Raw genomic sequence first — 288,358 nt, 5'->3', positions numbered from 1 at the left:
GCGAGAGGAGGTCAGTTCAGTTTTGGACTTGTTAAATTGAGATGTCTATTAGTCATCCAAGTGGAGGTTTAAGGACGCTGCTGGATATGTGAGTCTAGTGCAGGGGAGAAATGCAGGCTGGACAAAACACATATTGGGTGGTATTTAAAGCCATGAGACTGGATGAGATCACCTAATAAATGAGTGAAGAAGATAAAGAGGAAAGGTTCAAGGACTGAATTTTGGAATACTCCAAGTGTTAGAAGTCAGAGTATTGGAAGGGAACCCAACAAAGAAGACTGAGGAGGAACCAGAGATAGAGGTAGAAGACCAGATATGTCTTGTTCTATAAACCAAGTGGAAAAGTGGTTCAAGGAGGAGAGAATGATTGTATTCTACTAACCAATCAAGTAAGATGAAGACTTTAGCCTTTGGATATAGCAATAGGGAAGTTGACATGGGGAATACGTGTAAATCCATGGCTGATTCATATCAATGTATGACAAAACCCACTGAAAATAAATAAATAAAAAAATAAAAATAAAATATATTACCTTAAAAAAATAAATAAAAAATAAATAAATATATATAAAAAAAAAAGAACAATTTAGTTGGAGTGGATTAGATAAATACTGATTGTATTAGGTTTAAGAGAGACTGGGAAGGGAGATTTGGAGATAGTAGAGATGTTGACTATAGACAACCTCCAGAAAAGAAAAAAAATGGGAGTAGTAAATGGAAGAAGAAGTGGGGTCAAGACAGGGTTTTTCAAAGGTGAGAGAAATAATGTCCATAGCTGATGGAAAAGATCTAGTGAAAAGGGAAGAATTGGGAACAGAATTGCTGGAGTGAGTCCTTGAGGAGGTGATAGTAAGTGGGCATCTAGTCTACAAGTAGAGCAACTGGTCTTTTGTAGGGGCACGAAGTTTTCATCTACAGCCATAAGAAAGAAACCCAGGACTTGGGCACTCATGCAGTTGGTGGGTGTTTGTGGGAGCTCTCTTCTGACTCATTCTATTTCCTCAGTGAAATAGGAAGCAAGGCCATCAATAGGGAATGAGAATAGGTGGTGAGTAGGTGTTTGAGGTTTGAGGACAGAGGTGAAGGTATGTAATGCCACCAGAGAAAGAGGGTTAATAGAAGGACTTGGGAAATATAGTATGATTGCTGGCAGGATTAAGGGCCTACTCAAGGTTTATGATCATAAATTTAAAGTGAGATCTCTACATGGTTTGGTCCTTCACCAGGCACATTTAGCTTGCACAGATGTAAGCATGGACTACAGGGAATATTGTCTTTCAGAAGGATCATTGTGTAATCAAGTGAGTTTCTCAGAGTGTTGGGGGGCAAGGAAACCAATGGTACTTGCAATGTATAATAGGAGAAATTAAGCTGAGAAGGGAAACAAGTGTGAATGTATACATGAATGAGGACTTCTGTGGTGGCTCAGACAGTAAAGAATCTGCCTGCAGGGCAGGAGATCTGGGTTCAGTCCCAGGGTTGGGAAGAACCCCTGGAGAAGTGAATGGCCACCCACTCCAGTATTTTTACCTGGAACATTCCACGGACAGAGGAGCCTGGTGGGCTATAGTCCATGGGGTCGCAAAGAGTCGGACCTGACTGAGCGACTGACACCTAGGCTTATACATGAATGAACGAATGTTTTCCTTAGTTGGAACACATTTTTCCCTCTCCCATTCATTGATTCAAAACCTCTTTCTTCTTAATGGCCCATGTAAGAACTGTACCATCCAGAAAGCATGCTATGCTTAAACAGATTCTTGAATGAGCATGATTTAAGAGGGGGCAAATGTTTTATCATGGGTCTTGGTGTAGAGAAATTTTGCTTTTTAAGTTTTCCCTGAGGTAATTTAGAATTTTTATTTCATTCAAATTTTGGCTTGTCCTGGCAAGAAAACACTGACCTCTGCTAAATGCTGCAGTGTGACTCAGAGACGTTTCCACAAGCATTCATTTTTTTTTTTTAATTGGGCCAGATCTTAGTATCTTTCTGAGTATTTGGTGAATGATCCTAATTAGGGGTATGTGTCTAGGGGCGTGAGGGTGAGGGGACTCTTATTCCTTTTGGGTCCCTGTTTGGCTTCAGTTTTGTATTCAGCAGGCAGAACAAGAGACAATCTTTGTTTACAGCACAGAGTCTCCTTTAACCCAAGGTAAGGGTCAGAAAGTACCAAGAAAAAGGTACAAGGCCAACCAATGCACCACACCGACACATCCTCAATTCTGCCTCCCTAAGTTTTACATATGACACAAAATAAAGGCTCTTTCTGCTTCAGTCTATGTAACCATCAGTCCATACATAGCTTGGCCACTCCCTAACGTGACTCTGTGGTCAGGGACCTTGGTGATAGTGGAGTGTGTGTTTATGTGGGTACTATTTTAAAATTAGTGTCCTAAAAATAGTTGTGTACAAATAGAAAATGCATGCTGGTTGAGCTCAGGCTTGTTAAGCCCTGGAACTCTTTGTCTGGGAGTATGGCAAGTATATCTTATTCTATTATGTAGAACCCCTAACCAAGGGAGAATCTAAAGGAAACTAATTCAGAGGCACCCCTACATAGACCAGTAGTTCTCAACAGGGGCAGTACCACCTTTTAGGATGTGTTATAGGAACTGTGGGTACATTTTTGGTTATTACAGTGATTGAAGGCATGCTAACTGGTATTTGGTGGACAAGGGCCAGGATTGACAGATGTTTGGAAGAGTTCCATAGGACGTAGAAATTGTCCCTCCCTACTATCAAATGTCCTTTAAGGTACTGATGTGGGTGAAAACCTATTTATAATTATCTGAACATAACCCTAACTCTAGTTTTATTTCTCTTTTGTATCACAATTGAAGCATTATGTCAATTAAAATGAGTTGTTTCTTTTTTTTCCTGTATATTAGTAGATTATACTATCTATGAATTCCCTTTCAGGACAATGAAGGGATGTTTCATTATAAAAAGGGGATAGTGGGTCTGATACAGTTGAATACTACTCTTCTGGATATTTGCTTGTGCCTTATTCTTTCCATGCCAGATTGACAAATTATCTATAATTTCATTCAGTTTATCTACAGGAAGTAAGGAGGCATCAATCAGGAGCCTACATTAAAGTCCTAAAGTCAGAAGAGTCTCAGGCGGAGGCTGCCTGTGAGTCCTCCCTTCTTTCCCCATATTAGGAAGAAATGAAGACAGGAACAGTCCTAATTTCTTGTAGAAAAAGAAATCACAGTGAAAATGTATGTAAGGACGGGGTAGTCTGGGGCTAGACATCGTGTTAGGTGGGAATCCCCAACAGAGCAGAGATAACGTCTTCTCTGTCTCCTAGTCCTCCGCCTGCAAACTCTCCTCCACCATAGCTGTCCACACACAACTGGTTCCTTTCCCTAGAAATGTAACTTGCATGTTCCAATTACTCAATAAACACTGCAAACAGACTTCCTTTGTTCTCAAGATATGTGTTGGACGGTGAAAGGTTTACACCAAAACATGCTGCCCACCAAGCTCCAGACATTCCACTTGAGTGAAAGTGCCAAATGAAAGGTTTGGAAAGATCTTCAAAAGGAAATGCAGAAAGGCAAAGGGTTCATTAATCAGGACTGTACAATTACGAGGATCCAAGGCCTTTTCCCATCATCAGGGTGAAGCAGCTGCAAATATCACAGTGGGGAGGAACAGCACTGACACTGTGATATTATATGCTTAAAATGGCAATGGAAATGGTTAAGTTATTTATTTTTTAAAAGAGGGAAGCAGACTGATTAAAAGGGAGGTGTTAGGGACCAACCAAAGAGAAGATTGATATTCAAAGGATACTTTCTGCTGTTGAGCATAATGTGAAATTTAGGCATGTAAAAGGATTAACTGAGAAATGAATGTCTCCAGACTGGACCTGTCTCTCTCAGGAATTCATGCAGGACTTCTTACAGTAGCGTTGTGGATTGGACAAAATGTTTGCTGAATTTGCTTGAGGAATCGGAGAGGAAGGACTTGGTGGAGGGAAGTGATTGAGAGCACCTGGTTGAGAGCACTGCCAGCTCATGGGTATACAACCTGTGCAGTCCACAGGGCTCTGTGATTATTCATACTTTTTGAATGGAGCCCCCCACATTTTCATTTTGTACTGGGCTTTTCGAATTATGCAACTAGTCCTGATCAAGAGTGAACATTTGAGTCAGAGAGATCTGGGTTCAAATCCAAGCTCTACCACTGGTAAAGAGTATGATCCTGGGCCCCTTATTTAACCCCTCCTCTTCTGTAAAATAGGAACCATCATAGTATCTATCTCATAGGGCTGTTCCAATGACTACAAGAAATAGCATAACAATATTATTAATATTATTAATCTTATTATTAATGACAAAACTTTAGATGACATGCAAAGGCACCAAGACACCAGTCATCACTAGAGTAGAATTGTTTTCTAAACTCATTTTTGTAACACACTTCTGCTCTGGATGAGTAGATTGACATCACCATCCTTGTGGCAGGACAGGCCAAGATAATTTTCTTAATTGCAGGCTTCACTGACACATTTTGTGCCAGAACCAAAGGAGAGTAGGTGTTATTTCAAATCTGTGAATCATCCCATATACTCATGCCTCACATATTTCTTATAGATTTAAAAGAGTTGAACTCTAACAAAGATAATGGAGACATTATTTTAGAATGTAGAAATATGCCCATATAAAGGCAATTTGCTATTGAGAAAACTTCCTTCTCTGTGTGGGCCTGCCAAGTCATTTTATTTGCCATTCAGTTATTTAAGGCAATATTCCCAAACAAAGAAGGTGCAAATCAAAAATATCACCAGGCCCATTTTGCTAGGACTACATACTAATTATCACCTTGTCATGAGCACATTGATTGTATTGTATTAGAATATGATTTGGGCTAAGTGAGGAATGAAATGTGGAAATAAGGCTGAGTAGATGCGTTTTCTTCCATTTTTACTGAATACCCCCACTAGTTCCTTGCTTATTACTATAATTAAAAGTAGTCTTTGGCAGTCCTTTTAAAGTTATTTCTGAAGTTGAGAACAAATTTTTAAAACGTGAAATGGATTTCTTTAAAAAGGCTTTAATATATGAAATATGTCATGACCATTCTACTTAGTAGAAATAACCTCAACTACCATACCATAAGGAACTCTCCCCTCAAGAACTGAGTCCTAGTTCTAGAAGAACACTCGTCAGTCGCTAGGAAGACAAAATTGCCCCTGTGATGTGGGAAGTGAATTCTTTCTTTTCAACGAAGGCTCATTCCATAGTTGCTTGTGAAGGTAAACTGGACTTCCACCTCTTTCTAAACAGTTAACCTTGGGGTTCACTCCATCACTAAAGATCTGATAAATACAGAGTTGTAAATTTAGGAATGACTCTCCCTAATTTTATTTTCTTTCATTTTTTTGGCCGTTGCCTCACAACTTTCAGTATCTTAGTTCCCCATGCAGACCTTGAACCTGTGCCCTCGGCAGTTCTAACCTCTGGACCACCAGGGAATTCCCTCTCCCTAATGTTATATCTCGCTTTGAAAATACTTTTTGTGATAGTAAAGCCTATATAACAAAATTTACCATTGCAACCATTTTTTTGTGTGTGGCTGTGCTGAGTATTAGTTGAAGCATGTAGGATCTAGTTCCCTGACCAGGGATTGAACCTGGGCCCACCCTGTATTGGGAGCACAGAGTCTTAGCCACTAGACCACTAGGGAAGTCCCACCATTGCAACCATTTTTAAGTGTATAGTCCAGTGTCATTAAGTATATTCACATATCTTTCTTTTTTGAAAAAAGAGGTCTTTAGCTTAAATCTGCACGTGTGTATGTGTGTGCTCAGTCGTGTATGACTCTTAGCTTGCCGCCCCCACAGACGGTAGCCCGCCAGGCTCCTCTGTCCATGCAATTTTCTAGGCAAGAATACTGATGTGTATTACCATGTCCTTCTCCAGAGGATCTTCCAGACCCAAGGATCGACCCCACGTTTCTTGTGTTTCTTATATTGGCAGGAAGATTCTTTACCACTGCACCACCTGGGAAGCCCTGTAAGTCTGCATAATTGTTGCCAAATCCCTGTAAATAATTAGTGTAGACACTGACAAGGAAATGACAGACTTGCCCGTGGCGTTTTCAGGAAGTGCACTTTGTGGCTTGTGAGAGAGCACCCCATACCAGGCAAGAGTAGGTGCACCTCAGGGCTCAGCAAGAAGCAAGAGGGAAAAAGGACAGAGGTTTTCTTGAGATTCTGCATGTGTCACTCTTTGTCCTGGGATAGGTTAGAAATAATGAGCTGATTAGTGCCATCCGCACACTAAGTCGTTTCAGTCTTATATGATTCTTTGCAACCCCATGGGCTGTAGCCTGCCAGGCTTCTCTGTCCATGGGGATTCTCCAGGCAAGAATACTGGAGTGGGTTGCCTTGCCCTCCTCCAGGGGATCTTCCCAACCCAGGGATTGAAACTTTGTGTCTTAGGTCTCCTGCATTGGCAGGTGAGTTCTTTAACATTAGCGCCACCTGGAAGCTCAGTCATCTGTAAATCCTTCTAACAAAGATTGCCTCCCCTCCTCAGACACTTGCCTTAATCAGTTATTTCTATTTCTTCCCTGTTTTATTCTTTTCCTCTATTGGTTTTATATCTACATATAAACTAGCTAAGTGTCTCCTATTTTAATAAACATAGAAACCAATCCAACCAAACACAACCCTCTCTTATCAAACTATTTCCTTGATTGCCTCATATTCTAACTTTTTCTGTATGTATTCTTTTTAATGTAGTTAAAATTTTTCCTTCAAAGCTACACAAGCCAACATGGAAATGGTTTAAAGTATCAAATTGTGTTCTAAGGCTTTTGACAACAGTCCCTGCCCCTATGCTGCGTCTTACTCTCCAGTAGCAACCACTTACCTTATACTCTTAATGATATATTAAAAAAAAAATTCATCTCCACAACTCAGAATAACATGCTTGTTCAGATTTTTCCATCTACATTGAGAGCTCTTTCAGATTGGTTCCAGTGTCCTTTTTGTTGTCTGAGCCCTCCCTTCCTTTCTGGCACTAGACTTACTCTCTCCAAACTTCTTATATCTTCCCTACCTGCACCTTAGAATCAGCCATTTCTCCGAGAAGCCTTGGTTCCTTCGATTGGAAAATGGTTTTTAGAAACCAAGACCCCAGCACAGGTGTGTGCTCACTGCTATTGGGGAAACACTTCTGGGCTTTCTCAGTGGACAGAGCTAGGAAATATACATACATATTCCCATGTAAACACACATTATGTATAATTATCTATTTCTCTACTATCTATCTACTCAAAGTACATAAATTAGGCATGAGTTTATACTGATGTCCCCAACTCTAACTTATTATCACAGGGCTTAGTCTATCCTCTCCCTTGTTTATTTTTAACTTTTTCCTTTAACTGGGAGGAACTTAGTTCCTATTATCTATTAGTTATCACTTGTTCAACTCTAGTATAGATGTAAAGTACTTTCAGAATTCTCATCTGGTGTCCCTGTAAGAAAGTAATTTGCAGACTAGAGTACAGTGTTTATATACGGTCCTTTTTATCTTTAGTTTTAGAGTATCTAGTCTAAATACCATTTTCCAAAGTTACTTTAGGTCAGCTCTTTCCCTACCCCTTTCAGAAAGGTTATGTCATGCATCTGTAATACAGTTAGATTCATTTCTCACAGTCTGTATTGCATTCTGGTGTCCTCTAACATCCTCGTTAATTTTTAAAATTTGCATTCGTTAAAGTCCACACTTGGTAATGTATAGTTCTATGGGTTTTGAAAAATGCATAGTCACATATATATACGCTACCTCAGAGCCATACAGAACAATCCCATGACTCTAAAAATGGCCTAATCTCTAATGCGACTTTGTATTGCTTTTATCAAATTGCTTTAAAGAGATGTGCAATACTGTATCACAATTATGGGCTACACTCAACAGGGGCTGTAGAGAGATTTCTGACATAGCCAACTGTAAAGGACTAGAGGGGCAGGTTAGAAGATCAGAGTTACTGGGGGATTGATGGAAGCAGATGGCACCTGGGGACAAGTTAAATTCTAGGGGAAAGCAGAGAGAACAATTAACTGGGCAGGCCTGTTTCTATGGAGGGCTTCAGTCAGAGGGTGAATGTGCTTATTATTAATTCATTGCCTGTCAGCGCCCTTCATTGACTAACCTGTCTGAATGGGTCTGGGCCCTGTAAATATTTCTCCTTTGGCATTTGGCACACTGCTTTGTCAGTAGAGGGCACTGGAGAGAGAAACACCGAAGGAGAAAGAGGGATTTCTCTTGGTAGAAATGCTCTTGAAGAGCATGCTTTCTTTTTCACTGCTCAAGTCCTGTAGCGTGTAGCTTTTTCTGTGTGTTTTCTTCAGATCTTGTAAGTAAGTGTGGCTGGGAGCTCCGGACAGCACAGCCTTCAGTGCAGCCCAGGTTGCTGCTCTGCGTGGGCATGCTGGGGCTCATCGAGCTGGGTGTCTAGTGAGCAAGATGCTTAATCTTTGTCCTGTTGAGTGGATGAGAGCCTCTCTGTCGCCAGCCAATAGAGATGTGCCAGGTTCCTGTAGAGGGAGGCCGCTCTAGGTCCTGGTCCCAGAAGTGTCCACAGCGGCAGTCCAGCTCCCTCTGTGCACCCACCCATTAGCTTCATCTCACCTGTGCCCCATAGAACTGTTTTCCATGACTGTCCTGACATGGGCACTGAGCATCCCAGGCCTCACCTGCAGTGGCCCTCTGACCCAACTGCCTCCTGACTCTCTGCGCCTCTTTCCCTCTGCATACCCAGTCTGCCAGCCAGCACTGGCTGGCCTGTGCCCAGGGGGTTGTTTCTGCTTTCCTGGCAACTTTGGACCATCTCTGGCTTAGGTAACTTCTCTGCATCAAGTGCGCTTTGACCATACCTTCTGCAGCAAACGCTGAAGTCTGACCTCCGAGTTCCGCTCTGTTGGTTCTTTCCCTTACTTCTTTAGCACCCTTCAGAGCTCTCATCCCATCTTTATAGTTCCTCTCCTATCGTTGCTCAGTAATGCTTTATAGTCAGCTCCTCCTGTTTAAATTACTCTGTGGTTTCTGCTCTTGATCTGATGGTGACTAATTAAAGTCTGCTTGCACGGGGGGAGGACACAGGTGTGCTTGGTCTTTCATTAACTCTCATTTCAAGAAAGAATAAAGCAGTTTCCTGTCAGGAAATTTGATGATGATACTGGCCCAGGTTCTCTAAGTAGAGGATCAAATGGATATAGGAAGCTTAACCAGTAACTCAAGGCCCCACACCTTAGATCCTAACTTGAAGCTCCAGGTAGAGTTCTGAAAAAGGGAGTTTCCTATATGATTAAAAGGACACTGATGAGTGCATATTATAACCTGGAGCTGACAAAGGTTCAAACCATTTGCTAGACTTCTGCCTATAGTGGAATTAGATGAATTATTCTGAGTGAGACATAAAATTCAGTTTCTTTTTTTCGAGCTTTGCACTTAAAAGTGGCATAATAGCCACATAGTTTTTAGATTAGGCATATATTAATTAAAGAAAAAAAAAGGTTCTTTGCTTCTTTCTGATTCCTGCCAACAATGCATTTCTAAGTTTCTCTTTTAAAGAAAATTTCCTGGGTCTGAAAAGGAAGTTTGAATTCTGCTGACAGACTGATCTTACTTTAAATTTATTAAATGTTCTGTTTTTCTTATTTGGCAGATAATGGGTCATTTTAGTTTCTGGGTTTTACTTGGCTGTGGTTTGAATACTCTTCTTAACATAGTAATTTTCTTTCTTTCTTTCTTTCTTTTTTTTTAACCTAGAAGCTTCATATTAACGACAAAACAAAAATAAGCACACAACACTTTCTCTTTCATCCCATCGGTTACAGTCAAATCACATGGTCATACCTAGGGAGTCCTTGTGTTCAGCTGAAACTCAAGGGTTCCATTACTAAAAGTAAGAAGTGGAGAATTGTTTAGCATTAGCTATAGATACTATACTATATTGCTTCACTAAGCAACTGAGAGGGAGGGGTAGTGGTGTTGAATGGAACTGGTGAGCTAGCCTGGGTCAGAATATTAAAAGGGCTGCTTTGCAGGTTAAGGACTTCTAGCTTTCTTTGGGAGTGATGAAGGGGGTCATTGTTTTTATCAGACATGTAACTTGATGGAGTTATTTAAAAAGAGCCCTCTGTTGACAGTTCAGAGTTGGGTTGATCAGAAGGGACTGGAGATTAGGTCAGCAGTTAGCTGACTTTTGCAGGAATTCAGCTGACAGCCAGTGACGGGCTTAGCCTGGAGCATTGGCAATGGAGAAAGAGATGAGGTGACTAATTCAAGATATGTTTAATCAGTATCAAGATGAGAGTTCATGCAAGTGTTGGGGTTGTCACTCCAATTTCAAGCTAGACTCCTATATTCTGTATTCAGAGGTCCAGGACATGGAACTCTTTCAGCTCAGCCTAGAGGCAGTTTCTACAAGAGAGAACATGTGACAGTACTATTTCTTCAGTTAGTTCAGTGGCTCAGTCCTGTCTGACTCTGTGACCCTGTGGACTGCAGCATGCCAGGCTTCCCTGTCCATCACCAACCCCGGAGCTTGCTCAGACTCATGTCCATCAAATTGGTGATGCCATCCAACCATCTCATCCTCTGTTGTCCCCTTCTCCTCCTACCTTCAATATTTCCCAGCATCAGGGTCTTTTCCAGTGAGTCAGTTATTCACATCAGGTGGCCAAAGTATTGGAGCTTCAGCTTCAGCATCGGTCCTTCCAAAGAATATTCAGGACTGATTTGCTTTAGGATTGACTGGTTTGAGCTCCTTGCTGTTCAAGGGACTCTCAAGAGTCTTCTTCAACACCACAGTTCAAAAGCATCAATTCTTCAGCACCCAGCTTTCTTTATGGTCCAACTCTCACATCTATCGACAACTACTGGACAAGCCATAATTTTGACTAGATGGACCTTTATTGGCAAAGTAATGTCTCTGCTTTGTAATACACTGTCTAGGTTTGTCATAGCTTTTCTTCCAAGGAGCAAGCGTCTTTTAATTTCATGGCTGCAGTCACCATCTGCAATGATTTTGGAGCCCAAGAAAATGAAGTCTGTCACTGTTTCCATTATTTCCCCATTTATTTGCCATGAAATGATGGGACTGGATGCCATGATCTTCGTTTTTTGAATGTTGAGTTTTAAGCCAACTTTTTCACTCTCCACTTTCACTTTCATCAAGAGGCTGTTTAGTTCCTGTTCATTTTCTGCCATAAGGGTGGTGTCATCTGCATACCTGAAGTTATTGATACTTCTCCTGGTAATCTTCATTCTAGCTTGTCCTTCATCCAGCCCAGCATTTCTCATTGATGTACTCTGCATGTAAGTTAAATAAACAGAATGACAATATATAGCCTTGACTGTATATAAATCCTTTCCTGGTTTGAAACCAGTCTAGTGTTCCATGTCCAGTTCTAACTGTTGCTTCTTGACCTGCATACAGATTTCTCAGGAGGCAGGTCAGGTGGTCTGTTATTCCCATCTCTTGAAGAATTTTCCACCGTTTGTCGTTATCTACACAGTCAAAGGTTTTGATGTGTTCTATAAAGCAGAAGTAGATGTTTTTCTGGAACTCTCTTGCTTTTTTGATGATCCAACGGTTGTTGGCAATTTGATGTCTGGTTCCTCTGCCTTTTCTAAATCCAGCTTGAACATATGGAAGTTCTCCATTCATGTACTGTTGAGCGCTTGCTTGGAGAATTTTGAGCATTACTTTGCTAGCATGTGAGATGAGTACAATTGTGCAGTAGTTTGGACATTCTTTGGCATTGCTTTTCTTTGGGATTGGAATGAAAACTGACCTTTTCCAGTCCTGTAGCCACTGCTGAGTTTTCCAAATTTGCTGGCATATTGAGTGCAGCACTTTTACAGCATCATTTTTGAGGATTTGAAATAGCTCAACTGGAATTCCATCACATCCACTAGCTTTGTTCGTAGTGATGCTTCCTAAGGCCCACTTGTTAACCATGCCCTAATTAAAGAGTGAAGCTGAGGTTTGCCAATGTTTCTTAAAGATTTCCTTGGTTAACTCTACCTCATCTACAAATCTCTGAAGATTATATCTGTAGCAGTTTTGCTCATAAAACGGATGTATAAACAAGATGAGATGATTGTCCACATACCTAAAGAAAGAAGAAACAAATAACTCATCTGAGACTTTAATTGAAAGGATTTGACATCTTTCCCATTGTTTTTCTTTTTTTTTTTCTCTCCCATCATTTTTCTATATGTATCCTCATAGTAATATACTGAGGCAGGAATTACTTTAGAGGTAAGAAAGCCAAGCTAAATAAGTTAGGGAGATTTGTCCAGGAAGTTGTTAGTGTTAGCACTCAGCCTAGCAGTTGTATTCTAATTCTCTGGCTGGTAGTCTTTACTTATATATATCTTTTTTTTTTTTTTTTTTTTACTTATATATATCTTAATTTTATCTTTTTCTCAATATAAGAAAAAGCTGACTATACAATAACTAATTTTTCTCAAATGAGATAACTTCTTTTTTCCTAAATCATCTGTCAAGAATAATAAAAATTAAGTATTATTTATAATTCTATTATAATAATATAGATAATAAAGTAAAAAACATATATCATAATATTTTATTACTTATGAACCATTTTGACATATATTATCCAATTTCAGTCTCACAGAAATCCTTGCTAGCTAGGTAGGAAAAGGTACTATTCTATTTTGCAAATGAAAAATAGAGGCTCAGTAGAGTTAATTGATGTTCTTAAAGACGTATAGTTTGTGTGTCACGGAGGTTGAATTTGAACTCAGGCCTGACTCCAAAACCTGTTCTCCTAACCATTCTCTCCTCCATATACTACATAATAGCCAAAGATATATTAAGCATGTCTGTTATTCAACTAACTATATGCACCCAGAGGTTAATCTGGCAGAGAGAACAAAGCTTCTAAGTGTTCCACATATGAGTCTAATTCTAAAGTAGAGAAAGAGTGGGCACAAACTCAGATTGAATATGTATTCTTCAACAGGTATTCTGAGAAGCACACAGGCTTATAATGTATAGTACCCTCAAGATATATTACTGTATATATATATATATATATAATGTAGATATTATTATTTATCTCATTTTATAGACATAGAAACTGAAGCTCAAGGAAGTTAAGTAAATTATCTAAATCCAGATCCCTCTGTTTCCAAAATGTGTGCTTTTTGTGGATTAATGTAATTGACTTCAAGAGAGATATCTGTCAAAGTTCTTCAGGGAACGGGGAAAAGAACTGGCTTTCTTCCGCCAGCTTGACCACAAAATGACACCCTTCTTTGAAAAGGATTAGTGTATTATTAGAGAGTAGAACCAGTGTATTATTAGAGAATTCCACTGGTTGAACTAGTCATCTGTCGATCTGATAGGCAGCAAAGAAGACATCACTACTCATGGCCTGGTGACATGGGTAATGTTAGTGTTGTTCAGTCACTACGTTGTGTCTAATTCTTTTGCGACTCCATGGAGTGTAGCCTGCCAGGCTCCTTTGTCCATGGGATTTCCCAGGCAAGGATACTGGAGTGGGTGGTCATTTCCTTCTCCAGGGGACCTTCCTGACCCAGGGATCAAACCCGTGTCTCCTGCATTGGCAGGTGGATTCTTTACCACTGAGCCACCAGGGAAGCCCTGCTTCTGACCTTCTTACCCATGGTCAAGGATTCCATTCAAATAAAATTATACATTGTCCCCACAGGTTTGTCAACATCAATAGTCTAGTTTAGGTTTGATCATATCCACTAGCAGGGACATATGTTCATTGAGTTTAACAGAAGCATAATTACCTGTACTACTTACATTTTTCTCTTAAAATTTTTTTTTTTGCTGAGAGTATGCTGTTGAATTCTTGATGGCTAAATGAATATTGAATGGACCCTCAGGGTATTCTTTGAATGGTGTCTCTTCCTGTATTTATAATGGTGTGTATTTTCAGTGACACATTTTGGATTTTCTGGAACAGTTTTGGTTTCAAGTTATTTTTTATTTTCTTCCCAAAGTGTTTTTGCTTGTCTGGTCTAGATTTTTTTTTTTTTCCCCAGAAAATAGTAAGTATATTGCATGTTGTGCCTGAAGGCATTTTGCTTGCCATCTGTCACCTGTTCTTGGTTTTCTACTATACTACCAGCTGATTTCTACATTAAGTATACAAGGAGGCAGTGTCTGACACAAAACCCTCCTTACACTGAAAAATGAAATTCCATTTCCAAAATCAAATGGAAATTATCCAAATAATTCAGGTAAAATTGCTTTCTAGTGTATCCCCTTCTCCCCTCAATATGTGGGTTGGCTGGCAGGAGAGGCATATGAACTTTAAACTTGAACCATAAACTATACCACTTGATTAATTGACTTCATAAGATAACTAAGCCACCTGCCCCTTGGGGTTTCCGAGTGTTGAAATTTTTCTCACTGTTCTTACATTGGGTTTTCTAGCCATATAGCTCATACATTATTTTCCAGCTACAAATCCATACAGTACCAGAGTTTGTTTTTGCCAGTTCATAATCATGAGTGAAGAATAGTGGACGGAGAACATTTTAGTTGCTCCTCAACCACTTTCTTAAAATCAGTAGTTTGCTGAAGTAAGTCTTCAGTATAAACACTAAATTTTAATGAATATGTCACCTTTATAGTTCCTCAGAAGGATTTGGTATATAAAATTATCCTCGCTGTGGCAGAATTTATCAGTTAGAAACATTCTAAGGAGAATATTCATGTTAAGTTTTTTGTTTTTTGGCCATGCCACATGACTTATAGGATCTTAGTTCCCTGACCAGGAATCAAACCTGGGCTCCAGCGATGAAAGCTCTGAGTCCTAACCACTGAACTGCCAGGGGAGTCCCTAGAATGTTTTTTTTTTTAAATGAAAAAAAAAGGGTATTGAGTCTATGTTTGATTAATTCAATTCTGATAGTTGTTTACTGTCACATAGTCTTCAGAAAAATCCATTTTGTTATGCTCAAAGTGTGTTTACTATAGATTAATAGGTTCTGAATTTATAAACTTTTTTTTTTTACTGTGAGTATATTTGTTGCTAGCAAAAATATGCACAAACCTGTCATTTATAGAATACTGAATGTTTGGCAATTTATAAAGTAAAATATAGGAATTACATCAATTGGGAGTTAGAGCAGAGAAGACCCTAAATGATGTAATGAGTCATAGAAGGATTAAGGGAGGACCAAGCTAAGACAATGCAGAGTGAGGGAGGCTTTCTTCTGGCTATCAAATGCCATATAGAAGTGATGTAGTAAATACAAAGAATAAATGAACACTGAGAGAACAATATTTTAAAATCATATTTCATGCTTTGGGACATTCACTAATCACACACAGAAACCAGAAGAGAATTTTTCTTCCATTGTGAGTAATATTTGAAGTATTTCACACACAGTCTTTGAAAATTCAAATATTGGTCACTGAAGGAGATAGGACATATGGAGCAATGAGCTTTTTTAAAATTCAGCACATGTTGGATCTCTGAAGAGATTCTGAACTAAGTAGAGGAGTGTTGGCATTAATGCATGATACAAGTTAAAATTGGAATTATCTCTGGATTTATTCTTACTGGTTCTTTTCTTTGGGGTAGTATAAATATTTTAAATCAAAATTATACAAAATATTAAATAATACTACAAAGCTTTTATTGAAAAATTGAAAAAGCAGTGCTTTCTGTTTTACCTCAGGGGAGGCTTTTAAATCTTTGGCAGTTTTTCCTGATATAATATGCCTATAGCTATACTGCTATTTCTTGATTTATAAATTTTAGACTTTATTAACTCCATATGCACATATACTTCCCTTTTCCTATCCTCTTAATATAATCCTAATCTAATTTCTAGTTAGTTCAGTATCTAGTATTTACATTATTATGTAAGTGTTGCTTATTAGTAAGCCAATTAAGTATACTTTGACTACTTTTCCTTCATTGTACAGCTGCTTATTTTCCTGGAGTTAAGAATTGCCTAGCTTTTCATCATTTCAGTTTTCTGTTATTCTAACCAAATGTTTAATTAGATTTTTAGAAGCTTATCAATCCTACTGTTAACATTTCAGATCAACTGTTGATTATCTCTGTCCTCCTGCTCCTGTCTGGATGGGTTGCTACCTGGATTGTCATCCCAGGACTTTAGTCCCTCTGGTAGTTTTATGTATGATATTGCTTGTTTCCCAGTTTTCATGTTTTCTTCTTTTTTGTTAGGGACCCATTTTACTGGGACCCATTCTTCATTAGCTTTCTGAGAAAGGGCGCAAAAGTGTGCTTCCTTTTTTACTGGCCTAGATGATTGTTACTTAATTCTAGGATGAAAGTATTTACTGGCCTAGTTGATTGTTACTTAATTCTAGGATGAAAATAGCTTCTCTGAACTGGAAAGGCTTTGCTACATTGTTTTCTAAACTCCTCCATTGCTTTCAAGAAGTTGATGCCTATTCCGATTACTGATACCTTTTATGTAATTATCTCCTCCCCAATTCCTTAGAAGTTTTAAGTTTATTCTTAGTACAATATCCTGAAATTTCATTCTGTAACTTGGTGCCTTTTTTAAAAAATTCATTGGGCTGGGTACTCAGTGGGACTTTTAAATCTGAGATTGCCTAAATTGCAAGTTGTTTTTTTTTTTAAACTTGGGAGTATTTGCCTTGATTTATTTCATGACTTATTTCCATCTTCCACACTCCCACCCTCCCCATCTCCCCCACCCCCTGCCTTTTCTCTTTCAAGAGTGCCTGTCAGTCAGATGTTGGACATTCTGTAATGATTGTTTAAGTGTCTTATTTTTCCCCTCTTATTATCCATCTTTTTATCTTTCGGTTTTATTTTTCAGAAGATCTCCTTGCTTTTATCTTCTAACCCTTTAATGGAGCATTTTTGTTTATTTTGCAGCTATATTTTTAATTTCTATTAACTTATTCTTGTTTTGATAATTTCTTTGTTGTTTAAACCAATCATCCTCATTTTGTTACATGAATATAATACATTTTTTTATCTCTCTGATGATATAAATTACAGGGTCTTTTTAAACAAAGTTTGGTTCTGTTCCTTGCTTTGTCTTTGTCTCCTCTGGGGTTTGTTGTTGATGTTGGAAGTTTTCCTCAAATGTCTTGAGTCAGGTGCTCAGTTGCTCAGTGGTGTCCCACTCTTTGTGACCCACAGACTGTTGCCTGCCAGGCTTCTCTGTCCTTGGTATTTTACAGGCAGGAGTACTGGAGTGGGATGCCATTTCCTTCTCCAGGGGATCTTCCCGACCCAGGTATTGAACCTGTGGCTCTTGCATCTCCTGCCCTGGCAGGTGGATTCTTTACCACTAGCACAATCTTATTATTCAATCACTCAGTCACGTCTGACTCTTTGTGATCCCATGGACTGCACCACTTCCATGTCAGGCTTCCCTGTCCTTCACCATCTCATGGAGCTTGCTCAAACTCACGTCCATAGAATTGGTGATGCCATATCCAACCATCTCATCCTCTATCGTGCCCTTATCCTCCTGCCTTCAATCATTTCCAGCATCAGGGTCTTTTCTAATGAGTCAGCTCTTTGCATCAGGTGGCCAAAGTACTGGACCTTCAGCTTCAGCATCAGTCCTTCCAATGAATATTCAGGACTGATTTGTTTTAGGATTGACTGGTTTGAGCTCCTTGCTGTCCAAGGGACTCTCAAGAGTCTTCTCCAACACCACAGTTCAAAAGCATCAATTCTTTTGCACTCAACTTTCTTTATAGTCCAACTATCACATCCATACATGACCACTGGAAAAACAATAGCCTTGACCAGACGGACCTTTGTTGGCAAAGTAATATTTCTGCTTTTTAATATGCTGTCTATGTTGGTCATAACCTTTCTTCCAAGGAGCAAGCATCTTTTAATATCATGGCTTGCAGTCACCATCTACGGTGATTTTGAAGCCCAAGAAAATAAAGTCTCTCACTGTTTCCATTATTTCCCCATCTATTTGCCATGAAGTGATGAGGCCAGATGCCATGATCTTCATTTTTTGAATGTTGAGTTTTATGCCAGCTGTTTCAGTCTTCTCTTTCACTTTCATCAATAGGCTCTTTAGTTCCTCTTCACCTTCTGCCATAAGGGTGGTGTCATCTGCATATCTGAGGTTATTGGCATTTCTGCTAACAATCTTCATTCCAGCTTGTGCTTTATCCAGCCTGGCATTTCTCATGATGTACTCTGCATATAATTTAAATAAGCAGTGTGACAACATATAGCCTTGATGTACTCCTTTCCCAATTTGGAACCAGTCTATTGTTCCAAGTCTAACTGTTGCTTCTTGACCTGCACACAGGTTTCACAGAAGGCAGGGAAGGTGGTCTGGTATTCCCATCTCTTTAAGAATTTTCAGAAGCCCCAAATGCCTTGTAGTCATTGGTTAAATACTTACATTTTTAATAATCTAACAGTTTTTTCCCAGAGATGAATAGAGTGTATGAATTTATTTGCTGACATATCTTTTATATTTCCAAGGCAGAATTTTATCAAGTTCTCTGTACACTGGCATTTAATAATGAGGCACTAAATGCTGTTTATGCACAGTAAGTGCCCATGCTTCTAAGTCCTTAGCCTTTCGCAATGTCTGCAGGGTAAACTGACTGCCTAGTTTTTGGTATCCACCTGTTTGGATATTTTGGCTTTACCTTCTTTTGCTCAACAATGTCTTTACCATCTGTTTCCTAGCATTAAGAAGTGTTGTTTTTTGGAACTTACCTAGTGGTCTAGTGGTTAAGAATCCGCCTGCCAGTGCAGGAGACAGGTTTGACCTCTGCTCCAGGAAGGTGCCACATGCCACAGAGCAACTAAGCCCATGCGCCCTGACTACTGAGCTAGCTCTCTAGAGCCTGTGAGCCGCAACTACTGAACCTGAGTGCCTAGAGCCTGTGCTCCACAATAAGAGAAGCCACCTCATCGAGAAGCCTGTTCACCAGGACTGAGAGTAAATCCCCCTCCCCACAACTAGAGAAAGCCTGTGCACAGCGAAGAAGACCCAGCACAGCCAAAAATAAATAAATGTATCTTTTTTTAAAATGTTGTTTTATGTCTGCTGATGTTTATTACCTATTTGCTCTTAAGACTCATACCATTTTTTTATGCAATTTCAAAAAAGAGACAAATACATGCCATTAATGTGTCATACTCAACTAGATGCCCCTTACTAGTTTTTTATTTTAGCAATCTGACTTGCTAGATATGAAGATTTCCTTTATGTCTCTGAACTACTAGATTAATAAAAATGAAGTTGGTTTTGATTGGCCAGTGTTATTTTCCTCCTTCCTCTTGTAAGAGCAGTTGCCTCATTACTCTGAATGAACTGCCCCTTCTGCAATCCAAGTGGTTCTGGTGGGGCTGCTAGTCATAGGACCTCAGCCCCCCGATCACAGGGATGGGCACATGATCTAATCTGGAAAATGGTTTTATTCTTTGGGGAATATGACTCCTGAGCAGAGGCAAGTGGAGACAGAGCACTGATGGTGCTGAATTTTCTTACTGGTGACCCCTAGAGGAATGGTCTCATTATATAAGCCTGGGTCCTTCGTTGGGCATCATTAAAAACCAACTCTGATTAACTTCAGCAGGAAAGGGATTTAATGGGACCATTTGGGTAGTTTGTGAAGTTTATGAGGTTTTTTAACCTGATTTTAGAGCCTACTCAGAAAATAATCAATTACCAAGTCTATTTGCTTCCTACTGCTGCTGTAACAAATTACTACAAATGTAGTGGTTTAAAACAGGACACATTATTTTCTTACAGTTCTGGATGTTGAAAGTGTAAAGTCAAGAGCTGTTCTTTCTGGAGTCTTCAGGAAATAATCTGTTTTCTTGCCCCTTTTCACCTTCTAGAGGCTGTCCTTCACATTCCTCCAACCTCTTGATTTTGTCAACACATCTTCTCTCTCTCTCTGATCTCCTGCTTCCCTCCTATGAGGATTCTTGAAATTACATTAGGCCCACCCAAGTAATCCTGGATTATAATCTCCATTTCAAGAGCCTTAGGGTACATCTTCAAAGTTCCTGTACCACCCGTGTAAGATAACATGTTCATAGATTCCAGGAAGTAGGACATAGGCATTATTCAGCCCACCACATCAAGGAAGCTCAACAGCCAAGAATACAGCTGGGTTACAGCACAGGACAGTCATGAATCCTCACTGCTCCCAACGTTGAGTATGCACAAACAGTGCTGTCCACTGGGGGCCCAGAGCTACCCTGATTCCTCTTCTCCTCAAGTGGGGGCACTGATTACTTTTAATTTATCATCCAATATCCATTCTTGTCTATTCTCTAATAGACTTCTCATCTGTTCCCATAAGCACCCAGAATAAACACTTTCCCAGTCTTCCTGCAGCTAGGCATATCCATGGCACTCTAAGTTTTGGATGGTGAGATTTAAGTGAAATTGTCTTGTGGCAGTTTCTGAGAACCTTTCTTAGAAGATAGTTGAGATCTGCCTGGTTCTTCATTCCTTCTTGCATTCTGTTGCCTCCATGGACCATGAGAGCAGGGGCTACACCCTAAAGATGGCAGAGAGTGAATGGAATGAGCCTGGGTCCCAGGGGACTTCATGGAGCTGAGGTGCTATACCAAATCTGGACTTCTTGCTGCTATGCTCAGTTTATGTGAGAGAGAATTCAAATTTTATCTGTTTAAACCACTATTACTTTGGGTTTTCTATTATATTTAGTGGAACTTAATTTTAAATAATACACTGAGGCTTTCTTATTCAGCTCTTCCTTCTGTTGGGTGAGCTGCTCCCATATCTTGCTCATAAAATTTTCCCCTTAAGTTAGAAGGATTTTGTTTCTGGGCCTGCTGGAAGGAGCTGTACCAGCCAAAGGAAGGTTTAGAACGTCACATGCTGATAGCATCACAGTGTTACTATCACAGTCAGAAAACTGATTGCTGGGTCCTCTAGCCCAGTAATTCTCTGTAACAGAGAAGATACTATATGCCCTTATGGCATTTTGGAAATTTACATACCCATTTTGGCTTGTTAAAATGTTAAAATAATTGGAGGATACACTGGCATTTCGTGGACTGGGACCAGAGATATTTTGCAATGTAAAAGACTAACCCATACATCAGAAAAATTAATCTGTGAATTGAATGAGATTTTCAAATATTCTATGGGAACATTTAATGTAGGTATAAAATTTACAAGTATCTGTACCTAGAACCCAGCTCCATTTTACATAAAGTTCTAAGTAGTTTTTACGTATTTTAAAGATCACTGAATTTTCCAGGTATGTAATTACTGTGTAAACCAAGAGAAGATTGTACACTGTCTCGGGGGATCTTTACCAAGAGTCATTCTCTGTTTTGAAAATCATGTGCCTGACAACAGTGCTGCTCATGGCATTTGAGTCTCCAGTACAACATGATCTGCATTTGTGGTTGTTACATCACAGTGATTCTACCCACAGGTGTAAATCTCTGAGTGCCTAAGAATTTACAGGCTGATATATATTACTTTGTTGTATTTTATTTATCATTTATTTTATAACTAGAGTATTACATTGGTTTAAAAATATTTTGTATAAAAATATTACCTATGTGTCTGTTTCAGGACCTTAGAGGCAGCATTATAAATCTGTGTTATAAAGAGGGAGCACTGGGTCTGGTAGGGCCTGGGCAATAAAAACAAGCACAATCCACCAGTGGAAGCAATGTCTAGGGGAGGCTGAGCCCGTTTCCCGAAGGTTGGCATGAGTTCTTTGGACCTGGGAAAGAGCTGAGCCTTGAAGGATTCCCTTGATGAGGCTTAGGGCCTTCTCTAGACACCTCTTACTAGCCCTCAACATTACCTTGACTCTGACCACCAGATCATAGATTATTACTTTCTTCCTCTGACAGGTTACTTTGTAACTGACCTTGAACACCAGCCATTTCTGTTCAGCCTCTGAATCACCTCCTCCATGACACTGGAAATCAGTAGTTTTAGATGCTGAATCCAGATGAACCTACATAGAGAAAGTAAATCTGGTTTCACTTTTACTTCCTGTACAGGATATCATTAGCATATTTTCCATATGAATAGGGACTGTTGGGTACCATATGTTATCTACCATATGGTCTTATGCCCGTTTCAAGGCATATTTTAATATAGCACAAAGGCAAAAAGGTTTAAATTGAAATGCTTGCTGAGCATTATGGTTTGAACTTTTTGATAATCAAGAAGCCTGAGTAAATTAGCTTTTTTTTTTTGTCTATTTCATAGAATGAGCTCTCAATAAATTACTTGGAAAAATTAACTGAACAGAAGAAACTTCGGGCAAAATAAAAGTAAATTATTAGTATTTTATCTCAATCTAAGCAGGACTTCAGAGATTTTGCAATTACATGCCATTTTACTAGGTGGACAAAGGGGAAACTGGGAAAAGTCTGGTTGACAAGGAATAAGGAAGGCATGACTTCCCTATTCACTTTATTAAAGGCTCAAGAATTAGGCTATTTCTCATATTAAAGAAACTTTCAATATATCCCATATTGAAGATACTTTCTTTAATTAGAGATTTACTGAGGCCCTTTTGTGTCCTAGGTTTTCCTGACAGCTCAGTTGGTAAAGAATCCACCTGCAATGCAAGAGATCCCCGTTTGATTCCTGGGTTGGGAAGATTCACTGGAGAAAGGATAGGCTACCCACTCCAGTATTCTTGCCTGGAGAATTCCATGGACAGACCATGGGATCACACAGAGTAGAACATGACTAAGCAAGTAACATTTTCACTTTTGTGTTTTAGGTACTGTTAGGTAGTTAGAACAGGAAAAGGTAGTCCAAAATGGTGGTGGCTAAAAGACAAAGAAAGGGAAAAGCCCATGAAAATGGAACAAAAGAAAATCCACAGACTGGAGTGAGAACTTCAGGTGAAACAAACATGCCCCCTTCTTGGCCAGCCCAATTTGCATACGCTCAACGCGAGGAGGAAACAAATGTATAAAAGGAGGAAGCCAAGATGGATTGAGGCCTCTCCTTTGGGGTCAGCCCACCCCACGCCTTGAGGGTGTACCTTCCTTTGCTTGTGAATAAAACTCTGAGCTGTAACTGAGCTGTAACACTTGTCCACCATTTCAAATTTTTGCTGCAGTGAGACAGAACCAAGGAAATTACACACTCCCCCAACATATCTGATGCCGTGACCTGGATGTAACCTGGCTGAAACAACCTTGGCTTGGTCCCCACAAGGCAGAGGCCAAGTACAGCCAAAGTCCAAGTTGGTGAAAGCTCACGTGGTGAAAGCTGAACGCAAAGGAAACCCAGTGCAGTGGAACTGACAAGAAGCCCCGCATGCTGGAAACCAGGACAGCAAAAACAAACTTGGCAGAAAGCTCACACAGCTCAGTCTCAGATTCCAGAAGACCTCCGGTTAAGGTAGGAGGTTCTTGCCCCTATGGTTGGAAGTACATATAGCTAACAAAATCTTAATTCCTTTATAGTCTCTCGTTTCTTGTTTCCTCGAACCCCCTGTGAACAGGCAAGTGGCAGTGGGTGCAATTGAGGGATTCTGGCAGAGGCTACTCCCCAGTGTGTCCCAAAGATTCTATTATCTGCTGTGTCTTAGCAGCTGTTGCCCAAGCAGGTGAGCGTTCTTCTGTCCCTAATCTTCTTTGTGCCAAGGATCAGGCCAATGAAAACTGTGAGCACAGGTCAGGTATTTGGCAGATTTTATGGCAGGTTATGAAGGGGATTCCTCAGCACGTTTTTCCCACTGCTTTTTGCTCCTGTCCTTCAGCTCCTCTCTCCATCTATGCCATTGTTTGATTGTGCAGGTCATCATCTTTCCATTCCTGAAAGTTGTGTTTGAAACAATTTACCTAAGATTGGGACTCAAACCCACATGAAAGGAACTCTGTACAATGCTTAGTCACTCAGTCATATCTGACTGGGACTTGAGCCTGGCCAAAACCCACAGTGCCTGGTTTCGGGACCTAATGAAGCTCAGGTTCTTGATGTCTCATTGCAAAAAGAATTCAGTGAGAGACAAAGCTATAGGTAAGAGGTGGATTTGTTCAGATTCAGAGAGAAGCACACCCCACAGAGTGTGGGCCATTGCAGAGGGCGAGTATGGTGGCCACAAAACGTGGTTTGGTTAGTTTTTGTGAGCTGGGTGATTTCATATGCTAATGAGTGGGAGGATCATTCCAACAACTGTGGAGCCATCCATTCCTTGGTCTTTTGATAGTGCCTTGGAACTGTCATAACTACCACACAATTGCACTCATCTCACACTCCAAGCCTGGCTTGGAGTACATGAGCTGTGAACTTCCAGATGTTCAAGCTGGTTTTAGAAAAGGCACAGGAACCAGAGATAAAATTGCTAACATCTGTTGGATCATTGAAAAAGTGAGAGAGTTCCAGAAAAACATCTACTTTTGCTTTATTGACTATGCCAAAGCCTTTGACTGTGTGGATCACAACACACTGTGGGAAATTCTTCCAGAAATGGGAATACCAGACCACCTGACCTACCTCCTGAGAAATCTCTATGCAGGTCAAGAAGCAACAGTTTGAACTGGACATGGAACAGCAGACTGGTTCCAAATTGGGAAATGAGTACATCAAGGCTGTATATTGTCACCCTGCTTATTTAACTTCTATGCAGAGTACATTATGAGAAATGCCAGGCTGGATGAAGCAAAAGCTGGAATCAAGATTGCTGGGAGAACTATCAATAACTCTCAAATATGCAGATGACACCAGCCTTATGGCAGAAAGCGAAGAAGAACTAAAGAGCCTCTTGTTGAAGGTAAAAGAGGAGAGTGAAAAAGTTGGCTTAAAACTCAACATTCAGAAAACTAAGATCATGGCATCCAGTCCCATCACTTCATGGCAGATATATTGGGAACCAATGGAAACAGTGACAGACATTATTTTTGGTTGGGCTCCAAAATCACTGCAGATGGTGACTATAGCCATGAAATTAAAGGACACTTGCTCCTTGGAAGAAAAGTTATGACCAACCTAGACAGCATATTAAAAAGCAGAGATATTACTTTGCCAACAAAAGTCTGTCTAGTCAAAGTTATGGTTTTTCCAGTAGTCATGTATGGATGTGAGAGTTGGACCATAAAGAAAGGTGAGCACTGAAGAATTGATGCTTTTGAACTGTGGTGTTGGAGAAGACTCTTGAGAGTCCCTTGGACTGCAAGGAGATCCAACCAGTCCATCCTAAAGGAAATCAGTCCTGAATATTCATTGAAGGACTGATGCTGAAGCTGAAACTCCAATACTTTGGCCACCTGATGTGAAGAACTGACTCACTGGGAAAAGACCCTGATGCTGGTAAAGATTGAAGGTGGGAGGAGAAGGGGATGACAAAGGATGAGATGGTTGGATGGCATCAGTGACTCAATGGACATGAGTTTGAGTAGGCTGCAGGAGTTCATGATGGACAGGGAAGCCTGGCATGCTGCAGTCCATGGGGTTGCAAAGAGTTGGACATGACTGTGAGACTGAACTGAACTGAACTGGAACTGTCATGGTGCCTCTGGATGTGTCACTTAGCTTGCAGATTAAGGATCAAGGTTTAGTTGAATATGACTTGTCTGCCATCTTGGACCCATTTGATTTTAATCTGTTTATGTTATGCGCTTGGGCTATGTCATTCTTTCAATAGTTATTCCCTGCCCCCTTCTCTCCTGTTTCATGCTCTTTTCCTCAACCCCATCCAGGCCCACAATGTTTTGTCTACAATCTTCTGGCGGGACAACCAGAAAATAGCTGGCCCTTGGGGAGGGAAATACTGTATAATACCCATTCCTCTAGAGATTCAGACCTTCATCTTCCATGTTTCCCACAACCTGTGTGACAACAGCATCTCTCAGTGGACCCACTAGGGTGGGTGACAGGCACACAATGCCTGCTAGAAGTCCATCTGTTGGTGGCATCCCTTCAAGAGCAACTGGGCTCCCAGGGACAATGTTTGACACTTTAGGAGTTAGCCCTGTAGGCCGTTTGGGCCCAAACCCTTACCACCCTTCTCCTAAAGCTGCAAACATATCCCCTGGATCAAATCTCCACTCCACTTTTATGGTATATCTGGTCTGTTGCCGCTTATCAATGTGTCCTTAAGCCACTTACTAACTCCTACAACCAGGACCCTGCCCCTGGTTATATGCCACATCTCTCCACCAAGCTTATTATTAAAATACTCTTAATGCCCCTAACAGGACCAGATAACCCACTTCTTTGTCATTACTTCTGTTATTACCTAGAATGGATCTAAGACAGTGAAATGTTTACCATTGGAAACACCCTAAACTGCTCTTATGGAGGACTAGGGAAGGAAATCAGTGACTTACATTCCCTCAGAGCAATAAGAGGATAAGGCTTATGATGAGTTCGCCACGTTCCCAGTCTCAGGGCACAGGCTTGGATTGCTTTACATCATGATATCTATTCCCATCTGCAGTGGACGAACCATCAATGAGTTAAGATCACAACCCCTTGACCCTACCCAGTACTAGTCATGCTGGATACCTTGGGGATGCCCATCTGCCGCCTGGGGTGTCAGGAGGTTGACCTGCCTTGACCTGACTAGGGATCTGGTCCTCACAAGGTTGTCACACCTCAACCTGCTCGGGGATCTGCCAGTCCAGGGGCTTCAGGAGGTTAACTTGCCTCGACCTGCCCAGGGACCCAATTCTCAGGAGGTCGACATGCCTCGACCTGCCTGGGAATTCAATCTCCAGGAGGCCGACATGCCTCGACCTGCCTGGGAATTCAATCTCCAGGACGCTATCACACCTCAGCCTGCCTGGGGATCTGCAACCTGACCTGGGGACGCCCAGCTCTCAGGTGCCAACAGTACTGGGTAGGATAATCTTCCAAAAAACCCACCCATAAGGAAGTCCACCCATGGAAATAGAAGGAAGCCTATTAACTTGTGGGACTGTGCTTGGTCTCAGCAATAACTCAGGAATCCAACAAGAACCCCATTTCCTTTCTGGAAAGTCTAAAAGAGGCCCTCCAAGAGTTTACCAATCTGGACTTAGACTCTTACGAGGGACAGGAGATTTTAAAGGACAAATTCCTGTCCCAGTATTCATCAGACAAAGTTACAACAGCTACAGCAGCAGGACCCTGCTGCCTCTTTAGATGAGATGGTCCAGACAGCCACCAATACTTTTTATAACAGAACAGGAGAGGGAGGCCAAGGCCCAGGAAAGGGAGAGAAGGAAAGAGATAAGGCATGCCCAGATGCTGGCTGCCCTCCAGGGAAGCCGTATGGCAAACCCTAAGGACTTGAAGGACAAGGCATGAGGCAAATGCCTAATCTGTAAACAAGCAGGACACTGGGCCAAAGAGTGCCCAAACCATGACAAGTCTTGTAAAACAGTTTGCTACAAATGCCATCAATTGGGACATTGGGCAGCATTCTGCCCTCGGGACCCAAGAGCCTCAAGGTCAAGCGCCAAGCCTTCCCTCATGATGGTTCAACAGGACTTAAGTGGCCTGCTCCAGCCAGCCCACCTGTCACAGATAACCATCGTGGGTCTGGACCCAAGGATGCAACTGGATGTGGCAGGTAGGTCCAAGAATTTCTTGGTTGACACAGGGGCTACCTACTGTGTCCTGACCTTCTACTCCAGAGCCTTCTCCTCCCAAACCTGTACCATTTTGGGTGCTACAGGAAAAAAAAGTACAAAAAGATTCACCCAAGCACTTCTTTTTTGCTGGGATGGACAAATACTTTCCCACCAGTTTCTGGTGGTCCCTGAGTGTCCTATTCCCTTATTGGTAAGAGATCTTTCCCTGCCTTCGAAATCTTGCAGCTATTGCAGTCCTGATAGAAGAGGCTTTAAAACTCTCTTTTGGGGGCAAACTAACTATTTTTACCAGCCACCAAGTGAAACAACTCCTGAATGGGATAAGCTGTTTATGGATGTCTGGTCAAAGGATCCTCAGATATCAAGTAGTGCTGATGGAAAGTCCAGGCCTGACTATATCCTCTTGTGAGGTTCTTAACCCAGCTACCCTCCTGCCTACCCTCAAGGGTGCTCTCCCCTTTCACTCTTGTCTAGACACTTTGGACTATTGGACAAAACCCCGAGAGGGATTGTCAGAAGATCCTCTGACGAATCCTGAGGAAATCTGGTACACTGATGGAAGCAGCTTTGTCTTGGAAAAAGAAGAGCCGGATATGCAGTAGTCTCCAATTTTGAGACCATAGAGGTTAAACCTTTGCCACCACGAACTTTCAGCCCAATGAGCTAAGCTTATAGCCCTGACTCAAGCTTTAGAGTTGGGAAATGAGAAAGAGAAGCCATTTACACTTAACTTCAAGTATGCCTTTCTGGTGCTACATGCACTTGCTGCTATTTGGAAAGAAAGAGGCTGCTTGACCACCTGAGGGTCCCCAATCAAATATGGTGATCAAATCCTTAGGCTCTTGGAGGCAGTCCATCTTCCCGCTGAAGTTTCAGTCTCCCATTCTAAAGGACACCAAAAAGGGAGCACGAAGTGGCACGAGGGAACCAAGCAGCTGATCAGGCAGCTAAGAGAGCAGCGTTACAGAACCATGACCTAATAGGGGTTGCCACCCTAGTTCCGCAGACTAATTTGCCAGAAACTCCTTCATATACTGAAGGTGAGACTCTTTTTTTTTTTTTTTTCCAATTATTTTTATTAGTTGGAGGCTAATTACCTCGCAACATTGCAGTGGGTTTTGTCATACATTGACATGAATCAGCCATGGAGTCACATGTATTCCCCATCCCGATCCCCCCTCCCACCTCCCCCCCCCCCCCCCCGTTTCCCCTGGGTCCTCCCAGTGCACCTGGCCCGAGCATGTGTCTCATGCATCCCACCTGGGCTGGTGATCTGTTTCTGAAGGTGAGACTCTTAAAGCTAAGAGTGAGGGCTTTCAAGAAGATCATATGGGGTGGTTCCAAAAGGAGGGACTCCTTTTTCTGCCTGGGAACCTCCAATGAATGTTGGTTAACTCCTTACACGCCACCACTCATTTAGGGGAGAAGACCCTCCAAAGATTACTAGAAAGGTCCTTCAGAGGAACACGCCTCCAAATGACTATAAAGCAAGTGGTATCCTCTTGTCCCACTTGCCAATTAAACAACCCCCAAGGAGCTCGAAAACCCCAGCTGGCCCAGCCCATCCAGCAGTGTGGGATCTACCCAGGAGAGGACTGGCAGATGGACTTCACCCAGATGCCAGTTTCTCAAGGGTATAAATACCTAGTAGTCATGATAGATACATTCACAGGATGGATTGAAGTCTTTCCCACCTGGACTGAGAAGGCTGAGGAGGTAGTAAAAATACTCTTCCATGAAATCATTCTGAGATTTGGTCTGCTGGGACATCTTTTACTTCTAAGGTCACCCAAGGGTCTCTAAAGCATTGGGCATTGCTTCTTATCTCCGTTGTGCCTAGAGGCCTCAGGTCTTCAGGAAAAGTAGAAAGAGCCAACCAATTCTTAAAATCAGTGATAGATAACCCAGGAGACCTCCCTCAGAAGGAAAGAGGCTTTACCAATAGCTCTCCTCTGCACCCGTATCGCCCCTAAGGAACAGGTTCATCTTAGTCCTTATGAGATGTTGTATGGGAGACCTTTTGTTTATGTCAATGACCTCTTCCTAGATCCAGAGGCTCAGTCCCTCTGGTCTTATACCATGGCCACTGGGCAATTCCAACAGGATATACGCTTGTGGGGTGTCAACCAGGACCCTAAAGAGTCTAAAGAGCCACCACTATATGCTCCAGGGACTCAAGTCCTAATTAAAGTCTGGAAATACGGACTTGCTACCCCCACAGCAGTTAAGGTACCAGGACATGACTCCTGGATTCACTACTCACGAGTCAAGCTGTGGAAGAAAACAGAAAAGGACACTCAATACACCTGTGAGCCCTTGGGAGATCTCAGATACCTAGTCAGGATTACAAATGAGTGCCATTCTAATGACCACCCCAACATTAAGTTTCTAGGGATAAGATTTCTCAGGATAGCTCTAAAGAGCCAACACAGCTTGGCAGGGATTGTACTCCAAAATAGACAGGAGATAAATCTCCTGATCCCTGAACAAGGAAGGACTTGAGCCATCTTGAATGAGACATTGTTTCTAGGGAAATACCTCCAAGCTAAGTTAAAGAAAGTCTCACAATCCTCAAGAAAAACATTCAGGTCCTATGGGATCTCAAAGAACGAGCTGGAAATCCTCAGGGTGGCTACAATCTCTCATTGGGGGATCCTTCTCCTGGTGAGAGGCAATTTGGAGTTGGCTAATGCCCCTACTAACCCCGGTTATCACCATATTGATGCTGCTTATATTGTTCCATGTGTTATCAATTGTCTAAACCATTTTGTCTCTGCCCTGGTCAACAAGCCACAAAATGCAGTGCTAGTTCAATAAGGATATGTAAAACTATACCCGACCACAGAAAATATCACTCACCCTTAGATGGACATCGCTATAAGGATTCTGAGGCTTGAGACTAGCAAGAAGGGGAGGCCCAATGCCCCTTGCCATCCCAGCTCAGCAGGAAGTAGCCAGAGAGACCTCAATGCACCTATTGCCAAAGACTTGGGCTTCCCATCTCTTGAAGAGGAAGTGTTAAGTAGTTAGAAAAGGAAAAAGGGGTTCAAAATGGCAGTGGCTAAAAGACAAAGAAAGGGAAAAGCCCACGAAAATGGAACAAAAGAAAATCCACTGACTGGAGTGAGAACTTCAGGTGAAACAAACACGCCCCCTTCTTGGCCAGCCCAATTTGCATAGGCTTAAGGGGGTGGGGGGAGACAAATGTATAAAAGGAGGAAGCCAAGATGGATTGAGCCTCTCCTTTGGGGTCAGCCCGCCCTTAAGCTTCAAGGGTGTACTTTGCTTTGCTTGCTGAGTAAAACTCTGAGCTGCAACTGAGCTGTAACTCCGGTTCACCATTTCAAATCTTTGCTGCAACGAGACAGAACCAAGGAAATTACACAGTCCCCTGACAGTAATATGCTAGTTTCTGAGGAAACAGTGTTGAACAAATACAGGCACAATCCCTCACCACCAGGAATTTAAAATTACTATTAACACCTATTAATTTTAGTAATTTTTTTTTTTTTTTCATTTATTTGGCTGCACCAGGTCTTAGTTGCAGCATGTGGGATCTAGTTCCCTAACCAGGGATCAAACCTGGGCCCCCTGCATTGGGAGCTCAGAATCTTAACCACTGGGCCAGCAGGGAAGTCCCTAATTTTAGTAATTTTAAAACCACTTATGATTATATAGTTACACATAGAGGTGAGTACTGTTAAGGATTTTGCAACATACACTGATACAAATATCCAATTATTATGTCATATACCTGAAACCAATAAAATATTATATGTCAGTTATATCACAATTAAAAAATGTTTTAAAGTACTGTTAAGAAAAAGAACCTAAAACAAAGGATACTGACTACCCTGGATTTTTTTTTTTCCAGTAGCCTTTCTGGATCCAACATCCATCTTTCTTGACCCTGCCCTGTGTTCTGGGAGGTTACCTTGGTGCCATCCCTCTGGTCTCAGTTTGGGTTTGGCAAATAAGAGGCGTCAGCAGGAGGTTAGAGGGTGGGAGCAGAGTGAAACCAGGCCATTAGCTTTCCCACCCTGCCAGTATAAACTGACTTCATTTCTTTGCTGGAAAACACAGCTATTCTCTCTAGGTTCCAGGAAACCCCCCTCTCATCATTTACTGCTATAACTGAGGGGTCCTTAGGGCTTCCCACTGTTACTAGCCAAGGATGCTTTCTAGAGTGGTCTGGCTGGCTTCCCTTAACAGGGCCCACATCTTTGTAAATGGTCTCATTGAACTCACCTGTGAGCGTGCCTTCATTTTTTCTAACAGCACCCGAACCTTTACACTAGCCTGAACCAGAGCGAGGTGGGAGCAATAAGGAAGAAATGTTTGAAGGAATGACAAAGTAGCTGGAGCATGGGGGTGGGAGGGAGGGTGTGTGTGTGTGTGTGTGTGTGTGTGTGTGTGTGTGTGTGTGTGTGTGTGTGATATGATGCTGGAGGTGGAGGCAAGCCAAATCATGGGGCATAGGCTGCAGTGGATGTTATTCTTTCTCTTTTTTTCTTTTCTTTCCATTTATTTTGACTGCTCAGCATTTGAAACTCCTTCCTGTATTTGGGGAATCCCTCACTTTAGTTGTGTTAATGATAGGCGGGCTGACTTCCTGTTGAGAAGCTCAGCTCCAGGCAGCTATGTGTGGTCACATGACCTAGTCTAAGCCAATCAAGTGGACCCACCCAGTATTTGGATCAGGAGCCAGATGAAAACAGTGAAGAATTCCCTTTTTCCTTTTGGTAAGTGAGGCAGTGACTCCAGTAATTGTTTCAAGTGTGTTGGCAGGGCCAGCTGTGGCATCTATTTCCTCAGCTTGGTCCCTAGCCTTATGGGTGACTCACATTCTTTTATAAGTTTCTCTCCTCTGAGTCAGTTTCTTCCTAGTGGCAATATGTTTTTAATAAGCTCCTTTGTTCTTTAAATCAGCCAGAGTCAATTTCTGTTGTTGGTAACTAAGAACAATGATAATCGAGGTACACTGTGGTAACTAAGAACGGTATGCTTTAATTACCATTATAAGTGTTTTGACCTTTGTTATAGAAACAAAAGAAAGCTATTGAAGGTATTTAAGCAGTAGGAATGGAATCTTGGCAGTGACAGGATCAAGCTTTTGGAGAAATCTGTAGGATTGCATCCAAGAATATCTAGATTAAATGTAGGGAGACCAAGAAATGGGTGCTGTTGGCCTAGACAAAGAGGGGTTGCAGTGGAGACAGAGAGAAGTCCATGGATGTAAGGGCAATATCGCAAGTGAACTTTGTATGATAGAATGTGGGAAAGTTAAGGAAAAGTGAGGCATCGAGGTTATGCTCCATTTTCTGCTTCCTGAACTTGTATTGACTGCCTAGATGAATTCAACTACTTTGTTTAAAGCCATGATTGCTACTCAGACTTAATGGCTGATCAAAATGATTTTTCCATCCTTTTATGCTTTATATGCATGCATAAACTTGTTGGAATTGGATGCCAGTTTCCACCTAAATTGTATTCTGATTCAGACTCTGAATTCAGACCATGTTTCTAAGCTTGGCTATCACCAATGAGAAACACAGTCAGTCTGAGTCACACTGGGAAATTGTATTTTGTACTTAAGATTCATCTGCAACCCTTGAGTCAACATATTCTTGGGCTCTTATGAGTAGGAGGCAAACCATTTTAGAAGCCAGAATTGGGCTGCCATCTGTTGTGTTTGGGCTTTGCTTCTTGTGCATGACTGGGGAATAAAACATTTAACAGGCAGTACCTATCTGGAAAGGGATATGCAGCATCTCCATTCATGATAAAACTCTGAATTTTGTTTTCTGTTTAAATGTCCTTCTGGGCTTGTTTATGCATTCTTAGTTGAGTGAATTATTGCCTAAAGTTCACTATCATCAGAACATACAGCAAGACATAACAACCAGAAGTTGTGAAAGCTATTTGTTGCTTACTGGTATCCACAGCCTCCTCAATATGAGTCAAGCCATGTCTGATACCTCTTTCAAACTTGACTTATTTACAACTTTCCCCAACCAAAGGCATAAAATTTCCATTTATTGTACACTTATTTTGTACCAATCATTGTCAACCACTAATAAATGTATATTTATACACCCTCACATACACCATGTTTTTATTTAACTCTCACTATAACCATGTGAAGTAGGTATTACTGACTATATTTTACACATAAGGGAGTTGAGGTCCACATTTTGAAATCCTGATTTGAACCCAGATGTGTATTACTGGGCCCATGCAAATCACTGAGCCACAAAATCATCTTATTGTATGTTTCTCTCCTTTATTCTGTGTTCCCTCAGTGGTATCAATCCCAAATGTATTATATTATTTTGAAACTGAAGACTTTATGTAATGCATTCTAATAGAGAACAAGAGCAAAGACAAATAAATTAGTGGAGTAGGGTGAGAAGATACATGCACCCCAATGTTCATTGCAGCATTATTTAAAATAACTAAGTATGGCAACAACCTAAGTACTCATCTATAGATGAGTGGATGTAGAAGATGTGGTGTGTGTAAGTATATAAATATATGGAATATATGGCTATGAAATATTACTCAGCCATAAAAAGCATGAAATTTGCCATTTGCAACAATGTCAATGGACCTAGAGGGTACTATGCTCTAGGTGAAATAAGTCAAATAAGTTAGTGAATAAAGTAAATGAGTAAATAAGTGAAATAAGTCAGACAAAGACAAATGCCATATGATTTCATTTATATGTGGAATCTAAAAAAAAATGAACAAATGTAACTAAAGTGAGTTATAGATACAGAGAACAAACAAGCGGTTTTGCCAGAAGGGTGAGGGTTGGGGAGAGCGAAGAAATAGGTGAGGGAGATTATGAGGTATACAGTCTACTAAAATAATAATTTAACTGTTTTAAGTTTAAATAAAAAATAAATGAGTCATGGGTATGAAGTGTACAGTGTGGGAATATAATCAATAATTACATAATATTTTTATATGGGGATGGCTGGTAACTAGACCTATCACGGTGATCACTTTGAGAAATAGTAAATAAAAAGTCACTGTGTTATATACTAACAACACAGTGTTGGTTGTATACAACACAGTTGCATAGGTCAATTATACTTCAAAAACAAACAAATAAACTCAGAAAAAGAGATCAGATTTGTGATTACCAGAGGCAGGAGGGGATACTGGTTGAAAGCAATCAAAAGGTACAAACTTCCAGTTATAAGATAAATAAATACTAGGGACGTAATACAACATGATAGGTATAATTAACACTTGCTCTATGTTATATATGAGAGTTTTTGAGAGAGTAAATCCTAAGAGTTCTCATTACAAGGGAAAAACGTTTTTTTCTGTTTCTTTAATCTTATATGAGATGATGGATGGTCACTAAACTTGTTGTGACCATTTCCTGATGTAGGTAAGTCAAATCATTATACTGTACACCTTAACCTTACACAGTGTTTATGTCAATTGTATCTCAGTAAAACTGGAAGAAGGAAAAAAGAAAGTAGGGTGAGAAGTTAAAGAAGTAGTTAAAGGAACTGAACATTTTAAGTAGTTAAATCATCAGGATCTCTGATCAGTCCAGGAAAATTAGTGGAACACTTTTCAGTGGATTCCTCCGTATACCTATGTTATAAGTTAAGGTGAGAAATAGATTCAGAAGACTTAAAAAAAAAAATCAGACAAGTTTCCCTACAATAAAAGGAAAATATGAGACCTGGAGTCAAAAGACAGGGTTTGAATCCCAGCTTTGAATTCAAATCTGGGTAAATCAGTTGACATTTCAGAGCCACTGACTCCTTGGATGATAATACCCCTGTTACACAACACATGTGAAGATTAAATGTTCCTTATTCATGAAATTATTTATAAACCATAAAGCATTATACAAATGCAGGTGTTAATTTTTATCCTGCTTGAAGCCTTATGGGTTAAATATCTGAAAATCAGGTCTAGTGCAAATGATGTGTTCCTATAAGAAATGATGTCCATGTTCTTATAAGCAGGGCAGCATTATTAGCAACAATACCAACCATCATGACAATGCTTGTATTTGCTCAATTTTCACATTTTATGTCCTTCTTACAACAGTGCTGTGAGGCATTGCAGCCTTATAAAATTTATAGAACAAGAAGCTGAAGTATGAAGACCTCCAGTGTCAGTGAGAGAATAAGAAATAAAATTAGGATTTAATTCTACCTTACACTGTATTTCCCCCTTTGAGAATACTTTTGCTTAGTACCATTTATGGAAAAAAATGTAACTTAAGCATCTGTGATTAAATTTAGCAGATACTGTTGAAAAGATGAGACTAAGAGTATATTTAGAGAAGGAGTCTACTTAATATGAATTCTTATCTGCTGGGGGAAAAAGTGTGTTTCAGGTATTCCTAGAGCTCAGTCTAGCAAAATTATTCATCATTTACAGCAAAAAATCTATGATAACTATACCTATAATTCTTTTTAAAGCATCTCAGTTTTGAATTTATATCTGGAAATGCTTTATTATTTCCTATGCAAGATGTCTCATGTTTTCTGATATGTCCACATAGTGGACTAGCAAACCTTCAGGAGAAGGTAAAACTTAACAAAACAATAGATAATTATCAGTTCAGTGACTCTTTACAGTGAACATCTAAGTTGTTTGCCTTTTCTAAATAGAAGCTGTAGGCAGAAATTGTTTTATTATTAGCCTGAGTGCTTTGGTTATCTTAAGCATGAAGTATTTTTAGCTCTGTTCATATAACACATAGGATTTAAGTAAAACATTGAGGAAAGGAGAGTGAATGCATGCTGTTCAGTGTTGACATTTCATTTTATAGAGCTATTTTGGCATGGAAGTTGTCTGGTTGAATGCTTCACTGACAAGCTGGCTTAGATTCTTCTTACCTATAACTGGTACTTCTATGTGGATGGACACTGATTTCTTTAATAATCTTGGGCTTTTCTCTACTCCTTTAGTCACTTCATTCCAGAAAAGGAGGGATGACATTGTTTTGTTGAATTTGAGAGAGGAACGGGGTTTGTATAGTCCTATCCATTTGCAGTACGGCATACTATATAATTGTATACACTATGTGATATGTGTTCCTAGCTTACAAAAACCCTCTTAATACTTCCTACTTCCAAGGAGGGACTGCACACAGCAGGATGCTCACCTCCAGCCACTAGTGGAGGTGGGTGAATTTGGCCAATGAGAGTTCCTCTCCAGGGATTTGAATAAAGATAGTCAGTCAGTCTGGCGATGATATGGCCATAGCTTTCCTGTGTGAAAATTAATAAAGGGAAACCTCATTACAATGGAGTCAGGAGGTCAGAAGGGCGAGCTCTCTCTCCTACACCATTCTGTCAATATCTATTGCAACAGGAAGGGATGTACTTGGTATCTCCAGCAAAAAGTGGCCCTACTGCCAGCTGGAGGAAGAAAGAATTCTCCTTGCCTGGCAACAGCTCAGCTACTGAGAGACTGTTGCAACTTGCCAGTAAAAAGCCACTATACTTCAAACTCGAAGTTTCATCAAATGGACTTTTTGTTTATAATAGCCCCACCCCCAAGTTTCTCTTCTCTTTTGTTTTACTAGACTTGCATGTGGTTCTCTGTATCTGCATATCTCAAATTGCAATTCTTTGCTGTTCCCAACTAAAACTGTTTTGATGTTAAAGCAACTGGCTGTTTTGTTTTAGGTTAACACCTCCTATGTGGCTTGAGAAGCAAAAGCTATCCTGAAGAAAAAGGAGGATAAGCTAGGTCCAAAGGAGAGAATTGCCTGGCTTCTGATGGCTTTGTAGTTCCTTCTTTCTTTTCTGGGACCTGGTTGAATTCCTGACATTGGGTTCTATGAGAAGCCTGTATCCTTATAATTACAAAATTCACTTTTGGTTTTTGCTAAAGGTGGCACTAGTTGTTTTCTGTTACAGGTACTTAAAGTATTTTAATAAATATGTTATTTAGTTGTGGCTAATAGAATAAGTAATCTTATACAGGCTGTTTGAGAAAGAGGCTCTACATGTTATTTATTGGCACAGCCAGTTTTAGGTGGTGTAATGAAATTTTATTTTAAATATCCTTGTTTAGTTTATTTTATGAAACATTTTAATATGTAAAGAGAGCATGAAATATAGCCATGTGAATGGAGCATTTTATTCATTTATTTTTCAAATGAGGCATTTTAAAGCAAACCTGGCTGGTTTTAGAATAAAGGAATATATTTTAACTAAAGAGAGTTTTGTTATTGTTTGTTTTGTGGAAGAAAACAGTTTGAGTTATTGAAAACAATTAACCAAATATTGATAGATGGTACATACTGTGGGATCAGGAGTAATCTGTCCAACCTTGTCAGGAATATCTATGAAATACTTAAAATAAGGAAAATAAAAATAAATGTAGTATTTAATCATATGTTTTCTTATTAGCTACAGAATTATATAAAATGGCAATTCTTATTGTCAATAATATGGTTTATTTTATGTTATGAGCAAATAGGTGATATTTGTCTCTTCATTCATTAACATGAATTGTATTCATCCAGGGAATATAGGGATCATGAAGATATAGTTCCTACTCCAGAGTCACATGGACATTCAGAAACTGCAAATCAGCTAAATTCTGACTTGGAATTCTATTGAACTGTATTTGCCATTGCCAGCCTATAGATAATAAATGGTCAGCTTAAAAATGTGCCCAGTGCCAGTAACCAAAGGGGTGAAGTGTTAATATTACCAAACCAGAAGACAATATGATTCGACTTTTTCATATATGGGGGTAATTTGCCTGATATCCCCCACCTCCATTTTCCCAACTTGCTTAAACATCTCCCATTGCCCAAATGAAGCAAAAAATTGAATGAATGGAAAGATTAATGTGTTGCCACCATATTTAGAAGCACAATAAGCATGACCAGCGATGATATGCAAGTGGGCCAATAAGAGTTTTTTCTGAGATATAGTTGATTTACAATATTCTATTGTTTCAGGTATACTGAACATAATGAATCAAAAATTTTATAGATGCAGTTCAGTTCAGTTGCTCAGTCGTGTCTAACTCTTTGTGCCCACATGGACTGCAACACACCAGGCTTCCCTGTCCACCACCAACTCCTGGAGCTTACTCAAACTCATGTCCATCAAGTCGGTGATGCCATCCAACCATCTCATCCTCTGTTGTCCCCTTCCCCTCTTGCCTTCAATCTTTCCCCCTATCAGGGTCTTTTCCAATGAGTCAGTTCTTCACATCAGGTGGCCAAAGTATTGGAGTTTCAGCTTCAACATCAGTCCTTCCAATGAATATTCAGGACTGATTTGCTTTAGAATTGACTGGTTGGATCTCCTTGCTGTCCAAGGGACTCTCAAGCGTCTTCTCCAACACCACAGTTCAAAAGCATAAATTTTTTGGCACTCAGCTTTCTTTATAGTCCAACTTTCACATTTATATATGACTACTGGAAAAACCATAGCTTTGACTAGATGGACCTTTGTCAACATGGTAATGTCTCTGCTTTTGAATATGCTAAGTTGGTCATCACTTTTCTTCCAAGGAGCAAGCGTCTTTTAATTTCATGGCTGCAGTCACCATCTGCAGTGATTTTGCAGCCCAAGAAAATAAAATCTGTCATCGTTTCCATTGTTTTCCCATCTATTTGCCATGATGTGATGGGACCAGATGCCATGATTTTAGTTTTTTTAATGTCAAGTTTTAAGCCAGTGTTTTCACTCTCCTCTTTAACTTTCATCAAGAGGCTCTTTAGTTCCTCATCACTTTCTGCCATAAAGGTGGTATCATCTGTGTATCTGAGGTTATTGAAGTTTTATAGATTATACTACATATAAAGTTATTATAAAATATTGGCTATATTCCGTGTGTTGACAATATCCTTGTAGCTTATTTATTTTATACATCATACTTTGTACTTCTTAATCCCCTATTCCTATCCTGTCTCACCTTCCTTCCTCTCTCTGTTTTGTTATAAAGATTTGTTTTATTTTTGAGATTCCACATGAAAGTGTAATATTCATCTTTCTCTGTCTGGCTTATTTCATTAAACATATTACCCTCGAGCTCTGTCTGTGTTGTTGCAAATGGCAGAATTTCATTCTTCCTCTTTCATTTTACTCAGTTTTATATATAGTGTATATGTAACCATATATTTTATATAGTTTTATACATATGAACATCTTCTTTATCCATTCATCTATTGATGCATATTTATGTTGCTTCCATCTCCTGTCTTCATAAGTAATGCGGCTGTGAACGTTTTGGGGCATCTTTATAAATAATGTTTTCATTGTCTTCCATACACAGGAGTGCTATTGCTGGATCACATGGTGATCCAGTTGCTCAGTTGTGTCAGACTCTTTGTGACCCCATGGACTGAAGCACGCCAGGCTTCCATGTCCATCACCAATTCCCGGAGCCTACTCAAACTCATGTCCATCAAGTCAGTGATGCCATCCAACCATCGCATCGTCTGTTGTCCCCTTCCCCTCCTGCCTTCGATCTTTCCTAGCATCAGGGTCTTTTCCAATGAGTTAGTTCTTCATTTCAGGTGGCCAAAATATTGGAGTTTCAGCTTCAGCATCAGTCCTTCCAGTGAATATTCAGGACTGATTTGCTTTAGGATTGACTGGTTGGATCTCCTTGCAACCCAAGGGATTCTCAAGAGTTTTGTCCAACACCACAGTTCAAAAGCATCAGTTCTTCAGTGCTCACCTTTCTTTATAGTCCAACTCTCACATCCATAGTGACTACTGGAAAAACCATAGCTTTGACTAGATGGACCTTTGTCAGGATGGTAATGTCTCTGCTTTTTAATATACTGTCTAAGTTGGTCATAACTTTTCTTCCAAGGAGCCAGTGTCTTTTAATTTCATGGCTACAGTCCATCTGCAGTGATTTTAGAGCCCAAAATAATAAAGTCTGTCACGGTTTCCATTGTTTCCCCATCTATTGGCCATGAAGTGATGGGACTGGATGCCATGATCTTAGTTTTCTGAATGTTGAGTTTTAAGCCACCTTTTTTACTCTCCTCTTTCACTTTCATCAAGAGGCTTTTTAGTTCTTCTTTGCTCTGTGCCATAAGGGTGGTGTCATCTGCATATCTGAGGTTATTAATATTTTTCCTGGAAATCTTGTTTCTAATTGTGCATCATCCAGTCCAGCATTTCTCATGAGGTACTCTGCATATAAGTTAAATAAGCAGGGTGACATTATACAGCCTTGATGTACTCGTTTCCCAATTTGGAACCAGTCTACTGTTCCATGTCCAGTTCTAATGGTTGCTTCTTGCCTTCTTCTCACGAGGCAGGTCAGGTGGTCTGATATTCCCATCTCTTGAAGAATTTTCCACAGTTTGTTGTGATCCACACAATCAAAGGCTTTGGCATAGACAATAAACCAGAAGTAGATGTTTTTCCGGAACTCTTTCACTTTTTCGATGATCCAACGGGTTTTGGCAATTTGATCTCTGGTTCCTCTGCCTTTTCTAAATCCAGCTTGAACATCTGAAAGTTTACAGTTCATATACTATTGAAGCCTGGCTTGGAATTTTGAGCATTACTTTGCTAGCATGTGAGATGAGTGCGATTGTGTGGTAATTTGAGTATTCTTTGGCATTGCCTTTCTTTGGGGTTGGAATGAAAACTGACCTTTTCCAGTCCTGTGGCCACTGCTGAGTGTTCCAAATTTGCTGGCATATTGAGTGCAGCACTTTCACAGCATCCTCTTTAGGATTTGAAATAACTCAACTGGAATTCCATCACCTCCACTAGCTTTGTTCATAGTGATGCTTCCTAAGGCCCACTTGACTTCACATTCCAGGATGTCTGGCTCTAGGTTGTTGATCACACCATCGTGATTATCTGGGTTGTGAAATTCTTTTTTGTATAGCTCTTCTGTGTATTCTTGCCACCTCTTCTTAATATCTTCTGCTTCTGTTAGGTCTATACCATTTTTGCATTTTATTGTGCCCATCTTTGCATGAAAATTTCCCTTGGTATCTCTAATTTTCTTGAAGAGATCTCTAGACTTTCCCATTCTATTGTTTTCCTCTATTTCTTTGCACTGATCACTGAGGAAGGCTTTCTTATCTCTGTTTGCTATTCTTTGGAACTCTGCATTCAAATGGGTATATCTTTCCTTTTCTCCTTTGCCTTTCGCTTCTCTTCTATTCACAGCTATTTGTAAGACCTCCTCAGACAACCATTTTGCCTTTTTGCATTTCTTTTCCTTGGAGATGGTCTTGATCCCTGCCTCCTGTACAATGTCACGAACCTGCATCCATAGTTCTTCAGGCACTCTGTCTTTCAGATCTAATCCCTTGAGTTTATTTGTCACTTCCACTGTATAAATGTAAGGGATTTGATTTAGGTCATACCTGAATGGCTTAGTGGTTTTCCTACTTTCTTCAATTTAAGTCTGAATTTGGCAATAAGGAGTTCATGATCTGAGCCACAGTCAGCTCCTGGTCTTGTTTTTGCTGCCTGTATAGAGCTTCTCCATTTTTGGCTGCAAAGAATATAATCAATCTGATTTCAGTATTGACCATCTGGTGATGTCCATGTGTAGAGTCGTCTCCTGTGTTGTTAGAAAGGGGTGTTTCCTATGACTAGTGTGTTCTCTTGGCAAAACTCTATTAGCCTTTGCCCTGCTTCATTTTGTCCTCCAATGTCTAATTTGCCTGTTACTCCAGGTATTTCTTTTTTAATTGGGGACATTTGTTATTGGTTTCTGCTTTTTTGAGATTGAGTTGTATAGGTCGTTTATATATTTTAACGTTAATCCTTTATCAAGCATATCACTAGCAAATATTTTCTCCCATTTAGTCTTCTCATTTTGTTGATAGTTTCCTTTGCTGTGCAAAAGCTAAGTTTAATTAGGTCAAATTTATTTATTTTTGTTTCCATTTTTTATGCTTTAGGAGACAGATCCAAAAACATTGCTACATTGGACATCAGAGTGTTTTACCTATATTTTTTTCCAGGAATTTGATGATTTCCAGTATTACATTTTAATCCATTTTGAGTTTATTTTTGTATATGATGTGAGAAAATGTTCTAATTTTATTCTTTTATGTGTAGTTGTCCAGTTTTTCCAGCACTGTTATTGAAGAGATTGTCTCTACCCTTGTGAATGCTTGCCTCCTGTGTCATGGATTAATTGACCATAAGTATATGGTTTATTTCTGGGTTCTTTATTCTGTTCCATTGTCTGTTTTTGTGCCAGTACTATACTGTTTTGATTACTATAACACTGTAGTATACTCTGAAGTCAGGGAGTGTGATACTTCCAGCTCTTTTTCAAATTTTTATTTTTGGCTCTTTGGAGTCTTACATTTGTTCCCATACAAATGTAAAAGTTATTTGTTCTAGTTCTGTGGAAAATGCCATTGATATTTTGATAGGGATTACATTGAATATGTTGATTTTCTTGGATACTATGGTCATTTTAACAATGTTAATTCTTTCAATCCATGAACATGGTAATTTTTCACCTGTTTGTGTCACCTTTGGTTATTTCATCAGATCAGTGTCTTATAGTTTTCTGAGTGCAGGTCTTTTGCCTCCTTGGTTAAGTTTATTCCTTGGTATTCCTTTGATGTGATTGCAAATGGGATTGTTTCCTTAATTTCTCTTTGTGATAGTTTGTTTTTAGTGTACAGGAATGCAACCGATATTTCTGTATCTTAATTTTGTATCCTTCAACTTTACTAAATTCATTGATGAGCTCTAGTAGTTTTGGGTGGCATCTTTAGGATTTTCTATGTATAGTATTATCTTCCCTAGTGGCTCAGATGGTAAAGAGTCTGCCTGCAATGCAGGAGACCTGGGTTTGATCCCTGGGTCTAGAAGATTCCCTGGAGCTGGAAATGGCAACTTGCTCCATTTGGCAAGTGTTCTTGCCTGGAAAATCCCATAGATGGAGGAGCCTGGTGGTCTATAGGCCATGGGGTTGCAAAGAGTTGGACTGAGTGACTAACACTTATGTCCATGTATAGTATTATGCCATCTTCAAATAGTTTTTGACAGTTTTACTTCTTCCTTTTCAATTTAAATTCCTTTTATTTTTTGTTCTTGCCTTATTTCTGTGGTTAAGACTTCCAATACTATGTTGAATAAAAGCAGTGTATGGGCATTCTTGTCTTGTTTGAGATCTCAGAGGAAATGCTTTCAACTTTTCACTCCTGAGTATAATGTTAGTTCTGGGTTTATCATAAATGGTCTTTTTATATTGAGGTATGTTCCCTCTATACCCATTTTGTGGAGAATTTTTATCACAAATTGATACTGAATTCTGTCAGAGGTTTTTTCTGTATCTACTGACATGATCATATGATTTTTATTCTTCACTTTGTTAATGTGCTATATATCACATTGATCAATTTGTGGACACTGGACCATCCTTGCATCCCTGAGATAAATCCACTTAATCATGGTCTCTAATCATTTTAATGTATTCTTGGGTTTGGTTTGATATTTTGTTGAGGATTTTTGCATCTATCTTCATCAGTGATATTGGCCCATGGTTTTCTTTTTGTGTAGTATCTTTGTCTGGTTTTGGTTTCAGGGTGATGGTGACTTCCCCTGCAAAGTTTTGGAATAGTTTGAGCAGAATAGGTGTTGTCTCTTCTTTAAATATTTGGCAGAATTCACCTATAATGCCATCTAGTCATAGACTTTTCTTTGATGGGAGTTTTTTTAAATTATGGATTAAATTTTATAACTGGTAATTGATCTGTTTGTATTTTTAATTTATTCCTGGATCAGTATTGGCAGATAATAACATTTCTAGGAATTTTTCCATTTCTTCTAGATTGTCCATTTTATTGACATATAGTTGTTTTAGTAATCCCTTATGATTCTTTGTATTTCTGTGGTGTTAATAGTAACTTCTCTTTCATTTCTGATTTCATTGGTTTGGGCCCTGTCTCTTTTTTTTCTGATGAGTCTGGCTAAATGTTTAACAACTTTGCTTATCTTTTCAAAGAAGCAGCTATTAGTCTCATTGTTATTTTCTATTTTTTTAAGTCCATTTCATTTATTTCTGTTTGGATCTTTATGATTTATTTCCTTTTACTGCCTTTGGGTTTTGTTTGTTCTTTTCTCCCAGTTACTTTAGGTGTAAGGTTAGGTCATTCATTTGAGATTTTTCTTGCTTCCCAAGGTAGCCTTGTATCACTATAAACTTTCTTTTTAGAATTAGAAGTGATTTTGCTATGTCCCATAAATTGTGGATCATTGTGTTTTCATTTTTGTTTGTCCCCTTGTCTTTTTTATTTCTTCTTGGATTTCTTCAGCGATCCATTGGTTGTTTACTAGCATATAGTTTAGTCTCTATGTGTTTGTGTTTTTCCTTATAATTGATTTCTAGTCTCATAGCATTGTGGTTGGAAAAGATGCTTGATATGACTTCAGTTTTCTTAAATTTACTGAGACTTTGTTTAGAATATTCTCTCTCTTGATTGCTCTCTCTCCATATGTATATATATATATGTGTGTGTGTACATATGTATATATATATCCCTCAGGTTTAATGTATTATTTAAGGCCAGTGTTTCCTAATTGAGTTTTGGTCTGGATGATACAAGTGGGGTTTTAAAGTCACCTACTGTTACTGTGTTACTGTCAGTTTCTTCCTTTATGTCTGTTAATATTTGTTTTATGTATTTAGGTGCTCCTATGTTGTATGCATGTATATTTACAACTGTCATATCTTTTTCTTAGATTTTTCCGTTGATGATTATATAATATTCTTCTTTGTATCTTTTTACAGTTTTTGCCTAAGTATTACCACAATGACAGTCTTTTGATTTCCATTTGCATGGAATATTTTCTTCATCTCTGCACTTTCAATCCATGTGAATCTTTAGATCTGAAGTGAGTCTCTTGTAGGCAGCTTATACTTGGGTTTTGTTTTGTATCTACTTAGCAACTCTATATCATTTAATTGGAGCATTTACTTCGTTGCATTTAAAGTACTTATTGAACTGACACAACATTGTAAGCCAATTCTACTTCAAAAAATAATTATTGATAGATTTGTGCTTATTGCTATTTTGTTATTTGTTTGGAGGTTTCTAGAGTTCTTTTTTGTTCCTTTCTTCTTTTGCTTTCTTCCACTGTGACTTGATGACTATCTTTAGTGTTTGGATTCCTTTATTTTTTTGTGTGTGTCTGTCTATCTGTTTTGTCTTTCTATTATACCCAACCACCTTACCTGTCTCCTGAGAAACCTGTATGCAGGTCAAGAAGCAACAGTTAGAACTGGATATGGGACAATGGACTGGTTCCAAATTGGGAAAGGCATATGACAAGGCTGTATATTTTCATCCTGCTTATTTAACTTATGTGCAGAGTACATCATGTGAAATGCCAGGCTGGGTGAATCACAAGCTGGAATCGAGATTGCCAGGAGAAATATCAATAACCTCAGATATGCAGATGATACCACCCTAATGGCAGAAAGCAAAGAAGAACTAAAAACCTCTTGATGAGCGTGAAAGAGGAGAGTGAAAAAGCTGACTTAAAACTCAGTGTTCAAAAAGTGAACATCATGACATCTGGTCCCATCACTTTATGGCAAATAGATGGGGAAAAAAATGGAAAGAGTGGCTGACTTTATTTTCTTGGGCTCCAAAATCACTGTGGATAGTGACTGCAACCATGAAATTAAAATTAGCTTGCTCCTTGGAAGGAAAGCCAACCTATGACCAACCTAGACAGCATATGAAAAAGCAGAGACATCACTTGCTGACAAAAGTCTGTATAGTCAAAGCTATGGTTTTTCCAGTAGTCATATATAAATGTGAGAGTTGGACTATATAGAAGTCTGAGCACTGAAGAATTGATGCTTTTGAACTGTGGTGTTGGAGAAGACTCTTGAGAGTCCCTTGGATAGCACAGAGATCAAATCAGTCAACCTAAAGGAAATCAACCCTGAATATTCATTGGAAGGACTGATGCTGAAGCTGAAACTCCAATACTTTGGTCACCTGATGCGAAGAGCCAACTCATTGGAAAAAACCATGATGCTGAGAAAGATTGAAGGCAAGAGAAGTGGGTGGCAGAGGATGAGATGGTTGGATGGCATCACTGACTCAATGGACATGGGTTTGAGCAAGCTCTGGGAGATAGTGAAGGACAGGGAAGCCTGGTGTGCTGCAGTTCATGGGGTCACAAAGAATCAGACACAACTGAGTGACTGAACCACAGCTTTGTTAATTTGTCTTAAAAGCAGCTCTAGATATAGCTTACTGTGCACAATAAAAGTACAATGGACAGTATGTGCCTGACAGACTAATTAGGTTATTAATAGAGTTAATAATGGGATGACAAAATTAATTCCTAGTAATAAACTGGCATAATATCTGCCTCTAAAATTTTCTTTTTCCTAAACTTTTTGCACAACTAAAGGTTTTAAAATGTCATTCATGTTGACATTTCTTTTTACTAATGTTTACATTTTGTGAGTTCCTTGTAGTAGATAGTTGAATGTTGCATTTTTAAAAGTGTTTTGATTTTAGATTTAACATTGCTTCTTCAACATTCACTAGAGCCCAGAAATGAAAATGTTCCTGTCTGGAAAATTATACCTTAGAACAGAAGTTCAGCTATTATTTCTTTGTACAAAAGCTGTTTAGTTTTTTGCATGTAAAATATTAAACCTGGTAGAAAGATTATGTAATGCAAGGGAAGAGTTCTGGGAGAAGATATAGCAAAGTGATAATAATGGGGAGATGAAAAAAGAACTAAGACTGAGAATATGTGGAAAGTACAAAGGGGATTTTAAACTCATTTAAATTATATTAAAAACTGATGTGAAGAATATATACACTTATTACTTAAATAATTAACAATGAAAAAATGATGTATCTGTCCTGATTTCCTTATTTTTAATAGTTTATTGTTTAACATTTTTAATAATATTATTGTATTTCTAAATTATATAGTGTTTCAATAATTTTGATTGTGTTGTTTTATGAACAAACTTACAATTTTGTTTTTTATAATTTATGACAACACCCTAGTATCATCACTCCACACTTGTCTTTTGTAAAGCAGTTTCCCAATTTTTGAGTTCTTCATGTTAATTTCTATTATAGGGAAAAACTGAAATATGTATCTTTTTTGATACATATTTGAATATGTATTGAATATGAATATGATACATATTTAAATGAATGATATGATACATATTGAAATGAATATGATACATATTGAAATATGTATCTTTTTTGATACATATTTGAATATGTATTGAATATGTATTGAAAACTTGAATAAGTATCTTTTTTTCAGGATGATATTAATGTGATACAGTTTTGACACCTTGTATTTCAGAGAATATCAATATGTAGATTTCAAATACATTTAATCTTATTTTTCAGAGTCAGCAGAAAGAAGACCAGATTGCTTTGGAGAAGAGTCTTTGAAGAAAGGTGGGCCTAGAGATGGGTCAAGGAGAGAGAGAAACAGGGAGGGTACAGCAGACATTTGGCTAGGCCTGGAGTGGAGGTGGTGCGCAGACGAGGATCCCTTACAAGTAATCAAATATGGCTTTCATGGAGTGTGAGTAAATAGAGGGTAAGTAAGTAAGATAGCACTTAGCAGTTGCCTATACTAAGTCTTGAAATTTGTCTTAGCAATTTCACCTCTGTGAGCATAAAGATTTAACTATTTCTGTTTAACTCTAAGTCTGAACCTAGGTTTTCAGGGTCTTTAAGTTAAGTGTTATTTGGAAATAAAACACTGTTTGAGGACACACACAGACTGAAAGTAAAGCTATTGAAAGAAACGTTCCATGCAAACGGAAACCCCCAAAGCTGGATAGCTATATTTATTTCAGACAAAATAGACTTTAAAACACTGACTGTAATAAAAGAGTGTTACATAATCATAAAGGGATCAATTCAATAAGAGGATATAACATTTTAAAATATTTTTGCACCCATATGTAAGCACAAAATATATAAAGCAAATATTAACAGATCTAAAGTGAGAAATAGATAGCAATACAACAATGTTTAATAGTAAGGGACTTCAGTACTCCACATATAGCAATAGACAGATCACCTAGAAAGAATACTAATAAGGAAACATCAGCCTTAAATGACTCTTTAGATCATATGAGCTTAACAGATTTGTACAGAACATTCCATCAAAAGCAACAGAATAAACATTCTTCTCATTTGTACATGGAACGTCCTCTAGGAGATCATATATTAGACCTCAAAACAAGTTTTAGCAAATTTACAGAGATTGAAATCATATTAAGCATCTTTTTTGATCACTGTGGTATGAAACTGGAAGTCAATAACAAGAAGAAAACAGAAAAATTCACAAATATGTGGAGATTAAACGGTATGCTTGGAGAAGGAAATGGCAACCCACTCCAGTATTCTTGCCTAGCAGATCCTGTGGACAGAGGAGCCTGGTGGGCTGCTGTCTATGGGGTCGCACAGAGTCGGACATGACTGAAGCGACTTAGCAGCAGCAGTAAATGGTATGCTACTGAACAATCAATGGGTTAACAAAGAAATCGAAAGAAAAATTAAAAAATACTTTTGGGACAATTGAAAATGGAAATGCAATATATCAAAATTTATGAGATGCAGCAAAAGCAGTTCTAAGAGGGAAGTTCATAGCAATAAAATCTATATTAAGAAAAAGAAAGATCTCTAAAGAACCTAATTTTACATCCCAAGGAAAAAGAAAGAAAAGAAAGGGAAGTTGCTCAGTCGAGTCTGACTCCTTGCGACTCCGTGGACTGTAGCCTACCAGGCTCCTCCATCCATGGGATTCTCCAGGCAAGAATATTGGTTTGGGTTGCCATTTCCTTCTCCAGGGGATCTTCCTGACCCAGGGATCGAACCCATGTCTCCCACATTGCAGGCAGATGCTTCACCCTCTGAGCAACCAGGAAAGAAGAACAAATGAAATCCAAAGTTAGTAAAAGGAAGGAAATAACAAAAAGCAGAACAGAAATGAATGAAATAAAGACTGGAAAAACAATAGATTAATTTAAAAATGAGCTGGTTCTTTGAAAAGATAAACAAAATTGATAAGCCTTTAGCTAGATTCACCAAGAAAAAAGAGAGTACTCAAAGAAATAAAATAAGAAATGAAAGATGAGACATTACAACTGGTACCACAGAAATACAAAGTATTAAAAGTGACTACTGTGAACAGTTATACACCAACAAATTGGACAACCTAGAAGAAATGGATGCATTTCTGGACACATACAACCTTCCAAGACTGAATCATGAAGAAATAGAAAATCTGAATAGCTTGTTTACTGGAAGGATTTTGAATCAGTAATCAAAAACTTTCCAAAAAACAAAAGTCCAGGACCAGACAGCTTAACAGATAAATTCTGCCAAACATCCAAGGAAGGATTAATACCAATCCTTCTCAAACCGTGTGCTGCCCAGGTGGTGCGAGCGGTAAAGAATCTGCCTGCCAGTGCAGGAGACACAAGAGACATGGGTTTTATCCTTGGGTCAGTCAGGAAGATCCTCTGGAGTAGGAAATGGCAACACACTCCAGTATTCTTGCCTGGAGAATTCCATGGACAGAGGAGCCTGGCAGGCTACAGTCCATAGGGCCAGAAACAGTCAGACATGACTGAATGACTGAGTACATAGCACTTCTCAAACTCTTTCAAAAAATGAAAGAGGAGGGAACTCTTCCAAACTCATTTTATGAAATCAGTATTGCCTTGATACCAAAACCAGACGAGGACACACGAAGGATAGGAAAGTACAAGCAAGTATCCCTGATGAATATAGATGTGAAAATTCTCAACAGCATTTTAGCAAACCAAGTTCAACAATACATTAAAAGGATCATACACCATGATCAAGGAAAATTGACTCCAAGGATGCAAGGATGGTCTAGTTTTCTTAAATAAGTCATGTGATACACCACATTAATAAAAGGAAGGATAAAAATGATCATCTCAGTAGATACAGAAAAAGTATTTGACAAAATTCAACATTAATGTATGATTAAAAACTCTCAACAAACTGGGTATAGAGGCAACAAAATATAAGCCATACTGCATATGATAAGACCACAGATAACATCATACTTAACAGAGGAAAGCTGATAGTTCCCTCTAAGGTGAGGAACAAGACAAGGATGCCCATTCTTCCACTTCCAGTTCAATGTAATATTGGAGGTTTGAACCAAAGCAATGAAGAGGAAGAAGTAATAAAAAGCATTCAGATTGGAAAGGAAGAGATAAAACTGTCACTATTTGCAAATAATTTGATGTTATATACTAAAAATACTCTAGAGATGCCACCAAAAACCTGTGAGAACAAATAAATGGATTCAGTAAAATCCAGTTCAGTTCAGTTCAGTCGCTCAGTTGCATCTGACTCTTTGCGACTCCATGAACCACAGCACGCCAGGCCTCCCTGTCCATCACCAACTCCCGGAGTTCACCCAAACCCATGTCCATCGAGTTGGTGACGCCATCCAGCCATCTCATCCTCTGTCATCCCCTTCTCCTCCTGCCCTCAATCTTTCCCAGAATCAGGGTCTTTTCAAATGTGTCAGCTCTTCGCATCAGGTGGCCAAAATATTGGAGTTTCAGCTTCAGCATCAGTCCTTCCAATGAATATTCAGGACTGATTTCCTTTAGGATGGACTGGTTGGATCTCCTTGGAGTCCAAGGGACTCTCAAGAGTATTCTCCAACACCACAGTTCAAAAGCATGAATTCTTCGGTGCTCAGCTTTCTTTATAGTCCAACTCTCACATCCATATATGACCACTGGAAAAACCATAGCCTTGACTAGATGGACCTTTGTTGACAAAGTAATATCTCTGCTTTTTAATATGCTGTCTAGGTTGGTCATAACTTTCCTTCCAAGGAGTAAGCGTCCTTTAATTTCATGGCTGCAATCACCATCTGCAGTAAAATTGCAGGATATAAAAAATGAGTTTTCTTTCTATGCATTAATAATGAACTACTATTTTTGTTGTTCAGTCCCTCAGTTGTGTCTGACTCTTTGTGACCACATGGACTGCAGCATGCCAGGCTTCCCTGCCCATCACCAACTCCCGGAGCTTGCTCAAACTCTTGTCCATTGAGTCAGTGATGCCATCCAACCATCTTCTCCTCTGTCATCCCCTTCTTCTGCCTTCAATCTTTCCCAGCATCAGGGTATTTTCTAAAGAGGAATTAAGAAAGCAGTTTCACTTACAATAGTTTCAAAAAGGAATACTTTTAACCAGGGGGATGAAAGATCTGTACACTGAAAAATGGACAGCCACATGCAAAAGCATGAAAGTAGACTACTGACACCATACACGAAAATTGACTCTCACAGACTTGAATGTAAGACCTAAAACCATAAAACCCTTAAAAGAAAACATAGACAGTAAGTTTCTCAACATCAGTCTTGGTGATGATTATTTGGATCTGATTCCAAAACCAAAGGCAACAAAAGCAAAAATAAACAAGTAGGGCTACATCAAAGTGAAAAACTTCTGCACAGTAAAGGAAATTATTAATAACATGAAAAGGCAACCTACAGAATGGGAGGAAATATTTGCATATCATGTATCTGGTTAGGGGTTAGTATCCAAAATATAGAAAGAACTCATACAGCAGTATGAGTTACTCTTGGGCAGAGGATCTGAATAGACATTTTTCCAAAGAAGACATACCAACAGTTATGTGAAAAGATGCTCACAGTATCATTAACCATCAAAGAAATGCAAAGCAAAACCACAATGAGGTATCACCTCATACCTGTTAGAATGGCTATTATCAAAAAGAAAAGAAATACCATGTTGGTGAGGACGTGGAAAAAAGGAACCCTTGTATTCTATTGATCAGAACATGAACTGGTGCAGCTGCTATGGAAAACAGTATAGATGTTCTTCATGATCCAGCAATTTCATTTCCAAATATTTATCCAAAGAAAACAAAACCACTAATTTGAAAAGATGTGTTTACAATAGCCAATTTATGGAAACAACCTGGGTCTATCACTAGATGAAAGGATAAAGAAGATGTTGCATACATGTACAACTGAATACTAATTCAGTCATAAAAAAAGAAGGAAATCTTGCCATTTCTGACAACATTCTAGATCCATGGATGGATCTAGAGGGTATTTTGCTAAGTGAAATGTCAGAGAAAAACAAATACTATAGGATCTCACTTATACACGAAATATGAAAGAAACAAGCTTATAGGTACAGAGAATAGATTGGTGGTGGCCTGAAATAAGCAGTGCAGGATGGGTAAAATGGGTGAATGGCAGATGGTCAGAGAGTACAAACTTCCAGTTTTAAAATAAGTAAGTCATAGGAATTTAATGTACAGTATGATGTCTGTAGTTAATAATTCTGTATTGCATGTTTGAAAGTTGCTAACAGAGGAAATGTTTAAAAGTCCTCATCACAAGAATAAAAAAATTTTTAACCATGTATGAAGATAGATGTTAACTGGATTTATGGTAGTGATCATTTTGCTATATATACAAATATCATCTCATTATGTTATATACCAGAAACTAATATAATGTTGTATGTTAATTAGACCTCAGTCAAAACAAACCAGCATTTAAATTTATTAAGCACACACATACACATATAAGTAAATTTTTCAATAATAGAGCCTATCCTAACTTTCAGTTACTTTTTTTTGCCACTAATAAATATTTGTGCAGTGAATGAATACAGAGGTTAAATGCAAAGCTGGTGATGGAGATTAGACAATTCTTAGTGCATGGAGCATAACTGCTGGAGGTGGGCAAATAGTTACTAACAAGCACAAAAGCAACCAATACAATGAAGAGGGTTTCTGAGTAGCAGAAGTGGCAGTTAGACACAGATAAATTGCTGTGAAGATGAATTGAACGTCAGAGTGTCCAGCAAAACAGTCCTACAAGACAAGCAGTCCTTTAAGGAACCTACAAAGTTTAGAAGAGGGGAATGATCGGAATGGAAAACTGGTCTATGCTCTGAGTAAACTAAGGCTCAGAAAGACTATGACTTGCCCAAGGTATCAGGTGAATAAGTAGTTGGAAATAGAAATCAACTCTTCCAGTCCCTGCAGTAACGTTCTTTCCATTATATCACTTCACCTTCATTAGAGACTAACAGACAAAGTCATGAAATGCTAGACTCAGAGTGTTCATTGGAAATCCCTCTTAGCCTACTGTAGTGGTGTCTGTTGTGTTTTCCGTCTCACCTCTGACTTGGGGAAGTATGATCTTGACAAAAGAACTGAGTAGTGAGAGTAACACAGCAGGTCAAAGTGCGTATTTGTGTTTGCTTCCTGTTTATCACCTAGCTTGGAGGTAATCACTGATAATAATCCCCAGTAGTTCAAAGTGAAAATTCAAATACTTACTTTAGGCCGATGCCTGCCATCTACTTTCTCAGTCAGAATTAATAGCTTCCTTAACATATAAAAAATATATATAAAAATGTATTTATATATATATATATATCCATATATTTAAAGCACTTTTTAACTTCTGTAGCTTCATTACCATCTGTACCAGTCATCAGAAGCTATTCTTGTACTATCTTGGATCATCTCTTCTGTTGCCGTTTTGAACAGATAGTTATTTATTTTAGCTATTTAAACATTTTATCATTTAAATTTTTCATTGTTTAGATCATTTCAACAAACATTTTAACTCATGATGTCAGAAACCGCATTTTGCATCCCACGCCATGATGAGTATGCAGTAGTCATGTATTGTGTGTTTATTGAATAAGTGAAGACTTAAAAGTAGAATTTATTGAAGTTTCTAAATTCATTTTGTAGTAGTATTAGAATCAGATACCCTAAATTCAATTTATTTTAAAAATTAAGTATCTGCTCCAATTAGGAGGAGTCAGGAAGCATCTATTTCTTATTTATCATTATCTTCCTTATATCTGACACTTGACATAGAATTGAGTCCATGGTATGTTCCAGGGAGATGGTTGCTGAATAAATAAATAGCCATTTTACCCTTCTCATGTCTTCTCTCCACTGGACATGTATGTGGGCATCTCCTCAGAATCATTTTCACTTTCACTGTGTACCAGCCAAAAGTTATGAGAGGAGACTAACCCCATTGCAGTAATTCCATCCACCTTACTACAGTGAGTTATTCAAGTAATCCAAACCTAAGCCATCTGGATTCAGGAACCTGCAGGTAATCAGTCAAGCTAATAGACAGGGGTTTCTGTTTCAAGTCTCTCATTCTGAGAGAACAATGGAAAGGCAGCTGTCATTCTCCTGAATAGAGTAGAATACAGATGGAAGGTTGACACTCTTGCAGCCATTTTGTCACCATGAGAAAAGCAAGCATTAAGATGATATTGACATCATAGATGTCAAAGCAGAGGGATAAAAAGAAAGAAAATCCTTAATGACATTGTTGAGTCTATGTCAAGTGATTCCCATCAAATTATCTTTACATCCTGTCCAGAAGCAGATCCAGGTCTAAGTTTGGAGTGGCTTGAAGCTTATACAGTTTTGTTCTCTTTAAGAAAAAAGAATACAAGATCATAAATGCAGAATCAGGTGAAAATGTAAATATTTGATTAGAATGAGAAAAGAAGTCATACCAATCACAAATTTAAAAAGCTGACAAATGTCACAAATATTCCCAAACCTGAAAGAACGATACTTTTATTTTATTATCTGTTTGATACATCTCTATGGAACTTTTTTTACCTACTTTTTGGGATCCACTTTCTTTGATATCCTTTTCATAAGATAATGTGCTCTTCATAAGATAATAGCATTAGAAAGATTTTGTAATCTTGGAGAGAACCCAGTGTTGATCAAAATTTGTTTTGTTTTCTTTCAATAACTTAAAAAAGTTTATTTCAGTTTTATATTATACACACACACACACACACACTTATTTTTGGTCATGCTGTGTAACTTGCAGGATCTTAGTTCCCTGACCAGAGATTAAATCCGGGCCACAGCAGTGAAAGCCCAGAATCCTAACCACTAGGTCACCAGGGAACTCCCTGCACCATATTTTTAATAACATGCAAATAGTACATGTTTGTCAAGTTTGGGAAATACTCTATAACATTTCATACATGATTTATAAGATTTCAGGATGTTTCAAGTTTTCTTGAGCAACAATACCCTTAAATTGTAAATCTCAAAAGTGTAAACCTAGTACACTTTGAATTGACCACATGTAATTTCCAGTTGTCTTCAGTGTCCTGTTTGTAGTGGCAGATTATTAATTTTATCTTGTTTTCACTGATACCAGAATCCTGGGGGGTGGGGGGGCTGCGTATATGTGGCTTCCCTCACTCTTACTTATAGTACTTCTCTGCTTTATGTGCTATAAGCACAGGGATTCTCATAAATTCTATCTCAAATGATTCCCATCAAAAACAAAACCCCAAAAAAGCCTGGTGCCTTTTAAATGATATATGCTGCATTGTCAAATATATACCTGACAGGAGAGAGTTTCTGTCTTGACTAGCTATCTGCTCACGCTTTCATGTCTCTGATGGTCTGGTCGGCGAGATGGTTCCTCTTTTGTGAGTCGGCTCAGTTGTTCATTGATCAGTGCTGGGTTGAGTGGTCACTGCACAATGTAGAATGACTTATCTGTGCTGCTGTCAGCAGAGACAGCAAAATGATTAGCACACGGGTCTCTCACCTTCCAGGAAGCGGCTTGGGCTTCTTCATGGGGCAGTCTCATTTCCAAGAACCGTAAGAGAGCACAAGCTCCAAGGCACGTGCAGTTTCCAAGTCTACTTGCGTCTTGGACTGGCACCACACGGGCCTCACAAACCCTTTCTGGTACTTGAGCTCTACACTGCTGCAGTCTGAAGCTGTTCTCCCAGAGCCCTAACCCCAACCCAGCAGGTGTATTCCAGTAACTAGGTGGAGGCATATGAAGTTAAAGGATCTCTAATGATGGAGCCAAACTTGAAAATATAAATCAGTTTTCAGTCAGAATACATAATTTGCATACATATATACTTCTTTTTTTTAAACCATTTTAAAAATTGAAGTATAGTTCATTTACAATGTTGTGTTGGTTTCAGGTGTATAGCAAAATGATTCAGTTATAAATATATATACACATATATATATATTCTTTTTCAGATTTGTTTTCATTATAAATTATTACAAGATATTGAGTATAGTTCCCCATACTATATAGTAGGTCCTTGTTGCTTATCTGTTTTGTATATAGTGGTATGTATGTATTAATCCCAAACTCCTTATTTATATATCTTCCTGCCCCTGCTATTCCCTTTAGTAACCATCAGCTTGTTTGCTATGTATGTAAGTCTTATTTCTGTTTTGGGAATAAGTTGATTTGTATAAATTTTTTAGCTTCCATATATAAGTAATATCATACTTCAGTTGGTATTATACTCTCTAAGTCCATCCATATTGCTACAAATGGCATCACTTTATTCTTTTTATGGCTAAGTAATATTCATAATATTCAATGTTGATGGCATTTAGGTTGCTTCCATGTCTTGGCTATTGTAAATAGTGCTGCCGTGAACATTGGGATACACGTATCCTTTCAAATTAGGTTTTCTCTGGAGCTCAAGAGTAAGATGGCAGGATCATATGATAACTCTACTTTTAGTTTTTAAGGAATCTTCATACTATTCTCAATAGTGGCTGTACTGATTTACATTCCCACCAAGAATGTAGGAGGGTTCTCTTTCCTCCATACCCTCTCTAGCATTTATTATTTGTAGACTTTTTAATAATGACCATTTTGACTGGTGTGAGGTGACACCTCATTGTAGTTTTGATTTAAATTTCTCTAAAAATTAGTGATATTGAGCATATTTTAATATGCTTGTTGGCCATCTGCATATCTTATTTGGAAAAAAATCTATTTAGATCTTCTGCCCATTTTTTGATTGAGTTGTTTGTTTTTTTATGTTGAGCTATATGAGCTGTTTATATATTTTGGAAATTAATCTCTTGTTGGTAGCATTGTTCACAAATATTTTCTCCTACTGCATAGGTTTTGTTTTGTTTATGGTTTCCTTTGCTGTATAAAAGCTTTTTAAGTTTAATTAGCTTCCATGTGTTTATTTTTGCTTTTATTTCCATTTCTCCAAAAAAATACCATTATAATTTATGTCAGTGAGTGTTCTGCCTATGTTTTCCTCTAGGGGTTTTGTCATATCTGGTCTTACATTTAGTTCTTTAATCCATTTTTGTGTGTTATCTTAGAGAATTTCTAATTTCATTCTTTTACAGACAGCTTTCTAATTTGTTGATGAGACTGTCTTTTCTCCATTGTATATTCTTGCCTCCTTTGTCATAGATGAATTGACTACCAGTGTGTGGGTTTATTTCTAGGCTTTCTATCCTATTCTACCCATTCATGTGTATGTTTCTGTGCTGGTACCATACACTTTGGTTACTATAGCTTTGTAGTGTAGTGTGAAGTCAGGGCATGTAATTCCTCCAGCTCTGTTCTTCTTTCTCAAGATTGTTTTAGCTACTTTGGGTCTTTTGTGTTTCTATACAAATTAAAAAAAAATTCATTCTGGTTCTGTGGAAAATGCCATTGGTAATTTGACAGAGATTGCATTGAACCTGTAGATTGCCTTGGATAGTATGGTCACTTTAACAATATTGATTCATCCAATCCAAGAACATGGTATATCTTTCCATCTGGTTGTGTTGTCTTCAGTTTCTTTCTTTCATCAATGTCTTATAGTTTTTGGAGTATAGGTCTTTTCCCTCCTTAGGTAGGTTTAATCCTAGGTATTTTATTCTTTAGATGTGATGGTAAATGGAATTGTTTCTTTCATTTCTCTTTCTAATCTTGCATTGTTAGTGTATAGAAATGCAAGAGATTTCTGTGTATTAATTTTGTATCTAGCAACTTCACTGAATTCATTGATGAGCTCTAGTAATTTTCTAGTAGCGTCTTTAGGACTTTTCTATGTTCTAAACCATCATGTCATCCACAAACAATGACACTTTTGTTTCTTCTTTTCCAGTTTGGATTTCATTTATTTACTGTTCTTTAATTGCCATGACGAGGACTTCCAGAAATATGTTGAATAAAAGTGGTGAGACTGGTCATTCTTGTCTTGTTCCAGATCTTAGAGGAAATGCTTTCAGCTTTTCACTTTTAAGTGTGATGTTAGCTGTGGGTTTGTCATAGATGGGCTTTATCATGTTGATGTTCAGTTCAGTTCAGTTGCTCAGTCATGTCTGACTGTTTGTGACCCTGTGGCCTGCACATGCCAGGCTTCCCTGTCCATCACCAAATCCTGGAGCTAGCTCAAACTCATGTCCATCTAGTCGGTGATGTCATCTAACCATCCTCTGTCATCCCCTTCTCCTCCTGCTTTCAATCTTTCCTAGCATCAGGGTCTTTTCCAGTGAGTCAGTTCTTTGCATCAGGTGGCCAAAGAATTGAAGTTTCAGCCTCAGCGTCAGTCCTTCCAGTGAATAGTCAGGTCTGAATTCCTTTAGGATTGACTGGTTTGATCTCCTTGCAGTCCAGGGGACTCTCAAGAGTCTTCTCCAATACCACAGTTCAAAAGCATCAATTCTTCAGCGCTCAGCTTTCTTTATGGTCCAACTCTCACATCCATACATGCCTACTGGAAAAACCCATAGCTTTGACTAGACAGACCTTTGTCAACAAAGTAATGTCTCTGCTTTTTCTTATGCCTCTATGTTGAGGTATGTTCTCTATATAGCCATTTTTCCATAAAGTTTTTTTATCATAAATGGATGTTTAATTTTTATAAAAAGCTTTTTCTACATTTACTGAGGTGATCATATGGTTTTGTTCTTCAATTTGTTTATGTGGTGTGTCACCTTGACTGATTTGCAGATACTGAAAAATCCTTGCATCCCTGGAATAAATCCCATCTGATCATGGTGTATGACCCTTATAGTACTTTGTTGGAGTCAATTTACTAGTATTTTGTTGAGGATTTTTATATCTATATTCATCAGTGATATTGGGCTGTAGTTTTCTTTTTTTGTGATATCTTTGTCTGGCTTTGGTATCAGGGTGATGGTGGCCCCATAGAATAAGTTTGGAAGTGTTCCTTCCTCTGAAACTTTTGGGATAGTTTGAGAAGAATAGATATTAACTCTTCTCTAAATGTTTGATTAGAATTCATCTCTGAAGTCATCTGGTCCTAGACTTTTGTTTGTTGGAAATTTTTAAATTACTGACTCAATTTCACTACTGATAATTTATCTATTTGTATTTTCTATTTATTCCTGATTCAGTCTTAGGAAACTTTATCTTTTTATTTCTTTTTAAGAATTTGTCCAAAAAAAAAAAAAAAAGAATTTGTCCATTTCTCCTTGGTTGTCCATTTTATCGGCATATAGTGGCTCATAGTAGTCTCTTATGATCCTTTGTATTTTTGTGGTGTCAGCTGGAAGTTCTCCATTTTTATTTCTGATTTTATTGATTTGGCCCTCTCCGTTTGAGTCTGGCTACAGGATTATCAATTTTGTTTATCTTTTCAAAGAAGCAACGACTAGTTTCATTGATCTTCTTGTTTTTAAGTCTCTGTTTCATTTACGTCTGCTCCGATCTTTATAATTTCTTTCTTTCTATTAACTTTGGGCTTTGCTTTTTTCTCTTTAGGTGTAAGGTTAGGTTGTTTATTTGAGATTTTTCTTGTTTCCTGAGGTAAACTCATATCACCATAAACTTCCCTCTTAAAATTTTTTTTCTGGCCTTGCTACATGGCTTGTGGGATCTTAGTTCCCCAACCAGGGATTCTGTCTGGGTCCTCAGCAGTGAAAGTGTGGAGTTCTTAGCACTGGATTGCCCAGGGATTTCTTATAAACTTCCCTCTTAGAACTGCTTTAGGTTTTAGATCATCATTCTGCCTTTTCATTTGTCTCTAGGTATTTTTTATTTTCATTTTTTATTTCTCCAGTAATCCTTCAGTTGTTTAGTAACATATTGTTTAGCCTCCATGACACAGATATCCTTCTTTTATAGCAAAAATGCTTTCTTAATAAAATAAGATGCTTTGCCCCCAATAATCAAGTTTTAAACCTAATGTTCTACATTATTATGGCCTTTCATGTCTAAGTTTGCTTTGTGTAGTTTGCAACTTGAATCTTGATGAAATTCTCAGGTACTGACAAACCTCCAACAAATTAGTTATAGGTTAACATTTCTCATCTTGTAGGCAAGACGTAGTGCTTCTGTGGTGGCTCAGATGGTAAAGAATCTTTCGGCAATAACTTCATAGGTAGGACTAATAAGGAATCATCATCTTCACAGGGAAATTATGGAGGGAACTAGAGACTTGCATGCTGTGTTGTCAAGGCAACACTTGCTTGTGACTTCCCAGCAACAGAATTTGTTCATACAGTTATTGAAACTAACACAAATGTTAGTCTCCTGCCACAAGCCAAGGGTCAGTTTGTGAATGATGTCTCTTTTGAGGACTAATCAATAAATACACTAACTTCCCAGATAGAGACCACAGCAAATGAAACCCATATGAGACTGACGCATTATCTTCCTTTCCCATTATACGTGAAGCTCTAATGGCAGCACACCTGTCTTTCTTTGTTCAATTACACTTATTTGTCACCTGTAAAGGTTTTAAATCCCACAGTTAATCTTAAGTGTTCAAGGAGACAAGTCCCAATGAGTTGTTACTTTCAAAAGAAATCAAAGTCCTAAGTTTATAGAGAACAGACACTGGTGGAGAGGGCCAGTAGTAAACAGAGTGGTAGGAAAGAATGTGTAATGAATCTAGGAGGGTGAAAAGAACCAGACACATATCATGGAGAATGACTTTCAATACAAGCATATTAGGAGAGTCTGGCCTGCTGTGACTAAGCTGGCATGAGGCTCCATGATCCTGCTGGTAATTGTAGAGCCCCAATCTGGACAGAATATGCTCAAACAGCCTCCTAGATCCTGGGCAAAAATACCTTAAAAAACAAAAAGCAAATTCCACTTTCTAGGTGAAAGGTGCACCTGATGAATTAAATTCTCCTACTGCAAAAAATACAAGAATGGTTTATATGCCAGCATCCTTAAAAGCCTGGAGAATATATCTATTTTAGGACTATCCAAGGATTAGATCCAAATCTTAGTATTTGGTTTAGCTCTTATGTTATAAATCATGCAGAGTTGACTTTTTTTTTAATGGATTTGCTGAAAGTACAAGTAACAGTCACAATCATTTAAGTGAGAGGTTTAATTACTCCTAACCATTTCATCATGCTAATTAAATTTCCCTAGGAAAGGAATACTACAAGAGTCAGCAAAAATGGGTTCCAGCTGCCAGGAACTTCGCTACACAGTCAGTTGCTTGCCTTTTACTGCCCTCTTTCTGCCATCTATGTACCCTTAGGGGTGATATTTAGAGAATCCCTCATTGAGCAAATTTAAATATAGACTATATGTCAGATGATGCTGTTAAATTTATGTCAGTTTTCTTAGATGCGAGAGTAGGCAACCCACTCCAGTGTTCTTGCCTGGAGAATCCCAGCGATGGCAGAGCCTGGGGGCTGCCATCTATGGGTTCGCACAGAGTCAGACAGGACTGAAATGACTTAGCAGCAGCAGCAGCAGCAGTATTATGACTATGTAGGTGAATGTTTTTATTCTTAGATGAGGCATGTAGAATATTTAGAAGTGAAATATTTTGATATGTGCAGCAAACTTTCAACAAAAACATAAATGGAGAGAGGGGAAAAAAAGAGAGAGAAAAGTGAGGGGCATGGGAGAGACAGGCAAATGCAGCAAAAGTTAACAATGATTTGATCTTAGTGAAGACTATATGGGTATTAATTGTATAACTCTTTGCATTTTTTGGACAGGTTGAAAATTTTCAAAATGAATGTTGTGAAAAAAATTATGAAAAGAATATGTAATCCCTGACTTCTGGTGACTAGAAGTTTCTTTGCACTACTTCTATATATTCTTCAGAAATGGAAGACCGACGCTCATAAAGGCCTTTACACCAGGCATCTGGTGATCTACGTGTTAGTCCAGGCATTACCCCTCTAAAAACTGGAAAGAAAAGGAACAAGAGAGTCAGCTATGGACAGGACTTCAGATAGCAGAGGGAGAGTCTGGGATGGCTGTTCTATTGGCTCACTGGTCTCACTGGTGGATGTGGGAGGTGGTTTTAAGCACAAAGAATTATCTAAAGACATAAGGTGCTTAGCAGTCAATATAGTTACCTTTTTTATATTTTGCCACATCATTAATTATAACTTTTGCCTGAGAACATAATCCTGGTGGCTTTGAAACCTCTTGGTTTCAAAGAGCCACTTGTTACACCCTAAAGCAGGAAGTGCCATCCTAGTAGTTTCTACTAGGGGAGACAGGTAGTGTGTGTGTGTGTGTTGGGGGGTGCACACACACATGCGTGCACATTTGCATGACATTTGAATCAAGTGGAGACTGCGTCAAGGGAGTGGACGAAATCACTGTTTCCTAAACTATAATCCTGTTTTTTAAACAAAGATTTTGTGATCAAATAAGTTTAGAAACACTGTGTATTATATTGTTTTTTTCAGCTTCCAAGTACAGTAGTTTATTAAAGACTTTGTAGTATAAGATTTTTTAAACTTATCAGGATACTTATTGAACATTATGCTATAGGCACCATTATGCAACTAGGAGAGCAATTTAAAACAATCATACAGTAATATTTTCTAAGAAATTCTATTGCTATTCAATGGAAATCTGGAGACAATTATTCTCTCAAAAGCAGGCCTTGTACACATTACATTATGTAAAGTACAGGGAGGAATGGCCGGTAAGAGTTCTGGGAGCCACTGTGACTCTTCAGTGAAAATGAGGCATTTAAAAATACTGATATTAATCTATGGGAAAGTCTGACTTTAGAAAACACGCTTGTACACATTTTAAGACACATATTTTAGTAAAGATTCTGTTTTAGATATCTTGGTCTCCCTCATATTGCTTTGGACATAACGAGCACTGATGTAGGTTGTTTATTGATTAAAAATTGACTTTATATTTTAAAATAGGCAGACAAATTGTACTAATGTTTTTCAAAAGGCAGCACCCAGAAGAGGCTATCTGGAATTATTGAAAATACAACTGTTATCATATACCCTGATTAAAATTTTCAAAGTAATTCAAAGTCATGTTTACTGGATGAATGAACAAATAAAGCAAACACCAAATATTGATTTAGTACATTTGTAATAGAACTATATTGGAGAATGGGGGCAAGAATGTGTATTTCAGTGTTGGGGGACACAGAAAGAAAGCAGTATCTTTATCCTCCATGGTAGTGGGAAGTCAATATATAATTTCTAAAATATAAAAAAGTCAACAGAATAGCAGTGTAAATATATTATTTAGGATCATGAAGGTAAATAACAGAAGAGATTAAAAAGTACAGGAAATGGTTGCCTCTTTCTGTATAATATCTTTTTCATTTAAGTCTCCCTGGGCGCACATTTCATGGCCTTGGTTTAAATAGATACATTTCCAATTCTGGATCTCTTAGTTTGTCTTTCTTTTTCTACCTTTAGGATATATCCAGATTAAAACTTAAGTGTAAACAGCTTACAATTTAATGGTTTAAAATCTGTCTTCATCTCTCTCCATCCTGACAGTTTTCTACAGCTTCTGTGTCACTTCCAAGGGCATCATTTGTTCTTCCTTTCTCATCTTTCTCTAGCTGTTCAACAAACATTTATTGAATGCCTACCATATTTCAGTCATGGTTCTAGACTTTGGATAAGTAAGTAGTAGATGAGTAAGCCCTCATCAACTCGGTGATTCTTTCTCCAGTGTTAACTTCAGTCTGCCTGCTTTACTTTGTTCCCATTTTTGCATCCCTTCCCTAAAACAGATTCACAGCCATTGAGTCATTGTCCAGGGAGAACATATAGAATTTTGCATTCTTAGGCTATGAGCAGAAAATCTTGGCAGTCCTCTTGAGGTCAGGCCCCACAGTCAGTCAGCACACATCCAGTTAACAGTACTGGGAAATGATGCGAAGTATCTGCTCAGCTGCTGATGGTGAGACCGGTGCATTATGCCCTGAAGAACATTTGTATATTTCATTCATTCATTTGACATCTTTTGATCATCTACTGTTTCTAGGAACTGTGAACGTAATACAATGCACTGGACTCACAACTGAATGGTAAAAAACCATTTCAATTAGAAAAATATATTTCGGTCAACTATGTATGTAAGGCAAATAAGTGAACATAATGTGATAAGAGTCTTAACAAAGGTATGGAAGAACTGCAGTGTGCCCATGAGGCTAGAAGCAGCCCATTCCACCTATCAGGAAGGGTCAGAGATGGAATGAAATGAATCTCCAAAGAGAAGTAGAGTCCATCAGGAGACCTGTGGGCCAAGAGGAAGAACAGGCAAAGACATGAGGCACATGAAGGGAGCCAGGCTTTCCAGGTGGCAAAATAGGAAAGAACCTGCCTACCAATGCAGGAGACACAGGAGATGCAGATTTGATCCCTGGGTTGGGAAGATCCCCTGGAGAAGGCATGGTAACCCATCTAGTATTCTTGCCTGGAGAATCCCATGGACAGAGGAACCTGGCAGGGTACAGTCCATGGGGTCACAAAGAGTTGGACGTGACTGAAGCAACTTGGCACGCACACATGAAGGGAGCCTGTCGCCTTGGGGCAGGTACAAGCAACAAGTAGGTGCAGAGGGGAGTGGAGGGGAGGTAAGTGAAGAAGGGGCCAGTTGTGAAGAGCCTAAACATTAGAAGGGTTTTAATCAGTGAAATGGCATACTTTTTAAAAGATGTGGTATAAAGTGGGTGGGAGGACTATGGGGGAAACTGGAGAAAGGAAGAACAGTTGGGGGATTTTGTAATAGTCCAGGTGAGAAAGGATGAGCCCCTGAGCAAGGAAAGCAACTATTGCAGGGGTGCAGGGGCGAGGGGCGGTATGGAGAATAAGAGTGAATTTACAAGCTATTTAGGGGGAGAATTTACAGAACTTGGTATATTTACAAGATGGAGGAGGCAGAGAACCCAAAATGAACCTGGTTCCAGCATAGGAGCTTGACAGAAGGACAAAGAATATGTTTATGAATGAAGAAGAAAATCACTTTAGTTGTGAAGATGCACTTGCTGTGCTGAGGAATAGTGGGTTAGAGCTGTCTTAGAGGTACATGCAAGTATGTGAGATGTAAGGAGAGAAGCCTAGGGAAAGGAGCCACATCCCAGCAGGAATAATGGATGCCAATCATCAGAAGAGGATGAAATTTCAGCTTCATGGTGGAGGGGAAGAATATGTTTGGCATCCAGCTTATCCAGCAGAGCCTCTCTCCTTTCTCACACACCCAGTTTTGATGGTAAGTGAACAATGTAGCCAACCTAACCTGAGGAGGCTTGCTGACCATAGACTCAGACTCCTCAGGAATGGAGGTTAGGGTTCCCCATCCCCACCCCAGCTGAGCCACCTAGACCAGCAGATATGCTAGCTGAGAGAAGGGAATCTGAAATTGGTAGTAGAGGAGGGAAGTAGTGAGTCTCAGATGTGGTTTTGAGAGCATGTGCAGAGGCAAGGGCTGTAATTTGGCTCACCAACATGCCTGTAAGGTTCTCCAAACAAAGGAACCAAACAGAAATTGGGGTGGGTTAAATCCAAATGTACATCAAGGCTGTATATTGTCACCCTGCTTATTTAACTTATATGCAGAGTACATCATGTGAAATGCTGGGCTGGATGAAGCACAAGCTGGAATCAAGATTGCCAGGAGAAATAACAATAATCTCAGATATGCGGATTACACCACACTTATAGCAGAAAGCAAAGACCTAAAGAGCCTCTTGATGAAAGTGAAAGAGGAGAGTGAAAAAGTTGGCTTCAAACTCTACATTCAGAAAATGAAGATCATGGCATCTGGTCCCATCACTTCATGGCAAATAGATGGGGAAACAATGGAAACAGTGAGAGACTATTTTTTGGTGGCTCCAAAATCACTGCAGAGGGACTCTAGCCATGAAATTAAAGGACGCTTGTTCCTTGGAAGAAAACTTATGACCAACCTAGATAGCATATTAAAAAGCAGAGACATTACTTTGCCAACAAAGGTCCATCTAGTCAAAGCTATGGTGTTTCCAGTAGTCATGTATGGATGTAAGAGTTAGACTATCAAGAAAGCTGAGCGTGGAAGAATTGATGCTCTTGAACTGTGGTGTTGGAGAAGAGTCTTGAGAGTCCCTTGGACTGCAAGGAGATCCAACCAGTCCATCCTAAAGGAAATCAGTCCTGAATATTCATTGGAAGGACTGATGCTGAAGCTGAAACTCCAATACGTTGGCCAACCGATGCGAAGGACTGACTCATTTGAAAAGACCCTGATGTTGGGAAGACTGAAGGCAGGAGGAGAAGGGGATGACAGAGGATGAGATGGTTGGATGGCATCACCGACTCTACGGACATGAGTTTGAGTAAGCTCTGGGAGTTGGTGATGGACAGGGAAGCCTGGCATGCTGCAGTGCATGGGGTCGCAAACAGGTGGACACGACTGAACGACTGAACTGAACTGAATTTCAAATGGGGTGAGTTTGCTGTAAGAAGTAAGTGGATCCAAGCCATGTAGTGGGTGTCTACTCACATTCTCACACCAGGGCTGAGACACTCATTCTACACTGGTTATAGAAGTATTGGCTGCTGCCAGATTACCTCTGAGTCCTTTTTATGGAATTGGGTCTCAGCTGAGGAGAGGTGTCTTGTCTAATGTGATGTTCTCCAACTTTAAATGAATGACTGGATGATGGTCAGTGACAGGATACAGAGGCCCAGCCCGCTTGTCTCAATTCATGACAGCTATGAAGGACTTTCCCAGCCACAAATTTTTATATGAAAAATATAAAACAATCTTATCAGCACCACTGCTCCCCAAGCTCTATCCCACACCCCAGAGGCACCTGCTTTTTTTTTTTTAATTAAACAGTCTATTATTTTTGAAAATTCCAAACATACATAAAGACAGAAACAATGGTACAGTGAACCCTGTGAACCCAGCATTTACAACTATCACCTTTGGCCAATCTTGTTTCTCTCTATCCTTTTAAGCAAATCCAAGACATCATGTTATTTTTACCTGAAATACTTCACTATGCTTCTAACTACAAAAGATATTTTAAAATCTAACCTACATGCCATTATTATACCTAACAAAATTAGCAGTTTCTTCTATCATCATTTTATATCCAGCTAATAATCAAACTTTTCTGTTTCAAAACTGTAAGAATAAGGATCCCAAATGAAGTCTCCACATTGAACTCAATTGTTTTGTCTCCTGTGATTTACTCACTTTCCCCCTACACCATTGATTTATCAGAGAATCTAGGTCAGTCGTCTAGTAGAATGTCCCATATTCTGGACCTGACTGATTGCTTCCTTGTGATGTCCTTTTAACTTGTTCTCCAGAGGTAGCTACTTTTAGCAGTTTCTGTTTTTAGTTCTTTTTGTGATTACCTTGATCTCTCTAAGTGTGTTGTTTCTTGATATAGCTGTCATGACTATATAGGGCGTGAATTAGTTCACTTTCCCTGCCTCCTCCTCTGCCACTTCCCTCCTCCCAACTTAATTTTGTCACTAATCTCTTCTTCCTCCACCAGTCAACACTTAGATTTCAGACAATATCCTTTTTAAAAATTGTTTATTTATTTATTGGCTGTATTGGGTCTTCCTTGCTGCTCGTCTCTAGCTGCAGTGAGCAGGGGCTTCTCATTGTGGTGGCTTCTCTTGTTGCGGAGCACAGACTCTAGGGCCTTTGGGCTTCAGTATTTGTGACTTGAGGGCTCTAGAACTCGGACTCAGTAGTTGTGGCACTCAGGCTTAGTCGACCCCATGTCCTCTGCACTGGCAGGCAGATTCTTAACCCCTGGACCACTAGGGAAGCCCCAGATAATATCCTTGAGCCTGTATCTGCTGTTCCTTCAACCAAGAGAGCGTCTCCTGTTGAGGACAGTTGTGCTCAGATGTTCCCCATTATCTGCTCTTCTTCCTTTTCACTTCTCAACCTCTGTCAGTTGCAAATTTAGTTTTAAGTTTTTCAAGTGTAATACTTTAGTCTTCTGTGATTTGTTTGTGTTTATTCTAAAATTGTAAAAAATTATATATGAACATTTATGTTATTGTGGCTTATCAGATTTAGTTCACTGTAGAACCAACAGTTACCCTTTGGTTTCCTCATTTTTTTTCCTCTTTCTTTTTTTTAATATTGAATTTTAAAAATTTTTTATTTTTAATCGAAGGATAATTGCTTTATAGTATTGCATTGGTTTCTACCAAACATCAATATGAAGCAGCCATAGGTTTACCCATGTCCCCTCCCACCTGAACATCCCTCCCACTTCCCTCTCCATCCCACCCCTCCACGTTGTTACTGAGCCCCAGTTTGAGTTCCCTGAGTCATATGGCAAATTCTCACTGGCTATCTGTTTTACATTGGTTTCTTCTTTATGAGGTAAATGTTAGAACCCCTGTTTTAGACAAAGGAGAATGTCTTTAGTGTCACATTAAAATTTTTATCGCTTCACCTGTTGGGTAAAATCATGCCATGTTTTAACTTGCTTTATATTTGGTCCATGACAGGAATGATAATTGAAACTGTCATTTGAATTGATCATTCCATCACCATGTGATTCATAAGGGACTATGTTTTTGAACAGTGATAGAGGAAAGTACCTAGTCTTTAAAAAATAATTCTCTTTGAGTGAGAAGTGAGGCTGGAATGAGCAATTCAAACCCTATAATAGAAGACCTTGAATTCCATTGAATACCATGCCAGCAAGTGTGGACTTTGTAGGTCCTAGGAGGCTCTTGAGGGTTTTTAAGGAGTGCAAGGTATTTGGACTCAAGCCTTCTTGAAAGGAATTTCCCAAAGAGGGTGACCTGCCAGGGCGAGGTCCAGAGTCCCACTGGTTGTCCTATGAGTGTTACCATGTCAGGGAGCTGTGTGATCAGAGGGCCCCTCAGGGCATCCAAAGAACCTACAGATGTCTCCATGAGAAAGCCACCATTTGAACCCCTGAAGTTCATCCCTGGACCTCAGTAAAAAGCTCTGATCAATACCCTCATTCTCTTAGACTGCATATAAATTATTTATTTAGCATTTTGTGAAAACTGATCAATATTTGAAAAGATTCCAGTTCCAGTTTTTTACTATAACAAACAACATTTACATGACAATTGTTTTATTTATATTCTTTGCATCCTTGCCCGTTTTTTTCCCTTGGGAGAAATTGATAATTGCAGAACTGCTGGATAAACCATGTACATTCCTTCTTTTCCTTCCTTCCTTTCCTTTTCTCTTTCTTTCTTCTTTCATTTTTAAATTGATAAGCTATTTCTTAGAGCAGTTTGACATCAGTAGAAAAGGAAGTATAGAGAGCTCCCATACTCATCTCTGCACCCACACAGCTTCTCCTATTACTGTCTTAGCACTGGTGTGGTACCTTTGTGGTTATAATAAATGAAAGAATATTGATACATTATTATTAACTGAAACCCACAGTTTTTATCAGCGTCATCACTCATTATATTCTACAGATCTATGGGTTTTAACAAATGTATGATGTCATATTTTCGCCATTAGAGCATCATAGAGAATAGTTCCACTGCCCTAAAAATACCTTAGTTTATACCTAGTTGTCCCTTTCTCCTTCCTCCAATGATGTGTAATTTTTAAGGCTTCCCAGACCTATAGTTAAATTACTGTACATAATGTTTGTGTTCAAACACTAGCAGTGCATGAGAATCCCTATTTTGGCACATCATCAATAATATTGGTTATTGTTATTTTTGATTTTAGGGAAATTGATATCTCTCTTTTTTAGGACAAATACAAGTAAGATATCATTGTGTTAGGACTCTTGGCTACAGTGATGGAGAATTTATACAAGCTGGCTTAAGCTAAACATGAGATTAAAGAACATCATTCATCAGGACGTTGACCTCAGGATTGACTTGATTCAGGAACCCAACTGATGTCTGAGAATGAGCTATCCTCATTGGTTTTCTACTGAACACGGCTTTTTCTCAGGAGGGAGACGTAGTTGCAGGCAGCTGCTTACATCATTTCAGTCCAAGAGGTCTGGAGGAAAGAGAAATCTTTGTTCTTTTTTATTTAGTTTTACAATAAGCAGAGCTTATTTGATCTCCTTGATGAAAATCTAACTTAAGTTGACTAAAGCAAAACATGTGAATATGTTGGCTCATGTAACTGAAAAGTCTAGAAAAGAGTGTTGCTTTCAGGAACAGCGAGATCCAGGGGCTCATACAATGCCATCAGGACTTATTGGTTACCTTTCATTGCACTCTTTTTTGGGGCTTTATTCTCAGTAAACTTTCTCTGCCTGTTGACAAAATGGTTCCTGGCAGCTCCAGACTTAAATGACTCAGAAGTCTCATGAGTCTCAAAGAGGGTATACAGTTATCCCTTGGTATCCAAGGAGAATTAGTTCCAAGACTCTCTGCAGATTACAAAATTGAGGATGCTCAAGTCCCTTATATAAAATGGTGTAGTACTGGCATACAATTTTATGTTTAAATTCCCCTCTCCCAGTTTAGAGAGTAAATCATCTCTAGATTACATACGGTTTTTATTACAGTGTAAATGCTATGTAAATAGTTGTCTGCATGCAGGAAATTTAAGTTTCGCTTTTTGGAACATCATGGAATTTTTTTCCCCAAGTATATTTAATTCAGTTGGTTGAATCCTTGGGTGTCAAACTCAGTTACTGATGACCAACTGTGCCTCATTTTTGATGTTTGCAGCAAAGGTTCAAAGGAAGACTTTGGTTGATCTGACTTGGATATTTCATTATCCCTAAGCCAATCATGGTGGCAGGGAGGATGAGAAAATTTGATTAGTTAGGACTGGGTCAGGTACCACCCAGGCACAAAGATGGAGGGAGATGTTAGCTCCAGCAACATAACCAAAAGGACTCACAGGGGAGGCGAAGGGTTTGTAAAACAGAAACAGCAGGGGAGAGGGGCTGAATGATGCACCAACAAAAGGAGCAAATGTCTATTATAGGTGTCATCATCCCTCCCAGAACCACAGACTTGGAATCTGGGACAAAGGTGTTTTGTATCAAAAAGAGGGGAGAAGGATCACAGCACTGTTAATCAGCTATACCTCAAAACAAAACAGAAAGGTTTTAAAAAATAAAATATACATGAAAAACAAAAGAAGCCAAAAAAAAAAAAAAAATAGTGGAAGGGGAGAAGGAATACTGCATAGACTAAAAAGTGAAAAATATCCACCAATCATTGCTTTAAATTTGTATTCGCTAATAAACATCAGCTCATATGTTTGTTGGCCATTTGTATTTGTTTTTGGTTTTTTAATGAGCTTTCTGTCTGTTTTGCTGTGAGGGCAGCACTTTTATCTTATTGATTTGCAAGAATTCCTGACATACTGATGTTAAACCTTCTCAGTTTTACATGCTGTGACTATTTCCCCCAGTTCATCATTTGTTTCTTAATTCTGGTGTGTACCTTTTTTTCAATTATGTATTTTCTGTTTGGCGGCTCAGGGTCTTTGTTGCTGCGCACGGGCTTCCTCTGGTGTGCGGGCTTCTTGTGGTAGCTGCTCTTACTGTGGAGCAGGGGCTCAGTAGTTGTGGCTCAGTTGCTCCGAAGCACGTGGGATCTTCCTGGACCAGAGACTGAACCTTCGGCCCCTGCATTGGCAGGTGGATTCTCAACCCCTGGAGCACCACAGAAGTCCCTGTTATGTACTTTTTACACAGGAAAACAATTTAAAATTGCATTTGAATCCATGAAATTTGCTGTTTGTTATTCATCCTAATTCTCGCACCAGACAATTCTGTGTCTTACTCTGATTTAGCTTCTGTTGCCCAGTTTCCTCATCTGCAAAATGAGCAATAACTTTTCTTCCTTTACCTCTAACATTGTATGACTATCAAATAGCACTAACTTATTTAAAAGTATAGATCTCCAGATAGTGGATACGAAATATTAGAGAACAATGCTCTGAGTCAGTGCTGCCAGAGGATATTTAATGGTATCCCATAGCAAGTGTCAAATAGGAAGTACAGCTTGAAGTTATTCCTCTTGCCTAATAGAGCAGAATAAACTCTCTCCCCTTTTCTGAGCCAGCCAGGACATGCAGCAGGCAGAGGAAATGCTTTCAGCTACAGAGAACACAGATGCCAGAGCCTGCAAGTTAGAGAGCTCCAGAGCTATAGGGTTAAGCTGAACAGACCAAAGTCAGACCCAGGTTGAACAAGAAAGCAGGCAGCCAGTCTTTCCTGATGTAACTGTGGGACAGCTTCTATTGGTGGTAAAGACTTGGCGCTTAAAATCAACATTGAACAGTTCCAGACATACAGATTGAGAATTCTCTGCAAGTAGAATTAGGATTCTGACACAAGATACATCCTCATGCATCTGCTCTGTGACTAGAGTAGTTTGATGCATGAAGAAGATCACAGAGTCTTAGAAAACAGAATCAAGACTGGATAAGAATCTATGCCTTTGATCACAATGACCAAGGGTTTTCATAAATTCCTGAATGAGGAAGAACTAGAAATTATTATCAGATTCCTCCACTATGTACCTTTGGTAGTTGATCACATATCTTTATTTTTTTAATGTATTTTAAAAATTAATTAGTTGATTTATTTGACTGCATTGAGTCTTAGTTGCATCATGTGAGATCTTTCACTGGACCATACAGGCTTAGCTTCTCTGTAGCATGTGGGATCTTACATCCTGGACCAGGGATTAAACCTGCATCCCCTGCATTGCAAGGTGGATTCTTAATCACTGGCCCACCAGGGAAGTCCCAGTTTTTATATTAATGTATAGTGAAATGTTGGAGAAGGAAATGGCAACCCACTCCAGTATTCTTGCCTGGGAAATCCCATGGACAGAGGAGCCTGGAGGGCTACAGTCCACAGCATTGCAAAAAAGTCAGGCATGACTTAGCGACTAAACAACAATAAATAGTGAAATGTAGATATCACAAAAGTTGAGCTTAATCATGCTTCGTAAGTTCTTTTGTCATCTTTGTATAGAACTTTTTCATGTATTGTCATAGAGAGATTTCTGAAGTGGTTAGATTCTGGGGCCTGAGTGGCCAGCCAGATAAACATTTTGGTTTCCTGTGCAGACCCCTGTTTTGGGCTTATTTTAGTTTGATTATGCTTTACTTTACAAAAATCACTTTGAAAAGGAAAAAGTATTACATAAATGTCATTTATCACAGTCCTTTAGATCTATGGTTCACAACCCTGGCTAAATATTAGAACTGCCTGAGGGGTTTTAAAGACAATGCTGAAGTCTGGCCTAACCCACGTTAATTAAATTAAAATCTCTGAAGGTAGTAAAAAAATGTTCCCCAAGTGATTATAACCTGCAGCTTGATTAAAAGGGCTGATAGAGCCTTCCATAAAATGTGAGCTCTGAAAGTCAGAGATCTTTAGAGAAAATTTGCATACACAATGTAACATGCCAAACTGAGGTGCAGTGAATAATTCAAGCATTCCCTTCCAAAACCACACAATTCTTTACATATTATCTAGTTGTTTCTGGAAGAATTTTTCACTATTCAGGTATTTTTGAATGTTATTTTTAAAAATTTAGATATTCTATAGATATTGAGATGACCTAAATTGGCAATGGGGGTGAAGAGAGGGCATTTTATAAATGGAGGGAGTTGATATGAAAATTGGATATATCCAATGGTGATTTTATATTTTTTTCTTCTTTTCCCCAAGTTTCTGTTAAATTTATAATTATGCTCCTTTCCCCTCTCCCTCTCTCTGTTGTACTTACCTGGCGAAACTCCAACTCTAGACATATTTCTCTGAGCCTGCACCTGTATGTGTGAGAGCTTAAGTTTTGACTCCCTCAGAAGCAGACACTGAAACAAGGATTTGGGTTAAAGGAGTTAATTTGGGGAGTATAGGTTATACTGGCTGACAAATGGGAAGTAAAGGGAGGGAACACATCCAGTAAAGGATGTACTATTAAGCCAGCTACCTAAGTAGTTTCCATGGGGAAACAGTGCAAAACACACACCTCAGAACTTTCCTACTTTGGCTTTTATTCACCATTTCCTGAGAATCATTATTTGAAGCACTGTAGGCCTGTTGTGAGCCCAGCAGTAAGGATGGCTTTTGACAGTTCTGGAATAAAGAATTCTTAAGCACAGGGCTAGAGATGTTGTTAGACATGGGCTAAGGCACATTGAAAGTCCAAAGGGTAGGATGGCATTGTTGGGAGCTGGGGAACCACACAACTGAGGAGACTGGCATCAACATAAGTTTATGACAGTTTCAATCTCAGATAAACATTTCGTGTAGCTGGTAATCCCATAATACTTTTCTCATAAGTGAAGTGAAAATCGTTCAGTCATGTCCGACTCTTTGTGACCCCATGGACTATACAGTCCATGGAATTCTCCAGGCCAGAATACTGGAGTGGGTAGCCTATCCCTTCTCCAGCAGATCTTCCAGACCCAGGAATCGAACCAAGGTATCCTACATTGCAGGCAGATTCTTTACCAACTGCGCTATCAGGTAAGCTCATACTCCCAATTAAAACAGAATCCATGTCTGATAACTGCTATATCTGGGTTACTTGTGGGTCTGTTTTTATTGCCTAGTTTTCTCTTAGTTTTCTGTCTTTTGGTCCTATTTTCTGGTGATGAAATAAAATTTGTATTTTAAGGCAGGACAAGAAAGTTTAAACATAAAATTCTCTGTCTGGGTAGGCCTCCTCCCTCTCTCCCTAATGTGCAATATGCATCTGAATTACACATTAACCAGACCTCCTCAAAGATGAGAGTGCCTGCCCGACCATAAAGATTAATTTATTTTCCCTTTCTTCGGACACTAGCAATGTCACTTCTTAACAGATTAGTATTTTTCCCGACGTCTGTGGGAGTCAGGTGGCTTTCTGCTCTCTTTGTTTGTATTTATCTGGACTATATATCTTTGGTGAACTTTATGTAAAATGTCAGTATGCCATTTTGATGTTCTATCCTTTGTCTCAAAAATGTGGATGACTATGCCTTCAACTTTTAACAGATGGAATAGTTCTCAGAACTTCTGAGAGTCTGTCCCATGGGTTATAATCCTCAGTTTGGCTTGAATAAAATTCTCTTTTATTCTCAACTTGATGGTTAATCAAATTTTCAACAAGACTGGTATTATTTTAAATTCCAATATCTATCTGTCTGGATCTATCTCTCCCTGTTTCTCTATGGTCTGGTTGATGTTGTCTTCTGCGAAAGGGATTAAACCTTCTTTTTGTCAGCAATTAGAGTGGGGCAAGATCATATTGATGCCCTCCAGGACCGAGATAATTTTAGGCTGTTACAGGCTTTGTGAGAGTTGGTCTATTTTTATTTGCCTTTTGTTTTGAGGAGTGTTCACAGAAAGCTGGAGAGCTATCAAGGCCCTTCTTCCTTGATAAACTATAATAATAAACTGTAGTTTTTCTCTACCCAGTACTATGAAAGTTCTAAAAGCTCTGTGCCTCTTTAGTTCTTGGTTTCTTGCCGTCTCACCATTGCACAGCCTGAGACCTGGTAAACATCCTAAGGGCAAAAGCCACATCAAATGTAGGGCTCACTTCTCAAATGCTGGTTGCCTACCTGACTGTATGGGTCTTGACTAGACTGCTGTTCCATGGTTCTATGGACATGAAACCATGGACTTGGAACCATGGATATAGACATTGAACCGTGTCCTCCTACCTGTTCCATGGTTCCTCCTTTACAACTTTAGCTGTAGAAGAAATTTCCTACTCTTCTTCAGGCCTTTCTCACCAATAGTTGTGCTAATTTTTTGAGTCTGTGGGAGGATGTGACTCCAGGTCTTCCTGTTCTACCATTGTGGCCTCTCCCCCTCCACATTTAAAAAAATTAAATTATGTGCATTTGTTTAGACATAATGCTGTTGCACACTTAATAGAATACTGAATAGTGTCAACATAATTTCTATATACTCTGGCAAACCAAAAAATTTGTGTGACTCATTTTATTGTGCTATCCACCTTATAGCAGAAGTCTGGAGCCCACACTACCTCTGAGGTATGCCTGTAGTCTTCAGAGAAAGTGAGAGAAGACTTTTGTTTCAGGGGCGCTTGCATCAGACCAAATACCAGCTGAGGACAACTACCAGAACTGGATGAAAGCCAAACCAAACCAAAGATCCAGATATTTGAAGAATGGGAAAGGAACTAAAGCACCCAGGACTTGATGTGACAAGATCTTGGGAAAGAATGGAAATGCACTGAAGGGAGCTGAACAGTTTACAGTGATGTTTCTCACTTGGGGATGTTTTCTGACTTGCAGCATGGAACGCAGCCAAGCACGTTTCCCTGGCTTCCCACTGTACTTGGAACAGAGACGAGCCTCTTCACCATGGCTTACATAGCCTGGCACACATTGTTTCTACTTGCCTGAACTGACAGCCCTGTTTAAGGTCATGTTCCCCCTTTTTCATAATGCTTCAGCCATGCTAACCTTCTTTCAATTCTTCCTACCTGGAAAGCTCAGGCATTCTCCATCCTATACCCTCTGCCTGGATTAAATTCTCCCACTTTCTTCCTGGCTCTTTCCTTAGACACTCTTCAGGTATCACTTCCTCAGAGAATTTCCATGACAATCTCTCCATGCTCCATGCAACCTCATCTCTAAGTTAGAGACCACCACCTCCCCAGCACCCACATATAGCACACAGTAAGCTCTTGAGAGATTTACTGAATGAGTGAAGGAAAGACTGCTTGAAAGTAGTGTGGCATAGTGGAAGTAACTCTGAATTTTACCTCAGCAGGTCAGATTCTAGATAGGGTCTCTTCCTGGGTAATCTTGAGCAATCCCTTCAGTGTTCTGAGGCTATTGCCTTGCCTCTCAAATAGAGATGGCACCTTGACTATGGCACTCACAGAATCCTGTAGACATCAGATTGGAGTTGATATGTAAAAAGGTCTTAATAATGTAAAAAGCTATGCAAATGTTAGTATACTATTCACTGATTCAAAAGGAAATCACATATATTTGGTGAGCAAAATATGTTTTAAATTATTGACACTTTACTATGTTCATCATCATTATCAACCTTTTTAAGATAAAGTTTTATAAATGGCAATGAAAAGTAAATAATTCTAGATGAAAACTTTTTATATTGCAAAAAATCACCATCTTATTTATGAAGATATCTCTAAAGCATGTGATTTTTAAACAAGGCTAATTTTTAAAGGATACAATAGATGAATATAGTGTCAACCATAACACTGGGCTGGATGAAGGAGGAGTTCACCCAGCATTTACTGAATGAATTTTCTTGTAATTTTTGCTTTTCCTGTTCCAGCCATGGGGCTTCCTGGGTGGCACTAGTGGTAAAAAAAACAAAAAGAAAACAAACAAACAAACAAAAAAACCCCACCTGCCAATGCAGAAGAAATAAGAGACACAGGTTTGATCCCTGGGTGGGGAAGATACCCTGAAGGAGAAAAGGTCAACCCACTCCAGTACTCTTGCCTAGAGAATCCCATGGACAGAGGAGCCTTGTGGGCTACGGTCCATAGAGTCACAAAAAGTCAGACACCTCTAGAGTGACTTAGCACATGCACACATACTGTCCATATCTGATTGTAATTCATAGTCAAGATACTTTCATATTAGTGAACTGTTAAGTGAAGAGCCCTAACAAAAGTTAAAATGCTTATTTAAGGATTTTGTGCGCACCTCAAATGATTTTAGAAGTGCAACACTGAAATAAGAGAAAACTTAGGTGGTACTAACAGCACTCCTATTAGTACCATCTCCTGTTAACACACCATCTCTTCAAGAGATGGGAATGCTAGACCATCTTACCTGCCTCCTGAGAAATCTGTATGCAGATCAAGAAGCAACAGTTAGAATTGGACATGGAACAACAGACTGGTTCCAAACTGGGAAAGGAGAACATCAGGGCTGTATATTGTCACCCTGCTTATTTAACTTATATGCAGAGTACATCATGTGAAATGCTGGGCTGGATGAAGCACAAGCTGGAATCAAGATTGCTGAGAGAAATATCAGTAACCTCAGATATGCAGATGACACCACCCTTAAGGCAGAAAGCAAAGAACTAAAGAGCCTGTTGATGAAAGTGAAAGAGGAGAGTGAAAAAGTTGGCTTAAAACTCAACATTCAGAAAATTAGGATCATGGCATCTGGTCCCATCACTCCATGGCAAATAGATGGGGAAACAATGGAAACAGTGAGAGACTTTATTTTTGGGCTCCAAAATCACTGCAGATGGTGATTGCCGTCATGAAATTAAAGGATGCTCGCTCCTTGGAAGAAAAGTTCTGACCAACCTAGACAGCATATTAAAAAGCAGAGAAGTTATTTTGTCAACAAAGGTCCATCTACTCAAAGTTATGGTTTTTCCAGTAGTCATGTATGGATGTGAAAGTTGGACTGTAAAGAAAGCTGAGCGCCAAAGAATTGATGATTTTGAACTGTGGTGTTGGAGAAGACTCTTGTGAGTCTCTTGGACAGCAATGAGATCCAACCAGTCCATCCTAAAGGAAATCAGTCCTGAATATTCATTGGAAGGACTAATGTTGAAGCTGAAACTCCAATATTTTGGCCACCTGATGTGAAGAACTGACTCATTGAAAAAGACCCTGATGCTGGGAAAGATTGAAGGCAGGAGGAGAAGGGAACGACAGAGGATGAGATGGCTGGATGGCATCACTGACTCGATGGACATGAGTTTGAGTAAGCTCCAGGAGTTGGTGATGGACAGGGAAGCCTGGCATGCTGCAGTCCATGGGGTCACAAAGAGTTGGACACCTGAATGACTGAACAGAACTGAACAGCACTCCTGGAAGACTGGAATAGTAATCATATCCACCTGACCTGCATTGCCTCGGATAGTTGGTAGGGGGCAGCAACAGACCAGAAATTATGGTTAGTTTAACCAATCAGGGCATTGGAAGTGTTCTTTGTAATGTTATTATTTCATTTTTTTTTTTTTTTCAGAATAAAACAGTATAGGTGCAAAGCAAATAGACAATAAAGATAAATAAGCAGGATGAAACTAGTTTATAGACTATAAGTTACCTAGCCTTTATGCCATAATCTTTCAACAGCAATTTTCTTTTTCAAAATTCTAGGCTTTATTACCATTCTTGGCTTTTTTTTTTTTTTTTGCTTACAATCTTTATTTCTTCTCTTTGTAAGCATTGAAAATTTTAATGCTTCTTTATTGAGCAGGAGAGGGATGGTATATTTGAACTTTCATTCTGCTTAAACTTTGATTTACTCCTATTGTGATGATTTTGTCCCTATACATTGCATTTGGTAAAGTTCAGTTATGAAACAAAATAACGCTTCTAGACAGTTAAAACAGAAATAGATTTAATATTGGGTATTAAATAGCGTATGGGCTTCCCTGATGGTTCAGGAGTAAAGAATCTGCCTGTGATGCAGAAGACACAGGTTTGCCCCTTGAGTCAGGAAGATCACCTGGAGGATGAAATGGCAACCCACTCCAGTATTTTTGCCTGAAAAATCCCCTGGGCAGAGGAGGCTGATGGGCTACAGTCCATGGGGTCACAAAAGAGTCAGACACAACTTAGTGACTAGACAACAACAATTAAGTAGCTTATGGGGTAGTTGCGAGGACTACTGAAAGAATCTTTGAATCAGTGGTTCTCAACCCTAGCTTTGTGTCCCAAGCATCTGGGTTGTTTTTAGGAATGTAGATTCTGGAACCCATGGCAGACATATTGAATGAAAACCTCAGGAAGTAAAGTCACTCAGTCATGTCTGACTCTTTGTGACCCCATGGACTTTAGCCTACCAGGTTCCTCTGTTCATGGAATTTTCCAGGCAAGAGTACTGGAGTGGGTTGCCATTTCCTTCTCCAGGAGATCTTCCCCACCTGGATATGAAAACCTCAGGGCAGGTGTAGAATTACTAAGGTTCCCTGGTGATTCTAATGTGTAACCAGGGTTGAGAACCACTTTTGAGTCTGATGGTTTAGGATCTACTCCCCAGCAGAACTGGACCACTGGGGTAGGGCAAATGATTCTTTTGTAGTCAGAAACCATGTACTGAGTTGAGAAGCTGCTGGCTCTAAAACTGTCTTTCCTGCCATCATCAGGAAGCTACCATGTTTTGCCATACCCAAGAAACTGCTACTCCAGAACTTGGTACGTGATACTAACCAGTCAAATGGATGTCCTGCACCCTCAGTGCCAAGAGGCTGCAGTCATGGTGACCTCAGTTAATGACAGAAAAACTAAACTCCTCCATTGTGCTTATCACAAAACCTGCAGCAGAGGGCCTCAGTCTCGCTCACGCCCGCCTCTATATCTAGCATGGTCTGATCCTCTATCACAGAAAGTACCCTAATTACAAGGATGTAACTTTAAACTGTCCAACTCTAGAGAATAGGAAAGCAAGCTAGAGATTGGGATGGATGCTGTATACATATCCTGTGATCTAGCAAAAGCATCATGAAATAGATGATTTGTTTTAAACACTGGAGAAGCCTTGATGTCACACTAGACCAGATCTGAGAGTAAATGTAACTTATACCTCTCAGGGAATACACTTATGTGTGTGCATTTGTGTGTGTGTGTGTGTGTGTGTACTCTAAGAAGGAATCTGAAGGGAAATGTACATGTGTGCGTGTGTGTGTGTGTGTGTGTGTGTGTGTGCACGCACAGGCACACGCATACATGCACATTTTTTTCCATTTATTTTTATTAGTTGGAGGCTAATTACTTTACAATATTGTAGTGGTTTTTGTCATACATTGACCTGAATCAGCCATGGATTTACATATGTTCTCCATCCCATTCCCCCCCTCCCACCTCCCTCTCCACCCGATTCCTCTGGGTCTTCCCAGTGCACCAGGCCCGAGCACTTGTCTCATGCATCCAACCTGGGCTGGTGATCTGTTTCACTATAGATATTATACATGTTTCAATACATCCCACCCTCGCCTTCTCCCACAGAGTCCAAAAGTCTGTTCTGTACATCTGTGTCTCTTTTTCTGTTTTGCATATAGGGTTATCGTTACCATCTTTCTAAATCCCATATATATGTGTTAGTATACCGTATTGGTCTTTATCTTTCTGGCTTACTTCACTCTGTATAATGGGCTCCAGTTTCATCCATCTCATTAGAACTGATTCAAATGAATTCTTTTTAACAGTCGAGTAATATTCTATGGTGTATATGTACCACAGCCTCCTTATCGTCTGCTGATGGGCATCTAGGTTGCTTCCATGTCCTGGCTATTATAAACAGTGCTGTGATGAACATTGGGGTGCACGTGTCTCTTTCAGATCTGGTTTCCTCGGATACACGCACATTCTAAAGAGGAATCTTAATGGATGTCTTCCCCAGATAGGCTCCTTGCTTCCATAGGAAAACCTGAGTTTGGCTTAAGTCTGTAAGTCTGTGCCTGGGAGCTATTAGGAGGGGAAGGGTCTGTGTTGCCTAATTTTTTGAATTAGTGTCTTCTCCTTTCTCCTCTTCTTTGTCTTTGGCGCTATAGCACAGAGCCTGGGCACATTCTGTTTAAAACTTGCCTTTGCTATTTGTTGCCTTTGCAATGTGTCCAAGCAGCAGTATCTCTGATTAGTCCCCTCTTTAGCTAATCTTAACTTTATCCTTCCAATACTTAAGACCTCTAGATGCATATTTCATGTTTTCTAAAGCACATAGTGCTAAGCAAAATGATACTTTTCTATCGTTTTCTCACTTCTCCAATATGTTGTTTTGCATTTTATATAACTACTTCTTCTAGAAATGAATGGTTTCTGTAATACATTCTTTTCATTAATCGAGGTACGATTATATATTTAAATATCAATTTGTGCTTCTTTATCCAGTTAAGAAGGCCTTCCCTGGTGGCTCAATGATAAAGAATCTGCCTGCAATGTGGGAGATATGGGTTTAATCCCTGGGTCATGAAAATCCCCTGAAGTAGGAAATGGCAACCCACTCTAGTATTCTTGCCTGGAGAATTCCATGGACAGAGGAGCCTGGTGGGCTATAGTCCATGGGGTCACAAAGAGTAAGACATGACTGAATGACTAACACATCCAGTTAAGATCTGCTTTAATGCTTTGAAAATCAACTGCTTAATCCTTAGTGTGAGCATGACTTACACGCTCATCAAAAATTTAAATCATGTTCCATATACTGAAATACTTAAAAATATTTTTAAATCAATAATGCTGTTCATGCACTACAGTGAGAAATCATTTTGAAATGTTAATTATGTATATAACAAGATATTAAAATGAACTTTTGAAGAGTTAACTTTTTATTTTAGGACAGTTGTAAATTTCTAAAAGTATTATGAAGCTAGTACAGAGTTCCCCTAATACCCTACACACAGTTTCCCATTATTAATGTCATACATTAGGGTGGTACATTTTTTTGTCATAGTTACTGATGCCTTACTATTAACTAAAGTTCATCCTTTATTCAGATTTCCTCAGTTTTTACCTAAAATCCATTCTTCTGTTCCAGAACCCCACCCAGAATACACATTTAGTCATCATGTCTCCTGAGGTTCCTGTTATTGTTTCTCAGGACATCTTTGTTTTTCTTGATCTTGACAGTTTTGAGGATTATTTGTCACATATTTTGCAGAAGGAAAATGGATCCTTACCTTTTAAATTTTATTTTAAAACTTTACATAAAAATTTCAAATATAAGAAAATTAGAGAATAGTATAATAAATCCCCATGTACCCCTGACACAATTTCAATAACTATTATCAATATACTAAGCTCATTCTATCTACTCTATCCTACCCCCAACCCTGAGGGTTTTAAAGCAAGTCCCAAATATAGTTTCATAGATACTTCTAACACTTACATACCTCTAACAGATAAGGCCGTTAAAAAAAATATACCCACAACAAAGTTAAAAATAATTCTGTAATATTTAACAGTCAGCTTGTGCTCAAATTTCACCCAGTGGTCTCACAAATGTCTTAAACTTACAAATTCAAACGAAGATCCAAACAAAGTTTATACTGAATTCGGTTAATCTGAAAAAAGGACTTTTGTCTCAGTTTTACCTGAGACCTGAGACTTCAAACAAAACAATAGCACCACTTTATGAGGTGCTAAACTACCTCTGTTGTCCAAAAGGAGTGTTTAAAACTGATTTTAAGGTCCTGAGCCCAGCACCCTTCTCAGGCTCAAGAGGATTTCTTTGAGAAAAGTTTCAGGGAAGCTATGGTTTTTCCCTTTGCCCCTCTCCCACCACGGGAGAGAGAAATGGGGCATTTTCCCTTCACTGTATGCCTAGTGAGAGGGTCTTTAAAAGAACCACCTTGAGAGCTTGGCCTTTACTCCTTGAAGCTAGAATGGGCTGGCCAGACTTACAGAAAGTAAAGAGGCCAGGCTATGACCTGAATGATGCCTACCAAGTGAAGCAAAAAGAGATGGTTGAATTCACAGCAAACTGTGACTTCTATCAATAGTAGGACAGAGATATCAGTTCAGTTCAGTTGCTCAGTTGTGTCCAACTCTTTACGATTCTATGAGCAGTAGCATGCCAGGCTTCCCTGTCCATCACCAACTCCTGGAGCTTACTGAAGCTCATATTCATTGAGTCGGTGATGCCATCCAACCATTTCATTCTCTGTCATCCCCTTCCCCTCCTGCCTTCAATCTTTCCTAGCATCAGGGTCTTTTCCAATGAGTCAGTTCTTCACATCAGGTGGCCAAAGTATTGGAGCTTCAGCTTCAACATCAGTGCTTCCAATAAATACTCAGGACTGATTTCCTTTAGGATGGACTGACTGTATCTCCTTGCAGTCCAAGGAACTCTCAAGAGTCTTCTCCAACACCACCGTTCAAAAGCATCAGTTCTTCGGCACTCAGCTTTCTTTATAGTCCAACTCTCACAGTAGGGCAGAGATATGAGTCCTCATAATTAGATGTGATGGGAAGGCAGGGTCTGGTCTTGTGATTATTTTTAAAGAAATCCCTCCCATGCAGCCTTCTTCTACCTGGGGGCTAGTCTATCTCATAGAAAAGAGGATGGAGGTACAGCATTCAATACAGAGCTAGGATAGGGGTGTGAGTGAACAACTAAAGTGCAGGCACTGTCTATTAAGGGAACAAAACTCAGGAATTTCTCATGAAGAAAAGCTCTACCAGAGTCCCGCTACCAGAAAGGAGCTGCAAAAGAATTAATCAGTTTTGAATATTTACCAATCGTGGGGAGCCCCAAGTATCAACACCTACCTGTTCCTCCCGGTTCCCTCCAGTTCTCATCTAGGAAGAAGTAAGGTGAGGGGAGGAATCAACCACGCTTGAGTCTCCTACCCCTGCATCAGCAGTCCCAACCTGGGAGCAGAAAGCAGCTTTAAAGCAAAACGAACTCCTGAGTTTTGAATATCAAATTGGACTATGATAAAAATTATCAAGTGATAAAGAACATCACCAAGAAAAAGAAATGCAAAAAGGCATTTAGTTGCCTGTGGAGGCCTTACAAATAGCTGAGAAAAGAGAAGCTAAAGGCAAAGGAGAAAAGGAAAGATATACCCATCTGAATGCAGAGTTCCAAAGAATAGCAAGGAGAGCTAAGAAAGCCTTCCTTAGTGATCAATGCAAAGAAATAGAGGAAAACAATAGAATGGGAAAGACTAGAGATCTCTTCAAGAAAATTAGAGATACCAAGGGAACACGTCATGCAAAGATGGGTGCCACGAGGGAATCCTTCAAGAAGTTGAAGTTGAATGGTTCTATGAAGACCTACAAGATCTTGTACTAACACCCCAAAAAGATGTCCTTTTCATTATAGGGGACTGGAACGCAAAAGTAGGAAGTCAAGAAATACCTGGAGTAACAGGCAAATTTGGCCTTGGAGTACAAAATGAAGCAGGGCAAAGGCTAATAGAGTTTTGCCAAGAGAACATACTAGTCAGGAAACACCCTCTTCCTACAACACAGGAGAAGACTCTACACATGGACATCACCAGATGGTCAATACTGAAATCAGACTGATTATATTCTTTGCAGCCAAAGATGAAGAAGCTCTATACAGGCAGCAAAAACAAGATCGGGAGCTGACTGTGGCTCAGATCATGAACTCATTGCCAAATTCAGACTGAAATTGAAGAAAGTAGGGAAAACCACTAGACCATTCAGGTATGACCTAAATCAAATCCCTTATGATTATACAGTGGAAGTGAGAAATAGATTCAAGGGATTAGATCTGACAAATAGAGTGCCCGAAGAACTATGGATGGAGGTTTGTGATATTGTACAGGAGATAGGGAGCAAGACCATCCCCAAGAAAAAGAAATGCAAAAAGTCAAAATGGCTGTCTGAGGAGGCCTTAAAAATAGCTGTGAAAAGAAGAGAAATGAAAGGCAAAGAAGAAAAGGAAAGACATACCTATCTGAATGCAGTGTTCCAAAGAATAGCGATGAGAGAGAAGAAAGCCTTTCTCAGTGGTCAATGCAAAGAAATAGAGGAAAACAATAGAATGAGAAAGACTAGAGAACTCTTCAAGAAAATTGGAGATACCAAGAGAACATTTCATGCAAGGATGGGTATAATAAGGGACAGAAATGGTAGGGACCTAACAGAAGCAGAAGATATTAAGAAGAGGTGGCAGGAATACACAGAACTATACAAAAAGATCTTCATGACCCAGATAATCACGATGGTGTGATTATTCACCTGGAGCCAGATATCCTGGAATGCGAGGTCAAATGGGCCTTAGGAAGCATCACTACGAACAAAGCTAGTAGAGGTGATGGAATTCCAATTGAGCTATTTCCAATCTTAAAAGATGATGCTGTGAAAGTGCTACACTCAATATGCCAGCAAATTTGGAAAACTCAGCAGTGGCCACAGGACAGGAAAAGGTCAATTTTCATTCCAATCGCAAAGAAAGGCAATGCCAAAGAATGCTCAAACTATCACACAATTGCACTCATCTCACACGCTAGCAAAGTAATGTTCAAAATTCTCCAAGCCTGGCTTAAACAGTATGTGAACTGCGAACTTCCAGATGATCAAGCTGGATTTAGAAAAGGCAGAGGAATGAGAAATCAAATTGCCAACATCCGTTGGATCATTGAAAAAGCAAGAGAGTTCCAGAAAAACATCTACTTCTGCTTTATTGACTATGCCAAAGCCTTTGACTGTGTGGATCACAACAAACTGTGGAAAATTCTTCAAGAGATGGGAATACCAGACTACCTGACCTGCCTCAATTCATGTCCATTGAGTCGATAATGCCATCCAGTCATCTCATCCTGTCATCTCCTTCTCCTCTCACCTTCAATCTTTCCCAGCATGAGGGTGTTATTTCAAATGAGTCAGTTCTTCGCATCAGGTGGCCAAAGTATTGGAGTTTCAGCCTCAGCATCAGTCCTGCCAATGAATATTTAGGACTGATTTCCTTTAGGATGAACTGGTTGGATCTCCTTGCAGTCCAAGGAACTTTCAAGAGTCTTCTCCAACACCATAGTTCAAAAGCATCAATTCTTTGGTGCGAAGCTTTGTTTATAGTCCAATTCTCACATCCATACATGACGACTACTGGAAAATTACAAAAACATTTCAGGTTCCTCTGTCCTCCACTCTCTCCAGGAGTTTGCTCAAATTCATGTCCATTGAGTCAGTTAGTTTTATTTGGAATGCACTGTAGAGACGTTTGACATACGTCACTGAAAAGAATGACATGAGACCTATGTGATTCTAGGGTCTGCATGGATAAAGTAATTTTCATCGTCCCTGACATCAGTTATATCTCAATACCAAATTTCTGAGAAATCACTCTAGGAATCGCTCTCCACTGACTATTCTGACAAATTATAGTCATTTACAGGTGACACCTTCTCAGTTCAGATATCATTTGGACCCAGAGACTGTATTGTCTGTTCCTGTTTCACAGGTTCTGGGACCTGCTCATTTTTCACACCTGTATCACACAAGCAAGAGTTTCCTTTTCTATGTATTATGTTAAACGTGATCCTACATCACACACAAACTAAAGGGCTCAAGAAGGGAAGGCTATGACCAAGTTTTCAATTGAACTGGGAGTAACACAAAGCCTAGTTATTCCAAAGCTATTACTCAGGTTGCAAAATGAAAACTTTTTACCTAATTTAATCATGTATGTGAAGAGCTTGCTTACATTTGTTTGTATCAGAAGCCAAATAATCATATACTTACACAGTGTTGGCAATGATACGTTTCAGTTAGTACAGCCCTTTGAAAAATGATTTGGTAATGTGCATCAGGGATAATACATGCTTGTACCTTTTGAATTGGTATTTTAAATTTTACCCTAGATAATTTTTAAATATGGGGTAAAAAATTGTGTGCAGGAATATTTCCTTCACAGTATTTTTTAGGTAGTGAAAAATTAAGAGGCAGAGTATGTAACAACAGGCACTTAGTAGATGGTTATGCCTACTTAATAGAATATCATGAAATTACTAAAATATTAATTGGAAAAACTATAATATGGAAAAAGGAAGAATAAAAGTTGAATTTATACTATGATTTTAACTACTTAAAACACAAATATAAGAGAATATACAAAAATAATAAAAGTTGTGTTAGGGTTATGGATTTTTTCCTTCTATTTTTAAAATTTTTTCTAATTATGCACAAATGTTTTATTGTTTAAAGTTAGCTTAAGCATTAGCAACATTTGCTTAAAATTTTTATTCTTAGAATCACACATCATTGTCAATCCATGCTGAAATGGTACATAATTTCTGTTTACTAATGTTCAGCTGTTGGCAGACAAAGTCAATTTTTTAGCTAAGCAAATGTCAGTTGTTCCCACTGCACTTCTAAAATTACAATACAGCTATGAAATAATTGGCAGGGAAGGGTACTTTGGGATAAACATGGAGAAAAGTCAAAGATTAAGGAAAGGAAAATGTCCACCTTTCCAATCAGTGACAAAATCAGTAATAGGACTTCTTAGAATGCACAGTACTAGTGTGCAAGATAGCAAATAATTAGGATGAAATCTGGTAAGTACTTGCATAGGCCACTGAACAGGCTAGGGGAAGATTTGGGAACTAGAGTGGGTATTCTAGATAAAGTAGATCCAAGAGCAAAGGTTTTTTGTTTTTTCAAAAGTCAGAGTGTGTTCAGAGAGCAGAGTAATCCCAGTGTCCTTAAAATAGGCTACCTATAACCTGCAGGATTAAAGAATCAGCCCACAAGGCAGTAGAGGTGGGTTCCATCCCTGAGTCAGGAAGATTGCCCTGGAGAAGGAAATGGCAACCCACTCCAGTATTCTTGCCTGGGAAATCCTATTGACTAAGGAGACTGGCGGGCTACAGTCCATGTGGTTGCAAAAGAGTCTGACATGACTTAGTGACTAAACAGCAATAAAACCTACAGGATGGGTAGAAGCAGGTAATAAGAGATTAGTGGATGCTGAAGTTGTTCAGTCGCTAAGTCGTCTCTGACTTTTTTGCGAACCCATGAACTGTAGAACACCAGGCTCCTCTGTCCTTTACTCTCTCCTGGGTTTGCTCAAATTCATGTCCACTGAATGGGATGGTTTTATTTGGAATGCACTGTAGAGACGTTGAAGATTTCATGTTACTGAAAAGAATGACATGAGACCTACACTGATTCTAGGATCTGCATGGAATTAACTGAAAGGGAGATGAGAGGAAGAATAAGTTATGAGGACTCTGCAATAAACCATGATCTTAATTACATAAAATTACCTGGATTAGCACCCCCAGAATATATTTAAAATGGTTTAACCACGTTCTAACCAAGTTTTAGATAATTTGGGTACTAATAGAATTAGCACATAATGTTGAATCAGATTGCAAAAGATTGTTTTAACTCTTTGGCCAGATTCAACGTATTGAAACCAATAAATATGTTGAAAAGGCAAATTCTCAAAAGTAAAAGGATTTGTAATTCTAGAAGGCAGCAGATTATCAATAGCTGCATCCACATTCTGTGGAGTGGTGGGTTGCTTTAAGACATAACAGTCTCACGAGGAAGTAAAATTTTCTAAAGTATATACTGCTTTAACCTTCTAGGCAATTGGGGGTGTTGCTGAACAAAGACCTTAAAAAAGCTATACCCGTTAACAGCAGACAAGATTTTTTTGTTTAACGCGTTTAGATTTTTAAAGTTTCTTGTCCTAGAATATATCAGAATCCATTTAGAATACGGATTCAGGCCCAAAGCCTTCCTGACTTAATAGAGAAGCAGATGCTGTTGCCACCGTAAGAACGGCTCAAAATCACTCCCTAGATGTGGCAGTTACCTAAACGTTTAATAAAAATTTACTAACCAAGTACTCTGAATTACTGGGCTAGCAGATCCTTCATTTCGGAAGCAATCATTTTAGGGTACCAAACTACCCACGTCTGGGCCAAGCCTCCGGCTTTTGTTTACAGACACAGAGGAAGGAGCGCCGCGGTCCATTAAGTCGCAGGGCCGCGGAGCGGGCATCCCTCCTGGGAAGCGAGTCCGGTTCCCCCAGGAGGGAGGGGCTGGGAAAGGAGCCCTCCGGCCGCCGCGGGCCCAGCGGCCTCTGCCTTCCAGGCACCCCGAGCTGCCCTCGCTCCCATTCCCCGCCGTCTCATTTGCCACCTCCCAACGCGTGACCCCGGCGCGTCGCGTCCCGGGCCGGTGTCAGACGCGGGGTGCGCCAAGCGGTCCCATGTGCCCCCTCCCTCTCGCGGCCGCCGCAGTCACCGCGCCCCGAACCCCGCTCCGGCTCCTCGGCAGAGGGCTCGCCGCCGCCATGTCTACCGCCCGGCCACTCAAATCCGTGGACTACGAAGTGTTCGGGAGAGTGCAGGGTAGGGGACCGCCCTACAGCGGGAGGTCAAAGAGGTGTTGGGGAGGAAGAATAGAAAGCTGCGACAAGCACAGCCCATCTTTAGGAGCCCCTGCCCCGTTGTGGCTGGGACTTCCGCCCGGCCATGACACAGCAAGAGCGGGCGGGAAGGAGACCAAGGGAGCATGCGCAGGAGAGCTGGGGTGGCGGGGGAGGAGAGCGGAGACTCCTTAGGAGAAATGCTGGGAGAAGGAGGAACAGCCGGGCGCTGGGAGTGGGCCACCTAAGGGGGTGCAAGGGGGCCGCATCAAGAAGGCAGACTGAAGTGGGGGAGGAAAAGAGGAGGGTCTTGAACTAGTGATCCCCGTTACTTGCCACTGAAACTACTATGGTTGACTTGTTTCAGAATAGACTCCTAGATGGTGTTGGAGACTTCATTCTGTAGGAAGATAATACTTTTGCCAGTGTAGCTCCTAAAGGAATTATTAAGTTGTTATCTTCTTTTTGTTCCGTCATAAGTTTAAATCGTTGCAAAGGATGTAATGTCTGGCTTATAGTAACTACCATTATTTCAAAATTAAAATGTTAAAAATCACTGAAATTTATCCAGTGGAATATAAATATGGTGGTGATTTAATATTTGCCATCATTGGTTCAAAACAGAAAGTGTTGAGTCACTGAGCGGTTTTGGACTTCTTGGGACTCCATGGCCTGCAGCTTGCCAGACTTCCCTGTCTATCACCAACTCCTGGAACATGCTCAAACTCATGTCCATAGAGCTGGTGATGCCATCCAACCATCTCATCCTCTGTCATACCCCTCTCCTCCTGCCTTCAGTCCTTCCCAGCGTCAGAGTCTTTTCAAATGAGTGAGTTCTTTACATCGGGTGGCCAAAGTATTGGAGTTTCAGCTTCAGCATCAGTCCTTCCAATGAATATTCAGGACTGATTTCCTTTAGGATGGACTGGCTGGATATCCTTGCAGTCCAAGGGACTCTCAAGAGTCTTCTCCAACACCACAGTTCAAAAGCATCTATTCTTCCAGGCTCAGCTTTCTTTATAGTCCAACTCTCACATCCGTACATGACTACTGGAAAACCATAGCTTTGACTAGACTAGCTTTGTTGACAAAGTAATGTCTCTGCTTTTTATTATGCTGTGTAGGTTGGTCATAGCTTTTCTTCCAAAGAGCAAGTGTCTTTTAATTTCATGGCTGCAGTCACCATCTACAGTGATTTTGGAGCCCCCCAAAATAAAGTCTCTCACTCTTTCCTTACATTTGCCATGAAGTAATGGGACAGGATGCCATGATCTTCATTTTCTAAATGTTGAGTTTAAAGCCAACCTTTTCACTCTCCTTTTTCACTTTCATCAAGAGGCTCTTTAGTTCTTCTTCACTTTCTGCCATAAGGGTGGTGTCATCTGCATATCTGAGGTTATTGATATTTCTCCTGGCAACCTTGATTCCAGCTTGTGCTTCATCCAGCCCAGCATTTTGCATGATGTACTCTGCATGTAAGTTAAATAAGCAGAGTGACAATATACAGCCTTGATGTACTTCTTTCCCAATTTGGAACCAGTCTGTTGTCCCCAGTTCTAACTGTGCCCAGTTCTAACTGTTGCTTCTTGACCTGAATACACATTTCTCAGGAGATGGTATTCCCATCTCTTTTAAGAATTTTCCACATTTTGTTGTGATCCACACAGTCAAAGGCTTTGGCATAGTCAATAAGGCAGAAGTAGATGTTTTTCTGGAACTTTCCTGCTTTTTTGATGATCCAATGGATGTTCGCAATTTGATCTCTGGTTCCTCTGCCTTTTCTAAATCCAACTTGAATATCTGGAAGTTTACGGTTCACATACTGTTGAAGTCTGGCTTGGAGAATTTTGAGCATTACTTTGCTTGCAAGAGTGCAATTGTGTGGTAGTTTGAACATTATTTGGCATTGCCTTTCCTTGTGATTGGAATGCAAACTGACCTTTTCCAGTCCTGTGGCCACTGCTGAGTTTTCCAAATTTGCTGGCATATTGAGTGCAGCACTTTCACAGCATTGTCTTTGAGGATTTGGAATAGCTCAACTGGAATTCCATCACCTCCACTAACTTTGTTCATAGTGATGCTTCCTTCCTAAGGTCCACTTGACTTTGCATTCCAGGATGTCTGGCTCTAGGTGAGTGGTCACACCATCGTGGTTAACTGGGTCATGAAAATCTTTTTTGTATAGTTCTTCTGTGTATTCTTGCCATCTCTTCTTAATATCTTCTGCTTCTGTTAGGTCAATAACATTTCTGTCCTTTATTGTGCTAATCGTTGCATGAAATATTCCCTTGGCATCTCTAATTTTCTTGAAGAAATCTCTAGTCTTTCCTCATTCAGTTGTTTCCTCTATTTCTTTGCATTGATCACTGAGGAAGGCTTTCTTATCTCTCCTTGCTATTCTTTGGAACTCTGCTTTCAGATGGGTATATCTTTCCTGTTCTCCTTTGCCTTTAGCTTCTCTTCTTTTCTCAGCTATTTGTAGGGCCTCCTCAGACAACCATTTTTGCCTTCTGCATTTCTTTTTCTTGGGAATGGTCTTGATCCCTGCCTCCTGTACAATGTTGTGAACATCTGTCCATAGTTATTCAGTTACTCTGTCTATCAGGTCTAATTCCTTGAATCTATTTGTCACTTCCACTGTATAATCATAAGGGATTTGATTTAGGTCATACCTGAATGGTCTAGTGGTTTTCCCTATTTTCTTCAATTTAAGTCTGAATTTGGCAATAAGGAGTTCATGATCTAAGCCACAGTCAGCTCCTGGTCTTGTTTTTGCTGCCTGTATAGAGCTTCTTCATCTTTGGCTGCAAAGAATCAATCTGATTTCGGTATTGACCATCTGGTGATGTCTGTGTGTAGAGTCGTCTCTTGTGTTGTTGGAAGAAGCTGTTTGCTATGACCAGTGCATTCTCTTGGCAAAACTCTATTAGCCTCTGCCCTGCTTCATTTTGTACTCCAAGGCCAAATTTGCCTGTTCCTCCAGGTGTTTCTTGACTTCCTACTTTTGTATTCCAGTCCCCTATAATGAAAAAGACATCTTTTTTGGGGTGTTAATTCTAGAAGGTCTTGTTGGTCTTCAGAGAACCGTTCAACTTCAGCTTCTTCAGCATTACTGGTTGGGGCATAGACTTGGATTCCTGTGATATTAGATGGTTTGACTTGGAAAAGAACAGAGATCGTTCTGCCATTTTTGAGATTGCACCCAAGTTTGCATCATACTTTGCATCAAACAGAATTTTCTGTTTGAATTTGATTTCAATTTCCCCCACAGAATTTTACCTGAGTGTTATGCTTTAGTGGTTCCGATTGGTGACCTACTGAACTTTTCTGCAGTTTGTATGTACATATATATGTATGTATAATATATTTTCTTAATTTCCTTTGACCATAAAGCTCTATTCTTCTTCTTTTTTTTTTATTCTGGCTTAAGTTACTATTGTGACTCTTATCAGAATACATTTGATGAAAATAATATAAATATATTTAAAAATATGATAAACATTATTTAGAAGGTAAATTTGTTTGGAAATTTATTTCTTCGGGAGAAAGCTGGGGGTGTTTCATGAAACCTTGATTAGAGGGTTAAATTATCTTTGTATTTTGACACTTAGAGGTTTTTGCACCTTGGGGCAATGTACCTGAATAAGCTAAAGAATGGATGAAAGTATGTCTTTTGTAAAGAAATAGGCCCTTTTTTCAAATGGTAACTGGAAAGGTACATAGGAAAAGAAAATAAAGACAGACTACTGTTGTCTCCTCAAGACAGGTCAGTTTTAGGGGGGAAAATATATATAGGATAAAGAAATTGATTACTTAAAATTATTTATGCCTTGTACCCTTCATGCCTTAGCATGTCTTTGGTATACCCAGGGACATGGTAATCTACATTGAAAATGGACACAAAGAGTCATTGAAACACATAAAATATGACATAAAATATAAAAATGGTGACAAAGGTCACTTGACGAAGTATTTTGTTTACTAGACAGACATGGGAGTAGTTGAGTGTGTGTGTGCACACGCGCGTGTATGACATTTACTGAGAGTGTTCCATGTTCTGAGGATCCTACTGCATGTGGGCTCAGTCGTTTGTGTCTGACTCTTTGTGGCCCTGTGGACCACTGGCTGCCAGGCTGCTCTGTCCATTGGATTCTCCAGGCAAGAATACTGGAGTGGGTTGCCATGCCCTTCTCCAGAGGATCTTCCTGATCCAGGGATTGAACCTGAGTCTCTTAAATCACCTACATTGGCAGGTGGGTTCTTTACCACTAGCGCCACCTGGGAAGCCCCATACACAAACAGTCAGGTTTAAAAATCAGCTTTAGGGCAATAATCTCTGTTGTTTACAGTATATTAAATGGAAGAGAGTTGTTTTTCAGTCATTAAGTTGTGAAAGTACATGCATACTCTTGGCTTATCAAGGCCTAGTATGTGGGACAAACCCATAGTCACATATTTGCACATATATACACTGACATTTGCTGAGGATTTAGGATGTGCCAAGCTCTGTACTCATTTAATCCTCAACCCTGTGACCTCAACCAGCTTCCTCATTTAACAGAGAAATTAAGACATAGTGAAATAACTTTTCCAGGTTACAGGGAGTTAAGTGGTGGCAGTGGGGTTTGAACCGCAGCCAGAGCGCATGCTCTTAGTCACTATATCCTATTGCTCCTCCTCTCAATGCCCTTTCCGAATTTATTTTGCCTTCCTCCTAACCTACGCACTGAGCATGTACATAAACTGGTGTAGGACATTTGGACCTGGACATCTAGAGCATTCCAGATGACCCTAAGGATGTTTTTATGGTCATTTTGGCTCCAAGGACACTTGACCTGGTCAGTAAGCAGTCAGCTCAGTCACTGTTCCCAGCCTGTGTCTCTCTGCGTCTCACAGAACTGCTCACAGTGTTCTAGTGGCTTACCTAAGAAATAAATACAAACCAGTAGCTTTTTGCCCGAGTCATAATAATAGTGTAGAAATTATTGACAATAAATAATGAAAACTTAAAAAAATTAATTTATAATATAAAATGAAAAATAAAGAGATCTTTAAAAAGTGTAGGATAATAAAAATCTTAGTGAATACTGGCTTGTTAGAAATAATGGTTATGAAAGTAAATTTACCATGGAGGAAGATATAAGGACATATAATGTGAACAAAATATAGATTTATAAATTGTCATTAAAATATTTAAATGAAACTATTCTTAATGAAAATTGCTTAAATTATATAAAAATTAATATGGAAAAAATGGAAAATGTCCTGTCCTGATAGAAAATTGATCAATGAATTGAATTAGCTTGATGGAGTTTATGACAGAAAATACTTTCTAGCCAAAAAGGTATGCTGTAATATTTATATTTAGAATGTTTGAATTTAAATCATCCTTGGTGACAAAATGGTAGTCAAAATGTTTTAGGAGTCAAATATACTCTGCCTTGTTCTCAAATACACATACCCTAATTTGCAAACAGACTGCATTTCAAGAAGTAGTTTATAAGTTGATTGTTTGAAACTCAGGAAAATTATTTATGGAAATAATATTACAAATAGTCTGTTTATTTCTCAGACCCTTCTGCAAAGTCCACACATAGAGCTGTAGCCTTGTTGACAGAAATAATCAATAAGCAATCTATAATAGGAATAGGAAAGAGTTTTATTTCAGCCAAACTAAGGACTATAGCCTGGAAGATAGTCCCTCAGATAATTCTGAGGAACTGCTCTGGAGAAGCACGATTTCCAGCACAGTTTTATATCTTATCAAAGCAAAGAACATCTAACGAATTAGGGATTCATTCCTTCAAGATTTCAAAGAAATAGATTGGCATGTACACAGTGAGTCACTAACCTTAGCACCTGGGAAGAAAGTCTTATCATCGAAGGAGCACCAGCATTGGTGTCCCAGAAAGGGAGGGATTTAATCTTTAATTAATTTATTTATTATTTTTTGGCCACATTGTGTGGCATGCAGGATCTTAGTTCCCCAACCATGGATGTAACCCATGTCCCTTGCAGTGGAAGCGCAGAGTCTTAACCACTCGATGGACAAGGAAGTCCCTTAATCTTTATTTTTAACATGAATATACTTTACTTCTTGGTAATATGCCCTTTTATTTAATATACAGTGTATGTTTGATAAGCCACAAATAGGCTATTTTAGTTAGCATAGAAGTCAAGTTAACTCTTGGATGAGCCAGCATGACTTCCCCGTACTTCAGTATGTGGACATTTCTTCCATCAGGCTGCCGCTCCTCTCCATTGCTGCACTTCTATCCCTCCCCCCTCTGTTTTTAATAACAATTTTTTGTTGTTTTAGAGCAGTTTTAAAATTATAGAAAAGTTAGGAAGATACTACAGAGAATTCTAGTATACTCCACATCCAGTTTCCCCTATGGTAAACATCTTCCGCTGTATGGTACCTTTGTCAGAACTGGTGAGCCAACATTGATACATTATTTTTAACTGAAGTCTGTTTTCTGAAGTCCTCTTGGATTCAGGATTCATCTAGGCTATTACATTGTATTTAGTCATTTTGTCCTCTTAAGTTTCTTTCTGCTGTGATAGTTTCACAGACTTGCCTTGTTTTCCATGACCTTGGCGGTTTGGAGGAGTGGTTTGAAGCTAGGTACCTTGTAGAATGCTCCCAAACTGGGATTTGTCTAGTATTTTTGTTATAAGACCAAGGTTGTGGATTATCAGGAGGAAGACCGCAGAGGTAAAGGGCTTCTCTCTTCACACTGTATCAAATGTACACACTATCAACATGACTTAACCACTGTTGATGTTAACCTTGATCACCTGGCTGAGACAGTGTTTGTCCGCTCTTAAGTTACTCTTTTTTTCCACCTCCCTTTCTGTCCTTTACTTTAGCTCCACGTTCTCAAGAAGCTCCATGTTTTTTCCCATCAACTTCTGCTGCGTTGGGAGCTTTAGGATGAGGGACAAGGGGAGTAGGGGACTGATCAGTGTTTTTAGAGCATTCGTATCTATGGCATGGTTTATCATGTTCCTATACATAATTAGTTATAGAGAATAATATAATCTGTAACTTTGAAAGAGGAACTGATTAAGTAGTGTATATAGATGCTTTACCAATGCTCAGATGAATACTAACAACACTTGTAGAAGTGGATTGTGGCAATATGTTAGTTTGCCTGTACATTAGAAATTCAACAGTTCATTTTGATGGTGTTGACTCAGATTAGAATGGGAGTACCTTACTGGACTACAATAATAAATTTTCTTTAAGATTTCTTAAAATGAAAATTGAGATGAATTACTGAATAGTTTGGTTAGAAACCACATGATTCAGGTGTACATGATTTTCCTATGTAGATAGGTAGGTGGAAAAGATGGGTTTTAGAGGTTGAAAATTTTAATATACTAAAGTCAAGAAATGTGATTAATTATCTTTCTCATTTTTTTCCCTATAGCATTTCATTTGTAATTCTATTCTATTTCTTGTTTTTTACTTCTCCAAATCCATTCTTTTTTCAACTATACTTATTTGTATACACATATCTGTGTCTCTAACTTGACAATAAAGCTGCTGCTGCTGCTGCTGCTAAGTCGCTTCAGTTGTGTCTGACTCTGTGCGACCCGATAGACGGCAGCCCACCAGGCTCCTCTGTCCCTGGGATTCTCCAGGCAAGAATACTGGAGTGGGTTGCCATTTCCTTCTCCGAGACAATAAGGATGGCATTTTAAAGGTCAAGCTAGCTTGTTTTTATATCCCCTACAGGCTGTGCTTCTGATATGGGCTCCCATGTATCTCAAATTAAATTGAAGTGCTTGTGGATAGTTGGCTTAGAGAAGAAACAGTAGTATAATGGCTGTTTAGACTATTTGAAAGATGCCATGGTGTGTAGCTCCAGGGGACAGATCCTAGATGGATGGTGAAAGGTGGAGGTGAGGCAGAATTTTATTCCTTAGAAGAAAGACCTTTCTAACAGTTAAAGATGTTTAAAGTCATTAAGGGCTACTTTGTAAGGTAATGACTGGATGGCTTCCTGCATTCAAAATTGACACGTGCAGTCAAATCCCAGGATGAAGGGGGTACAGTTTAATATGAAAATGTGATTTTTCATGAAATGATGCTGATGTTTAAAATCCATCATATGGTTTCTTTAAATACTAATGCTTCTTTGTGGATTTAAAGTATGATTTGCTTTGCAAATCTTCACCTCAGAGTTCCTGCCTGACACATCTTTTCACAAAGCAAGGTCCAGTTGCAGCTGATTGAGCCTGGACTGAGTGGCATATTGTATCTGAGTCACTCATGACCGAAGCGGCTGGTGTCTGTCCCAGTTTCTAGAGCAGTGTGTCTGTAAAAATCCTGCATGTGTCACATCAGCTTCCCTTCTCTTTAGCAAGCAGGGTGGAAGCAGTGCAGAGAGGCCATGGAAGCTCATGGAAGCATCATCTCCAATACATGCCCAGTCCTGAGAGTGCTCAGTTCCAGCCAGTGCTGATCAACTGCAGAAAATCTGTGGTCACATTCACTTTTTTTCTATACGGACCTCCCTCTGTTACACAGTATGCTTCAAACTAGGGATCAGGATTTTCAGAAAGACTCTGGGAAAATTCCAAGTGTATTATAGAGCTTTGAACAGTTAGTTCCTGCATGGTTCACTGCTTCAGAAAGCTAATGGGCTGGAGGTCCCGACCCCTCCTGATACACATTCCTTCTAAGGCTTTAAAATAAGGGTTGTGGTTTAGGGGCCCAATAAACAACACCCTATCCATTATGTGAATTATTGACAAGTCCACTCCAGTATTCTTGCCCAGAGAGTTCCATGGACAGAGGAGCATGGTGGGCTGCAGTCCATAGGGTTGCATAGAGTTGGACGCTACTGAAACAACTTAGCTTGCACACACACACACACAGGACAATGAGTAAGGCAGAGTTTTGGGGATGTGGTGTCAGTCTTCAGCAAGTGAGCTTTATAATGATCTATACTGCAGAATTGAACACAGCACCCCAGACACCAACAGGGCTTCCTCTATGGGCAGAACAGAAGGGGTGATCCTTTGAGTAACTAGTTCCCAGAAAGAAAAGGAGGAAGCACCTGGCCTATGTATGCTTCTCCTTCCAAACTTACTCATTGGACTGCATGTCCCCAACAAGGAGTCAGGAACAGGTAAAGAGTGGCCAGGAGTGACACATGAATGGATATTTCTCCTCATTAAAGGAACTATTGCAAGGGCAAAGAAACTTTCTCCTCCAGAAATTAGCTATAAAATCTACAGCACACATGCTTGCTCAGTAGTTCGGTCATGTCTGACTCTTGGCAACCCCATGGTCTGTAGCCTGCCAGGCTCCTCTGTCCATAGAGTTTTCCAGGCAAGAATACTGGAGTGGGTTGCCATGCCCTCTTCCAAGGGATCCTCCCAACCCAGGGATTGAACCACATCTCTTGCATCTCCTGCTTTGGCAGGCGGATTCATTACCACCGAGTCACCTGGGAAGCACTTGCCGCTATTATCACTATGTAATTTGCAACATTTCCATCACCCCCCACCAAAGGATTCCTGCCCCCCAGTTCCCTTCATTCCCTACTCCTCACCTGCCCCATCCCTCAGGGATGTCACGGACAAGGTCTCTGTGATTTCTTTGGGCTTTCCCTCATGGTTTCTAGATGGCTGTTGTAGCTCCAGTCATTACATTCACCATATAGTCAGGAGGAGAAGATACAAAGATGGACCCCTGGCTGAGTCAGCCCCTGTCAATGAGCTTTCTTGAATGCTTCAGCTGATGTCTCAACATATATCTCATGGGCCCTCCCTCTTAGAAGGAAGATTGGGAAATCCAGAAGAGCATGTTGCTGCCCCAAAGTAACATAAGAATTTTGTTAGAAAAGAAGGGGAAAATGGATTTTGTGTAGGCAACTAACAGTGTCTGCCACAGATAGTCATATATTAATTACATTTAACAGCATAGTAATTACATTTGGTATTATTTTTCAAGTCTTGATGCAAAAGGACATATTTCAGAAAGCCTTTGATCTCCATGGTCTCAGTCTCAAAGCATTTCATTTATAACCAAGACAGCCTGAATTTCTGTTAAGTACATATTGAATCATTCATATATGATTTATCTCAGTCTTATGTTTTTTCAGTTGAATCACTACTTAAAGCAATGGGTAGATCCATCCTGGGTGTTCATTGGAAGGACTGATGTTAAAGCTGAAACTCCAATACTTTGGCCACCTGATGCAAAGAGCTGACTCGTTTGAAAAGACCCTGATGCTGGGAAAGATTGAGGGCAGGAGGAGAAGGGGACGACAGAAGATGAGATGGTTGGATGGCACCACCAACTCAATGGACATGGGTTTGGGTGGACTCTGGGAGTTGGTGATGGACAGGGAGGCATGGCGTGCTACAGTTCATGGGGTCGCAAAGAGTCGGACATGATTGAGCGACTGAACTGAACTGAACACATGTATTATCTACTCAATTTGTCAAGCAGTATGAACTTAGCCTACAATTAATTCTCTTAAATGTAAAGGACAGTCCTTTAGTTCTACTGTGTTAAGATTTGTTTAATAAATGTGTGTGTGCCCTTACCATTCATGGTTACAAATACAGTCACCATATCCTACTCTAGTTTCTTAGTCCCAAGTCCTTTAAGTTCTATAAGACAACTAATTAAAACATTTCTTTTTTCAATTTTTATGGTCATTAAGCTGTTATTTATAAGCAACATACTCATATTACTATTTCTTAATTTGTCAACTTAAGCATTAGTTAGGGACTTTTTGCTATCCTTTATAGTATATAGTATATAAATACACAGACACATACACCAAACACTCTATATTATCCTTTAGATAAAGTAATAAAGTTATACTAGAATCAACACAGAATTCTTATAATTTTTTCCAGCATCAAGTGCAGTAAATTTATCATCATCACTTTGAAGTGAAATTTAAATTCTAATCAATATAGTTGCATGTATATTTGCAATGTTAATAATAAATTATTACAGGACAATAAAACATTTCACTTAAATATTTATCAGCTGGTTGTTCTATCATTCAACAACCTTGTTGTTTTCATTTATTTAATAACTATGTGCAAAGGTCTGGTCTAGATGTTGGGGACACAGTGGTTAATGAGACAGAGAAAATTCGGCCCAAATATATTACAGTGTAGACAGGAAATTTAAAAAAGTAAACATCCATAATAATACCATATAGTAATTGGTGTTATGCGTATCCCAGAAATATATAGGGGTGCACTGCTGTTTTAGAGAAATTTGGTTAGGGAATATTTCTCTGTGGAGATGACATTGGTGCAGAGACATGAATGATGAGAAGGAGCCAGTTGTGAGGAGAACAGAGGGAAGACCATTTCAGGCAGAGGGAACAGTAAATGCAAAGGCTCTGAGGCAGGAATATGCTTGGCATTTTGAGGGGCACAAAGAAGAAAAATTTGGCTGCAATGGAATGAGCAAAGGAGAGTCCTAAGAGATGAGACAGAGATTAGAAAGGGACAGGAACCTGGAGGCTGTGGTAACCAGAGTATATTTTATGTGAGTGTAATAGGAACCCACCAGAGAGTTTTAAGGTATGGAAGAAGTGATTTCACTTAAGGAAAGAAAACCACTGTGGCTGCTTTATGGAGACTAGATTATAGGAGGGCAGAGCTAGATGTAAAGAGTCTAGTGAAGGGGGCCATTGCTGTGGGTCAGTAGAGAGATTAGGATAACTAGGACTAGGCTGTAAAGACATTATTATCCATTTTTCTAGAAACAGTCGAAACAGAACTTTTTTTTTTTTTTTTTTTTTTAGCAAGTCTTAAACGAAATTTGAGGCTAGAAATAATTGGTAAAATGAGTGCAATGACATGGTTTTGAATATTTTACCATGTATGGTATCCGAATAACCCATGATCTTGATTTTGGGACTTGGCACATGTTCTTCCATTTGTAATGTTATTCCTTTCTCATCAAACTAAATTTTACTCATCATCCAAGTCTCAATTCTAAGCATATTTTCAATAAGTCTTCTCTAAAATCACCCAAGGGTTGTCATTTGTTTGTCCTATGAACTCCCACTTGCATCCTGATTTATGCATTTTACAACTCATAATTGTTCTTTTTTTATTTATTAAAAATTTCCCCCCATTTTTATTGAAATATAATTGATAGTACTGTATACGTTTTTTGGGGGCTTCCCAGGTGGCTCAGTGGTAAAGAATCTGCCTGCCAATGCAGGAGACAGAGGTTCGATCCCTGGGTCAGAAAGATCCCCTGGAGAAGGAAATGGCAACCCACTTCAGTATTCTTATCTGGGAAATCCCATGGACAGAAGAGCCTGGCATGCTACAGTCCTTGGAGCTGCAAAGAGTCAGACATGATTCAGAGACTAAACAACAACTGTATAAGTTTAAGGTATACATCATAAAGATGTGACACATACATCATGAAATTATTATCATAGTAAGTTTAGTAGTGAATATCTATCATCTCATATAGGTGCATATATGAGATGCATCATCTCATAAATGAAAAAGATTTTTTGCCTTGTGGTGTGAGCTCTAAGGATTTACTCTCTTAATGACTTTCATATGTTAATTATATTTATCATGTTGTATATTATATCTCTAGTACTTAATTATTTTATAACTGAAAATTTGAATCTGTTTTTAACTACCTTTAACTACCTTTTAACCTTTTTTTACCTTTTAACTACCTTTTAACTACCGTTTTGTCTGTCTTCCCCACTAGACTGTAAGCTCCTAGATGCCAGGGACTCTTATTTACTCATCTCATTCTATGCATTTAGAATTAGACAATTAATGAATAGTAGTTAAGTGAATAATCAGAATGTCTAATAGTGTGCTTATTATGAGTTGCCGAATTCTTAGATTATTTATGTGAAACGACTATTTTATTAACAGACTAGAGTAGGTAATTTCCTTCACCTTGCACTGTGTTGGATAACTCTTAGGAAAATTCCTCAAACCCTGTCACATTAAGAACATGGCCTTTTTGTCATCTGTTTACAGATAGACGGTGGAATGGCTGCTGGGGATTCATAAATGTTGAAAGGATGTCGCTCTTCACCAGGAGCCGGGGTGGGATGGAGTGGGGCTTGGGAATGGGCAGCTTGTTGTTACTCCCTTTCTGGCAGCTCCTGTGTTTCTGGCAGTAGAGGTCAAGGGCCGAGTGGTAGATTATGCCTGCTCCGCTCCAACACCAAGGCCAGTTAGCGTACAGCACGGGGATTTCTTGCCTTTTCTTTGTCTGTAGTTTCTTTCATGTCGTGTTGCTGAATTGTGAAGTAGCTGAAGCAATATTGATATGCAGGTATGTGATTTATTACCAACACAAATTTGAACAACATTAGTGGGGAATGCATCAGATCTGCAGTACTCTGCGAAGTTGAAGATTCCTTACCTGCAATATAAATCCTTTTCAGGCCTTTCCCAGACCTTCCTTTAAGGTAGAGCTAACCTCTAAACTGTAGTGGGCAGAGGAATTACCTGGAGAGCATGTTAAAACTGGATTCCTGGATGCAACCTGCAGAGTTTCTGTTTTTTTCAGTTCTGGGGAGGAGCCTGAGAAAGTGATTTTTCTAAAAATCCTTCAGGTGATGCTATTGCCTCTGGTTCCTGGATCACTCTGAGTCGGAAAGAGCTGGACTGCGTTTCCAGCTTCTGTTTGCCTTAGTTGCGTGTGCTTTCTTTTCTTAGTGCTAACATCATTTGGGGCTGTTCACTGTGGAGAAACCCAAAAGGGATATGCACGATATGCTTGGACCCAAACCTTCAACTCTGCTCAGTCAGCATCTTCCGGGATCCCCTCTCTCTTAGGATACAATGACTGCATGCTCCTCCACAGTTCTGCCTGTTTTGTTTCTCTCTTCTACATGGTCTGGTTGACCAGAAGTTTCTCTTGGGTTTTTTACCCATTCATTTTAAATATATCTACTAACTTGTGTCTTTCCCTCCATCTATATAATAGATTGCTTTTCTGATTCTCTTTCAAATCAGTATTCCCCACTCATCATTCTTCCACATTTTATAGGTTTCTTTCAAAATCTTTTTTATAGCCCCATAAACATTTCATTTGTGATACTACCCAGTCTTTATTGCTCAACTACTCTTTTTCTTCATATTCATCTGGTACCACAGTACACTCCCCTCAGGAAACAAATAATATTCCTTGTTATAAATCTGCTTACAAAAGTATATGAAATTATCTAAGCCACTGATCTCATCTTCTGTATCATTTTAACCAGGCTCAGTTGCTGTTTGGAAAAGCAGTTGACCTCTCTGAAATTGATTTGATCTCTCCCCTGTGATTTGCCAATATTTTTCCTAATTTTTAATAATTGAGGTACAATTTACATTCGGTAATATTTACCCTTTTTCGTGTACAGTTGAATGAATTTTCATAGATGCATAAGTCATGTAAGCACCATCAGCACATCTGAGACATGAAACAGTCCAATCAGCCCCAAAAGTTCCCTCGTGCTCCTTCCTGGCACCCCTCTTCTCCTCACTCCAAGCCCTTGGCAATCACAGATCAGTGTCCTGTCTCTGTAGTTTTGTCTTTTCCAGAATGTGGAATTAAAATAGAAATGTTTTATTACATTTAAACTTGAATTTAGTCCTTGCTTTTAAAGAAATCATTCTAAAAGTTGAGGGTGGGTAAATTTTATGCCAGCATACTCAGCTCTTCTTGTAGTAATTATTTTGTTTTATTTAGCATTTTAATAGAATGATGTGCAGTTTGGCATTTCATTGTACTTTGGTTTCAGAACATTGTTCTTTTTCTCCAAAATAGTCTTCCTTCTCTTTTTTTGTTTTAAAAGGAAAGAATTTTTAAAAAAGCACTTTCTGAAGGCATTCAGATGTTAAAGTTTTTGTTTACTTCATTTACTTACTGTTTAATAAACTAGAAAGCTAAGTCAGGAAATATATGTTTTTTGAAGGTAGACAAACTAATATTTCTTTTCATCTTTCTTTCATACAGGTGTTTGCTTCAGGATGGTAAGTCAGTACAATCTCTTTATTATTTTCTGCCATCTCTGCCCTCCCTCCACTGTTATTTCTAGTTACAGAGACAGAACAATTATCTATGTACTTAGTTCTAATCTTGTCCTTGACAGCAAATGAAGAAATATTTGTATTTCTTTCAAATTACTGGCTGAGATTTTTATGAAGACTGTCTTTTAAAAGCAGTCTATTAAAAAAAGACTAGTTACAGACTAGCAGTCCATTATAGCCTTCCTAGTTTTCCATTAATATTTCTGTGAATTTCAAAAGTTCCTCTCTGGGGAGATCCAGTTAAACATTTTGGTTATATATGCTTAATGCTGAAGTGACTGAGCAAACACACACACATGTTTAACACAAAGTGTGGCATCTTCCACTTGTCCTGGATGGAAGTACCTTTCCAAACAAGGATACACATCTTGAAATGCAGAATGAGAAATGCCCATGTTGAATAAGGAAGTGACTCCGAGGTGAAAGAAAGTGGTATTTGCTCAGTTGTGTCCAACTCTTTGTGACCCTACACTTTGTGAGCCCACCAGGCTCCTTTGTCCGTGGAATTCTCCAGGCAAGAATACTGGAGTGGGTAGCCATTCCCTCCTTCAGGGGATCTTCCCGACCCAGGGGTAGAACCTGAGTCTCCCACTGAAGACTCTACCGTCTGAGCCGCCAGGGAAGCCCCTAGGTTTTTAAAGTTAAAACCCCTTGTTGCCTTTTAAATATTTATTTTAAAATATCTACTTGTTTTAAAATATTTTAAGATTATCTGTTTTTAAAATCTGGTACTCCTTTCCTAAAAGTTAAAGGTGGCATGTATTTCCACCTACTCTTTAAGCTGGGAGTCACTAGCTAGGTCCCTGTTCCTAACCTCTGAGAGTTTGAACAGGTTGCCATAAGTCGAGTCTCCGTATTTTGAGAGAGACCCTCCCCTAGAATTCAGATTGTTTCCTTTTTCATTATTCTCTGGGAAGACTTATTTTCAGAACCAGCCCTTAAGCAATCCTAGCTGTAATCATCTTGGTTTGTATTGCTTCATTTAGTTGGGCATACAGAGTGCACAGCTCTTGGTCACCCTGGCCTCCAACTAGGAGAAAAGCATGTTTCTAAAAAGTGCTAGTAGACTGGTTCCACGGAATTTTGTTGTGATGTAGTTAAAGTAATTCAAAATCAAAATGTTTCTGGGTTTTCATGTGTCAGTAGCGTAACTAAATTTGGAATTGGGAAAAGGAATTTTAAGAAAGAATGATTGGAGAAATAAATTTACTCATAGAAAATTATAATATTTGTGCCAAGTACAGAGTCAAGAGAAAATGTCAGAATCTTCTCTTTCAGTACTTTGTATTGATTGTAACTAGATATTTTTCTTCAGTGACTGAGTATCTTGGAGTAATCATCGTTTGGAACCCAGATTGACAGTGTAGCTTAGCATTAGGAGATTGTGAGGGCAATGCAACTGAGTTTTATGGATTCCAAACGAATCATAGATAATGCTTTCTGAAATAATTCCCACCATCAGTTTATTTTCTCACAATGTGCTTGTCTTTACTGAATGTGGAATTTAGCATAACAAAACAAAAATCATTTAAATGAAGGTTCTTATAAATGTAGGTATTACCAGAGGTCAGCTACATAATTTTTAGCATAGACTATATTTTAGAAAAAAATTAATCAGCTTTTTTGTGTGACCATACTTTTTTGAAAGTTAGGATCAATTGTGACACTGGACTTTGTCTCTCTTGTTTTCTCCTGAAACCAGTACACTGAAGATGAGGCTAGGAAAATTGGAGTGGTTGGCTGGGTGAAGAATACCAGCAAGGGCACTGTGACAGGCCAAGTGCAAGGCCCTGAAGAGAAAGTCAATTCCATGTAAGTAAGAAGACTAGTAACACGCTCGTGTGATTTATGTTTGGTTGGACAATAAGAATAGAATTGATGGGCCAATTTTCGTTTGTAGACTATCACTAAACTAACATGTTTTGACGTAGACCAGCAAAGAAATTCTTAAAGTTGAGAGTGGAATTTCTACTTTGAGGAATGGATTTCCCACTTGGGCAGACCCTCAGAAAGGACTTTAGCATCATTCTCCAATCTGTATGAACCGTGTTCTGTCAGTCTCCTGTCATATAAGGGAGACATCCAGGGTCAAGTATTTCTCATCTTAAGTGGTTGTGACAGGAGCAGGAGCATAGTGCTTCAGAATGGTTCTTAAAGTTCCTTCCATGGCTGATTCATGTCAATGTATGACAAAACCCACTACAATATTGTAAAGTAATTAGCCTCCAACTAATAAAAATAAATGAAAAAAAAAAGAATGGTTCTTAAAGTTCTTAAAGAACCTGCAAGGCAAAAAGGTTGCCATTTCCTTTGTATTGTTTAATTATCTTATTTGTCTAATTGTAATTTTATTTGTACTGTCAATTAAAGTTATGTTTGATGAGCTGTATAGTTAGTATAGTAAGAGTCCTTGCAGTGCAAAGGACATCAGATTCAGTCATAGAGGAAAAGTGTCTTGTGCACTCAATGTCATTTTCAAAGATCTTATCTTTTCAGTTTCCTAATTTCCACTGCTCTTTGTAGTCTTTTTTTGTTTGTTTGTTTTAAATAAAAATGGCTCCTATTTATTGAGCATTTGCAACATATTAGGTAATATGCTAAATACTTTACATGGATTATCTCATTTAATCTACACAATAGATCTTATGAGATCAGTTCAGTTAAGTCGATCAGTCCTGTCCAACTCTTTGTGACCCCATGAATCGCAGCACACCAGGCCTCCCTGTCCATCACCAACTCCTTGTCCATCGAGTCGGTGATGCCATCCAGCCATCTCATCCTCTGTCGTCCCCTTCTCCTGCCCCCAACCCCTGCCAGCATCAGGGTCTTTTCCAATGAGTCAACTCTTCGCATCAGGTGGCCAAAGTATTAGAGTTTCAGCTTCAGCATCAGTCTTCCAATGAACACCCAGGATTGATCTCCTTTAGGATGGACTGGTTGGATCTCCTTGCAGTCCAAGGGACTCTCCAGAGTCTTCTCCAACACAACAGTTCAAAAGCATCAATTCTTTGGAGCTCAGCTTTCTTCACAGTCCAACTCTAACATTCATACATGACCACTGGAAAAACCATAGCCTTGACTAGACGGACCTTTGTTGGCAAAGTAATGTCTCTGCTTTTTAATATGCTATCTAGGTTGGTCATAACTTTCCTTCCAAGGAGTAAGTGTCTTTTAATTTCATGGCTGCAATCACCATCTGCAGTGATTTTGGAGCCCCCAAAAATAAAGTCTGACACTGTTTCCACTGTTTCCCCATCTATTTCCCATGAAGTGATGGGACCAGATTCCATGATCTTTGTTTTCTGAATGTTGAGCTTTAAGTCAACTTTTTCACTCTTCTCTTTCACTTTCATCAAGAGGCTTTTTAGTTACTCTTCACTTTCTGCCATAAGGGTGGTGTCATCTGCATATCTGAGGTTACTGATGTTTCTCCCTGCAATCTTGATTCCAGCTTGTGCTTCCTCCAGCCCAGCGTTTCTCATGATTTACTCTGCATATAAGTTAAATAAGCAGGGTGACAATATACAGCCTTGATATACTCATTTTTCTATTTGGAACCAGTCTGTTGGTCCATGTCCAGTTCTAACTGTTGCTTCCTGACCTGCATATAGGTTTCTCAAGAGGCAGGTCAGGTGGTCTGGTATTCCCATCTCTTTCAGAATTTTCCACACTTTATTGTGATTCACACAGTCAAAGGCTTTGGCATAGACAATAAAGTAGAAATAGATGTTTTTCTGGAACTCCCTTGCTTTTTCGATGATCCAGTGGATGTTGGCAATTTGATCTCTGGTTCCTCTCCCTTTTCTAAAACCAGCTTGAACATCTGAAATTTCACAGTTCACGTATTGCTGAAGCCTGGCTTGGAGAATTTTGAGCATCACTTTACTAGCATGTGAGATGAGTGCAATTGTGCGGTAGTTTGAGGTAGGTACTCATTAATATCCAATTTTACTCTTGCCTGGAAAATCCCATGGCCGGAGGAGCCTGGTAAGCTACAGTCCATGGGGTCGCTAAGAGTCAGACACGACTGAGCGACTTCACTTTCACTTTTCACTTTGATGCATTGGAGAAGGAAATGGCAACCCACTTCAGTGTTCTTGCCTGGAGAATCCCAGGGACGGGGGAGCCTGGTGGGTTGCCGTCTCTTGGGTCGCACAGAGCTGGACATGACTGAAGCGACTTAGCAGCAGCAGCAATACCCAATTTATTTTATTTTGTTGTTTGCAATTTGTTTTTGTTTTCTTTACAAAATGTTTTCAGATTTCAAAAGCAATACTTTTTGCTTGTTGTAGTAAATGAAGTAATAAAATGCAGAGAGGTATAAAAGCAAAGCTAGTAATTGCCCCCTCCCCTCTACTTCCCTCTCTTTTATGTAACCTGGGCCAGTGACTTTGTGAATCCTTTCTGAAGCTTTCTTTTTCACTTAAAATATTTAATTGTACATTTATAATTAGGGTTTTGCTTGTTTTTACTGAAATAGGAAACTTTATGCATATTTTTCTGTTACTACTTTTTTTTTTTTTTTTTTACTTTATGGACGTTCAACAATCAGGAAATATATAACTACCAACTCCTTATTTTTTCCAGTTTTCTGTATATACAATTACATATTTGCATTTGTGCTTAAACCATACCTCAACTTGAAGAGTGGGGTCCAAAGTTCAATTTGATAACATGTGGGGTAATATTTAATGGAAAAAAGTTATGTTTTTCAGTAGTCACAAAATGCACAAATGAGAAGACTATGATACTTACATTATGTTATTGTTTAGTCGCTAAGTTGTGTCCAACTCTTTGTGACCTTTTGGACTGTAGCCTGCCAGCCTCCTCTGTCCGTGAGATTTCCCAGGCAGGAATACTGGAGTGGGTTGCCACTTTCTTCTTCACGGGATCTTCCCAATCCAGGGATCGAACCTATGTCATTAGCAGACAGATTCTTTACCACTGACATTATACAGACTAATATTTTTTTTTATTATGGGGACCATGTGGAGGATGGACACTCTTGCCAATCATGATGTATCCTAATCCATGTTGTAGCAAGTTTTTCATTACTTTCCTTAATATCAATGTAATCATAGCATATATTCTGCCCATTTTTCCTTTTCAACCCCAGAAACCCTTATTCCTCACCACACTGTCAATCATCTCTGTTACCTATATGTGTGTTTCCTTCCATGTTTGTCTCCAAATTCACATTCACACAACACACATGTGTGCACACACAAACACATTCAGGTGCACATATGTTTTGGGGTTTTGTTCAATGTTTACTTTTTAAAAATGGGATCACGGTGTATCCATCTCTATGCATCTCGCCTTTATCATTTAAAAATACATCCAGGAGATATACCACTAATTTGTTCTTTTTAATGGCTGCTTAATATTCCACAGTATAAATGAGTCGTTATCTATTACCTTATAGTGCAAACTCATTTTGTTACTTTTTATTTTTTCTGCAGTAAGAACACTGCTGTAATAAACATTTTATTTGTAATTTTGTTTTTGTGGAATTGATTTCCAGGAGTGTGATTTGTTGGTTGAAGTGTTGATGTATTTTTAATTAAAAAATATTTGCGCAACTGCTTTTCAATAGCTGTGAACAAATTTTTTTCTCTTTATCCTGTTGATGGTTGTTGCTCTTTCATTTTTCTTTTATCTGATTGGGTGTAGAGGAATGTATTTTTTTTTTAATGTAATTTGCACTTCTGTAATTGCTAGTTAGTTGGAGCATCTTCATGCAGTGTAGATTTGTTCTCATAGATTCCATTTTCGCATCTTTTACCAATTTTCTCACTGGATTGTTTGTCTCTTGCCAGTTTTTAAATGTGCTTTGTATATTGGTGATGACTATTAACTCATTATGTTACCTCTTTTTCAAGTATTTTCCCAAATCTATCATTTGCCTATTAGTTTTGTTTATAAAAGCTTTACAAATCTATCATTTGCCTATTAGTTTTGTTTATAAAAGCTTTTATCACATAAATTGTGTTTCATTTGTATAAACTCAAATATGGCTGTCTTTTCTTTCTGTTTCCTAGCTTTCCTTTTAATTTTTTAATGCTGTATTTATTATAATAGGCACCTATTATAATAGGTGTTGTTTCCTAGCTTTCCTTTTAATTTTTTAATGCTGTATTTATTATAATAGGCACCTATTCCATCTGGAATTTGTTTTTTATTTATAAGAGTGAAGACTATTTTCTACCAGATGGCTTGCCAGTTGTGCCAGGACCATTTATTAAATAGTCACTCTTTTCCCATTGAATTGAAATGCATTTTTGTCATTTATTAAAATCTCGTATAAACTGGATGTTTTTCTGGGTGTTCTGTTCTGGTCCACTGATTGATATATCTCGTTGTTGTGGTTGTTCACTCGCTCAGTCGTGTCTGACTCTTTGTGACCCCATGGACTGCACTACTCCAGGCTTCCCTATCCTTTACTATCTCCCTGAGTTTGCTCAAACTCCTGTCCATTGAGTCGATGATCCCATCCAACCATCTCATCCTTTGTCACCCCATTTCCCCTCTGCCCTCAATCTTTCCCAGCATCAAGTTCTTTTCCGTGAGTCAGCTCTTTGCATCAGGTGACCAGGTATAACTTGATGTATCTATTCTTATACTAATATTCCATATTGATTTAATTACTGTGACTTTATAGTGTATTTTCTTCCATTATTCTTTTTCATTCTTTTTATTTTGCTTTCTTGGGCATTTATTTTCTCTCTGAACTTTAAGATACTTTTATCCATTTAATTAGACTAGGTTTTTGTAAAGAAGACCTAGTTGTCTTAACAAATATTTTTTTAAATAAAACTTTATTTTTTAAAACAGTTTTAGATTTACAGAAAAATTGTGAAGATAGTATAGAGGGTTTCTGTGTACTTCTCACATTTTCCCCATTTACATTTTATATTAGTATGATACATATGTTACAATTAATGAGCCAGTACTAATGCACTGGTATTAAGTAGAGTCCATAGTTTATTCTAATTTCCTCAGCTTTTATAATACCTAATGTCTCTTTTCATGTATGGATGTGAGAGTTGGACTGTAAAGAAAGCTGAGCACCGAAGAATTGATGCTTTTGAACTATGGTGTTGGAGAAGACTCTTGAGAGTCCCTTGGACTGCAAGGAGATCCAACCAGTCCATCCTAAAGGAGATCAGTCCTGGGTGTTCATTGGGAGGAATGATGCTGAAGCTGAAACTCTAATACTTTGGCCACCTGATGTGAAGAGCTGACTCATTTGAAAAGACCCTGATGCTGGGAAAGATTGAAGGCAGGAGGAGAAGGGGACGACAGAGGATGAGATGGTTGGATGGCATCACCGACTCAAGGGACATGGGTTTGGGTGGACTCTGGGAGTTGGTGATGGACAGGGAGGCCTGGCGTGCTGTGGTTCATGGGGTCACAAAGAGTTGGACACAACTGAGTGACTGAACTGAACTGAATGTCTCTTTTCTCTTTTAGGAGCCCATATCTTACTTGCTTTTTAATTGCACATTTTTTATGATATTAAGAGAATTGATATTAAATCTTTCCATCTAAGAATATGGATATCTACCTATGGCTGATTCATGTTGATGTTTGGCAGAAACCAACACAATATTGTAGAGCAACTATCCTTCAATTAAAAAGAAATAAATTTAATTATATATAAAAAAGAATATAGGTATCTTTTCATTTGCTCAGATTTTAAAATTTATCCTTCAGTATGATTTTATGGTTTTCATCATATAGATTTTATGCTTTTCATACAGAGTTTATTCCTCTTTGTCTTAATCAGTTTGGGCTGCTATAACAAAGCATCTAGACTGGGTGGTTTATAAACAACAGAAATTCTCAGAGTCATGGAGGCTGGAAGTGCAAGATCAGGGTGTGAGCATGGTTGGGTTCTGGTGAGAGCCCTCTTCTAGTTTCGGACAGTTGATTTCTCACTGTTTCCTTCCACGGGCACAAAGAGATCTAGCTAACTCTCTCGCCTTTTCTTATTAGGACACTAATTTAATTTATTTGAGTTCTACCCTCATGACCTAATTACCTCTCAAAGGCCCCACCTCCAGATACTGTCGCATTGGAAATGACGTTATTAACCTGTGAATTGGGAAGGATACATTGTCTATAACAATATTGTATTGCTTTTTTCACTATTGTGCATGGAATATTTTTCCCATTTTTGTTTCTGGGTGTTTATACCAGAATATGAAAAACCTAATGATGTTTGTAAATTTATTTTGTATCATAGAGTTACCTTATCAAATATTCTTGTTAATTATACCAGATATGACTGTTTGCTTTTTTTTTTTTTTTTGTAAACTACAGTCCATTGGATTTCCTAAGTATACAATTCTGTAATTAGCAAAATAGTGTATCTTTTTTCCAGTGTTTATTTCATTTGCCAGACCTCCTCATGACAGTGTTAAATAATAATAGCCATAGCAAGCATTCCTGTCTGGTTTCTGATTTTATTCGAAATGGTTTTCTTTTTTCACTAAGCATATTGATGTGTGCTGTTGATTTTTGGTGAATATACTTCATTACATTGACTTTCACTCTTGTATTCCTTGAGAGAAGCTCTGGTTGGTCATACTGTGTTATTGTCTTGAGTCATTCCTAAATACTGCTTCCCAATATTTATTTAGAAATTTTTCATCTGTAACTTAAAAAGTAAGATTATACTTTCCCTTTTTTGGTGTAGGGTGGTCACTGTATCAGATTTTGGTGTTAAAAATTTTGCTGATTCATGAAATGTATTGTTTCCCTTTTTATTCATTCTGAGATAATTTAAAAAATGCTGAATTACTGGTCTTAGGTTAGCTGAAATAAGTTATGAAATCACTCAGTCTTAGTGCCTTCTTAATAATAGCCCTTTCCAATCTGATCTATTGTAGTTGGTGTATTTGGGTTTGCCACTTGTTCCCAGATTCATTTATATCTTGCTAGAGAACTATCCAGTTGTCCTCAGGTTTCAAATTTGTGGTCATAGATTTTATAATTTTAAAAATCTCTTTTGTATTTATGTTTATATCTCCTTCAAAAATTCCTAATCTTGTAAAGTTTTATTCTCTCCTCATTTTTCTTTGGGCTTCCCTGACAGCTCAGTTGGTAAAGAATCCGCCTGCAATGCAGGAGACCCTGGTTCAATTACTAGGTTGAGAAGATCCCTTGGAGAAGGGAAAAGGCTACCCACTCCAGTATTCTTGCCTAGAGAATTCCATGGAATGTATAGTCCATGGAGTCACAAAGAGTCTGACATGACTGAGCGACTTTCACTTTCACTTTCATTTTTAATCAGTCTCAGAAGATATTTATCTATTTTGTTGGTATATCTTAAAAAACAGCTTTTGGACTTATTAATCATTTCTACTTTTTTAGTTTTCCATTTCCTTAATTTCAACCTTTATCTTTATTAATTCCCTCTTTTTTATTTCTTTGTTGCTTGACCTCTTAAGTCTTCAACATGAGTGGTAGTTGCCTTTAGTTTTAGTCTTTTCAGGTTAATGATGGTGATTAGGCGTTTCTGTGGCACTAGTGGTAAAGAACCCGCCTGCCAATGCAGGAGACATAAGAGATGCAGGTTTGATCCCTGGGTCAGGAAGATCCCCTGGAGGAGGGTATGGCAACCCACTCCAGTATTCTTGCCTGGAGAATCCCCATGGACAAAGAAGCCTGGCAGGCTACAGTCTATAAGTTAGCAGAATCATAGGGTTGCAGAGCTGGACACGACTGAAACGACTTAGCACACACCTAAACACATTGTGTTATTCCATAGGTTTTGTTAAGAAGTGTTATTTTCATTGTTTTCTGGATAGTTTGTAATTTCATGTTTTATTGCATCTATGAGAAAATATCCAATGGTATTCTGTTTATGTGTTTTTTTTTAAGTTTCCAGTGGTTATGTTTTTTAGTTGCCTTTTATTACATATGTCTATTTTTATTTGCTGAAAATCTGAGAATGGGGCCTAAAAGATCTCTACTTTGAAAAATTGTTAAACCCTTCTTATGACATGATTTACTTTGGATAGATCAGTTAGGATGGGTAATCCCATTAAGATGCTATAGGCTTCAAGAGATAGAATATCTGATTAAAAGTAGCTTAATGAAGGGGCTGATTCTTCTTACTTTCCAGAAAGACTGGGGCAGGTAGTAGTTCCACAGCTGGTTCAGTGGCTCCGTTTTGTTAGGGTTCTGGGGTTTCTCTGGGACCCTGCAAACTCTCTCTCTCTTCTGCTTTCCTGCAAGTCCTTGACATCCTCACAGGATCAATTCAAAGCAGAAGGAATGCGAGGCTTTTTCATCACACGATGCTCTCTTCTCCGAGAGAATATTCTTAAAAGACCCTGGCAGATTTCCCTACAGGTCCCACTGGACAGAGCAAGGTCTCAGGCCTGTGCCCTGGCTGCAAGTGGTATTAGGGAAGTATCTAGCATTTTTAGCTTTCCTTCTAAAAAGTAGGATTTGGTATCAAGAAGGAAGAGATGGCTTCCCTGGTAGTTCAGTGGTAAAGAATCCACCTGCCAGTGCAGGAGACATGGGTTCAGTCCCTAATCTGGAAAGATTCTACATACCTCTGAGCATCTAAGGCTGTGCGCCACGATTGTTGAGCCTGTGCTCTGGAGCCCATGAGCCACAACTACTGAAGCGCGTGTACCTCGAGCCTGTGCTCTGCAACAAGAGAAGCCACTGCCGTGAGAAGCCCCTGCACTGCAATGAGGAGTAGCCTCTGCTCACCGCAACTAGAGAAAAGCCCGAGCAGCAATGAAGACCCAATACAGCCAATAAATAAATATTATTTTTTTAAAAAAGGAAGAGAGACAGGAATGGCTGTTAGGGAGACACCTAACAATGCTGGCTGTAAGAAAGACCCGAGAAGATTTCATATCTATATGTCTGTCGATCTATCTATGTAGCTAGCTAGTTATCTCTTTATCTGTGAATGTGTTGATTGTATTATTCCATTCTTTGACAACTAAATCCATTTAATTATGAAAAAGCTGTATTTGCAGATGGCTAACAAACACATGAAAAGATGCTCAACATCACTCATTATCAGAGAAATGCAAATCAAAACCACAATGAGGTACCATTACACGCCCGTCAGGATGGCTGCTATCCAAAAGTCTACAAGCAATAAATGCTGGAGAGGGTGTGGAGAAAAGGGAACCCTCTTACACTGTTGGTGGGAATGCAAACTAGTACAGCCACTATGGAAAACAGTGTGGAGATTTCTTAAAAAAACTGGAAATAGAACTGCCATATGACCCAGCAATCCCACTTCTGGGCATACACACCGAGGATACCAGATCTGAAAGAGACACGTGCACCCCAATGTTCATCGCAGCACTGTTCATAATAGCCAGGACATGGAGGCAACCTAGATGCCCATCAGCAGATGAATGGATAAGGAAGCTGTGGTACATATACACCATGGAATATTACTCAGCCATTAAAAAGAATTCATTTGAACCAGTCCTAATGAGATGGATGAAGCTGGAGCCCCTTATACAGAGTGAAGTAAGCCAGAAAGATAAAGAACATTACAGCATACTAACACATATATATGGAATTTAGAAAGATGGTAATGATAACCCTATATGCAAAACAGAAAAAGAGACACAGAAGTACAGAACAGACTTCTGGACTCTGTGGGAGAAGGCGAGGGTGGGATGTTTCGAGAGAACAGCATTGAAACATGTATAATATCTATAGTGAAACAGATCACCAGCCCAGGTTGGATGCATGAGACAAGTGCTTGGGCCTGGTGCACTGGGAAGATCCAGAGGAATCGGGTGGAGAGGGAGGTGGGAGGGGGGATCGGGATAGGGAATACATGTAACTCCATGGCTGATTCATGTCAATGTATGACAAAACCCACTTCAATATTGTAAAGTAATTAGCCTCCAACTAATAAAATAAATGAAAAAAAAAAAGAAAAAGCTGTATTTTTTTTTCCCCCACACGTGAGCCTTGTGGGATTTTAGTTCCCTGAGCAGGGATCAAACCCAGGCCCTTGGCAGTAAAATCACGGAGTCTTAATCACTGGATTGACAAGGAATTCCCATGAAAGAAGTGTATCAAATTCTTTCTGTATAACTATTTTCATCATTATCAGTGCAATTTAATTTTCTTTTTATTTTTTGCTGTTGTGTTTGATACATACAGATTTATAACTTGTGTCATCTTCATAAACAGTATCTTTTTATTATGTATTGCTTGTCTTTATACAGTTTAATGCTTTTAATTTCTACCTTGCTATCCCTTCATTCTTTTAAATTTACTTTTCTTTCATATTTCAATGCTTACCTTTATATTTTTATCCTTTCTTGATCATTTTAAGGGTGCTTTTTATAAACAACATAGAGCTATGTTTAGTTGTTTAACACATTTTGAAAATTTTTCTCAATGTGGCAGAATTCAGTCCTTCAAATTTAGTGTAGTTGGTTATATACCAACTTGGTTTCTTTATATTTAGTGCAATAGTAGTTTGTAACAATTTTATTCTTCTGTATTACTTTACTATAATTACTTTTAATCATCAATATACTTTTGTTTTTTTATAGTGAACTATAACACATACAAGGGGCTTCTCAGGTAGTTCAGTTGTTAAAGAATCCACCTGCAATGCAGGAGACCCAGTTTGATTCCTGAGTCAGGAAGATCCCCTGGAGAAGGGCATGGCAACCCACTCCAGTATCCTTACCCAGAGAATACCCATCACAGAGGAGCCTGGGGGCTACAGTCCATGGGGTCACAAAAAGTTGGACACGACTGAGTGACTTTCACCTATAACACATACATAGAAAAATGCATAATATATAAATGTATAGGTTGAAGTATAAAGCAAAGCTCTTTCTCCTGTAGTATCACCTTGGATCAAGTGTCAGTGGGTCATATGCATGGGTCTGTTTCAGGATTCTCTAATCTGTTTTATTGGCCTATTTGTCTATCTTTGCATCACTGCCATGCTATGTTAGTTTTTGTAGCTTTCTCCTAAGTCCTGGCATCTGGTAGACAAGTTATTCTAACTCACACTTCATCAATTTTGTGTTGGCTATTTCACTGCCTTTCATTACTATGTAAGTTTTAGATCAAGTTCCACAAAATAACTTGTTCACTGGGATTGCATTGAATTTTTAGATAAATTTAGTTAGAATTTATGTTGTAAACATGATAAATCTCTCATTTATTTTTTTCTTTAATTCTCTCAATAGTATATGATAATTTTCTACATAAAGGTCTTACGTATTTCCTCCTGAGGTATTTGGTAGTTTTGATGCTATTATAAGTGTGATCTTTTAAAGCATTTTTTATGTTTGTTGCTAATATATAGAAATACAATTGGGTTGTGTGTATTGCCTTATTTTCAGAGACTTTTCTAGACCTACTTGTTGACTGCAATAATTTACATGAAGATTCATTTGAATTTTGTATATTTATCATCTGAGGATAATGAGAGTTTAATTTTTTTACTTTCCTATTCTTTCACATTTTATTTCTTTTCCTTGCTCTCTAAACTGATTAGGACTTTAAGTACAATATTGAGCAGAAGCAGGAGTGATTACTGGCATCCTTGTCTTGTTACTGATATCACACTTTCAACATTTTGCTTGTAAATATTACACTTGATATAAGTTTCTTTGTAGGTACTACTCTTGTTGTTTAGTCGCTCAGTCATGTCTGACTCTTGCAACCCCATAGACTACGTATACTTAAATATTAGTATATTGGAGCTTACCTGGTGGCTCAGAGTGTAAAGAATCTGCCTGCAATGCAGGAGGCCCAGGTTCCATCCCTGGGTCGGAAAGATCCCCCGGAAAAGGAAATGGCTACCCACTCCAGTGTTCTTGCCTGGAGAATATCATGGACAGAGGTGCCTGGCAGGCTACAGTCCCTGGGGTTGCAAAGAGTAGGACATGACTGAGCAACTAAACATATATATATACATATGTATATATATATATGCACACACACACACATATATATTCTCTGGTAGATATATTTATAAATATATTGACAAAAATTTAAACTGATATATATAAATTGACAGAATACTATATATACATATGTATAGTATTTTTAGTCCACGTTATCAATGTTTGACACATGTAAATTTAGACTTGTAGTCTCCTGGTGACTTAAGCCTTTCATCATTGTAAAATATTTCCATCTTTAATCATGTTTTTTGCCTTAAAGTTACTTTGTGTGTGTGTGTGTGTTTACCTGATATTAATAGAGTTACATGGGGTTAATTTCTAAATGTATTTGCAAAGAATTTCTCCCATTGTTTTATTTTCAATGTTTCTTTCTCATTATGTTTTACATGTGTCCATTGTAAACAGCATATTGTTGAGTTTTGTTTCTTTATGTAGTCATATAACCTTTGTTTTTAAATTAGGCTATTTAGTCCATTTAAGCTTAATGGAATTACTGATATATTTAGAATTAAATTTGTATCTTACTATGTTCTTTCCACTTGCTTTATCAGTTCTATATTGTTTCCTCTTCCTAGCCTTCATTTGAATTGACTGTTTTTTATTATTCTACTTTTTTTTCTCTATTAGTTTAGAAGTTGTATATTCTATTTCTTTTACTAGTTCTTTCCCTGGATATACAACATACAACCATAACTTTTCAAAATTTGATATTAATTTGTGTATTTATTCTCTCTTCCAACAGTGCAAGATCTATAGGATCTTTTACACCCATTTATCGTTCTGTTTATTTGGATGCTTTTGTGGTATATTTTACTTTTCTATTTTAGATCTCGTAAGACATTATTTTTAAAAGTCAGTATTTGGGGGATTTTTCCATATATTTGCCATTTTTGTTGCTCCTTTCCCTCCTAAATTCTCTGGGCATCTGTGTAGGAATATTTCAATTCTGCCAAAAGAATGTTCTTTAGTATTTTCTTTAATTTAGGCCTGCTGGTGATGTGTTACCTCAAAACTGTGTTTTAGATTTTTTTGTCTCCACATTTTTTATTTTACTTTCATTCTTGAAAACTATCTTTGCTGTGAGTAGAATTCTAACTTGCCATTTATTTTTTCAGTTCCTTGTGGATACCATGACAGTGTTTTGGCATCCATTGCTTTGTTTTGAGATTGGCTGTTGGTTTTACACTTTCTTTCTTTTTTTATACTTTGTTTCTTTGAAGTTACTTAGCTGCATTTAAAACAGCAACAAGAGTAAAATTGCCAGTTTATGATTTGCAATAATAAATATAACATTAAGCCTGTCAATTGGTTTAAGTGATTTTCTCCAGTAATATTTAGTTCTCTGTGTACAGATGCAGAGAAGGCAGGAGGTAGGGTTCATTCCAGGTCTGGTTGTTGCCAGCTACAAAGACCAGAAATGAAAGAGTCAAGACTCTTGGTATTTACAGGGTATGAATAGAATGATGAATCCTGGAATCTGGTTTGGACAAGAAGAGAAATGAAGGGAGGAAATTGATGGGCAGTGAAAAATGATTGCCTTATTCAATGTTAGATCTAAGCTGTCAGTACTGTGTGGTTGCGCAGAGCGATCCTAGAATCACTGGAGTCAACGCAAACAGGAAGGGGTGGAATCGCCACCGTCATGCTCAGTAGCTAAGTCATATCCGACTCTTTGAGACTCTGTGGACTGTAGCCCGAAAGGCTCGTCTCTCCATGGGATTTTCCAGGCAAGAATACTGGAGTGGCTTGCCATTTCCTACTCCAGGGGATCTTTCCCATCCAGGGATCAAACCCATGTCTCCTACATTGGCAGGCAGATTCAGATTCTTAACCACTGTGCCACCTGGGAAGCTCCCAAGGATGGAATGGGGGATGTGAAACATCCCTGACATTGCCTGACCCACTGTGAGTCTAGTGTAGATGGGCCTTCATTGACTTTTTCTTTCTGTGTCCAGTGGTCCCATATCTGGATTTCATCTGAGCGTTGCTAAGTAGAAACTCCTCCAGGTGTTGTTAGATTATTGAACTTTTGCACATTTTCTGTTGTCACGATTTTCTTTCTTTTGTTTTTACTCCTTTTTCTTACGGGATGTTCAAATATATACAGGACAATGAACCAACCCCATGTGTCTGTTACCTAGTTTCAATAACAATATCTGACATTCTTATTTCACATATCCCTCCAACTTTTCTTTTGTTATCGTAAGAGTTTTTGATGCAGATTTCCTGCATCATGTTACTTACTTGTAAGTTACATTGAACCATATAAAACAGCCAATGTTGGACAAAATTTGGAACTACAAAACAGAAATTTCATATTGTTCAATCTAACGACTTTACTATTTTTCCCCAAAAGAAACTCCATATACCTATCAAACTATTTTTCTAACCCCCACAGAAGATCTACCTCCAAATGTCAAAGTGCATCTCATATCCTATCAGTTATACTTTTCCCTGGAAGCTTGTCTTCCTCTCTTCCTAAACAGCAGTCATTCTGGGGTTTAGCCCCTTGCCCATTTCATAGAGTGGGTTTCTCTTTCCTCAGTCACGTGTTTTCATTACCTTGATATAGTCCCTTATTTTGTTGAAACCTAATTCTCCATATGCTTCCCCCCAAAATGTTCCTGAGAGACAAAAAGTTTTTGTCCTTGCCTGCCTTCATCTGCCCTCATACTCAGTTGGAGTTACAAAATCTTATACCCCAAATCATCTTCCATTCAGAACTGTGAAGGCATAGTTCCATGACTTCTTGTGCTGTTGTTGAGAGATTTGATATCATTTTCATACAAAGGTTTGGGAGCCACACCTGTTTGTTTCTATCAGAAAACTTTTTAGATGTTCAATTTCTTCCACTTTTTCTGCATTTTCACAATCATCTACCTTCATGCATGTTTTAATTTCACTTTAGATGTTGGGCTCTTAGAGAAGGAGAATTGTCTTCCTTTGACAATTTCTTTCTCTCTCGCTGTTTAAATTTCTTTCTTTTTTTTTTTTTTTTTTTTTTGGCTGCATTGGGTCTTCGTTGTGGCATGCAAGCTTTCTTTAGTTGTGGACTTCTTTTGTTTCAGTATGCAGGCTTAATTGCCTGACCGGGGATTGAACCCAAATCCCCTGCATTAGAAGGAGTGTTCTTTTTTTTGGTTCTCATCTTTTGAGATTTCTACATGGCCCTGATTCTCTAATTTTTCACTTTTCTCACCTAGTCTCCAAACTTCATTTTCTGGGAAATTGTCTCAACTTCATCTTCCAAACTTCCTATTAATTTTGTTTGTTTCTGCTGCAATATTTTGATTGTTTCTACTTCATAGAGCCTTGTTCTTGGGGTTTTTTTTTTTTTTTCCATATTTCTCTGAGGAAAATGTGATTTTGCAGTTTTCTTTTGCTTTTTGCTTTGTTTTTGTTTCCTCTAAGTTTCTCCTTTTTTCCTTTCACCCCTCCTTTTTATTTTTCTGATTGTTTTGCTTCTCTCTTTCATATCCAGCCCTCCCCTACAATCATATTTCAGTGACTTTCTCATAAATATGAACAGACAGCCAAGAATAAACAGATTTTTGCAGACTTGTTGACTTGAGGAATGGTGGTGACTGATAGAGAGTTGGCTTTTTGTTGGGGAGCTCCAAATGCTAAATCTTTAGGTCTTGTCTTCTTCAGTCCTTGTTGTTTTTTTTAATCTCCAAGTCATGATTAGCTCTCTACCACCCCATGAACTGCAGCACACCAGGCTTCCCAGTCCTTCACTGTCTCTTGGAGCTTGCTCAAACTCATGTCCATTGAGTCAGTGATACCATCCAACCATCTCATCCTCTGTCACTCCCTTCTTCTCTTGCCCTCAATCTTTCCCAGCATCAGGGTCTTTTCCAATGAGTCAGCTCTTTGCAAGAGGTGGCCAAAGTATTAGAGCTTCAGCTTGGAGCATCAGTCCTTCCAGTGAATATTTAGGACTAATTTCCTTTAGGATTGGCCTGTTTGATCTCCTTGCAGTCCACAGGATTCTCAAGAGCCTTCTCCAGCACTACAGTTTGAAAGCATCAGTTCTTTGGCACTGAGCCTTTATGGTCCAACTCTCATATCCATACATGACTACTGGAAAATCCATAGCTTTGACTATATGGACCTTTGTTGGCAAAGTGATGTCTCTGCTTTTTAATACAGTGTCTTAAGTTTGTCATCGCTTTTCTTCCAAGGAGCAAACGTTTTTTAACTTCATAGCTGCAGTCACCATCTGCTGCGATTTTGGAGTCCAAGAAAAGAAAATATGTCATGGTTTCCACTCTTCCAACATCTATTTGCCATAAAGTGATGGGACCAGATGCCATGATGTTAGTGTTCTTGAATGTAAAGTATTAAGCCAGCCTTTTCACTCTCCTCTTTCAGCCGTCATCAAGAGGCTCTTTAGTTCCTCTTCACTTTCTGCCATTAAAGTGATATCATCTGCATATCTAAGGTTGTTGATTTTCTCCCAGAAATCTTGATTCTAGCTTGTGAGTCATCCAGCCCAGGATTTCACATGATGTACCCTGCATATAAGTTAAATAAGCAGGGTGACAATATATAGCCTTGATGTACTCCTTTCCCAATTTTGAACCAGTCTGTTGTTCCATGTCTGGTTCTAACTGTTGCCTCTGATCTCCATACAGGTTTCTTAGGAGGCAGGTAAGGTGATCTGGTATTCCCACCTCTTGAAGAATTTTCTAGTGTGTTATGATCCACACAGTCAAAGGCTTTAATGTAGTCAATGAAGCAGAAGTAGATGTTTTTCTGGAATTCTCTTGCTTTTTCTATGATCCAGTGGATGTTGGCAATTTGATCTCTGGTTCCTGCCTTTTCTAAATCCAGCTTATACATCTGGAAGTTCTTGATTCACCTACTGCTGAAGCCTAGCTTGAAGGATTCTGAGTATTGCCAGCATTTGAAATGAGTGCAATTGTGCGGTTGTTTGAACGTTCTTTGGCATTGCCCTTCTTTGGGATTAAAATGAAAACTGACCTTTTCCAGTCCTGTGGCCACTGCTGAGTTTTCCAAATTTGTTGGCATATTGAGTGAAGCACTTTGGTGCCTTGGTGCCTCCAAATCCCCAGTCTTCCGTGGGTTCTATCAGGTAACCGACTTGTTTCTCATTGGTTTTGCTTCCCAGGTGCCTCAGACATTGAAGAATCTGACTGCAGTGCAGGAGACATTGGTTTGATTCTTGGGTTGGGAAAATTCTCTGGAGGAGGAAATGGCTACCCACTCCAGTATTCTTGCCTGGGAAATCCAGTGGACAGAAGAGCCTGGTGGGCAACAGTGCATGGGGTCTCAAAGAGTCAGACACAACCGAGCAACTAACACACTGCAAGCACTTGGGGTGTAACATCCTTTGTTTTTCTGTGCAGTTGCTCTTCCTCCTAGTTTGTTGCTCTTTCTTTTAGTTTGTTTCCTCCTGCTTTCATTCTAGTTTGTTAAAGTCTCTAATTCAGATTACAGTTTTGTATCTAACAGGACTGTTTTCAGCAGTAGGTTGGTAGAAAACTGTACTGAAAATGGTTGTAACATACAGGAGTTCATTTTTCTCAGTAACAAGTGTGGAGGTAGATGGTTACTGGCCTTGGTTCAATAGCTCAGTGATATGAGGGCCAGTGTCTCTGTGCTTCTCTTGGCCTTTCTCTGATGGTCAAAAAAATGAAAAAGTGCAGCTGCACATAATATCCATTATTAAGTCAGGAGGAATGAAGGAAAGAATAAGGAATTGTGTTATTTCCTGAACTTCCCAAAACAGACATCTCTTAAGTTTCACTGGCTCCTATATGGACCTATAGTTACTCCTTGCTGCAAAGAAGACTAAGAAATTGGGTTGACTTATTGATGCTCTGAACAAATTGTTGTTCCAGTTTGTCCAGGAAGAAGGGCAGGGGGATGGATACTAGGTAGTTAATGAATGATGTTGGTTACATATTTCATATTTTGGATGCTATCATTTGAATGGGGTTTCAGGTAAAAGGAAATGCCATGTTTAACTGCACTGTGAAGATTAAGTGAGAAAAGCCATTTGAAGCGCTGAGCACAGCGCATGGCACATAATGAATAATCAGCAAACAGTCCTTGTCATGAGATCACCCAGGGTGTTCCATCTTTGCTCATGCTCTTAGTGGCGGTTGGACTGTCCAGGTGGAAGTGCCAGTAGGCTCTCAGGTATGTGGGTCATCCCTGCAGAGAAACCGGGCTAGAGAAACAAATTTGGTTGTCTTCTGTATGTGGATAGTGTCTGCAGGCTTGTACGTGGATGGGATTACCCAGGGAGAGCTTTTGTGAAGCAAGCAGGAAGCAGGCACCAGAGAGTTTAAATCAGACTTAACAAACATAAATTGTGATGTTGGTACAAATACAAATATTTATACTTTAAACAATGAATTTACTCCTCTACCATATACTATGTGCAATATACTTTTTAAGGTACTGAATTATCAAAAAATTAAAGTACAGTAAGTTACAGAAATGGGTTGTAAAGTCAGACCAAATGTAGTGCATTTATAGCTATATAAATATGAAATTATTTTTTCTAGTTATTAAAACATTTTTTAGAATGCTATGATAATAAGTCATGGAAATTAGAACTAAATTGTCTTTTAAAACATGGATATGGTTTCTTCCCAAGTTATTGAAATGTGAAATAAAACAAGGACCATCGTTTAGAGGTTTATCCTGGCTCTGACTATAGCAACCATGCTCTGTTCTTGCTAACAGGCCAGAAACATCCAAGGACACACTGCAGATGTATGTGTTTGTGTGTGTTCTTCTTCCTCTTCTGTGTTTCATTTTCTCTGAAAAATGACTGATAGTTTTCTTTTGTAAATTGCACTATGATTCCAATTGTAGAGGTAAGTTCTGCCAACATTTTTTGATGTGTAGGAACCATTTTGAATTCATCGTTTTATTAAGCCTACTTTTTTTTTTTTCCAAAATGAAACAAAAAATACTTTTATTTCTTGGTAATCATTTAAAATTAATATATAGAGTTATGACACTGGGCATTAACCTTTGGCCATATCTACACAAAATATGTTTTTTTAAAGACTAAATAGTAATTTTGTTGAAACAAAACCCCTGGGAAACTAAAAACATTTGTATTTGGAGACAGTGAGCCAAATTCTAAAATTAAAATTCCATCTTGATTACTGCATATTTTGAAAACCATATGTCATGTATCTCTACTCTGCACTTCAAAGGGTAATGGACTCGGGTATGTATACAACAGGATGATCAGTTGGTCACATGGTCTGGAAAACTGGGTCATAATAGAAGGAATGCTTGATGGCGTGGGGGTATTTAGACTGAAGAAAGTACTACTTGAGGGAACCGTGATCGTTTACTTCAAGTATTTGAAGGACTGATACAAGGCAAAGGATAGACGTTCTGTGTTGTTTCAGAAGGCAATATTTATTTATAGCAATGGGTGAATTTGCTTATTTCAGTCCCCCCAGCAGAGAATTTTCCTCTGAAGGTGTCAAATGTATCTAATGGAATTTTATCAGTAACTGGGAGGGGTCTATATCAGGCGTTGGCATACTGTGGCCTTCTGGCCAGATCTGGTCTACCCTCTGTTTTATAAACAGAGGTTTACTGGGGGCACAGCCATGCCCATTTGTTCCTGTTTTGTCTGCTGTTGTTTTTGTGCTACAAAGGCAGCGATGAGCATTTGCAACAGACACTGGATGGACACAAGGTGTTTACCATCAGGCCTTTAACAGAAAGTGTTTCAGACTCCTGGTGTAGATAAGAGTGGAGGGTGTCATAGAAGATCTAACTCACTGGATAGTAAGGTAGCGTGGCTGTGCGTGTGTGTGCCCAGTCGCTCAGTCATGTCCAGCTCTCCACAACCCAGTGGAATGTAACTTGCCAGGCTCCTCTGGAATTTTCCTCCTCCTCCGTGGAATTTTCCAGGCAAGAATATTGGAGCGGGTTGCCATTTCCTCCTCCAGGGGATCTTCCCAACCGGGGGCTCAAACCCAAGTCTCCTGCATCTCCTGAATTGGCAGGCAGATTCTTTACCACTGCACCACCTAGGAAGCATTAAGTTAGTATAGGTGGCCTCAAAGATCCTGTCCAACTAAGAGTCTATGGTTCTATAAAGAGTTGATAACATACATATAGTTTAAATGTGTTTAGTTTGAGTCAGAAGTAGAATAGATGTATTCATCGATATAATTGTACTTATCTTTTCCACAAATAGCATTTTGTATGGAACGTCAAATTATAACAGCCTTTTGCTCTAACTAGGAAATGCCATTGTTTTAAATTTCTAGCGGTTACAGAAGTGGACAGGAATGAAGCAATGGATTTCATGAATAATTAGGTAGTGTCAGATTCAAAGTGATTTAATATTTGTAAAAATAACTTTTCTCTGACAGACCATTAGTGGCATGAATTTCTATGTTAACAGACTTGCTAGTTTTTCCTAACTTTATCATCTGAGACTCTCAAAGTGCTTTGCTAGTATTTTTATACTTTATTCATTTAAATCCTTTTACAAACTGATAGTTATTAAGAAAGCTCCATTAGATGTTCTATCTGTGTGTGTGTGTGCATGTGTGTTTTTCATGACATGTTCTATGGAGATATGGAAGACAGACATTTTTCAGAAGAACAAAAATTCACTGAGAAGATGTAATTTTGGAAAAAAATTTTAATGTAACTTATTTGATATCAGTTACTCTGTTGGAAAACTAGAAACATGAAAAATATCTACATTAGAGTCAGAGTTCTAATATCAGGTTTTAGACCTCAAATTCTAACTCATTACTTTTCTTCTGCAATATAACATCTTTATTAAAAGTGCTTAGATGCATGACTTTTGCTTTAAAGTTTACACTTTAAATATGTGAATTTAGTTCATCATATTTAATAAATGCACAATGCAACACATTTTTAAAAAATTAAGGGACTTTACTTTTTAGAGCAGTTTTACAGAAAAATTGAACAGAAAGTAGAGAGAGTGCCTCTATATCTCTCCCCAACTCACTTCCTCTGTTATTAACATCTTGCATTACTGTGATACATTCGCTGCAATTGATGGGCCAGTGTTGATACATTTTTATTAACTAAAGCCTATGGTTTACATTCCCTGTAGAAGGAAATGGCACCCCACTCCAGTACTCTTGCCTGGAGATTCCCATGGAGAGAGAAGCCTGGCGGGCTACAGTCCATGGGGTCACAAAGAGTCAGACAGGACTGAGCGCCTTCGCACACAGACCATTAAAATACCGCTCCCTGCTGCCCTCCCCGGCCACAGTGTGTGCTTTGCCCAACATTTTTAAAGTGTTGATTCCTAAACATGAGAGCATTTTAAATTTAAACTTGGTGATTCACTTTTAATTATAGTCTATGAAGTATTTTTCAAATAAATACTGAGTCAAATAAGGACTCATGGTGAGAAAGTTTTGTTTGCCTTTGTAATTTGTAAGTAAACAATTGGACTGATTTTAAGTGAATCAAGTCAATTAAAAAAATTAAGAAATTGAAATTAAATAAAACCACTGCAAACCTGCTATTTAAAAACAAATATGGATAATATTTCAATGCCTAATAGAAGTATTTCTGTTTCTTTGGCTGGGGTGCTAACATCAAGCTCTTTGTGCTTTTAAAAAATACTTGAAAATCAGGAAATTGTAGAGCTTACAGGCTCAATGAAGGTCAACTAATAGTTTAACAGCAATAGGTTCGAATGGGGCAAGCATCTCATCCCGTCATGTAAAGATGGCAGACTGGGTGGGCGATAGGGTTTGAGTGCAGAACTGGGCCTCAGAAACAGTCATAGATTAGCCCTCTTGCTGGATTAAACAGTTAAAATAGCCTATCATGATAATTTTTTCATTCAGTGAATGTTTAGTGTCTTTCCATCTTCCCTGCTGAGGGTACAAAATGACTAAAGGTATTGTGAAAAGTCCAAACTGTCTGTCTGGGGGGAAGAGGGAAGCAGGTGAATTCAGCACAGGTTGGGAGATACAAGGGAGGAGCCTGGGGCTGGAGAGCTGGGGTGCCCGGAGGAAGGTGCTCCCTCCTAGCTTGAGGGGACGGGCCTGGGTTTGCCTCTCCGGCCTCGTCGGCCGCTCTCCCTCTCACTGGGCTTTCAGTCCCCTCGCCACCCCATGCTTTCTTCTCTTAGGGCTCTCAGACCGTCTCCCCTCTGCCTTCTTTACCTCCAAGCCTTGCTGACTACCCCCACTCACGCGGTTACCCCTCTCACCCACCCTGTGCTCTGCTTCTTCACGTCGCTTAGCACAGCTGTTAGGAATTACTTGCTTGCTATCCCCCACCTCCACCCCCAGAGAATGCTTTCAGCTGTAGTGAGAGTCTAAAGCAAGTGGCTCCAACAGGTGGTGGTGGTTGTTGAGGGGGCGGGGTGGGGTTGTTCTTAGATATAAAGAGGCTCTCAGGTCAGTGGCTGTTGTATTCTGTGGGCTGGCCCTCAGTGTCAGGGCCTGGGTCTGTGGGGGGGTTTTCTTATCTTTTTCCCTCATGGTTATAAAAGGACCGCTCTGACTTCCAGCACCCTGGCTGAAGGTTGGAGGAGGGGATGGCCCTGGGTCTGTTCCCTTTTATCTGGGAAGCAAACTCCGCAGGACCGCGCCACTACCCCCCCGCCCCCCTCCACCCAACAGCCTGCAGCACATTTCCCTGTGTGCACCATGGGCCGTCTCTAGCTGTAACCAGCTTCCCAGCCATGGTAACCAAGGTGAGTGCTCTTCTATGAGATGGTCAGTTTGGTGGAGCCACGTATTTGAAGTTCAGGAGAAAAGTTTCCTATGCTCACAGGTCCTGGAGACAGAAGGCTAGGCATGCCTTGCACAGTCAAGGGGACAACAGCAGGGGAATCAGGAGGCAGCGAGGGGAAGGTTTAGGCCAGAGCCTTTGCTGGGGGTATCTGTAGGAAGGCAAGGCAGGGCAGGTGAAACGTTTAGGATTGGCTGTCGGAATCGTCCTGGAGGGCTTTGGACTGTAGAGGTTGTCCCTAGCTGCCTGAAATCTGGCCCTGGGACGTTTAAGTAAGTGCTTAGTTGCTCAGTTGCTCAGTCCTGTCTGACTCTCTGCAACACCATAGACCGTAGCCCGCCAGGCCCCTCTGTCCGTGGGATTTCCCAGGCAAGAACACTGTAGTGGGGTGCTATTTTCTACTCCAGGGAATCTTCCTTACCCAGGGATGGAACCCATATCTCTTGCATCTTCTGTGTTGCTAGGTGAGTTCTTTCCCACTAGCTACCTGGGAAGCCCAAGGGATATTTAAGAGAAAGGATTACTGCCTGTTGGGATGCGGGGCCCAGTGGAGGGGGTAGGGCTCAGAGGGGTTAGTTTGCATTAAAGGCAAGCTCAGGGCTATCTCTAAGAATTGGCAAGCCTCAAGGAAGGGCAGCCTGTCTCCAGCCAGAAAGGTTTTTTTAAGATGTCAAAACCTCATAATATAGAGAAAATATACAATGAGGGAGCGGGGTGGGTAATGGTGTGGGTTCACTGTTCAACAATGCCCACCACATCACCAGACTCCTGAAGGGAAGGGGTCCTTCTGTTCTCCCTGAATTCCCCAAGCCTGGCACAGTTCCTGGCACACAGAACAGACAGAACATGTATGTCAAAAAGAGAAGGTGGGATAAGGACATTCCAGGACAAGGGAATACCAGGCACAAAGGCGCGGAGCCTTTGTGTGTGTTTGGAGACAAGTGACTGGAACACAGGCAAATGACAGGGACTATTGGAAACTGAGATTAGAAAGGAAGTTTGGGGTCAAACTGTGAAAATCCTGTATGTTGTGTTAGTTGGTCTTGTCTTCTTTCAGCCCTGGGGAGTCATTGAAAAAGTTCAGTCAGGGAGCAGCACAGAATTTGGGGGTTAGGATGTTAACTTGGTAGTGTGGGCTAAGAACAGGAGGGAGAGAGGCAGGAATCAGGGAGACAAATTAACAATATCATACTGTGGTTTGATAAAATAGAGGAATAATAATCCGGGGAGTTAGGAAAGTGTAGTTTTGAGGTCACCATGTAGAACAGATTCTCCAACTATGACTCTGGACTAGTAGTATCAGCATTGCAGAGGGATTCTTTACCAGCTAAGCCACAAGGGAAGCCCGGAAACTTAGAAATACGAGACCTTGGGGCCGCCGCAGAATCAGAAGCCCTAGCCCAGGGTGGCGGGGGTGGAGGGAGCTGTCAATGAGCCAGCAATCTGTGTTTTGACAAGACTACCATGCGACTCTCAAGTACTTGAAGCATAAGAACCACTAACTAGAGTAATAGTTTTGGGGGGTGCAATCGAGCAAGCTGATCCAAAGCAGCCTCTGTGCACATTAGAATCACCAGGAGCTTTTTCAAGGCAACGAGGTTAGGCCCTACAGTAGACAACTAAATTGGAATCTCTAGGGGTAGGACCCAGGCATTGATTTCTTGATATTCCCAGATACTTCCAAAGTGCAGTCAGGCTGAGAACCACTGATCTTGTTTAATCCTCAGTGGTGAGAAAATTCAGAGCTGGAAGGTGAGCTGCTCAAGGTCACGTAGCAAGTTCAGGTAAGAATCCATGTTTTAATCTTCTTTATGATGCTTTAAACATGATCCCAACTTTCAAATACTTTGCTTTAAGACAATGGCTTCTAAATCATCCATAATAACAAGTATTATTATCAAATTTTTAGAAGTAAATAGTTTACAGCATTATTTGAAACTCAGTTCTCCTTTAATTAACAGTATGTCACATTTCAGAAAGTTATCCTTTTTGTAAAGATTTCATAAAAATAGTTATTTTCAACATCAACAAAAGAGACTACACATAAGATATGGGTGAATGGAGCTTTTCTATCTGCGTGCGTTAAGTAATAACATTTTTTTTTTCAACTCTAGGTGGAGCTCTTTGGTTTATATATACATATATTGTTTTATTTATAATTTTGAGAATCTTAAATAGGAACTGAGATTATTTTTAAAGTTTAAAAATTTGTAAGATGTTCTCAACATCGCTCTGCTGTCCTGGTTTTAGAGTCATAGATATAAAAAACTAATTTTTGTTTCACTGCTTGACCAAAGAATCCAAATCCAGGCCTCAGAGTCATTTTCAAATGCATCTTATATCTCTTTTGTTACCTCATAGTCCTTAACGAATGGGATCTGTTTCCTATGGCTTTTGTTTTTGATAAGGCCCAGTGTTGAAACAGTATTTCTGTAAGATGGGAAGATGGGTTTCCTTTTCTGAATTGTCAGTAGAAAAAAACCTAGAGGATAACACAGCTGTTGCTATAGTAATTTCTTCAACTATTTTTATCCCACTGTGTACAAAGGAAGATTTAACTGCTATCTTCCTGCAACACAAATGAAACATTTTGCTGCCACTTCTTTTGCTGTTTCCTCTCTGCTATCTTAATTCTCCCCCTTCTACTGGAAGTGCAATTGAAGCAGAATCCCCTGAATATGCAACGTGTGATTTTTAGGTGATGTGAACCAGTGGTTGTGATTCCTGGACCAGCAGCATCACCACAGGCGTTACCTGGAAGCTGGTTAGAAATGGAGATTCTGGGGTCCCATCCCAGACCTACTAAATGAGAAACCCTGGTGGTGGGGTCCGGCAAGCGTTGAACCACAGGTATAGACTATTTTGAAAGGACAGAAAGCCTATATTCTCAGGAGCCTACATAAAAAACTCCAGTGCAATCAGCTATGCCCACTTTGGGCTTGTTCAAGGCTTTTAATATCACCTAGTGTTTTTGTTAAAAAACAGGATTCTCATTCAGTAAATTTGAGATAGAACCTGATACTCTGCATTTCTAATCCAAGCTCCCAAGTGAGATGGATTCTGTTTATCCATGGAGCACATTTTGAGTATGGAGGATATCGACCATACTCATACACACATGTGAAAGTTACCTATTATTTCTGAATATGTCTTTGGTTTAGTATATCTAAAATCAATGAATATTTTCTTTTCAATCACAGTGGGAAGAGACAATTTCTGGAATACAGTGCTTGCTTGTCTAGTTTAAAGTGATTCACCCTTATTAAATGCGACAAGAGAGTATTGTTTGCCAGGTTTTGTCTCTGAGACCCTCTATTATAGCAGCAGCAGGAACACTTGAGGATTGAGTTATTTTTTTAGCTGAGAAATTTATTCATGTCATGATGAAGCCAGAAAGACTAGAAGTTTGTTTTAGACAAAGTTTCAGACAAAAAGAAGTGGTTCACAAATGTTTGGACTCATTGAGTGCTTCATATTTATTTAGCACCTCCCATGTGAAGCATTGTGCTAGGCACTTCGGGAAATTAAAAATCCTTGGCATTGAGCTTATAATCTACCTGAGGAAATAAAACCTTTGCCTATGAAATTTAATTACCTATACAGAGAGCATTCTGTCAAATGGTAGAGAAGTGTGGTAGAACCTCAAGCGACCAAAGGAGGTTAAAATTATGGAGTCTGATTTGGACTTTGGGGTGAGTAGAATTTGGATATTCAGAGCAGAGTGAAGAAGTGGAGGGGTAGCTCCATAAAAGACAGGGTGGTAGGACCAGGGTGCAACTTCCAGAAGTGAACCACATGGGAATATGGAAATAGTTCAGACTATAGAGGATGAGATGGTTGGATGGCATCACCAACTCAGTGGACATGAGCTTGAGCAAACTCTGGGAGATAGTGAAGGCCAGGGAAGCCTGGCATGCTGCAGTCCATGGGTCGCAAAGAGTCGGACATGACAAGTGACTGAACACCATCACAACCATGGAGTTTAGACTTTCTGACTGGGAGAGATTTTAAAAGTGAGCCAGAGCCAGACTGGTAAGGATTTAACTGTGAGGCTTATGAGTTTACACTGGCCATTTTGCCAAAGATTATCTCTCCCCAAATCCTTGGAACCCATGTAAAGGTACTTGAGCCTGAACCACGCAACCTGAATTGTTGTAGAAAACACAATGTCTTAATAATGCCAAAACACACTCATGTGACCCTCTTTCCTGTGATGTTTGTGGCTTTATATTCCGGTTTAGACAGTCATCCAGCAAAATTAGAGCCTGGTCCAGTGGTGCCTCATTGTTGATGTTCTTATCCGGGTACAGTCTCAATTATTGACATATTTGGTTGCAGCCAAAGAAACCAAGGTGTGTATATTCCATATGGCCATGGTGTTGCCTTAGAGCATCCTGATGGCTCAGTCTGTTTATGCATCTCTACATCTGTTGATGAATAGATTATTGCCTATAGCCTGTAGGGAAGCATTCATTCATTCCACAAACACTGTGAAGAATCTGCTATGTCAAAGTGCTGGAAACTGTGGATATAAAGATAATATAGTCTCTGCCTTCCATAACAATGGAAACTGAAGATTCTATAGCAATTTGGCTTTTGTAGCCCCCCTTCCCGTGCGATTCCCACCCCAGTGCTCATGGGAGCAGAGCCCATGGTAGCATCTTCTGACAATACTGACAGATACTCATAGGCAGGAAGGGCACCAGTCCCTCTTAATAAAGGAAAAACCCTATTTTGTTAATACTTCCAACAATTCCATTTGCTCTAGCTGCCACAAGAGCTAGATGGTATTCCTTAGGTCCCTTCTTCATCATCATATCTAGTGACCTGTGACCTTCTCCTCTGACTCTTATTTAACATAAAAATATACCCAGTGTATCACCAATCATTTCTTTACCAGTCCTTGTTATATTTTTGAATCTTGATTCAGCTATGTAACACAATCATTATTCCCCACACATCATCAACTAAAAGACATGATACATATCCTTTCTATATAATTGTCCAAATATGACATATCAAACAGGACAGGGCTCAGTAGCATGAGTTAGAAACTTCCCACCTTGTTCACATATATAGACATATTTGCAAAGACATAATGTCTAAAAGAATTATATCATTATGAAAATTTTCAAATGCATGCAAAATTGAGGGAATAGCATAATGAACATCTATACCTAGATTTTGCAGTTATAATATTTTTCCATATTTCTGTCACAAACATTTTTTTTCCTAGTTGGGACAAACCAGCTGTAAAAGATATTTGAGGTGCTGATTGGGGGCATTTGAATATGGCCTGGGTACTAAAGAACATTGAGGAATTAGTGCTAAATTTGTTAGGTCTAGTAGTAACATCATGGTTATGTAGGAAAATGTGTTTTAAAAATTCAGTGTTCTGAATTATTTGGGTGAAAAGTGATGTCTGTAATCTTATAGTACATGAGGTTATCGTGAAAATCCAATGGGAAGAAAGTTGGGTAGGAGATATCTAAAGAATCAGAATAATGGCTAAATGGTCTTTGTCAGTATATGCTGATACAATTGTTTTGAGAAAAGAATATTTCAATAAATTCTAAACAACAAGCCAACTTTTGAAAATTACACAATGTACAAAATCAGGATCCTCACCTGATCCTGGGCCCCATGCCATCTAAGAGCCTCATTCCATCCCATTTCTCCACCACTGATGTTACTATAATTTATAGTTAAAAAAACTGTGTCTATCTTTTGGTGTAGATTTCTCAAAAGCGTTTCACCAAAATGTCCATATTCCTCTTTGCTCTATCAGAACATGCCCCAGATGAAACCACTGAGTCAAATGTCCTACATCAGATTGTCCAATAAAGGATAAAAGCAACATGAATGGTGACTTAGGAACCATGAAAAGTAGTTGGATATTACCAAAGGAATAGTTATTAACATAATTTTAGATATACTATTGGATAATATTTAGGCAAGTATAGTAGAATTCAGCTATTGTTTTATATTGGCTGAGTTATTTTAAAATATGTATATGGTAATCATTGAATTAAATTAGGAGAAATTCAAGTTAATAAAGAGGAAGAGCTGTGAGAATGAATATAAAGTTTCTCTTTGGAAAGTGTAAAGTGGATAAGACACTGCTAGTGTGGAGGACGATTATTATAGATGAGATATTAACTCTAGTCTGAGTGTGTCTATAATAACTGTTAGAAATAAAATTTTAAGTATTGTCATTTTCTGGATAGCTAAGGATGATAAAGGCAAAATTTGTATTGCATATGTTTACTTAAATCCCATATAAAATGATCAACCTGAGTGACCAACATTAAGATAAGCCAAAGCTCTATTTTTGGTGCCAATTTTCACTCCTTTAAACTTGTTGGGATTTGTAAAACTTGATTTTTCTGCATGAGGAGCCAAATAGGAATCTTACAGGAAAAAAATACCTCTTTTTTTTTCTTTTTTTTTTTTTTTACCTAAACCATTTTAGATGGTATTCTTTCTCCAAAGTATTTTACTCCTGTCCCTTTTTCTCCTGGAAGAAAACTGGAAGCTATTTAGCAGAAGTTAACTTTCCCCTGGTGACGATTTCTGTCTATAATTTTAGCAATGAATCTTCTAAGGCCAATTAACATGTATAGCACCATTTGTGCCAACACCAAATGGCCACTGTGTTCTTGTGTCCCTGAGTATTGTTCTTCTCTACTTTGTTGGGTAGGTCTGCCTGGTTTTTATCTGCTTCTGTGACTTGAAGCATGTCCATGACATCCTTCTAGCCCCCCAAACCCCTACTTTGATTTCTAATCTATGGACTCTACTGGCATATATACAGATATGCTCCTCTTAATTTGGCCCCCATATTAGAATACTCACTAAACTTCAACCTGTAGGAATTTAAAACCAACTATGATCTACCAGACATATCCATGTTACCCTAGACATTTTTGACAAACAGCACACAGAAAACATCCACCAAAATTATTAGGTTTTTCCTTAAATGTTTTTATATGTTGATTTTGTTTTTTTAATAAAATAATATTGATACCTGCACATGTTGAAAAAGTCTACTAGTACTAAAATATATTTTTTTTAAAAGGCAGGCACCCCACTCCAACCCATCCCTTCTTACTCCTCAATCACTGTTTTAGTGATTTCTTTGGGCAAGCCTCCTGATTTCAAAATAGTATTCTCAAACTGGTATCTCTTAAATCATTAATTTTAGACATTATCTATTGACTTTCTATTATGATAGATGAAGATGTAACTCTTATATTTATACTACACTTTCTTTCCCTCATTTATCCAGTATGGTTGCACCTGACTTCTGGTTAAGTGAAATTAGCAGCCAGTTTTTATATTGTTAGAACTTTTTGTTTACCGCTAATCGAGGCAGTGTACTCCCCAAGAACATGGCACTTACGAGGCTGCCTTTGCAGGTCCACAGCTGCTCATCTTCCTTTTAAGGTTCCAAGGAGCAATCTGGCTCCAATTGTTCATTTCTCCTTTCAGAATTTGATGATGATAATACTTGGTTGTCAATTCTACGCAGGAGGAAAACTTTTATTCTCAAATTCTGTAACACTTTATTATAATATTTCGTCAGAACAGGTACAGTCCCTTATATGGTTGGAAGCTTGTTCATTTCTCTGGTTAGACTGAAGATAAGGATTTGTGAATGTGCCTTCACAAAAAAGAGGGAATTTGAGAAAGAAAGGTTAGGATTTGGACAGGCAAAGATAGGAGAATATGCTTTAGACTCTTGGTCTCTTGACCTCTTTATCTGAAGCCCTGGAGCTTCTGGAATGGGACATAGTTAGGCAGTCAAATGTGGGCAGAGGGTTCTCACTCATGGCTAAATTTTTATGGCCCCTCTTTCAGCTCAGTCCTAGGGCCTGAGCACAAGAGGCTAAGCACGTGACTTTTGAGGCTTCTGGGTTGATCCCATATTCTCAGTTCCCTGCTGGTCTTCTTTCTTGTCTCTTCTGCTCAGGCCCAAATATGGACCTTTTCATCTCATGCAACTACTTAGGACTTTAAAAATAAATACGAGCTCAATTTTCAATCACATGTTTCTTCTCATACTGAAGACACTGAGTGGGATGAAATGATATTATAGAAGAATGACTTTACAGTTGTCTCTCTAGTAAGTTTTAATTTACTTTCATATTAAATAAATTCAGCTGCCAGGAAGTTACTGCACAAAGTCAGCAGACGATGGTGGCAGTTACGGTTATTTAAAAATTACGATGATTGCAAAATACATTATTAACCTGTTTGAGAGCAACCCTGGCAATTTCTTTGTTCATGGAGGTCAATTTTCTCTAGCAAAAGACTCACAAACACAATTAACTGGAGAACTTAATTTTATTTCATGTAAGAGCTTTTTTTTTTTTAACCTCAAATTAGTTATTCTAAAAAATTGGAAGTGGAAAATTTAATAATAGAGTAAGTAGATCTAAGCTTCTTTGGAAGTTGTACTTGTCAGTTCTATTTTTGGTCTCTTAGGAAACAAGTTAAAAACAGATTTTTAAACCTTAATACATTTCTAATTACACTTCTTTGTCCCCTTTTGAGAGGCTTGTTTTTCTCTAAAAAGGTGCTGACTTCTTTACTTGTATCAATAGGATTTCAGTTTTAAAAAATTCATATTCCCTCCAACCATAGTCATTAAAAATACATATAAATGCTTGCAAAGAGAGAGCACAAAAGTCAGGTGCTGTATGTAAAGCTTTTGAAGTTGTCTAGAGTGATCCTATGTTATTTGTGAACACATTTGTAACAAGTAAGGTTGAATTTCCTTCATTTCTGCAGATCTTTAACCACACAACAGTGTGTACAACCTGCGGCTGTAAATGAGTGTGGAGACAAAATTAGCGTCCTCACTGGAGTAGGAGCAGTGTGAGGATGGGGGAAGGAAAGGGGGGAATTGAGCTGCAGGAATGTCTCTAGCTCCTGTTCTAGTCTGTAGCTCCTGCACCTTGACGTTGAGAGGCTTCTGTTCCTTTGACTGATTTCCTCTCCTTTATTCACCTTTTCGCAGAGGAAAAGTGGGAGGTGGGAGGGGAATTTCACAGATGATTTGCTGCCTCTTCTGGGGCAGTGAACTGAGGGAAATGGTAGAATCTCTCAGCTTGTCTGCCCTTTTGACAGTTTTTTTATGTTGACCAAGTGGTTATGAATGACTGTTGTCACCAACTTCCAGGGATATTCTTATTGTTGCTGACAGTCTTTAGAAAGAAGAGGAGCACATAACACTCTTCTTGTCACTCTTCCCTTGTTGTCCATACACCTGCCCATTTGCCATTTTGTCATTTCCCTAATGCTTCAAGCTTGAGGGGTCTTCACGTTCACGTGGCCGTCTCCTTGCCATTCAGTTCCCCGCTCAGATATCGCTTCCTCAGAGAGGACTCGGTGGGCCTGGTGTCAGTCTCTCTCACATCACTCTTATTTTCCACAACACTTTCTGTCTTGGGGTATTTCTGTGTTTGTCCTCCATCTCCCTCTGGAACCTACGCTCATATGAGAATTGAGCCTGTATCCTGACTTGTTCAACACTGGATCGCATCAGCAAACTTTTTCTATAAAGAACTAGATAGCAAATAGTTTAGGTTTCATGGGCCTAATAGTCTCAGTCACTACCAAACTCTGTCACTGTAGCATAAAAGCAGCCATGGATGATATGTAAACTAATGAATGAAACTGTGTTCCAATAAATTTCTTCATGAATGCTGAAATCTGAATTTCATATAACTTATATGACCTGAACATTATTCTTTTCATTTTTTCTAACCATTTTAGCATTTCAGAACTGTGCTTAGCTTGTGGGCTGTACAAAAACACATAGCTGCCAGATTTGACAGGTGGGCTGTAGTTCATGAACTCCTGATTAAGAACACTGATTGGCTGGAACTTACCAACAGCTTATAATGAGTTAATTAATACAATGAGAGAGAGGAACCATTACATGAAGAAGTTGATATATTTACTCCTAAAAATAGAATGTGACAATATTCTTGAATCAGTAGATTGTTCCAGAAGGATAATAATATCCTCTTTGATGCCCTCTGTATTCAGCCTGGTTAGTAGAGTGCATGTTGCTAAACGAGCCTAAGCCAATTTAGACATGCATGGCTTTTTTGGTGAATATAAGAGCTGTAAAGGAGGTGGTATGTTTAGCTACTCTCTCACACACTTGCTACCAGTTAATAATAAAAGCAGGCTTCAGGCAAAGCTCAGGGACACAACAGGTATTTATTAACCAAGTATTTATTAACAAATGGCTCAAACTGGTTCATTCAGACTTTCTGTAAACTCAAAGGAATTCTGCTGCTCTGTGGGATTCTTTTAAGTGTTTACACTTCATCCTCTATGCAAAATCCACTGGAGAAAGACAGGGCAGCCATGCAGTCAGAATTCACTCTGAGGCCAGTAGCTAGATATGAGACCAATTAAAGCATCAACCCCCTAACGTCTCTAATGGCACGTTGTAATTGCTAGATTCTTATGTTTGTACAAGGGTGATTGAGGGGTGTTTCCAAGTCATTTAAACCAATCCACATATTTTGGATACTTTAAAAAATTAATTTATTTGGCTATGCTAGGTTTTAGTTGCAGCATGTGAGATCTTTGGGGCCTTTTAGTTGTAGCATATGGGCTCTAGTTCCCTGACCAGGGATTGAACCTGGCCCCCTGCATTGGGAGCATAGAGTCTTAGCCACTGGACCACCAGGGAAGTCCTTTGAATACTTTTAATTTCACCAGTAATAATATATTTTGAACACATTGTGCTAATACACCGCTAATCCAAGAATAAAATCCTATTAATAAATTAGCGTAATAGCAAAGTGTCATTCATTGAATGGCAGAAAGATCTGTAGAAGCTGCCTCTGGAATGTTGCCTTTTTTATATAATGCCAACTGACCACTCTGCATCGTGATTCTTGATAGCAAGTTACCTGACCATTCCCAGCATTAAAAGTTAACCTGACTGGCGTGTATTTGGTATCACACTGATGACACTGAAGTATTGGGTTGGCCAAAAAGTTCATTTGGTTTTAAGTACAAATAAGACATTTTTCCTTTTCACCGAGAACTTTAATAAACAGCATGCTCACTCGCCGAAGGAAACTTTTGGTCAACCAAGTATTAACAGACAGTGTAACAGTAGGCTCTAACTTCAGTGCTTAATCCATGCTATGGAGTATGTGATCACATGTACCAACCTTCTCTCACATACGTCTGCATCACACTGGGAATTATAAGAATTACAAGGGCAGGCAAATTTCTGTTCTAAATCTTCTAGGAGTATGCAGATCATCATACAGCAATAACTCGTACTTCCTTTTTTTTCTAACTAAATTTACTGAGTATCAAACTAATACATATTGTGATAGATTTGCAGTTGTCTTCTAACATATTTTAGAATATTTGGAACAACATAAAAGTATTTTAAAAAACCCGAAAAGCAGAGCAGGAAACTAACCATAGTTCTGTGACCCAGAGTCGGCCGTTGTTAACTGCGACCTTAGTGGACGCGGTGGCCTTCCCTCCCCGCCCCAGCGCACCCCCTGGAGGAGGTGCAGCAGTGTCAGCTAGTGGCTCTGTCCACGCACCGCCCTTGGCCTCACGGGGCGGCCTGTATTCAGTGATCGGTTGCTGAGGGACTACCACAGCCCAGCCTTCTTGCCTCAGCTGGGACCACTCTTCAGCACCATCCCAGCTCCAGCGCTCCTTCTGTGATCAGCAGAGTCCTCTACAGTAGCCGCCTTGCAGTTCAGCCTCTTCCTCTGCCCATCCTGCTTCTGTCCCCACTCACAGCCACCATTCCCAAGAGCACTCCACAGCAGACTTCCTGCAGGCAAATCTTAGCCTGTTTGCTGGGGAGCCTGACCTATGTATATAATTACAAATCTGGAATTACCCTGTAATACTGTATTGCAGTCTGATTTTTCACTGAATGTTATGCTGGGTGTTCTCCATTTATTCCCTCAGATCTACGCTTTACCCTCTCCCATCCAGCTCTGTTCTGGAAAACTGACTTTTGTGGACTCCATCGGTGGGCTCCCTTACTCTCTACCGTCCAGTTGGGTTCTGAAATGGAGGGGGATAGAAAGACTTGGGTGTTTATTCTCTAGGTCCCTCCTTGCCAGGCTGTGGGCTGGAAGGGTCATCATTTCTCTACCTGAAGCCATAGGTCCTGCCACAAAGCCCTCTTGGACAGCTACAGGTGTTACCGTGTTCAGGTAATGGTTCCCTCCCTTCCTTTCCAGGCTTTGGATAATGATGACTCCCCAGTGATGCCAGCACCCTGGGGCGCTTCACCATCTCTCATTTGTTTCCTTTATCCCCGCCCAATCCTTGGTAAATGGCTAGTCTTCTCAATCAACCCATCTGAATGTACTGTTGCTTCTTGGCAGGACCATGACTGATACAAAAATGAACTGAAAGCATTTTCCCCACTTGTAAGTGTTCTTTTAAAACATGATTTTTATTTGTCACATAAAATTCAATCATATAAACTTACTAGTGTTTTTTTTTTTTAACAGTTCCCTATTGTTGGAGTAAACATATAATTTTATATTGATTTTTTAATCCTAACATATCAAAGCATTTATAATGCCATTAAAAACTCCCAGTAAAATGACCACTATATTATGTATGGGTAAAGCATGTTCCTTGAGTTTATTCAGTAGTGATGGAGATTTTTTTTTCTAATTCATCTGATTTATTTTATATAGTGTTTATACTGACAAAGGAAATGTATTTTCAAGATGGTTGGCTGGCTTTGCTCTGTATTTCCCATAGACTAAAGCGACGTTGTGGTTCAGATCCACAACCTCAAGGTCCTTAGTTCTGGGCTCTTAAAACAGTTCAGCTGGTGTAAACAACATTTTTACTTACTTTTTTTACTTTTCTGTTTTCTGGGCCAGGCTTTGCTTGGATACTGGAAAATAGACTAGGTGACCCTTTTATGTTGCTTTTGTGCTCATAATTCTAGAAAAAATATAAATCATTTAGTGGAAAGAATGGAAGGAGAATATAGTTTTGATCACCATGTAGCTTGCATAAGAATAGCACCATAGTTGAAAATAGTGACAGTAGTGTTTTAATCAAGGAGTATGAGACTGGAACAAAGTAACTATGAATTCTAAAACTCTGGGGTGCTAGGTCTCTTCATTATTTGGTGGCCTCATGTAAGGTTTCTTTTTTTTGGTAAGGTTTCTTAAGTTAACTTTTCTCTATTATTATAAGCACTTAAGTCAATTCGTTCATTCACTCATTCATTCAACACAGTCAATATTTTTTGAGCACTTAACTATGTGCTCCAGGTACCAGGATATAGCCGGGAACAAGTTGAATAATTTACCTACTCTCATAGCACTGTCTCTCGACAGTCAGATAATTAACAAATGAATGAATGAACAAGATAATCATGCAAACTGGTGGCACAGATGATAAAGAATCCACCTGCAAGGTGGGAGATCTGGGTTCCACCCCTGGGTTGGGAAGATCCTCTGGAGAAGGGAACGGCTACCCACTCCAGTATTCTGGCCTGAAGAATTCCATGGACAGAGGAACCTGGCACGCCACGGTCCATGGGCTCACAAGACTGAGTGACTTTCACTTCACTCACTAGAAGGAAATAAGAGAGTGAAAATAAAAGCAGCAGAGCACTTAACACTGGAAGGTCAGGGGTAAATATACACCTCATGTTGTGTGATATGGAAGGTAGTAGAGGGAGGGAGTAGATGTGAAGCTCAGCTCATACAAGTCCTTAAACTCTCTGAACACCAGCACAGATTGAGCACAGATGACGATAATGCTCGCTACTTGCAGTGACTGTGGGACTGAATCAGAGAAAATTCCTAGTGTGTAAGCATTGGTTTCTACCAGGCCACAAATACACATTAGTATCCTTGTCTTAAAATTATACACATTAGTATCCTTGTCTTAAAATTATATATAACCTGAACTCTATGATGCCCATTGTGCAATGATCAGTTTAATTCATCAGATACTTAATAAGCACTATGTGCCAACCCTTGGTAATACATAATAGTGAGTAAAGTGGACACCATCCTGCTTTGTCAGAGTTCACTTAGTGATCTTATTTGGCTATGACTCACAAGCCATTTTTTGCCATTGGTTTTTCTGACTAGTGGTAACAACTTTTCACCCCATTAGTAAGGACATTTTATGTTAAATTTTTGTTGTGAAATAAAATAAACATGTACAAAGTGCTTAAAATATAGGTCATAAATCTTAAAATCTGAGCCTTCTCTTACAAAGCCCCAGATGCTTATGTTTTTAAAATATTTATTTGTTTGGCTGTTCTGGGTCTTAGTTGTGGCATGCAGGACTTTTGATCTTCATTGTGGCATGCAAACCCTTGGCTGCAGCATGCAAACTCTTAGTTGTGGCATGTGGGATCTAGTTTCCTGACCAGGGATGGAACCTGGACCCCCTGCGTTGGGAGTGCACAGTCTTAGCCACCGGATCACCAGGGAAGTCCCCCCAAATGCTTGTTTATGTGCCTGTTAAAAAAATTCTACTATTCCTCTACTGACAGTAACAAAGGAAGCAGAAAAATAGAATATGAGACTTATGACCTGTTTGGTGTTTGCACAGCCTTTCTTTTGGATTGCTTTAGGTTTGGAGGAGTAGAGTAGAGATTTAGTCATGCAAATTTACATGACTAGCAGTGACTCAACTTAGAGCAGTTTGTTTATCCAGTTTGGGAGTTGTTTCTTTTTTCTTGGTTTATTATTTATATACAGTAGCAGTGCCCACAGACCCAGGATCCCCAAAACTTGGCAGGTGGACCTGGCCATAAAGTTCTGGAAAGACCCCACATGGAAAGAGAATATCTTTCCATGGAAATATCTTTCCAAAGAATCTCTTTAAGAAAATATAAAAATATTTAATGCTGAAATGCTAAAGGCAAATCCAGTTCAGGTTAGGAATAAGGTAGGGATGTCACCGACACGATGGACATGAGTTTGAGTAGGCTCTGGGAGTTGGCGGTGGACAGGGAAGCCGGGTGTGCTGCAGTCCATGGGGTCACAAAGAGTCAGACACGACTGAGCGACTGAACTGATTTACCATCACCACCATTGAACCCTGCTTTGACAGTTTGAGGCAATATAATAAAAGCAAAATAAAATCTTGTAAAGCAGGAGACAGATTATCATTAATTGTATTTTATGACATTATCTACCCAGAAAACCAACAAAACCAACAGAAAAGCTGTTAGAATTAGTAAGCGAGTTTGAAAAGAGGGACGCCATAAAATGAATTTGCAAAATTAAGTACCTACCTTAGGTTCCAATGTGATGGACTTAATTTTAACTGCCAGCATCTTTAAGAAATCACCCGTTTCCCACTTCATGAGCCCCTCAGCTTCCAGATACAGAGCAGCAGCTGAGAGGCTGTTGGTGTGATCATGGCCCCACTTGCCTGAGTACCATGGTTCATCTGGCGGATGAGCAGATGGTCCAAGCAGGATTAATAACAAACACTGAGAGACAGAAGCCCACTTTCTACTGGCCTGGGATATGACTGGACTGTTAGAAGACATCCTACCTTGACAATGTCATTTAATCCCTGGATCCCCCATGAATAGGCTACATAAACTAAGGATCAGGTCCTCCCCTAAATATTACAGGGTCTGGGTAAGAGTAAAAATGGACGTCCAGAAACTCTATGTTTGTATGTTGAATTTTATTCTTTCTTTTCAAGAATATTTATTTTCACTAATTTATTTGGCTGTGCCAGGTGTCAGTTGCACACACAGCATCTCTAGTTGTGGCATGGGAACTCTTAGTTGCGGCATATGGGATCTAGTTCCCTGACTAGAGATCAAACCTGGGCTCCCTGCCCAGGCCCAGGACTGGGAGCACCGGGACCTTAGGCACTGGACCACCAGGGAACGCTGTGTGTTGAGTTTTACAATATAAACCTGGGCATTCTGAGGATGGGCCAGAATCTTAGGATAAGTGGTAATATAGAATAATGTCATAATTCATTCCTTAAAATTTATTTCCCCTGCTTCCATTTCAGCAGAATCACTGATAGTATTATAATAAAGTTATTCACTTAATTTTTGCTTTATTCACAGTAGTAATCTAAAATATTTAAAAATTTATAAAGAGAATTTTAAAATATACCTAATTTGAATAGGTTTCAGCAAAAATATAAGTTAAAGTAATTGCAAAAATTTGAAAGACTAAATGTTATAAAATATTTTTTAAAATGTGCTTATCTTCTAAAATCTTTAAAATGTGAACTACCATTATAATTAATACCAAATTTTAATAAAACTATGGCTGATTCAAGTTGATATATGGCAGAAACCAATACAATATTGTAAAGCAGTTATCCTCCAATTAAAAATAAATTTAAAAAATATTTTTAAAAACTACTTAAATTTGAAGATTTAAAATTTAATCCTTTGAAAATTTAATCTTGTATTTGATTTATAATGTTGTGTTTCAGGTGTATAGCACAGTGGTTCAGTTATACATATTCTTTTTAAAGTTTTTTTCCATTATAGGTTATTACAAGATATTAAGTATAGTTCCCTTCTATACAGTAGGTCCCTGTTGTTATCTATTTTATATATTGTAGTGTGTACCTATTAATCCCAGATTCCTAATTTGTCCCTTCCCCCCTTTCCCTTTGGTAACCATAAGTTTGTTTTCAATGAAACTATTCTCAATTAGGATCAGGGTCTGTCTCCAAGGTCACAGTGGTACAGTATTTTCAAATAATCATTTCTTGAGGACACAGGGCAAGAAATACAGAGAAAGATTCCAGGGGCCTGAACAATGTTAATCATGAGAGTGAATGTTCAACATTACAGGTTGCATTTGCAGTACTAAAGTCCCATATCCTGAGTAGGAGAGGCTACTCTTTCATTCTGCAATAAATGTATTTGTCTTTTTGTATGTGGAGGTGCTATAGAATATGAGCCCAGGGCTGGGGGCCTTTTGCTGAGGCCTGAGGACAGTATTGCCTAGGATGTCCCAGTTATATAACCCCCAAACTTTCTTTCCCACTTAAGCTAGTTTAAACTGAAAGGAAGGGAGGACATTAAACTAAAACTAAAAAAAAGAAATAAGTCTCAAATACAATTATGTACAAAATAAAATAGAAAATAAGATCGCATTCATGATAGAACCCTAAATAAAATGCTCAAGAATTTAATAGACTTGTGGAATAAATAGATACATGTATAAAATATATGTGAAGAAGCCACTATTAAAATACATGATAGAAAAGCAGAAAACTTGATTAAATAGGGGAGGTGCTATGTCTTTGGATTAAAAAGATTCAATATTATAAAAATACCAGTTCATTTTATAAAGATGCCAGTTCATTTCAAATTAATTAATGCATTTAAAGAAATTCTAATTTTAATAAAAACTGTTGTCTTTCTGACACCATTCCATGCCAGATCTGTGGTTGCCCCTGATTAATCCAAGCAAATAATTTTAATCATGTCCTTCTTAGTTGTGAATGGTTAAAAAAAATTGGTGACAGAACACACAGAGAGCAGTTTGCTGGTAGCTTCTAGTCTTCTGCTCCATGTGAGTGAGGGTACAATGGCAGCCACCCTACACCATGAGGAGACCTAGCTATGGGGTGAAGCTGACACAGTGGACAGCAGAGCCGGAAATTGGGAAATGGAAATACATGGGTTATTAATGACATTGATGAGCCATTGTTTCAAGCAACCCTGATATTTGATCTGCTTTTGGATTCAACTGAAAGCCAATTTCAATTTTGTTTAAGCCTCTTTGAATTGACTTTCAGTCTTTTTGTGCCTTAGCACGTCTTAGCTGACACAGTAATCATCTCCCAGCGATGTTTCTTAGAGAAACAACAGAGTATTTTAAAACTTATTTAGAAGAATAGAGAATTAAAAGTAGTACAGTAATTTTAGCATTATAGTTCTAATACAAATACAGGCCAGGTAGGTCAATGAAATAGAACAGAAAGTTCAGAAACAGACCCTGATTTATGTAATTACTATATGATCAAGACAGATTGTTTAGTAAACAATGTTGAGACCATTGGTTACTATTTGGAAGCATAAGTTTTTCTCCCTCCTACCAAATAAATCCTATCCAGATTAAGAGTTCAGTGTCAAAGTGAAACCATTAAAGAACAGGAAGAAAATATAGATATCAAATCTTGGAGTTAGTGAGGGCTTTATAGACAAAGTTGAATAAAATGTGAAGGAAATGCAGAATGATTTTGAAGTATTTAAAAGTTTATATGCTAAGGAACAGCATAAACAAAATTTATGGTCAAAAGGTAAATTGTCAATATACTTGCATTATATATGTTGTAAGTATGTATAATAAATATTAAATATTTGCATGAAACACAGCACCCCCAAATACAAATAGAAAAAAACAGCCAGGTAGTTCACAAAAAAGAAAAGGCATTGATTAGCAAATATATGCAAAATGTTTCATATCCCTAGTAAATAAATTTCATTTAAAGAGAGAAGTTTTTTCAACCATCAAATTGGCAAAGATTAAATAGAATGCCAGCACAATGTTGTGAATATTCTAAGGCCACTGAATTATTCACTTTAAAATGATTGCTGCTGCTGCTGCTGCTAAGTCGCTTCAGTCGTGTCCGACTCTGTGAGACCCCATAGACGGCAGCCCGCCAGGCTCCTCTGTCCTCGGGATTCACCAGGCAAGAATACTGGAGTGGGTTGCCATTTCCTTCTCCAATGCGTAAAAGTGAAGTCCCTCAGTCGTGTCCCACTCTTAGTGACCATGGACTGCAGCCTACCAGGCCCCTCCATCCATGGGATTTTCCAGGCAAGAGTAAAATGATTGACTTTATGTGAAATTCAACTCAATTTTGAAAGAGGGGGAGAAAAAAAGAATGATAATATATAGTATGGGAAGTATGTGGAGATAATAGCCTCTCTCAGCCACTATGGTTTGCTTTGAGAATTGGTATAAATATTTCTGAAAGATAAACTAGAAGTATGTACCAAAAAAGACCTTGAAAGTGATCATACCTTTTCCTTTCAGTCTTTAATTCCATTTATAGGAATATACACCTAGGAAATAATTAGATGTGCTTAGATTTATGTATAAGCAAGTTATTTTTAATGGAGAAAATTCCAGTTAATTGTAGTGTTCAATCATAGAAGATTACTTATATTATCTGTATAATGAAATATTGTTCACTCATTAAAAATCATATAACCAAATAATATTTTTGAGATACTATACCATGGGAGAAGGAAGACAAAGGGGCTATTTAAATTTCAAATTATTTCTCTTTAATCCATAGGGAACCATCTTAAAGTCAGCCTTTGATTCTAATTTCCAAAAGCGCCTCTTTGTTTTAGGAGAAAAACGCAGCAGTCTGAGTGAATAGTTTTACTCTAAGCCAGAAAGTAGGAGAGCACTTGATCTAATGTAGGTGCTCTTCCCATCTGAGGGAAGGGGGAAGGAAGGAAGCCTTGCAGGTCACGCTGGGTACAGAGAGGAACAGGGGTTCAGATGGGAGAGTCTATTGCCCTCTTGTTAAAAACCTCAAAGCAGGACATGGAGTATCCGGGAGCACAGGAATGGTGCTGGACTTCCCTGATGCAGCCCAAATCCTAGGAATGCAGGGCTGGAGGGAGACGTTTGGGTGGCAGGCTTGAGGTGTGCCTTGGGGAGCCCACAACCTGAGCATACAAGGCTGGATGGGGGCTGCCTACAGAAAAGATGAGGGAATAAGTGACTTGCTAGAGACCTGAGGAAGGGTGAGAAAGCCAAAGACCAGAAACAACAGGCAAGGTCCACGGCCTGCCATGTGCCCACCTACTCCTGCAACCAGCGGCTTCACATCAAGCAGTACTGGTGAGCCAGAGGCTCAAGGGGCATCTCAGTGGAGGCTGGTGAGGACCCACAGGGCCACCCTCGGACCAGAGGCTCTCCACCTCGGTCACCAGCATAGGACACACTCTGCCTTGCAGTCAGGTGCCATCTTAGGGGAAAAAGGAGTGGGAAGGTAGCTTTTTGGAAGACAGAAACACAGTCCCAACAGAGTTTGAACCTTAAAATCATAGCATGTTTACCCAAAACACAGTCTTCAAAATATTTTGAAGATATTTAAATGCCTCTTTTTAAAATGTCACTTATTTTAAAAAGTAACATTTTCCATTCACCATTACTAGGGATGGGAGCTATAGAGCAAGAAACAGTCTGGCACAGAAACTTGATAAAGTTAAATATTTTTAGTTTGTATGTTTTTATCTGATTGAAATAATAGTTTAAAATGTTTAAGGAAACTGGAAGGTGTTCATTATATTTAAAAAGCAAGTAGTAGGATACAATGGGATTTTAATTTTATAAAATAATATTTCCTATTATGTACATAAACATGTAAACATATTAAAAAAAACCTGGTAAGACGTACATCTAAATATTAACAGTATTTCCAGGTATAGAATTATTTTATGGTAATTTTCATATTTTTAAGATGAACTTTTTTTTCTTAAAATCAGGAAGAAATTGTTTAACAAAACAAAGTGTAGAGCCTTGTTGTTCACAAGTGTGGTCCGTGGACAGCAGCATCCGCATCACCTGGTAACATGTTAGAAGTGCAGATTCTCAGGCTCCACTCTGACCTCCGGAATCGGCATCTTCACTTTAACCTGTTCCTTAACCAGTATTTCCTATAAATGCAGTGCCAGCCCCTTTCTTACAGTTACTTGCTCAGGTCACAACCTTGGTCATCCATGACTCCTCTGTTTCTTTCTCTTCCCATCTCCTATCCATCACTAAATTCTCTTCTTTCAAAATAGATCCATAATCTTCCCCCCGCTTCAATGATCACGTAAGTCCAAACCACCACTTATCTTTTGGGATTATTGCAGAGCTGTCAGATTTGGCTCCTGCTTTTATCTGTGTCCCCGATACAGTCGGGCTCCCCTGGTTGCTCAGACAGTACAGAATCCACCTGCCATGCGGGAGACCTGGGCTCCATCTCTGGGTCGGGAAGATCCCCTGGAGGGGGCATGGCAACGCACTCCAGTGTTCTTGCCTGGAGAATCCCCATGGACAGAGAACCCTGCGGGCGACAGTCATGGGGTCACAAAAAAGTCGGACCCAACTGAGCGACTAAGCGCAGCACAGCACAGTCAGTATAGTCTCCTCTCTGCATAGCAGCCAAAGGATCCTTGTAAGATGCAAGTTGGGTCTTGATTCTCCTCTGCTCCAAATGGTTCAGTGACTGCTCATCTCACTCAGAATAAGACCCCAAATCCTTACAGTGTACTTCAAAGTCCCACATAAACTGGTCCCCTCCTCCATGTACCACCATCTCTCCGATCTGATGTGTTTCCGTCTCTCTTGTTCCCCCCAACTCCAGCCACACTGGGTTCTCCTTGCTGTTTCTGGGGCATGCCAAACACATGCATTATCACCCTAGGGTCTTTGCCCCTCGTGTTCCTGAGAGGCAGAGTATAGTGATATGATGGTTAAGAGCAAGATTTTGGAGTCAGACTCTCTGGGTTCCCAATTCAGCCCTTCTATTTACTAGCTGTGTGACTTACACAAGTTACCTTAATTCTCTGAGCCTCAGTTTCCTTATCTATAAAATAGGGATCATAATAGTACCTGTATGCAATTGTTAAGAGGATTAAATGAGTCTACCTGTGTAAAGCAGTTAGGGTACTGACTGGCACAGGAGAAAATGCTTTATGACTATAAACCATCACTATTCCCACAGGTTTCCAAATGACTCACTCCCTCATTTTATTAAAATCTCAACTTGGATGTGCCCTAGTTGAAGATTTCTCTGAATACATTTCCTTCCACTGTGTCTCTGTGTCTTAACTGGCTTCATTTTTCTTCTTAGCACCAATCAATATTTGAACATGTTTGTTAATTTGTTTGATATTGATTTCTACCCTCTAGAATGTAGGTTCCAAGGAGAGCTGGGAATCGTTCTGGCTAATAGTATCTGGCATGTGCAGTTAAAAACACAAGATCTTAAATTTGTCAAATCTTGTTAGTACTTGAATTGAAGATTCCCAAATTTAAATCCAAGAACTAATCCTTGGAGAAATGAGGCAAATTAGCATAAACACACAGAGCATATATAAATCAGTATAGGGAGACCAGCTATTCTTGTTTGGGAAAGAACATTTTTTCTTAACCTGAAAGTATGTTTTTCCTCTTAAGAGTGTTGAACTATTCTTTCTTTAATTAAAGGCTTTAGTTAGGAGATTATAGTTTAAAATTTTCCCTAGTATTCCTGTTTTTATTGCTCTATTTTAAAATATCCTTGCTATCTCTATTTAATTAAAATATTTCTGAAATATAAGATGTTATCAACCTTATGGTACGTCTCAAAATTTTAAAAAATATTACTGCTCTGGTGAAATTCAAAAATCTGAGCATTGCTCCAAATAAAAATATAGATAACATACCCAGTTTTATTGATATAAGGTTCTAACTCCAGCAAAAACCTGGGAAGTTGTGTTATTAATAAAAAACCCTTGCTGCCACTGTATTCATTGTATTTGCCTATTATTTCAAAAAATAGAGATTTAGAATATTTTTTTAAAAGGGAAGAAGAAATCTAGGTTTCAATTACTAGGCCATATTATGAATAAAAGTATTAGAGATATGACTTAGGCATGAAAACAAAAAGCCTTTCCCATAACCTACACTTGGTTTCAGGTTGAAGGACTTGGTTTAAGTTTTAATCTATTGAGGTCTTTGCTGTCCTTTAAAGAAAATAAGGTCTACATTCTCCATTTATCAAATAATGCACATTTAAGCTTTATTATAACATAGAAGATAAATTTTATTGTTGTTCAGTCGCAAAGTCATGTCAAGCTCTTTGCAATGCCATGGACTGCAGCGTGCCAGCCTCCTCTGTCCTCCCCTGTCTCCTGGAGTTTGCGCAAACTCATGTCCATTGAGTCTGTGATGCTGTCTAACCATCTCACTCTCTGCCGCCCCCTCGCCTTTTGCCTTCAGTCTTTCCCAGCATCAGGTCTTTTCCAATGAGTGGGCTCTTTGATTCAGGTGGCCAAAGTATTGGAGCTGTAGAAATAATAGGTACCACTTGCTGAATGCTTATGTATTTGTTAAAACATTAATACAGTTATTATCTCATTTAATTCCAAGTCTAACTCTGTAAAATGGTGATTATTAAAGTTTAACTGTTGAGCAAACTAAAGTGTAGGGAGGGGGAAGAAACTTTTTGAGACAGGCATCACTTGTAGATGGTAGAACTGAGATGAACTCCCAGGGGTGACTCCACCATGAGTCTGAATCATGTACATAATTCCTGAATCTGGCACACAGTCACAATTAGTGCTCAAGGTAAAATAAAACTTTTCTTTCTGTTTGCTTTCTTTCAGGTGTATTCTTGTTTTGCTTAAAAGGTCAAATTTTCATTTAATAATTATGTGAATTTATACTAATGATAAAAATCAACCTTACATTTTTTAACCTACAATATTGTCTGGAAGGTAGTCTGGAATGATTGACAACTATTATCACACAAAAAGCCCATTCTAGTGGAATAATGGCAGCAATTTATGTATTCTGTAATTAGGATATTCTCTTTGTATTTGCAAATACAAAAATAATAATACAAAATATAAACAATAAAAATACAAAAGTAATAATATGTTAGAAAGTAGTTGACATTATGAACTGGGAGAAAATAGAAATATTGTGATTTATGGCTGACTTAATTTGTTTTAAATTATAGAGTAAAATAATTCACTCTTGATTTTATTTGTACTTTGTTCAAAAAGATTTGAAAATCAGAGTTTTAAATAGGCATGATATATGTATATAATCCTCAAGACAGATTATCCTTCACCCCATCAGCATTTTCCTTGGGAACACTGTATAACAGTGAAAAGACACCAACAGGGTGTCTGACAGTTCAGCTCAATTCTGACACTATCTCCTGGGATAGAATCAGATTCCACAGGTAAAGGACTCAGTCCCTAGTTAGATATGAAAACTGTTTGGGTTAGGAATGAATTATCTTCTTCTTTTATATGCCTTTACACCTGATTAAAATGCTATCCATGCAGTAGGTGGTCATCTGACTGTGATGTTACTTAAAGTATAAATATTCAGTCAGTATCACTAGTGAAAACTCTAAAAGCTATTTCAGGTTTTTTGCTTCTTGATAATGAATATTCAAATGGAAGCAGGAAAAGAGAACCACATGCATTTGCTTATTTTGGGGACCTAAAACTAAATCAGACTAGAGACCTCAAAGCTCAAAAGTGGCTAAACTGTATAACTCTCTTGTTTTTAATTAAATTTTCAGGGGCAGGTTTTTATTTTAAAAAATAGTGTGTGCATCACTCTACAAGTTGGCATTTCTTCTGTTAGCTTTCTTAGTTCCTTTGGGAGTTGCTGTTGTCCGTTCCTTCAGTGCTTCTAACATACATCTTCTTTGACATTTAGTCATCTTTCGTGTGGTTCATAGATTTTATTTCTTGAGTAAGTGTTAGGAATAGGTTTAGCTGTATGTTACAGAAAACCCAAATCATACTGGCTGAAAGAAAACACAGATTTGTTTTTCTCTTATGTAAGAGATGTCCTGAGGATACAGTTAAGGCTCATGTGGCAGTTCTCTAGTCACAAGGATCCAGACTTCATGCTCTATGTCTCCTCATAGTTGCAGGGTGGCTTCCACAGCTCCAGCTTTAGCATCCACAGTCCAGGCAGCAAGATGAAAGAAGGGAAAGAGACCTGCTTCCTGACTGGGTCATCTGCCTTTAAAGCAATTTCTTAGGAGCTCCATTCAGTGACTTGTGCTTCATTAGTCACAGGAAAGGGTGGTAAATAAATGCTTTTAGCTGGGCATATTGCCATGTCAAGTAAAACTAGGGTTCTCTTACTGCAGAAAAGGGGCTGAATGTTTAGCCATCTAGAGACTTCTGCAACAACTTAATTCCCATGGGAGCAGAGTCTGCAATCCAGGCTTGGGTGTGGACCATTTATCTGGGAGGTGATCCCAGGAAGCAGAATAATAGAGAAGGGAGTGAAATAGGGAAGGAAGAAAAGTCAGTGAAAGGCTGCTGTAGAATTGGGCTCTGTTACCATAGGGCCAGGGGCACTGTGTCTCTGAGGACCCTCTGAAGAACCATGAGGAATGCATCTCCAAGACGGTTTCCCTCTCCCCATCCCCTAAGCTGGGGAGAAGCTGGGAAGACCCTTCCACTGACTGTCCCATTGGTTTTCTCCAGGGGGATTAAACCCCCTTGCCTTTACTGACAAAAGTGGTGAACGGTGTTCACAAAGACCCAGCCACTTTTTCTGTGGGGAGTGTGTTAGTTTTCTATCCTTGTGTAACAAATTACTACAAAATTAATAGCTTAAAATAACACCCTCTATTAATTACTACAAAGTTAATTAATTACTGACTCATTAGAAAAGACCCTGATGCTGGGAAAGATTGAAGGCAGGAGGAGTGGGGATGCCAGAGGATGAGATGGTTGGATGGCATCACTGACTCGATGGACATGAGTTTGAGCAAGTTCTAGGTGTTGGTGATGGACAGGGAAGCCTGGCATGCTGCAGTCCATGGGGTGGCAAAGAGTTGGACTAAGCGACTGAACTGACTGACAAAATTAATGGTTTGAAACAACACCCATTTATTAACTGAGTGTTACAGTCCGATGTTTGACATGGTGTTGGACTGCACCCCACAGGCCTTCAAGTCATGTCCTTGCCCAGCCTCAAGAGTGAGAAAAGAGCCCAGAATCAGCAACAGAGACATCAGTGGTCTAATGGATGGAGGGAAGCAAGGTCCTAGAGCAATACCCCACCCTGTGTGGCAGATGGTGGGCAGGATGTGAGGTGAGGGGATTGGGGAAGGAGGAGGGAATTGACATTATCAGGCTGGCTCATCAGTTACCAGGGAAACCAGAGGAGCACATCCCCCTAACCACTCCTTTGATAAGCTATCATAGGGAAGTTCTCATCTACAGATTAGAACAATTACTAGCTGGGGCTGGGACAAGTGTATAGACACTTACTGTCTAGGCCCTATGATTAAGAAGGTAGGTGAGTCATGTGAGTAGGAGGTAGGTGGAGCAGGGACTGGTCAAGTAGGAGATGTACAGAGAACAGGAGAATAGCCATCTTGGGTGGCCTGATCATACACATGGCATTACTGAATTCTCTGACTGGGGTAAAGCAAAGCTGAAAACAAGATGTTGAATGGGCTGAGTTCTCATCTGAAGGCGCTGGTCAAAAACCCACCTCCAAGCACTTTTGAGTTATTGGCAGAATTCAGTTTGCTGTGGTTGTAGGACTGAGGTTTACTATGTTAGTCACTCAGTCGTGTCCAACTCTGCAACCCCACGGACTGTAGACTCTCAGGCTCCTCTGTCCATGGAATTCTCCAGGCAATAATACTGAAGTAGGTTGCTATTCCGTTCTCCAACGGATCTTCCCAACCCAGGGATTGAACCCTGGTCTCCTGCATTATAGACAGATTCTTTACTGCCTGAGTCACCAGGGAAGCCCAGGTTTCTGCTTACTTGCTGGCTATTTTCTGGGGTTAACTCTCAACTCTCAGAGGACCTTGTGGCCCTCTCTCTCTTTAAGCCAGCAACTATGCATTGAAATCCTTCTTTGTGCTTCAAATCTGATGTCCTCTTCTGCCATTTACAGAGAGCAATTTAGTGGTTTTTAGTATATTTACAATATTGTACAACCATTATCTTTTTGCCGAATATTTTCATCATCCCATAAAGAATCCTTATATCCATTATATAAGTCACTCCCCCTTCTCTTGTACCCCCAACTTCTGGCAACTACTAACCTACTTTCTGTCTCTATGGATTTGCCTGTTCATACAAATGATATCTTACAATATGTGGTCCTTTGCAACTGACTTATTTCACTTAGTATAATGTTTTCCAAGATATATCCATGTTGTGGCATGTGTGAATACTTCATTCTTTTTTATGACTGAATAATATTCCATCATATGAATATACCACATCTTGTTTACCCATTCATCACTTCTTGGACATTTAGATTGTTTCCACTTCTTGGCTATTATGAATAATGTTGTTATGAACATTCGTGACATAGTTTCATGTGGACATGTTTTTCTTAAAATTTCTGGGTCCTTTGGTAACTCTATGTTGAACTTTTTGAAGATTAGCCAAACTGTTTCCCAAAGTGACTGTACCGTTTTACAAAGCAGTGTATGAGAGTTTTTCTCCACAACCTCACTAATGCTTATTACAGTCTTTTTAATTTTGGCATCCTAGTGAGCATGTGGTAATATCTCATTTGGTTTTGATTTGCTTTTCCCCAATGATTAATGATGTTGAATATTTTTCATGTGTTTATTAACTATTTGTATATACTCTTAGGAGAAATTTCTGTTCAAATCCCTTGACTGTCTTTAAAACATTTAGGTTATTTGTCTTTTTTAATTGTTGAGTTGTAAGAGTTCTTTTTTTTTTTTTTTACATCCTACATATTAGTCCCCTATCAGATAAAGAATTTGCAAATATTTTCTCCCCTCCTATGGATTCCTTTTCTTGATGGTGTCTTTGTAGCACAATATTCTTTTATTTTGATGATGTTCATGTTTCTTCTGCTAATGCTCTTGTTGTCACATATTAGAAATCTTGCTTAAGCTAAAGTCATGAAAATTTACACCTATTTCTTTTCTAAGCATTTATATGTTGAGCTCTTATATTTAGGTCTTTGATTCATTTTGAGTTATTTTTTACATATGGTATAAGGTTAGGGATCCAACTTTATCCTTTTGCACTTAGGTATCCAGTTTTCCTAGCAACATTTGTTAAAGAGACTGTTCTTTCCCCATTGAATAATCTTGATACCCTTGTAGAAAATCAATTCACTATGGGTACATAGACATATTTCTGAACCCTCAGTTCTAGTCTATTGATCCATAATTTGTTCATATGCCAGTACCACACAGTTTAAATTACTGGTTATAGTAAGTTTTGAAATTGGAAACTGTGAGACCTCCAACTTGAGTCTTCTTTTTGAAGATGTTTTTGGCTATTTGTAGTTTCTTGCAATTCTATATGAATTTTAAGACCAGGTTGTCCATTTCTGCAAAAAAATAAAATTGAAATTTTAATGGGGATTTTACCAAAACTGTAGATCAATTTGGGAATGTTGACATCTTAACAATATTAAGTCTTGGAATTCACAACCATGGGATTTCTTTTCATTTATTTAGGTCTTCTTTAATTTCTTTCAACAATGTTTTATAGTTTTTAGTGCATAGTGTTGTGCTTCTTTTGTTAAATTTATCCCTATGTATTTTATTCCTTTTGGTTCTATTGTTAATAGGGTTGTTTTCTTAATTTTATTTTCAGATTTTTTTCATTGCCAAATATACAGAAATACAATTGACTTTTGGATTTGATCTTGCACTGTGCAGCCTTGCTGAATCCATTATTGGTTCTGATAGTTTTTCAGTGGATTTCTAAGGATTGTCCATGTACAGAATCATGTCATCTGCAAATAGAGATAGTTTTCTTTCTTCCTTTCCAATCTGAAAGTGAAAGTTGCTCAGTCGTGTCTGACTCTTTGCGACCTCATGGACTATAGAGTCCATGAAATTCTCTGGGCCAGAATACTGGAGTGGGTAGCCTTTCCCTTCTCCAGAGAATCTTCCCAACCCAGGGATCGAACCCAGGTCACCTGTATTGCAGGCAGATTCTTTACCAGCTGAGCCACAAGGAAAGCTCAAGAATAGTGGAGTGGGTAGCCTATCCCTTCTCCAGCAGATCATCCTGACCCAGGAATTGAACCAGGGTCTCCTGCATTGCAGGCTGATTCTTCACCAACTGAGCTATCAATCTGGGTGTCTTATATTTTTGTCTCTTGCCTAATTGCCCTGACTAGAACCTACAGTAGAAGGTTGAATAGAAATAGTACTGAGGGCAGATATCTCATCTTATTTTTAATCTTAATCTTAGGGGGAAATCTTTCACCATTAAGAATAATGTTAGTTATGGGTTTCTTATAAACGTCTTTCATAAGGTTGAAAAGACTCCTTTTTATTCCTGTTTTGTTGCTGTGGTTTTTAATCATGAAAGGGTGCTAGATTTTGTCCAGTGGTTTTTCTGTGTCTGTTGAATTGGTCAGGTGTTTTGGTTTTCCTTCTATATTCTCTTCTATATTCTATTGATATAATGTATTGCATTGATTTTAGAAGTTGTACATATATATAATGGAATATTACTCAGCCATAAAAAGGAATACAGTTGACTCAGTTCTAATGAGGTGGATGAACCTAGATACCAAGTGAAGTAAGGAAGAAAGAGAAAAGCAAGTATCATATATTAGTGCATATATATAGCATCTAGAGAGATGGTAGTGCAGGGCAGTGCAGCAAGTGGTGCTCTTTATCTGCAGGGCAGCAATGGAGATGCAGATGTAGAGGACAGACTTGTGGACACCAGAGGGGAAGAAGAGGAAGGAACTGAGAAAGTAGCACTGAGACATATACATTAGCATATGTAAAATTAGATAGCCATTGGAAATCTACTGTACGGCACGGGCACTCACACCCAGGGCTTCGTGACAACCTAGAGGAGTGGGACGGAGGAGGCAATGGCACCCCACTCCAGTACTCTGCCTGGAAAATCCCATGCACGGAGGAGCCTGGTAGGCTGCAGTCCTTGGGTTCCGAAGAGTCAGACATGACTGAGCGACTTCACTTTCACTTTTCACTTTTATGCATTGGAAAAGGAAATGGCAACCCACTCCAGTGTTCTTGCCTGGAGAATCCCAGGGATGGGGTCGCACAGAGTCGGACACGACTGAGGTGACTTAGCAGCAGCAGAGGAGTGGAAAGGGGTGGGAGGTGGGAGAGAGGTTCAAGAGGGAGGGGACATACGTATACCTATGGCTAATTCATGTTGGTGTATGGTGGAAACCAACACAATACTATAAAACAATTATCCTCCAATTGAAAATAAATAAATTTAAAAATACATTGAACCTATAGTACTCTGTTTTGTCTTTTTAAAAATTTTTATTTATTTTTTAATTGAAGGATAATTGCTTTACAGAATTGTGTTGGTTTCTGCCAGACATCAACATGAATCAGCTTAGAGTACTCTTGCAATGCTTTTTCCTTAAAAAAAAAAAAAAAAAAGTAATTTGTTTTGTGAATTTCCTTATAAGTCTGACAATTTTTTCATTTGCGTTATAGATTATATCTTTCCTGGACATAGGGTTCTTGGAATACAGTCCTTTTTTCTTTAAAACCTATGTACATCTCTCAGGCTCCTGAGTGGCTTATGAAAGATCCAGTGCCAGTCTGTTTATTTTCACCTTTGTGGGTAGTCTTTTCTCGCTGTCTTTATGACTTGATTATTACTCTTAAGCTACAAAAACTTCATCATAATTTGTCAATTGTGTGTCTTCCCCCGCCCCCCATTATAAATACCTGGCATTTGGTGACCTCCTTTGCTCTGAAAATTCAATTCTTTCTTCAGCACAGAAGTTTTCCTATTTGATCATTGCTTCTATTCTTTTTGCTTTTTCTGAATATTTGCAATATTAGGCTTTCTGGATCTGTCTTGAATGCCTCATATTTTTACCAGTAATTTACATTTCTTTGTATTTTTTGCTTTATTATATTATAGTTCCTTTACTTCATTTTCCAGTTTACTAGTTTGATTTTCATCACTAGCCATTTTTCTTCCTCTACTGGAATTTTAACCCCAGCTTTCATGTTTTTTTTAAGCTCCTCCAAAACTTTTTGTAGTAATTCTCTTTGGGTATCCTCTTAAACATTCTTCTTTAACTGTTATTTTTCTTGCATTGACTTGGGCTTGGTAGAAGGCGCATGTTCTGTCCATTCTGATTTCCCTAGTTTGAGCTGTTATGTAGTCGGTTAGATGTCTAAGAAGTGTCTTTGCTTCTTTAGGCCAAGGGAGTGTGTACTTCCTAACACCTGCAGAGGTGTGGTGAGTGAAGTCTGTCAGGCCACAGTGGATATTGTCAATAACCCACAGGAACTGAGCTCAAAAACCATGAAACACATCAGGGTGTAAAGAGGCTATTTTAGTCAAAGGCAAGATGAAGAACCAGGAGGAACTAGTCAGCATTGAAGAGGTAATGCCAGAGAGAAGCATATAGGCCATGTGAGGGGCAGAAACCTCCATTCTTGACAGGGAGGACTGCTGTTTGTTCTTGTCCTTAGGTTCTCACAAAACCTTTGCATGTCCGCTTATGATACCAGTTATGCATCTTCTTTTCCACACCTATTCCTGCCAGACACCCACCCTCCACTACTCTCTTGGGGTGGCCTGAGTTAACAGCTGTATGCACGCCAGGCAGCTGTCACACCACGGTGCCACTGTGAGATGCTTTCATCTTCACGCAAGGGTCAGGAAATGGTGGAGATCCATCTCTTCAACATCCTTCCTATAGGGACTCAGACTTCCCTCACCAGGTATCTCCTCTATGTAGTCTTTTCTAAACAATTTCGTTCCTTTCCTAAATCCCTTTTCCGAAATTCTCCTTGAGTTCCTGAAGTTTAACTAGAGCCTTTTATCTGTACAGAATCACTGAAGTATCTCACATAACTGGATCAGGGATACTCACCTGCAGCTAATTTTGAAACTTTCATGTGATACAGACTTTACTTTAGGGTTCAATTCATATAAATAACTATGAGTAATGTACTAATCAAGCAAATTCCCTTTTAGAAGATAATTTTCTAGATATTTACGGTTATATTCTCTTTAACTAATTCATGTATTTACTCTTCTAATTTACTTCTATTCTCTAGTTCAAGTATCACAAGGTAGCAGCAGTTTGTTGAATTTACCTGGGACTGATGCATACTGTTGGGATAGAATAAAGCTGTTGTGTTGTTTTAATGTAAGCTTACCTTTTATTTTTTTTTTTAAAGTATTTATTTGACTGTGCTAGGTCTTACTTAGTTGCAGCATGTGGAATCTCATTCCATGACCCAGGGACAAACCTGGGCGCCCTGCACTAGGAGCTCTGAGTCTTAGCCACTGGACCATTAAGGAAGTCCCAGAACTTTACCTTTTGATGGGACATGCAAACCCTGCCCCCCTCCCCATACCTTTCTTACACCTGACACTTCCCACATTTTTGTCAAATCCCCTCTCCTTGAAGACATTGGCTTTTAAGTTTGGGACCTTGGCCTCAAGATGTCATTGTAATTGATTTGCTTGCAAATATTTTTCTTAAACATTTATGATGGATAATATTGTGAACTAGAGGCACATGTCATGAATTGCAGTTTAGATCTGTTATTTACTATCATTGCTGGCTATGCTTAGAGAATGACTTTGAATTGTTTTCCTACCCAATGAAAAAGTTTTTTTCCCCCAAGACTTGTGATGTTCATAAAATGTTTATATCCCAAACATGTTATTATATGTTTTCATCTAATAGAGTTGTCTGTCACTTTGCTAAAGGTATAATTAGTAAATTCTACCTTTATTATGTCTAGCTCAAAATGAATGTACTAAACAGCACTTTGAAAACAAGATAGTTTATCCTCTGTGCTTTGACAGACCTCAGACTTGTAGTTTTCACAAATGACATCCTTTATTTATACCTGCTGCCCATTAGCATTGTATAAAATCTCCGTAGTATTGGTGTGTCTTTGTTTCCTGAAACAGGTGTACCAGTCCATTTACTTTACTTTAATTGAATCCTCTTGTGATCTTTTCCACAATTATAGACTAAGTGAAATTCACTTACTCTGAAATATAATTTGGAAATGCAAACTAAATGTTCCCCTGTAGGGGGTGCAATCTGTTTTAAACTCTTAGTATGTGTAATGAAAGTTATGCACTATAGAGGGAACATTCAGAGGCTTCCTCCATATTAACACAGGTTATTCAAGTGATTTGAAAATCTTGTATGTTTGATAGCCAGTGTTTTCCTCAAGTTATAAAATCTGCATAATGTTAGAGTAAATGCAATAAACTTACTTTTTATTATGGTTTTGGGCTTTGCATTAATCAGGGTGCTCCAGAGAAGCAGAATCTATAGTATGTGTATGTGGTATACTAATATATGTATACACACACAGTGCACACAGCATACATGGTTATTCATGTGTGTGTGTGTATATATGGAAAAAGAGAAAGAGGTTTATTATTGTGGGAGCTGGCAAATCTGAAATCTGAAAGGCAGGCAGGCTGACTGGCAATTCAGGTAAAATAGTTAAGTCGCAGGCTGGAGGTGGAATTCCTCCTCTCAGAAACTTTAGTCTTTGCTCCTAACATCTTCAACTGATCGAATGTGGTTCACCCACATTATGGAGGATAATTTGCTTTACTTAAAGTTAACTGATCGTAAATAGGAATCAAATCTTAAAAATCTTTACAGCAACATCTAGTCGAGTGTTTAACCAAACAACTGAGCACCATAGTCTAGCCATGTTGGCACATAAAATTAATCATCACTAGCATCTTGCATACATTTTTGTCAATGTAGGTATGAATCACAATTAAAGATAATAGTAGCTGGATTTTTGGAGTAGCTTGGACTCAAAATTTAGTACAACTCTCTAGTAATAAAGATTCAAATGTATATTTTAGTACTCCAAAGTTGAGTGGGTGGGACATAAAACATAAACCATGCCATCCTTCTTTTTTTTTAATTTTTATTTTCTATTGGAGTATAATTGATTTACAATATTGTGTTACTTTCAGATATACAACAAAATGATTCAGTTATACACATCTATATCCATTCCCTTTTTCAGATTCTTTTCCCAAATACGTTATTACAGAAGATTGAATAAAGTTCCCTGTGCTGTATAATATGTCCTTGTTGATTATAAACCATCCTTCTTTTCAGTTTGGACTTTTTCCATAATATTTTTTGAGGTAATCTATAATAGTTTTATTTCAGTTTGTCCGTTGAAGCTTAGCTTTCAAGTTCTCTGTGTGCATGCAAAATTGGGCATTGTTGAACACATAATTAGAATAGTGGCCAAAATGTGGATTAGAGAAAGAAGGTTGGAAAACTTGCTATCCTGTGGAATTTCTGAAATCCTAAAATTGTTACAACACAAAATGTTCCAGGACCTCACACATATCCATAAAATGTATCTTCTGAGCTATGTTCCTCCTGTGGTTGGTGTATGCTTCCAACTCGGAGAGAAGTCAAGCTTGCTTTTTGTCTGACCTTGAATGATTCAGTTGGAGGTCGTCTAGTTGGATTCATCCTCTAATATTTTTGTTTGTTTTTGTCTCTAAGTTTTTCTTTCTCTTATGTAGTTCAATTCACTTAAAAATCTTTTATTTTTATCTCCTGTAGTCCTAAAGTGGATCTCTCTTTGTCTCCTTTCTTCTTTCTCTTTCAGTTCTGATCATGATGTTAATAATATATTGTTCCTAATCTTGGACTTCTTATTTTCAACTTACATGACAGTCTTTTTCCCTGAGAATACTATGATGTTCTTATTAAATCTTAGGATAGTGAATGGAAGTTAAGCGTGTGTCTATCTTTTTAATTGTTGGAGCTTGATCTCTACATGACTTTTCATTTTATGATGGAAAGCAGACTTTCCATTAGCTTGGAATCATGTGACTCCCAGGGTTGGGCAGGAAATTAGTTTTTGTCCAAAATAGCAGGATACAACAGAAGTGATTTTCTTAGCTCCAAAGCCTCTCTGCTGCAGAAACACAAATTGAAATAGTGGCTTAGTGATTGACTTAACTCATTAGGAAGCCTGCTGATAAGAATTTATGTTTAGACTTTGGAAGGGAAGAAGAGATTTTTTTTTTTTCAGGTCTTGCTATAGATTCCAGTTACAGGGAACAGTAAAAAGAAAAAAAAAAATGTGACTTTCATATAGTATTGAGCAATACTCTATGTCATAAATCAAATTTTATAGGATTAGTCATTTGTCAGATGGTATCCTTATACCCTATTGTGATTGTGTATGTTGATTATGCTTTGATTTCTCATTATTAAAGTATTGAGGAAATGACAAAGACAAGTTTTTGGGTTTATTTTTTAATTAATTTCTTTGGGCAAGCTCAGTTTTTTCAAGCTGTTTATTTTTGCAGATGTATTTCATCAGTTCTTAAGAATGAAGCTAGGAATGTGTGCTGGCTTCCAGGTTAGTACCACCCAGGAATTTTTTAAAAATCTGTTTTCTTAAAATATATTCTTTTTTGTTGGGGAGAATAGGGAATTTTTTCATCTTTTCTGGCTAAGTAGATTTTTAAAATATATTTAAATAGATATTTTAAATATTGTCTTTGAATATACTGCTTTTTTCATTCCATATTGAAGGTTTGACTTGTTTGGGGAATTTATTATTTCATAGTTAATGGTTTTTATGGAAAGGAGATAAAAGTTACTCATGTTTTTATTTTCTCTGGAAAACTTGAATGTACTGTTTACATCATTTTAGAATTGTTTCTTATCATTCAGTGAGCCTTCTATAGAGGTTAGTCTCTAAGGATATCAATACTTGCTAGTAGATTGTGACTATATGATCCATCAACAAAATTATCCTCTTCTTGTAGAGTATTTCTTACATAGCTAAAGTAGCTATATTAAGACACGGTTCTGACACGTTTGTTTGAACCAGACTGGAGTAAAAAGAGCTGAGAAAATGACCTTCATTTTGCAAACATTTATTAAGCGTCCCAGTTGTGACAGGTTCTGACGCCATCCTGTCTCTACAGAAACTGACAGTTTAGACAAAAATGATAGCAGTTATATTCAGTATAGTTACTGTTACAAAAGGGGTTTCTTTTCCTGATGGTGTCCATTTCTGGCCACCTCCAGATGGCCTGCCACTTTGAGTTTGGAAGTTGGGAAACAAAACAGATGCAAGGATGCAGAACAACTTCATTTGAAATAAAAAAGTAGTATGCTATTTCTCTCTTAAATCCTAGATAAAGCTAACCTATGTCATGAAGCAGAGTTCCTCAAGTTGAGGGATGTATCCTATCCTCTTGAAGAATAAAACTGCTGTGGACTTCTTGTATTGACTGAAACTTACAATATTACTTAAATTACTCATTTTTCTTGTATTACTTATGTTATTTGGTATGCACATAGTATGTTACTTAGTATGCACACATGTATTTTATGCTTATAACTTATGCTAAATAAAATCAAAACAAATGTAGAAATTAAATATGACAACACCATTACAGTTCAGATGAACATTATAATTGAGTTTAAATCAACATGGATTTAGTGAGATGGGTGACACTGCTTTGCTGAAATAGTGTTGATAGAATTTTAGCAGAAAGATGTCACCCTAACTGTGGTTCCATGTTTCATCTGTTTTCTATATTTGGATTTTGATAATACTTACTCAGCAAATGTCTGTATACGTAGTATGTTATTCAAGCAATATTAGAACCTTTATGTCTCTGATTGGAACTTAGGCAAGCCAAACTTCATCTTTGCCAATGAGTAGTCTTGAAACAGCACATTAAAGATGTATCACTTGGCCATTGTGTAAAGCTTTATTACTTGGAGAAAAAGCTAGTCTAACTGATATGTTCATTAAGTAAGTATCTGATGCAACTATTGCTAAGGATCAGGGGTACAGAAACTCCTTTTGGAAAATTGAGACCATACTTATTTCTAGTATATTGTTATGAGTTGGCACAGTCAGAGATGTTGCTAGTCTCTCCCACCTCTTTGCTTATATGAAGCCTTCCAGTTATAGCTTTCCTAGATGTTAATCAACAAATTTAGTTGCACATACAAACTACTGCATAAAAATTGTAAAGCAATACACAATTGCACAGGGTCATCCCAGAGATGCAGACTATCCTTAAAACTTCTTTTTTTAAAATATGGTTGTAAAATTTTTTTTTTAAATATCATAAGACTTTAATAATAATATTCATAGACCTTAGTTTGAGAAATACTGCTATAGGATACTCAGCAGTTCCTGATGGGGAGAACCAGATTTCTATCTTGAGTGTGCTGGTAAATAGATTCTCAATTCTAGATCCACTATTAAAGTACAACATTACACTGCTATTTACATTTGATGTCCAGGACCAGACATGAAATACAAAGAATTTAGGTATGTCCTAGGTTTTGAGACAAGCCTAACTCGGGGAAATTCTTGCTCTGTGGAGGCTGTGAGCATCATGCTCTGCTTAGCTGAGGTGAAAGACTGACTATAAAGACTGTCTTTGATGTCTTCTATAACCAGACTGGGCTATGGGCACTGTTGTTACTTCTCTGTTTGAGAATATAATTTTTATTTTACTCTGAGGACTATGATGTTCAATTTCCAGGTTCTACTGGTTATATTTAATTCCTAGATATTATAAGTGATTCACTTACTAAAGAATAAATTTAACTCTAGGCTCACCAGTTTTTTCCCCCTATCCTTTACATCTACCATTTCTCTACATTACAGTGCTCTTTCTCCTACAATTTTATTATTTTTTTTTCTTTTTTTTTTTATTAGTGGGAGGCTAATTACTTCACAACATTTCAGTGGGTTTTGTCATACATTGATATGAATCAGCCATGGATTTACACGTATTCCCCATCCTGATCCCCGCTCCCACCTCCCTCTCCACCTGATTCCTCTGGGTCTTCCCAGTGCACCAGGCCGGAGCACTTGTCTCATGCATCCCACCTGGGCTGGTGATCTGTTTCACCATAGATAGTATACATGCTGTTCTTTTGAAATATCCCACCCTCACATTCTCCCACAGAGTTCAAAAGTCTGTTCTGTATTTCTGTGTCTCTTTTTCTGTTTTGCATATAGGGTTATCGTTACCATCTTTCTAAATTCCATATATATGTGTTAGTATGCTGTAATGTTCTTTATCTTTCTGGCTTACTTCACTCTGTATAAGGGGCTCCAGCTTCATCCATCTCATTAGGACTGGTTCAAATGAATTCTTTTTAACAGCTGAGTAATATTCCATGGTGTATATGTACCACAGCTTCCTTATCCATTCATCTGCTGATGGGCATCTAGGTTGCTTCCATGTCCTGGCTATTATAAACAGTGCTGCGATGAACATTGGGGTGCACGTGTCTCTTTCAGATCTGGTTTCCTCAGTGTGTATGCCCAGAAGTGGGATTGCTGGGTCATATGGCAGTTCTATTTCCAGTTTTTTAAGAAATCTCCACACTGTTCTCAATAGCGGCTGTACTAGTTTGCATTCCCACCAACAGTGTAAGAGGGTTCCCTTTTCTCCACACCCTCTCCAGCATTTATTGCTTGGAGACTTTTGGATAACAGCCATCCTGACTGGCGTGTAATGGTACCTCATTGTGGTTTTGATTTGCATTTCTCTAATAATGAGTGATGTTGAGCATCTTTTCATGTGTTTGTTAGCCATCTGTATGTCTTCTTTGGAGAAATGTCTGTTTAGTTCTTTGGCCCATTTTTTGATTGGGTCATTTATTTTTCTGGAATTGAGCTGCAGGAGTTGCTTGTATATTTTTGAGATTAATCCTTTGTCTGTTTCTTCATTTGCTATTATTTTCTCCCAATCTGAGGGCTGTCTTTTCACCTTACTTATAGTTTCCTTTGTAGTGCAAAAGCTTTTAAGTTTCATTAGGTCCCATTTGTTTATTTTTGCTTTTATTTCCAGTATTCTGGGAGGTGGGTCATAGAGGATCTTGCTGTGATTTCTGTCGGAGAGTGTTTTGCCTATGTTCTCCTCTAGGAGTTTTATAGTTTCTGGTCTTACATTTAGATCTTTAATCCATTTTGAGTTTATTTTTGTGTATGGTGTTAGAAAGTGTTCTAGTTTCATTCTTTTACAAGTGGTTGACCAGTTTTCCCAGCACCACTTGTTAAAGAGGTTGTCTTTTTTCCATTGTATATCCTTGCGTCCTTTGTCAAAGATAAGGTGTCCATTGGTTCGTGGATTTATCTCTGGGCTTTCTATTCTGTTCCTTTGATCTATATTTCTGTCTTTGTGCCAGTACCATACTGTCTTGATGACTGTGGCTTTGTAGTAGAGTCTGAAGTCAGGCAGGTTGATTCCTCCAGTTCCATTCTTCTTTCTCAAGATTACTTGGGCTATTCGAGGTTTTTTGTATTTCCATACAAATTGTGAAATTCTTTGGTCTAGTTCTGTGAAAAATACCATTGGTAGCTTGATAGGGATTGCATTGAATCTATAGATTGCTTTGGGTAGAATAGCCATTTTGACAATATTGATTCTTCCAATCCATGAACACGGTATGTTTCTCCATCTGTTTGTGTCCTCTTTGATTTCTTTCATCAGTGTTTTATAGTTTTCTATGTATAGGTCTTTTGTTTCTTTAGGTAGATATACTCCTAAGTATTTTATTCTTTTTGTTGCAATGGTGAATGGAATTGTTTCCTTAATTTCTCTTTCTGTTTTTTCATTGTTAGTATATAGGAATGCAAGGGATTTCTGTGTGTGTTAATTTTATATCCTGCAACTTTACTATATTCATTGATTAGCTCTAGTAATTTTCTGGTAGAGTCTTTAGGGTTTTCTATATAGAGGATCATGTCATCTGCAAACAGTGAGAGTTTCACTTCTTCTTTTCCTATCTGGATTCCTTTTACTTCTTTTTCTGCTCTGATTGCTGTGGCCAGAACTTCCAACACTATGTTGAATAGTAGTGGTGAGAGTGGGCACCCTTGTCTTGTTCCTGATTTCAAGGGAAATGCTTTCAATTTTTCACCATTGAGGGTGATGCTTGCTGTGGGTTTGTCATATATAGCTTTTATTATGTTGAGGTATGTTCCTTCTATTCCTGCTTTCTGGAGAGTTTTAATCATAAATGAGTGTTGAATTTTGTCAAAGGCTTTCTCTGCATCTATTGAGATAATCATATGGTTTTTATCTTTCAATTTGTTAATGTGGTGTATTACATTGATTGATTTGCGGATATTAAAGAATCCTTGCATTCCTGGGATAAAGCCCACTTGGTCATGGTGTATGATTTTTTTAATATGTTGTTGGATTCTGTTTGCTAGAATTTTGTTAAGGATTTTTGCATCTATGTTCATCAGTGATATTGGCCTGTAGTTTTCTTTTTTTGTGGCATCTTTGTCTGGTTTTGGAATTAGGGTGATGGTGGCCTCATAGAATGAGTTTGGAAGCTTACCTTCCTCTGCAATTTTCTGGAAGAGTTTGAGTAAGATAGGTGTTAGCTCTTCTCTAAATTTTTGGTAGAATTCAGCTGTGAAGCCATCTGGTCCTGGGCTTTTGTTTGCTGGAAGATTTTTGATGACAGTTTCGATTTCCTTGCTTGTGATGGGTCTGTTAAGATCTTCTATTTCTTCCTGGTTCAGTTTTGGAAAGTTATACTTTTCTAAGAATTTGTCCATTTCTTCCAAGTTGTCCATTTTATTGGCATAGAGCTGCTGGTAGTAGTCTCTTATGATCCTTTGTATTTCAGTGTTGTCTGTTGTGATCTCTCCATTTTCATTTCTAATTTTGTTAATTTGGTTCTTCTCTCTTTGTTTCTTAATGAGTCTTGCTAATGGTTTGTCAATTTTTTTTATTTTTTCAAAAAACCAGCTTTTAGCTTTGCTGATTTTTGCTATGGTCTCTTTAGTTTCTTTTGCATTTATTTCTGCCCTGATTTTTAAGATTTCTTTCCTTCTGCTAACCCTGGGGTTCTTCATTTCTTCCTTCTCTAATTGCTTTAGGTGTAGAGTTAGGTTATTTATTTGGTTTTTTTCTTGTTTCTTGATGTAAGCCTGTAATGCTATGAACCTTCCCCTTAGCACTGCTTTTACAGTGTCCCATAGGTTTTGGGTTGTTGTGTTTTCATTTTCATTCATTTCTATACATATTTTGATTTCTTTTTTGATTTCTTCTACGATTCGTTGGTTATTCAGAAGCGTGTTATTTAGACTCCATATGTTTGAAGTTTTAACAATTTTTTTCCTGTAATTGAGATCTAATCTTACTGCACTGTGGTCAGAAAAGATGACTGGAATGATTTCAATTTTTTTGAATTTTCCAAGACCAGATTTATGGCCCAGGATGTGATCTATTCTGGAGAAGGTTCCGTGTGCAATTGAGAAATAGGTGAAGTTGATTGTTTTGGGGTGAAATGTCCTATAGATATCAATTAGGTCTAGCTGGTCCATTGTGTCATTTAAGGTTTGTGTTTCCTTGTTAATTTTCTGTTTAGTTGATCTATCCATAGTTGTGAATGGGGTATTAAAAAGTCTCCCTCTATTATTGTGTTACTATTAATTTCCTCTTTCATACTCGTTAGTATTTGCCGTACATATTGCGGTGCTCCTATGTTGGGTGCATATATATTTATAATTGTTATATCTCCTTCTTGGATTGATCCTTTGATCATTATGTAGTGTCCTTCTTTGTCTCTTTTCACATCCTTTATTTGAAAGTCTATTTTATCTGATATGAGTATTGCGACTCCTGCTTTCTTTTGGTCTCCGTTTGCATGAAATATTTTTTTCCAGCCCTTCACTTTTAGTCTGTATGTGTCTCTTGTTTTGAGGTGGGTCTCTTGTAGACAGCATATATAGGGGTCTTGTTTTTGTATCCATTCAGCCAATCTTTGTCTTTTGGTTGGGGCATTCAGCCCATTTACATTTAGGGTAATTATTGATAGGTGTGGTCCCGTTGCCATTTACTTTGTTGTTTTGGGTTCACGTTTGTACAACCTTTCTGCATTTCCTGTCTAGAGAAGATCCTTTAGCATTTGTTGAAGAGCTGGTTTGGTGGTGCTGAATTCTCTCAGCTTTTGCTTATCTGTAAAGCTTTTAAATTCTCCTTCATATCTAAATGAGATCCTTGCTGGATACAGTAATCTAGGTTGTAGGTTATTCTCTTTCATTACTTTCAGTACGTCCTGCCATTCCCTTCTGGCCTGGAGGGTTTCTATTGATAGATCAGCTGTTATCCTTATGGGAATCCCTTTGTGTGTTATTTTGTTTTTCCCTTGCTGCTTTTAATATTTGTTCTTTGTGTTTGATCTTTGTTAATTTGATTAATATGTGTCTTGGGGTGTTTCGCCGTGGGTTTATCCTGTTTGGGACTCTCTGGGTTTTTTGGACTTGGGTGGCTATTTCCTTCCCCATTTTAGGGAAGTTTTCAGCTATTATCTCCTCGAGTATTTTCTCATGGCCTTTCTTTTTGTCTTCTTCTTCTGGAACTCCTATGATTCGAATGTTGGGGCATTTCACAGTGTCCCAGAGGTCCCTGAGGTTGTCCTCATTTCTTTTGATCCTTGTTTCTTTTTTCCTCTCTGCTTCATTTATTTCCACCATTTTATCTTCTACCTCACTTATCCTATCTTCTGCCTCCGTTATTCTACTCTTGGTTCCCTCCAAAGTGTTTTTGATCTCATTCATTGCATTATTCATTTTTAATTGACTCTTTTTTATTTCTTCTAGGTCTTTATTAAACATTTCTTGTATCTTTTCAATCTTTGTTTCCAGGCTATTTATCTGTAACTCCATTTTGTTTTCAAGATTTTAGATCATTTTTATTATCATTATTCTAAATTCTTTTTCAGGTAGATTCCCTATCTCCTCCTCTTTTGTTTGACTTGGTGGGCATTTTTCATGTTCCTTTACCTGTTGGGTATTTCTTTGCCTTTTCATCTTGTTTAGATTGCTGTATCTGGAGTGGGCTTTCTGTATTCTGGAGGTCTGTGGTTCCTTTTTATTGTGGAGGATTAACCCAGTGGGTGGGGTTAGACGATTGGCTTGTCAAGGTTTCCTGGTTAGGGAAGCTTGCGTCAGTGTTCTGGTGCGTGGAACTTGATTTCTTCTCTTTGGAGAGCATTGGAGTGCCCAGTAATGGGTTTTGAGATGGGTCTATGTGTTAGGTGTGACCTTGGGCAGCCTGTATGTTGATGTTCAGGGCTATGTTCCTGCGTTGCTGGAGAATTTGCGTGGTATGTCTTGCTCTAAAACTTATTGGCTCTTGGGTGGTGGTTGGTTTCAGTGTAGGTATGAAGGCTTTTGGACAGTCACTTATTACTTAAAGTTCCATGTAGTCAGGAGTTTTCTGGTGTTCTCAGGTTTTGGGCTTAAGTCTCCTGCCTCTGGATTTCAGTTTTATTCTTCCTGTAGTCTCAGGACTTCTCCAACTATACAGCCCTCCTTTCGAAGACAATGGGCTGCTTTTCTGGGTGCCTGATGACCTCTGCTAGCGATCAGAAGTTGTTTTGAGAAGTTTGCTCTGCGTTCAGTTATTCTTTTGATGAATTTGTAGGAGAGAAAGTGGTCTCCCTGTCCTACTCCTCCGCCATCTTGGCTCCTCCCTCTCTCCTACAATTTTAAAATTCATTATTTCAATCTCTAATTTATCAGAAGGGTAGAACAATCAGTGCTTGAAAATTTAGTCAGAGTAAACCTGTATCTCTCATGATGCCAGGAATTTTGCTTTATTCCTTTTTTTTTTTTCTAATTTATTTTTAGCTAATTTATATATGGCAGGATTTCAATCAGGGGTGTTAATATGTTTACATTTGGTAAGGAGATTGTTGTAAGCTCCACCTACTGCCTGCTTTAGAGCTCGGCACATAGTAGATATTCATTGTAGGTGAATGAAGCAATACACAAATGAAGAAATGAATGAATGATTAATGAATTTGGTATTTGGTGTAGTAATAGGGGTGATGGTATAACCATGTTAGATTTTTAGCAGCACATGCTTTAGATTGTTTTTCCATTTGAGGCTGGAGACTTTTGTTGTTGTTGTTGTTAACTGATCTTCATGTTACCTGAGCTTTTATTTATTTTTGGAGATGTTGGAATCTTTTGGAAAATTTGTTAATTCCTCTGGCTAATGACACTTAGGGAGAGCATGATCTCTGGATAACTGTAGTAGATGGATTGCCTTTCATATTAGAGGAAACAGTTGTCATAGATAATGCATCAAATTTCACATAGACTTTCTACTTTGTTTTGCTTTTTAATTTTAGTTTGAGTTCGTCTGTCATCCTGGAGCCTCAGTTGTAATCTCTTTTTTCCCTGGACTGCTGACTGAATGCATTTCTCTGTGCTTTACTAGAGCTAGAATAACCCAGTTATGATCATGTTAATAGTGGTCTGTCATTGTAGGCCTTTACTATCTACTTCCCTGCTCCCAGCATCAAAACAGGAGTGAAAACACTAAAAGAGTACAAAGAAAATGACTTTATTTCTGACATGGAACACACAGCTAATTACAGATGACCCTGGTGATAAGTGTGAAACTGAGGAGCTCATATGCTGCATTCTTCATTAGTTCACCCATTGGGTTAGCAGATTTCCTTTTATACAATAGTTGTATAATTTGTAGCTGCACAGTAGTCAGATGCATTTGAAAAATCGAGTTCATTTCATTTTGGTTAAATGGATAAATATATTCCTGTATAAAAATATTCAAAAACTTTATGTAAAGAGGAAAATTTAAGTCACCTGTTATCCTACCACCTAGAAATAGCCACAGTTTAATAGAAACTATCTCTCTTTTATGTCTTGGCTATTTTCACCATGAAAAAATTTTAAAATACATTTTTTTTATTATCTGGGTAATATAAACTTACTTTGAGAAAAATTAGATGATATTGGTTAAATAAAAAGAATACTCATTATAATACCATCTAGAGATAGATGATATTAAGATTTTGATATGTATTCTTCCAGACATTTAACTGCATAATAGGTAAATTTATGATGAGGTACACAATTTTTATAAAACTGGAAGCACGCCATACATAATTAGGCATAATTTTTTTTGTAAATATCTTTTTATCAGTAAATATATATATCCCTATGATCATTACTAATGGCTTATGACATGCCATTGTTTTGATTATAAAATAAATATATTTAACAAAGCTCAGATGATTAAAAATTAGGCCATTAAAAACTTCTTTGATAATTGTTATGTTGGAGTTTGTACCATACATAATTCTTAGTGTTAGTCGCTCAGTTGTGCCCGACTCTTTGTGACCCTATGGACTGCCACCCACGAGGCTCCTCTGTCCATGAGATTTTCCAGGCAAGGATACTGGAGTGGGTTGCCATTTCCTTCTCCAGGGGATCTTCCCAACCCAGGGGTTGAACCCAGGTCTCCTGCACTGCAGGCAGATTCTTTACCGACTGAGCTACATCTTTATGAATCCAGTCTGTCGGTTTCACTATGATTTCTGCCTTTGGGATCATACTTAGTAATTCCTTCCCAATACAAATATTTTAAAATTATTCAGGCCTGTGTTCTTTTAGTACTTTGGTATTTTCTATTTTAAAACTAAAACCAATATAGAATTTATCCTATATATTATGAGACAGGAATCTATTTTTTTCTAAAACCTTTAAATAAGTTATGCCTCAGCCAGTTTTGTCATAAACAATGACTTGTATAAATAAATGGATCTGTTCCTAGACCTTAAAGTTTTGTTTCATTGATTTATTCCATTCTTTTGCAAGATCCATACTGTTTTAATTATTGAGTGTCTGTAGTATATGCTTCAGTGGATGTCTGGTTGAGCCAAACCTCTTAAAATTTTTTGGTTCGTCTGACAGTTGGTCATCTTCTAGATCAACAAACGTGAGAATAATCTGTCAAGTTTCAATCATTTCTTGCAACTTGAATTTTTTTCTTAAAATTGTGTTAAGTGTAAAGATTAATTTGGGGAGATTTACATGTTTATATCTTCCCATCAAAAATATAAAATACAGTTTCTATAGTTGACAGTACTATATTCTACACTTGAAAGTTGCTAAGAGAGTATATCTTAAACGTTCTTACACAAAACTACATGTTTTGCCATATGTAGTGAAAATCCAATTAGAGTAGCTTAACCCAACAGTTGTTTTTCTCAAGTAATAAGAAGGGTAGAAGCAGACAGTCTAGGTGTGTTACAGTGGTGTCATGAAGTCATCAGTGATGAAGGCTTTTTTGGTCCTTAGGTATAGCTCTTGCCCTTGTGGTCACATGAGGCTCTTCCACCTCCAAGCCTCATATTCATGTTTCTGCCCCTTTCTATCAGGAACAGTATCTTCACTGGGGACCTCTATAAATAGAGGCCTTATCTCTTTAGCCAGCACTTGGGTCACATGGACATATTTCCATCTACCAGGGATTTTGGAAGGTGAGTATTTTTAAATGGGTGCATTGCCATCCAAGGAAAAATAGTGTTCTATTCATAAGTAGAAAAAGGAGAATGAATCTTGGATGGGTCTGTGTCTTGGTTATGGAAGTTACACTTGACGCCATTATAATCTACAAAAGGATGGTAAGATGCATGTGACAAGTTCAACAGCTCAAGACCCCTATGTGATAAATTACGTATATACAGTCAGGCAATAAATGCTTTCAAACATTAGAAGTAGAAGAGCTCCCTGGAAGATGAAGTTAACTAGGAAATCTTTAATACAAGAGGTGAGACTTGAATGAAGTCAAAGATGGGCCAACTGTTATACAGAGGTACTAGATGCCTGTTTTGCAAGTGAGGAATTACATACTTAAAGTATTTTTGAATCACTAGACTAGCTTAGCAGGAGTAATGCCTACATGCCAAGGGCTAATGGAAACTATGTTGGGACAACATAATGGAGGATTATGTGTGCCACCGTGAGGAGTGTGGATTTGAGACTTGCTCATGTCAGCCGATCTATTGGGGATTTCTGAAAAGAGGAATAGTAAGGGAAAGTAGAATAGAAATGATAACATGTTAGAGTTTAAAAGAGTAATTCACAGATTAGTAAGTTAGAAGTAATTAATATATAATACCATACTTGCTATCCAGTAGTTGAGATAGCTCATAGCATTTTTTACCAAAACAGTTGGTTCTAACGAAGCTCCAGTACCTAAAATGGATATTTAAAACTGTTTCACTTGAAGCCCCGAATACAAAACAATGGAGCTCTAAAATTCAAATTTTCTGTTAAACTTATTTTTTTTATATTGCCAAGAAATTCTTTGTTTCTGTTATCTTCACATGGATTTGAAATATTATGTCAGAATATTTTATCATATTAATACCCAAGTGTAATCTTTCTTAATTAAAATCATTTCTCTAAGCTTGCACTGAATAATTTACAAAATGTAGATTGAAAACACATTGGTGTTCCTTTGGCTGAGTGTATTTTTGTTGTCTATTTCTTCACCCCAAAATTTTTAATTTGTTGAAAATGCTTAAACTTCAAAGCAATTATGTTGACTCAATGTTTTATTTTCCTTTTAAAATCAGTCTTAATACATTTTGTAAAGTTTTTTTTTTGGGGGGGGTAATTGAGGTGTGTTAGAGCTTTCCCTAGATATACCCATGGATTTTTTAAAATGACAGATATTAATTCTAAAAAATGACATGTATTTATTCAACTGTAAATCTCACAACATAGGAGGATATGTTATCTTCTACTTTAATAATATCAATTACTTTTAATGGTTTGACATAGCAGTTTGAGTAAAACACTGATTCAACTGAAACATAAAACATGCTTGAAATATTTCCTGTGTAATTATAAATGAACATCTGAAGACTGAATTACCTCATTTATTTAGTAATTGAAGTATCAGAAGTTTTCATCGTTAGTACCTCATCTCTTCAGAATCTCCTCCTTAATTACCGTAAGATCTTTCTTTTTAGAGCCTATTAATATGAATTTAAATCCATGTAGAAGTACAGATATATCACTATAATGCAATTACACCCAACTACTTAAAATTTCAGTTTTCATTGTTGGGTACTTTTTGTCTGTTGTTCAGCTCCCCACCACTGATATTGGGTTTGGCCTTGAGACTTGCTTTGGTCAGTGGGATGTTAATGGATGTGACACAAACTTTTAAGTATGGTTTTATGATTGGGCTTTGGCTTTTCACACTGGTAATTTGTCATAAGAAGAGCTTTCCCCAGGGAAATGCTGTCCCTTCAGCCTGGTCCCAGAGTGAACACAGGTTGAATGAACCTAGCCCAACCCACAGCTTGGTTAGGAAGCAGAGCCACCTAACCAAGCCCAGTCTGGACCAGCTTTATTCCAGTTAACACATAGACCCATGAGCATGAGAATAAACCAGCTTTTTGTTTGAGGTGCTTTATTCTGTAGGATTATTGTGGCAATAGCTGATATATACAATCTATAAAAAAATATGTCCCTATCTTTTCATTAGTAAAATGCATAATAATACATGATTAGATTATTGGTTGCCTGCATTATTAGTTGCAAAGTGATAGCATATAACACTAATCAATTGGGAGTTTCTTGTGGTTAGTGGCCATTGCAAATTTTAAGTAAAATGCCTGATATGAAGCATTTTCCTTTTTACAGACTTGGTTGGTACTTCAGGTCATCACTAAAGGGAATAATTATAGGAGTGACAGCTAACATTTATTATGGGCCTGGCCAGACATGTGCTTGACATTCATGCCACATCTTCTTTCACAGCAAACCTGTCAATCAGTAAACACATATTTATTGAGCACTTATTATATGCCAGATGTTGCAAGGTGCATTGTCCTTTTTTTTTTAAAGTAAGGTATTACTCTTTTATTTATTTTTGAAAGAGTTTTATTTTGTTTGGGTTTTAAAAAATTTTTTTATTGGAATATAGTTGCTTTATGATGCTGTGTTTCTGCTGTACAGAAAAGTGAATCAGCTGTAAATATACACATCCCTTTTTTGGATTTCCTTCCCATTTGGGTCACCATAGAGCATTTCCTGTGCCTTACAGTAGGTTCTCATTAGTTAATCTATTTTATGCATAGTAGTGTATATATGTCAATCCCAATCTCCCAATTCACTCACCTCCTATTCCCCCCCTTGGTATCCATACATTTGTTCTCTACATCTGTGTCTCTATTTCTGCTTTGCAAATAAATTTATCTCTAACTGTTTTTAGATTCCATGTAATATGTAATATTATGCAATATTTATTTTTCTCTTTCTGACTCATTTCACTCTGTATAACAGTCTCTAGGCATATCCAACATCTCTGCAAATGGCACACTTTCATTCCTTTTTTGTGGCTGAGTAATATTCCAATGTATATATGTATCACATCTTCTTTATCCATTCCTCCACTGATGGACATTTAGGTTGCTTCCATGTCCTGCCTATTGTAAATAGTGCTGCAATGAACATTAGGGTGCATGTATCTTTTTGAATTATGGTTTTCTCCGGGCATATGCCCATGAGTGGTGTTGCTGGGTCATATGGCAGTTCTTTTTTTAGTTTTTTAAGGAACCTCCACACTGTTCTGCATAGTGGCTGTACCAGTTTGCATTCCCACCTGCAGTGCAAGAGGGTTCCTTTTCTTCACACCCTCTCCAGCATTTATTGTTTATAAATTGTTTGATGATGGCCATTCTGACTAGTGTGAGGTGATGCCTCATTGTAGTTTTGATTTGCACTTCTCTAATTATTAGTGATGTTGAGCATCTTTTCATGTGCCTCTTGGCCATCTGTATGTCTTCTTTGGAGAAATGTCTATTTAGGTCTTCTGCCCATTTTCTGAGTTAGTTGTTTTTTCTATATTGAACTGCAAGACCTGTTTGTATATTTTGGAGATTAACCCTTTTTCAGTTGCTTTGTTTGCAAATATTTTCTCCCCATTCTAAGGGTTGTCTTTTTGTCTTTATGGTTTCCTTTGCTGTGCAAAAGAGTTTAATTTTAAGCTTAATTAGGTCCTATTTTTTTACATTTGTTCTTATTTTCATTACTCTAGGAGGTGGGTCAAAAGAGATCTTGCTGTGATTTATGCCAAAGGTTGTTCTGCCTTTGTTTTCCTCTTCAGGGTTTTATAGTGTCCACTCCAGTACTCTTGCCTTGGAAATCCCATGGATGTAGGAGCCTGGTAGGCTGCAGTCCATGGGGTCGCTAAGAGTCAGACACCACTGAGTGACTTCATTTTCACTTTTCTCTTTCATGCATTGGAGAAGGAAATGGCAACCCACTCCAGTGTTCTTGCCTGGAGAAGCCCAGGGATGGGGGAGCCTGGTGGGCTGCCGTCTATGGGGTCGCACAGAATCGGACACAACTGAAGCGACTTGGCGGCAGCAGCAGCAGCAGCAGCAGCCTTACATTTAGGTCTTTAATCCATTTTGAGTTTATTTTTTTATGTGGTTTTAGGGAGTGTTCTAATTTCATTCTTTTACTTGTAGCTGTTCAGTTTTTTCCAGAACCACTTATTGAAGAGACAGTCTTTTCTTCACTGTATATTCATTCCTCCTTTGTCGTAGATTAGATGAGTATAGGTGTGTAGGTTTATTGCTGGGCTTTCTCTTCTCTTTCATTGATCTGTATTTCTGCTTTGTGCCAGTAGCATGCTGTCTTGATTACTATAGCTTTGTTGTATTGTCTGAAGCCAGGGAGTCTAATTCCTCCACCTCTTTTTCTTTTTCAAGATTGCTTTGGCTATTTGGAGTCTTTTGTGTTTCCATACAAATTGTAAAAGTCTTTGTTCAAATCTAAAAATGCCATTGGTAAAGATTGCTTTGGGATAGTATAATCATTTTCACAGTATTGATTCTTCCAATCCAAGAACATGGTATATTTCTCCATCTGTGTGGTCTTTGATTTTTTTCATCAGTATATTATAGTTTTCTGAGAACAGGTCTTTTGCCTCCTTAGGTAGGTTTATTCCTGGGTGTTGTATTCTTTTTGTTGCAGAGGTAAATGGGATTGTTTCTTTAATTTCTCTTTCTGATATTTTGTTGTTAGTGTATAGGAATGCAAGAGATTTCTGTACCTAATTTTGTATCCTGCAAGTTTACCAAATTCATTGATTAGCTCTAGTAGTTTTCTGGTAGCATCTTTAGAATTTTCTATGTATTGTATTACGTCACCTGCAAACAGTGACAGTTTTACTTCTTATTTTCCAACTTGGATTCCTTTTCTTTTCCTTCTCTGATTGCAATGACTAGGACTTCCAAAACTGTGTTGAATAATAGTGGTGAGAGTGGGTATCTTTGTCTTCTTCCTGATCTTAGAGGAAATGTATTCATTTTTCACAGTGTTTGCACTGGTTTTGTCATATATGGCCTTTATTATGTGAGGTAGCTTCCCTCTGTGCTCAATTTCTGGAGAGTTTTATTCATAAATAGGTGTTGGATTTTGTCAAAAGCTTTTCTGCATCTATTGAGATGATCATATGGTTTTTATTCTTCAACTTGTTGATATGGTGTGTTACATTGATTGATTTGCATATACTGAGGAATCCTTGCATCCCTGAGATGAATCCCACTTATCATAATGTTTGATCCTTTTAATGTGTTCTTGGATTCTGTTTTCTAATACTTTGTTAAGGACTTTTATGTCTATGTTCATTAGTAATATTGGCCTGTAATTTTCTTTTTTAGTGGTATCTTTGTCTGTCACCATCAGGGTGATGGTGGCCTTGTAGAATAAGCTTGGGAGTGTTCTTCCCTCTGCAGTGATTTTTGAAGAGCTCGAGAAGGATAAGTGTTAGCTGTTCTGTAAGTGTTTGATAGAATTCACCTGTGAAGCTCTCTGTTTCTGGACTTTTGTTTGTTGGAAGATTTTTAATCACCATTTGGATTTCATTACTTGAGATTGATATGTTAATATTTTCCATTTCTTCCTGGTTCAGTCTTGGAAGTTTGAACTTTTCTCAGAATTTGTCCATTTCTTCTAGGTTGTTCATTTTATTGTCATCTAGTTGTTTGTAGTAGTCTCTTATGATCCTTTGTATTTCTGTGGTGTCAGTTGTAACTTCTTTTTCATTTCTAATTTTACTGATTTGAGTCCTCTGCATTTTTTTTTCTTGATGATACTGGCTAAAGGTTCATCAATATTGTTTATCTTTTCAAAGAAGCAGCAGTTAGCTTCATTGATCTTTTTTTTAAATTGTTTTTTTAGTCTTTATTTCATTTATTTCTGCTCTGCCGTTTATAATTTCTTTCCTTACACTAACTTTGGGTTTTGCTTGTTGTTCTTTCTCTGGTTACTTTATATGCAAGATTAGGTTGCTTCTTTGAGATTTTTCTTGTTTCTTGAGGTAGGATTGTGTTGCTATAAACTTTCCTCTTAGAAATGCTCTTGCTGCATCCCATAGGTTCTAGCTCATCATGTTTTTGTTGTTATTTGTTCCTATATGTTTTTTTATTTCCTCAGTGGTCCATTGGTTATTTCGTAGCATTGCTGTTTAGCTTCCATGTGTTTGTGGGTTTTTTTTTTACAGTTTTTTTCCTGTAACTGATCTGTTTTTTTATTTTATTTGCTCTACTTGATTTATAATCGCATAGAATTGTGATCAGAAAACAATTTCCATTTTCTTAAATTTACTGAGGCTTTATTTGTGACCCAAAGATGTGACCTGTCCTGGAGAAGGTTCTGTGTGCTCTTGAGAAGAAAGTGTATTCCGCTGCTTTTGGATGGAATGTCCTATAAATATCAATTCAGTCTATCTGGTCCAATGTATCATTTAAGGCTTTTGTCTCCTTATTAATTTTCTGTCTGAATGATCTGTCCATTGGTGTAAGTGAAGTGTTAAAGTCCCTCACTATTATTGTTACTATCAGTTTCCCCTTTTATAGCTGTTAGCGTTTGCCTTGGGTATTGAGGTGCTCCTATGTTGGGTGCATAAATATTTACAACTGTTACATCTTCTTCTTGGATTGATCCTTAATCATTATGTGATGCCCTTCCTTGTCTCTTGTAAGTCTTTATTTTGTAATGTCCTATTTTTTGTTGATCTGAGGCTCAGAAAATTTAAGTGACTAGGTCAAGTCTCACAGCTAGGAAAGGGTGGAGATAGGATTTGATTTGTCTGCCTGACTTGAGAGATGATATGATTATCATCACTGGGTTCTTCATGTTTGGAAGGGTAGAAGTGCAAGAAAATATAACATTTACAAACTGATTTACTAATATGTATTGATGTGCAATTCCTAATAATCAGTTTCTGTGTTATATCAGATATCACCTGGAATTGCCTCAGTCTTTTGTCTATAATTAGCTTAGACCCACATGGTTTTATAGCTTTTGGAAGCCTGAACCTCCCCCCACAATTTCTAATTCCCATGTCTTATACTCATATGGTCCCCCTCCTGTATTTGTCTGGAGGCCACCTCCATTCGCCACATCAGTCTGGGTGTAAAGCGCCATCCTTTCCAGTTTCTACAGCACATGCCTTCACTAAGCATTTTATGTGTGTTGGTAAGGATCCCCGTGTAATACACAAGGTCTTCCACTATCCTTTCCCTCTCAGCCTTGCCGCTTAATTGTAATGCCCTGCCTTTCCCCCGCAGATTCTTCTCCTTCTATTTTGTAGAATAGGTTTCCCCTTCCTTTGAAACCATGGTACTCTGGGTACCTGACAATTCTGGGGGTCACATCTCTCCCCCAAGCTAGAGTATTAGTGTATGCCTTCCTTGTCTCTATCTCATTAAAAGCGAAAATGATGAGATTCTCTTAGAAAAAAAACAAAATTTGGAATTAGTCTCATTAGTCTGACAGCCCTCATTTAGCTCTGTTTTAACTTGACTTTCATTGACATTTCAACATCAACAATTTTGTTCAACTAACCTTAAATTGTGAGAACTGAAAACATCTAATACAAGAAAGAGCTATTTTTCTCAGATTAGGAATAAAATACTTTACATAACTAAGAAAAAGCCTATCTTTAGAATTTTACTTACTTCCTACCTCTTTCCAAAAATGTGATTTACAAAAATTACAGAATAAATCTGGATGTAAGCTTTTTCTGTGCTTTTTTCCAGACCACTTTTCCTATTAGCTATTCAGAGTGAATTTCAGGAGTTTGAGAGCTTGGTTTGTTTATGAGCCCAGAATATAGATGCTGGTATAAATTTAAATAGTCTGAAGCACTTGGTTGTACAACCCTATGTTAGAAATGGCTGGAGAACTGCTTTCTGCTTCTAGATAAGCCCAGACTGTCTTGTCTTACACAATCTGCCACTAAAGTTTTAATTCCTGTCAGAATTATTTTAAAGGGGAGAAAGCTGAAAACCCGCTGACCAAAAGAACTTTAATTCTCACTCATTTCTAATGTAATTTTAATTGGTTCATCTTTCATTTAGGAAGCAGTTTTCCCTAGTCATTTGGTAGACATTTGTTCCTTTAAGTCAAACCTTACTGAAGATACTGCCTAGTGGTGTTTTGAGGAACTCATGTTTTCTTATATTCCATTATAGTGGCACTGTTCTTTATTTAGCAAATAGTATTTTCTTTATTAAGCAAAGCATTGCATTAGGATGTGTTTCTAACATGTAAGCGGTTGTAAGGGAGAGTCAGTGAAAGACGGGGCAGGCCCTGCAATGTGAGGCCTTTGGAAGTGGTGTCTCAGGAGTCCACATAGGAACACTGGTGTTAAGTTCTGTTACTGTTAGTCTAGTCTTAATAGTGAGGTTGCAAAAATGAGCACTTTATCATTATGTGACCTTGACCAAACTCTTTAATCTTCCTAAACCTTTCATTCCTTCTGTGTTAGCTGGGGACTATGTCTGCCTTTGTGGTGGTGGTTTAGTAGCTAAGTCGTGTCCAACTCTTTGCAACCCCAAGGACTTTAGCCTACCAGGCTCCTCTGTCCATGGGATTTCCCAGGCAAGAATACTGGAGCAGGTTGCCACTTTCTTCTCCAGGGGATCTTCCTGATGCAGGGATAGAACTCGAGTCTCCTGCATTGCAGGTGGATTCTTTACCACTGAGCCACCAGGGAAGCCCTTACTTAACTCAGAATGTTGTTGTAAGGGTTAGATAAAACACTGTATGTGAAGGTGTTTTTGTAAAGAACCTATAGACATTAGTGATTGTGTTTGTGAGGCAAAAATGTTGGCAGGATGGAGGAGAAAGAAGGTTGCTATTGAATGTATTCCTGCAGTGTGTTTGAAAATGGGTAGTCCTCAAATCCTCAGTGGTTGAAAGATGGCCAGGAAGGGGACTACCAGCTGGAGGCCCAGCCTTGACAGGGCTTGTTTACTGCCCTTGTGAAAGTCAATCCCAATCATTTCAGGTAATATTTGATTATCTACCGTGTGCTGGGCACCATGTTAGTTATTAGGGACACACACTATGACAAGATAAAGTCCTTTGCCTTCCAAAGCTTTCCAGTCCAGCTGTGGACAACACAGCTCTGCCTCTCTGGCTGGGCCAGGAGAAGGATGGGCGGAGTGTGATTGGAGCAGTAAAGAAGCTAGTTCTTGTGACTCCATCTTGCAGGCTCTTACCATTATTAATAACTAGTAATGTTGGAAGACTTTAAATCACCATTTTGATTTAATTACTTGAGATTGATATGTTCATATTTTCTATTTCTTCCTGGTTCAAGAAATTTGTACTTTTTTTTTTTTTTTTTAACAATTTGTCTATTTCTAATAGGTTGTCCATTTTACTGGCATATAGTTGTTTGTAGTAGTCTCTTATGATCCTTTGTATTTCTGTAGTGTCAGTTGTAACTTCTTTTTCATTTCTAATTTTACTGATTTGAGTCCTCTCCATTTTTTTTTTCTTAAAGAGACTGGCTAAAGAGTCATCAATTTTGTTTATCTTTTCAAAGAAGCAGCAGTTAGCTTCATTAATCTTTTTTTTAAACAGTCTTTTTAGTCTCTATTTCATTTATTTCTGCTCTGCCGTTTATAATTTCTTTCCTTACACTAACTTTGGGTTTTGCTTGTTGTTCTTTCTCTGGTTACTTTATATGCAAGATTAGGTTGCTTCTTTGAGATTTTTCTTGTTTCTTGAGGTAGGATTGTGTTGCTATAAACTTTCCTCTTAGAAATGCTCTTGCTGCATCCCATAGGTTCTGGGTCATCATGTTTTCATTATTTGTTTCTATATATTTACATTATTTATATTTTTAACTGTTTAAATCACACAGAAAAGAAAAAGATATGGGTGTTTAAACGGTCACAAACAAAATTTTGTAATAACACTTTTTTTCTTTTAATAGATGAGGAGTAACAGAACTAGTGCTTCTTTACAGGTTTTTCACCGTTCAGGTTTCTTAAATGCTCTTTTCAGGGACATTGCCCTCACCATGAGGTACTACTCTTTTGCTAGTTTGTATTCTTGTTACAGGATACCAAGTCTTTGGGCATCATTTTAATTTCATATTTTGTATTCAAAAGTTAAATTGCTAGTGATCTTTATCTTTGACAATTTTTAAAGGAAATAAGTGGATACTCCATTATTTGTATGAATGAGGATCCAGTGATATAGATTCCTCCCAATTAGTGGTAATCATTTTTGGCTCTGGAATGCTTTAAGGATTTTTTTACTTCTTTCTTTCTTAGACAAATAATACAATAGAACATTTTCAGAGGCTAGCACAATGAGGGGGAGCATATTCCAAAAGATGCCAAGTAATACAGGGAAGCTAACCTCAGCTTAAAAACTCACTGCAGAAAATCCAGGGGTTGGGAAGGGAAGGGTGGGGAATCTGATGTTGAATTAAGTTCTCTACTGTATCTAATTAATGTTTTATTCCAGTTGAGTGCCACTTTGGTGCCTACTTTAACTTAAATATTTAGAGAAAATACAGGAAAGTTTGTGAGAAAATGAAGTCTTGTCTAAACACACTGGTCTCAGTTGTTTGTATTTATGCAGAAACCCCAGTTAGTCCAGTGTGACCCATGTACTCAACATCACCATAAAGTCACATGGTGTCCTGGATGCTTTGGGAGATGGTAGCCAACTTCACATTCAATAATCAAAACCAAAAATATTTTTTAAAAAAACCAAAAATATTTTAATATACAAGTGAGTAGAAACAGATTCTCCTAGTTAAGTCTGGACCCATCATTTAAAGATGTTGAGCGCCTGGAATTTTTATGTGCCTTGGTGAGGCCACAGCTTCCTCTGACAGACAATCTGTTGTTATTACTGGCCGTAGGCAGTAATAAAGGGCAGAGTCAGGAAAGACAAAGAATTATAGTACAGAATTTTCAATAATGTGTTGATGTCAGGAAAAGAGTGGAGCCGTTTCTGATAAGGAAGAAGTGTTAATTTTAAACAGCTGTGAATATACTTTCTGTGACCTCCTCATGAAAAGTAACAGGGGGGTAATTCATGGGCTGCAGGTCACAAGATGAGTTTGAGTAATCAATCCCTAAGTGAAACCACAGAGAGGAGAAGTAAATACTGAAGGAGGTGACAGAGTTCAGCCCTGGGTTGGAACACAGAGTCCTTTACAATTCTGTGTTCTTGCCCCAGGTTTAGATTTGGCAGAGGCCACTTCCCTCCTCTAAGCCCTGCCACTCCCTTACAATGAATCAACACTTATCAGTAACTATGAGAGCACAGGATAAAAATTATCCCTACATTAGAGTCTCAGAAATGACAATTGAAAACTATGCAGCATTCCTGCTACCCCGGCTAGCTCTTAGCACACTCATTTTGATGCTTAAGGAAATGCAATACAATTTTTCTACACCGATTGAGAATTTTTATCAATACATTTGGCTGGAAGAATGAGAAACTGCCCGTGTCTATGAAACTGGGTAAAAGCCTGTTATTTTGGTGAAGGCACATATATATGAAGATCTATCTGCAAGCTATTAGGTACAAATACTGAATAAGAGTTGAGTTGGAAGTTGAGTGCTTCACAGTTTCAGATTGGACCATTAGTATCAGGATACACTCAGTTTTAAATCCAGCCTTAATACTTACATGTGTTTAGAGTATCTGTTTTTCAAAGAATGAGTAACAATCTCCTCCTCAACCCCCTAATCTGGGGCAGTTTAGCTTAGTACTGGATGTTTAGGGACTGGGGTTTTTGTCTGATTCTTCTTTAGGAGTTTGGAGTAAATCATTTGTTCTCTCTCTTATTTCTCTTACTTGACTTATAGAATATGCACACTTATTCTGGCTCCCCTGCTTCGGAAAGTGTCACACATGTAACATTCTTTACGATACAGCTTTAAAATATCTGGAATAGTGATATTTTATGACTTTGTTAACCTAAGGTATTGTTATGTGCATGAATAGTGGTACCAAATTGCGTAGAATAAGAACAGAATTGTGTAAATGGATGTTGTATCATTTAATTTTTATTCTTTTTCATATTTTATAAAAATTCCACAAATATTTGGGACTATGAAGTGAGATGCAGAGTTCCACACATGACTGTTTTCAGATTCCACCTCTGAGCTCAGAGCTAAAATTCTCCAGGACTGAGGATCTAAGTGACTTTATAGGAATGGAACAGACCAGTACTCAAAGCTGCCACCATTATGGTTTGATTTTTGCAAAACTTCCAAATCATCTTCTCAGAAAGCTAAACCCCAGCTGCTCTTCAAGATAAGCCAGAGTGGCTGTGAAAGCAGAATCTCATAGATAAAGAGAAATATGGACAAACTCAGGCTTGTTGAACAATAGAATAGCTTCTTCCTCTTTGAAAGGCAAGGAAAATAGATGGAAGTAATGAATTTCAGTGCCTTATTACTTTCTTTAGGGAAAGAGGTCACATTTACTATAAATTAGGAAGGAGGAATTTATATAAAGTATAGAATAGATCAGAAAATAGTAGACATATATGATCAGGCATTAAACAGGGACTAAAATAATAATACAGACTATAATTCTATAAATGGGTAGATAAGAACCAAAATAATAGCAACAAGCTAACATTTAAAGAGTGTTGCCCAGGTGGCTCAGAGGTAAAGAATCTGCCTGTAATGCAGGAGATCCAGCTTTGATTACCTTCAGGAAAATTCCCTGAAGAAGGAAATGACAACCCAAACCCACTCCAGTATTCTTGTCTGGGAAATCCCATGGACAGAGGAGCTTGGAGGGCTGCAGTCCATGGGGTCGCAAAGAGTCAGGCATGACTTAACGACTAAACAACAATATTTAAAGAGTGCTCAGTGTTTATTAGATACAGTAATATATATTATCTATTGGTTAGACATCCATGTGCAAGGCAGATGTCTTTATCCCTATTGTGGAGATGAAGAAATCAACGTATAAAGAGATTAAGAATCTTATTCGAGGTCATTCATAGCTTTGCTAGCTTTTGGATCCAGGGAACCTGATTGCAGAAACCATGTCGTTAACCAGAGTGCCATACTGCCTCCCATGAATCTGAGAGTCTGGTCCATCCGTAAGTGTTAATGGGGAGGGTTTGGTGTAGATTGGTGGAATATGGCCCTAACAGAGCTGAAGTTCTAGATTCTTTAGGAAGTGGCACAAATACCTTAAATATCAAGGTAATCCTAAAAAAATATTCATCCCAAAGGACATTGGGTACTATGGGAGTCTCCTGCTAAGTATTAGGGACCTGTAACCAAGAGATTAAGACTTTGCAGTGAGAAACCCAGCCACAGGAAACTGGGATACAAGACAAGGACCCAATCATGGTAGACTGGAGTAAAAATCAGAGGAACAGTAATTCAGGGCAGAGGCAGGAAGATCTTGACAGAGGTTTTCTTATGTTATCTCCCCTGCTGAGGGCTGGAGTTGGCCCCGGAGTCAGATGCATAACTTTGAGTCAGGTTAATTTAATAGATTCAGCCCAGAGCGAAAGAGAAGCAGGGGCAGGGAGCCAGGTAGGCCATTACAAATTAACCCAACTGGGTTAGAGTTCCTGGCAAGAGGCTAATTTTACTAATATTATTTCTCCACTACAGCAGCCCCTGCTTCTGTGGGAGATGGTGGGAGGTCATATAGCAGTGACATTGAAATACTCAAGGACCGTGGAACAGGGAGATGAATTTTCATTCCATAATTGAAAAATTTAATAGAATCCTTTCACATGTGTCTTATGTCCTAATCAAAGTTGTTATTCTTATTTATTATTTTTTTAAAACCATAGTATGTTATGTAATTTGTTGATTGTAGATTTTGCTAAGCCATTTGGGAGATTATTAGGAAGAATAATTGAATATGAAATTGTTTAATTATTCATATTGCTTGTTTCTGATGTTTATAATAACTGTTGGAGGATGTTTGTAATTTGAGGAGCTCTTGATTTGTATCCTTAAAAGACAGAGTGGATATTCAAAATAGTAGTATTTTGGAAAATCACTTATTTAAATAGTTTTCATTTGCTAGTCCTGTCTTTTATTCCATGGAGGAAAAAAATAAAAAGCAAGTAGTGTTTATCCTACTGCCTCCATATTTTATAACAGCCCTAAAAACTATACAACTGTATATTCCTTCCAAAGGTTAAGATTTCCTAGATCTAGTTGTTCAGTTCAGTTCAGTCACTCAGTCATGTCCAACTCTGCGACCCCATGGACTGCAGCATGCCAGGCCTCCCTGTCCATCACCAACTCCCGGAGTCTACCCAAACCCATGTCCATTGAGTTGGTGATGCCATCCAACCATCTCACCCTCTGTCGTCCCCTTCTCTTCCTGCCTTCAATCTTTCCCAGCATTAGGGTCTTTTCAAATGAGTCAGCTCTTTGCATCAGGTGGCCAAAGTATTGGAGTTTCAGCTTCAGCATCAGTCCTTCCAGTGAATATTCAGGATTGATTTCCTTTAGGATAGACTGGTTGGATCTCCTTGCAGTCCAAGGGATTCTCAAAAGTCTTCTCCAACACCACAGTTCAAAAGCATCAATTCTTAGGCATTCAGCATTCTTTACAGTCCAATTATTACATCCATACATGACTATTGCAAAAACCATAGCCTTGACTAGACGGACCTTTGTTTACAAAGTAATGTCTCTCTGCTTTTTAATACGCTGTCTAGGTTCATAACTTTCCTTTCAAGGAGTAAGCATCTTTTAATTTCATGGCTGCAGTCACCATCTGCAATGATTTTGGAGACCCAAAAAATAAAGTCTGCCACTGTTTCCATTGTTTCCCTATCTATTTGTCATGAAGTGATAGGACCGGCTGCCATGATCTTAGTTTTCTGAATGTTGAATTTATAAGCCAAATTCTTCACTCTCCTCTCACTTTCCTCAAGAGGCTCTTTAGTTCTTCTTCAGTTTCTGCCATAAGGGTGGTGTCATCTGCATATCTGAGGTTATTGATATTTCTCCCAGAAATCTTGATTCCAGCTTGTGCTTCATCCAGTCCAGCGTTTCTCATGATGTATTCTGCATGTAAGTTAAATAAGCAGGATGACAATATACAGCCTTGACGTACTCCTTTTCCTATTTGGAACCAGTTTGTTGTTCCATGCCCAGTTCTAACTCTTGCTTCCTGACCTGCATACAGATTTCTCAAGAGGCAGGTCAGGTGGTCTGGTATTCCCATCTCTTGAAGAATTTTCCACAGTTTATTGTGATCCACACAGTCAAAGGCTTTGGCATAGTCAATAAAGCAGAAATAGATGTTTTTCTGGAATTCTCTTGCTTTTTCGATGATCCAGCGCGGGTTGGCAATTTGATCTCTGGTTCCTCTGCCTTTTCTAAAACCAGCTTGAACATCTGGAAGTTCACAGTTCATGTATTGTTGAAGACTGGCTTGGAGAATTTTGAGCATTACTTTGCTAGCATGTGAGATACGTGCAATTGTGCAGTAGTTTGAGCATTCTTTGGCATTGCCTTTCTTTGGGACTGGAATGAAAACTGACTTTTTCCAGTCCTGTGGCCACTGCTGAGTTTTCCAAATTTGCTGAGTGTTGTTTCCAAAGTGTTGAGTGCAACACTTTCACAGCATCATCTTTGAGGATCTGAAATAGCTCAACTGGAATTCCATTACCTCCACTAACTGTCTTCATAGTAATGCTTCCTGAGACTCACTTGACTTCACATTCCAGGATGTCTGGCTCTAGGTGAGTGATCAAACCATCGTGATTATCTGGGTCGTGAAGATCTTCTTTGTCCAATTCTTCTGTGTACTCTTGCCACCTCTTCTTAATATCTTCTGCTTCTGTTAGGTCCATACCATTTCTGTCCTTTATTGTGCCCATCTCTGCATGAAATTTTCCCTTGGTATCTCTAATTTTCTTGAAGAGATGTCTAGTCTTTCCCATTCTATTGTTTTCCTCTATTTCTTTGCACTGATTGCTGAGGAAGGCTTACTTCTCTCTCTCCTTGCTATTCTTTGAAACTCTGCATTCAAATGGGTATATCTTTCCTTTTCTCCTTTGCCTTTCACTTCTCTTCTTTTCACAGCTATTTTTAAGGCCTCCTCAGACAGCCATTTTGCTTTTTTGCATTTCTTTTTCTTGGGGATGGTCTTGATCCCTGTCTCCTGTACAATGTCACGAACCTCCATCCATAGTTCATCAGGCATTCTATCTATCAGATCTAGTCCCTTAAATCTACTTCTCACTTCTACTGTATAATCATAAGGGATTTGATTTAGGTCATACCTGAATGGTCTAGTGGTTTTCCCTACTTTCTTCAATTTCAGTCTGAATTTGGCAATAAGGAGTTCATGATCTGAGCCACAGCCAGCTCCTGGTCTTGTTTTTGCTGACTGTAAAGTGCTTCTCCATCTTTGGCTGCAGAGAATATACAGTCTGATTTTGGTGTTGGACATCTGGTGATGTCCATGTGTAGAATCTTCTCTTGTGTTGTTGGAAGAGGGTGTTTGCTATGACCAGTGCGTTCTGTTGGAAAAACACTATTAGCCTTTGCCCTGCTTCATTTTGTACTCCAAGTCCATGTTTGCCTGTTACTCCAGGTATTTCTTGACTTCCTACTTTTGCATTCCAGTCCCCTATAATGAAAAGGACATCTTTTTTGGGTGTTAGTTCTATAAGGTCTTGTAGGTCTTAGAATCGTTCAACTTCAGCTTCTATAGCATTACTGGTCAGGGCATAGACTTGGATTACCGTGATATTGAATGGTTTGCCTTGGAAACGAACAGAGATCATTCTGTCCTTTTTCAAATTGTACCCAAGTACTGCATTTTGGACTCTCTTGTTGACTATGATGGATACTCCATTTCTTCTCAGAGATTCTTGCCAACAGTAGTAAATATAATGGTCATCTGAGTTAAATTCACCCATTCCAGTCCATTTTAGTTCGCTGATTCCTAAAATGTCAATGTTCACTCTTGCCATCTCCTGTTTGACCACTTCCAATTTGCCTTGATTCATTTACCTAACATTCCATGTTCCTATGCAGTATTGCTCCTAAAGCATCAGACCTTGCTTCCATCACCAGTCACATCCATAACTGGGTGTTGTTTTTACTTTGGCTCCATCCCTTCATTTTTTCTGGAGTTACTTCTCCACTGATCTCCAGTAGCATATTGGGCATCTACCGACCTGGGGAGTTCATCTTTCAGTGTCCTATCTTTTTGCCTTTTCATACTGTTCATGGGGTTCTCAAGGCAAGAATACTGAAGTGGTTTGCCATTCCCTTCTGCGGTGGACCACATTTTGTCAGACCTCTCCACCCTGACCTGTCCGTCTTGGGTGCTCCTACACAGCATGGCACGTGGTTTCATTTAGTTAGACACGGCTGTGGGCCAGGTAATCACATTGGTTAGTTTTCTGTGATTGTGGTTTTCAGTCAGTCTGCCCTCTGATGGAGAAAGATAAGAGTTTTATGGAAGCTTCCTGATGGGAGAGACTGACTGAGGGGGAAAAGGTCTTGTTCTGATGGGCAGGGCCATGCTCAGTAAAGCTTTAATCCAATTTTCTGTTGATGGGTGGAGCTGTGTTCCCTCCCTACTATTTACCTGGGGCCAAACTCTGGTGGAGGTGATGAAGATAATGGTGACTCCTTCAAAAGATCCCATGCAAGTACTGCTACACTCAGTGCCCCCAACCCTGCAGCAGGCCACCACCGACCCACGCCTCTGCTGGAGACTCCTGGACACTCACAGGCAAGTCTGGTTCAGACTCTGGTGGGGTCACTGCTCCTTTCTCCTGGGTCCTGGTACACAAGGTTCTGTTTGTGCTCTCCAAGAGTCTATTTCCCAGTCCGTTGTAAGTTCTGGCAGCCCTATGGAGGGGTTAATGGCAACCTCCTCCAACAGGGCTTATGCCAATCCAAGTCTGCTGCACCCAGTGCCCCCGCCCCTGCGGCAGTCCACTGCTGACCGGTATGTCCATAGGAGAGGCTCAAACACAGTTCTGTCTCAGTCTCTATGGGGTCTCTGGGTCCTGGTGCGCACAAGATTGGTTTGAGCCCTCTGAGTGTCTCTGGCGGGAATGGGGTTTGATTCTAAACGTGAATTCACCCCTCCTACTGTCTTGCCGGGGCTTCTCCTTTGCCCTTGGACGTGGGATATCTCCTCACAGCCTCTTCAGCGCCTGCCATCATACTGGGGTTTCTCTGACCTTGGACGTGGGGTATCTCCTCATAGCCAGTCCAGCGAAGCGCAGCCACCGCTCCTGACCTTGAACGTGGGGGATCTCTTCACGGCCACTCGCCGCTCCAGCGCCACACAGCCACTGCTTGTTAAGTGCTGTTAAAAATTTTCCCCTGAATGTTTTTAAGAACATGGTTTAGTTTTATTTGTGCTAGGAGGCTATTTTCTAGATGACTGGCATGATAGAGGGTTATTTCTATCCAGAAATACTTCTCTTGCTTAATCTGTGCACTTCTCATGTTCTATCCAATAAATAACTTTGTTATGAAATGGGTCTGAGATGTATAAAAGAAAACATGTTAAAACATAGAATGCTTCCAGGAAATGCAGTTACTTTCTATTAACATAAATTTTCTAAATTGATATTGTTCATTTGCATTTTTGAGTCATATTTCACATTAGAGATTTGGCCTGAGATGGAGAATGAGCATGGGTTTGAGATGGAATCTGTGCTAAATGCAGGTTATCACCATTTAAAAAGCTGCCAATTTAGTTCACCTCTGAGTTTGTTTTGTGATGTGTCAGTTGCTGATCAGCTGGTAAAGAATCCACCTGCAATGCAGGAAACCCCGGTCTGATGCCTGGGTCAGGAAGACCCCCTGGAGAAGGGATAGGCTCCCCACTACCTTATTTTGGGCTTCCTTGGTGGCTCAGCTGATAAAAAAAATCAGCTTGCAATGCGGGTGACCTGGGTTTGACCCCAGGGTTGGGAAGATCTCCTGGTGAAGGGAACGGCTACCCACTCCAGTATTCTGGCCTGGACTCCACGGGATCGCAAAGAGTTGGTCAAGTGAGCGACTTTCGGTTTCTTTCAGTCACTGATGATACCTATCTAGAAGGGTCCTTATGAAAAAACAAATGTATATAAAATTGCAAATTAGGCTTTCAGTAAAATCTGTTACCATTCATTGGCACTGAACTATCCACTCAACAGTATCCACTCAAGACAGTTATATAATTTAAAATTATCAGAAAATGCTTTTGATATAAAAAACTGTTTCCTGCCTCTCTGGGCACTCCACACAGCCTGCTGCTCCATTAGATTTTGCTATCTGCAGTTAATAATGACAGTTTGGTATGCATCCAGTACTGTGCTGAGTGATTTGCATATATTATTTCATTTAATCATAACAGCAATCCTTTCAGATAATTTTTGGTCTCTGACTTTCTGCCTTGACTTTGGCCTATGTGTGTTTTCTTTTAAAACAAGTATTCTTTTGACTTTTATCTGCCTTATTCTATGCATGCTTTGCATTAATGACTTTTTGTAGCCAAAAACTATAGGTTAGGAGGCTTTGGAATATAAACAGAGAATCAGAACTGATTTGGCTCAAAAAACAAAAGGATCTTTTTCTTTTTTCGTACATACAACTGAGTAATTTTCCACTAGGCTCTATTTCTCTGTGATTCTTTTCACTGTCTTTCCTCATGGCTTCTCTCATTGCATTAGAAATGGCTGAAGCATTTCCTGACGTGATATCTTTCATTTTCCATGGAAATGGAGAACTCCTATTCTCCCAGACAAAATTCTTGACTTCTGTTGACTGGATCAATTTTGATACTGTGTTGCATTTGACATAATCACAGGGACTAGGGGTGTAGGAACGCATTGACTGGCTTATCTCTACCCTTCTTTCAATCAATCACTGGACAGAAGAATAATGTTAAGCTACTTAGTTCAAACCCATGGAGGAGGGTGGTGGAACAGGGGGTAAAGTGGTACTAGAAAGATGTCTTTATCTTGTTTCTAATCTCACATGGAAAGCTGTCAACATTTTATCTTCAGTTATGATACTATAAGTGAAGTAGCTCAGTCATATCCAACTCTTTGGGACCCCACGGACTGTAGCCCACCAGGCTCCTCGGCCCATGGGATTTTCCAGGCATGAAAACTGGAGTGGGTTGCCGTTTCCTTCTTCAGGGGATCTTTCCAACCCAGGGATTGAACCTGGGTCTCCCGCATTGTAGGCAGACACTTTACCGTCTGAGCTACCAGGGAAGCAAGGAAATTGCCATTACAGTTGACTAGAAGTTATTTTTTAAAATCATGAATGAAAGCTGACTTTTATTAATTTTTTTTTTCTAAATCTGTTGTGTTCATGTGGGTTCTTTATTGTCACTGTCATAAGTTACATTGATTTTAAAATAGCTTTGAAAAGTGAAAGTGAAGTCGCTTAGTCATGTCTGACTCTTTGCCACCCAATGGACTGGAGCCTACCAGGCTCCTCAGTCCATGGAATTTTCCAGAAAGAATATGGAGTTGGTTGCCATTTCCTTCTCCAGGGGATCTTCCCGACCCAAGGATTGAACCTGGGTCTCCCGCATTGTAGGCAGACACTTTACCTCTGAGAGCAGACGGTAGTCTTCCCTGGTAGACCAGGGAAGTCTTTCGTAGAATTTTAATAGCTTTAGTGGGATATAATAACATATAATAAATTGCACATATTGGTAGTATATAGAATAGTTTGATCATTTTTCACACACACACACACACACACATATACACACTCGTGAAACCATCCCTGAAATAAAAATAATGAACATATATGTCACTCCCCTCCAAAAGTTTTCTCATGTCCCTCTGTATTCCCTCTTTGGTCCTTTCCACCTCACTCATTCCTCTATTCAGGCTCCCAGGCAACTACTGATCTCTGTGGTCACTGCAGACTACTGGTTGAATTTTGAATGTTCAACTAACTTTCCATTTCTAAAGTAAACCAAATGTACTAATTATGTATTAGCTCTTTTTCTTACATATTTCTGTATTCATTTACCTGCATCTAGCTTCTGTGTTTATAAATGAGATTGGCCCATAATTTTTTTCTTTCTATAAACTAATGCGCTTGTCATAATTTGTATAACAGTTAAGCTGGTTTCATAAAATGAGCTGGAGGATGTTTTTCATTCTCTTTTCTATTCTCTGGGAGAATTTGTTTAAGATACTATTTTTTCCTGAAGTATTTGGTTTGAATCAACCAGTGAAACCAACTAGGCCTACAGTTTTCATTGTGGGAAGGTTTTTAATTAATGATTTGATTTTAAAGTACATAACTGTTTACATTTTCTTTCTTATGCTGTCAGTTTTTGTAAGATGAATGTTTTCTTGTCCTTTTTATTGAAATATAATGTACATACTGTAATGTGTATAATATTAAACATAAAGCTTGATTTTTTTTTACAAATGCACTATTTATTGATATAAAGTGCATAATAGTCTTATATTTTAATATCTGAAGACTCTGTAATGATATTGCCTCTTTTATTCCTGATACTGATTATTTAAGCTTGCCATCTTTATCTCATTATTCTCCATCAAGGTTTATGAACTTACTTGTCACTTCAAAGAAACATGTTTTATCTTTGTTGATCTTCTCTATTGTATATTTGTCTTCAATTTTATTTATTGCTGTTTTTATATTTTTATTTCTATCCTCTTATTTTCTGTAGATATAAGTTTTTATGAACAACTTCTTGTTTTTTAGCTCACTGTCTTTTAGCTTTATTCTCTAATATATATATTTGGAGACACAAATTTTCATCTTGAAGTGGGATAAATGTGTCTCTTAAATTTTCATGAACATTCACTTCAAAACATGTTTAATTTTCTTTGTGATTTCTTCTTTGACCCATGGGTTATTAGAAGGTCTATTTCTTAGTTTACAAGTATTATAGATTTTTCTAAGAGTATTTTTGTTATTGACTTCTAGTCTAATTCCCAAGTAGTCAAAGAATTTACTTTGAATAAAAATAAATTGTGATTATTAGGTCACATATACAAATTGTGTTCTTCAAATCTTATGTATCCTTATAAATTATTTCTTCTGCTGCACCTCAAAAAGATATGCTAAAATCTATTTTTTTAATTTCTCTGTTTTGTTTTGTCAATATTCCTTTAATATATAATCTTCAACTATATTATTAGATATATAAAAATCTAGAACTAATATTTTTTTACTAAAGAACTTTTATCATTTTGAAATATACCAGAGGAGCCTGGTGGGCTGCCATCTATGGGGTCACACAGGGTTGGACATGACTGAAGCCACTTAGCAGCAGCAATAATGGTTTTTGCCTTAAAGCCTCCTGTGCTTGATACAAATATGGTTTGTATACTATAGTTTATGCATTTTCTTTTTATATATAAAATCCCCTAATATATTATTATATATTTAAAATCCCCTAGTATATTATTATAACTATTATTATATTTAGTTAAAATTCATTTATATTTGCCCACATTTGTCCTTTTTGTTGTTCTTCATTCCTTCCTGCATCTTTAGTATTTTCTTTAAAGTAGGTTAAAGAAATTAACCTACTTTCTTTAGGTGATATTAGTCTAATATTCGCTCCTTTGAAATTAATTTTTTTCTCAGTTTTCTTCTATTATTATCTCTTTAATTTTCAACATTTTACTATAATGTGCTTCAGGGTGCTTTTCTTTTTATTTATCTTGCTTTAAGTTCAGAGAACTACTTGAATCTATGATTTTTGTCAATCTTGGGAAACTCTCAGCCATTATCTTCTCAAATACTACTTTTTTCTTATTCTCTCTTCCCTCCATTCTGGAGACTTTCTCACTAAATTTCTGATCATACCTGAATGGATACCTGGTAACCTATTTGCCTCTATCTTATTCACATACTTGTTTCTAACTACTTTGCTGGTTTTCTAACAGGCAAGCCTTGGGACTTTTGAAAATACTGCTTCCTTAGCCTGGAAAGCTTTTCCAGACATGTCTGAGATTCATTCCTTTGCATGAGTCAGGTCTCTGGTAAAATGTGATCTTCTCAGACAGGCTTCCCCTGATCATGTTTTCAAAATTATTACCTGGATTCCTCCTCTTCTACCCACATTGTGCTCTAATCCTTTTCCTGGTTTCAGTTTCTTCACAGCACTTATTAAATATGACACATTATATTTTTAATATGTATTTGTTTATTTTCTGTCTCCTTTCATTAGAAAATAAACTCCATGAGAGAGGAGACTTTTTTGTTCCCAGCTATATTGCAATCCTTGGAATAGTATCTGAAGCAGAGTTAAATGCTCAATAAACAACTATGGGACAAATGAATGACTAATGGATGATGAATATAAGAAGATCGAGTTCTCTAATGATAGTGAAGAAAGCAGACAAGGAGAAATAAACTAAGCAAGTATTCTAAGTTATATTTTGTTCTTTTGTGTGTGAAGATAGTGTCATTGATCACATTTCTTTCTGTGATTCTCACCTAAAAGAGCAAAATGGAACATAAGCATGTTTGGAAATATTTCTTTTATTAGTTTAAATTAACTGGTGTCTCATTATTTAGTTTAGACATATGTTCCATAAATTATTAAAGGCTTAAAAAAAATTATTAAAGGCTTTTAATGAAAGAAAATTAAAGCTACTGCATTAGGCAGCTTGGACTGTCATAACAAAATACCATAGACCAGGTGGCTTAAACAACAGAGACTTATTTTCTCTAAGTTCTGGAAGCTAGAAATCTAAGATCTGGGTGCCAGCATGGTCATGGTCTGGTGAGGATTGGCTTGCAGGTGGCTGCCTTCTTACTGTGTTCTCATGTGGCAGAGAGAGCAAGCTCTGGTGTCTCTTCCTCTTCCTATAAGGGCACAAATCCCACCAGTAGGGACCCAGCTCTTGATATCATACTACCTAATTATCTCGCAGAGGCCCCATGTCCAGATACCATCACACTGAAGTTAGGGCTTCAACATACAAATTTTGGGAGTGTTCATAGCACCTACCAAAGAATATGCACTATTTTTATAAAATGTTTTTTTATTTTTATAAGTTTTTTTATAAAATAAATATATTTTTTCATATTTTTATAAAAAATATATTAATTTTCAAGTTAATTAATGAATAGGCACATTCAAAACTCTTGAAATATTTCTCATAGTGTGAAATTACAGCAAATGCACATAAAAAATTATTTTTTCAAAATATTGTGAATGCTTGTAAGTACAAAGGATAAATTGGCCAGCACCTGGGTAATGCCTTTTCTACTTGATTTGTGGTTTGTCGGGGTATCTGTTTATTACGTAGCTATTTAGGGACTCACGTAAATGCATCATTTTTTATAGGCCAAAAACCTAACTCTGATCTTCTACTTATCTTTTGTAAATTTATTTCCCTAAATAAATCATAAATCCACTTATCATGCCTAGACCTACACACCATATGCCGTCATTATAGCTACTTAGAAAGAATCGTAGTGTAGGTCAAAGCTCCTTGGCTGGAGAACTGACTCCTCAATATTTTTGCCTCACTGGCACCTCCAGTATTTTTCTAGCCTGAGGTCAGCATGTCTTCCTGATGTTCACAGCCTATGCCGCTTTTCCAGGAATGTCTCAAAGGGATCCTGCCTGAAAGAAAAGAAGCCATACTCTCACATTTCACTGCCTATAAAGAAAGCAAGAATGGCCTGTCTTGTGCATTCAGTCAGTTTCAAAACAGAAATGGAACTGACAGTTACCAACTCAGAGTTTCCCCTACTGCCCATGTATTTTCTAGTCTAGAATAATGAGGTGAATAAATGCTTCATGGCAAAGTTAAGGAGGAAAGCATCCAGCACCTGACTGTTCCTCTCATTCCTCACCTCTGAGGTAGGATTGTTAGCATCTGCTCTGATCTAGAGGAGTGTCTGGGGCTATGCCATCTGTCCCCATTAGAAGCACTGAGCTCATAATGACTAAGAAACCCCAGGGGGTTGTCTAAGCCACCAAGGTTAGAAAGGGACACAGCATTATCACAGCTGAGCTAAAATTTAATATGATTCTTACTTTACCACCCATGGTGACCTAAGAAGGTGGGATGGCAGACAAGCTCTAAATAGAGGAGCTTAGTCATGGCTCACCAGAAAGCCAAAAAGCTGTTTTCATGGTGGAAGAGGGAAGAAGAAACGTAAATATTTCTAAATAGTCATATGTTTACATATGAATTTATTTTTAAAGTTCTCTTGTGAGAACTATGTACCTTAAAAATACATCCCAAATTTAAAGCATTCCTATAAAAAATTGTACATTTACTCACCAATTAAAAATTAAGAATGTTCCCCAGAAGAAAGTGTAACCCCAGTAGCCCAGAGGCTGAGAGTTCTGTCATTAGATGTGGGAATTTCTTCTCAGAATGAAGATAAAGTTGTGTTCCTACCTGTGTGACCCCAAGGATGATTGAGAGGGGTCTGGGGTTGTTGTAATGAAGGTGGGTTGGATTGAGCACAGCCACAGAAGTGTGTGTGTGTATGGGGTGACGGGGGTAGGGAGTGTGTCACCATATCTCAGTAGTGTATTTTTATAAGCTAAATTTTACATGAGGAATGAAACCACAATCCTTGAACTAAGAAGAGAGTGAAAAACTAGATTATCAGTTTATTAATTTATGGTGGAAAACACACCTCATTCAGGAGTCAACCTGCATGCATACCAAGATATGGCAAACAGAGACTCATAAAAGAAAACTGCCTTTTTCCAAAAAGTAACACTTCAAAACTTTTGTAGCCTGGAGAAATCACTCCCTTGTCCACTGTTGAGATGTTTCTTTTTCTAAGAACTTGGAAAAGTTGTCTCTAATCGAAGCTCCTGTAGCACAACTAAAGACATAAATACTTTTCTCATTCTCTAACTTTGAGTTTTCCCATTTTTATTGGGCCTCAGCAATAAGGGAATGTCATTTCACCATTCCTTCCCTCATCAATACCATAACAAATAAAAATTCCCAAGACTGAGGCTTATATTATTACAAAGGGTGCAATTTATAGCTGTTACAGAGCATTGGGTTTCTCCAGAGAACATTCAAATTCATGCAGTCTCTTCTCGTTTTTGGTTGTGCTACATGGCATGCAAGATCTTAGTTCCCTGACCAGGAATTAAACATGTACCCTCTGCAGTGGGAGTTTGGAGTTTTAACCACTGGACCACCAGGGAAGTCTCACCATGGTTGCAGTTAAGATGAGCATCTCTGTGAAATGAGCAACCCTCCCACAAATGGAGTGACAGACACAATGATATAGGAGTCAGAAAGCCTGAGGGCTAGACCTAGGGATTTATTACCTAACAGCCTGACCTTGACTGTGTTTTTCTGACTTCAGTGGCTTAAGCTGTGAAATGAGATATCTTTTACCTTTGCCATGGAATCCAGATCTAGCAATTTATTTTAATAATTCTGGAAAGAAAACATTCAGGCTGAATGGATGAGTTTGATTATTATTGAAGTAAAGAGGTTTCACAACTTTTTATTTTTCTTGGTAAAATCTTCACTTTTAATCTGGTAGCCTTTATTTTTGTTCTTTTCTCTGCCTTTGGCTAGCTGGAGAGCAAGTGGCCATAGACATGGTCCATGGATTATATTCTTTTCGCTCTTGGAGCAAGGAGTCCCAAAGTGGAGCACCCTACCTCCTCTGAGCAAATGCCTGCAAATGAAAGATTTTTAATTAAGTCAGTTCAGTTATTATAAGTTGAATTAATCTGTAATTTTGGTATATCATGGGAAACTATTTATGACATATGCCAGCTGACCCTCATCCAAATTTCCATGGAAATAGCCAAGTGTGTACTTGGACTGTTCTAAAATTTCCAGCTGCTTTAAATGTGATATTGAACCTAAGAAAGAAACCTTCTATTAGTAAAATGTATTTGAAATGTGTTCTCAGGTGCTCAAGAGGTAGGCCTAGATTGAAAAAAACTAACTGAAAAGATTCCAGGTGCAATAACCCTGGGATTTCCCTCAAATTTCTTTAATTGAAACCTCTGATATTATTGTGTTGTTTCTATCTGAAATCACATGGGGGAAGATACTGCAAAAAGTTCTGCAGTTTTACATTTTTTTTCCTATGAGATAGAGACTTACGTCAGGAGGAGCGGAAGTAGTTATATTCTTCTCCTAAATGATCAAATAAAATTTCTGTTCAAGAGATAAATCATATAGTACCAGATTTATTCCTCAAATGTTTTGTTGTTAGAAGTGTGAAGCTATTTCAGATGAGCTAATAGTATATGAGAGAAGTTACCTGTATATTTTTAACAGGCCCAGCAAAAATGCAGACACCATGACTACATTGCATGCTTGGTGAACTTAACGGCTGGTTGGCTGTATTCATAACATTTGAGTTAATCTGTGCAAACTCACACATACTACTGCAGAAATGACTTTCACAGGGCAGTCATTGAAGTCTGCAGCAATTACAGCATAGTATCAAATAGGATGGAACCACCACCAGGTTTTGATAAGTAGAATACATTTACAGAATTAGTAATCCTGAGGTGACCCGGCCCATCACTGATGTCCTTGAGACAATTGCAAGCTTGCTACTCATTTTACCCCAGTGGTGGTGAGATTATTGGTTTCTTCCATTAAAATGGAAAATAGGATTGTATCTGACATATACTTGGTGCTTTAGGTAAACTATACATTCAGCTCTCAGTATTCAAGTGGGATTGGCTCCCTGTGGATACCAAAATCTGAGGATGCTCAAGGCACTTATATAAAATGGTGTAGTGTTTGCCTATAATCTATGCACATTCTCCTGAATACTTTAGATCATCTCTACATTACCTGCAATACCGAATACAATGCAAATGCTATGTAAATTGTTGCTGGCACATGGCAAATTCAAGTTTTGCTTTTGGAACTTCCTGGAATTAAATATATATTTCAGTCTGCAGTTGGTTGAATCTTTGGATGTAGAACCCATGGATACGGATGGCCAACTGCATAATCTGAAGTTAACTTCCTTCTTTGGCAAATCCCTGAATCAGTAATTTGCAGCCCTTTCATATACATCCTTTCTCACCATTCTAAAAATCTGCTTGTTATGAATTTATGCATTTCCAGTTTGTGATTTTTCTTTTGACTTTCTTACGGATTTTATCCTTACCATGTAGATTAAAAACTTTTTTCAAGTAGGTATATTTATCAATATTTTCCCTTTATACCTCCAGATTTTACATAATAGAAAGATCTGCCCACTTCAAGTTAATAAAGAAGGTCTCCTTTGTTCTTATAGTATTTTTAGGATTTTATATTTTTAAAATTCAAATCTTTGCTCCTTTGGAATTTACCTGGTTGTATAGCATGAGACATGAATCCAGCTTAATTTTATTACAAATGACTCTCCAGCTGTCTGAAGACAGATTTTTGAGTTGTTTTTCTTTTCTGCACTGATTTCAGATGCCATATTTATCATATACCATATTCTGTAGGCACTGGGGTCTATTTCTAGACTTCTTGTTCCATCCTATTGATTCATTTGTTTACTCTTGTACGTAGCTTTACATTAAAATGTGTAACCCCTTCATTTCTATTTATTTTGGGGGGTTTTCTTGCCATTTTTTAAAAATGTATTTTGAAATTTGCTTATCTCTCCCTCACCCCTTTCTCAATTTTTGGCCTTCATATTATAATTACAATAAATTTCTAAATTAGCTTAGGAAGGACAACTTTATGAGGTTGAGACATTCTATCTAAAAACTTGGTATGCTATTCTCTTTGTTTGTCTCCTCCAGGAATGCTTTAAAATTGTATTGGTAAATCTTACATATTTCTTAAGTTTTTTCCCTTAGATATTTCATCTTTTACTGTTGCTATTGTAAATGGAGTCTTTCCCCATTTCACTTTTAAACTCACTATGTTTGTTCATCTGAAATGTATTGATATCTATATATAGTAATTCTATATCATGCTACCTTAACTAATGTTCCTTGTTTATAGTACCTTTCCAGTTGACTATGTCAGATTTTCCATATTGATCACAAGTTGTGATAGATTTTATTTCCTTCTCTGAATTTCTATACTTTTAGTTTTTCTTTTATTAACCATATTGTCTGTTAAATAACTGTGGTGACAAACGAACATCCTTCTTTGTTCCTGACTTTAGTGGGAATGCCTCTACTGTTGCCCCAGTAGGCATGATGATCACTTTAAGACCAGGGTATATTTTATCAAGATAAGAAGGTGTCCATCTAACTTGTTTATTAAGTTTAAAGTGAAAGTGAAGTCGCTCAGTCGTGTCCAACTCTTTGCGACCCCATGGACTGTAGCCTACCAGGCTACTCCGTCCATGGGTTTTTCCAGGCAAGAGTACTAGAGTGGGTTGCCATTTCCCTCTCCAGGAGATCTTCCCCACCCAGGGGTTGAACCTGGGTCTCCTGCATTGCAGGCAGATTCTTAACCATCTGAGCCACCAGGGAAGACCTTATTAAGTTTAAACCTATCTCTAAATAATAAAGCCCTAGGGGTGTGTATCTTCAGTCTCCCTAGCATGATAAGATCACAGTTCTAAAAGGAAACTGAAGACTTTTTAGTCTACCTCACTCCCATCATGAGTAATAAACTGAATCACAGTAATAAATTTTAATCACTTCCTCCAGAAGTCACAAAATTAGACTGGAAAACAAGCTGGAACTAAAAATCATTTTATCTTAGGTCTCACGCCAGTGTTCTTTTGGATACACAAAATTAACACTGAAAAATTTTTATGAATATTTTTCTTCTCCATTGTGCATTTTGCTTGAGATTTTCCCGTTTATCCCTTTGTTTCCATCACATTGTTGGGATCTCATATGTGCTGTTGGCTCTGCATTCTTCCCCATTGCCAAGGAGCCAAGTTTATTAAGGATTTTTAGACAGTGACATAATCCCTTCCCTACTCAGAAGACCTCTGCTATTTGGTCTTCTTGGACAAAGTGTGTTGTCTTCCAAATACTTCTGGTTACTCCTGGAATTAAGGCTAAAAGCTTGTTGGAGCCACTTGAACACCTGAAAATATGCTTCAGCTGTGACAGTGGCTTTAGCAAAGACATGTGAACCAAGAGATATGTCAAAAAATGCCACCGTGTCTTATATTCATTTGTAGGTGGTATTCATATCGCTGAGGAAATTAGGTCATAACATGTTTACAATCCTTAAAGAAAAAACAGTTAGTATTGTACTTCTGATTTTGATGTGTTATAACTTTCATTGATAAGCATCAACATTAGTAAACATTTTATATGCTAAGAAAATTTGTATACAAATGGGAAAAATCTTATCCATTTGGAAAATTATTTTCTACTGTAAAAAAGATATTAGTAGCATTTGTATCTGAATATAGTTACTGGATTCTGGAGTCAGACTTGGGTTTGAATCCTGGCTTTAAATGAATCCCATTTTCCTAATCTGCAAAATGGAATCAGGAATACCTTGTCAAGTTTTATAAGGATTAAGAGAATAATGTACATGAAGTGCTTAGGAAAGTGAAACCATGATGTAGCCCTTAATAAATGAGAAATATTATTAGTATAGCCTGTTAAGGGCTATAATGGACATGGACATTATGAAAAAACATATAATGGACATGGAACAACAGACTGGTTCCAAATTGGGAAAGGAGTACATCAAGGCTGTAAATTGTCACCCTGCTTATTTAACTTATATGCAGAGTACATCATACGAAATGCTGGGCTGGGTGAAGCACAAGTGGGAATCAAGATTGCTGGGAGAAATATCAGTAACCTTAGATATGCAGATGACACCACCCTTATGGCAGAAAGTGAAGAAGAACTAAAGAGTCTCTTGATGAAAGTGAAAGAGGAGAGTGAAAAAGTTGGCTTAAAGCTCAACATTCAGAAAACTAAGATCATGGCATCCAGTTCCATCACTTCATGGCAAATAGATGGGGAAACAATGGAAACAGTGAGAGACTATATTTTTGGGCTCCAAAATCACTGCAGATGGTCACTGCAGCCATGAAATTAAAAGACGCTTACTCCTTGTAAGGAAAGTTATGACCAACCTAGACAGCATATTAAAAAGCAGAGACATTACTTTGCCAACAAAGGTCCATCTAGTCAAAGCTATGGTTTTTCCAGTAGTCATGTATGGATGTGAGAGTTGGAATATAAAGAAAGCTGAGCACCAAATAATTGACGCTTTTGAACTGTGGTGTTGGAGAAGACTCTTGAGAGTCCCTTGGACTGTAAGGATATCCAACCAGTCCATCCTAAAGGAAATCAGTCCTGAATATTCATTGGAAGGACTGATGCTGAAGCTGAAACTCCAGTACTTTGGCCACCTGATGCAAAGAACTGACTCATTGGAAAAGACCCTGGTGCTGGGAAAGATTGAAGGCGGGCAGAGAAGGGGACAACAGAGGATGAGATGGTTGGATGGCATCAAGGACTTGATGGACACGAGTTTGAGCAAGCTCCGGGAGTTGGTGATGGACAGGGAAGCCCGCCGTGCTGCAGTCCATGGGGTCGCAAAGAGCTGGACACAACTGAGTGACTGCACTGAACTGAACTGAAGGGCTATAATAAAGCCTGCTGTTTTTCTTTAAATCACATAAAATTACAGGTCATGGAACAAATATCACTATTTTGACTCAATTTATCTATAATTGTAGAACAGCTCAGTTATCGACATAACCTCCTTTCTGAGACTTAGAACTAAGACACTTGTGAGGATTTGACTGAAGTCTGCCCTGGCTCTTGTTTCTTGGGAATTATATGGACAAGCATGGAAATTAACACTTACCTAAAACCTCAAACCTAAAATTATATTATCACCTTTTTAAAATTAAGTTTTAAGTAGCCAGTTAATTTTTTATCATTGTCCATTCAGTGGAATAAACTAGTATAATATGCATACTCTACACATTAGAGCTATAAAGAACTCAGGCATTTTTTGCTTACACAATCATTAAGTAATTGGAGTGCCTAATTTGTCCTAAACATATGTATCCTTAAGGATATATAGAGGAAAAAATAGTTTCCATACTGTGAAGAAGCTTACCATATGGTATCTAGGAAGGCACTTAAAAGCCACCTTTGTATAATATATGCCTTCCTTAGTACCCCTAAACTTTTGGTGTGGGAAATAGTCCTCTTATACAGTCCTGTGGAACCCTATGCTTGCCCTTATTTTAGTATTTCTTATGCTGTACATTGTCTTCTATGTAATACTGTAGGCTACTTGAGGACAGGGACCATGTATTATGCATCACAGGAAAAAAAAAAAAACAACATGATCTTGCCCCTTAAATAATTTAAAATTGAGAAAAAGGGCATATAAACTACTAACACATATAAAGAACTAACAAACATAAGCTTGTATGAAGTAAATTCTATGGGAAGTAGGAGGTTTCAGAGGCTATTTAGGGGAGATGGCATTTGAATTGAATTCAGAAGGAATGGTTGGATTTCCAAACATAAGAAAATGAGGAAGAGAATCCACGATGAGGGAACATCACGAGCAAAGCCACAGAGGCAGGACTGTGCACGGGCTGCTTGAGGAACAGCATGGACTCCAATGTGAGTGGACTCTGGCAAGAATGTCAGGCAGGGGCTTGACTGGAACTGACCTTGAATGCAATAGGAAGGTGTTATGACTTTCTTCTGTAGGCAGTGGTGTTTTTGTTTTATAACTTTATTTATTTTTGACTGTGCTGGGTCTGCGTTGCTGTGTGGGCTTTTCTCTAGTTGCCATGAGCATGGGCAACCCTCTACTCTATAGTTGCAGTCCATGGACTTATTGCAGTTGCTTCTCTTGTGGTGGAGCACAGGCTCTAGGGCACGCAGGCTTCAGTAGTTGTGGCACTTGGGTTGTGATTCCCAGGCTCTAGAGCACAGGCTCAATCATTGTGGTGCATGGGCTTAGTTGCTCAGTGGTATGTGGGATCTTACAGATCAGGGATCAAACCCATGTCCTCCACAGTGGTGCAAAGATATTTGTGCAAAAGGGATTAGATCACTTTGTCAGTATTGTGAATGATGGGAAGAGAAAGATCAGATTCAAGAAGGGAAGCCTGGAGATTTCTAGTAACATAGACAAGAGGTGTTGAAGTAAAAACAAAGAGAGAAGGGAAGAGAGCAATTCTGGAAACACTGTGCAAATGGACATGTCAGACCCTGATCTTGGAGTGAGGGTTGGAGATTCCAATTTGAGTTCTTTTCTCAAAGGTGATGATAGAAGCTCTGGAAGTGGCTAAGGTCACCCAGGAAGAGCAGAGATAAAGTAAGCTGGGGAGGCCACAGAACCTTAGGGAAGGGTTATATTTAAGGGTAAGTAAATCTTCAGATTTAGAAGAAAAGATATTTCAAACTTGTTGAAAAGATGAGGAAAACTGTGTCTTCAGAATTCATTGGTTTGCCTAGTTTGGGGGCTTCCCAGGTGGCTTAGTGGTAAAGAACCCACCTACCAATGCAGGGGACCCGGGTTCAATCCCTGGGTCAGGAAGATCGCGTGGAGGAGGGCAAAGCAACCCACTCCAGTATTCTTGCCTGGAGAATCCCCGTGGACAGAGGACATGACAAGCGACTTAGCGCTGGCGCTTAGCACAGCACTAGTCTATGGCAGAGCCCTTCAGGACCCAGGTACCCAGGTGTCCCAACTTATAACTCGGTGCACTGTTAGTTCAACACTCTAGACCCTAGTGTAATGCTAAGTTGAAAAATCCAGCCCACCACCTTTCCCATCCTCATCTATTTTGGTAAGACAGACTAAACTTGAATTTTAGAATTCTGAAATTGAATCCTGTGTCTCTTTTGCTTCCAGCTACCAATAGCAAAGAGAAAATTTTGCCATTGGAAAATTCGGGGCAAGCCATCCATGTGGATGCCATTTAAAATTAAAATGTGTGATACGAATTGATAGTAAGAATTATAAAAAGTCTAATTAAATCCACCTTATGTTTCAAAGGCAGTAAGTTGATCTTATATATTATTACATGTTTTTATATCCTTTATGTTAAAAAATCTGCCATTTTAAGCTCTAAAGTATCCTTATTGTCCCCATATATCTTGTTATATACAGAAATGAAAAGATTTTGTTCAAATAAGCCAAACCAAATGCTTTCTTTAGTTTTGCAGAAGATTTTGTTGCTATTAATACTGCTGTCTTCTATGGCATGTGCCAAAGGTATAGTTTGAAATTCTGTTTTTAACTCAGTGAAATATTTATGTCTCAAATAAAGGGAGGGCTTAAAAGAAAGGATATGAAACTGATACAGACCATTTTAAGAAGCAAGTATATGAAGGGGCCAAGTCTCAGAAATAGCATCATCTTTGCTGAACAACAGAGTTAAGTAATATGTGAATTTTATCATTTATTTAGCTGGAAGAACCAAGCTTTGAAAATGAACCATCACAAGTCATGATTAATCAACTGTTTGCAACTCAACTCTGATAAAAGTCAGTTGATAAAATGAGCAGGAGCAACATAAATACTAAAGGTTGATGTTTCATACCAAGATGATAAATTTCCCTCCAAGAAATGGATTTTAACCATTTGTGGTGTAGAAAATGATCCTATTAGAAATCTAATACATAGACTTATAGCCTACCCCCAAAAAATCTGAAACATATTTTTAAATTGGCCAATCATCTTCTCACATTAAAGTTCCAGAAAAATGGTGGGGTTTTTTTATTTTTCTTTGCTTACTTTGGGTCTCTTTTCAATTTTTGTTTTTCTTAAGTAGGTATATTTTATTAAATATGCATATAGAAAAGTACGTTTCACAAATGCACAACTCAAAGAAGCACTGAAAATTGAATACACCCATGTATCTGGCATCCAGCTCAAGACAGACATCTCCAGCCCTTCAGAATCTACCATCACAGTCCCTTCCAGTCATTGGGATACCAGCCTTTCCACCCTCTGCAGCTGTTGGGGAGACAGTGATCATGGTCTCTGACATTTCTGCCTATCTTGTGAGCAGAGATACTGCCTGCCTTTGTTCAGAGTATCTTTTCAAGCTTATTTAAATAGCCTTGAAAGACAACAGAGAATGTTTTTCTCTAGAGGAAAGGGCAATTTTGCTTAAGTCTTGAAAATATAAAAAAATTGTATCTCTTATATTGTCTTTTATTATACTGTTTGATGGGACTTCCCTGGTGGCTCAGATGGGAAAGAATCTGCCTGCAATGTATGAAACCTGGGTTTGATCCCTGGGTCAGGAAGATCCCCTGGAGAAAGGAATGGCTGTAGAATTCCATGGACAGAGGAGCCTGGTGGGCTACAGTCCAATGGGACCACAAAGAGTTGTATATGACTGAGTGACTAACACTTTCATACTGTTTAAAGAATTAAAGATGTCTCCCTTCAATGCAAAGGGTAGGCATGTTCACTTCCCATTATGAAAGACTGTGGTGACCTAAACTCAGGTTCCTCTCCTATAATGCCGCCCAGTATGGGTGCAGGTGTCACCTGGCTTTCTTCACATTGCATAATTAGGAAGTAGGGGTCAGGAATCTGGTACACTATTGACATAGACTTTTGAGTTGTAAGGTTCTTTGTCTATGACTCAGCATCCATTCACTAGGCAGACTAGTTTGTAAGCAGAAAAAAATCTCACTCTTCACTGTTCTTTATAGAATCACTATTTCAACTTCTACCATCATAGATTACTTTTATCTGTTCTTAAAATTCATATATAAATGAAATTATACAGCATGTGCTCTTGTGTCTGGGGCTTCCCAAATGGCGCTAGTGGTAAAGAATCTACCTGCCAATGCAGGTAGGTGTAAGAGACCTGGGTTCGATCCCCGGGTTGGGAAGATGCCCTGGAGGAGGGCATGGCAACCCACTCCAGTATTCTTGCCTGGAGAATCCCATGGACAGAGGAGCTTGGTGGGCTGCAGTCCCTAGGGTTGCACAGATTTGGCCATGACTAAGCAACCTGGCATGCATGCACTCTTATATCAAGCTTCTTTCATCCAAGCTCATATTTGTGAGATCCATTTGTAATATTTCATATAAGCAAAGTTTTAAACTTTTCTCATAGCATTCTGTCATGTGCGATTTTAAAACTTACTTTTTCTGCTGTTGATGGATTCTGGGGGCAGTTTCCGCTATTAAAATTGTGCTGTTATAAACACTTCCATGCATGTCTTTGTGAATATATATGTATGTATTTCTGTTGGGTATGTTCCCAGAGCTGGATCAGAGGGTGTGCATAGACACTGCCAATCAATTTTCTAAAGTATTTGTACCAAGCTACTCTTTCAATAGCAGTGTACATGCATTCTGATTTTTCTGTGTATTTTTCCACCCTTGCTATTTTTCATCTTTTTAGTTTATTTTTTATACTGACATGCTTTTATTTTATCAACATGCATATAGGGAAAGAAAAATATGCCAATAGTACACTTCCAATTTTACAGAGAAACCCCCCAAGTATTTCTGCCATTCAGAGAGAGAGAGGCATCAATTATTAAGTTGTTACCAGGATAAATTGTGAAGACAGTCAGAGCCACAAATTTTTGTGTGTTATTTTTCCATAAAGACAATAATTTCCAAAGCCTTCAGAGTCTGGCAAGACCAAGTTATTCAATTTTACTTCTAAAGATACAGTTTTAACAGAAACAAGTTGAAAATCATCATGAATATTCACAAAAATTTCCATACTGTACAAGAAAGAGATTAGCATTCTTTCAAAAGTTCTCAACTGAAAGCAAAAGAAAACCTATACAGTCGCATCTTCCCAGTAAACAGAAACAGAGAAAGTAATAGGGTTTTACGAAATACTAGTGAAATTAAGGGCACAGTATTAATCTTCCCCATAATTACATTGTTTGAATTTCTTTAAAGAACCCATCTTTCAGCAACATAGTTAGCACTTCAACCACCTTCAGTTCTCCCATCCCAATCCTGAGAAAAATATTTCTCCTTCCATCACCACTGACAAGATATCCCTTCCTTGCAGGCTCTCAGTCAATCCAGTTTTCATTCTAGGCCCATATTTTCCCTGGGTCATTTCTGCCTCTGGGCATCTGTTCAGTTTTCTTTCTTAGGGCGGGCACTCACCCCAGTCTCTTCAGTTCTCCCATCCATTCATTCCATATACATCTACCTTTCTTCCAACTGTCCAGGTATTGCTATGGATGGGTGAGGGCTGGGAAGAAGGCAGAGAGGAGTAAGGGCTCTGGTAGTCTCCTTTACAGGACCATTTCTCTGCCTCTTGAAATAGTAAAGAGCCAAGTTAAACCGCCTCCTTGTGAAGGTTATTTTGGCTTGTCTCAGGTCAGATTTGGAGAGGGAAATGGCAACCCACTCCAGTATTCTTGCCTGGAGAATCCCATGGACAGAGGAACCTGGCAGGCCACGGTCCATGGGGTCACAGAGTCGGACACGACTGAAGCGACTAAGCACGCACGCACAAGTTAAACCGCAAAGCCAGCTTCTGCAGATGTTTCTGAGCTACCACTTTTAAAAAAAGAGATAGGAGAGATATGAGAAAGAGAGGGAGAAAGAGAAGAGGAACTGTTTGTCTGCCCTGGCACTGCTTGCTCTTCATCATGTTCAGGATGAAGAAAGGAGACAAATGAAAGTATCTAACCTTTGTATGGCTTTACTGGTTGAGGCTGAGAAAACCTGATACTTGTCAAGGACATCATCATTATTCTTGCCATGTAAATGAGTCTAACTTGTCTCCTCAACCACTTGCCTGACAGTAAAAGTAGGGTTCCTGAGTGATGGTGAGGAACTGAGTTCTTTTAGAGGAGAAATACTGGAGTGGATAGCTGTTCCCTTCTCCAGGGGATCTTCCAAACCCAGGGATCAAACCCAGGTCTCCCGCATTGCAGGTGGATTCTTTATCATCTGAGCCACCAGCAAAGCCCAGAAGAGAAACAGAAAGGTCTTCTACATGCTTGCAGGAAACCTGAGTCTACCACCAATTCTGAAGATTCTTGTTTACCAAAAACTAGAAAGTGGACCTGACAAGGTCTAAAAAAATAATCATCCAGCAGGGAGCAGCCTAAGGCGGGCAAGTGTATCCAGTTGCAGGCAGCAATAGGTGATCAGAGAAGCAGGAAGAGCAATGGGGTTGTGTAAATCAGAGACCAAGCAGCCCACTGCTGTTCTCTCTTGACTTTATTTAATGCCCAGCAGTTGTCCACAGGCCATATGCAGAGCAGAATGAGTAAAACAGGCTCTTAAACATAGCTGAAAATCCAGGTGGTAGTAACTAGACCAGAAGCCTTGGGAACAGTGTCCAAGCAGTGCTGACAAAGGCAGAGAAATCTACGTTTGTTTGGCTTAGAAGAAGGTGAGCCACACGGTGCCGCGTGTAGTATTAACGCAGGACATCAAGGAGACCATGGGGAAGTGGGGCAGCATGGCCACGAAGGTCTCAGTCTTGAAAGGTGAGAGAACGGAATGTCCAGTGGAGGGAAGGTGTAGAAAGGTCAGCACAAAACCAGTAAAGGGCATACCCTTGCTGTAGCCAAGGCCCAGGTCAGGCAGGAGGTGGCAGGGGACCTGCGTGGGAGTATTCCCAAGAGCAAAGGTTAGCCAGATGGGAACCCAGGGGGTCTGGGGGTCTCCACTGGTCCCCTGACCCGGAGAAGTCCAGCTCTGTGGGGCGCTTCATCCAGTAAGTAGTATTGCAGTGCCTCTGGCCAGAGGTCCTCTTTGATAATCTCAGCAATCCTGTCAGGCTCTGGAAGGCTGTTGTCTGAAAACCAGGCAACAAAGCCACACATGAGGTCTTGGTTCCTATAAAGGAAGACCTGGGCTTCATGACCCGGGTGCCATATGATCGGAGTGGAAAGAGACACCACTTGGCCGGAGGGTGTGACCTCGTATTCCTTCACAAGCCACTTGTTTCTGAAGTATGGGTTTCTTCGAAATAGGAACTTGAATTTATAGCCCATCCTAGTACGTCTGAGCTCTTTCACCTCCAAATCGGCTAAGTAGCTGAATATCTCTGCGTCTCTGCCGCTAATCAGGGCAGATAGCTGCGGGTGGTTCCGAAAGGCAGTGACCCAGAAGCCGGGGATGTGCCGAATGACGTGCTTCCTCCACTGGAGGTAGTGTTGACGCAGACGCCTGTACCTGCGCTCCACCTGGAGGAAGGCCGGGTCAGCCTGAGCGTTCCCGGCGTCCACTTCCAGCTGGCTGGACTCCAGGGCTTTCCGGTGGAGACCCTCAGTCCGGGTTGGGGCCCCTGCCTCGCCCTTTGCCTCCTCTAGCCCTCTGTGTTCCTCCACCACTTCCGTTTCCTCACCCACCGGCTTCTCCACTTCAACCCTCTCCTCCTGGTTCACTGCTTCTGGAAAGATGGGGCCCCTTTCGGTCTTAGCTTCCGCAGCCTTCCCTCCAGCCGTCAGCTCAGACTCTGATCTCCCAGTGTCACAGGTTTCTAGGGCCTTCTCCCCGCCAGTTTCACACTGAAAACCATTTCCCAGGCCGCTGTTGGCTGCCCCAGAGGCAGAGGTTGCTTCCCTGCCCTCCGTGGGTGGCCCGACCTCCTCTGGTCCCACTCGGGCCCCTCCACGACCGTGAGCCCCAGCAGTTGGGAGCTGGGGAGTAGAGCTGGCGACCGCGGGAGCCTGGGGTGCGCCCCCCTCCTCCGGAAGCTGGAGCGGTGGGAGCGCAACAGTCTCCAAGCTGCCCTCGCTCATCTCCACCAGCACCTGGGTTTCCTCTAGAAGCTTCTGGCTCTGCCGCGCTCTGGTTCTCCCAGGGCGTGGTCAGGAGTAGTGAAGGTACGGGCTTAGGGAGGAAGGATCCCTTGGCTCTAACAGGGACGCTGATGTAGGCAGCAGCCTGACCAGCTGTTTGTTGGCATCTGTTTTCCTCACAAAAGACTCACTCATGCAAACCAGCGGATTGCGCCACCCTGCAGTCTCAGGAGACCCACCCTTCAACTTCCCAATACTCACCCCTCAGTCTGTAGACACTCTCCATCTCGTATAGTCTAGTTCTGTGGGTTCTGCCATCCTTTTTATTCTCAGTATTCTGGTGCATGTGTGATATTGTCACACAGTGGTTTTAATGTGCATGTACCTAATGTCTGAGAAATTGAGAATCTTTCACGTGGTTCTGATTTTACCATTTGGATATCCGCTTTGTGTTAAGTCTCGGAGTCTTCTCTCCACTTTTTCTATTGCGTATTCTGTATTTTTTGTGTTGTAGGAATCCATTGTACATGCTAGATACAAGTCATTTTTCAGATCTGTGTATTGCAAATATCTTCTCCCCTCTGAGTTGCTTTTTCACTATCTTGGAGAAGGAAATGGCAACCCACTCCAGTGTTCTCGCCTGGAGAATCCCAGGGACGGTGGAGCCTGGTGGGCTACTGTCTATAGGGTCACACAGAGTCGGACACAACTGAAGCGCCTTAGCAGCAGCAGCAGCAGTGATGTCTTTTAATGAACAAAGTTTTTAATCATATATTCCAATTTATCATTTTTCCCTTTTAGATCAGTTCTTTTTGTGCCCTGTTAAGAAATCTTGCCTTTCTAATATTGTTTTCATTTATATCTGCAGTCCATTTGGAGTTGCTTTTTACCAATGGTGTGATAGGAGTCAAGATTCATTTTTCCCCCATATGACTGTCTGAATGACCAAGCAGTATTTATTGAAGGGAACATCCTTTCCTCATGCATAGGGTTTTAAATGTTTCCATTAAAAGTGACATATGTCATTGGTCAGAGCTAGTCAGATGGCCTTGCCTAACTTTAAGGGGTCAGAGAAGTAAAAACCTTCCCTGAGATTGCAAGGAAAAGGAAGCTGAATATACTGGTGAGCACTATATCACTCATCATAGACTCTAAGTTGAGTAGTGTGTACAAGACCAGCAGAGTTAGGCCAAAGAAAGGAGAGAAAAGGTAATGATGAATATAAAAGGATAAATTAATGAAAGACAATTAATAGGAAGTATCAACCAAAGATTAATAATAAAAGAGAGAATAAGTAAACAATATTTGGAATGGAAAATATAGTCACAGTACTGATTTAAGGAAATAGAACATGTTAGACAAACTTACACTAGTACATTTTCAAACTTGGATGATATATATGAATTTATGGAAATAGAACTCAACACTGAAATGCAGTGAAAATCCTAAACAGACATAGAAATAAACAGAACCAAGGGTTTAGAAAAAAAAAAAAATACTTCCTACAAAGTCATTTAGCATGAGGCTAAATGGTTTGAAACAAATACTTCCTTAACCTTCAGGGAACACATTACCGTGTGCCTGTGGCATGCCTACTACTATTTTAGGCTCTTAGGATATGTTATTAAACAGAACAAAGATTTCTTCACTCTTGGAGTTTCTAGCAGAGGAGAAGACAATAATAAAATAGGAAGTGATAAGTGCTATGGATAAAACAATACATAGTGTTGAGTAAGGGAATTGAGAGTTGTGGGGGTAGGGAATTGGGAGCAGACTGTGGTTTTGAAAGGGTAGTCAGAGAAAAGGGCTTCCCAGGTGGCACCGAGGTAAAGAATCAGCCTGCCAGCATAGGAGATACAGGCTTAATCCCTGAGTCAGGAAGATCCCCTCGAGAAGAGAATGGCAACCTACTCCAGTATTCTTGCCTGGGAAATCCCATAGACAGAGGAGCCTGGCAGGCTACAGTCTCAGTTCAGTTCAGTCGCTCAGTCATGTCCCCATGAATTGCTCTTTGTGACCCCATGGACCACAGCACACCAGGCTTCCCTGTCCATCACCAACTCGGGGGCTTGCTCAAACTCATGTCCATTGAGTCGGTGTTGCCATCCAACCATCTCATCCTCTGTTGTCCCCTTCTCCTCCTGCCTTCAATCTTTCCCAGCATCAGGGTCTTTTCCAGTGAGTCAGTTCTTCACATCAGGTGGCCAAAGTATTGGAGTTTCAGCTTCAGCATCAGTCCTTCCAATGAATATTCAGGACTGATTTCCTTTAGGATGGACTGGTTGGATATCTTTGCAGTCCAAGGGACTCTCAAAAGTCTTCTCCAGCACCACAGTTCAAAAGCATCAATTCTTCAGTGCTCAACTTTCTTTATAGTCCAACTCTCACATCCATACATGACTACTGGAAAACCATAGCTTTGACTAGATGGACCTTTGTTGGCAAAGTAATTTCTCTGCTTTTTAGTATGCTGTCTAGATTGGTCATAGTTTTTCTCTCAAGAAGCAAGTGTCTTTTAATTTCATGGCTGCAGTCACCATCTGCAGTGATTTTGGACCCCCTCCCCCAAAATAAAGTCTCTCACTGTTTCCATTGTTTCCCCATCTATTTGTCGTGAAGTGATGGGACCAGATGCCATGATCTTAGTTTTTTGAATGTTGAGTGTTAAGCTAGCTTTTCACTCTCCTCTTTAACCTTCATCAAGAGGCTCTTTAGTTCACTGTCATAAGGGTGGTGTTATCTGTGTATCTGAGTCTACTGTCTATGGGATCGCAGAGAGTCGGATGTGATTGAGCACCGTCAGAGGAAACCTCAATGAAAAGATTTTGACAAAGATTCAAAGAAGGAAGGATTTAGCTCAGTGGATATTCTGGAGAGGAGCATACTAGGAAGAAAGAGGAGCTAAACAGAAGCCTCAGGACAGGACCATGCTTAGGGTGTTCAGGGAATAACCAGAAGGAGATCAGTGTGACTGGAGCAGGGTGAATGAGAGAGGCCAGATCAAGCAGGATATTACATGATACTGTAAGAAGTTTGGTTTTATTCTTAGTGAAATGGGAAACCACTACAGAATTCTGAGCAGAGGATTCAAAATTGGACGCATTTTGCATGGATCACTGGCTCCTGAGTGAAGAATAGACTGTGTGGGAACAATGATAGATGTAGGGAGATGTTTTAGAAGGCTATCAAAGTAATCAAGGTGAAGGTGATATTCTGCAATGGACTTGGGTAGCGGATATAGTATGATGGTAGAGCCAGCATGATTTCATGATGAACTGGATACAGGGTATAGGAGAAGGAAAGAAGTCAAGGATGATTCCATAAATTTTGACCTGAGCAACTGATAGGATGAAGCTGCCAGACGCAGACATAAGGGACATTATGGTAGCAGAGACCTTTGTAGGAAAATCAGAAGTTGCTTTTGGACATGTTAAGTTTGAGATGACTTTGGATGAGAGCTGAGATAACAAGTGGGCATGAAGAGACTGGAGCACAAGAGAGATCTAGGGTGGGGATACACACTTGGAAGTAATCAGCACACATGATATTTAAAGCAATATTTAAAGCTGGATGAAATCACCAAGGATGTGAGTAGCCATAGACCAAGCCCTAGGGGCTCCAAAATCACAAGGTCAGGAAGAAGGGGAAGAACCAGCAAAAGAGACTAAGGGGAGACCAGTGAAGGAGGAGAGGATCTGAAGACGTGCAGGATGCTAAGAGCCAAATGTGTAAAGGAAAGTTCAACTGTGTGATGTGGTGCTGACAGGTCAAGTAAGATGAGAACTGACCGATGGATTTTACAATAAAAGTGATGGAGGGCAGAACAGATTTTAAGGGGAATGGGAGGAAAGAGATTGGAGACAGTGAATATTGATACTCTTTTGAGGAATTTGCCCAAAAGGGAAATAAATGGAGTCATCACTTGACAAAAACTGTTTTGAAGGAGTGGTGGGGTGACAGCTTGGCTATAATGGCTTTTTCAATTTTTTAATTTATTTTTTTGGCTGTGCTGGGTCTTCGCTGCTGCGTGGGCTTTTCTCTCATTGTGCTGAGCAAGGACTACCCTCTGGTTGTGGTGCGCAGACTTCTTATTGCAGTGGCTTCTCTCACTGTAGAGCATAGGCTCCCAGGTGCACGGGCTTCAGTAGTTGCGGCTCGTGGGCTCTAGGGCACAGGCTCAGTTGATCTGAGGCATGCGGGAGTGAATCCCTCCTTGACCAGGGATTGAACCCACATCTCCTGCACTGGCAGGTGGATTCTTTACCACTGAGCCACCAGGAATGCCCTGTGATGTCTTTAAGAGAAAATCCAGAAGGGAGAAAGTGAAAATAGCAAGTATATATGACTCTTGAAGTTTTGCTCCAAAGAAATGGGATGATGGCTGGTGGAGAAAGTGGTTCCAAAAAAGGTTTTTAAAATGTGAGAAAAAGAAGTTTGTGTGCCTGCTAATGTGAGTGATTCAGCAGCAGGCAAAAATTCATGATGTAGGAGAGAGACAGGAGACTCATTGGAGGGATGTCCTTGAATAGGTGAGAGCAGGTGGAATCTAATGCCCAAGTAGAGGAGGCAAAGTCAGCCTTTAGTAGGAACATGACAGGGTCACTGTGGGAACCAGCAGGAAGGCAGAGTATGAGGGTGCAGATGCTGTTTGGTGGGTAGAAGTGATGATGCAATCTATGAAATTCTCTTCACATCGCTTCTGTGTACTCAGTAAAGGAGAAAGCAAGATTCAATTCAAGTGAGAGAGAGGATGAGGTGAGGGGCAGAAGGATTCTGGGAAGAGACAAGTAGGAAATAGCTGTCTGGAGAATGGAAGAGTGACAGGACTATGACATATGCTATGATTGTCAAACAGCATTAAGATCATGAATTTGAATGAGGCACATTAGTGTAGTTGTGAATTTTTCTGCAACCACATTCAGTTTACAGGTGCAGCATGAAGAAGCAGAGCTGGATTTAGAACTGAAGCATGAAGGGCAAGAGAATGATTATAATCATGGATATGAGAATCTAAGCTAGAGCAATAAAAGACGTAGGGGTGGGGAGGGGGCAGTGAAAAGGTGGCCTGATCAATGGATCACAATACCCAGGGAATCGAAGGATCCCTGGGGTCAAGTACCAAAGGAAGCTACAAGGATGACAGATAGTGGTCTGAGAATGGACTGCAGGGGATTGGTTAGGACTTGACTCCTCCATCCAACTAGGCCTCTAATGAGGCACCTTGAGGACAAGGTCATTGTAGGGGAGGACGTCAGTGAAGCAAGAGGCCTGGGTGGGAAGGATCACCAATGTGCATACTGAAATCACTGAGAGAAGTGAGAATAAGCCAGTAGCTAGAATCCTTGAGAAATGAGGGGGAAATGACATGAGCAGCAAGCATGCAGGGCATTAGGTGATCTAGACTGATGTCAGGAGATTTAAAGCTGGGTCTATATTTTAAGGTTAATTATCTAACATCACCACCTTTGGCTAACTTAGTTAGAAGGCAGGTACCTTTAGAATTTCATATTAACGTCACAGAGCCTGTATTATATATTTTTCCTTAAGGTGTTCAGAAGAAAGTCACATATGTTAGCTGATCAAAAATAAGAAATGTGTATGTTTTTTTAACTGGAAAATTAGTAGTGATAATATTCTTCGAGTTCAGTGTGAAATGTTATTCTCTTTGGGGGTCTTTAATTTTTCTTGTGTCCTGCAGTATGGACTAGAAACTGCTGAAAAGAACAAAATATGATTTTAATTTGGGGCTTGAAACACTCTGACTATAGAAAGTTTTTTTAAGATGAGTAAAGGGAGCTAGTGGGTTTCCCTGGTGGCTCATAGAGAAGCCGCCTGCCGATGCAGGAGACACAGGTTCGATCCCTGAGTTGGGAAGATTCCCCTGTAGAAGGAAATGGCAACCCACTCCAGTATTCTTGCCTGAGAAATCCCATGGACTGAGGAGCCTGGCGGGCTACAGTACATAGGGTTGCAAAGAGTCGGATGTGACTGAGTGACTAAACAACAACGAAAAAGAGAGCTAGTACATAATCTCAACTAGAGACAGAAAGAAGAAGGGGGGGGGGGCGCGGAAAAGAGAAAGGCTAGAAAAGAAGAAACACGAGTAAAAAAAGAAGGTGGCTTTTTGAGGGGAGTACAGTTTAGCTACAGATCTGCACATCATTGAATTGTGAAGTGTTTAAATTCTCTGGGAAACAGAAACAGCATGATGTTTCAAAAAACTAAACTTAATATGAGATGAATGAAGAGAGCTTGTGAATTGTACAGTCTTATTTTTCTTTGACTCCTCAAATATTGTTGTTTGGTTCTTACTTGTTTTGAAAGGAATCTCTTTCTTGACCTAAATTCTTTAAACAAGTGTGTTTGTTTAGTGACTAAGCATACAGAAATATTATTCTTCAGGCTAGGCCACCCAGTTTAGAAAGATGAGGGCTTCAGTGTATTGTGTTAAAGACACTAAAGAGTGTTGGTACACAAGAGAAGGAGATGTACACTTTGTTAATTTCCTCTGTTTCCCAGAGAAAGACCATTAAACTGTGTTTGCAAAGGACATGGTAAAGAAGAAGTTTTGAGTGATTAACCAAGTAGCTTTATAGCTGCGGTCATCTCTGCTGCCTCTTAGAAATAGCACATAAATATAGAGAAGTAGGGAGAAAATATCTGAGTTAACAGGGTGTGGGTAATGATTTACCCTGGGAAAGTTAATCATTATGATTTAGTAATTTTCTACCATTATAGCACTGACAGAAAGCAAATATACTTTCCAGTGCCTAATGAAACTATAAAGAGGCTGAGGTCTGTGTAGGCTGTGGGGTAGAGCCAGATGGCAGGGGGAACCAAATCAGCCAGGGACACACAGAGCCATTTCAGAAATTTAAAATATGAGTCAAAACACCATATAAAATGTTTATAATATCTAAATGTTAAACATACGTAATCATTCTAGCCTGAGATAAATTAAAAATAATGAAATTGATACTATAACAAATGAATGAAATTTAGTTAATCATGAAAAATTGAAATTATATTATTGGATCTTTTAAAAAATAGTGTGATTTTAAAAGCAAAGTTCACTGATGGTGTCATCATTGCAATACAAGTATAGTTTTGGGGTAGAAATTTCCAGCAGGTTTAAAAACTCAGACTCTATACTAGTTGCAGAATGGTGAACAGAGTTTTGCTCTAATTGTTGTTAGCATTTTCTTCTAAACTGTTATTTTAAAATAATTTCTCTTTTTGATTTTTTTCTTAAGGAACAGCGATATTTTTATGCTTTGGCATATTATATCCTCACTGCATCCTATGAACTAGATACTATTATTAGCCCCATTTTACAGATAGGCGAACTGAGGCACAGAAATAACAAGTAATTTGCTCACAGACATGTTGTTGTTGTTCAGTCACTCAGTTGTGTCCAGCTCTTTGCGACCCCATGGACTGCAGCACACCAGGGTTCCCTATCCTTCACTATCTCTACAGTTTGCTCAGACTCATGTCCATTGAGTTGGTGAAGCCGTCCAACCATCTTATCCTCTGTCTCCCCCTTCTCTTCCTGCGCTTATCTTTCCCAGGATCAGGGTATTTTCCAATGAGTCAGCTCTTCGCATCAGGTAGCCAAAGTATTGGAGGTTCAGCTTCAGCATCTGTCCTTCCAGTGAGTATTCAGGGCTGATTTCCTTTAGGATGGACTGGTTTGATCTCCTTGCAGTCTAAGGGACTCTCAAGAGTCTTTTCCAACACCACAGTTCGAAAGCATCAATGGACATACAGTAAATTACAAAGTTAAGAAATGAACCCAAATAACCAGACTCTAAAGCTCTGTTAAACACTACAGGGTATACTCTGAACTTTTCTCAGCCTCAATTTTCTCATCTATGAAATATGGTCAATAAGTCTTCTCTTTAGTGATGGTTGTAACAATTAAATATAATGTGGAGCTTGTGTAGGGAAGATGTTGGTGCTGCCTTTATCGGATTCTGAATTGTTTAATTTCTTATAATGAGCATGAATAATTCATGTATTTTTTAATCAAGAAAAATATGTTAAGGCCTATCAGAGTGTCTGGTACAGAGAGGCACCCAATAAAGTCATTATTATGTCTGAAAGCAAAGTCAGAGTTTCTGTTTAACTCAACAGGGATGTCATCTCTGGAAGCTCGGGTGCAAAGGGAAGAAATAGGGGAACAGCTACAGGAGAATTCAAGTTACAGGATTTTACTTGCCAGTGAGTAGAGCTTGTACATCTTGAAGGAAGGGCTGAGAACCAATGGGAGCGACAGCACATTGGTTGAGGCAAGTGGGAATTAACCGATGGAGCAAAGTCCCAAGGAATTTGGGGTGGGGGGTGTCCTAGAACCTTGGACGAATTAACTTATTTTGGAGAAGATTAACAGTGACCTGTTAGTTGATAGGCCCCATTTTCTTTCTTTAAATTAATTTTTATTGGAATATAGTTGCTTTATAATGTTGTGTTAGTTTCTGTTGTACAGCAAAGAAGCCCCATTTTCTAAGGTAATAAAAATACCATTTTGGAAAATGAGAAGGGAATTTAAAAATAAATCTATGGTTTTCCTTATTTATCTACCTGTTTCTGGGGGCCATGAGAATAAGTTTTCTGAAGAGGAGACATTAGTTTATTTTTCCATTTGTGGCTTGCAATGGTAGAATGATCGCTGGCAAAAAGAATATCTTTTCAAGCAGCTTCCCTTGGTGTAGGTCAGGGGGCAGCAAGAGGAGTTATTTCTGCAGCTAGAAAAAAGGTTCAGAGCTGTCTTCCTGGAGTCGGCTCTCATTTCATAGTCTAAAATAGATGTGAAATACTGTGCTATTTGGGAATCAGGGCCTATTCATTCTAAGCACATCTGTTGGTAGCTGTTGAAATTCAAATAAAATCAAATAAAGTCCAAGTAATGTTCATGTTATACTTATCAATTTCAAGGAGTGTTAAAAAACACATATACAGAAAACCTACACTCCAGTCACTGACAACTAAGACACAACTTGGAAAGCTTTGATTTTCTGCCAACCATAGCTACTTTGAACTTGAGCCACCACATTTTAATTCCTTTAAAATGCCCCTTCTTCCCTACTTGAACTTTTCAACTGAGATTCATTTTCATTTCAGAAGTTTAAATATGAACTGTATCAAATAGTTCTGTATTTTGATTCTGATGATTCCACAACCTTCAGTAGTGAAATGAGGTGGTTATACTACTAAACTTATAAAGCCAAGAGTGAATGAATGCATTTTTCTCTGTCTTCTCTCCAATTTTAGTAAATAAAAAATTTCAGTTAGGTGCTGTGATTAAGGAAACTTGGTATCTCTATCAATTTATACATGACTCCAATCCATAAGGGATTTAAAGCATCTTTAAAAAGGCAAACACAAGACAGAAAAATAAGGGAAATTCCTTTTTTCAATTAAGCCATGACTCTCTGATAACAAGATCTGATCTATCAAATGTATTGAAAGAAACAGAGTCATTTTAAGGTTGTGAGTTGTAGTTTTTTTCTGAAGAGTTAAAATTTTGATTAGTGTTTCAGGTACCATATGTATATGTCTTTACATGGGAGTTTACAGTGTTCCAAGTAGGTATAACACCCAAGTACATTACATGAATTATCTTCTTTAGTTTAAACCTCATAATTACCTTATGAAGTATTATTATTTCTATCTTATAGATAAAATAAGTTTCCAAGGTTTACAAGTAAGTAATTTGCCCAAAGTCACATAACTGAGTCAGGGTTCAAATCCATGTCTGTTATTCTGAGTTATTAACTCAACAAACTGTGGAAAATTCTTTAAGAGTTGAGAATACCAGACCACCTGACCTACCTCCTGAGAAATCTGTATGCAGGCCAAGAAGCAACTTGGCCAAGAACCAACTGTTCTATGTCCAGTTAGGACTGGACATAGAACAACAGGCTGGTTCCAAATCGGGAAAGGAGTACGTCAAGGCTGTATATGGTCACCCTGCTTATTTAACTTAACATCACGTGAAATGCTGGACTGGATGAAGCACAAGCTGGAATCAAGATTGCCAGGAGAAATATCAATAACCTCAGATATGCAGATGATACCACTCTTATGGCAGAAAGTGAAGAAGAACTAAAGAGCCTCTTGATGAAAGTGAAAGAGGAGAGTAAAAAAGTTGGCTTAAAGCTCAACATTCAGAAAACTAAGATCATGGCATCTGGTCCCATCACTTCATGGCAAATAGATGGGGAAACAGTGAGAGACTATTTTTTTGAGCTCCAAAATCACTGCAGATGTTCACTGCAGCCATGAAATTAAGACACTTATTCCTTGGAAGGAAAGCTATGACTGACCTAGACAGCATATTAAAAAGCAGAGACATTACTTTGCCAATAAAGGTCTATCTAGTCAAAGCTATGGTTTTTCCAGTAGTCATGTATGGATGTGAGAGTTGGACTATAAAGAAAGCTGATTGCTGGAGAATTGATGCTTTTGAACTGTGGTGTTGGAGAAGACTCTTGAGAGTCCCTTAGACTGCAAGGATATCTAGCCAGTCTATTCTAAAGGAAATCAGTCCTTGAAGGACTGATGCTGAAGCTGAAACTCCAATACTTTGGCCACCTGATGAGAAGAACTGACTCATTTGAAAAGACCCTGATTCTGGGAAAGATTGAAGGCAGGAGGAGAAGGGGATGACAGAGGATGAGATGGTTGGATGGCATCACCGACTCAGTGGACATGAGTTTGAGTAAACTCCAGAAGTTGGTGATGGACAGGGAGGCCTGGCGTGCTGCAGTCCACGGGGTCAAAAAGAGTCAGACATAACTGAGCGACTGAACTGAACTGAAATCTAAATTATGCCTTACACAGGAGGCTGTGAAAGAGAAGATCAAGGACTATAAAAATAAATAGAAAGCTTCATCCATCTCATTAGGACTGGTTCAAATGAATTCTTTTTAATGGCTGAGTAATATTCCATGGTGTATATGTGGGATATTTCAAAAGAATAGCATGTATACTATCTATGGTGAAACAGATCACCAGCCCAGGTGGGATGCACGAGACAAGTGCTCCGGCCTGGTGCACTGGGAAGACCCAGAGGAATCGGGTGGAGAGGGAGGTGGGAGGGGGGATCGGGATTGGGAATACATGTAAATCCATGGCTGATTCATATCAATGTATGACAAAACCCACTGGGAAAAAAAATAATAATAATAATAAAAAAAAAAAATAAAAAAAAATAAATAGAAAGATACTAGAAGTTACAAAAAGTAAATGCACATGTAAAAGGAGATATTTGTCCAAATCCAGGCAAAGTTTTAAAGCAAGTTTTATGGTAAAAATACAGCATCAGGAAGGAAGACAACAGTATCAATAGCACAGAACAAGGCTCCACGAAGGTGCGGCAGAATCGCATACTCGATTCTCGGGGTGTGTTCCTGCATTCTCTAGTGCCTTTGGGAAACATGAGTCCTCTCTGTAGGTTCTGGAGCAGTGAAAGGTCCTTACTCTAGGAAGCTTAATAACTTGCCATTTGACACTAATACTCCTGGTTTCTTCTAACTCTGTGCTTTCATCTGTATGTTGAAAAACACAACCAATGTTAGAATCTCTAATGTTTAATAACTAGTATTGTTTACCTATTAGTATAGGGGTTTCCTTATTCCTTCTAAATTTACAGAAAAAATATTACCCATGATTTCACTATTCTTTGTCAATAGTGATTTTCATTGTTGCCTTTTTTGATGTGTATTATAAAGCAGAATTATTATTTGACTCCTTCCACCATTAAATAATAACATTTTTTAAGTTTTCATAATTACAATTCTAATGGCTGTATAACAGTCTATTGAATTATTATTTATATTGGGCATGTTTTTTTGTTTCCAGTATTTTGCTATTATAAATATCCTTCTAAGAAGTGATTAATGTATACAGTTTACTTGTATTTCTTCATAAGTGAATTGTATGTTTATATACTTTTACTATTTATCTATTGAGCTTTTAACATTTTTGAAAATTTGAGTAAGTTCTTTATCTATTATATATACTACTGTTCTACATGGTCAATACAGATACTTCCAAGTACATTTCTCTTCTTTTAATTTTGTTAGTTTTTTATGTTAGAACCATTGTTTTACTTGATGTTGTTGAGCTATTTATTTTTTCCTTTGTGATTTTCTTTGCTCCCCTAAGCTTTTCAAAGATACTATTCCTCTAAAGATTTCATTAATATTTGATTTTTTTTCCCTCATAGCTCTGCTAAGAATTAAAGCTAATATTTACTCTTTTTAATCCACTAGAGGCTTACTCTTGTAATGTGTTATAAGAGCTTATCTAAATCACTTTTTGTTTTGTGTTTGTTTGCCAGTTACCCTGGCAATTATGAAAGTATAATTAGGCAATTATGAAATAGAATTAGGCAATTATTAAATAAATATTATCTTTCTTAATTATGATAGTTATATGATACATTAAATTTATTTCTATATGTCCCACACTTCTTTACTTTAATCATTTAATTATTATACTTTGTTTTAGGATTTCCTGGGAACTAGATCAGCATCATAACTTATGGCTTGTTAGTGCAGAATTTTAACATTTAACAAATAGTAAATTTTACTTGGTAAAATTTGTTTGCCTATGATAACAATATCTATATCAATTTGCTCATCATTCTAATATACCTTTATAGTTTTCTTTACATATGGCTCATAAGTCTTTAAATCTTCTTTATAAATGTCATAGGCAATTCTGTTAAATTTATCCATCCCATCTCTTTTTCTTTTTTTGGAATGGAATTTATTTCCTTTTTATTATGTTATTGAACTGGCTATTAAGTTATTGAACTTAAAGGAAAGCATCTAATTATGGTAAATTCATTATAAACCCAGTCACACTGATAAACTCATGGGATAATAAATTTAAGCAGATTTCTTAGGACTTCTATACATGTAGTGCTTTCTGCAAATAATGAGTTTTATCTCTCCCTTTAATGTTTCATTCCATAGTGAATAACAGTTTCCTAAATAGCAGTTTCCATTTGTGTATTAAATGGCTGAGCATTAGGCTGAGAGAGAGACTTGAATCCTACTGTCAATTCCTCAACTAAGAGAGCCATCTAGCAAGCACCTTCTGTGGTCAGGCACCATACTAGGCACTTTACATAGTCCATCTTGCCTAAGGCTTGGAATAGATATACTATTAAATATCATAGGTGAGGGAGCTGAAGTTTAGCAGGTATAGAAGGCTGGCCTATGCTTGGCCCCCTAGAGCATTGAGAAATGGAATATGGAAGTGTCTAACTACGATAGCCTGCGTGTAAAAGGCCATGGTTTGTGGTTCTGGAGTCCTTGACCTGGCAGGTTTTTCACTCCCTGTGGAGCCCTGGCAAATGAACTTTAGTCAAGGGCCTGAGAAACTAGGGAGGCATGGAGAAGCTGCATCAGCTTGCTTTCATCCTTATCTTGTACGTACACTTCACACTTCCTGCTTCCAGGTCACACAGTAAACATGAGTGAAAGCAGTCCGAGAGGAAGTCTGTGTTCCTCTTCTCACCAGCCTTTCAACCCAGATCAGCCTTTTGAGGTCTGGCTCAGCTCATTGGGTTAAGTATGTGTCCAGTACCATCAGTGAGTGATGGGTAAGTGGCTTGCTCCATAGCCAGTGGTCTTGTCATTCTCCCAGTGATTCTACGCCAGGGGTGTGGTCTGGGCAGGTCAGTTCACCTTTCTGCCATCATTCCCTCATGGGTACAATGCAAGAGTCAGATGATGATCCAGTTCTGACAGGCAGACTGTTGCTGAATACATCTTGTACTCTTCTTCAAGACTGTAAACTCCTCAAGGACAGACTATACTTTCCATGTTCTTGAATCACTCTTATTACTTTGCACATGACAAATGCTCCATGGATATTTGTTGATGCAGAATGAATGCACTGATCAATCAACTGAAGACAATAGTCTTAATGCTCTTCTCACAGGAGATCTTCAGTGCTAGAACACAGGTTCCTGTAGGGTCATTTCACACTGCAATTGTGGAATTTTTTTTTATAAAGATAGCATTTGTCATGAACCTCTTTATAAGAAGTAGCTTAGCAGGGGTCAGCTTGTCTTCATCTGAAAAGAACAATTGAGGTTAGGGAAGTAGAAAGCCTAGAAAGGATTCAGGTTGGGAACTGTGGTAAGCAGACTGTCCTCTGACAAAGCTGTTTTGGCTGTGTTTATCTTTGTGCTGCTGTCTAGCAACAATATGACAAAACTGTGACTATTCAAATGTAATCAAACTAGAGCCTGTCCAAAATCAATTTTGAATAAATGATGAACTATGGGGAGCAAATCTTAATATATCTGGGCATGCAATAGAAAATTACCAAATATTATGTTCCTGTAATTTAAACAGTGTTTCAAATGTACCCTTAGAAGATACAATTATATTACTTGCATATTAATTAATAGCATGTTCTCTTTTTATGCCAAAAAAAAATTCCAAAGGAAGCTACGCAGCCTTCAGGAGGCATAGAATCTGTGGATTTTGTAATTACTGATGTTAAACTTAAAATCTCATTGAAGTCATTAGTTAATATTTCTAAATCTTTATGTCTGAAAACTTCTGTGCAGATGTCCCACCAACTTTCTTGCCACCTCTCCATTCCCAGCCAAAGAGGGGAGGGAGAGGATACCTATGCTGCCAATAGTTACAAAGGTTATTTGTGGAAGAAAAACAGGAATTTGCAGTATGCACACATGTCTGGCTTTGTCTCTTGAGCTTCACAAAGACCAGCATCATACTGAACTATAGAGTTACTGTTGTCTGAGACTAAAAGAGAAATCTAGGGAAGTGAAATATTTTTGTCAAAAATTACTGCAATGTCAAATTTTTTAAACTAAGCTTTTATATGGAAGCATATGGAGGGAAAAGCTATAAGGAGTCAGTTTTTTATAAGCCTCAGTATTGCTGGAAAAGAAAACATTACAGAGACCAGACCAGTTTCTCTAACATGAATACAAAGGAAAATGACGTCATCATAGCAGCAGTTTTGTGCTGCCACAATAAAGATCAATGATGATGCTTTCCATATCCTTTAACTAAACCAAAATACCTGCATTCAGTTGCAACCTGAGAAACAGGCAATAAAATCACAAATGACTTTACTTTCATTTTTTTTTTTTACATATTACACTTTGTAATAGTGTTTAGTTTTATTGTCCCAGAACAGGAAAAGGAAAACATCATGTTAATTAAATTTTGGTATTAACTTATTCATCATGTGCATAATTTTTACATCATCAACAAGAAAGGTACAGGGCTCAGTTATAGAAAATGCCATGGCAACCTGAACTGAGATGGTCCTGAATTCTCTAGACTTCTTTCAGGCTTCCTAATATTAAAGTTCTGTGCAAGGTAAGATACGAAAGAAGGAAAAAAAACCTCCTCATCTAAACAACCTTGATCTGAATAAATATACCGATAAATTTTATCTCTGTGCTAGAACAGCATGACTCCATCAGGCCTCAAGGATTTCCTGTGGACCAAGTTCCAAGTTCTAGAGTGGTTGTCTAGTTCCCCCTCCCACTCTTTCTCCGTTGGAATCCTGCCAGATGATACTGTGCAAAAGTGATAAAATTTTTAAGGAGGCTCACTTCAAAAACTTTTAAGGAGGCTCATGACTATGTATATAACTGTGGAAAGGTTTATGAGCCACAAAATACTACAGACGGTAAAGAGTCTGCCTGCAGCGCAGGAGATGCAGGAGACAGGGGTCGACTCCTGGGTCAGGAAGATGCCCTGGAGAAGGGAATGGCAACCAACTCCAGTATTCTTGCCTGGGAAATCCCATGGACAGAGGGACCTGGCAGGGCTACAGGCCATGGGGTTGCATAGAGTTGGACATGACTGAATGACTAACACACACACAGTTTATTTTGACCTTGAGTTAAAAGGATCCAGCTCTACTGGCTGACTTGAATGGGGCTGCTCTTCTTTATTTACTCAAGCTAAATTTCAGATCAGCCCTTGAATTATGTGACCTTGAATTATATTCAAGCCCTTGAATTGATCAAGAATTGATCAGCCCTTGAATTATATTCTCTAAAAGAGAGCCAGGCCAATGTGAACCTGGATCCGAGTGTACTTGTTCAGTAACATCTGGCTACTTGGATCTCATCATCTGTCGTGTATCTCACCATAATCACTCCCAACCACAGGAAACTGAGGATCAGCTTTGTGGGACTGTGTGACAGAGAGGGAGCACTCTCATAAACATATTTTTAACAGATTTAAATTTTGTAAGTAAACTAATACAACTTGACTATTTTTAACTTCTGATTTTAGATCAGGAAAGAAAACCAATTTAAAAACATTTTCCCTAAAAATCTTGGAATAAGATAGGAATAGGGGCATCTTCTCATGCTTTATTTTGGCAAGTGCTTCCTGAGGTTCTCACCAGGAGAGGCTGATGGCTCTCAGAGTGTGGAGCAGCCATGTAGGGATTTAACAATAACAATCCTATTTCTAAGGATACCAAGCTCTGGAAAATGACTGAGCAGATTTATAGAATCTAGTGTATTAAGTGAATTCCATTTAGGAGAATTTGGCATGTCAGTCTGTGCTGTTTTATAATGAACATCCAAGCTCTGCCTAGTTTGTCTAATAGAGTATTTATAAGGACAAAGTAAGTTCCAATTTAATGTAATTTATTATTAATATTTAGTCAAAGATGCAACATCAAGCATATTACTAACTATATTCATTATAGCAGTTTACATAGCAGTTGCTATGGGTTCTGTATTTATATTTCATACATCTTTTTCTGGAAAAAAAATTGAAGCTGAAACTTAAACAGCTTACATGTTTGCTCTTTTTTATCCTTCATAGGAGAAATTTCTTTAAAGAAATTATAAATATCTACATATACTGCTTTTAGTATTTACTCCCTCTAATCTATCCTCTACAGGCAGCTTGACTCTTCATTCAGAAATACAACTCAGTTCTCATCTTTACAGAAAAAATTCTACGTCCTCAGCAAGCTGTACAAGACCCTCCACCATCTAGCCACAGCCTCACTAATCTATTTTAATCTCTAAGAATCTCCCACTTGTGTTGTATGAAAGGAGAGAAGGTTAGCACACTCTCCTAGACAAGAATGGAAGAGACCCTTGGCCCTCACAGCATCCATATGGTTAAGGCATTGCCACCTACTTCGTGGCATCTAACAACTACTGTTTAAAGAAAAAACAGTCTCCTACTCAAAATGTCTGGTGTCTCCATATTGTTAGTTTGGGTACTTTAGCTACCATTTTCCTTTGTTAATAATACATCATAAATACGTTAGTCTAACAGTTTTTCAATACTATAAAACTTATTTATACACAGGGGAAAAAAATCACCCCTTATTACCATGTTGAAGTTGTTAACATGGGTGCTTCCCTGGTGACTCAGATGGTAAAGAATCTGCCTGCAATGTAGGAGACCCAGATTCGACCCCTGGGTGGGGAAGATCCCCAGAGAAGGGAATGGTTACCCAATCCAGTATGCTTGCCTGGAGAATTCCATGGACAGAGGAGCCTGGTAGGGCTACAGTCCATGGGATCACAAAGAGGCAGACGTGACTGAGCGACTAACACATATCTTTACCTATAACACACCTTTGGAGAAACACCATTGGTAAAATATTGCATAGTAGTTAACTCTGGATGTCATTACTTCCCAAGAAGAGACATTGCCAATAAAATTTCAGCATTCATTGTACTGAATTTGATCACAATTTATATTTTGATCTATGTTCAGATTGTTCTTTCCCATGCCGCTGCTGCTGCTAAGTCGCTTCAGTCGTGTCCCACTCTGTGTGACACCATAGACGGCAGCCCACCAGGCTCCACCGTCCCTGGGATTCTCCAGGCAAGAACACTGGAGTGGGTTGCCATTTCCTTCTCCAATGCATGAAAGTGAAAAGTGAAAGTGAAGTCTCTCAATTGTGTCCGACTCTTCGTGACCGCATGGACTGCAGCCTACCAGGCCCCTCTATCCACACGATTTTCCAGGCAAGAGTACTAGAGTGGGTTGCCAGTGGCCTTTTCTGGTTCTTTCCCATAGGAAAAGGAAAAAAAGTTTTTATTCTCTTAGGCATTTTTCAAACACATTTGCAATCTTTTTATTCATTTAAAATTGATACATATCCATGGGAGAATTTTGAAAATAATTTGAAAACAAGCAAAGAGAAGAGGAAAAAAATGGCCCATATTTCAGGAGATACCATTACCACTTTCTACATCTTTCAGATATTTTTCCATGTATATTTTCCCACAAAAGTGAGGTCATACTATACATCTTGTTTTGCAACTTGCTTTTAAAAAACAATACCATATTACAAACATCTTTATTAACAAAAATTCATCTTAATTTTAACAGCTACTAGTCCTTTATATGGAAATACAGTCATGTACTTACATTCCTAATTGTTGGACATTTAAATTGCTATAACTATTTTCTTGTTACATACAATGGACATTCTTGAGGCAAAATCTTTACCTGTATCCTCAATGATACTTTAGGATGAGAATCACTGAGTCACATTTTAAAAAGTAATTTTTATTACAGTATTGTTGATTTAAAGTGTTAGATTTTGCTATACAGCAAAGTGAATCAGTGATACATATATTCATTCTTTTTAAGATTCTTTTCCCACAGAGGTTATTACAGATTACTGAGCAGAGTAGGATGCTACCCATCCTTGTTAGTTGTCTGTCTTATGTACAGTACTGTGTATGTCAGTCCTACTCTCCCAGTTTATCCCTCCCCTTCCTTTTCTCCCTGGTAACTATGTCTGTTTTCTACATCTGCGACTCTATTTCTGTTTTGTAAATAAATTCTTTTGTACCTTTTTTTAAAATTTTAGATTCCACAAATAAACAGTATCACATATTTGTCTTTATCTAACTTCACTTAGTATGACAATCTCTAGGTCTATCCGTGTTAATGCAAATGGCATTATTTATTTATTTCTGGCTGTGCTGGGTCTTCGTTGCTGCGTGGGCTTTTTCTCTAGTTGTGGCGAGTGGGGGCTGCTCTCTGGTTGCAGTGGACGGGCTTCTCATTGCGATGGCTTCTCCTGTTGCAGAGCTCAGGCTGTAGGCATGCAGTCTTCAGTAGCTGCAGTACCTGCGCCCAGTAGTTGCAGCTCCCGGCTGTAGAGCACAGACTCAGTAGTTGTGGTACATGGGCTTAGTTGCTCCACAGTATGTGGGATCTTCCTAGACTGAGGATCAAACCCGTGTCTCCTGCACTAGCAGGCGGATTCTTTACCACTGAGCCACCAGGGAAGCCCTATTACATCCCTTTTTATGGCTGAGTAATATTCCATTGTATATATGTACGATATCTTCTTTATCCATTCTTCTGTCAATGGACATTTAGGTTGCTTCCATATCTTGCCTATTGCAAATAGTGCTGCAGTGAACAGTGGAGTGCATGTATCTTTTCAAATTATGGTCTTCTCTGGATATATGCCCAGGAGGGGATTGCTGAGTCATATGGTAGTTCTGTATTTATTTTTTAAAGACACTTCCATACTGTTCTCCATAATGGTTGTACCAATTTACACTGTAACAGGGTTCTCTTTTCTCCACACGTCTCCAGCGTTTATTGTTTGTAGATTTTTTGATGATGGCCATTCTGACCAGTGTGAGGCTGTCACATTTTATTTACCTAATTAGACAATACATGCTAGATGTAAAAAAATTCTAAAGGAAAAATAACATATTCAGTGAAAAATAAGCCTCCCTCTTGCTTTTCCTCTAGATATTCTTCTCCCTCCTGGGGGGTAGTACTTTTAGTAATCTTCATTTATTTTCACAGAAATATTTCATTCATTTATAAACTTTTACACCATCTAGTATGCATAGTAAGAGATTAGTAAAATGGTTTCAATAGTGAAATTTGTTTTATAACTTTATATATGCTAGATAATCATAGGCACAAAACCTTCTACAATAAGGTGACACTGCGTTATTTCAGTTCTGTGGTGGTGCTTTAGTTGCTAAGTGGTGACTGACTCTTGAAACCCCATGGACTGTAGCCTGCCAGGCTTCTCTGTCCATGGAATTCTCCAGGAAAAAATACTGGAGTGGGTTGCCATTTCTTTCTCCAGGGGATTTTCTCAACCCAGGAATTGAACCTGCATCTCTTGCATTGCAGGCAGATTCTTTACCAACTGAGTATGAGCTCTTATCAGTTCAGTTCAGTTGCTCGGTCGTGTCCAACTCTTTGCGACCCCATGAATCACAGCACTCCAGGCCTCCTTGTCCATCACCAACTCCCGGAGTCTACCCAAACCCATGTCCATTGAGTCAGTGATGCCATCCAACCATGTCATCCTCTGTCGTCCCCTTCTCCTCCTGCCCTCAATCTTTCCCAGCATCAGGGTCTTTTCAAATGAGTCAGCTCTTTGCATCAGGTGGCCAAAGTATTGGAGTTTCAGCTTCAACATCAGTCCTTCCAAAGAACACCCAGGACTGATCTCCTTTAGGATGGACTGGTTGGATCTCCTTGCAGTCCAAGGGACTCTCAAGAGTCTTCTCCAACACCACAGTTCAAAAGCATCAATTAAAAAAAAAAAAAAACAAAAGCATCAATTCTTCTCAGCTTTCTTTATAGTCCAACTCTCACATCCATACATGACTACTGGAAAGACCATAGTCTTGACTAGACAGACCTTTGTTGACAAAGTAATGTCTCTGCTGTTTAATATGCTATCTAGGTTGGTCATAACTTTCCTTCCAAGGAGTAAGTGTCTTTTAATTTCATGGCTGCAATCACCATCTGCAGTGATTTTTGGAGCCCAAAAAAATAAAGTCAGCCACTGTTGACACTGTTTCCCCATCTATTTGCCATGAAGTGATAGGACCCGATGCCATGATCTTCATTTTCTAAATGTTGAGCTTTAAGCCAACTTTTTCACTCTCCTCTTTCACTTTCATCAGGAGGCTCTTTAGTTCTTCTTCACTTTCTGCCATAAGGGTGGTGTCATATGTATGTCTGAGGTTATTGATATTTCTCCTGGCAATCTTGATTCCAGCTTGTGCTTTCTCCAATCCAGCGTTTCTCATGATGTACTTTGCATATAAGTTAAATAAGCAGGGTGACAATATACAGCCTTGACGTACTCCTTTTCCTATTTGGAACCAGTCTGTTGTTCCATGTCCAGTTCTAACTGTTGCTTTTCCTATTTGGAACCAGTCTGTTGTTCCATGTCCAGTTCTAACTGTTGTTTCCTGACCTGCATACAGGTCAGGTGCCTCTCAAGAGGCAGGTCAGGTGGTCTGGTATTCCCATCTCCTTTAGAACTTTCCACAGTTTATTGTGATCCACATAGTCAAGAGCCTTGGCATAGTCAATTAAGCAGAAATAGATGTTTTTTTGGAACTCCCTTGCATTTTCAGTGATCCAGCGGATGTCGGCAATTTGATCTCTGGCTCCTCTGCCTTTTCTAAAACCAGCTTGAACATCTGGGAGTTCATGGTTCAGATATTGCTGAAGCCTGGCTTGGAGAATTTTGAGCTCTATATTATCACTTAATTTAGATTATACTTTTATATAACTTGTGTTGTTGTTGTTGTTTAGTCGCTAAGTCATGTCCAACTCTTTGGGACCCTATGAACTGTAGCTCGACAGGCTTCTCTGTCCATGGGATTTCCCAGGCAAGAATACTGGCACTGGTTGCCATTTCCTTCTCCAAGGGATCGTCCCAACCCAGAGATAGAACCTGTGTATCCTGCATTGGCAGGTGCATTCTTTACTGCTGAGCCACAAAGAAAGCCTACTTTTATATAATATCATATATCAACTACTGTTAATAGTTTTACCTTCATTGGACACTCTTAAGACTTTAAAAAAATTTTTTTATTAGAGAATTGCTTTTCAGAGTTTTGTTGTTTTCTGTCAAACCTCAACATGAATCAGCCATAGGTATACATATATCCCCTCCTTTTTGAACCTCCCTCCTATCTCCCGCCCCATTCCACCCCTCTAGATTGATACAGAGCCCCTGTTTGAGTTTCCTGAGCCAGACAGCAAATTCCCGTTGGCTATCTATTTTACATATGGTAATGTAAGTTTCCATGTTACTATTTCCATACATCTCACCCTCTCCTCCCCTCTTCCCATGTCCATAAGTCTATTCTCTATGTCTGTTTCTCCATTGCTGCCCTGTAAATAAATTCTTCAATACCATTTTTCTAGATTCCATATATATGCATTAGAATACAATTTATTTTTCTCTTTCTGACTTACTTCACTCTGTATAACAGGTTCCAGGTTCATCCACCTCATGAGAACTGACTCAGATGCGTTCCTTTTTATGGCTGGGTAATATTCCATTGTGTATATGTACCACAACTTCTTTATCCACTCATCTGTTGATGGACATCTAGGTTGCTTCCATGTCCTAACTACTGTAAATAGTGCTGCAATGAACAACAGGATACATGTGTCTTTTTCGATTTTGGTTTCCTCAGGGTATATGCCTAGGAGTGGGGTTGCTGGGTCATATGTTGGTTTTATTCCTAGCTTTTTAAGGAATCTCCATATCGTCTTCCATAGTGACTGTATCAATTTATATTCCCACCAACAGTGCAAGAGCATTCCCTTTCCTCCACACCCTCTCCAGCATTTATTGTTTGTAGACTTTTCGATGATGGCCATTCTGACCCTATAGTTTTGACTTGCATTTCTCTAATAGTGAGTGATGTTGAGCATCTTTTCATGTGTTTGTTAGCCATTTGTATGTCCTCTTTGGAGAAATGTCTAAGTCTTTTTCCCACTATTTGATCGGGTTGTTTGTTTTTCTGGCACTGAGTTGTAGGAGCTGCTTGTATATTTTGGAAATTAATCCTTTGTCAATTGTTCATTTGCTATTGTTTTCTCACATTCTGAGGGCTGTCTTTTCACCTTGCTTATAGTTTCCTTTGCTGTGCAAAAGCTTCTAAATTTAATCAGGTCCCACTTGTTTATTTTTGCTTTTATTTTTATTACTATAGGAGGTGGGTCATAGAGGATCTTGCTTTGATTTATGCCATCGAGTGTTCTACCTATGTTTTCCTCTTAAGAGTTTTATAGTTTCTGGTCTTACATTAGGTCTTTAATCCAGTTTGAATTTATCTTTGTGTATGGTATTAGGAAGTGTTCTAATTTCATTCTTTTACATGTAGCTGTCCAGTTTTCCAGCACCATTTATTGAAGAGGCTGTCTTTGCCCCATTTTATATTCTTGCCTCCTTTGTCAAAAATAAGGTACCCATAGGTGCATGGGTTTATTTCTGGGCTTTCTTTCTTGTTCCATTGGTCTGTATTTCTGTCTTGATGCCAGTACCATACTGTCTTGATGACTGCAGCTTTGTAGTATAATCTGAAGTCAGAAAGGTTGATTCCTCCAGCTCCATTCTTCTTTCTCAGGACTGCTTTGGCTGTGTGGGGTCTTTTGTGTTTCCATTTAAAGTATGAAATTTTTTGCTCTAGTTCATGAAAAATGCCATAGGTAATTTGATAGGGATCACATTGAATTTCTAGATTGCGTTTGGTAGTATAGTCATGTTTACAATATTGATTCTTCCTACCCAGGAACATGGAATATCTCTCCATCTGTTTATGTCATCTTTGATTTCTTTCATTAGTGTCTTATAATTTTCTCTGTACAGTTCTTTTGTCTCCTTAGGTAAGTTTATTCCTAGATATTTAATTCTTTTTATTACAATGGTGAATGGGATTGATTCCTTAATTTCTCTTTCTGATTTTTGTTAGTATATAGAAATGCAAGTGATTTCTGTGTATTGCATTTGTATCCTGCAACTTTGCTAAATTCAGTGATTAGCTCTAGTAATTTTCTGATACTATCTTTAGGGTTTTCTATGTACAGTATCATGTTATCTGCAAACAGTGAGAGCTTTATTTTTTCTTTTCCAATCTGGATTCCTTTTATTTCATTTTCTTCTCTGATTGCTGTAGCTAGGACTTCCAGAACTATTGAATAATAATGGTGAAAATGGACACCCTTGTCTTGTTCCTGATATTAGGGGTAATGCATCAGTTTTTCACCATTGAGAATGTTTGCCATAGACTTATCATATATGGCCTTTACTATGTTGAGGTAGGTTCCTTTTATACCCATTTTTTTAAGAGTTTTAATCATAAATGGGTGCTGAATTTTGTCAAAAGCTTTTTCTGCATCTATTGAGCTGATCATATGGTTTCTATCTTTCAATTTGTTAATATAGTTTATCACTTTGATTAATTTGCATATATTGAAGAATCCTTGCATTCCTGGAATAAACCCAACTTGATCATGGTATGAGCTTTTTGATGTGTTGTTGAATTCTGTTTGCTAAAATTTTGTTGAGGATTTTTGCATCTATGTTCATCAGTGATATTGGCCTGTAGTTTTCTTTTTTTGTGTTGTCTTCATCTGGTTTTGGTATCAGGGTGATGGTGGCCTTGTAGAATGAGTTTGGAAGTGTTCCTTCGTCTACAATTTTTGAAGGAGTTTTAGAAGGATAGGCATTACCTCTTCTCTAAATGTTTGATAGAATTCTCCTGTGAAGCCATCTGGTCCTGGATTTTTGTTTTTGGGGGAGATTTTTGATCATGTCTTCAATTTCAGTGCTTGTAATTGGGTTACTCATAATTTCTATTTCTTCCTGGTTCAGTCTTGGAAGATTGAACTTTTTAAGAATCTGTCCATTTCTTCCAGGTTATCCATTTTATTGATATAGTTGTTTATAATAGTCTCTTATAATCCTTTGTATTTCTCCATTGTCTGTTGTAACCTCTCCTGTTTCATTTCTAATTTTGTTGATTTGATTCTTCTCTCTTTTTTTCTTGATGAGTCTGGCTAAAGGCTTCTCAATTTTGCTCATCTTCTCAAAGAACCAGCTGTTAGTTTTATTAATCTTTACTATTATTTCTTTGATTTCTTTTTCATTTATTTCTGCTCAAATATTTATGATTTCTTTCCTTCTACTAATTTGGGGGATTTTTGTTCTTCTCTTTCCAGTTGTTTTAGGTGTAACGTTAGGTTGTCTATTCGATATTTTTCTTGTTTCTTGAGGTAGGATTGTGTTGCTATAAACTTCCCTCTTAGAACTGCTTTTGCTGCATCCCATAGGTTTTGAGTTGTGTTTTCATTGCCATTTGTTTCCAGAAATTTTTTTTTTATTTTCCTTTTGATTTCTTCAGTAACCTGTTGGTTATTTAGAAATGTGTTGTTTAATCTCCATATGTTTGTGTTTCTTACAGTTTTTTTCTTGTAATTGATATCTAGTCTCATAGCATTGTGGTCAAAGAAGATGCATGATATAATTTCAATTTTCTTAAATTTACTGATTTGTGACCCAAGATTTGGTCTATCCTGGAGAATGTTCCATGTGCACTTGAGAAGAAGGTGTATTTTTCTGCATTTGGATGGAATGTCCTGAAGATATCAATGAGATCCATCTCATCTAATGTATCATTTAAGACTTGTGTTTCCTTATTAATTTTCTGTTTTGATGATCTGTCCATTGGTGTGAGTGAGGTGTTAAAGTCTCCTACTATTATTGTGTTCCTGACAATTTCTCCTTTTATGTCTGTTAGTGTTTGTCTTATGTATTGAGGTGCTCCTATGTTGGGTGCATAGATATTTACAGTTGTTAGGTCTTCCTCTTGGGCTGATCCCTTGATCATTATGCAGTGTCCTTCCTTATCTCTTGTAATCTTCTTTAAGGTCTCTTGTCTGATATGAGGATTGCTACTCCAACTTTCTTTTGCTTGCCACTTGCATGGAATATATTTTTCCATCCTCTCACTTTCAGTCTATATGTGTCTTTAGGTCTGAAGTGGGTTTCTTGTAGACAGCATATATATATAGGTCTTGTTTTTGTATCCATTCAGCCAGTATGTATCTTTTGGTTGGAGTATTTAATCCATTTACATTTATTCATGTCATTGTATTACAAAACCCACTTCAATATTGTAAAGTAATTAGCCTCCAACTAATAAAAATAAATGAAAAAAAATCTATTTACATTTAAAGTAATTATTGATATATGTGTTCCTATTGCCATTTTCTTAATTGTTTGGGGTTGATTTTGTAGATCTTTTTTCTTCTCTTGTATTTCTTGACTATGTAAGTCCCTTTTAACATTTGTTGTAAAGCTGGTTTTGTGGTACTGAATTCTCTTAACTTTTGCTTGTCTGAAAAGCTTTTTATTTCTCCATCAATTTTGAATGAAATCCTTGCTGGGTGCTATAATCTTGGTTGTAGATTTTTCCCTTTCAATACTTTAAATATATCCTGCCATTGCCTTCTGGCCTGCAGAGTTTCTGCTGAAAGATCAGCTGTTAAGTGTATGGGGTTTCCCTTGTATGTTACTTGTTGCTTCTCCCTTGCTGCTTTTAATATTCTTTCTTTGTGTTTACTCTTTGTTAGTTTGATTAATATGTGTCTTGGTGTGTTTCTCCTTGGGTTTATTCTGTATGGGACTCTGTGCCTCTTGGGCTTAATTGACTATTTCCTTTTCCATTTTGGAGAAATTTTCAACTATAATCTCTTCAAAAATTTTCTCATACTCTTTCTCTCTTCTTTTGGGACCCCTATTATTCAAATGTTGGTGTGTTTGATATTGTCCCAGAGGTCTCTGAGACTATCCTCAGTTCTTTTCATTCTTTTCACTTTATTCTGCTCTTCAGAAGTTGTTTCCACCATTTTATTTTCCAGCTCACTGATTTGTTCTTCTGCTTCAGATATTCTGCTACTGATTCCTTCTAGAGTACTTTTAATTTCAGTAATTGTGTTGTTTGTCTCTGTATGTTTATTCTTTAATTCTTCTAGGGCTTTGTTAATTGATTCTTGCATTTTCTCCTTTTTGTTTTCAAAGTTTTTGATCATCTTTACTATCATTATTCTGAATTCTTTTTCAGGTAGTTTGTCTATTTCCTCTTCATTTATTTGGACTTGTGTGTTTCTAGTTTGTTCATTTGTGTAGTATTTCTCTGCCCTTTCACTATTTTTTTTTAACTTATTGTGTTTGAGGTCTCCTTTTCCCAGGCTTCAAGGTTGACTTCTTTCCTCCTTTTGTTTCTGCCCTCCTAAGGTTTGTCCAGTGGTTTGTGTAAGTTTCATACAGGGTGAGATTCGTGCTGAGTTTTTGTTTGTATGTTTGTTTTTCCTCTGATGGGCAAGGCTGAGTGAGGTGGTAATCCTGTCTGCTGATGACTGGGTTTGTATTTTGGTTTTGTTTGTTGTTTAAATGAGGGTCCTGCACAGGGTGCTACTGGTGGTTGGGTGATGCAGGGTCTTGTATTCAAGTGGTTTCCTTTGTGTGAGTTTTCACTATTTGATACTCCCTAAAGTTAGTTCTCCGGTAGTCTAGGGTCTTAGGGTCAGTGCTCCCACTCCAAAGGCTCAGTGCTTGATCTCTAGTCAGGAACGAGGATTCCACAAGTGGTTTCTTATGGCATTAAGTGAGATTAAAACAAGTATCCAAAAACAAGAAACCAAAGATGAACCACAGACAAATGGCAGTTACAGAATCAGGCAAATAATAATTAAAATAATGGAATATATACATTATACACCCATGAGCAAAGTGAAAACAGTCCAACAAAATAAAGTACAGTAGATTGACCCGGCAAACAAAGTAAATCAAAAATTATATTTACCAGTTAAGAACAAAACTAACTAAAGCGTAATCTGGAAAACAAAACTAAAGCAAGGTGCCAATTGGGGAATAAAGCAATGAAAATAAAGCTAACAAAATGTTGAGAGGAAAAGAAAGAAGGAATAGATATACAAATTTAAATAGAAGTAGAGGAAGATTTGTATACATTAAAGATTAACTGCAAGGGGGAAAGAACAGTAGGAAAGGCAAACAAAGGAATAAATGTAGAAAAAATATAATATGTTTAACAAAATTAAAAATTAAAATTATAAAAAAGAGAAAAGTAAAAAAAGAAATGGAAGAAGAAAGAAGAAAAGGAAAAATAAAAAAACAGGAAAACGCCACAGAACTGCAAAAGCCCAATGTAGAGGCAGAGGTTTATAACAACAATAAAAAGTATGACTGAATATACACATATACATATACACCCATATGCAAAATCAAAACAATCCAACAAAAATAAAGTACAATAGATTGGCCTGGCAAACAAAGGAAACCAAAAATTATATCTATCAGAACAAAACTAACTAAAACACAAACTTGAAAACAAAATTGGAGAACGGTGCAAATTGGGGAATAAAACAATGAAGACAAAACTAACAAATATGTTGAGAGGAAAGGAAAGAAAGAAAAGAAAGAATAGATATGCAAAGTTAAATAGAGGTAGATAAAGAATATTTATATACATTAAAGATTAACTGTAAGAGGAAAAGAACAGTAGGAAAAGCAAAGGAATAAATGTAGAAAAAATAATAATAGATTTAAAAAATTAAAACGAAAAAAAAGAGAAATAAAGAGGAAAACTCCACAGAACTGCAAAGGTCCAAGGTAGAGGCAGAGGTTTATAACAGCAGTAAAATATATGACTGAGGAAAAAAAAAGAAAGCTCAAAAGCTTAATTAGATTTCATAGTGCCAATAAAATCGACAACTACAACGGGGGGCGGGGGGAGGAGAAAAAAGAAAAAAAATCCAAAAGAATCTACACAGCAAGTCAAGACATAAGAATAATAAATGTTTTTCTTTGAGTCACTGCTATCAGAGTTCTTTCCCTCGCTGGGAGTCACAGTCCACCTCACCTCCCTAGGATGCCCTCCAGCATTGCGCTGATCTCTGGACCTGCTGTGGGGGCATCTCAGATTCTAATCTGGTCCTACTCCTGTGTGTTCTTGCCTCCAATGTCCACAGCTATCAGAGCTAGTGTGTTTTCTTTTGTGGGAGCTCTCAATGACTTTTTATATATTCCATAGACACAGTCTGCCTATTTGATCATGTGGAAGGTTTTGGGTCTTCTCCCTTAGCCACACTGCCCCTGGGTTTCAGCTATGGTTTTATTTCCACCTCTGCATGTGGGTCGTCCACTGGGGTTTGCTCCTGAGGCTGCCCTGGAGGGCTTGGGTCTGCCCCTGTGAGGGCCAGGTGTGGAGGTGGTGCAGCTGCTTGGGTCGCAGGGGCTCTGGCAGCACCAGGTTCTCAGGGGAGTTGGTGGCTGGGGCAGCAGGAAATACAGTGCTCTAGAAGGGTATGGCAACCAGTATTGGCCAATACACTCCAGTATTCTTGCCTGGAGAAGCCCCTCCCTGACAAAGGTCCCTGGAAGGCCACAGTCTACAGGGTCGCAGAGTCTGACACTACTGAAGCGACCCTGCACGCATAGGTGCAAGACTTTTTGCCTGTGGCAGCTCTGCCCAGTGAGAGCTGAGCGTGAAGGTGGTGCAGCTGCTTGGCTTGAGGGGACCCTGGCAGCACCACGTGTGCAGGGACAGGGACTGCTTCCACCGCAGGAGTTACGGCCCTATCAGAGTCTTTTTTCGAGCCTCTTGTAGCTGGCGATCAGCAGGCCTCTTTGGCCAGTCTTCCTCCGTAGCTCCACCCGTTCAGGCACTTAGAGGGCTCCTTTGCCTGGGGTCCTACTCTGTAGTTCAGCACGTCAGGCACTTAAAGGGGCACCCTGGGTGGGGTCCTACTCTATAGTTCAGTGCGTCAGGCGTTTGATGGGCCAGCCTCTCTCTTGTTCAGCTGCAGATGCTGGCGTGTGGGGACAGGCAGGCTATGATGATGGCTCCACCCCCTACACCTGACTCAGCAGTATCACCTTGCTTCCATGGCTACCTGGCTTTCCTCCATAGGCATTTCCCACCACAACCTCCTCCCTCACTTCCCCTCGATCCACTTCTCCATAGTCAACAACAGCCCTCGCCCTGGGATTTATCCACACTTCCCAAACTCCAACTCCCAGCCACTGTGCCTTCCAGGGGATCCTCATCCCTGTCCGGGTATATAGGGCTGCAGCAAGGACTCTCTGATTCTCATTTCATTTAGGCTGCCACAGATCAGCTGTTTCACTCTCAGCCTTAAATGTTTCTCCTCTGACTCAGATAATTGCCCCAATGTGGGGATCAGACCCCTGCTTCAGTTCCCCCACCCACTGAGGGCAGGTCCAGTCCTACTAACACTCCTGTTTTTCCCCCTGGTTCCTTCATCCTACCGAGTTTTTCGTGGTTCTGTATATTCTTTTCCTCTGGTCAGGTACTCCTGTCTGCTCTCAGCTGGTGTTCTGCATATACTCCTGTGTCTGAAGGTGTATTCCTGATGTATCCGTGGAGAGAGATGTATTCCACGTCCACCTACTCCTCCACCATCTTGTTCTCCCAAGACTTTGTTTTTAATAGAAGGTTTCAAACCTACCCAAAAGTAGAATAATGAAGCCCCAAGTACCCACCTAATATGTAGGTTTTTAATAAACAATGCCAAGTTTTTCTCTATGAAAGTTTACTGATATATGCTCCCATCTAGATGAGATTTATATTCATTTTTGTACAGTTGTATTTTATAGCTGCTGCATCCAGTGTTATATGTCTCAATATATCTTTTAAAATAAGAGTAACTTGGTGGTTGGAGAAGGAAATGGCAACCCACCCCAGTATTCTTGCCTAGAGAATTCTGTGGATGGAGGAGCCTGGTGGGCTGCTGTCCACAGGGTCTCACAGAGTCAGACACAACTGAAGTGACTTAGCATGCATGCATATATTGGAGAAGGAAATGGCAACCCACTCCAGTATTCTTGCCTGGAGAATCCTAGGGACAGAGGAGCCTGGTGGGCTGCTGTCTATGGGGTCGCACAGAGTTGGACATGTCTGATGCGACTTAGCAGCAGTAGCAACTTGGTGGTAGGGATGGAAAGTGATGGGAAAAATAAGGCATAGTAACTTTTGTTGCATAGGACAGTAGTTTTAATCTAGCACAGGAATGCCGGTCAACTCATGTAGCTTCCTGGTTCAGTATGCTTGGAGAGGTACCGAGAGCACATCCAGGATCTGTATGGAAAAGTACTAGGACTGACGAACAATGTCAACTACAGGGAAAGTGGGGAGAATTGTTGGCATTTGTGTTACGTGGTTTTTTTATTCTGCTTTTGCTTATAAGCACAGCAGCATGCTTTTGTAGGATTCTTTTGTTTAGTAGCCATAAAAACCATTTGGTTTATTAAAAGGTGATGAGGCATTTCTGTTTACCTACAGATTCCCCAATGTGTGCCCAATTCTTTGTGACCCCAGGGACTGCAGCCTCCTAGGCTTCTCCATTCATGGGGATTCCCTAACACTTGCTATTAAATTGACAAATTTCCTTAAAAATATGATGCTCTTTTGAAAACAACTCCATGATGTTGGGATATATGTAAAAAGGATGTGCTGCACCATCATTAGGGAAGCAAGTGCAGGGGCTGTGTTAGAAGTAGGAAAGGATGGCACATGTCCAGGCATGCAGCATTACCTAGCTCCAAGCAAGAGCATGAATGTGTTGAAGTCTTTGGTGTGGTTTGTGGTCATGGAACAGAGACGAAGCTAACTGACCCACACTGACTCGAACTCCAAACCTTAAATTTTAAATTCCATGTTCATCTTTACTGAGCTAACCAGTCAACAACTAACCAACAACAAAAATAAATGAAAAAAACAAAGTATGTCAGGTATTTGAGAACTGCCTTTTCATGAACCAATGGGTTTAAGTCTGGAAGGCATCCTGGAGATTATTTAGACCAGGCATTGGCAAACTACATCCCATGGGCCAAATACAGCCCACTGCCTGTTTTTGTAATTAAGAGTTGTACTGTAATTACAGCCAGGTCCATCTGTTTACATATTGTCTGTGCCTGCTTTTGCGCTACAAGAGCAGAGCTGAATAGTTATGACAGGCTATACTGACCACATATCCTGAAGTATTTATTATCTGGCCCTTTATAGAAAAAGTTTGCCAACCTCTGATTTAAACCAACCTTTTCATTTTAGAGATGTGGAGATTGGGAATGGAATAGGTTGAGTAACTTGAGAGAACAGCTGGCAGAATTCCCCAAATTCCCAATGTCAGGATCCAGAGCTATCATGATTTTGGTAAGAGAGAGCTGTTTTACATCTTCTGGAAGCTGTGTTTTACCTTTTTAGACAGGGTATCACTCCCTCCACCACTGCCTTTCAGGTTTATGATAATGAAGACAATGAAAACTCTCCTCAAACAACACCTTACACATTCCTTCATCATTGCACTTATCATACTAAATTGTAATCGCTTGCTTTTCTCACTAGACTATGAGTCCACTGGGGGCAGGGATCATGCTGTATTTGTCTCTGTAGCCAGATTACACAACAGATAACTAATAACCATGTGCTCAAGTGGTTTTCATTTTGTCACTTCATCTTCTTCCGTGGCTGTTTTAAGATAAACTTCAACTATTGTGAAGATAAAATGCAAACATTATGATCTATAATTTTCTCTTCCTGACAAAGGACCCACCCCCCCACCGCTGAGACCCATCAATTGGAGGTGTTCAGAGCCAAATACTATTGCTAGAAGGCAAAAATCTTAAATATTTTTCAAATAAAGGCCCTAAACCTCAGAGCTAACCTTGACCTATATTCCTGACAAATGGAAAAGGGCCTGATGTAAACCAAGAGCAATAAGGATGGAAGAGATGAATGACTGTTAGACTCAATGCGACACTATGGTTGACTGTGCACGGATGTTGAGCATTTAGAACTCTCGATTCTGTCGACTTTCAGAATGAGGAGGAGGAGCACACTGGATGAGAGAGGTATGGGTGGGAAGGGGATCCAGGGCGTAAGTGGGGGGTGGATACAGTGCAGTCAAGTGTGGAAACTAAACAGACCATGGATTATATGAATCTGGAGCTTTTGTGCTAAATCTAGGATGAACTCATTCAAAGAGTAGATGGAGATTAGGAGGAGAGGATTAAGAGCAGAAACCCAGAGATCACCAAGTAAGGGCTGAACAAAGTAAGAGAGACGCCCACTGAGAAAGATCCCCTGGAGAGGTAGAAGGAAGACAAAAGGTAATGTTCCAGAAGCCAAGATGGAGAGGATAAATGCCAACTGAAAATATTTTCAGGGAAAAAAAATATGATGCTTTGGATTTGGAGGTCTCTGATAACCCTTTGAGCCCATTTTTGCATGAAATGTTCCCTTGGTATCCCTAATTTTCTTGAAGAGATCTTTAGTCTTTCCCATTCTGTTGTTTTACTGGACATGGAACCACAGACTGGTTCCAAATAGGAAAAGGAGTACATCAAGGCTGTATATTGTCACCCTGCTTATTTAACTTATATGCAGAGTACATCATGAGAAACGCTGGGCTGGAAGAAGCACAAGCTGGAATCAAGATTGCCAGGAGAAATATCAATAACCTCAGATATGCAGATGACACCACTCTTATGGCAGAAAGTGAAGAGGAACTAAAAAGCCTCTTGATGAAAGTGAAAGAGGAGAGTGAAAAAGTTGGCTTAAAGCTTAACATTCAGAAAACTAAGATCATGACATCTGGTCCCATCACCTCATGGGAAATAGATGGGGAAACAGTGGAAACAGTGTCAGACTTTATTTTGGGGGGCTCCAGGATCACTGCAGATGGTGACTGCAGCCATGAAATTAAAAGACGCTTACTCCTTGGAAGGAAAGTTATGACCAACATAGATAGCATATTAAAAAGCAGAGACATTACTTTGCCAACAAAGGTCCGTCTGGTCAAGGCTATGGTTTTTCCAGTGGTCATGTATGGATGTGAGAGTTGGACTGTGAAGAAGGCTGAGCACCGAAGAATTGATGCTTTTGATGGTGTTGGAGAAGACTCTTGAGAGTCCCTTGGACTGCAGGGAGATCCAACCAGTCCATCCTGAAGGAGATCAGTCCTGGGTGTTCTTTGGAAGGACTGATGCTGAAGCTGAAACTCCAATACTTTGGCCACCTCATGTGAAGAGCTGACTCGTTGGAAAAGACCCTGATGCTGGGAGGGATTGGGGGCAGGAGGAGAAGGGGACAACAGAGGATGAGATGGCTGGATGGCATCACTGACTCGATGGGCATGCGTTTGAGTAAACTCCGGGAGTTTGTGATGGACAGGGAGGCCTGGCGTGCTGCGATTCATGGGGTTGCAAAGAGTTGGACACGACTGAGTGACTGAACTGAACTGAACTGAACTGTTAACCCTTTGTCTCTCCAACCAATCCATTCACACACAGGTGCCTGGAAATATTTTGGAAGTAAAGGAAAACTTTTCTTATGTCAGTCACTACAAGTATAAAGCTGGTAGGAAAGATGATTTGCTTTTACACAAATTTGTTCCACAACTACCTTTTCTAGAGTCTGTTTATCAATTGAGGATTTATACCAATTAGCTCAGGCTTTTAATGAGTTCCAATAAAAACCTGCTTGTGCTATTCAGATTATATTCCTCTTGAAATGTATGATTCATTATCATCTGATACTTTATGCTGGTTTGAGTACTTTAGGCCTAAAATAAAATAAAAGTTTCTCAGTGCATAAAATCATGTCCAAATGGGAGCTGTCTTGAGCTAGAATATCTAAAATATTTTAAATGTTAAAAAACAATGCTTACTTGGTGTGTGTGTTTGTGTGTATCAGTCGCTCAGTCGTGTCCAACTCTGCAACCCCATGGACTCAAGCCTGCCAGGCTCCTCTGTTCATGGAATTCTCCAGGCAAGATTACTGGAGTGGGTTGCCATTCCCTTCTCCACTTAGGGTATGGTAAGAGTCAGTAACTATTTGTTGAATGAATGTGTAAATAAATAGATGGTGTATTTTCCTATAATTCTTCACCTACATACTGTGGTAATTTTAAAACAAGTCCACAAATTCTTTGACATTCCTCTCACTAAAAGTGGGATCTGATTCCCCTCTACCCTGAAGAGAGACCGGCTTTAGTGACTGGATTCTAACAGAATGCAGTGGAGCTTACCCTGAGAGTCTTCCAAGACTGGGTTAGAATAAACAATTCTCTTGCACCTGGCTGGCTCATTCTCTTGGACGCTGTGCCTTTGGTCTCCTGAAGCTGACAGATGTGTAAGAAGTGTAGCTACCCTGAACACCACGCTGGGAAGGGCACACAGGCATGGAGGGAGATGCCTGCAGAGCCTCAGCTGTGCCAAACCCCAGGTGACTGAGTTCTCCCAGGATGCCACGCCACACCTCTGAGTGACTAAGCCATCCAGTTATTCCAGTTTTCAGGTTTCGAGCCGCCCTCTACAACATGGATGGCAGAAATGAGTTCTCCCTGCTAAATTCCATCCACACTGTAGACTTGTAAGCAGGATATTCTTTTAAGCCTCTAGGCTTGAGGGTAGCAACTATACTAATAAGTGCCATGTATCCAACTCTTTGCAACCCTATTAACTATAGCCCACCAGGCTCCTTCTGTCTTTGGGATTATTCAGGCAAGAATACTGGAGTGAGTTGCCATTTCCTCCTCCAGGGGATCTTCCTGCACCTAGGGATCAAATCTGTGTCTCTTGTGTCTCCTGCACTGCAGCAGAGTCTTTACTGCTGACCCATCGAGGAAGCCACTATAGTAATGGGAACATTCCCTAATTAGAACATTGGCTCTACGTTGCCATGAGATTATTGCTTGATCACCATGGAGAACATTATGAGCCTCAGCACATTCCTTTTCTGGCTAATTCTCTCTGGCGAGGACCTACGACTTCAGCAGCCACTGGCTAGAAAGGCCTTCACTTCCTTTACCCTTCCTGAATCTAGGAAATCTTTTGCCCTCCAAAATTGGAACAAATCATCTCTTTCTCAAAGCAAACTGCCTTAAGGTGGGGTTTGTAAACACAGTACAGTAAGTGGTAGGTTTTTCTTGTCTCTGCCCTAGAAACAAGGACTTACTAGAATATGCTTCAGTATAGTCCGAGTGAAGAGAGAGTGTCCTCGGGAACAAAGAACGGTAAAGAAAACCACAGTCTCATTAACCTGTGTGAGGCAATGAGGTATTAAGTGAAAAGCAGTCGGTGGTACAGAGTTCTTTAAAAGGTGATCAATATTGCCATTTCAGTGTTTTCTAGGGAAGAAGGTTTTATCATATGTTTCCTAGGCCAAAATACACCTAAACTGGAGAAAGAACAATCTATTGTAATTCTATCTCCTTAGTGTGCTTCCCCAAATGGAAAATTCTTGTATAGATGACATATTTGACAAATAGAGCACCCAATATAAATGAATACATGGTATTGCATTTTTATAAATTGATCTATGAATTTGGTTATTATGCATTTGTTCCCCTGAACTCCATCATTTCAGAGAAAGCTTTTAAGATCAATTTCCTAGACCACTGAAGACCACTGGCATCTCCACCAATGTAATGATGCCTCATAGGCATCTACAGGAAGCTAGCTACTGTCTTTGATGTAAGTTTAGCTGTAGCAGGATACAGTGTGTGAAGAGAAGAGGCTCCCAAACGTGAGTCCTCACCTGGCTGACCGCCAGAGTAAATAGTGCTTTCTAGACCCAGTGTCAAGGAGTCTGCTTTCTTTCACAGCGGGACCCATCTTCTGACTTTAGCTTCATGGTTATAACTTCTGAGACCTCAGAAACTTTTAATGCTAATTCAAATGCAAACATCCCACTCTGAGTTTGGATTTACATGCCTAGTTTGAATAGCCTCATCTAAAAATCACTTGGAAAACTAAATATGACAGCTGCTTACTATGTACGTCACTTTCAGTTCAAAAGAAAGTAGAGTGTTAAGTCACTCAGTTGTGTCTGACTCTTTGCGACCCCATGAACTATAGCCCACCAGGATTCTCTGTCCATGGGATTCTCCAGGCAAGCACACTGGAGTATGTTGCCATTTTCTACTCGAGGGCATCTTCCTGACCCAGGCATCGAAGCTGGGTCTCTCACATTGCAGGCAGATTTTTTACCATCTGAGCCACCAGGGAAGCCCCTCAGTTCAAAAGAGTAATTAATTAAACTGCATTCTGATTCTAATACCAGACATTCTCTAATTTCCATCAGCACCACTTTCCCTGGAGGTGAAGGACTGCAGCTCCGGACCCCCCTCCGCCCTCCCTGCCCCCCGCAGTCCTGATTTCAAGGCCTGGGTCAGGAGGGCAGCTGCAGAGAAGGCTGCCTTGTAGATACATGTTTTTATGACCTCAGAATGATGTGTGTCTCACTGTAATGGAAAACGTATCTAGTAAAGTCAGTTGTAAAGTAAAACTCTGTAGATAAATCTCCACACCCCCTTCCAATGATTTCCTTCATAAAAATCAAGGGAACAGCATCAAGGAGAAAAAGAAAAAAACAAAACACAACCCTCACAGCTTTGTGTGTTTATATTAATACTTCACTTTGTTCCCAACACAACTCGAAGTGATTTGTAAGGCTATGTAAAACTGTAACAAGAGAGTAACATTTACAAGTGAGAAAGGATAAAAAACAAGGGTGGGGACATAAAACAGAGCCAGCAACAAAGCTTTTAAAAATGTCTGAAATAATGGGCTCTGCACTGGGTGGGTCACAGTTTGGCTCTAAACTATCAGCCTATCAGCCAATGGCATCTCCCCAACAACTCAATTTGCTTATGAGCATTTTGGGGGAGTGGAGAGGTCAGGGTTGGAGGGGGGGCGGTGGATACAGGCGAGTCTGGCCAACTCCCTTCTAATTTGGCTCCATGTAGTAGATTTGAACACATCCGGAATAGAAAACATCCTAGACTGTGTGTCCTTAAAGCACTCCTCCTCGACTATTGTTCTGAGGCAAGATGCTTGTAAATATCGGAAGGCACTGACTTCAGAGAAGAGGCAGGCTTGGCTTGCCAAGAACAGAACCTTAACGTTGTGTAAAGCTGTTGTGTGTCTCTTCTTCTCCATAATCTGACAGTTCTAGAGACTGATCTGTTCTTGCCATCTTCATTTCTTCACTTCCCCCTCACTCCTAAATCCACTCTCATCAGGATTCTACACCACCACGTAACTGAAGCTGATCTTGGAGAGGTCTCCAAGGTATCCTTCAGTTCATCTTTCACTTGGGTCTCAGGAGCATTTGGAAGTTGACATCTCTCTCCTTAAAAACATTCTGTATACTTAGCTTTCCTAATGTTGCAGGAGGTGGAAACATTTCAGGGTCCAAGAGTGGGCTCTTGTCTAACACTTGGAAATGAACTGTCCAAGGAGATATATGTGCTGACAAAGCAAAAGACTATTGGAAAGGGGCATCTGGGCAGAGAGCAACATGGTAAGGGAAGCCAGGAGTCCTGCTCAGTCACCTAGCTTAGGATTTATGGTAATGGAGATTGCAGGTTGTCTCTGGCCAGTCATCTTGCTTGGCCCAATACTGGTCTGACTCAGGGTCCTTCCTGGTGGCATCCATATATCTCAGCCAAGATGGGTTCTAGTGTGAAGGATTCTGGGAATTTGGTAGGATATATTATGGGCTGGCATCCTCCTCCACCACCATGTTCCTTATTGGGACCTCCTACCAGGGGATAATTCATGCAAGTGGTTACCATCGTGCCTGGCCAAGGCAGGAGGTTTCAGTCAACAGTTCCCTAACACTAACACCACACTTCATGGTTACCTCCCTCTTCTTTGGTAACTCTTTCTACCTGTCCTCTATCTGCTTCTGCATTCCACTTGGCCTGTAAATGTTTGTTTTCCTTGGGATTCTGTTCCAGTGTTGAGAAGAACTCCAGATCAGAGGGAGTTTACAAAACTGTTGCTATCATACAGGACAAGGAAAAAATATACATATATTTCTAATCCTTTGTATCCCATAGTGTAGAGTTTCATGAAGTTCTTGTTAACTGAATAGCATTAGTGTCTGCATGCTCACTCAGTTGTGTCCAGCTCTTTGCGGTCCTATAGACTGTAGCCTGCCAGACTCCTCTGTCCATGAGATTTCCCAGGAAAGAATACTGGAGTGGGTTGTATGTGTGTGTCTAAACTCTCCTTTGAATCAGAATCTTCCAGGTTCCCTCATTAATTAATCTTTGACACGTCATATTGTACTTGCATGAGAATCACAGTTTTAACAGCTTATACTTTAGCAGCCAATTCTATGGAGTTGCTCCAACAGGCCCATTCAAATCTGTTCTTCTAGCCCTTCAGTGGTTTTGTAAGGAGTTAATTCCCTATATTAAACTCCATGTAAACTAGCTAGGGTGGTTTTCATTACCTGCTGTTTCATTACCTGACTGATACAATAGCTAAAAATTATTAAGTGCTTCTGTTGTCATTTGTTCTTTAGTTGCTGTCATATCCGACTCTTTTGTGACCCCATGGGCTATAGCCCCACCAGGGTTCGCTGTCTATGGGATTTTCCAAGTAAGAATACTGGAATGGGTTGCCATTTCCTCCTCCAGGCGATCTTCCCAACCTAGGGATCAAACCCATGTCTCCCGCACTGCAGGTAGATTTTTTACCAGTGACTCACCAGGGTAGAGTATTCTCTAGATAGTCTTTCAAACGATTTACACAGATTCTCTTGTTCAACCTTCATAACAATTTTCTGAGGTAGGCTACACACTCTCCTTTTCACAGATGAAGCACTGAGTCTAAGAAACCTACCCAGGATGACCAGTTGGAAATGGTAGCTGGATTCACATCCAAGCAGAATGATCCTAAAGTCCACTTCATCACCACTGTGCTCCAGCAATTATTTTCTTGCCACTGCATGAAACAGATGAGCACACCTGTCACTTTGTGGACCTGGAAACTGTGGTGTGGCAGAAAAACCAGGTTTCAGTCATGCCTTCACTTTTGCCTTCTCTGCATCTAGGCCCTTGATTCAGCTGGCTGGTTCTCAGTGTCCTGGGCATAGCTCATGTTGGGTAGTTCTTGCAGACTCTCCCCAAAATGAGGAGGTTGAGTGACATGCCATTTCCCACTGCAGCTGAGAAGCAGCTCCACCAAGAACAAGAGTTTTTACTAGTGGAGCTGCACTGAAGTGCGTGCCTCGGAAGCTCACAGTTTGCCAAGCAGGCTGTCTATCATCTTTAGCAAAGGCAGAGAAGGATAAAATAACTGCTTTTAAGGGCCTGCTGGGTGTCAGACATTGCCTTAGGCAATTTATTTACATTCTCTTTAATCCTTTCACAAACAGTGAAGCATTATCCTATTTTAAAGATGAAGAATCTGGTTTCAGCTTAATTATGGATATCCTAGGATTCCCCTAATAATCACTGAATTCTAACAGAAATTCACTAATACCTAACAGAAACTCTAGACATTATATCAAAATGCCTTCAAAATACTTGTATTGATAATATATTATTTGTCCACATGTAACTGGATAATGAAACTTGCTAAATAAGGAGAATAGCAAAAATATTTTGTGCTGCCCTTCCATTATTAATGTTAGTTTGAAAGCTTGAAATGAGCAGACAACTCAATATTTTCCAGCATGCATCACGTTAGCTTTTAATTCATTAGCTGTCTTTTCCTACTGTCTGCTTTCTTGCTATGGTCTACATTTTATACTGGTGCTGCAGAGATATGTGAAAGGATTATGCTGCCCCACTTTAGTCCTAGGAAATAGAACTGCTATGAATTATTAATAGTATTGGCTTTCTAATGCTTTATTGATCATTTCACCTCTTCGTTTCAGAGCAGGATATTAGTTAGATGGGATTTTTTTCCCCACCACCCCAGAAGCTTACTATGGTTTTGCAGGAAACACTAACTGACTTGAGTTGCAGAACAGATGGTCCTATGTTGATTTCCACCTCTAGCTGTGATGGAGTCTCCCTCCTGCCATGCTTCTGTATCCTTGCTCAGTGATAGGTTAATAGGGAAGTTTTCAGACGGTGCTCTTCAGAGCCCTTAGGATTTCCCAGCGGTGCCTGAGGTGCAGTTGGTGGAAAAAGGGCCTGGGGTGAGGGGCGGGGTTCTGCACCCCCCACCCCCACCTCAACTGTTCCTTTGTTCAGAGAAGCACTTCACTCCTGCTATAAGCATTAAGCTTTGGAGCAAGATTATATTGGGAGGATTCTTTTTTTTTTTTTTTTTTTAAAGCATAAAATTTTAAAATTAATACAGCACATAAATAGTAGGTGTCTGTACATACTTGGGATATAAAGAAAACTGTCTAAGGATAATCACAGTATGTATGAGCATATACAACCAACTATGCGCTGACTCTGACTAATGTGGTGGCATGTCATGTGACTGGGTTTGCAGGATGGACTTGGCCCTCCTGTGGGGTTCAAATAGTAACTGACTTCACTCAGAGTTCAGTGAGTTCACTGAACTCTGAGTGAAGTTCAGTGACTATGTTTATTTATATTGTGAGTAAACTCACAGTCACAAGAAATACAGTAAAATTTAGGGACTGGCAAAAATACATGGACAGATTGCACGAATAAACTTTGTTCACAGGCTTATATTCAGGTTATTAGATCAGATCCATAGGCCTCTAACTTCCTTTAAGAGACTGAATATTGTCATTACTTGAGTTATTTCATAGGGGACGGCCACAGACAAAATATTTACTCACTTTCTGTAATAAAAGCAACTATGTCTTTACCTTTCAAAGAGTTTTTAAAAAAATGCACGAGGGTTTTGTTTTGTTTGAGGTAAAAATCAAAGCGTTAACAGGTCATGCTCAGGGTTCCTTTCTGTGTGTGGTGTGCACAGACCCTAGGAATGCCCCTTCCTCTCATGCATGGAAGGTGCAGACCTGGGGAGGGCAGAAAGGTGACAGAGGCTCAATTCATTCAGTAAATACATATTGAGGGCCCACTATCATTGGGAATCCTGCTAGAGGGTGGGGACCCTCTCTTCCTAGAACTTGCATTCTAATGTGGAGGAGGCAGGTAGTGAATACATAAACAATCATATAAACATAGCAATTATAGAATGTGCTAATTCCCATGATGCTCACAACAGCATGGGGGTGGGGCCCTTTTTAGATACCATCAAAGAAAGGTCTCTGGGAGGGCAGACACCTAAGTGCATTTTAGAAGGCCACAGCTGGCCTCTTTGCTGGCTGCCAAGGCCATAAATATGTGGCACTTACTGTACTTGATGGCTGAGTGTGTGCCATCTGCACCCATGAATTAGAGACAAGGCTGTGGAAACCTGGAGGGGACTGAGAGTTGGCGACTCTCTGAACAGGAACAGAAAAACACAGCATACTTAATTTATTAAACGAATAGATTTTTCCTTGGTCATTTAATATTTATCAGCATTGTGTTTTTTTTTTGTTTTTTTTTTTTTTTAGCATTGTGTTTTATTAATTTCTTTTTAATGCAAAGGTGGCCTGCAGAACACTTAAATGTAATATGGACAAGATCATTGTCCTTTGCTATTTCATAAAAAATTGTTTTCACAACTGTGTATGGTTCTCATCAACCACGTAAGAAAGTGTATCCATAATAAAATTCCTTCTATTATTTCCTCATAATTGTTAAAGACACCATGATTTGGGGAAGAGAATTAAACTTCACAAAAATAAGTTTCATTTTCAAAATCTCTACATAAGGCACTTACTGGTATTACAGTGAAGAGAGAACATGGTTTTCAAGTAACATGACTTTTGTCAATAGAATTTTCCAGTTTACATCCTTTCTTTTGTTTTTAAAGCCTGCCAGTGGATCATGTTGCTTAAACAAAAATACCTGAAAGATAGATGCACACAAAACCAACTCAGATTTACAGCAGAAATAATAGACTTCAATCTCTTTCAAGCAAGTATAACTCACCCATCCATCTAACCACCCATTCAGTATTTATGGAGTCTACAAAACTAATAGGTAAAATATGCTGTAGTTAGAGCATGTATTAGTGTATTATGATCTTGCTGGCCTCTTGGCTGGGTGCATTGTTCGTGATTCAGTTTTTCTCTGTAGCAATTCTCTGAAGGGCATGTAAGCCAAAATATGGCTAAAAAAAAAGTGAAAGTGTGAGTTGCTCAGTTGTGTCCAACTCTTTACGACCCCATGGGCTATAGCCCACCAGGCCACTCTGTCCGTGGAATTCTCCAGGCAAGAATACTGGAGTGGGCTGCCATTCCCTTCTCCAGGGGATCTTCCTGACCCAGGGATCAAATCTGTGCCTCCTGCATTGCAGGTGGATTCTTTACCATCTGAGCCACTGAAATGTGGCTAGAGAGACTAAAATAAAGAGCAATTTTAAATTATCCTGTCAATGTGTTAAAAATTGACAGAATGAATTTAAAAATACATGGGGTGGTTAATCTAGGCATTCCAAAAAAAAGGAAAAAACTATTATATCACCAAGGAAGTTCGGTAAGGTATCTGATTACAACATGAGAGATCACTAGTTTCTCTATGTGTCAGTTTAAAAATATGATAATTAAAAAGCATCTTGTTCAAAACAGCAAAAAAAGTACATATCTAAGTATAAACTTACCAAGAAATAAACAGGACATGAATTGAAGCAAACAAAATTTTAATGAGGAACATAAACACTTGAACAAAAGTAGACAAAACAGTTATTTTTTTATACAGGACTCTTGAAGTTTAATAATTTTTCAAAGTAATGCAAGAGCATCAGTCAAGAGAATGTATTTTTAAAAAGGCATAATTTGGTTTAATTTACTATAATTGATTTCCAAGTGTTTTTAAAAGCAGTCTACAAAGATTTCTTTTTTGTCTTGCTTTATGAGAAATAAGAGCTTCCCTGACAGTTTAGTTGGCAAAGAATTTGCCTGCAGTGCAGGAGACTCAGGTTCGATTCCTGGATTGGGAAGATCCCCTGGAGAAGGGAAAGCCTACCCACTCCAGTATTCTGGCTTAGAGAATTCCATGGGTCCACGGGGTTGCAAAGAGTCATTATAGATAACACTGTATCATGAAGATTTGGGGGGATTCCCTGGTGGCTCAGAGAGTAAAGAGTCTGCCTGCAATGTGGGAGACCTGAGTTGAGAAAAACTGATCAGCAGATTGCATCTTTGAAAAGGGAGGTCAAATCACCCAGTTCTTTCTGAGAAATAAATAAAAGTTACTCAATTATTGACTTCTCTTGCTTTATTCATTTTCAGTACTTCACCTTTATTTGTAAATATTCATGAAAAATAAAGTTAATATTGAATAATTTTAATACATATAACTTTTAAAAATTATTTTTCTTTTTTTTTCCATTTATTTTTATTAGTTAGAGGCTAATTATTTTACGGTATTGTAGTGGTTTTTGTCATACATTGACATGAATCAGCCATGGATTTACATGTATTCCCCATCCCGATCCCCCCTCCCCCCTCCATCTCCACCCAGTTCCTCTGGGTCTTCCCAGTGCACCAGGCCCAAGCACTTGTCTCATGCATCCAGCCTGGGCTGGTGATTTGTTTCACCCTAGATAATATACATTTTCAATGCTGTTCTCTCTAAACATCCCACCCTTGCCTTCTCCCACAGAGTCCAAAGGTCTGTTCTGTACATCTGTGTCTCTTTTTCTGTTTTGCATATAGGGTTATCGTTACCATCTTTCTAAATTCCATATATATGCATTAGTATACTGTATTGGTCTTTATCTTTCTGGCTTACTTCACTCTGTATAATGGGCTCCAGTTTCATCCATCTCATTAGAACTGATTCAAATGAATTCTTTTTAATGGCTGAGTAATATTCCATGGTGTATATGTACCACAGCTTCCTTATCCATTTGTCTGCTGATGGGCATCTAGGTTGCTTCCATGTCCTGGCTATTATAAACAGTGCTGCGATGAACATTGGGGTGCACGTGTCTCTTTCAGATCTGGTTTCCTCGGTGTGTATGCCCAGAAGTGGGATTGCTGGGTCATATGGTAGTTCTAATTCCAGTTTTTTAAGAAATCTCCACACTGTTCTCCATAGCGGCTATACTAGTTTGCATTCCCACCAACAGTGTAAGAGGGTTCCCTTTTCTCCACACCCTCTCCAGCATTTATTGCTTGGAGACTTTTGGATAGCAGCCATCCTGACTGGCATGTAATGGTACCTCATTGTGGTTTTGATTTGCATTTCCCTGATAATGAGTGATGTTGAGCATCTTTTCATGTGTTTGTTAGCCATCTGTATGTCTTCTTTGGAGAAATGTCTGTTTAGTTCTTTGGCCCATTTTTTGATTGGGTCATTTATTTTTCTGGAATTGAGCTGCAGGAGTTGCTTGTATATTTTTGAGATTAATCCTTTGTCTCTTGCTTCATTTGCTATTATTTTCTCCCAATCTGAGGGCTGTCTTTTCACCTTACTTATAGTTTCCTTTGTAGTGCAAAAGCTTTTAAGTTTCATTAGGTCCCATTTGTTTAGTTTTGCTTTTATTTCCAATATTCTGGGAGGTGGGTCATAGAGGATCCTGCTGTGATTTATGTCGGAGAGTGTTTTGCCTATGTTCTCCTCTAGGAGTTTTATAGTTTCTGGTCTTACATTTAGATCTTTAATCCATTTTGAGTTTATTTTTGTGTATAGTGTTAGAAAGTGTTCTAGTTTCATTCTTTTACAAGTGGTTGACCAGTTTTCCCAGCACCACTTGTTAAAGAGGTTGTCTTTTTTCCACTGTATATTCTTGCCTCCTTCGTCAAAGATAAGGTGTCCATAGGTTTGTGGATTTATCTCTGGGCTTTCTATTTTGTTCCTTTGATCTCTATTTTTGTCTTTGTGCCAGTACCATACTGTCTTGATGAATGTGGCTTTGTAGTAGAGTCTGAAGTCAGGCAGGTTGATTCCTCCAGTTCCATTCTTCTTTCTCAAGATTACTTTGGCTATTCGAGGTTTTTTGTATTTCCATACAAATTGTGAAATTCTTTGGTCTAGTTCTGTGAAAAATACCATTGGTAGCTTGATAGGGATTGCATTGAATCTATAGATTGCTTTGGGTAGAATAGCCATTTTGACAATATTGATTCTTCCAATCCATGAACACGGTATGTTTCTCCATCTGTTTGTGTCCTCTTTGATTTCTTTCATCAGTGTTTTATAGTTTTCTATGTATAGGTCTTTTGTTTCTTTAGGTAGATATACTCCTAAGTATTTTATTCTTTTTGTTGCAATGGTGAATGGTATTGTTTCCTTAATTTCTCTTTCTGTTTTCTTGTTAGTGTATAGGAATGCAAGGGATTTCTGTGTGTTAATTTTATATCCTGCAACTTTACTATATTCGTTGATAAGCTCTAGTAATTTTCTGGTAGAGTCTTTAGGGTTTTCTATGTAGAGGATCATGTCATTTGCAAACAGCGAGAATTTCACTTCTTCTTTTCCTATCTGGATTCCTTTTACTTCTTTTTCTGCTCTGATTGCTCTGGCCAACACTTCCAAAACTATGTTGAAGAGTAGTGGTGAGAGTGGGCACCCTTGTCTTGTACCTGATTTCAGGGGAAATGCTTTCAATTTTTCACCATTGAGGGTAATGCTTGCTGTGGGTTTGTCATATATAGCTTTTATTATGTTGAGGTATGTTCCTTCTATTCCTGCTTTCTGGAGAGTTTTAATCATAAAAGGATGTTGAATTTTGTCAAAGGCTTTTTTGGCATCTATTGAGATAATCATATGTTTTTTATCTTTCAATTTGTTAATGTGGTGTATTACATTGATTGATTTGCAGATATTAAAGAATCCTTGCATTCCTGGGATAAAGCCCACTTGGTCATGATATATGTTTTTTTAATATGTTGTTGGATTCTGTTTGCTAGAATTTTGTTAAGGATTTTTGCATCTATCTTCATCAGTGATATTGGCCTGTAGTTTTCTTTTTTTGTGGCATCTTTGTCTGTTTTGGAATTAGGGTGATGGTGGCCTCATAGAATGAGTTTGGAAGTTTACCTTCTTCTGCAATTTTCTGGAAGAGTTTGAGTAAGATAGGTGTTAGCTCTTCTCTAAATTTTTGGTAGAATTCAGCTGTGAAGCCATCTGGTCCTGGGCTTTTGTTTCCTGGAAGATTTCTGATTACAGTTTCGATTTCCTTGCTTGTGATGGGTCTGTTAAGATCTTCTATTTCTTCCTGGTTCAGTTTTGGAAAGTTATACTTTTCTAAGAATTTGTCCATTTCTTCCAAGTTGTCCATTTTATTGGCATAGAGCTGCTGGTAGTAGTCTCTTATGATCCTTTGTATTTCAGTGTTGTCTGTCGTGATCTCTCCATTTTCATTTCTAATTTTGTTAATTTGGTTCTTCTCCCTTTGTTTCTTAATGAGTCTTGCTAACGGTTTGTCAATTTTGTTTATTTTTGCTAAGGTCTCTTTAGTTTCTTTTGCATTTATTTCTGCCCTAATTTTTAAGATTTCTTTCCTTCTACTAACCCTGGGGTTCTTCATTTCTTTCTTCTGTATTTGCTTTAGGTGTAGAGTTAGGTTATTTATTTGACTTTTTCTTGTTTCTTGAGGTAAGCCTGTAATGCTATGAACCTTCCCCTTAGCACCGCTTTTACAGTGTCCCATAGGTTTTGGGTTGTTGTGTTTTCATTTTCATTTGTTTCTATGCATGATTTGATTTCATCTTTGAAAAGGGAGGTCAAATCACCCAGTTCTTTGTGAGAAATAAATAAAAATTACTCAATTATTGACTTCTCTTGCTTTATTCATTTTCAGTACTTCACCTTTATTCATAAATATTCATGAAAAATAAAGTTAATATTGAATAATTTTAATACATATAACTTTTAAAAATTATTTTTCATCTTATATTGGACTATAGTTGATTAACAATGTTAGTTTCAGGTATATAGCAAAGTGATTCAGTTATACATGTGAATGTATCTATTGTTTTTCAAATTCTTTCCCCATTTAGGTTATTACAGAATACTGAGCAGAGTTCCTTGTGCTATACAATAAATCCTTGTTGGTTATCTATTTTAAATATAGCAGTGTTTATATGTCAGTCCCAAACTCCTTATTTATCCCTCCCTCCAACATTCCCCCTTTGGTAATCATAAATCACTCTATAGGTCTGTGAGTCTGTTTCTGTTTTGTAAATAAGTTCATTTGTATCTTTTTTCTTTTTTTAGATTCCACATGTAAGCAGTATCAGATGGTATCTGTCTTTCACTCAGAATAACAATCTCTAGGCCCATCTATGTTGCTGGAAATAGTGTTACAGTAGGTCCCCTACCTGGGCTTCCTGGTGGCTCAACTGGCAAAGAATCCACCTGCAATGTGGGAGACCTAGAGAAGGGAATGGCTGCCCACTCCAGTATTCTGGCCTGGAGAACTGCATGGACTCTCCAGTCCATGGGGTCACAAGAGTTGGACGCAACTGAGGGACTTTCACTTTCCCCTACCTACGAGTGAGTTCCATTCCAAGAGTGCATTTGTAAGTCCAATTTGTTCGAAAGTTCAACAAAGACAGCCTAGGTACCCAACTAACACAATCGGCTATATGGTACTGTACTGTAATGGGTTTATAATAATTTTCACACAAATAATACATATAAAACAAACACAAAAATTTTTTTTAATCTTAACAGTACAGCACCTTGAAAAGTACAGTAATATGGTACAACAGCTGGCATCCAGGGGCTGGCATCAAGTGAACAGGCAAGAAGAGTTATTAATTGGAGGAGAGGGAGAAGGTGGGAGACGGTAGAGCTGAAGAGTCGTCATCAATAGCAGATGGAGGGCAAGCTGCAATGTCACTCACGCCTGATGATGATGGCACAGGTTCAGGTTCCTTGCTGGATTCAATTCTATATGTCCTCTTGAAGAAACAACCAGTGATGTCTGGGTAGTAGCTCTTCTTTTCCTGCCATGGATGACATGACAGCAGTGGACTGCATCCTCAGTCTCTTTGATTCTTCAGTTACTTCTTCCTTGTGCCGCTCTCTGTCCTTTCTCTGGGCTTCCACTTCCATCAGGGCTTCCTTAGGAAGCTCCTCGTTTGGCACAGCAAAAGTACTGTGAAGTACAGAAGCACGACCACGTGTGGAGGGTGCACACACGCGACAATGTAAACCACTCATCTGTCGGTGGACACAGGGCTGCTTCCGTGTCCTGGCTGTTGTAGACAACAGTGTGCTGAACACGGGTGCGTATATCCTTTCAAATCACTGTTTCCTCTGGATGTATGCCCAAGAGTGGGACTGATGTGTCATACAGCTTCCCTGGAAGCTCAGATGGTAAAGAATCCACCCACAGTGTGGAAGATGTGGGTTCAGTCCCTGGGTTGGGAACATCCTCTGGGGGAGGGCGTGGCAACCCACTCCAGTATTCTTGCCTGGAGAATCCCATGGACAGAGGAGCCTGGTGGGCTACAGTCCATAGGGTCACACAGAGTCGGACATGACTGAGTGACTAAGCACAGCATGGTAGCTCTATTTTTACTTTTTTAAGGAACCTCCATACTGTTCTCCATAGAGGCTGTACCAATTTACATTCCCACCGATAGTGCGGGAGGGTTCCCATTTCTTTATACCCTCTCCAGCATTTATTGTTTGTAGACATTTTGATGATGGCCATTCTGACTGGTATAAGATAATATCTCATTGTAATTTTGATTTGCCTTTCTCTAATAACTAGAAATGTTGAACATCTTTTCATATGCCTCTTGGCCATCTGTCTGTCTTTGGAGAAAATTTAGGTCTTCTGAGCATTTTTTTTTTTATTGGGTTGTTTTTTTTCTCCAAAGAACCAGCTTTTAGCTTCACTGATCTTTTCTGTTGTTTTGTCTCTATTTCACTTATTTCTGCTCTGATCTTTATGTTTTCTTTCCTTCTATTAACTTTGGGTTTGGTTTGTTCTTATTCCTCTAATTGCTTTAGATGTAAGGTTAGGTTGAGGAAAGAACCCCATTTTAAATATCTATGTATGCATACCAGTATCTAGAATATACCTTTCATGCAGTGTTATTTACTGAAATGAATTAATGGGTACTGTTGGATTATGTGGTTCCTTTTCACATTAAGGGGGATTGGAAAACTATGACATCCCAATCTCATCCTCACTAATTAGATAAAAATTTGTGACTAGTTATTTTTTGGCTAGAAAAACACCTCTGCCATTTACAGATCTGAGCCACCCCTATCAAGGGCAAGAGCAGCACATGAAGAACACATCTTTCCAAGAAACAGATGACTGGAGCACTCCTAGGTGAGTAGGCAAGTAGGGCAACATGGACGGCATGTGTGGAGCCATGGCATAGAGGGCCCCTCCACTTCTTTCTCTCTCATACACACACACATGCTGGTTCCAGTTCCTCTCTCATTCTCTCTTGAGTCCTTTCAAATATGGCTTTCACTCCACCAAAACTGTTCTCGTCAAGGTCATCAGTGACCTGCATGTTGCTAAACACAACAGTCAACTCTCAGTTCTCACCTTACTTAACCTGCCAGAATCATTGCCCAGGTTGATCTCTCCCTGTTCCCTGAGGGCTTCATTTGACTCCCAGGACACACTGGCTCTCCCGGTTTTTCTCCTGCCTCACTGGATGCTTTGTTTTCCTCTGCTGGTTCTTCTACTTCTTGAGCTCTTAACATTGGGCTGCCCTATGGCATAGTTTGTGGGCCTCTTTCTTTTTCTATCTACATTCCTTGTCTTGGTGATCTTATTCATTCTGATGGCTTTCAGTGCTGTCTATCTGCAGACAAATTCCAAATTTTATCTCTGCAGCCAGATTTAGGGTCCAGCTGCCTACTCAGCATCTTATTCAGATGTTTAATAGACATCTCAGATTTAACATTCTAAAACTGAACTTCTCATCTTTCCCTCAAATCTGCCCTTCTCACAGTCTCTCCATTTCAGTACATGACAATCCTATTCTAGTAGTTTTTCAAACCAATAACCCAAGTGTCATCCTTCAGTCCATGTGTCAGCAAATCTATTGACTGTACCTTCACAATCAATATATCCAGAATCTGATCCCTTGTCAACACTAACATGGCTCCTACTCTGAGCAAGTTACTTAACTCTTCTGTGTCTCTTTCCTTATCAATGACTTAATAGGGAAAATGAACTACAGCTTATAGAGTTACTATGTGGGTTAAAGGAAACTAAGGAATTCAACACAGTGCTGAGCAAACAGGCAGTGCTTCATTAATGTTAGCTTTTTATTATTACTACCCTTTCTTTTCTAGAGGGTTTCAAGGAAATTTGGTAAAATTGAAGCCATCAGCCCTTTTCATAATAACTAAACTTTATTTTTCAACACATGCAGTTTTGATTTTTAAGATTTCAACTAAATGAGTTGAAGGAAAGAAAATGTGTTACTATGCTGATGGCTTACCTTCTGAAAACGATGTAAACATTCTCCTTACCCAGAAAAACTGTCACAGTAAGAACCAAAAAGAGGGTTACAACAAACTGCTATTTGTAAAATAAATAAGATACAAGGATTTAATCTACAGTACAGGGATCATAGCCAATATTTTATAATAACTTTAAATGGAGTTTAGTCTATAAAAATATTGAATCACTGTGTTGTACACCTGAAACTAATATTGTGAATCAACTATACTCCAGTAGTAACTGAAGAATTAAGTAGCGAAACAGCAAGCTTCCCCGGTGGCTCAGTGGTAAAGAATCCACCTGCCAAGGCAGGAGACACAGGTTCAATCCCCAGTCCAGGAAGATCCCACATGCTGCGGAGCAACTAAGCTTGTGTGCTCCCGCTACTGAACCTGTGCCCTAGAGCCACAACTACTGAAGCCCACACATCCTAGAGCCCAGGCTCTGCACCAAGAGGAGCCACTGCAGTGAGAGGCAGGCGCACTGCAACTAGAGAGTAGCCCCCTTTCACTGCAACTGGAAACAAAACCCGTGCAGCAATGAAGACCCAGTACAGCCAAAAAGATAAAAATAAGTAAATAGCATAGGGCAATTTGAATCACTGGAATTCCTCTCCAGCCTGTTAAGAGTAATTCTCAGCTAATCAGACAACTGTAGCTTAGAAAATATTTTTAATTCAAGGTTATTGAGGTTGTTACATACGATACTCCATAGCTATAGACACCACTAGTTTCACAACCTCAAAGACCTTTGGGGATATGAGGAAACTTAGTGTTTCTACAACAACTGGGATAACAGCTATCAACTGTACAAAAATGCTTATTATTAACCTGTACTCCCACTTAATTTTCATCCCAACTAATTATTAATAGGTAGAAAGATTCTTGAATATCCTTAAAATATCTAAGGTGTCAGCAATATTACAGTAATCTTATTTTATATGAAGCATCTCAGGTAAGTACCCAAATGTATATATTAGACAAACAATATCACTACTAAATTAAGAAAAAATATTGTACTATATAAGCAAAGAAAATTTCAGAACATTGTCCCTTTAATGCAGTTACTCTGCTAATATGTGATATGAAATGGCTTTTGAATAGATAAGATGTTTGTCTAATTTTGTTCAAATATTTACAGAAAAATCACATTCATTTTTTTATTCTCTCTCTCTCATCCTGCATATATAATCTACCATTTGCTGGCTAATAAGAAAAATCCATAGTGAATTGTTTTATTCTTTATAAAATATATTTTTATGTTGTTGCATATAAGAGCTAAGTAATAATGACTTTGGATATTTTAAAAGGAGGGAAATTACTCCACAATGAAATCATCAGGAGTTGACTATGCTTAATTGGTCATTAGCTCTTCTTTGCTCACATTTGATTATATGTTAAACTCTATGATATTTTGATACAAAATTTATATTGTGTATATAATTATACATATATATATGTATATGTGAGAGACTCAGGTTCCATCCCGGGGTTGGGAAGATCCCATGGAGGAGGGATGGCTACCCAGTCCAGCATTCTTACTAGAAGAATTCCAAGGACAAAGGAGCCAAGCAGGCTACACTATGGTCCATGGGGGTCACAAACAGTCAGACATGACTGAACAACTTTGAGAGAGAGATGTCATGTATATCTTTCATATTACATGCAAAAGTTGCTTATTAAACATAAACTCCCATTGTTACTCATTGTGGGATCATTTCAGCTAGTCCATATACACTAAAATGCTAATTTTTATTTATTTATTTTTTGTAGGAAGTCCTGGCTGAGCAAGATTGGAAGTCCTAGTTCTCGCATTGACCGCACGAACTTTTCCAATGAAAAAACCATCTCTAAACTTGAATACTCTAATTTTAGTATTCGATACTAATAGGAGAGAAATTAAAATTGTAATGCTTATACTATACAATAGAATAGACTGTATTCTTAAGTCTGCATACTAGTGACAGTAGCAGAATAGGGTAAAAAAAGAAACTTTCTGTTCTGAAAGCTGCAACATTACATTACTAAAAATGGTTGACAGTGAAATAGTTTTACTCAACAATGTTTTTAACAAGCCAAATTTAGCATTCTAAAATTTTAAATGTCATTACAAAATATTTTAATATGAATATTTTATTTAAACTTGTCTCATGGAATCTTTAATTCTAATGAATATTATGACATACATGTTATTTGGCTGGACATAAAATAATAAGTTAACCACTTAAAAATTATTTTTGAGTATTATCTGAATTGAGTTCTAAAACCTCTGAATAATAACTTGTTAAAGTTGAATACTTTGTTTAACAACAGCAAAATAACCAGTAGTTTGATATAAATGTCTATGATGATCAGCATAGCCTTAAAATCAATAAAGAGTTAACTTTAAACTGATTGAACAAGAACGTGATTCAGTACTTCTATTGGAGCTACTTAATGCTTTCTAGGAACCATATTCTTCTGTATGGTGAACAGAGTGAAGAAATGGCAATGGTAGTATATAGCAAGCAGCAAGGTTTATATTTGCAACAACCCATAATGGATGTCTTATGAACCAGAAAAGGAACTGAGAGTCTAAATAAATCACACTGTTCCCCAAATTTGGGGACTTCCCAGGTGGCACTAGTGGTAAAGAACCCACCTGCCAAAGCAGGAGACTTGAAGAAATGTGGGTTCGATCCCTGAGTTGGGAAAATCCCCTGGAGGAGGGAGGGCATGGCAACCCACTTTAGTATTACTGCCTGGAGAGTCCCATGGACAGAGGAGCCTGGTGGACTACAATCCATAGGGTCACACAGAGTTGGACACCACTAAAGCGATTTAGCACAGCACAGCACAGCCCCGAAATTTGGCCTGTCGTCTGGGGATTCTCAACATACAGATGATAATTAAGCGACATAGTATTTTAAGGGAAAGTTTTATTTTTGGGGGGGGGGGGTTATTTCTACACCACAGAACTATACTCTGGAGAAATGGAGACCTTTAACTCAAATATTGGGGAATTTCAAATATATTTCAAATATATGTAGGTACAATATATACTTACATAGGGGCTTCCCTAGCGGCTCAGATGGTGAAGAATCTGCCTGCAGTGCGGGAGACCTGGTTCAATCCCTGGGTAAGGAAGATCTCCTGAAGAAGGGCATGGCTACCCACTCCAGTATACTTACTTGGAGAATCCCATAGACAGAGCAGCCTGACGGGCTACAGCCCATGCGGTCACAGAGTCTGATGCGACTGAGCGATTAACACACATATTCACATATCCCTTCAGTGATTTCCAAATTTTTGTAACAATGGAATCCATTAAACCAATTTACATGGAATTAAAGCAAGTGGAAAAGGATAACCATTATGACTGAAAATGGGGTTCTGTGGAGCCCTGAACGCTTGGTCTCACTTTCCTTCCTGGGTCTTGTCCTCTGCAATTGTCCAATAATTTCAAATGCAGTGGGAATACAGGTTAGAAGCCATTTTTCTATCTGTGGAGCAAAACTCTATTGTTACTACTCCATGACATAGAGAAAGAATTCAGGCCACTCTTCTCTATCTGCTGCAAGATTATAATTAAGGAGATGAAGCATGGGCTGCCTTTTTTCATTCACAATGATTAATTTGATGATAATACTGATATCAAATGTATATAACAGAACACAGCATTAGAGAATGACAAAGTTTTTTTTAAACTTTCCAAATACCCTTAAAGGAATAAAGAGCTTTCCTATTGTTTAATAGCCTCATCATGTAAAGATGACTATGTTGTGTTATTCATTTGGGTTTTGCTCTCCTATTTCCCTACTCCTGGTTCAAGCAAGGTAGACAAGTTTTTGAGTTCCTTTGTCTCAAGAAGGGATTTGGTGCTAGATCCCCTGAAGACAACTTTTCTTCCAAGGTTTCATTTTAAAGGGGGCATTATGTTGTGAGTTGAGGAAAAAGACAAACACTACCCCTTTAGCAGGTACAAGAGAAGCAGAAGTGGCAGAAGTGAAGGGGACAAGGAGATGGTCCAAGACTTTAAAGGCAATGGATTTCCCAAGAGATGGAGACCTTCCCCTTTTTCCCCAATAGCACCTCTAGGGGGATGGCCAAAACAGAGAAGGGAATAGCTATGGTCCACCCAGAAAAGCTGGATGCAAGGCGCAGGGTATCTCAGCCCTAGCAAGATTTCTACCCCACAGATACTGCAAGACATCCTGGCTACAAGTGAACATGGTGGCCTGGAGAGCAGTCATGGTAACTGGTATGGACAAGAGACCAGAGAAGTCCTTCCTCAACATTCTGTTTACTTTAGACTCTTTATTACATGATCCTTTTGAGGATGAAAGATTCAACTTTCCACCTCCCAGCCAGGATGAGGCTTGAAGCAGGCTCAATTTGACCTGGAGAAAGTAAAACAGACATTTCTTACAGTCAAGTTGAAAATAAAATCTGTATCTCTTTACACATAGAAAGGCTAAATGCTTTTAGAAAAATGCAATCTCAGAAGTGACACCAATATGTCACTTTTTATTACCCTGATTTCCTCTGGTAGTGCCCTTCCCTTTTCTCTTCATAAGAAAATCACACTCTGCTAGCACAATCTTCTGACTGCACAAAGTGAATCACATTAGTCAAGGCTGCTTAATGATTAATACAGAACTAAGTTCTATTACTGGATGAAAAATGTTGTAGATGGATGATTAAAAATGGGTGGTTATGAGTGGATAGAAAGAGAAAAAAGGTAAAGCAATTTTAAAAATGTGTTATCGAGACCAGACAGCACATTCTAACAGTGAAGTTAATGTGGCAAAATTCACACTGAACTTACACAGGGAGTTTTAAATTTACATATCATATTTTATCTTAATATATGATGTTACATAATTTATCATATTAAACATACATTTTGTTTAATAACAAACATTGATAGCTTTAATTTTTCCAAAACTAGGCATTAAAAAAAAAAGACTAAAACAACTAAGCAAAAGATGGGTTTCTACTCCAATGACTGTTAGCTGGGAGTCTCCACACTCCACATGCCCACACCCTCCTCAAGAAGGGACACGCTGGAATTGGGGAATATGATTTGTTGAAGCAGGTAACTATGTTTCATATTTATATAAAAATGCCTTTTTAAAAAGCTAACCTGAAAAGCAAAGCTCTTGACTGGAAACTGAAAAGTGAAAGTCTCTCAGTCCTATCCGACTTTTTGCAACCCCATGGACTATACAGGCCATTGATTTCTCCAGGCCAGAATACTGGAGTGGGTAGTGTTTCCCTTCTCCAGGGGATCTTCCCAACCCAGGGATCGAACCCAGGTCTCTGCATTGTGGGCGGATTCTTTACCAGCTGAGCGACCAGGGAAGATGCAAAAGATGGATCCTTTAGCAGGTTGGGTGCACAGAAGCAATAAGGGTGTGGTAGAAATGGGAGATTCTTCTATTAGGAAAGCTCTGGGCTTCTAAGCTTGAGAAAAAGCAATTCAAGTTTCATCAAAGGCTGGGAATCTCTGAAGAAGCTTGTGCTTCAAAAGTAGGCACTTGTGCACAAAGAGCAGAGAAGCACTGAAGGGGGCAACTAAGTGATGGGGGTGGATATGGCAACAACCCTCAGTAGTTTGACTTTGCTGGAAGGTGGTCACCATTTTAACAATGAAACATTTTCAACTCAATCAAAGGGATTTTTCAGAACCAAATGTCTCTAAACTCATAAAGACAACAAACAATCCACTTTTAAAAATTAACTTGTATTTGGAAATATTTTTCATATAGTAGCTCTCCCTGGCCTCCATTAATACAGATATCAGAGCATATTCACTACTTGTTAAAAGGACAAGATTTTCATGTCTGGAACTCATTTCAGGAACTGAAAATAGGCACCATGGTATGGTAGAGGATATTCTGGTCTAGGAATCAGGAGATCTGCATTCTGGGCTCAGCCCACCCAGGGATCAACTGTGTGCTTAGATGCCCTCAATCATGAAGTCAAGAAGTTGGACTGAACTGGGACTTCTCCCACGATTCCCATTAAGACAGAGACCTCCCAGGAGGTGAAGGAAAGCTACTGAAGGGCAATGAGGAAGCTGGGCAGCTGAGAGCCCCAAGAAAAGCAGCCCTACTCTCCTTTCTTTCCTATATTAGGATTCTCCAGAAGACATAGTTTGAGATGAATTCTGCCTCAAACAAAGAAACAACAAAGACACCAAATCTAGTATCTTGGGTCCTTTCTAAATTTTTATAAGTGCTAAACTCAAATGCATCGCCCATTCTCTTGATCACTCTTGTCAAGTCAGTGTGATAGGTATACTTGACCTGCAGACATTTTTACTACTGTGATGAGTACTGGAAATAAATTTTTAATTTTCATAGTGGCCTCCATAAGGTCCACGATAGTTAAAATATTTCTGAAATTAATGTTCTGTTGTTCTGTTGTCTTTTCTATTTTGATGTTACCAAAATAAAAAAATGTGCAAGAGGAAATACAAAAATATAATTAGTGGGTTAATGTACTTTGACGGATATCTTGGAGATGTCAACCTAACATTTAGAATTATGTGTAAAAGGTAATTTTCCTTTTCTTAACAGGTTCAAGTGGTCTTGAATAAAACCAAAGTCTTATAAAAATTTAAAATTTTAGCATTAAAAAGTCTAGTTGCTCTGTGATCTCACTAGCAGATTTTTCTATAAGGTGGGTTCTTGCCCCTTCTAGAGAGCAAGACTTATGACTTCTCCTCTGCTGAAAGAAGGGTAAACTTTCTTGGTTGAATGTCCAAGATAATTATTTCATCCTCAAACTACATTTTTCTTTCATTAGTTTTATTTTCCATGTTGCCACAATGAACTATGCAAGAATCAGTGAATACAAGTTTCTAATTGTGGCATCTTTTTGTTTTTCCTTCTAGTTTTTTTTTTTAAATACTAGAAGACACATATAGAAGGAAAAGATGCAAGAAATTCATCATATTGGAAATGGAGTGTCTGTTTCAAAACAATTCTAAACAGCAAGGATCAGAGTCAGTCATTCGATCATTTGCATTAAGGCAGAATTTTCACTGAATTCAGTGCATATGAATCTGGATTAAGAAGAACATGCCTGCAATATTTAGCCAGGAAATTGGTATAAAGTGGTAGATGGTATGTACAATTATTTCCAAGATGCAACATCTACACCAATCAGAAAAAGATGACACAGAAATCCTTCTGCTCAGGTATTGTTTTCCAGGGTAGTAAAAAAAGAATCCACCCTTCTCTTCCTTCTCTCATCCCAACTACTATTCCTTCTCCATTATTTAGGATAACAAAACTAAATCATAGCACACCTGCGAGAGAAGGAACAGGAAGTAGCTGACTGGGTAGTCCCTTGACTTAAAGCAGGGAAGCCAAGGAAAGATAACCTTACAAGGGCTCCTTTTATAATTATTCAGACTTTATACATGATTTTATATATCCTGTATCTATGATGTATCTCATCATTTTTTTAAATTTAAGGTTTCTGAAAATCTCTTAGCAAAACAACAATAAAATACTGGACTAGGGCAACCATTTTCAGGTTTTAGACCCAAGAGGGATTCACTCCATCTGTTGGCAAACGCCAGTGTATAACCAAACTCTTCATTCAAAGATGAATACATGGGAAAAAAGTCAGCCTTGAAATTCAAAAAAGCACTATAGCCAAGGTAAATGGAATAACAGCCTTTAGAGTCAGAGGAAGTACCTATCTCAGTTACTATAGGAAAAAATAAAATTTAAGGAAACATCTGCATTTGTCCTCAATAGGGTATAATGAATATTGATCTTTGCAAGAGGATCAGGGAGCCACTGGGGAGAATATGTTCAAATTAAAATAAAAGATATGGATCAAGGAAAATTAGTTGAATATAAGGGCCTCCCTGATAACTCAGTTGGTAAAGACTCTGCCTGCAATGCAGGAGACCCCGGTTCAATTCCTGGGTCAGGAAGATCCGCTGGAGAAAGGAGAAGCTACCCACTCCAATATTCTTGGGCTTCCCTTGTGGCTCAGCTGTTAAAGAATTTGCCTGCAATGCAGGAGACCTGAGTTCGATCCCTGGGTTGGGAAGATCCCCTGGAGAAGGGAAAGGCTACCCACTCCAGTACTCTGGCCTGGAGAATTCCAGAGACTGTATAGTCCATGGGGTCGCAAAGAGTTGGATATGACTGATCAAATATAAAAATTATATTCGGAAGACAGGCAGCAACACACATATACTCACACAGTAAGCCATGGACAGACTATAGGAAACCCAAAAAGGAACAGGAGAATTGTAATACATCCTGGAATTAGTAACTGGCAAAGTTCAATAGTGATATAGACCTCTGACTGTCAAACCTGGCTGATTGTCAGAATTACTTAGGACTTGTATGGGTTTTGTCCCTGAATCTGCATGTTTAAAAATGTCCCCGGGTGATTTTGATAAGCTGGCAGTTTCAGGAACCGCTGGTATAGAGAATAAATCTAGAAAGTTCATCAGGAAAAAGAGATGAAAATGTGAAAAAGCAAATTGTTAATATAGAAAAAAGAGAGCAGGTCAATAAGCCCGTCAAAAAATCAATGATAGAAATTCATGGGGGAAAAGCCAGAATAATTGAAACAAAGGGAAAAATCAGTTATGATAGAAGAAAACTTTCTTGGGTTATCATATATAACTATAAACTATACAGTATAAAGTTAAACCATTAGGAACAACTTAGGTTTTAAGCAAAATTTACTGAAAAGAGGCCCCATACATAAAGCCTGGGTAAAAAATTATTAAGATAAGAAAAAACCCTCTAGCATTCACTTCAGAAAGGACATATTTGCAGCCCAGTAACTAATCCATTCACTCTCCCACCCTCCTAGACAACCTGTCCATACTTAACTCCTTACTCAGCCTTGGCTTTGATTTCTATTTCCAGCAGAAGAGAACTTCCACAAGCTTCTATCATTTTACTTACCTACTTACCTATGCATTTCCTTACCTACCCACATTGGTGCCCAAGTACTTCTACTTTCCTTCCTGTTACCACAGGTGAACTGTCTGGACACCTGGATGCCATAAACTCAAGGATGCTGCTCCCGCCCTTCCCGCTTTCGCGTCATCAGTTTTTGTTTCCCCCTGAATGACTCTTTCCCAGCAGCTGACACATGGCACTGTCCTTTCTCCCTCTCGTGACTCTTCCAACTGTAATCACATACCTCTTCCATTTACAGATAAAGCCCCGGAAAATCATTGTCTATTCCTGCTGTAATCCAATCCCACCATTCTTGAATCTGTTTCCACCATGTTCCCCCACCTGCCAACCAACATTCCTCATGATTTCATTTCAGAGTTTCTAACTCCACTGGTCAGTTCTCTGTCTTCCTCTTTAACGATCAGCACTTGTTTTCACTTGGCTTCCTGGACATCACACACTGACTTGACTTTCCTTTTACCTCAGTATTCACACCTTTTCAGTCTTCTTTTGTGTGATTCCTCCTCATTTCTACAATCTCTTAACTTTGGAGAAGCTGATAACTCAGGCCCTGGACATCTTCTCCTCTGAATTTGTACTTATCGTTTTGGCAATATCACACAGTCTCATAAATTCAAGTATTATGTACATGTTGACAACTACAAAACTGACATGTCACATCCAGGCTTATTCTCTCAACTCAGGGTTCATCTAACCAACAGCCCACTCAACATTTCCGACTGGACTTCTTTTAGGCATTTCAAATCTTGAGTCCCAAACTGAGTTCCAAATTTACTTCTCCCATAGACTTATTTCACCTTAGCCGATGGCTCCTTCTACAAACTCTACACCTTTGTAGATGGTGGCAACACTTTATTTTGAGATGCTTAAAGGTAAAAACTCAAGGCAAAAAAAAATCATCGACTTCTTTCTGTTATTGTCTTCAAATGTCCGTCATCTACTTAAAAGTAATCCAGTGGGAGGAAGGAAGGGCCAGGAAGTGGATTGAGATATAGGTAAAACAAGATTAAACATGAGTTGACAACCACTAAAATGGGTCATTGTTGTTCAGTCACTAAGTCAAGTCCAATTCTTTGCAATGCAGTGGACTGCAGCACACCAAAATTGCCTGTCCTTCACCATCTCCCAGAGTTCATGCAAACTCATGTCCATTGAGTCAGTGATGCCATCCAACTATCTCATCCTCTGTCACTCCCTTCTCCGGCTTTCAATCTTCCTCAACATCAGGATCTTTTCCAATGAGCTGGCTCTTTACATCAGGTAGCCAAAATATTGGAGCTTCAGCTTCAGCATCAGTCCTTCCAATGAATATTCAGGACTGATTTCCTTTACAATTGACTGGTTTGATCTCCCTACTGAACAAGGGTCTCTCAAGAGTCTTCAGCACCACAGTTCAAAGGCATCAATTCTTCAGTGCTCAGCCTTCTTTACGGTCCAGCTTTCACATCTGTACATGACTACGGGAAAAACCATAGCCTTAACTATACGGACCTTTGTCGCCAAGGTGATGTCTCTGCTTTTTAACACGCTGTCTAGATTTGTCATAGCTTTTCTTCCAAGGAGCAAGCATCTTTTCATTTCATGACTGCAGTCACCATCTGTAGTGATTTTGAAGCCCAGAAAAATAAAATCTGTCACTGTTTCCATTTTTTTCCGTCCATTTGCCATGAAGTGATGGAACCAGATGCCATGATCTTCATTTTTTGAATGTTGAGTTTTAAACCAGCTTTTCCCACTCTCTTCTTTCACCTTCATCAAAAGGCTCTTTAGTTCCTCTCTAGTGGGTCATAGGAGATCCTCAGACCATTCCCTCTCCTTTTGTTTACATTTTCCATAGTAAAAAGTTTAACAATTTATGCTCAAATCCAAGTATCTCACTAACTCTAAGGCAACACCCTTGATCTCAGTCACCATATAACAGCCTCTTAATTGAACTTCCTGCTTCCACCTTTTCCTTTCTTCTGTCCAAACACAACACTGAGAGATACTATTTAAATGGAAATCAGATCATGTCACTTCTCAGCTCGAATCTCTCTGATAGCAATCTACTTCACTCTCAGTAAAAACCAAAATCATTCCTGGGCCCTAAACAATCTGGCCACACCTTTTTCAGCTGACCTTACCTCGTGCTACTCTCTCCCACATTTACCTTGCTCTAGCCATATGGAATTCTGTGCTGTTCCTTGAATGCCCAAGCACCCTCTGCCCCCAGCTCTTTCTACTTATTGTCTCCTCTGAACTGAATGTTCCTCTCCCAGACATCCAGACATCACTTCCTTCTGCTCTCTGGGTAAATGTCACTTTATCAGTGAATCCTCCCCTTCCCTTCCCTAAACTGTCAAATACTCCCGGAACTCCTTATCTAATGCTCTTCTTTACTATCTTCATAGCGCTTTTTACCATCTAACTAATATTCCATAGTTTATTAATACTTATTTTCTTTCACCACAGTGTAAGTTACATTAAGGCAGGAATTTGTGTAAGTTTGTACCCTACTTTATCTCCTTATGTGCAGCATCTACAATAATGCATGGCCATAGTAAGCACTTAATAGTACTTGCTGAATTAAATATAGGAAAAGAAATATTCCTCCCAGGGCTTAAACTAAGATGACGGTTTTAAGACTGCATAATCATGATGTATGTGTGTGCTCAATCATGTCTGACTCTTTGCAACCCCATGGATTTAGTCTGCCTAGCTCCTCTGTCCATGGACCTTCCAAACAAGAATACTGGGGTGGGTTGCCATTTCCTACTCCAGGGGATCTTCCTGATCCAGGGATTGAACTCAAATCTCCTATGTCTCCTGCACTGACAGGAAGATTCTTTACCACTCATGCTGTTGTAGGAAGGGGGACCCCCTTCCAGGGCCCGAAGTTGGGCTCTTGTCTAACACTCGGAAAAGAATTGTCTGAGGAGACACATGCTGACAAAGCAAGAGATTTTATTGGGAAAGGGCACCCAGGCGGAGAGCAGGAGGGTAAGGGAACCCAGGAGAACGGCTCTGCCGCGTGGCTTGCAGTCTTGGGTTTTATGGTGATGGGATTAGTTTCCGGGTGGTCTTTGGCCAATCATTCTAATTCAGAGTCTTTCCTGGTGGCACACGCATCGCTCAGCCAAGATGGATGCTAGCAAGAGGGATTCTGGGAAGTGGATGGACAAGTAGTGTCTCCTCTCGACCTTTCCAGAACTCTTCCGGCTGGTGGTGGCTTATTAGTTCCGTATTCCTTATCAGGATCTCCTGCCATAAAACAACTCATGCAAATGGTTACTATGGTGCCTGGCCAGGGTGGGCGGTTTCAATCAGTGTGCTTCCCCTAACAATGCCACCATATATTCATGATAATATATAAAAAATAGGTTAAATTCCTTTATTAAAAGTCCTCACATAAGCCAAATATATGCCAATTATAATAGACACAGAGAATAAGGTGACAAAACCTATGGACTTAATCTCCCCTTGTAAACAACCAGAACACTGGACAAACTGTTGTCAGACAGTGGACAAGAGGCAGTGTATGACTGTGATCCCTGAGAAAAAGAGGAGCAAATGAAAGTAGTCCTAAAACTGCCACAATTTTCTGCCTAAAGGTGATTTCCAGACTGCAGGAGCAGAAAGAGGGAATTCAAACAGCACCTGGATGCCTTGCTAAAGAGCAGAGAGAGAGGATGGGGCTCAGGGAAGCTAGGTTACATGCAGCTAGCGGCTGCCCCACTGGACGGCACAGCCCTAGACTGATGGGGGAAAATGGAAACAAATCCACTGAAAACTGGACAGTGGTTGACTCCAGCCTGTAAGATTTTGATTTATAAATATGTTCATCAAATTTTTCTAGAATAAGTATGTATTCCTTTTATAATATGAAAACATCCATTTAAAAATGTATGCATTAAATTCCTAATACCTAATTTGGACTGATAAGTGGTGATTTCACCAGAAAGTTTTTAGAATTAAACTCTAATGGTATAAGAACTGAATTAGCACTTAATCTCTAAACGTAGTGTTTAATCTCTGGATACAAATTTCTATGCCAACAGAGTTTAGCAATGAAAATCTCTTTTTAATTAAAGGAGCTCAGTTTTAAGTTTTTATGTTAAAGTGAAATCAGTAGCTTCTTTAATAATATTTTGTTTGTACTGTGATGAATCTCAATAGGATTATTTTTAAGAAATAAAAGATATTCTATCTCAGAGACATCATGGATTTCTTTGACAATATAAAAATCAATTAAATGTTGAAACTTCCAGTCATTTGTCTAATTGTATGTCATAACTAAAAGGGGAAGAATTTGCACTTAGGTTGAGTAAACTTTAATAAATACTTTCATAATCATAGAAAATAAAATTAGCTTAATGGACCTAAATTGAGATGAATAAAATTAATATTAGATCTAACATTAGATGTTTTTAGAAAGTTGAGGGAATATACTATAAATTTTTCCAATCTGTCTATGACCTCCTTACATTCCCTTCTTCAAACCAATTTGCTTCAATTTAGCAACAATAAGACCTCTTAATGGGCCCCATTCATGCCTACAATATGCTGTCTGAATAATACATTTGAGACATCAGCATTCTGGTGTTTAGGCTGTAGCTTAACTCTGATTTTTAAAAGAATGTTAATGTCCCATTCATTTTATTGTTTCACCCATTGTTTGAAAAGAGAGTGGGAAAAACCCATTAGCTCTTCTGAAATGTCAGCAAATGTGGCTAACTAAATGATTAGAGCTGTCAATCCACGGCACATCACATGTCTTTAATTCAGCAATCTGTGTATATGTGGGCATCGTTGCCAACTTGAGTTCAAACTCTTAACAGAAATAAGTCTAAGTTCTACCCAGCACATCCCTCACTACTAAAAGTTTTGCTACATTAAAAAAAAAAAATCTAACCATGCTAAAGACAAAGCTTGTATGTATTAAATGGTATTTGTGTGACTAAATTTGAAAATAGCACTTTGAGATGTGACAAAAGACCATTTTAATGCAAATGATCTTTTCTCCCCAAACCATAACCTATACTGTTTTGGAAATGCTGGTTGTCCCTGAGTAGCTCACAATTTCAATAGGAAACAAGATATTCACAAACACACATCTAGAGTGAAATTCTGAGGTAATTAATAATGTTATAGTACTATAGTTTTGTGGTGTAAATCCTAGAATTAAGGCCTGATGTTATGTGCTTCCTTGACATCTGATGAAATCAGGAGGGTCTCAAATAGCCTATAACTCTTAAGTTCTCTTTGCTAGTCTGCTCCCAGGGAAAGGGTCATGTAGCCAAACAACCCTCCTCACAAGGGACCGGCTGAGTAACAAGTTTCAGTTCCCTGCCAGCCTGCAAAATTATTCAAACAAGCCAGCCACATCGTCCAGTGGAAACCAGGGCCGATCTCATTCTTTTGACACTGAAGGCCTGCCTCCCACAGCCTCTGGTTGCTCACTGTTCCCGTGTGGTCCTGCATGGTGCCATGTCCCGGACCCCGGCTGTGAGCATATGTGGCTAATAAACTGCTGCCCGTCTCATGTGTCCTGTCCCGTGTCCAGGGTCGTGTGTTCAGCCGTCCCCATAACCCCCGGACAGCACTCTCTCCTTTGTCAACAACATGCACAGGAGGGGATTAGAACAGGCTATGTACCTCAGTGCTGTAAAAGGCCCAGTTTTAGAAAAAGATCCTTACAATGGCTGCCTAAAAGGGTTCTGCGAAGTAGGTTGTACTGGATGAATAGTGTTGACAATTTGGTTTTGCATGTGGCTTTGGTCTCATTTCTGCAATTCTCTGCTGAAGGAGCATGCAGCCAAGAAACCACAGCCAAAGAGCAAACAAAATACTGATTTTATTAACTGGACAAGGACCTAAAAGTGGGTTACAAGTAAAAGCTGGATCACAAAAAATCATTTAGAGCAGGAAGCCAAAGTCAGCCCTCTTACTTCCAATGCCCTCTCCCTTGAATTCTATGTCCTCTCCAAAGAGCTGCATGGTCATGGATGACTGCTGCATCAGGTCCATCCAGCTACAGGTAGAAGAGGGAGGGTTGTGGTGGCCAGGCCAGCTGAGGCAGACTGTGTCTAGTTTGTCCAATTCCTGGAGACAGGAAGTACAAGAGAGGGCAGGGGCAGGCACCACCCCTGAGCATGGACCTTTAATCCAGTGAACCCGCCCTCTAGTAAAACTGTCCCAGTCAAGGTCCTGTTCTGACAGTCTGCTGAGCAAGTTTGTTCTCCAGGGCAATGAAAGCAGGTGGAGAGAGGGGTTCCAGAAATGCGGCAACAGTTTCCTTCTAACCCACAAACAAAGATGAAAATAAATTCCTTCTCCCCAAAGGAAGAGAAGTATAACCACATAAGTATAACTGCATCCACAAAACAGAGTAAGGCAGAAATGAAGATGGTTTGTGGTAAAAGAATCCACTATTTGGACCAGAGGATCAAAACTGTGGGGCTGGTGAGACACATGGAGCCAGTGCTAAGACAAAGATTCATGCCTCCTGAGAGTGTGAAGTCCAAAGCCAAGAGACAGCTGAAATAACACCCAAGGAAAAATATATAGTCTGATTAAAACGAAAAACCTTTCTTGCTCAAACAGAAAGGTCTCTCTGCAAAATAAACAAAAACGCTAATTCAAAAAGATACATGCACCCCAATGTTCATAGCAGCATTATTTACAATAGCCAAAATATGTAAGCAATCTAAAGTGTCCATCAACAGATGGATAACATAGATGCTAAACACACACACACACACACACACACACACACACACACCCCTCAACCATAAAAGAATGAAATTTTGCCATTTGCAGTAACATGGATGAACCCAGAGGGTATTATGTTTAGTGAAATAAGTCAGACAGAGAAAGACAAATACTGTATGTTATCACTTAAACGTGCAATCTGAAAAATAAACTAGTGAGTTACAAAAAAATCAGACTCATAGCTACAGAGAACAAACTAGTGATCAACAGTGAGGACAGAGAAGTGGGAAGGGGAAAGATAGCGGTAGGAGGTTAAGAGGTACAAACTACTATGTATAAAATAAGTAAACTACAAGGATATATTACACAACACAGGGAATATAACCAATGTTTTATAATAGCTATAAATCAAATACAACCTTCAAAAATTGTGAATCACTACGTTGTACACCTAAAACTTATATAATATTTTATATCAACTATACCCCCAAAATATGAAGGTAGTCCAGCCTCTGGTACCCTTAACTAGGAAAATTACAAAAGCAGGGAGAAACCAGTGACTGGAAGAGAAAGAGCAGGGACTACATAAAACTTACGGATTTTTTGGCTGCTTATTCAGGAGCATCTACTTAGAATCTGCCAGATGCCAAGCACTGTGCCTGGGAGTAGGTGCTCAGAGAGGAAGATGAGACAATTTCAACTCTGGAGGCATTTATATCCTGACGGTAATGCTAATAGATAACTAGTGTCTGAGCACCAACCACGTGGCAGGTAGTATATTACAGATGGTCTAATTTCAGTGTCACAAAAACACTATGAGGAAAGCAGGCAGGGCCATTATTACCACTTTACTATGAGGAAATTAAGGTTCAGAAAGATAAAACTTACTCAAAGTCATGTTGCTAAGAGATGGTTCAGTTCCAGGACATAGTATGTAACCACTGTGCTATATTCCTTCAAATACTGAATGAGAGGAAAGAGAATATCTAGGAAGTAGAATCTCAGTCCCACTTATATTCAGTTCAGGAAAAAAAGAGTGTAATGGATCTAAGTAAAAAAGTATAAAAAATTCTTAGAGAAGGTTAAAATAAAAAGTTTAAAGAGTAATCATCATAAGAAAAAAAAAATCACAAGTCTCACATTACTATATATGAATAGAAAATAATAGGAAGAAAATAAAGTTTGGGATATAACCCCATGAAGTATATCCAAGATAAAATTACATAACTTCTATATATTTTATTTTATTTTATGTAACCTCAACCATTCACTAGGGAAATAACATGCTTAGAATCATTCTCTTTTCCCATAAGGGAGACTTTCTGTTCTCATCCAATCTAATTAACTCATGTTCCAGTTAAAATAAACGTCTAAAGGTAATTATTTGGTCCTGTCTTCTGTACTATTCTGGCCTGCCTGTAGAGACAGAAATATGAGTTTGGAGCAGATTACCTTGTGTATGAGCTTCTCAGTCCAATATTCTCACACAGACAAAATATGGTTTAAATAGAGGATTAATAGCAGGCTCAACAAACAAGCAGAGCCTAAAACATAAACAAAAAGCAAAAGTTAAGGCGAGGCTGCTGCCAAAGAACACACTAAGACAAACTGTACTTAACACACAGGGAGCTGCCTCATCCTTTGAAACTAACCCCAAGAGGGTGAGGTTAGGACACCACTGTGGCCCAACTGATGCACTTAACGAAGGGAAGTTCAACAAAGTTCTTTCATGTATAAATGTTCCTTTAACCTTGTAGGGCATGTAGGGTAGGTGTTAGTATTTGAGAGTACAAAGGCACAGAGGCTCCGAAAGGTCACTCTTGACCAATCTTGGTTTCTAGCAAGGAAGCCCAGGCCCTTGTTCATTGTGGTAATTCATTTCCTTCAACAATGGCTCAAAGTCTTCCCTGCAGTCCTCATGGGGTTGCGTAGCCATTATCCAAATATTAAGTAAAGACTGTGATATTTCCCATACCTATTCTCTACCTTGCAAAAATTTTTTTGCAATGCTGCCTACTTTCTCTTAAAATACAGTAAAATTTCTTTTCCTGAATCTTACAACACATTATTAAAGCCTCAGAGGTTGGCAGAGGAAGGAAAGAAGGAAGGAAGGAAGAAAGAAAAGAAGAAGCAGAGAGAAAGCTTAAATCAGATAAATAGGTAAACAGTTTGCTCCCAGGCTTACTATAAGAGGATAAAAACATGGTTAAGTTCCCAAACTCCTGCAAATCTTATAAATACTGAAATAATTAAATACAGCTTGAAGCACATAATACCATTATAGTTACATAAGGGGAGAAGGATATGTTAGAATAATAGTTTAAGAGTGATGACTTGTGAAACAGTCATTTGCCATACCAACTCCCCCCCCCCCCCCCCCGCCCCCCCCGCCGCCATACCACTTTGAAAGGAATGATACAGGTCTAGGAGAAGGGAATGGCAATCCACTCCAGTATTCTTGCCAGAGCAGCCTGGCAGGCTACAGTCCATGAGGTCACAAAGAGTCGGACATGACTTTGCCTGTATGTACTGAACTGAAAGAGATACTTGAGGTAAACTAAACTAATCCTTATTAATTAAAAGGGTTTTTAAAGTGAGTTTCCTACTTGCAACCTCAACTATGATTTCCTTTTAGGTATATCCTACCTTCATTTTTTTTAAATGGAAGCTTTAAGTTAGTCCCTAACTCTTCACTTTTGGTACAGAAGGAAAGTAGTTTTTAATCTGTCATAGGTCTATATGATAGACCATCCATCCATATAAAAATGATTACTACTGTTTAGCAGTTCATTGGCATAGTCTGAAATTGTGGTGCCATGTAGTCATGAGTTTACATGGAGTGGTGGTGATTTGTGATTGTGTGTTTATTCTTGGATTGTTATGGTTTGCTTCACCAACCATGGAACCGAAACATCAGCTCTAACTGCAGCACACTTGCCAGAATGCACTATGTCTGGTTACATTTTACACGTTGATGGTGGAAACATCCACTTTTCACTCCCCTGCCCCCACCACTGAATGGTCATCGTGGTCGCCTCCCCAAGTGCAGCTTCCTGTCTGGGAGGCTTCCACTTCTAAAACACTGGCCAATTTTACTCTTTCCAGTTATTTTTACCTACTCTCATAATACCATAATGACATTAGGAAAACCTGTTTTAGATTCTTATATTCAATTTTTACTGCTATGGTTTAAAGGAAAAGGTAGAGAAACTACATAGAGGCAATGTAGTATAAAAAAGAGAGGCTGATCTGAAACCAAATCCTAGCTGTGTCACTGTCCAGCCGGGTAACCTTCCACAAGGGGTAAAGATGGGGAAGAGTGGTGGGAAATCATACTTATTGAGCATCCACTTTGTGCCAGGTTATGCATATCTTATTTAACATAACAATCCTACAAGATAAAAGCTTTTATCCCTAATCTTTCAGGATCTTTTCTTATTCATTTATTTTTTAAAGATTAATAAGAGGCATATTCAAAATCTAAACCTCAAAGAATTTAAATAACTTGCCCAGAACCATAGGGCTTTAATCACAGAGCTAAGATTTAAACTCAGGTCTACTAACTCTGAAGTTCAATAAATATTCGTTCCTTACCCCAAGGGAAAATACAGAGAATAGCAATTTGTATCATTCAAAGGATCAAAGATAGATTTTTTATGGGCAGAAGTTGAAGAATGTAAGTTGCTTAGCTTAATAAGTAGTTTTAAACATTGTAAATCAACTATACTTCAGTAAAAAAAAAAAAAAACTTTTAAATTTAAAGGTGATTTTAATTACCATTTTTAAAATGTCAAGATTCTCTAAGGAATTTGTTGGACAATTATTATCTGTATCCATAAAACACTTGAAAATGAAAGGTAACGTACAGTTTGTATTGTATAACGAAGAATTTTTATGGGATAAGCTTGCTCATAGGGTGTATTGTTTGCAAGGTACTTTACTAGGTGCTGAAAATCTCAAATGAATAGACTAAAATCTCATGGTCCTATGAGAACAGGCCAGCATATACAAGGAGCTCAATATATGTCAGATAGCTCAATAATTAGGTAAGATGTGGTAATAACATGCAAGGAAAATGACTGTATCTCTGAAGTCTTCAAGTAGACAAAGGGAAACAGCCTAAAAGAGAAGATAGACGAAAACAGAAAACCATCAAAATGACAGCTTAGACTAGTGATTTTTAACTTTTTTATAATGGTAACACCCCAACCATGTTTCATTTTGTATTGTTCCTTCCTTAAGAAGTTCCATGTCGGGGGGTGTGTGTGTGTGTGCATGCATGCACGTTCAGTCATGTCCAACTCTTTGTGATCTTGTGGACTATAGCCTGCTGGGCTTCTCTGTCTGTGGAGTTTTCCAGGCAAGAATATTGGAGTGGGGTGCCATTTCCTATTCCAGGGGATCATCTGGACCCAAGGATCAAACCTGTGTCTTGCATCTCCCGCATTGGCAAGCAGATTCTTTACACTGAGTCACCTGTGAAGTTGCCTCCACACCCACAGCTATTCACAAATCTTAGCTACATGATCACTCTACTTAAAAGAGTACCGAAATGGCCCTCTACTATTTTAGCCACCCAAGACTAGCCTTTCATTCATCCCTTGGTTATACAGTTTCTATATGAATGATCACAGTTGGATTATTTTTAAATGAATATTGAATTGTGAAATTATAGAACCCTTCAAATTTATAAAATACAGTCTTCTTCCTTCAGTCAGGTGAATTACCTAACTATTGATTTCTAACAATGATTTTGAGTAACCCAGGCTATAATTGTTTTAGTTATTTCAAGAAATTTCATAAAATTAAGGTTTTAACTTACACATCTATATGAATAAATCCATACTCGTGAATACTTCCAAGGTCACTTATATCGGAGTGATCTGTATGATTTATACTAGACATCTTTACTTTTTAAGAGACACAATACTTCTTACTTGTTATATAATCAATCGACTTTGAACTTGGACCAGAGGGAAATTAACAGTCCCTTTCATATCTGGAGAAGGGAAAGGCTACCCACTCCAATACTCTAGCCTGGAGAATTCCATGGACTGTATAGTCCATAGGCTCACAGAGAGTCAGACACAACTGAGCGACTTTCACTTCACTTCACATCTGTAATTCATCCAAACTTATCCATCCTCAAAGATAAACAAAACTAACATTTCTCATTCCCATTGCCCTCAAATTAATGTGTATTTTGGCTTAATAAAAGTCTTATAGTGTAAGGTAATGAAATAAAGACAATGTAATGAGTGTACTTCATGAATTTTCTATCCTACTAATTATAAAAATAGGAAGACTACTAACAGCCAGTTTTTACTGTGTGCTCCCTGGTGGCTCAGACAGTAAAGAATTGGCCTGCAGTGCAGGAAACCTGGGTCGGGAAGATCGCCTGAAGAAGGGGATGGCAACCCACTCCAGTATTCTTGCCTGGAGAATCCCAAGGACAGAGGAACCTGGCGGGTTACAGTCTATGGGGTTACAAATAAACATGACTGAGCAACTAATACTTTCATATTTTTTTCACTTTACTTATGAGGATAAGTTATCTGCATGTATTTTGTAATTTAATCCTTACAACAAATGTAAATGAGGCAAAAAAAAAAACCTACCTTTAAAACAATAAACAAAATTAGAGACAGCTTTGTTTATTTGCCGTATTCTTGAGATCCTCACCTGTATCCCATCACTGAAGAAAGAACTAAGAAGCAGGAGCTTCCTGAGCCTCAACTTTCCCATCAGGTTATACAACCGTACCTTCATTATTTTTGGCATTTTCCTATGGTTCGAAAAAAAGTGTTGACAATTTTCTGCATCTATAACATTTTGGATGAGCAATTTCCATCCTATTGTGTTTCCTCACATATGGTGTTCTAGCTCAAATAGCACTGGTATTTTTATCTTGCACAATTTAAGTACACCACTTTGAATTCTTCTTCGCTGACAAGTATCCAAATTAC

General features: G+C 38.9%; 2 protein-coding genes, 1 long non-coding RNA gene and 1 other non-coding gene across 9 annotated transcripts; 3 read left to right on the top strand and 1 right to left on the bottom strand.

The window, feature by feature from the left end:
- The first annotated feature begins 23,329 nt into the window (after positions 1–23,329).
- On the top strand, positions 23,330–63,417 carry LOC133065574 (uncharacterized). The gene is made up of 3 exons (XR_009694911.1): positions 23,330–23,409; positions 47,953–48,148; positions 62,384–63,417. It is a non-coding gene; the product is annotated as an uncharacterized LOC133065574 (long non-coding RNA).
- A 26,710-nt stretch (positions 63,418–90,127) lies between these two features.
- ACYP2 (acylphosphatase 2) lies at positions 90,128–269,148 on the top strand. 6 transcript variants are annotated; one of them, XM_061155439.1, is made up of 6 exons: positions 90,128–90,378; positions 105,382–105,398; positions 107,158–107,267; positions 131,866–131,922; positions 265,540–265,621; positions 268,528–268,662. In XM_061155439.1, the coding sequence occupies exons 1-5, from the start codon at positions 90,237–90,239 to the stop codon at positions 265,604–265,606; spliced, it is 393 nt and encodes a 130-aa protein (XP_061011422.1). In that variant the 5' UTR covers positions 90,128–90,236; the 3' UTR covers positions 265,607–265,621; positions 268,528–268,662. The 6 variants fall into 6 exon arrangements, with proteins under 6 accessions (XP_061011422.1, XP_061011421.1, XP_061011420.1 ...); XM_061155438.1 differs by lacking the exon at positions 131,866–131,922 and having other exon boundaries at positions 265,517–265,621; positions 268,528–269,148; XM_061155437.1 differs by lacking the exon at positions 131,866–131,922 and having other exon boundaries at positions 265,502–265,621; positions 268,528–269,148.
- Positions 214,523–215,638, bottom strand: TSPYL6 (TSPY like 6). The gene has a single exon (XM_061154039.1). The coding sequence runs from the start codon at positions 215,636–215,638 to the stop codon at positions 214,523–214,525; it is 1,116 nt and encodes a 371-aa protein (XP_061010022.1).
- Positions 232,714–232,841, top strand: LOC133065743 (U6atac minor spliceosomal RNA). The gene has a single exon (XR_009694999.1). It is a non-coding gene; the product is annotated as a U6atac minor spliceosomal RNA (small nuclear RNA).
- Positions 269,149–288,358: the final 19,210 nt, after the last annotated feature.

The sequence above is a fragment of the Dama dama genome, chromosome 11 (assembly GCF_033118175.1).
Source record: "Dama dama isolate Ldn47 chromosome 11, ASM3311817v1, whole genome shotgun sequence".
NCBI lineage: Eukaryota > Metazoa > Chordata > Mammalia > Artiodactyla > Cervidae > Dama > Dama dama.
This window is presented reverse-complemented; position numbering and strand designations above follow the sequence as displayed.

What these genes read in the sequence shown, in the direction of transcription:
- ACYP2 (XM_061155437.1), top strand. Translation starts at nt 90,237, where the DNA reads ATGTGCCCCCTCCCTCTCGCGGCCGCCGCAGTCACCGCGCCCCGAACC. An exon ending in GAAGAGAAAGTCAATTCCAT is followed by an intron (nt 107,268 to 265,501) that starts GTAAGTAAGAAG and finishes ATTTGTGACTAG; the next exon opens with TTATTTTTTGGCTAGAAAAA. An exon ending in GATGACTGGAGCACTCCTAG is followed by an intron (nt 265,622 to 268,527) that starts GTGAGTAGGCAA and finishes TATTTTTTGTAG; the next exon opens with GAAGTCCTGGCTGAGCAAGA.
- TSPYL6 (XM_061154039.1), bottom strand. Translation starts at nt 215,638, where the DNA reads ATGAGCGAGGGCAGCTTGGAGACTGTTGCGCTCCCACCGCTCCAGCTT.